Source organism: Astatotilapia calliptera, chromosome 23 (assembly GCF_964374335.1).
Source record: "Astatotilapia calliptera chromosome 23, fAstCal68.1, whole genome shotgun sequence".
NCBI classification, from domain to species: domain Eukaryota; kingdom Metazoa; phylum Chordata; class Actinopteri; order Cichliformes; family Cichlidae; genus Astatotilapia; species Astatotilapia calliptera.
The window spans coordinates 33,913,085-34,201,442 of record NC_137443.1 but is presented as its reverse complement, the minus strand read 5'-3'; the positions used below and the strand labels follow the sequence as shown (position 1 = coordinate 34,201,442).

At 40.8% G+C, this 288,358-nt stretch overlaps 9 protein-coding genes across 21 annotated transcripts; 6 read left to right on the top strand and 3 right to left on the bottom strand.

The window, feature by feature from the left end:
- Positions 1-1,598: 1,598 nt before the first annotated feature.
- On the top strand, positions 1,599-14,258 carry rnd3a (Rho family GTPase 3a). Its single transcript, XM_026159145.2, has 5 exons — positions 1,599-1,885; positions 2,193-2,280; positions 11,759-11,868; positions 13,012-13,146; positions 13,321-14,258. The coding sequence occupies exons 1-5, from the start codon at positions 1,736-1,738 to the stop codon at positions 13,567-13,569; spliced, it is 732 nt and encodes a 243-aa protein (XP_026014930.1). The 5' UTR covers positions 1,599-1,735; the 3' UTR covers positions 13,570-14,258.
- Positions 14,259-93,578: 79,320 nt separating this feature from the next.
- Positions 93,579-99,197, top strand: mmadhca (metabolism of cobalamin associated Da). 2 transcript variants are annotated; one of them, XM_026159631.2, is made up of 8 exons: positions 93,579-93,682; positions 94,171-94,213; positions 95,301-95,442; positions 95,557-95,774; positions 96,069-96,174; positions 97,708-97,829; positions 97,907-97,993; positions 98,374-99,197. In XM_026159631.2, the coding sequence occupies exons 2-8, from the start codon at positions 94,205-94,207 to the stop codon at positions 98,590-98,592; spliced, it is 903 nt and encodes a 300-aa protein (XP_026015416.1). In that variant the 5' UTR covers positions 93,579-93,682; positions 94,171-94,204; the 3' UTR covers positions 98,593-99,197. The 2 variants fall into 2 exon arrangements, with proteins under 2 accessions (XP_026015416.1, XP_026015415.1); XM_026159630.2 differs by lacking the exon at positions 93,579-93,682 and adding an exon at positions 93,774-93,948.
- Positions 99,198-99,455: 258 nt separating this feature from the next.
- lypd6 (LY6/PLAUR domain containing 6) lies at positions 99,456-111,748 on the bottom strand. 2 transcript variants are annotated; one of them, XM_026159632.2, is made up of 5 exons: positions 111,646-111,748; positions 105,580-105,729; positions 100,866-100,964; positions 99,965-100,095; positions 99,456-99,894 (listed from the first exon to the last, which is right to left on the bottom strand). In XM_026159632.2, the coding sequence occupies exons 2-5, from the start codon at positions 105,695-105,697 to the stop codon at positions 99,715-99,717; spliced, it is 528 nt and encodes a 175-aa protein (XP_026015417.1). In that variant the 5' UTR covers positions 105,698-105,729; positions 111,646-111,748; the 3' UTR covers positions 99,456-99,714. The 2 variants fall into 2 exon arrangements, with proteins under 2 accessions (XP_026015417.1, XP_026015418.1); XM_026159633.2 differs by having other exon boundaries at positions 99,456-99,914; positions 111,646-111,735.
- A 15,476-nt stretch (positions 111,749-127,224) lies between these two features.
- On the top strand, positions 127,225-151,111 carry pspc1 (paraspeckle component 1). 6 transcript variants are annotated; one of them, XM_026158380.2, is made up of 10 exons: positions 127,225-127,913; positions 128,153-128,302; positions 128,401-128,552; positions 129,816-129,911; positions 130,055-130,251; positions 130,589-130,673; positions 130,955-131,060; positions 137,335-137,392; positions 141,786-141,922; positions 150,144-150,642. In XM_026158380.2, exons 1-10 carry the CDS (start codon positions 127,533-127,535, stop codon positions 150,153-150,155), a joined length of 1,374 nt encoding a protein of 457 aa, XP_026014165.1. In that variant the 5' UTR covers positions 127,225-127,532; the 3' UTR covers positions 150,156-150,642. The 6 variants fall into 6 exon arrangements, 4 of the variants coding, with proteins under 4 accessions (XP_026014165.1, XP_026014164.1, XP_026014168.1 ...); XM_026158379.2 differs by lacking the exon at positions 150,144-150,642 and adding an exon at positions 142,352-142,666; XR_013905194.1 differs by lacking the exon at positions 137,335-137,392.
- A 9,382-nt stretch (positions 151,112-160,493) lies between these two features.
- On the top strand, positions 160,494-191,117 carry LOC113015974 (rho GTPase-activating protein 20-like). 2 transcript variants are annotated; one of them, XM_026158377.2, is made up of 16 exons: positions 160,494-160,981; positions 164,829-164,914; positions 173,363-173,536; positions 173,908-174,057; positions 175,944-175,985; positions 176,075-176,159; positions 176,312-176,389; positions 176,812-176,878; positions 177,161-177,334; positions 177,425-177,594; positions 179,091-179,255; positions 182,855-182,967; positions 183,056-183,248; positions 183,997-184,111; positions 185,484-186,388; positions 188,966-191,117. In XM_026158377.2, the coding sequence occupies exons 1-16, from the start codon at positions 160,910-160,912 to the stop codon at positions 189,743-189,745; spliced, it is 3,369 nt and encodes a 1,122-aa protein (XP_026014162.2). In that variant the 5' UTR covers positions 160,494-160,909; the 3' UTR covers positions 189,746-191,117. The 2 variants fall into 2 exon arrangements, with proteins under 2 accessions (XP_026014162.2, XP_026014163.2); XM_026158378.2 differs by having other exon boundaries at positions 160,498-160,981; positions 185,484-186,373.
- A 119-nt stretch (positions 191,118-191,236) lies between these two features.
- LOC113015978 (adrenodoxin) lies at positions 191,237-196,664 on the bottom strand. Its single transcript, XM_026158395.2, has 4 exons — positions 196,160-196,664; positions 193,073-193,197; positions 192,832-192,961; positions 191,237-192,325 (listed from the first exon to the last, which is right to left on the bottom strand). The coding sequence occupies exons 1-4, from the start codon at positions 196,282-196,284 to the stop codon at positions 192,217-192,219; spliced, it is 489 nt and encodes a 162-aa protein (XP_026014180.1). The 5' UTR covers positions 196,285-196,664; the 3' UTR covers positions 191,237-192,216.
- Positions 196,665-196,821: 157 nt separating this feature from the next.
- On the top strand, positions 196,822-203,225 carry LOC113015976 (uncharacterized). Of its 3 annotated transcripts, none has more exons than XM_026158384.2 (7): positions 196,822-197,038; positions 197,928-197,965; positions 199,037-199,126; positions 199,617-200,281; positions 200,370-200,507; positions 200,981-201,092; positions 203,037-203,225. In XM_026158384.2, exons 2-7 carry the CDS (start codon positions 197,929-197,931, stop codon positions 203,108-203,110), a joined length of 1,116 nt encoding a protein of 371 aa, XP_026014169.2. In that variant the 5' UTR covers positions 196,822-197,038; position 197,928; the 3' UTR covers positions 203,111-203,225. The 3 variants fall into 3 exon arrangements, with proteins under 3 accessions (XP_026014169.2, XP_080153426.1, XP_080153424.1); XM_080297300.1 differs by lacking the exon at positions 196,822-197,038 and adding an exon at positions 197,147-197,354; XM_080297298.1 differs by lacking the exon at positions 196,822-197,038 and adding an exon at positions 197,607-197,810.
- A 59-nt stretch (positions 203,226-203,284) lies between these two features.
- On the bottom strand, positions 203,285-267,087 carry nbeal1 (neurobeachin-like 1). 3 transcript variants are annotated; one of them, XM_026158373.2, is made up of 55 exons: positions 267,017-267,087; positions 266,109-266,500; positions 246,339-246,430; positions 244,978-245,139; positions 244,749-244,830; positions 241,093-241,220; positions 238,758-238,843; positions 237,636-237,721; positions 236,855-237,218; positions 236,523-236,629; positions 234,966-235,052; positions 231,706-231,789; positions 231,208-231,306; positions 230,454-231,025; positions 229,899-230,031; positions 229,508-229,627; positions 229,042-229,351; positions 228,839-228,924; positions 228,599-228,688; positions 227,374-227,551; positions 227,142-227,275; positions 225,736-225,895; positions 223,181-223,283; positions 222,945-223,104; positions 221,582-221,740; positions 220,923-221,082; positions 220,486-220,574; positions 218,246-218,848; positions 216,184-216,359; positions 215,804-216,092; positions 215,418-215,726; positions 215,182-215,331; positions 214,935-215,092; positions 214,350-214,474; positions 213,284-213,410; positions 213,030-213,178; positions 212,802-212,935; positions 212,611-212,712; positions 212,322-212,417; positions 212,088-212,212; positions 211,851-211,991; positions 211,583-211,713; positions 211,321-211,430; positions 210,777-210,894; positions 210,575-210,672; positions 210,377-210,493; positions 210,187-210,276; positions 209,962-210,071; positions 209,242-209,414; positions 208,862-208,956; positions 208,372-208,488; positions 207,944-208,105; positions 207,354-207,502; positions 206,959-207,094; positions 203,285-205,958 (listed from the first exon to the last, which is right to left on the bottom strand). In XM_026158373.2, the coding sequence occupies exons 2-55, from the start codon at positions 266,157-266,159 to the stop codon at positions 205,854-205,856; spliced, it is 8,277 nt and encodes a 2,758-aa protein (XP_026014158.1). In that variant the 5' UTR covers positions 266,160-266,500; positions 267,017-267,087; the 3' UTR covers positions 203,285-205,853. The 3 variants fall into 3 exon arrangements, with proteins under 3 accessions (XP_026014158.1, XP_026014161.1, XP_026014157.1); XM_026158376.2 differs by lacking the exon at positions 234,966-235,052; XM_026158372.2 differs by lacking the exon at positions 203,285-205,958 and having other exon boundaries at positions 206,699-207,094.
- A 9,736-nt stretch (positions 267,088-276,823) lies between these two features.
- On the top strand, positions 276,824-285,891 carry LOC145424208 (uncharacterized). The gene is made up of 20 exons (XM_080297297.1): positions 276,824-277,016; positions 277,144-277,227; positions 277,845-277,916; positions 278,006-278,104; positions 278,466-279,649; positions 279,744-279,966; positions 280,152-280,317; positions 280,438-280,520; positions 280,619-280,795; positions 280,942-281,049; positions 281,805-281,876; positions 281,970-282,603; positions 282,698-282,784; positions 283,215-283,729; positions 283,840-283,908; positions 284,002-284,096; positions 284,511-284,637; positions 284,796-284,913; positions 284,997-285,073; positions 285,198-285,891. Exons 5-12 carry the CDS (start codon positions 278,751-278,753, stop codon positions 282,441-282,443), a joined length of 2,202 nt encoding a protein of 733 aa, XP_080153423.1. The 5' UTR covers positions 276,824-277,016; positions 277,144-277,227; positions 277,845-277,916; positions 278,006-278,104; positions 278,466-278,750; the 3' UTR covers positions 282,444-282,603; positions 282,698-282,784; positions 283,215-283,729; positions 283,840-283,908; positions 284,002-284,096; positions 284,511-284,637; positions 284,796-284,913; positions 284,997-285,073; positions 285,198-285,891.
- The last annotated feature ends 2,467 nt before the right edge of the window (positions 285,892-288,358 follow it).

The window sequence follows — 288,358 nt, the reverse complement described above, 5'->3', positions numbered from 1 at the left end:
AACGTTTCTACTGATAAAAACCTCTGGGATCATTCATGAAGACAGAAATGACTTAATATCAGACTTTTTCTATTTACTACAGAAATGTTTACTTTATCGTGCAGAAAAACTGAGACATGCTGTTGAATTAGCACTTATTTTTTCTTTTATTAAGATAACTGAGGGATTCAGCGCATGGTTAAACTTCTTTACACTGAAAGGCGAGTGTCACTGGTATGCCCCACTTAAGGCCAAAGTGGCCCACGTTGTACAATGAGCTTCACATCCCTGCTCTGCACCTTTAAACCTTTTTTATGTGGTTTCCTCCACACTGATCTTGTAGCAAACACTATAACAACAGGGTGTTTTAAGAAAACTCAACTAAAACAGCAATGCTGGGCTCAAATTGCACATTATATTTTGTCTGTTAGAATAGTCACTGTGTCATATTAGACAATTATAGAATCATAAATGTTTATTACCCTTTGCCTTTTAGTCACTCATGCTAAAGAAAGTAAACAGACAGTGTGTGTATGAAGCGCCTTGAGGCGACTTATGTTGTGATTTGGCGCTATATAAATAAAATTGAATTGAATTGAATTGAATTGTATATCATAGAATGACTGTGACGTGTTCCTTAACTCCAGGGTCAAAGGTTGTGTTTTATTACACAGATGTTATTGATATTAATCTGTCTTCTTCTTCTACTCTTGTTCTTTTCTTCTTTGTTGAAGCTTAAATGGAAGCCCAGCTGTTCATGACAGTAACTCCATTATCATTTGTGCTAGCGACAAAAAGCCTGTATGAGACTTGGATGATAAAGGGTTAATTCCACCTAGTTACAGCAGCAGCAAGGTTATTTTGATTTTTGCTTGCCCGTGTTTAGTTACAAGGATAACTGAGTGGTAACTCTAAGCACACCTATCTTCATGACTGCCCTACAAGCACTGATCATTTCTTGATTTGGGCTACATTTACTTGCTTGACTCCATAGTCACAGCTGAAGGACTTAACGGCTGAACTGTGGCTATAAAAATAATAAATATCTATATTTTATAGATGCATTGATGTGCTGGGTAAGTATCAGCACAGGCCTTGTTGACTTATATTTGGTATATTGGCAAATAAATAGCAAATAAAATGTTTGCATGTATCTGCTGTATTCCATCAATTTTAAAACTTTAATACAGTTTTATGCTGTTATGTTGCAGATTTCCTATTTCATAGTTTCAAGACAGGCCAGTCACTATTTTATAAAATCATGTTATAATATATAAAGGAAAGGCAACATAAATAGTTTGAATTGCCTTATACTGGCGCTGTTCTTCTTGTAAGTCTAAATTTTGCGCACAATTCACTCTAAAAAACTGGCAAATGGAAACTATAATCTGATTTACTTTACTGATTAAAAAAATATCTTAGTTTGTGTTTTATTGTTTTGATGTTGAAGCTGAGGTTTGTGTGTAGTCCAAACGGGGGCGCCATCACGGTGCCTGGCCCGGCGTGCGTCTGTGTGGAGGCTCGCTGGACGAAGGGAGGGACGTGCCTCATCCCGACGGACGGAGAGCTGCTGCCATTGGCTCCTGCGACGTTATAAATGTAGGCAAATGGAATTTACCGGCTCAGAGCAGGCGGAGACACCGGGGGAGGAGAGCAGGCGCGCAGGCTTGGACGCACCGAGACCAGCTGCTTCTCGACGGTTCACACACACCCACCCACCCAGGATTGGACTCATTTTTAAAAACGATTCAAATCAATGAAGGAGAGACGCTCGTGTCAGAAGTTATCTCTGAAATCCAGCATGGATCCCAGTCAGAGTGTGAAGTGTAAGATAGTGGTGGTGGGGGACAGCCAGTGCGGGAAGACTGCGCTGCTTCACGTGTTCGCCAAAGACTGCTTCCCTGAGGTGAGACCCTGCAGCCTGCTGGACATGATGCATGTTAATAACACACACTGATACCACGACCAGCGCATCTCATTGTTCTTCTGAACCTGGCTGTGTCACGTGGATTGTTCCAGTAGTGATGAAGGACATTCATGTTGTAGTGCTTGATACGTGTTGGGATCTGAAACCTAAACGTAGTAGTACCAACACCTTTGTAGTACACGATCGTGGTAATAGGGTAATAAATCTAACGTTGCTCAGTTTCTTCAAAGTTTAAAACCTGGCAGGCTTCCTCCCTGACCTCCCCTCTTCTAAATGTTTCCTGCAGAGCTACGTCCCCACTGTGTTTGAAAACTACACAGCCAGCTTTGAAATCGACACGCAGAGGATCGAGCTCAGTTTGTGGGACACCTCAGGTAATCCTCACTTCCAACAACCTCTCTGTCTGACTCATGCTCCAAGTGTCACCTTGTGTCAGTTGTGGCGGTGGTGTGGACATGTTCTAACATGCATCTCTGTGATCAGTCACTCAGTTGCTGATTTGAATGATATGGAGCTAGTTTATTATTAACTTTGTGGGGTAGAATTCACCCATGTTTGACTGCGTCATAAATAAATAACAGGTTTTAGCCCAGAATGTCCAAATCAGGAGACAGGAGAGTCCCAGGGCAGCTTTGTTTTTTCTCAAATAATGAAATTAATCTCTGACCCATTTCAATCAATGTAGCACAGTTAATCCTTTCCCATAGTCTGGAGTCGCTGTTCCTCGAAACCGCACGTTTCCCCTCAGATTAGATCGGGGCTTACCTTTTACCTACATGGAAACGTTCAGCCTCGTAGCTCAGTTCGAGCGCAGGAACGCCTCAGTGGAATGGATCTGATTTATGAATTCCTCCCAGCTGAGCAAAGCTTAAGTGGAAACAGGAAAGGAAACATAATGATAGGCTGAACAAAGCTCATATTCATACATCTGGTGAACACACTTTGAAATTCATCCTGCTTCCTGTGCTTTTCGGGAAGGTTGAGCAACATTGGCTCAGCAGCTTTTTTTCTTTTTAATCTCCTGCGGGTTAGACTTTGTGTTTGGGCTCTGAAAACCAGCATCGTGTGTGTGCGTGTGCGTAAACAAACCCATTTTCCCATCGATCATTGCCTGAGCACTGAATAGCACAGCAGCGAGGTGTATGTTTCATGTGTGTGAGCATGTGGTGTTTGTGTGGGAATGAGAGGAAAATCCCTGGCCTGGAATTCCTGAGTGACGTTTGGGTAACTTGAAGACCGAGGTCAGCTTGAGATCTTTCTTTCTTTCTGAAACGTCAGACCGGAAAATCCAACAGCAGCTTCTTAAAATCCAGATTTCTGAGCTGTTTTATACTTCAGAGCAAATGAAAGTAAAAGCATCTGCAGAGTGGCGCTCCTTTGCCGCCTCAGTAACTCTACAAGAAAGTGAAACAAGGACATCAAATTGAAAATTCCTTCATCCCTCCAGTTTTGTGTGTAAATGTGGAAAGGCGAAGAAATGAAAACTGGCCCGAGTGAGAATTTTCTTTTATTGAATTGTGTTGGCTGCCTGCCTGGAGCCATTTTTCTTTTTCTCTCTGTTTCATAAAAGGAGGGTTGGGGGTGGTTTCCTATTAGATCATTGGATTTTAGAAGGTGCCAGATACCCCTATACCAACCCACCCCTACCTTCACTCCAAACCCACACCCAGCACACGAACACACACACACAGTGACCAATTGATGCAGCTTTCAGCTTGACTGGTCCCTTTTTTTTTTCTCCTTTTTTTTTTTTGAAACCCCCATCTGCCACAGCCAATCCAATTGATCCCTTATTTCCTGAGGTGTGTGTGTGTGTGTGAGACCCAGGCCTGCACTCTGACAAAGACCAACACGGAGGGAGGAAGACAAACATTGTGGACTGCCACCCGCTCTTCCCCTCCCTCTCAAACACACACCTCCACACACACACCGAGGTGGTCTTTGTTCTGCAGTGATGAGTGGCCTAATGAGCAGCCTGCTGTTTATGTGTTTGTGTTTAAAGGGGATGGTGAAGGGAGTAATTCGGCCCATTAAGGTAAATTCCTGCCAGTTATACAGCCTTCCATTTGCCCCCCTCTCCCCAACCTACTTGTCTGCTCTAGCATTGCCACCCCAGTCTCAGGGTGAGGTCCGCCGGGGCCAAGGCGCGAGCCTTTGATGCTTCTTTCACCAACAGGGGAAGTGGTTTACGTTGTCTGCCTGTCTGCCTCCGTGTCTGAATGAGCAGGAAAAGTGCTTGTTTGAGAGTCAAACAGGAGGATAGGAAAACCGTGTGGGTAAACAGAGCAACCCCCGTGGCTCAGCACCTGCATGCCTTAGGTCTTTTCTCGTTTTACAGAGTGGAAATGAGCATGGATTATTTTTTTCAAATCAGAAAATCCACCAACCCCACAAAACATAAAAAAAAAAACCCCAATTCAAGCATCAAATTCTTAGATTTGGAAAGCAACCACCAAGTAGGAGTTACCCTTTTTACAAATGATGGCTCCGACTTTTTTCCCTTATTCAGTGGGTTTCATTTTTAACTCCTTGGTGTTGGAACAACAAGCAAAAAAACGAAACATTCACAGAGCTTTGGTTTAGGTGACCCATTTCTACATACATTATATTCGCTCTCTGTTTTGGTCTCCATCAGCTCCTGCTGTGACCACCAGCTGCTAGCCAATCTGCTCTGCTGTGGCATTTGTTGTTTTTAAAAATGTATCCTTTCTCTGAAAACAGCTGCTCGTTGCACCTGGAAACAGTCATTAAGAAAGACCAAGACTGTAAAGCTATGAGCAGTTAGACCAAAACAACAAGCTGAAAGATGCTAAAAGGCCAAGTAGTAGAGCTAAAGGAGACCGGAGACTTTCTTTGGTCATATGACCTCTTTGTTTATATTAAAATGTCGATGAAAGCAACTTCAAAACTGCTGTCGTTTCTAATCGTTTCTGTACTAATCCGAGGCTCACAGAAGATTGCTTTAAACTGATTTTGCACTTTTCACAGTTGAAATATTCATAATATACTTACGCTGGAACTGAACTGCAGGAAACGGCTTAGTATTTTCATACTTCCGAAATTGGTCTTGCACAGTTGTTCCAACTGTTAGGCAATTTCCCAAAGCTACAACAAATACGTTTTCGAGCTTAACAGGAAAAATAAAAGAACTAGAGGAGTTCAGACTTTTCCAGTTCTAGAAATCCCAATGGGAAACATCAGACCCAGTGGATCTCATTTGACAATATTTATCACAGGGAATATATATATATGGGGAAAATTAGTTTTTTTTTTTTTTTTGTTTACTGCGCACATTCAAAGTTGACCCACTTTGCAAAATGGGAAGAAAGACAGATAAAGGAGTTGTAATGGAAGATGCATAATAGCAGAGCTTGGTCAGAGCAGACAGATCATCTTGCCCTTCTATAGTTACTAGAGCATATCACATGTCCTGTTTCCCATGTAGTGCAGGACAGCTTAACTATGGGACTTTTGCATGCACTCAGTAAGCTCCTCTGCTACTCTCTCTCTGACACACACACACACACACACACACACACACTCCCCCCCCCCCCCCCCCCCCCCCACGATTCTTCAGTCTGTAACCATTGTTGGATTGGATCACATTTCTGGGTTCAGCGAATTGGAGCCGCATGTCTGGCATTCCTCAGACTAAAGGTTTCTACTTCCTCCACTACAAAGACCCCCTTTGTACCCAGCAGGCCCAGATCCTCAGCCAGTGAAAGAGAAGTGGTGTGGATCACTAAAGCCTTACCTCTTTTCCAGAGGGGAGAAATCGAATCACGGTAGAATTTGCTGACCGACAATGGGATGGTGATGGTGAAGCAGTGTATGAACTGAAGGGCAGTGGGATCCTGGTAGAGATTAATGGACTTCCTGTCTGCTAATGTCATGGAAGGACTTTTTTTTTTTTTTTTAAACACCTGACATTAAAATCCATGTCCGGCCTTCACACTGAGCACTTTGCATTCTTGGCTCCCCGTGCATGTGTCCTGCCAGCCCATCACTGAGAAACATCTGACTGTCCTAAATGCTTCACCAGCATCCTGTTTGGCCCAACTCTTGACTCTTACCCAATTTGTACTTTGTTATTGTGGCCAAAGTAACCTCTCGAAAGCTTGTATAAGTAAAGTTTATCATATCTCAATGTCTTTTCAGGAAGTTTCTTTCAGCTGGATTACACAATTTGAGAAGGGAAATAGATTTCCTGTTTTCAGCCCTTCTGGTGGACTTTCTTCAGTTACTGATTTCGAGACTTTATCATGGCTCATGGAGTGCCATAAGATAGTATTGTATCTTAAACAAATTTAGCTACACTGCAATCGATCCTAGTGTAACGTAATGTGCCGTGATGTACTGAAACGGTACAGTATAGTGTAAAGTACCAAGCAGTAATCTTGAGCCACCTCTAGCTTCTTTATATTTATTGAAACATGAAGAAATATAAATCCAATATACGGAAGAAAACAATCAGTTTTTACAATTTCATTGGAAATTGGCAACATTTGCTGAAGTATTTGGGAAGTTTTTTTTGTCTTTCAATTAAGTAGTCTTCAGGAATAGTTCTCCAGGCTTCTTGAAGTATTATGTATGTATTATGACACATGACACACATTTATAATGCTAAATCTTAATGGTTGCTCACCTATTATATGTTGCATAACTTTCAATAATATACTTTTTAAGGTATTAGAGCATGTTGTAGTGCATCATAGTGAACTTTAACATAACACACATGCACAACAGGGGCGACAGTGGCTCAGGTTGCCCCCTACACATCCAGTGTGAGTGTGATAAAAGTGCTAGGCTATGGGACTCGTAGTAGAAAGTGCTTTGAGTGCTCAAACTGAGTATAAATGTGCTCCATAAGTACCAGTACATCCAGTTACCACTTACATGTGTTAACACAACATGTTACAATGGTATTGCTATATTAGATTTGGCTATTTAACACAGTACACACTGAATTATTAAATTGCGTCCAAAGATATCTTTTGTTAACCTGCTATATTTGAGCATATTTTGTGATACCAAAGGTTACTTTATTAATCCTTCATGTCCAGATTTTAGATTTACACAAACAAATATCATGGTAACCACAGCAACTACAGCAGATAGTCATAAGTGTATAAGTGCAAATTGTAGTGCGTGTGCTTGGCAGGCGAGCCGTATAAACTTGATAGTGCTGTATTTCTAGACGTGCCTGTCAACATCTGTTGTTTCCACAGGTGTCCCCCAAAGGCCTAATGCCTCTTTTTATGTATTTATGCACACACAAGCTCACCGCCCAGCAGCTCCGTTCTGCTCAGCTATGTTAGCTATGCAGTAAACCAGCAGGCCTGCAGATCTGTTGCTATACATCCAGACTGTAGACTGTCAGCCACAGCTGGCTTACCTCAGGTCTGCATGTGCTTGTGTGAGATAAAGCAAAAGCTGTTATTGTGTGAAGTTGTATGTCTTTAACATTATGGAATATTTTGAGATTGCATGAATAGACCAGAATGTGTTTTCCACATTATTTCATGTAGATTCATTGCATTAATTGCATTGCATTTATTTATTTCTTGATCACAACAACAGTGAGCATTTAGTGGCATTCTACAGTTTCCGCTTATGTCATTGTGCCCAACAGCAAGACACAAGACAGGCTATGGTTAATAGGAGGCGAGAGAGGATGGAGGACATATCGAAAGGACAGAATAAGGGAGGACAGGGTGTGTGTCTTTCTTCCAGATTTAGAGATCCTGTGGGAGAACAATGACAGGAGCTAATTAGATGACAGTTACCAGGTCTTTGTGTGTGTGTTAGCTGTGGGATTTCCTCTTATCTTTCCATTTGGCAGGAAGATGACCTTAAAGCAGAGGCTGGTCTCAGATGCAGAGCTAACGCAGTAACGACTCTAAACAGCTAACAAAGAAGGAAACATCTGCTATTAAAAGTTATTAGCAAAACGCTTCCATAGAGGGTCGAATTTTAAATGCACCATGTTGAAATTGCAGTGGATTTACGTTGGATTTATTGCTATAAATGCACTAACGTGCAGGTAAATTCACAGAAATATGTGCAGACATAATAACACAGCAACTTCACACTGCAGCTCAGATACGCATTTCCTCTCATTAGGTTAATAAAAACAGTCTATTCATTGTGAAATGTCAACCGATTCTACAGCATGCCCTTTTAGTCGCAAGGTTTTATTTTTCCACTGATTTGTTCCAGGCTACGAGCTCTGGAATAAAAACAATCGAACAGCCCATTGTGGTCATGATCGATTGCGAGACGGTCATGAAAGAAATAAATTCTTGTGGTCTTGTGGGGGATACCACCTTCCTCCTCGCCTTGTATTTGCTGTGCTCCCTTGATAACAGTTCAGCATCTGGCCTTTTGTTTAGGCGGTATCACCTATCAGGCTGCTTTCCAAAACACTCAGAGTTCCCATCCAAACTACACTGTTTAGATCAAGACATCAAAATAATTTATTCAGTTCATTCCAACACTAGATTTTAGGAGCAGGTACAGATTAATAGGGAGCAAAAAAATTCAGGTTATATGCATCAATGCAGACACGTCTTTGATAGGCCAAGATCATAATCATAATCCTTTTTGAGCCAATATATCAGACTGTATAAGTTAGCTCGTGAAGTTGAACTTTTGTAATGGTGATACTGTGGATTTTACTGTTAAGACTGGAAATACTTCGTTTGTCCCATGTTTGGGAAAGGCGACCGCCTTCTTGGGAAGTCCACCACAACTGTTAAGGAGTTGAACGGATACACACAATATACCGATGAGGGTGATAAATCTACTGCAAAAAAAACCTATCCTGAAAACACATGTGGCTACCTCGACATGACACTGGATGCGACAAGAAAGGTGGCTCTGACTGAGAAACCACATGCTTATTGGCTAACGACTTGTGATTGACAACTACCAGTTGACCCAAAACAAGCCATGATCTCACCGGGAGTGTCCACAAAGGTCAAGACAGGTCCCAGACTTGTTAACCCTCTACTGCATAGCGTTGCCCTGAGGCAACAAACCACATTTTCATGCCTTACACTGGCCCTTCAAAAAAGAAAAACGTTTTTTTTTTTCGGAAATAATGCTACCAGGCACATCTCTTTCCAATAAAACGATGAGTTGAAGGTGGTGTGACTTTCATTTGGGGGGGGCAGGACCCCTTTCTGCAAGCTGCAGTACATGAGAGACCTCTCCATTAGGAGGCAAGATAAAGATCACTATTTTACATGTTTATAGTGAAATAAATGTATATTAAAAATACTTGTATGTGCATGAATATGTTAAGAAGCATATTTGTTTGTTCTACTTTTTTCAATTTATTTATACAGTAAAACTTAATTTTCATTCGTTGCCTCAAGGCAACACTGCGCAGTAAGCCTGATATTTTTTCTTTTTTGTTTCAGGCAATATAATGCATTTGCATATGTGTGTAGAGATGTGTTTGTGTGCATTTATATATGATAATAGTCAATGTTTTTTTTTACTTTACAATCTACTCATAGTTAGAGGATATGGATGTAAATACCTTTTATGGAAGGAAACCAAGGGAATGTGCACTTTCTGTCCTCAGAAATGAGGAGTGGATCCCTGAATGAGGTTTGAGGGACACTTAGGAGCTCAGGGGTCAGTTGATAAAGTAACTGTGTCTGTGTGTGTGTTAGTGCCCACACATCAAGCAGGTCTGGCCAGGATCTGGTATCAAGTCGGCACTGCTGGCTGACTTCTGACATGATAAGACGTATGTCATCCAGGCCTGGCATAGATGGCACTGTCTATGTGATGGCATGCCATTTCTGGCTTGATTGTGGCTTGGTTTATGTGGCCCAGGCCTACAGAAAACAGGTCTGGCCCAGATCTAGAATCAAGCTGGCACTTCGGACTGACTGGTGTTTTGGCAGAGTGTATATCAACCAGATGTGTGCCAGGTCTGGCAATGACGCCACTGTTTATGCAATGGCATGCCATATCTCAGGTGGTAGAGCAGGTTACAAACTGATCGGAAGGTTAGTGGTTCGATCCCTGGCTCCTCCAGTCTGCATGTCAAGAGTGAGAATGTGTATGAATGATTTGAAGCGTTCAGTTAAGCGAAAGTGGGTGAATGTGGCATGTTGTATAGAGCACTTTGAGTAAACTGGGAGAGTAGAAAAGCGCTATATAAAAATCAGTCCATTCACTGTCTGAACAGAGTTTCGGCATGTTACTTTTGCACTGTTTTGCATGTTCTGGCACATGTTGTCATTGCATGGCTTGATTAAGGTACACATTAGGCTGACATCTGGGGCCAGAGCTGAAACTGTTCTGGGCCAGCAGTGTGTCTACAACTGGCCTGTGGCTGCACATCACCTACAGATGGCCCACATACTGCAATGAATGACGGCCCTTTGGTGGCCCAGATAACTTGCTTATGAATATTTCAACTGTGAAAACTTGCTATTCATAAAGCAAATTAGCAAGAACTGCTAGCAATTCTTGCTAACAATTGAAAGGAATTAAAACATTTAGCAGTTGTTAATGACTGACAGCTAATGACAGAAAATGCAAAATAATGAAGTGCAATGTCTCAGCAGCTTTTCTCCTCAGTCTGTAAAATTATTGCGTTAGTTTACACTTTAATGTAATTTTTAGTGTAATAAAATGTGTATATGTTGGCTAAGATCATTTTTTTGTAAACATTGCTAAATGAAAAGCAGTTCTGCCATTAGCAAAGCTTAATGTGCAATTTTTCATGCCAAGTGTTGAATTACATGCAATATTAATTCTTGTGTAGTTCTATATAATAACTGGGATCTCCTGCATATACATGGAGTGGAACATTATGGACATGGATATTTGAGATGTCTGTACACACACTTTAGTCGTGCTTTGTTGTGTGGGGCCCAGGCCTGGAAGCATTGTTTAAAACGATGTCATCTCCCATCCAGACTGTTTAGATTAGGAACACCAGCACTTGTGTGTGTGTGTGTGTGTGTGTGTGTGTGTGTGTGTGTGTGTGTGTGTGTGTGTGTGTGTGAACCAGTGCATTCCAGAATTTTCTCTGCAGCCGTGTTTATAAAAGACTTCCCAAGGGAACCTAAAGTTACCAAAAACAAAATTCCCCAGATTCTTGGCAGCTGCTTGTGTGTGTGGTCACTTCTTGCTTGCCATGTGATCTTGACTCACCTTGACATGACGGCAAGCTCCCCTCCCCCCAACCTCCAATGCGCTTCAGTCAGGCAGTGAGATGGGCGTCGCCCTTGCACATGGTTTCAATTTGAGGAGGGAGTCATTTCCTCGCTCTGAAGTTCTATTCCTTCAGAGAGATTTTCTGTTTCGGTAAACGATCTTGTTGTAGTCAGCACATTTTTTCTACTGATGCGGCACTATTTGTTTTTCTCGCCTAGTTGCCATGGATTATGGCTGAGCTGCAATCATGACGTATGAGAATAACTATCTGTAGTGCTCAAGTGATAATTTGGTCTTCCTTGTGCTTTCTTGAAACAGACTTTGATCCTGCCCCTCACTCGAATACTGTTATTTCATTTGTTTAAGCAAAAGCCTTCAATGCTAGACATATTTCAGGTCTTCCAATAAAAAATGAAATCTATAAAGTTTTAAATAAGAACACCTCAAGTTTCTTCTGATGTCCCTTGAGCTGGATCCCTGCGAAGATTATCCAATAATAGCAAAACTGCAAATTAAATCAGGAACATTTCTTAGCCTGAGCTGGCCACGTGTTTCTTTGCTGTCTGTTGGAACAAAAGAGGGTGCTCGCACAGTTATGCATACAGCAGTTTTGTCCTTGCGCAACAGTGTGTGAATACAGTTCAAGTTTCTTGTTTTCCTTTGTTTTAGGATCTCCATACTATGACAACGTGAGGCCCCTGTCCTATCCCGACTCCGATGCTGTGCTCATCTGTTTCGACATCAGCCGCCCAGAAACGCTCGACAGCGTAATGAAAAAGGTTTGTTGCTCCTCTCGGGCAAATCCATGCAGGAAACACGTCTTTAAGCTCTATTTTTAAACATTCCACTCAAGTACTTTGATTTTTGTCTGAACTGGTGACAGAGGCCTGGATCAAAGGTCTGCAGTCATTTCTTTTTTCTGTGATCTCAGTCATGTGAAGTCGTATAGCTGTAATGTGACTTCAGTGTCAGGTCAAAACCCTGCAGTGGCTGGACGTGTCACTGGCTGATTCTCACATGTCCAAACGTGTGCTGTACATCAAGCAACACAGGTGGTGTCAGTCATCTGACTGGTGGAGAAACTACAAAATGTAAAAGTCATTATCTTCCCACATTAAAACACACCTGGCATGTGCTCCTATTTTTGCAAGGCATTTCCTGTTTTTGCGCTGCTTTCTGCCGACCTGGAATGTTTTTTCAAAGCAACTCACATTTACCAGAATTAGCGGTCGAGACAGAAACAGTTTTGTCTTGCTCATTAGGAACAGAGATGACCTCAGATGCACTGAGATTTTTTGTCCCTTTCAGTCTGCCGCTTTGATGGGTAACATTAGTTATCTAACCATTTGTTGTCTTGTGTTGCACACTGTAATTGAACCTGTCGTGAGTAATTGGGAACACGTCATATACAGCTAATTGCTAAGCTTGAACTGAAGTTTAAAGTGCTTAAAGCTGTGCTAGTCGAAGAATGCATTTCAGACGATGAACGTCTACATGAGACTTAACCTCGGTTTAGGCTTTTAGGTTGTTCAGACACATTTTACAAACAAACTTCCTCCTCAGATGTCAATGAACTTGATCCCCTGACCAGCCAGACAGCCAGCCCTGAGGCACATTAGCCTCAGATTAAAGCCCCAAGAGAAATGCCATTGATCACAGAGCGTTTATTGTTGTCAGGGAGGAAACATGGAGATTACTTCTAGTTCCTTTCTAGGGTTCAAAGAAATGAGGGGCTTCAGGAAGTGGCAGCTTTAACCTTTGTACTTAAAGGGCAGGTGAGGGGGGGATTTCATCAAATTCTTTATTACAGCAACAAACATTTGAACACACTCACAAGAAAAACATTGTTTTAAAACACAAAATTTACTTTTTTTTATGTCAGAACTCCTGAATGATTGAGGCTATTTTGTCTTTCTTCACAGTGGAAAGGTGAGATCCAGGAGTTTTGTCCCAACACCAAGATGCTGTTAGTCGGCTGCAAGTCGGACCTGCGCACCGATCTGAGCACACTTGTGGAGCTTTCCAACCATCGACAAGCGCCAGTTTCTTACGACCAGGTTTGTAGATTAAAAGAACATTTTGAAATGGTAGATGGTTCCAATTTCCTGACTCTAATCAGGTCATTGCCATGTTTAATTGACCCCTGTGAAAGTGTGCAAATCCTTTCGTTATTGACGCAAGCTCTTTACAAAAAACAGAATCTCAGTAAGCCTGAACGTTTTCCTTCTTAGGGTTCCAGCATGGCCAAGCAGATCTCGGCGCCCTACATCGAGTGCTCGGCCCAGCAGTCAGAAAACAGCGTCAGAGACATTTTCCATGTGGCCACGCTGGCCTGCATCAACAAAAACAACAAAAACGTCAAACGCAGCAAGACCGCCCGTGCTAGCAAGAGGATTTCACACATGCCTGGTAGACCTGACCTGGCGGCCGTGGCCTCGGACCTCCGGAAGGACAAAGCCAAAAGTTGCTCGGTCATGTGATTGCACCGACCAAATCAGATCAGACTGAGGAGAATGAGGACAGAGCACAGTGCAAGCAGGAAGTTATGGGGCAATGCTCCCTCCTGCATGCTAAAGACCCCTTATTTGTCTGGAAAGGGGTTCTATAAGCTTAATTCATGTACATGTTACTGGAATACTCTGCACCAATGAAAACTCAATGCATAGTAAGCATCCCACTCAACGCGGCCCCCACCCCTGCCCCACCAAAAGAGGAAGCTATCTATCACCTGCCTGGGGATGTGACCTGCTTCCTCTGGGAGGACAAAGCGGATGCAGTCAAGGCTTTCCATGCTAACAGGAAATGAGCAGGGGGAATGATGTCATTAGGAAATGCTCATTTATAAAAAGATGCGTAGGAACATGTGGTCTCCTGAATAAGAGCGAGAGCCGGCAATGGGGTGGTAGGTAGGGGGGTGCTGCCTCAGGGGGAGGAAATAAAGAGGAACTGCTGTTGTTTGTGCTGGATCAAAGACTTCTTCCTCGGAGGGCTTATACAAGAACTCGTCACTGTGGTTTGAAACTGATTCACTCCCACCTCTACTCCTGTAACTGTTAGTCTGTGTGCAGAACAGATTAGAAGAATTTCTTAATTTCTTTCAATGGAAACATGAAGCTGAGTGTCCCCTGTCTCTGATATGTTGTCGGTGTAATGTGAAGTCATTGGTGTATAACTGTGTCATTGCTTTATTTTCATCCTGATGAGATTGAACCAATACTACATTCTCTTACATCAGCAACTATGGATAGACTCATGAAAACAAATGCACACTGCAACAGTGCAGGTTAGCCTTTTATTTTCTCCAAAAACAGAAATGGTGTACTTTAACCCTTTTGTTGGGCCCTAAATGGGTCCAGTGAGCTTTAGCTTAACAAAAATTAGCAACCAAAAATAGAACACTGTATATGAAATATGGACATAGCCACTGTGACTTATCCACAACCCTAATGCTAGCCACAACCATGTTGGGTTTTTTTGAACGAAAAGTTACATTTTGGACAAGAAGATGAAGTTGTGACTTAATGCTAACGAGCTTTGTTAGCTAGCTCCATTTGAATATAATACACAAATGTCAATTGACTGATAAAATACTAGAATTTTGCTCCCAGATCTGAGCTGGATGAAGATATATTCGCATCCAGATACGTAACTTGGATTAACAGAAGCAAACCACAGATAAAAGATAGATGTAGCAAGTGTGATTTCACCTACTGATTAGTAAGCTAGTCGGCTGCCATCTTGGTGATTTGAAATTAGATTTGAAGCGCAAGAGGCAGATATGACTGAGATACCAATGGAGACCATGGAGACTGTATATTTACAGGTTGTTAGCTAGTGAACTAGCTAACAGTTGTAGTTAGCTATATCCTTCATTCTATAATGAGGATCATTACAATTCTTTCTCATTATGAACCAATTCTAGCAATTGAGCATATAAAATCAGAAGGTCGTCACAGAACAAAGGAGCTGAGAGCCGTTTCACCTTAGACCTACAACCAGTGTGTTTTTGCAGCCAGAGAAGTTTTTCCTTTGCTGGCTACTAAGAAGAATGCAGGTGGACGAGTTATAAAAACTGTTAAGAGGTGTCATCAAGGTTCAAACTGTTTCCTGTACCAGCCTGCAGATATTATTATTTTTTTGTTTAATAAATGCTGTAAATATAGGCATTTTAATATAGGAGTCTCTGGGGATGGACTTGCTTTTGGAGCTAGCCCCAAGTGACATTAGAAAAACTGGAGTTTTTGGTATTTGGTTTACTTTCTCATCTTCTGGAGGATCCCCTCGATTTTAACAGGCTGGAATCTTTGCGTCACGAATCACAGCACATTAAAAGAGGATTCAAACAGAAGAAGATCAACAATAACTTACCCTAAATGTCCAAATTGGAGGAAGCTGTGGTCGATTAGCTAGACTACAAAAACCTCTGCAGGAATGAACCATCCCATGACAGGAACAGTTTTTGTCTCATACGGTAAATATCTGCAAACTGGATTACTGTATTGGTCACTGAATAAACGAGCGAGACAACCAAAGGATGAAGAACTTTGCTGATATGTGGTAAACTTGCTAAAGCTCAATTTAGACTTACATGCTGAGTCTACCATGTAGCCTATGCTAGTGACAGATGGTATTGCCACCATTTTTACCTGTGTGGGCTATGTTGACTCAATGTGTAGGTTACATTTTTAGTACATTTCTGCACTTCAGTTTATCACGTAGGGCTTTAGAAGAGTTACATCATACTTATGGCGCAGATTTAATGCAGAAACATACATTCACTGTAATTAGAAGGACTTTGCCCTCTTCAGTATTAAAAGAAGAGATTATCAGATATTTGGAATACCATAAATGCCACAATACAGATTACATGTTTGTTTGTTTTTTTTTTTTTTTTTTTAACTAGTCCACTTAGCAGTTAGCTTGCTAGCCCTCACTGCACTGCACGTTTCGCAAACCTCTGGAGATGAATTTTGCTGTTCGACTTTAAGCTGTGACCAGACTAGGGCTGCCACGATTTGTCGACTAGTCACGATTACGTCGACTATCAAAATCGTCGACGACTGATTTAATAGTCGACGCGTCGTTTGAAGCTTTGTAAGATCCCAAAAGACGCAGGAATAAGTAGCAGGATTTTAATATTACTCTTATTATTCTTTCTGGGTCACAAAATAAACGTTTAACATATTTTCAGCCGAGAATGTAGCTGTGTAAACCTCAAATATCGGCTCAGTTTATCAGGACACCGCATATTTTCAAAAGCGCTCCGACGTTTTCGGAGACGTCTGTTACCCACTAGCTCGATAGCTAGCCGGGGGCTAGGTCACTAGCGCGGTCCGGCAAATTGTTTTCAAACCCACCGCCGTCTTTCGCTACTCAGGTTAAATATATATGAGTCACTTAGATAAATTAAAAATGTTGTTGTTTGGCTTTTTTTTTTTTTTTAGTATTTTATTTGTTCCTGAGTAAATCGGTTTGTCTGAGATTAAAGTTAGTTTTTACACAGCTGAATAAACGTCAAGCAGACAGCTGATTATCAGAAGTGTGAGATGCTGGAGAATATACTCCGTTGTCCTGTTATATTTTAGATAGCAAGGAGTTTATTAAACTTCACCGAAACAATCTGCAAATTTCATTAAAATTGAATAAACTATCATCTTGTCTTTATTTTTAGTTAGCACCTTAAAAGCTTAAAGCTGTAAGCTAATGATAGTTATATAAGAGCAGATGCTGCTGGTGCAATAAGCTGTAGTTTTACGTCCAGTGGATGATGATCTGATTAGTCGACTAATCGCATAAATAATCGGTGACTAGTCGACTATCAAAATAATCGTTTGTGGCAGCCCTAGACCAGACCTTAACTCGGAAAGGATGATTGTATTTTTTTTTCTTCCTTGGGTCATTTCAGTGTTTGAGTATCATGACCTCCGCAGTAATGTCACATAATGTAAGAGATTTGTGTCAATTTCAAAATTAGTCTTGAGAAACAAGTGTTTTTGAACTAGTGTTTTTTCCTTCCTCTCAAACAACAGTGCAATGACGCAGCTGTTTAAATATCAACGGTATTGATGCACTTTTAATGTGACCATCAGTTTCTCAATTAGCTTGTTCAAATGCCAGTGCTGTCACATTTGTCAGCTCAGCGCCCGTGTCCCTATTTTCTTTTCCCAATCCTTTCTTTCCGGTGTATACACACGTTTTCTTGAATGTTGATGTCACCTTCAAAATGTCTTTGTCAATGTTGTTGCCATAATATTTATTGAATTCTATATTTTTCCCTTTAGAATAAATGCCAATAAAACTGAAGAGAAGTGTGTTTGTGTTCATTAAGGGAAGAAAGAGATCTCAGTTCATAAGTTCAGTATGTAGTTTGATTATCCTTCATGGATGGTCACGTACTGTTAAATGCCATGCAGACATTATAAGATTTATTGTGCTTTGAGTTCACAAAGGGAAGCTCTGATTTAGATCCTCTTTTGCTTTAGATTTCCAGCAGACTAGATGCCTCATGGCTACACTGACAATTCCAATAGAAACAACATCTACAAACTCCAATGCATCTATGGGACAACCTCATTTATGCTTCTGTAAGAGAGCAATGTGCTTCGAGGCATGAAGTGTGCTAGAAATCCATTCAAAGAACCTAAAAAGGTGGCTTCAGCTATTGTGCTTGTTAAGAGAGATTCTGTACAGTCATTTATTTACTCTCCCATCAAAAATCCAAATCTCATACATTAAAGATAACCAGCTTATTGTTCTGCAACCAGACTGTTACGATCCCCCCATACTCCAACCCTTCCCAAAATGCATGTGAAAGTATGACCAATGTGGCAGAAACTTGACCCCATTTCAAGGGATTAGTCAGCAGGGGACAAATTCTAATCAGAATCAGGTTTTCTGTAAATAGTTTTAGAGTTTTCTGGTACACAGTTGCTTGATTGCTGTTTCTTAAACATTTATTCCTAGATACAGCAGCTTCACTGTGATGCCCATGCAATCATTCTCATTTTCACATACTCAGACACACTGTTTTGACAGTAAACCAAAGATGTTATGCAAGCAGAGGGGAATCTGGCATAGTAAAAACACACTTTATACCAAAATCAGATGCGGACACCTATGGAGGCCCCCCTCCATAGGTGTCCCTTCATTCCAGCTCCATCTGAGTGTTTATATGTAAACAGATACCACAGCTATCTGAAGGAGCATGAAATGACTGTACCTGTTCACAAATCATATGTTTATCTCTTCTATTGATATATTCAATCATTTTGTACTTTAAAAAGTCAATAAATCTCAAAATTTGGAATTGAATCTATAATAATTTTAATTATTAAGCTATTAGACATTGTAATGTATGCGACTTTACAAAGTTTACATTTGTGGTTGGTAGCATTTGTTTTTGGGTTTGTTTTCCTTTTTCTATGTGATGACCCACGTTTAAATTTACTCACCTGGGGCATTTTCATCCTGAAAATGGTGCACACTTTTTCCTGCTGTCTGGGTTGATTGGCAATCTTCCTTGAGAACAAAACAGCAACAGGCTTTTTACTTTTGTCTCTTTCGGTAGGTGCGTCGGGAGTGGCGTGTAAATATTTGACAAGGCACTGCACACAGACGACAAGCTTCCATATCTTGTGTATTATAAGAGTGGTCTTTAATGTACCGCCATTTCCGTACAAATAAATGTTTTGCTACATTATTTCAGGCCTGGACAAAAGGCACACCTGTGATCGGTTGTCTTGTTTGTACAGGTGCAGCTTGTGTAAGGCCTGCTCATTTCCTCCACTCGGAGCGTTGCAGCTGAAATGTGAAGGTGGCTTTAAGCTTTTGTTTGCTGTCTCTCATATGTGAAATGTACAGAAAGACTGGGATTCAAATCTCTTGGAAAGTATAAATATACATCCTTTCTTCTGGGGATTTATGAGTGCTTACTGTTAAACTTTACTCTGCCCTCTATTCAGGTTGTTTAGGGAGAAGAGTAATCTTTAATCAAAAGGAAATTAAATGACAGAGAGGTCTGAGGTAACTTTGGGTGGAGAACCTGCACCACCTCAATCCTTTTCTTTCTACAGAGAAAACTGATGCAGCTCAATTTGAATATTTAGACAGAGCTGTTGAAATTATCAAAAAGTCCACGAACCTGGCCGTAGTCTCAGCATGTAATGGATTATTTATATCTTATATACAAATAAAGTAAGGAAATCCCTGTAGACCTCCAACCCTGCCCCCTAAAAAAAATAAAAAAATCATTTGGTCAGATAAACGGGGGATGTGTAGATTTTCATTCAAATAAGTCACTTGTCCTATAGTCTAGCCCTCATTCACATGGATGCATTGGGTGCAGCACAGGACTCAGTATCTTGTCCAAGGACACTTCGAGATGGGATAGAGCCACCGACCACTTGAGCCGCCATCTTTGCTTTACAGCAAGCTCACGAGGAAACACTTGATACATTTTGTGCTGCTGCTGCAATATTGCGCTCTGGCTTTTGTACTTATCTTTGTTACATAGACAAACAGCAAAACGTTAGCGCCACCTTTAAGTTCATAGATACAACAAATTGCCATTTTGGAAACCTTTTCTTCTGACACCTCTTTGTCAAACATCTATGAGGTATTATGCTCACCAGGCAAGAAAAGCACATTGGCTCTTTTTCTCTCTGATTAAGCAGGTCACGAGACATGATGCCCTGTGCATGTAGCTAACAGCTTCTCTACACTACATTGTAGCGTGTTATATTTACTGATGACATTCCAAACAGGACTAAAAAAAGAATAATGGATCATTTCTATACAGCCTGTGTTGATTGAGTAATTCACTCTTCTGAAAATTTGTTGTGTTTTGTAATCTCATCTAATTTTTGGAATTTCTGTTAAAATTCCTTAGGTGCACAATGATGTAGCATTACAATGCTTTCTTTTTATCCATGATAGACTGTTATATGATTGCCAACTATAATTTAATCTCAGTATCCACTGGTATTCGAGACAACTTGATGCAATATGAGATAATCGGGGGCGTTAAAGGGGGCGATCATGGCTCAAGAGTTGGCAGTTCGTCTGGTAATTGGAAGGTTGCCAGTTTGAGCCCCGGCTCCGACAGTCTCGGTCGTTGTGTCCTTGGGCAAGACACTTCATCCGTTGCCTACTGGTGGTGGTCAGAGGGCCCGGTGGAGCCAGTGTCCGGCAGCCTCGCCTCTGTCAGTGCGCCCTGGCCCTGGGGCGGCTGTCACCATTCACACACTGCCATCACCAGTGTGTGAATGGGTGGATGACTGAATGTAGCGTAAAGCGCTTTGGGGTCCTTAGGAACTAAGTAAAGCGCTATACAAATACAGGCCTTTTACCATTTAATCAAATACCCTAGCTACTAATCTACACTCAGAAAGGCCCCTCCTTTGTGACAAAGCTCTCAACATGAGGCTTTATAATATGACATTCCTAACCAGTGGATGATGTTGTGGTTATGTCCATCTTTTTACTGTCTGTGTTGTTTAATTCAACTCTATTACATTTTATTTGTATACCACCCAGGTAAGATAAAGAACCTGCAAGACCCTACTCTACTCCTAGAGAGAAGGCTTAGGGGTTAACCTGCTCTGGCTCTCATTCTACCTTTGAAAACTCTTGGAACCACAAGTAAGCTTGCAGACTAAGAGCAAAGTGGTCCAGTCTATAAGTTATAAATGAATAAAAAACTCGTTTTTCAGCATGACTCTTATACAGGATATTTCCAATTTTAGAAATAGTGTTTTATGTATCATCTGACTTCATGGATAAATAAAGCTGCGTGTCATCTGCATAGAAATTAAAATGCATGCAGTGTTTTCTAATAATATTACTCAATTTACCAGTCGATCTACGTCCCTACCCTCACCTATGGTCACGAGCTGTGGGTAGTGTAAGCCATACAGCTAGTTATACAATAAGGGAATACTAAGAACACTAAGAATATCATCTGCAGCCAATTCAAGAGAAAGTGTACATGATAAAGCATGTGCTTGTTACAGCATAAAATAAGTCGTATGTAAACGGTTGGAACTGAACTACACAGTTTAAGCTACAACACCAAGTTAGCTTGGTGGTGGCAGTTAGCACTGTTGCCTCACAGGAAGAAAGTCCTGAGTTTATCCCCACCATCTGGCCGGGGCATTTCTGTGTGGAGTTTGCATGTTGTCCCTGTGTTTGTGTGGGTTCACACATAAACAAGTCAGTTCTCCATCAGCATATAAAATAAGTAAAAAGACAAAAACAATTTAGAATAGTTCAGTATTTACTCATAAGTGTTAACATAAATCTCTTTCAACTTGACAACAGTCTTGGTTCAGAAAAATAACTTTGACTTGAGTCCTTGACTGTCTTGACACTCCTGTGAAAGCGGGTTTTTGTAACAGTAAGAAACAAAAACGTCTCTGTGAGTCAGACTGCACTGACTCGTCTGCTTGAAAAGCTAATGTATTACTGGAAGCAGGCAGCCATGTAGGGCCCGTGGTAAATTCCCAGAGACCGTCAAGCATGCAAACTGCTTTTCCTCACATAGCAAGCCTATATATCATGCAGTGACTTCATCATATGCATGAGGACTAAGATGTATTAGTTTGTCAGTGACAGGAAAACGGGCTTGTCAGGTGAGAAATAAATGCCAGAGATGAAAGACACACAACTGTGCTCCTGATGGCTGCTTTGATGAAAGATCTTTCCAAGTAAGATGCATTGATGTGAGATTTAAACCTTCTTGGCAACGTTTTAAGAGGGGACCGACGTACTGCTAAGGTTATAAAAAATGTTGATTTGACCTCTGTGTTAACATTCATTCTGTTTGATGATACATTACAGGGAATTAATTTATCTGATGTTTTTTGCTGACAAATAAAATCTAAATGAAGTCTGTACAGTGAATAAAAAGCAGGAAGATGAGCTTAGCTCTGTTCCCAAATCTCATTGTTAAATGGTCTTAACTGGTGAGCTTGACAGATGTAGGTGGGCAGATTTTAAAAACAGCAAAGCTTTTTATTCCTGTGTAGTCATTATGCCAAATTTATAATGCTAACTGATAGTTTATTTATCCTGTTTGTTCTATTTATCTCTAATGGAAATGAGAACAGGAGTCTTTCCAAAAATTATTCATCTTTAGTGATGATTATTACTATTAGCATTATTTCACTGAGCTATGGTGTTTCTGATTATCCATCAAAAATGTAATATGCTACCCACTGGTGTGGAATACTCTACTGAAGCCTCGGTTTGAGGAGGTGGAGAGAGTTTGTATACACAGAGAAAACAAACAAACAAACAAATACAATTATTAAAAAAACACAATTATTTCTGATGTTATGTATTATATTAATAACATAGTAAAATAATTAATAAGAACATGATATTATCCTTTCCTAGTGCTGTAACATTGCAGTGCCCCTCTGCATCTGCAAATCTCTCTGTGCTTTCAATGGGCCGTCCACTGCGCTCTGTAATCATCATTATTTCTGCTGTAATGAACTTTAGAAACTACAAACTGGTTACGTGATGCCAACATTTCTTCTGCTTATAATTTGATAAACTGCAACATTATAAATTGGTGACATGACAGCCTTGCCCCAGGGTTAAAATAACAAGATAACCATGCAGAGACTTTTCTTCAGCCCTGCAGTAATGTTAAATAACTGCATAGATACAATGTATTTTACTAAAGTAACCATAAAGTTATATCAAAGTCAGTGTAATGGTATTATATTACACTATCTGGCGTAATGTTTTTAGAATTTAAATGTCATTTGTTTTTATATGTTGCTATCCGGTCTTTAAGTCCGACGTCAGTAGCTGTGTCTGGACCCAAACTCCGCTTCAGGTCCCAAAATCAAACGATGGCTGCGGCATCATTGAGAGTTGAAAAACTGTCCATATTATTTTATCTTTAGTAAAACAATCAGTGTGGCTGCTCTACCAGGTGCAACAATTAAGTTTAACATCCAGGCATCCATGAAAACAGAATGAAATGAAATTCATTGACCTCATAAGGGAGTAGTCTATAGAGTCCAGTCTAAATAAATGAGAATGCAGTGCATGTAGAGCAAGGGCGTAGGTTTGGTTGCAACTTGGCAGAGACACATAGAAACCTTTACATGGTCTCCATGCATGTTTTATGTGATTGAAATAAATGTAATAATAATAAAGATCTTACTGTAAATGTTGTAAATACTTTGACCTCACAGGTTTTCCCCCCTTTTTAACATTGCATGAGACACAAGAGAAGTGCTCTACTTGGGACCTAACAAATGCCAGGAATGCACTGTGGGTAGAGGGAGGCAGGGTGGGAGAAAAAGCAAACCGCAAACTGAATTTCAACACTTTATCACCAAAGTAACTCCTGCAACATATTGCATTAAGAATGGGTGTGTTTCCCTCTAAATGCAAAGTACAGAGACAGCTACAGGCAGAGCATTCCTCACGCTAACATGTCCGACGTGCAGCTGTTTAAACCACGAAACACTATAATAGAAACACAGACTGACACAGACCCTTACAACGAATACATTTAACCTTAATTCTGCAGCTGGGTCCTGATGATAATTCTGTTTAGCCTCACCCAGACTGTGTAATAAGAAAGGAATCCCACTAAAGCAGAGCGCCTGGGCGGAGCTCTGGTTAGACAACACTATGTGGAATTAGCTGGCAGAAAATCAGGCTCTGCAGTCCACCCTGTCCTGCACTGTATGCTTTCCTCAACGCTTCATTTTACACAGGCATGTCCCAGACATATGGAAGGTAAAGTGAACTAATCCACTCATTGCACACGTTATGCAAGTGATTTCCACTCTTATCCCAAGGTTGTGCTCTTATGATTTGCAGCTGGTTTTGTATGTTTTTTTTGTGCCCATCACTTTGGTCCAGAATTTTAAAAATAAACATTAAATTCCAAGTTTTTATATGAGCTGTGATGAAATTTCATACCTATATTTTTGGTCCTCATTGAGTAATTGGTTCTGATGATAGACTGATTGTACTCGTGGTTTCCAGAGGATAGCTCCTTACAACTTTGTCATCGCCTGAATTTTAATCTTTGTATCAGCTTTCATTGTTGATGATCATGGTTCCCATGTGATGAGTTGCACTAACGAGTTACCGTTTAGTCGTCCTTGGACTTTTCCTTTCCTCCCACCCTACTGTAGCATTAAAATGTTTAGCTAGTCTGTCGTCATGTCTTAATCCAGATCAGAACATTTCCTGCAGAGATGCATGCTTTCGGATGATGAACCATATCATTATTTTGGTTATCCATAAACTTCTCCTCTGGTGCCACCCTGGGGTTAACATTTTTAACTTTTAATGAAATGTCCCAACAACCTTGAGACTGCACAGTCAGGTCAAAGTTCACTTGGTTAATTAATATATGAATGCATCTTATTATAGGGTCTGTAGCTTATAATATAAAGCTCCTTGAGGCAACTGTTGTAATATAAATAAAATAAAATTGAATTCAAATGTCTTGTCATTTAATCTGTTCACACCCATTTATTTTTCAGCCACCGTTTCTCTTTAGAGCTGATGATTCTTCCTGGCCTTGTGAATCAGCTGACTTTCTCTCTGGCACAGACACAACTCACATATACATTCAGCAGCTGTATGAGAAATGTGACAACGCTTCTCCTGTTTGGCACGTGAAAAAGAGGAGCTGCATTGTAGCCTTTAGCAAGCCAGCCCCGAAAGGCAGAAGAAAAGAGATTAGTGAATCTTGTCTGAATTTTCCTTTGTTTACACCTGCCTCCCCCTCCATTACGCTGACAGCTGACAAACTGGGTGCTTGGAAACATCGCTGGAAGGGGTTAGACTTTTCACACAAAGCCACTCTTCGGACATTTTTCTTACTTTCACAGCACAAAAGCTCGAGTTTTAGTCATTTTTATTGCTTATTTGATTTTGAACTGAAGAGCCTTTTAAACCATCACTCTGGGTTTCCCGTATATATGGTTTTGATATATTGTTTTAATATTAAGCCAAAGAACCTTTTCCCACTCTCCAGTGCAAAACAGAATAAATTACGTAATCCGTCAGCAGTAACAGGCTTAGCAAGAGAAGGACACTATTTATCACCATCTTTGTAGGGCTCAAGAAGCTCCTTTTTTCATCTTGATTAGGAGATGAAATTGCCTAGACGAACTGTTCTGGTGAAGCAACAGCTTTATTGAGCACGAGTAATAATCGATCAGCCACATATTGGTTTTTCGCCACTGTCTTGTCTAGTATGGAACCCATATGGAAGCTCAGCCGAAAGTAAGCTGTTATGTTTCATATGTTTGAATTTTCTCACACTCTCTGAGTTCACTGAATTTAAATCTGCTGGCTTCCTCAAGTTTTTCATGTAGGCCATATGTGAGGACCCCTACCAACCCCCACTCAACACAGTTTCCCTATTTTCCTGCAGTACCAGCTGGGACGGACACAGACTGGAAGCGTGTAGATCAATAGATCTAAACTGGTGGTGCATTGTTTCCCCCCAGTCCTCCTGCCTGAGACAATCAGTCATGCACAGCTGTAATGTTGAGAAAGGCTGAAAGCAAAACAATAAGGGGATTTTTTTTTTCAGAAAAATGCTGGACCCAGGCTGAAGGTCTTGAGAAAAGAGGATGAAGAGAAGAACGTGTTCCCTGTGGCTCTGAGGCGTGCAGACGGCTTGGGCTTAATGACAAGCCTTTAGTTCATTATGAATGAACTGGTGGCAAACATGGGGCTTAATCTAAAATGCTGACACAACTAGGCAAAGTAGCAGCGCTGAAGCAACGCGTGAGTGGTTATACTCAGATATTGCTTCAGCTAAATTTTATGAAGAAATAATCACAGTAAGGCCTGAAATGTGCTCAGTGTTAAAAATGTGTGCAAGCTCAAATGAGAGCTGTAGATCAAAAAACACCTTATGTAGCACTCCTTTTCTGGGACAATTTAAATTTAAGAGTTCTTGAGAAACAGCTTCATTCCAGAAGCTGTGAGACTTCTCAATGCATAAATGGACAAGAAGTGATATTGTAGCACCTTAATCACTACTGACACTCACTGACACCGTCACTTTATCAATGCTGGTCGTCGTGCCCTTTTGCTGCTAAAGTATTTATACCTGCATTCTATATCCATACTTCATACTGGTACTCAGGTTGTTGCACTCAATTTACTGTATTATTCCATTGCTTGTTATTCTGTTTTGTTTTAAAAAAATAAAACCCAAAATTATTTATTTATTACTTTTTAAAAATTCCGTTTCTTCGTCCTTCTGTTTCTTTTCGCTCCGGGACCGTGTGTACATGTAAATATGTGGTGCGAATGACAATAAAGCTCCTTGAATCCTTTAAATTCAATGATGCAATGATTTAGGTGCATCCAGGAGGAGGATTGGTAGTCTATCTCAGTTAATGATCTAATGACACTGTTTTTATCTCCAGTTTTTTAGATAATAATTAAGCAAAATTTGGATGTCAATGGACAGATGCACTATTCCCCATAAACTGTAAATAAATGATGGACACAGCCATGTGACCTTTTGGTTTGTGAACTCATTTGAAGCATTAGCGTTAGCATTTTGGCTCGAAAATTTGATCCCTACAATAAACAGACTCGAGTACATGCTAACTGCCGTTAAGTAACTGATGAACGAAATCCTAGTTTCACTTACCAAAGTTGAAATACACCCCTCTAGTACGGCCTGTACGTCTCAGCAGGTACACATTATTTTTTTAATAATTCCAAAATCAACTTTAAATCCTCACAAGAGAAGCTAAAATTAAACACACCAGACTGTAAACATCTTAATTTAATGTGGCCTTTCCCCAAGTGGCCAGTGGGGGTACTACGCCCCCCTTTTTTTGTTTTGTTTTATTTTTTTACACATTGGCTTCATTGTTCAGGCCTAGATGGTACCATTTGTTATTACTGTTTCATTTGAGGAGGTTCTCACATCTGTCGTTTTCGTTTTTTTGTTTGGTTGGTTTTTTGAGTTACAGTACATGTAATCACTGTAGATGTAGTCAGTGAAAATATATGATTTAAGTTCCTCAGTGAGTACCATTAAGTTTGAGTCATCTGTCAATCCTTGTTCTTATAGTTACTATTTTTTGAGTGGACTGGTGCATTCTTACAAATACACGTCTTCCTGTTTGTGTTGATTTTCATTATTGTAGAGAACCGAAAGCCATATCCGTCATGACAAATGAAGCCCTGAACATTAAACAGGGGACTTTTCTGCTAATTTACTCTGTCTTTCCACTCCAGCATTCATGAAATCAGCTCATATTTCAATGAAACTGGAAACTTGCTGGCTCACCGCTGCTCTCCGTGGGGGAGGAGGACTGTGGGAATAACAGAAAAGATCTTTGCACGCTCCTCGTGGGGATTTTTCTGTGGGGAAAGTTCCTCACTCCTGTTTTACTGGGGTGCAGAGTTTGCCAGCACTGGCGCTACAGCCAGGTTTTTCAATGGATTTTGACAAGAAGTGAGGTTAGACAAGAAAGCTTAAAGTTGTTTGGACTTAAACATTTTAAATGTTTGATTTTTGATGCAACAGATTTTCTTTATGTTCCAGCAACCTGGATTCCCATCCTTTCCTCTCCTTCCCAGTCTGCTTTGCCATATGCGCGATCCTCACTGTGGGCTATATCCAAACCACTGACCTCCTGCCTCTCTGCTCTCCTTGCCATCTGCTCCCCCGCCTTGGCCTTTTTGGTCGGGGGCCAAACATCGACTGACTCAACACATGTCTGAGCATGTTGTCAGAAGAGTCTCTGTTGCCTGTTTAAGCTCTAAAAGTATCTGTGTCATAGCAATTATATCATCTAATGGTCTACTGGGGTCACATGGATGATTCAGTTATTGCAGCGGATGCTTTGCTTCTAATTCTAGTTTAGGATGTAAACTTGTTGACCTCATGAAAGGGAAGCAGAATATAACACAAAAGTACCCCATTTATTTTAGTCATGCTAGAATGAGTTGGCAATCTCTCAAACTATTCAATGGACTGCCATTGCATTTCATATAAACACTCCTTGTCCCGAGCAGTTGTACCTTAACTTTGATTAATGTTTTAATTAAAGTAAGATAACCACCATGAGGTGATGATGTTGCATTTTAAAGTGAAATGTTTCAGAAAATGCAGGAAGGATTGCTGTGAAGCTGCAAAGCCCCTCGGCCTCATTGTTTACTGATGTTTTGGATCTCACCCCAGAACTTTTCCTACTAGATTTCCCACTACTGCTACTCCAGCAGTTGTTCTCTTCTCATCTGTTCTAGTGTCATCTCAGCAAAACCCAGAAGTTCACCTTCCAGACAAGCAGCCCTAAGGCTCTGGTCTGTGAGAGGGCTTGCTATTGAGTTTCCTACAGAACATATTGCTTCCTCTGCCACAAGACAGAGCTTCACAGGCCCCTTATGCTCACCTAGCACTAGTCTTATTGCCGGAGCCCATGTCTGGCCATTGAACAATCCCAAAATCCCCCCTGGAAAAAGGAGCAGCCTGTCCAGATCCACCTCCATCCTCCGTTCTGTCTTGGGTATCTGAAGTTTTGATGTTGGATTGTTGGATTGTAGTATAAAACCTCCTATGTTTTTTCAGACAACTGTGGTACTCCATGCGTCCACACGATTTTATGATAGGCTTAATAATGTGATGAAGGACATTACTGACGTCTGCCGTGTTGAAATGTCTGTAAAATGAACAAAAAAAAAGTCACTTTCAACACTTCAACCCAGGTTGTTTCAGCTTTTACTTTCCTTAAAAATTCCATTACTACGAGCACTGAAAACCATATCTGTCACGTCACTTGTCACTGTCAAGGTCCTCTTCACAAAAATGCCTTCAGCGCACAGCGTATTTTCCTGCTGTGCTCACGGTCCGCTTTGTTTAAAATCATTAGCCTTTCAGTGCGACTGCAAGACTAAAAAATCAGCTCGGTAAATAGTGGAAGACAAAACTTTGAAGAAGATGGTTTTGGAAACCTAGCAACTGTAAATTACTGTCTGGCTCGCTTCCACAGGTGCTTCTTTTGTCCTTTCTCTCTCCTCTCACCTCCCCCCAAACCACTCCCGGCAGATGGCTGCCCCTGTTGGAGGTTTCTTCCTGATAAAAGGGAGTTTTTCGTTCCCACTGTTACCAAGTACTTGCTTTCTGGAGGTTGACTCTTGGAGAAGCCCTTCTAAGATATAAAATCTCTTGAAGCAATTGTTGTTTTGTGAAGTATTGACCACTGCCCCCACCCCCCAAACAAACAAATAACATTTTTTAGTAAACAGTCTGAATGCAGGCTGGAACTGTGGGATGTCAGCATTTACAGAATTTGACCAGCTTATGTTGCAGCTGTCACACAGATAGTTCCAGGTTACACTTGGATATTTCAGAAAAATGACAACAATTTCCTTTTTTGCCTTCATACTAAGTCTGAACCATGGGCTGGGTTCCCTTATCTAAGGCATGTCCACTCTAACTGCTTCCTGCCTCCTCCTCCACATCTTCTTGCCAACTTCTACACCTGATCTTCAACCCGTCCATTCACTTCCTGTTGCCATGTGCGCCCATCAATCTGACCTCATCATTATTAAATAATTAAGGCTGTTATGTTCTCATTTCATAAATAGTGGACGTGCTATTCTGTGACAGAATTTTCTTTGAAATAAAAGTGGTGCAAAATCTAAAAATACACTCTCCCTGCTCTCTGAAACACTAATAAAACATTAATGAGCCATTTTTAATGCTTTTTAGACATTTTAGATAGATAAATGGTTCAAAAGTTAGAACAGACACTCATTACAAGGAGGTCTTTGGGTCATAGTGTAAAGTCAGGAAAAAGACAAGCATGTATGAGTTACTAGCAATAGCACCTTTATAACCTCAGCTATGACTTCCTCCAGTCTGGCAGTAACAGACAGGGAATTTGGCACACTACACACACACACACACACACACACACACACACACACACACACACACACACACACACACACACACACACACACACACTCACACACACACACACACACAAACCCACTAACAGTGGGTTTGTTTATGTGTTAGTTAATTTGCAGTGTCCCCATGAGTCGAGGACCCCCGAAAGATTAGAGAAACAAGAGTATCATTTTGTGTGTGTGTGTGTGTGTGTGTGTGTGTGTGTGTGTGTGAGAGAGAGAGAGTTTCTCTCCCTTCTGCTGAGTGTGTTTACTTCACTGGTGAAGAAAAGAAGCATGCAGGACTCCCACCTGCCCTGATTAGCATTAATCATGCCCACCACCCATCAACACCCATACACACGCACTCATACCTCCCCACCAAAAACCCCTGCTGCGCCACTGATGCTACATCAAGCCAAAGACGCTTATCAGTTGTCAGCCACTCCTGGTGTGCTGCTGAAACCCTGCGGTGTGTTTGTTTGCTGAGCTGTAACTCAATCTGCTTAAAAATCTCATCCTTTGTTGAGGACGGACGTGGTTTTCCCCTGTGGATCTGTGAATGTCTAAGATTGGCAAAGGAAGCAACTGCAAGTTTTTGCTGTGTGTGGATGAGTTTTTCACCAACGCTGATAAACTCTCTGTGCAACTTTGTGCAACCAGAAATAAACATGCTAAATAAGGAAATCCTGCTTTCCTGAGTATTTGCATGCACTGTATAAATAACCCACAGATGAATCTTGTGCTAAGACCGAATGCCATCTCAACATACTGTTTGTGCACATTTCAAAGATGGTTCACACTTAATGATCACCCTCTTAATCAGACTTCCATTTGGTGTGTCTCCTGTCTCAGGCTATTAAATCACAATTACAGCCCTGCTGCGGCTGTTTGTTAATGGACTGTAATGTATTCAGCTGCATTAGCTCAGCAGAGAGCCTCTGAAATAGTTTCTGTGTAAAGTGGGGACAAAAAGACTGACGATGGGGAGATGGAAGATAGCAACAAAAGGGAATATCATCACGTGGAGTTTGAATTCAGGCAGAAATTACTGGTGAAAAATTAAGATGTACAAGTATAGCAGCTTCACCTGGGGACAATTCCTGGTTCAGATTGTCTGGGTTCCCTACTGATGGAGCAGAAGATGGAATTGCAGTATCATTAACATAACTGTTTACAGAGCTAATCAACTTAATATGGACTAATCAGGTGGCTCAATAATTATATTTAAGCTCCATTGTAACTCTTTTTTTTCCTTTCTTATTAGCTTCACACTTGGCCAGTGTGGCTGAAACTCGCAAAAAGAAGGCACTGGGTAGACTTACAGACTGTAAATAAAAGACAGAAATAGCCAGCTGCCAGCAATAACAGTTGCTTTGAGCTGGAATCAAATCTGTTTGGGGAGCAAGCTTGGCTAACAAACTGCAGCAGTAAGCTAGAGCTACCTCTATCAACATCTACCTGTCAATCACAGTGGCCACACCCATAACATTAAACCATGAAGTTTAAAAGGAAGAATTATGAAAAATATTTATCTTTTTAAATATTTGTCTTTTTTTTTTTAAATATTTGGTTTTTTAAATATCTATCTTTTCTTAAATAACACAAAAATATTTAAGAAATAATGAATATGTCAAGCTTTGTTATTTGACATAGAATAATTTTTTTGTTAAAAAGGTCACTTTTTTTGATCACTGTGGGGTTAAAAAAATAGAAAGCTGAATTTTTAAAGTCTTTTTGTGATGCAACAAAGACTTCAGTTTTTGGCACGTCCACACTTTCTTCATTTTTTTTAGCATAGGACATTGTTCACAACATGACAGCTTCCACAAAATACAGCCACTATTCCATATTAATAGTGTAAGTGGAGTCCATTTACCCCTTTTGTTTGGTTTCTGTTTGTTTAGGTATCAGTAGCCAACAATAATTGTTTACTATGTCATCATTCCTGACAGCTTTCTCTTTCCTTTTGTGTTTCTCCAGTGAGATGATGCTGCATGCAGTTGGAGTTAAACTGCTACCAAACAAACGCATTTTACATTTAGTTCGAGGCACCTGGGGTTAAACGCTGCCTCACAAAGATATTGTGAAAGTGCAACCACAGTAGGAAGCAGTGCCCTAAAAGCACCATTAGCATTCAGTGTCTGCTGCAATTGTAATCATGTTAACCTCACACTGAAACCCCAGAAAACACAACTGAAGTCCACTTTTTTAACTTCTATTTTGCACGAGGCACAACAGTTGTTGTTCTTGTTTTTCAGCTGTTGCTATTCTTTCAATCATCACGTTAACAGCGACTTAAAAGTCAGCAACAGTGAGTGAAATGTAGTTCTTCCGTAAGCTAACTATTGGTTAACCGCTTCTATGTATGACCATATTCAGTGAGCACTGAAGTAAACCTCTGTCTTTATCAGATGGAAGAATTTGCATTTTTATTTTTAACAGCAGGCTGGAGTCATCAGCAGTAATCTGTAATGTTAGCAAACAGCTATGAAGGTTACCTGTGTACCTTTGCTACCAGATGGGTGAGCCTTATTCTGTGTTCATCCAGCTGCTGAACACAGCTGCTCAGCTGGAGTACATGTCCGCAAATTCTGTTACACAAGCTTCATCAGGCCATGCATACATACATTCTCAAATTAAGGGAACATTACCAGCATTAACAGCTGCATAAAGCTAGCTAAACCGAACAGGTACTCTGAAATTTAAATAACTTTATTTCTCAGTCAGCATCAACACTAGGGATGGGTACCGGTGTCCGGTGCCATGATGGCACCGGTTCTGACATAAACGGTAGTAACCAGACCGAAAAGCAGCGCACATTTCGGTGCTTTATTTCGGTGCTTTTTTTTCCCTGAGCTGTGATACACTTCTAGCCAATCATTTTACGTTTCCGAGGATAGTAGGCGGGGCCAGGTACGTACGTTCTTTTAGAGCAGCGCTACAGATTAAAAATGTCCAAGGCGAAGCGGTCAAAAGTCTGGCTGTACTTCACAGCAAAATATGCAAACTCAGCAGCCTGCAACAAGTGCTTTAAGCTGATACTGTGATACTGTCAAAGGAGGTAACACCTCGAATCCGATGAAACAGCTGGCGACGCATAGCGTTTTTTTTAAAAGCCGAGAAATGCGCCGTATTTGATAGCTTGCTGCGAGACCTCACACCGTGCACGTCGGGTGGGTTGCCAGTTATCGGACCCGGAGCAAAATCCCCCAAAAACCCGAAGAATAGAGTCCTGGCCCCTAGCCCTGCCAGTGTAGCAGAAATGATGACTGATGATGATGGCAGCAGCAGCCGTTCTTCTCTGCGTGAGTAGCTTCATGTTGTTCGTGTGTAATTTACGTTGAGTAGGCTAACCACGTTATTACATTAATGCATGTAAGGTGAACTAGCAAACATCATCATATCTACATGCGGCTGTCTTCTTGTTTGATGGCAGATACTCCCTTCACCCTGGCCAAAAAGGCTAAAATGACCAAAGAAAAAGTGGGAAACAGTTAAACATGAGAGGGTTTAAGTTTGTGTTTTTTCCATTGTTTAAGCACTGCTTCCAGCCAAGAGTGATGCCATATATGCCACATAGCTGCAGAAAAGGCACACATTGTTATCTTTTTACAAAAAAAAACAGCTGAACATGAGAGGTTTTTGGACAAAGTTTGTTCTCCATTCTTTAAGCACCGGTTCGAGCACTGTTTAAGCACCGGCACCGTTTCAAAAGTACCGATTTGGCACCGGTATCGGATAAAACCTAAACGATACCCATCCCTAATCAACACAGCTCTAATTTTAAAATTCAAGCAGCTCCCAGCAGTCAGTAAATACACCTGCAACCCAATCTGCTGATTGAACTCTGGGGACAATGGACAATATTTAAGGCTTCTGGTGCAGACATGGTGTCCACATAGCAACAAACAACTATAAGACATCCTGTTCGGCACCATTGCTACAACTTGACTGGTCAATACCATCAGACTACAAGCAGATGACACATTGAACCCAGAAAGTTTACAGTAACAAAAATATTGTTCACACTGAGGAATCTGTTTATTGCGAAGACTATAACACCCTCATGAAACAGCCACATGCTCTGCTTAGTGGAGAACTCTACTGTCTAACCACAAAGACCTTCAAAGCTTTGTGTGACATCAAAGTGGCTGCTGTCATCTTTTATATACAGTCTGTATTTCTGACAACATTAATCAACATTAAATACCCTAAACTATTTGTAGCACAGTATCTAACTAATAATGAGCCTTATGACCTGTTGTAGGATTCAGTAGGATCACTGCATGCTTGAACATGTTATAGTTTCAAGGGTCAACACAGTAACTCTGTCTTTGCTCTTCCAATGCACTAGAAAGATAGTATCTCTGTAGAGTGGCAAAAAATGTCAAGGTTAGGTGGCCTAGGACACACACAGACAAATACACACAGAAACCTCTGGAATCAAACTGACTGTGGAAATTAGAGGAGAGTCCATGGGGTTGTGCAGACTTGGCTTATCAGCTATGTGCAGCCTACTGACTCTTAACCTATCAGTCATCTGTGAGCAAAGCCGCAGATTGACTATGGATTGCAGATGGAAGAAGCCACAGCCACTCTATTATTAGAAACCTTCTTAGCAACATTCACATACATGCTACTGCACCAGAGAGGCCGGCAGCTTACTGAGCGGAGAGTGCATCGTTGACTTTGGTTCAGTCAGACATGTTAAAGTCTGTTGGCAATGAGCATGCTCATTCTACCCAAGGTGAAATAAGAAATCTGCAGTGCTCCTTTCTGTACATGAGGAGATACCTCAGGCGTGAGAACAAAAACCACTGGAGGAATATCAAGGCTGTCTTTCAACACTAGAACACAAAGAAGTGAAGCTTCTCGTTTTTCTTTTCAAGCAGCATTCAAATAGAAGAAAAGGTGAATTTGTGGGCAGGGAAGCAATCGTGCTAACAAGCTAACAAGCCATTTAAACAGTTTTCTGCTATGTAATCATTATAAATTATGGGAGCTGCAAATGTAGCATAATTGCCTCGTTAAGTTGAACTCGCAAACAATATAGCACAAAGGCAGAGGCAAGGTTTGAGTACACTCTCAAAAATGATGAAAATTAACACATTTGACACTCTATTAGCACTGCCACAAATTAGAATTGGTGTATCCGTGGCACACTTTGTTTAGAAATCCACTTAGTGTGTGCATGATGAGTGAAATGAAGCCTTTTAGCACAGTGAAAGTGTGTCTGAGTACCTCCTAACGCAGGAATTCTGTCCAGCTGCCAGTTTTCCCCCCGAGGTGCTCCACAGCCAGAAGCAATTAAAACTCAGTGAGGTTATGGATGACTCAAAGTCCCTGTGAGGTGTGGGCCCCAAAAAGTGAAACTCGATTAAACAAGGGGGGAAGGCTGTACCTCCACTGTCATTCTGCATATTTCCCAAGCCATCTGGAAAATTAAGAAGTAACCTGACGAATGTTCCCAGAGGTGTTTTACAACATGCCGTATCATTTAATCACAGGTTCTTCAAAACACCAGAAACAGCACGTGTAGGTCATTCAGAACCCCCCCCCCCCACCCCCCACCCCCCCACCCCAAAAAAAACAAAAAAACAACAGATGGAAAGTAAGTGATGGATACGGACGCTGATGGGAGGATTTCCCATATAGCAAAAATCAAACCTGTTGTAAAATTTTCACTCTGTACAAAAACCAGACAGCTGCAGCTGCGAAATAATTCACCTCCTCTGCTCCCTCGGGCCACAGAGAGGAAATTTGGGCATTTAATATGATATTTTAATATTGCATGAATGCTGGGTGATGAAGATTTTGATGCAAATGTGGTGTTTTACGGCAGGCAAGTCCCAATCTGTTGTCTCAGCGATCTACGAAGATACAATCATTTCCAGTTTGATCAAAGACTGCAGGAAGTGACAGCTCTCCATTCTGAAATCGTCTGACCTTTTGTCTGGATTGTTCCCGTGGTGTCCTTTGCTATTGTACTGCTTAAGCACACCAAGTGCAATTTACTGAAGTCACTTTGTTGTATTTCTGGTGACTAAACTCATTACATTTCAAGCACTTATCTCTCAGCTCCATTTGCGGCTGCCAGCATGTGAAATTGCCTTGTGTTGCTTTAATGTTAGACATTCAAAGAGGTCCCTTAAGAGATCTGTTAATAGTCCCATTAAATGAAAAATGTTTTTCTGTGTTGTTACCTTGCGTCTCTGGGTGAAGGGTTGTAGTATCAATGACTGCATTCTAATAGCATCCTGAGAAAAACACAGATCCTGTTTTTTGGTGTTGTTTTATAAAATTCCACCTTAACTCTGTGAAAGATTCAGGTTCACCACCAGTGCTAGGATTTTTACCTGGTTGGAAGATTTGTAATCTAAAACTACTATAGGATTAGATAGCTGCCAGAAAAACTAAATTCTTTCAGTTTTTTGTCCTGAGAAATGCCAATTTGGCGCATTGTACATACGGGAATTCAAAACACACATTAATCAAATACAGCTTAGTTACATCAGTACAAATGTTACCTCTTCTGCAGAATTGCTTTTAGCCATCTGCCATGACGGGTTTGGGGTGAGGGCAAAGAGGAAAAAGCAGAAAGAGACAAAGACAAAGGCAAACTGTAGGGGAAAGAGTCTGGGTTTATGATTAAATACCGCAGTGGTGTATAAACATGCAGAAAATCAAAAGCTGCCTCCCGTTCTACTTTTAAACTCTAGGAACCGGAGTCTGGGAGTGAAGCGCTCTATTGGGGTACTATAGTACTATGGTACTACAATGTCTTTAAAATAAGATGGGGCCTGATTAGTCAATATTTTGAGGAGAAGGATTTCAAACTCAATGCTGAATTTAGCCGGGCGCCAATGAGGAAAACACAGTATTTGAGAAATATGCTCTTTATTTCTAGTCCCAGTTAACACTCTCTCTGCAGCAGTCTGGGGCTACGTCCACACATACCCGGGTATTTTTGAAAACGCAGATTTTTCTATGCGTTTGCACCTTTCGTCCACACGTAAACGGCGTTTTCGGTCACTGAAAACTGAGATTTTTAAAAACTCCTGCCAGGGTGGATATTTTCAAAAACTCGGTTTTTGCGTTTACGTGTGGACAAGGTAAACGGAGAAAACGCAGTGTCAAAGGTGTGCGCATTTTTTGACGTCACACTGTGTGCCACGTTATTGTTTCGGTGAAATAAATTTCTACAATGGCGGACGTAGACAAAATACTGTTACTGTTAATTGTACTCTCTGCAGCGTTTAAATGCTTACATACACACACACAGTTACTGTCCCTCCACACATAGAACTCAGTTCTGCTTCTATGCGCCATCTTTGTTTACTCTTTCCCACCCAGGCTTATTGACTTCTGATTGGCCAACATTTCTACTAGGAATATATCGCCACCTGCTGCTTTGGCATGTTCTTAGCAGCGTTTTCCTTCGTTTTTAGTTTTTATGTGTGGACGGGATTTTTTTTATAAACAAAAACGGAAAATCTTCATTTTCAAAAATACCCGTGTACGTGTGGAGGTAGCCTGGATCAACTGAAGGCTTTTCAAGACGTTTTAGGCCAGGTTGATGATAATGATTTACAAAAGTCTGGCCTAGAAGTAATAAATGCATGAACTAAACACTCTGATAGAGCAACCTAACCAAACCTTATTAAGCTTGAAGAGTACGTCTACCACTGTTGTAAACTGTGAAGTGTTGTGTTCTCCTCTTGTACCTGGTCACAAATGCCTGACTCAAGTGTCTTCAGGTAGACAGATAATCCTAGAATGTCGATTCCCGGGGTTGTTTTACGGGCTTCAGTGACAGCGATGAACTGGTCAAGGTTTCATTTTTCTTACCAGTGATGTTTTTCATCATCTGTCTGTGGGAAAAACATAAAATCTTTTTCTTGTTGTTGACGTTGTAGATTTGGTTATTAGCAACTTCTCCAAGATTTCACTTGATAGACATATCAAGGTTTTTATTTTAAAGGACTAGCAGGGTTGACATTATGTAGTTCATAGTGGTTTTAAAGAGAAGAGAGTGCAAACACTGCAGTAGTGATGACAGAAAAATTACAAAAAATTCAATTCCATAGAAGCATGATAATGATATTGATCTTTCTAATACCTGTAACATTATTCACCCCCATAACACAAGCCAAAATCATCACTCTTAAAACTTTTTCTAGGCTATTTGCCAAGGACAGTTTCTCTCATAGCTACTGCCAGTAATATGTGCTGTGTGCACAAAAAAATCCTCAGAGGAACCTGTTTCCATCTCCTGCACACACACAACATGCCAGAAATCAGTACTTCGACATCATTAATAATGGATCAAAGACGGGCCATGAAACCAGGCAATCATCCATGTTGTTTTTCCATTGATCCATATAAAATACCTCCTACATGAGGAGCATCGATACATGACCTTGGGCTCAGCCTCAGTCTGTCCACTTTTATGTGATACATGACATATGACATGTTCTCAGATACATTAGTTAAGAAAAAAAGCTAGAGTTGGTTACCACAGTTGGTTTTCATACTTAGTTGCTGCTAAAAATAATGTTTCCCACAGACTGATATGTAAAACCGGATTCATGATGGAATATTTATAGACCACTTAGACTTTCAGATTCATTCACGGAAAACTGCTGTTTGGTACTGGTGTTGAGCCAGACCCCAGGCTTTATTATCAGCGATGACACTTGACAATCAGAGTTGGATTAGGTTAACTAAGCAGTTATTCTTGCTTCCTTTGGAAAGTTTAATGTCTAAATTGCAGATGGAAACATGCAAGTGGACTTCCGTAGAGCTGTTCTAAAGTTCCAGCTGTAGTGAAAGAGGTCTAGAGGTTGTATAGAGGTAATATAATAATTTTACCCCCTCAAGGCTTAGTGTATCATAATTGATACATACAGGCTCCAGTGTGTCAATTTGTCTTTCAAGTCTGTTTTTGCTAGCCAAAAATTGCTACCCATCAAATGCCACAGTAACTAACTAACTAAGCACTAGCCCATGCTAGGCTTAAAAATAAATGTTAAAGCAAAAATTCCATTGTTGAGGTTTCACAGGGAGACATCACGGCTGCTATAGCTGCTCCATTAATGATAGTTTCAACATCTGAAAGAGGAAACGCTAAGGTTATACCTGAAAACAAGTTTGTCTGGCTAATTAGCCCCCAACTTTATAATCAATCAGAATAACAATAAGAATGGGAAACTGAGAACCGGTACCAATCATTTTTAGTGCACAAAAGAACAAGAGAGCAAAGGCAAACTGGAAACAGCTTCATTATACTGGTAACACAACTTCAGCTCTTTCTAAACAAATGCATAGGCATCATGCTAAGCTAACCAAGTACCTAGAGTGATAAAGCTGAGTGAATGCTGACCCCAGCTCAGCAGCCACACTTTGACGTCTCTGTGGTTTGGTTTACATCTTTGCTTTGTGCTATCGGAGAAAGATCATATGTGTGTCCTCATTAGGACAGGGATTTGTGTTAGTGTGTGGGACTGTAGCCTGCAGGTTTTTATTCCTTAAGACGGTGTGTTTCAGGTCATTTTACAAATAGAATGTAAATGTAAGTGTGCAATATGTGCATTACTTTTTTTTAAGTAATGAGCCCAACACTGATCACAACAAAGAAATACCTCCAACATGCACAAACATTTGACCACACAGCATGCAGTTAATTAGCATGAATGTAATGTATTTGCTATGCTGCTTAGAGTTAGTCCAGCTCTCAAAGCGGAGTCAATGAGAACCGATAAGAAATCAAATCGATATGTGACATTGATAATGGAATTGGAATCGTTAAATTCTTATCAGTTTCCATCCGTAATGATTGGTCTGCCAAAATACTGGATTTTGTAAAAAGAAAGATATTTCATCATGAATGGTTTATATGTAAACTTTCTTGGAAAAAAGAACACACTGTGTTTGTGTGTACATAAATTTCCCAACCTTTAAATGACTGTCAGACTGTAACAAATTATGAAGCTGCTTTTCTATGTTTTTTTAAATACGCTGGTTCTTGGATCTGCATGAAAGGTTAAACCAAGCTTTTATCTTAATGGATTTTTGTATTATATTAAGTATTTTATCACTCATCGATTCTGTGTAAAGTTGTTCGGTGTTTTCTTCTGGGAAGCTCCCAAAGAGAGTTAAGGAATACCATTTGGAGAAACAGATACACACTCACAGGAATCAATAATGCTACTTCCTCCATTCAAATCCTCCTGAATCTCCTGTATTAGATGACAGTAGTTCACCACACCCTGCTCGGATTCATTTCATCTTCTGGAAAAGAAGATGAAAAAACAGGAAGGAAGAAAAAAACTGGAAAACTTTTGTTCTAATTTGATCATCTGTAATAAAATATTGATTCATTTTTACTTTTTGCATAATTGTTTTTAAATGTCCTTTGAACTTACTTGGTAATCCTCATAAAAAAGACTGTAAAAGGAAAACTCCAGGTAACATCAAGAGAACGGGGTCCAACACATCTAGCCGTTGTGGTGGCCCTTTGATAACAATTGATCTTTGCAGCAGTGTGTGTGTGCACGTGTGTGTTTATGAACTGAGCTCATCTTCCAGATCCGAAACTCCTGGAGGTTTCACAGGAAGTGCATCCCCCTCCACCACCTCCCATCCACTGCCCCTCCTCCGCTCTACTCTTTCCTCTTCTTTCTCTTCGTCTTTCCTTCCTCTCAGCTGGGACCGATGCTGACTCAGTTCAAAGAGGAAACAGAAAAAGATTGAGAATCAGGCAAAGAGAGATGCAGGGAGGAGAAGGAAGGCTAAGCTCTCTAAACATCCTAGTAGCTAACTTCCCTTCAGAATACAATTGATGACATCTCCGGTGTATGTTTCCCAGTGTGAATCCACCCAGCAATGTCCTGAAACACAACTCTCTGCATTGCTGCGGCTTTGTTTCATGAATACAATAGTTTATCTCAAATATTGTTATTGTTACTTCAATACTGTCTGTACCTCTGTTATAATTTGCATAATTAATATAATTAATATAATTAATACTGGAAGAGCATATGGGAGAAGGACGCAACCCATAACGGCAATGCTCAGTGGATAGTGGATCTGAGGGCAGACCACAGCGACCTCCCTGAACAGGGTCCAGTAACCATCACAGTGGCAGATATCCAAGAAGGGGTCTCCAGTATGAAGAGTTGGACAGCACCAGGGCCCGACATGGTTCACGCCTACTGGCTAAAGAAGCTGACTGCACTCCACGAGCGTCTGGCAGCACAAATGAACCAGCTGCTAGTTAACGAGAGACACCCGGAATGGCTAACCGAAGGTCGGACGGTCCTGATCCCCAAGGACCCCAAGAAGGGACCGGTCCCCTCCAACTACCGACCAATAACCTGCCTCAGTACTACATGGAAGCTCCTGTCAGGCATCATATCGGCTAAGATGAACAGGCACATGGGTCAATACATGAGCGGGACACAGAAAGGAATTGGCAAGAATACCAGAGGCGCAAAACACCAGCTACTGGTAGACCGAGACTGCAAGACCAGACTGACCAACCTGTGCACTGCCTGGATTGATTACAAGAAGGCCTATGACTCAATGCCCCACAGCTGGATACTGGAATGCCTAGAATTGTACAAGATCAATGGGACCCTAAGAGCCTTCATCAGGAACTCAATGGGGATGTGGCGTACAACACTAGAGGCCAACTCCAAGCCCATAGCACAAGTCACCATCAAGTGCGGGATCTACCAAGGAGATGCTCTGTCCCCACTGCTGTTCTGCATAGGCCTGAACCCCCTCAGTGAGATCATTAACAAGACTGGCTACGGATACCGACTACGGAACGGAGCAGTTGTCAGACACCTCCTGTACATGGATGACATCAAGCTGTATGCCAAGAGTGAACGAGACATCGATTCACTGATCCACACTACCAGGCTATACAGCAATGACATTGGAATGTCGTTCGGACTGGAGAAGTGTAGTCGGATGGTAACAAAGAGAGGGAAGGTAGTCAGAACTGAGGGGATTGAACTACCAGAAGGCAACATTGCAGACATAGAGGACAGTTACAAGTACCTGGGGATCCCGCAGGCGAATGGGAACCATGAAGAGGCCGCTAGAAAAGCTGCAACCACCAAGTACCTGCAGAGGGTCAGGCAAGTCCTGAGGAGTCAGCTGAATGGTAAGAACAAGATCCGGGCCATCAACACGTACGCCCTGCCCGTGATCAGGTACCCTGCTGGGGTAATAGGCTGGCCAAAGGAGGAGATAGAAGCCACTGACATAAAGACAAGAAAGCTCCTTACCATGCATGGAGGGTTTCACCCCAAGTCCAGCACCCGGAGGCTGTACGCTAAGCGGAAGGAAGGGGGCCGGGGACTGGTGAGTGTCAGCACCACAGTCCAGGATGAGACAACGAACATCCAAGAATACATTGGGAAGATGGCCCCAACTGACCGAGTGCTCAGTGAATACCTCAGGCAGCAGAAACCCAAGAAAGAGGAGGGAGACGAGGAACCATCATGGAAGGACAGGCCCCTGCACGGTATGTACCACCGGCAGATAGAGGAGGTGGCTGATATCCAGAAATCCTACCAGTGGCTGGACAAAGCTGGACTGAAAGACAGCACAGAGGCACTAATCATGGCAGCACAAGAACAAGCTCTGAGCACAAGATCCATAGAGGCTGGGGTCTATCACACCAGGCAAGACCCCAGGTGCAGGCTGTGTAAAGATGCCCCAGAGACAATCCAGCACATAACAGCAGGGTGCAAGATGCTAGCAGGCAAGGCATACATGGAACGCCATAACCAAGTGGCCGGCATAGTGTACAGGAACATCTGTGCCGAGTATAACCTGGAAGTCCCGAGGTCAAAATGGGAGATGCCCCCAAGGGTGGTGGAGAATGACCGAGCTAAGATCCTGTGGGACTTCCAGATACAGACGGACAAAATGGTGGTGGCTAACCAACCGGACATAGTGGTGGTAGACAAACAGAAGAAGACGGCCGTAGTGATCGATGTAGCGGTTCCGAATGACAGCAATATCAGGAAGAAGGAACACCAGAAGCTGGAGAAATACCAAGGGCTCAGAGAAGAGCTCAAGAGGATGTGGAGGGTGAAGGTAACGGTGGTCCCCGTGGTAATCGGAGCACTAGGTGCGGTGACTCCCAAGCTAGGCGAGTGGCTCCAGCAGATCCCGGGAATAACATCGGAGATCTCTGTCCAGAAGAGCGCAGTCCTGGGAACAGCTAAGATACTGCGCAGGACCCTCAAGCTCCCAGGCCTCTGGTAGAGGACCCGAGCTTGAAGGATAAACCGCCCACAGGGGCGTGCTGGGTGTTTATATATATATATATATATATATATATATATATATATATACAGGGAGTGCAGAATTATTAGGCAAGTTGTATTTTTGAGGAATAATTTTATTATTGAACAACAACCATGTTCTCAATGAACCCAAAAAACTCATTAATATCAAAGCTAAATGTTTTTGGAAGTAGTTTTTAGTTTGTTTTTAGTTTTAGCTATTTTAGGGGGATATCTGTGTGTGCAGGTGACTATTACTGTGCATAATTATTAGGCAACTTAACAAAAAACAAATATATACCCATTTCAATTATTTATTTTTACCAGTGAAACCAATATAACATCTCCACATTCACAAATATACATTTCTGACATTCAAAAACAAAACAAAAACAAATCAGCGACCAATATAGTCACCTTTCTTTGCAAGGACACCCAAAAGCCTGCCATCCATGGATTCTGTCAGTGTTTTGATCTGTTCACCATCAACATTGCGTGCAGCAGCAACCACAGCCTCCCAGACACTGTTCAGAGAGGTGTACTGTTTTCCTTCCTGTAAATCTCACATTTGATGATGGACCACAGGTTCTCAATGGGGTTCAGATCAGGTGAACAAGGTGGCCATGTCATTAGTTTTTCTTCTTTTATACCCTTTCTTGCCAGCCACGCTGTGGAGTACTTGGACGCGTGTGATGGAGCATTGTCCTGCATGAAAATCATGTTTTTCTTGAAGGATGCAGACTTCTTCCTGTACCACTGCTTAAAGAAGGTGTCTTCCAGAAACTGGCAGTGGGACTGGGAGTTGAGCTTGACTCCATCCTCAACCCGAAAAGGCCCCACAAGCTCATCTTTGATGATACCAGCCCAAACCAGTACTCCACCTCCACCTTGCTGGTGTCTGAGTCGGACTGGAGCTCTCTGCCCTTTACCAATCCAGCCACGGGCCCATCCATCTGGTCCATCAAGACTCACTCTCATTTCATCAGTCCATAAAACCTTAGAAAAATCAGTCTTGAGATATTTCTTGGCCCAGTCTTGACGTTTCAGCTTGTGTGTCTTGTTCAGTGGTGGTCGTCTTTCAGCCTTTCTTACTTCGGACCCTCATCGCCTGAGCGGCCGCCGTTGCCTTCTGCACGGCCGGCCCCTGGACCGCCATCGCCTGAGCGGCCGCCGTTGCCTTCCGCACGGTCGGCCCCCTGAACTTTTTGCGCGCCGTCACGGCCTTCTTCGTGGCCGGCCGCCTGAACTGTGCTTCGGACTCGGCTCCCCTATGAGTTTTGTGAACGTTTGTTTGGGACTCTGGGGCCTTCGTTTTGGTCATGGCCCGGTCCCTCCGTCCTGGGCCCCCTGCCACCCGCCCGGGTCTGGTGGTGTGTTTCTGTGGCTGTCTGGGGCCAGCCCTTGAGGGGGGGGTACTGTCATGGTCCTGCGGCCATGACTCAGTGACTTTGTGTTTATGTTCTTTATTGTTATTATTCTCTTTATTATTCATGGGCTGTTTTGGGATGGTTTGTGTTTTGGGATTTTAGGTACTGGGTTCTGAGTTTGTGCTCCCTCTATTGGTCCCTGGTGTTAGTGTTCCCCTGGCTCGTCAGGTTAATCAGGTCCAGCTGTGTCTCCCACCTGTGTGTGATTTCCCAGTGTCTCTCTGTGTACTTATAGTGTGTGATTTCCTCTGCTCCTCGTCGCGTCGTCTGTGTTCATACCTGGTGTAATCCCCTGCGTGCTCTCCCTGCTGTTCTCCCTTCATGCTCAGGTTTGCTATTTCTTTGTGTAGTTTCTCCCAGTTAGTTCATCCTTAGTTCTGTTTTACCATCCCCACTTTATATTGGATATTATCAATAAATCACCCTCACACCTGAATAAGTGCTGTGTTTTGAGTCCTCCTTCCGCTCTCCACACGGCCGCTGCCCCGGACCGTGACAGATATAGGGTGTTGATGTCATTAGACCACACCCCTTCTCATTACAGCGATGCACATCACCTAATATGCTTAATTGGTAGTAGGCTTTCGAGCCTATACAGCTTGGAGTAAGACAACATGCATGAAGAGGATGAAGTGGACAAAATACTCATTTGCCTAATAATTCTGCACTCCCTGTATATATATATATATATATAAAAACACCCAGCACGCCCCTGCGGGCGGTTTATCCTTCAAGCTCGGGTCCTCTACCAGAGGCCTGGGAGCTTGAGGGTCCTGTGCAGTATCTTAGCTGTTCCCAGGACTGCGCTCTTCTGGACAGAGATCCCGGGATCTGCTGGAGCCACTTGCCTAGCTTGGGAGTCACCGCACCTAGTGCTCCGATTACCACGGGGACCACCGTTACCTTCACCCTCCACATCCTCTTGAGCTCTTCTCTGAGCCCTTGGTATTTCTCCAGCTTCTGGTGTTCCTTCTTCCTGATATTGCTGTCATTCGGAACCGCTACATCGATCACTACGGCCGTCTTCTTCTGTTTGTCTACCACCACTATGTCCGGTTGGTTAGCCACCACCATTTTGTCCGTCTGTATCTGGAAGTCCCACAGGATCTTAGCTCGGTCATTCTCCACCACCCTTGGGGGCATCTCCCATTTTGACCTCGGGACTTCCAGGTTATACTCGGCACAGATGTTCCTGTACACTATGCCGGCCACTTGGTTATGGCGTTCCATGTATGCCTTGCCTGCTAGCATCTTGCACCCTGCTGTTATGTGCTGGATTGTCTCTGGGGCATCTTTACACAGCCTGCACCTGGGGTCTTGCCTGGTGTGATAGACCCCAGCCTCTATGGATCTTGTGCTCAGAGCTTGTTCTTGTGCTGCCATGATTAGTGCCTCTGTGCTGTCTTTCAGTCCAGCTTTGTCCAGCCACTGGTAGGATTTCTGGATATCAGCCACCTCCTCTATCTGCCGGTGGTACATACCGTGCAGGGGCCTGTCCTTCCATGATGGTTCCTCGTCTCCCTCCTCTTTCTTGGGTTTCTGCTGCCTGAGGTATTCACTGAGCACTCGGTCAGTTGGGGCCATCTTCCCAATGTATTCTTGGATGTTCGTTGTCTCATCCTGGACTGTGGTGCTGACACTCACCAGTCCCCGGCCCCCTTCCTTCCGCTTAGCGTACAGCCTCAGGGTGCTGGACTTGGGGTGAAACCCTCCATGCATGGTAAGGAGCTTTCTTGTCTTTATGTCAGTGGCTTCTATCTCCTCCTTTGGCCAGCCTATTACCCCAGCAGGGTACCTGATCACAGGCAGGGCGTACGTGCTGATGGCCCAGATCTTATATATATATATATATATATATACTTGGTGGCCTCAGAATCTCACCTCTGATTTTTGCGGATGATGTGGTTCTGTTGGCTTCATCGGGTGAGGGCCTCCAGCTCGCACTGGAATGGTTTGCAGCCGAGTGTGAAGCAGCGGGAATGAGGATCAGCACCTCCAAATCCGAGGCCATGGTTCTCAGCCGGAAAAGAGTGGAGTGCCCACTCCGGGTTGGGGATGAGTTCCTGCCCCAAGTGGAGGAGTTCAAGTATCTCGGGGTCTTGTTCGCGAGTGATGGGAGAAGGGAGCCGGAGATCGACAGACGGATTGGGGCTGCAGTTGCAGTAATGCAGACGCTGCAGCGGTCCGTCGTGGTGAAGAGGGAGCTGAGTGTAAAAGCGAAGGTCTCAATTTACCGGTCGATCTACGTAGAACTACAGAGAGCACGTAAACCGACATTTTTAAAACCTATAGGAAGAATATAAAATGTGGTGGAAACACTGTGCAAATTAAATATGCACATAACAGATGGCTGGAAAGCTTTCTTATGCTGATTGCCTTGAGAGCTCTTATTTGAAATCTGTCTGTTATTGTTGCCATAAATGTCATTTAGCCATTTTTATTCTAATGAAGGCAGATTCATCTCCTAGGGAGTATTGTTTGCAGTGTCTGCAACATTAATACCTTTCTGAAATACGAATTTCAAGGTCAGTTTAGACAAATGAGAAAACTGAAGACTCTGTTTTGTCCCCTGGTATTTATGACTATTTAACTGACAAGTGAATTTTAAACTTAACATCAACCAATATTTTACATATAATTGAACTTAATAAAGAAATACATTTCGGTTATTAAAGACAAAGAAATGGCCCAAAAACATGAAAATGTGTCTTGCTCTTTTTCTGACTAAAACAAAGAGACTGCATGCATGTAACATAACCATAAATCAAAGAATATTGATTAGCTGACGTGAACATCGCAGGATCAAAGGAAAATGCTCCACCAGGGAAAACCTGATGGATGGTTCCTTTGCCTTGTGTGGCTTTGTTATTTTTCTTTTTGATATTGACCTTCAAGGGTCAAGCACTGTGCTGAAATTGCGTGCATATTATGACCGGTATTATCAAGTAGCTTAAAAACAGAGAACGAAAGAAACTGAACACTGCAATAAACAGGCCTATATTTGTGATTCATTTAATACTGTAAATAAAGGATGGATATAGGTCCCATAGAAGCCTTGAGCTGAGCTCTGTGACCTTGACTGGACTAAGAAAATGTGATTATTCACAAGATAGCCATGCCCTTTAAGACAATAAGAACATTTTCAATAAAGCCATGAAGTAAATAAAGGGAACTGAAAAATCATTCTTCCATGGCAGGATGCTGTAAAAGGACCAAACTTCAGCCAGGAGAACAACTGAGATAATCCATCCACAATACGAGGTTAGTCATTAATATACTGCTGCATGGGCTGGGCTGCAGTTACATCCTAAGGTTCCTAAGCGGTAATAAAAGCCGAGGGAGGTCAACAGTGATCACTGACTGTTTTAGGAGCTTTTTGAGATCAAATAGAAGAAAATACAAAACATTAAATATGTTAACAACACAAAAGCCATATTAAACGCAGACTACTTTAGGCCCGGAAGTAGGATTCATCACGTCATCACTTAAAGACCGGATACTTCGTGGCCCACCATATCCCAGAATTCATAGCGCGGCCCAGCCAATTCCAGTTTCCAACAATGGCGGCAGCTACTTAGTTTTAACATTACTCTTATTACTCCTTGTGGTTCACAAAATAAACTTTAAAGATATTTTCAGGCGAGAATGCAGCTCTGTAAACTTCAAATATCTGCTCGATTTATCAAGACATCACATATTTGCAAAAGTGCTCCGACGTTTTTGGAGACGTCTGTTACCAATAGCTCGATAGCTAGCCGGGGTTCAAGGCTCACTAGGGCCGGCGAGAACAGCGAACTCCCGCCACATCGTTTTCATACCCCCGCGGTCTTTCGCTACTCAGGTTTAACGTGATATATAAGTCACTTAGATAACTTAAAAATGTTAATGTTTGCCTTTTTTCGGTGTTTTAGTTGTTCATGAGTAAATCGGTTTGGCTGAGATTAAAGTTAGTTTTCACACAGCTGAATAAACGTCAAACAGAAAACTGATCAAACAGAAGTTTGAGATGGTCGAGAATTTACGGCAGTGTCCTGTTATATTTTAGATAGCAAGGAGCAGACGGCTGAGTTTATTAAACTCCACAGAGACAGCGGTGATGCAAATCTGAAGGCTAGACTGTCCGATTTCACAGCTGCTCACTTCCAGCCTACCCGGCCTTTGGAGGACCCGATGTTGCTCAAATGCTCACCTGTCGCCCATCTACTATAATCACTCACTGTGGGTTATTGCTCCTCACACTCAGTGGAGCTTCTTTGCTGGATCGTTGTGCTAACTAGTGTCAGTGTAGCACCAGCTCGCCTAGTAATTCCTTGTAGTTTCATAGTCCTTGAACGACCTTCTCCTCTCCTTGTACAGACTTCCCTGGACCCCAGCCTGTTTCTGTGGATGTGAATGAGCGCGAGTCGACTTTCGTGGATTAGATTAGGAGTGCAAGTGAGTCACGGACTGTGTGAAGAGGAGTGTTAACGTTTCCCTGCCCTGGACCTTTCTCCCTTGGATTCCCTGGAGCCCATCTTCCCCTTTTTCACTGTGCATATGTATATATTTCACCTGGTGTGCAACTGTAACTAAACCCCTTCACTTTTCACAAGTTTTGGAGTCCTGCACCTAACGAATCGTGGCATGAGCATGTTTCCATATTAGTATTTTTAATGCTGCCTCAGACACGTGACCAATTAAAATGTGCTGCAGCTGCTTCCTATCCTCACACCTTGCACGCAATGATAACAATAACTCATCAGCTGCGGAGAACAAACTGAAAAGCATTTAATTGCTTTTAGAAATTGCTCAGCGCCACCATAAAAGATCAATTAACAACGAACTCTCTTCACGCCGCTCCAAGTGCCATTTGGATATAATATAACATAATAGAGTTGGCAGACATTTATGGGAATCAGCCTTTGTTTCTACATGGGGCTGAATTACCTCTGTGCAGGGATTTTAAGGTTGTCAGGTTCAATGTGAGGTAAATAGAAACGTTTCACTGAGCACCTCTGGGTGTGTTTGGAGCCTTATATGACAGCCACCACCATTGCGTAACATAACGTTCACCACCTACTTGCTTACTGCTGCTGTGATGTTAAGAAGGTTTCATGTCAGCCTGGCTGCTTTGATCTCGCTCCAGGTTTGGCACGTTAGTTATTATCTCCTCTGTGTTTTCCTCTGGCTTCCTACACACTGTGAAAGCCAGGGAAAGGCAGTGGGAGTCTATCCAGAGGCTTATATCAAGCAAAGTCATAGCCAGATGCTCCTTTTAAGTGGTTCTTGGTAGAGTGGTGAAGGGGAAACTTGCTGACATGTTGGAAAAGTGTTTTTTTTAAGCAAACGACACGTTAAACACACGATCTCTGTTTCTGGGTGTGGCTTGATTGTTATTGCACAACATATACATCAATACATTGTAAGTTTTAGACCTTTTTATTGGTAATTGTAAAGACAGGAGGATAAAAGATGTCTGTAAATGAAACAGTCATTTTCAGACCATCCCTTAGGGCGGTGCTTGGAAATATTATTATGAGGTGATACTAAATACATGATTCGACACCACTGATGTTCTTGATCAAGACTGTTCTAGTAGCTGTTTTTCCTCCAGCATCTACATCGCAAAGGTCATTCAGTCATCATATACACGTGTATATATATATATATATATATATATATATATATATATATATATATACTCTTTCTGAGTGTGTGTGTATTTTAGCTGGGTTTTTACTATGCAAAAGCCACACTTTATTTCTTTAACTGACCAACAAAACTACAGAACTGCATTTCCTAAAAACATTCCTAAAATAAAAAAGTAAATTGCTCCACATGTTGGATGCCTAATCAGAGAGAGAGACACCCTCCACACACTGTGACTGACTCAAAAGTGTGTGATGTCTAACTGAGGTTAAAATTGTCTAAAACCCCTGAATAACCCAAATATGTCACCACATGTTTGATCTTTGCATTCTCGTGAGGACTTTCTCAGAATATGCACGCACATGCTGGTGCAGCGATTCCAGTGGCACCAGTGCAGAGTGCATTTACGTAACAACGCACGCTTGTTTGTGATTGTACATGTGGGTGACTGTTTTAAAATTGGAGAATTTTTAAATGACGGTAAAAAGAGAAAGTCTTTGACATGTGAAGCAGATAGACTCAGGCACTGTATGTTGCTTAAAGTGAGACTGAACGCCTAGAAATAGTCCTAATGTGTGTTTGTGAAACCATCCAGCACAGCAGGAGCAGCTTGACTAATTTAAACCTGAAATCCTTGAACAGAAGTGACTCAACGACGCCGGCACGGAGCAGAAATACGACAGCGAGTTGTTGTGACTTCATTTGTACGAGCTTGAGACAATTTTTCCACGCTGGTGGAGACCCAGATATGTCATATCTGTGATGCGTTTTATAGAAGACTTATCTTTTTGAATTCTGAGGCTTCAGACCTCTACTCCAGTGGCTGGGTGTTTTTTTGTTGTTTTTTTTCCTCGGCCATAGATTTGCTTGTCAGATTGTGTAAACTTGACGCCCTCCTCTCTGCACGAGAGACACACAGCTGCATGCACACTAACAAGAATGCATGCACTGTAAATATGTGGACACGTATACAGACTTTGCCCTCTGCTTGTTGTTAACAATGTCGCTGTGTATGTGTAAGACCACATGACCTATAATAACAAAAACTCTGTTTAGAACCTCACCTCCAATCAAACTAGTGATGACCTGATCATTTTTAAATGCCATTCTTTTACTTTGTGTCTATTTTTTATGCTGATATTGATAATTTACATAAATAAAGCAACACAAAACAGTTGGACATTGCAGGCTGAACTACAGCTAAAGGAAAACAAGTTAAACTGGTACAAAATCTCTCACAGCTCTGGCTCTAGGGAAATATAAATTAATTGGTTCAAGACAGGCCAGAACACCACACGTGGGTTAATCCACAGCTGGAAATATTCCACAATAAATGTATAGCCTCCTGTTTAAGTCATGTTATGTTAGAAAAACAAGGTGCTAGAAACATTCCTCACACGTTTTGGTCCATGTTGATACGACAGCGTCGCACAGTTGCTGCAGATTTTCTGGCTGAACATCCATGATGTTAATTCCACTCTATTAGATTGAGATCTGGTGACTGTGGAGCCAATTTGAGCACAATGAAGTCACTGTCCTGTTCAACAAGCCAATCTGTGCTTCATCCTGCCCGAAAGCAGCTATCTCATAAATGGTCAGCAACAATACTCAGGCAGGCTGCGATGTTTAAACAATGTTCAGTTGGTACAAAGGGGCTCAAAGGGTGCCAAGAAAATATCCCCCACATCATTACACCAGCAGCAGTAGCAGCTTGGATCAGTGATGCTATACAAGGCAGGATGGATCCATGCTTTCTTGTTCCCTTCTAAATTCTTCTTTTCTCTAAAGTCTGTGCTGTTCTCTGGCACCTGATGTGGTCTCCTGTTGCTGTAGGAGGCTCATGGTGTTGTGCGTTCAGAAATGCTCTTCTGCATACCTTGGTTATAATGAGTGGATATTTGAGTTACTGCTGCCTTCCTATCAGCTCAAAGCAGTCTGTCTGTGATCCTTCGACCTCTGGCCTGAACAAGGCATTTTCCCCACTGAACTGCTGCTCACTGGACGTTTTCTATTTTGCGGACCCTTCTTAGTAAACCCTAGAGATGGTTGTGCTGGAAAATTCCTGCAGCTCAGCAGTTTCTGACATACTCAGATCAATCCGTCTGATATCAACAACCATGCCACATTCAAAACCACATTTCTTCCCCATTGAGCTTCAGCACATCGTCTGACCATGTTTACACACCTAAATGCATGAGGTTCTTGCCATGTGATTGGCCGATTAAACATTTGTATTTATGAACCATTAAACAAAGCGGTTGTGACTATGATTTGATGTAATTCAAATCATAAAGCTGAAGTTGTCTAAATATATTTCAGTCTTTGTGTTACTTCACAGCAAGAATGTTCTGTTGGCTGTAGCTGTGGATCCAAGACACGTAACGGGTGTAAAAGCAACGGATAGGGTGCTGTATAAAAACTTGAATGTTGCCTATAGTGTTGCAGTCGAGAAGATGTGAAAAGTACATTTCAGTTGTTTTGATTGTGTCTGTCTCTGCAGCAGATTGTTTTCTGCCTTTTTTCGACCTTTTCAGATGGGCTGAAAGTGTGGCGGCATGTTCACCGCGAGCTACGAGCTTTCTGCATGTTTACTGTGAATAAAGCCTTCAGACGACATCTCTCTGCAGTGATTCTGGCACTGTGGCCAAGCTGTTTAACAACAACTCCAAACACTGAAAAAAAATACTTGTTTTGTTATCCATTACTTAACTGTTCATCACAGCTGTGCTATAGTAAACAAAACAAAGCATCTATCTAGGTGTGAGGGGAGAGCACAGAATAAGATGATGTTATCAGATACAGCACAATCTGAGTTTGTATCATGACCTCCAAAATAAAGGTTTAGCAGCCAACAGGCTCTTTTAGCTTAGAGACATGTTTCCATTCATGGGTTTATGAAGATTTATTAAAACTTAAAGGTAAAGAGGTAGTTTATTTGTTATTTAGTCCTGCCAGAAATTGTAAAAACTGAACCTACTTTGTTATTTTCTCACCTAACTATAACTGTAAGCCATAAACTGTAACTAAAAGATGGAGATACTGAAGCCACTGTGATGTCATCTTTGGATTTCACATTTCGTAGCCTTAGCATTAGCACCATTGCCATGTCAGTGTTTTGGAGCCAGAAATGACAATATTTGGACAAGAATATTAAATAATGAGTTATCAGCACAGGCTAGCAAGCTTTGCTAACAGGCAGTCTTTATAAAATGTATACAAACACACACATATATATATATATATATGCTAATTATCGCTAAGCAAAAGATTTATGAAATAATGAAAGTCACAAAAACTGAAGCACAGACTTCTTGCACAGCTTTACCAAACAGTGAGTAATATTATTCGTGAGATAATTAAATGAAAAATGCTTCAAAAGGCGTTAGAAGGACCACCATGATGAAAAAGTCCAGTTCAGTGTGTTTAGTCCCTTTTCCATTCCATTTCCATTACAACCCAGTATGTGCTTGTCATCATAGCAATGCTTGTCCCGCGATGTAATTAATATGCGACACGAACGCTACAACAAAGGTGGACGTCGAGGCAAGAATATACCTGCTGCTCGTTCTGTGGCTTTTTGTCAGACTAAAAAAGTACCCGGTACCAGGTACTATGACCTAATGGTAAACCCTGAAATCAGTGGCAAACAGTAATATACTAATGGACAAGGAGGCTGTAGTGTCAGGATATGAAACAAATCATGCACCACACAGTTGTTATAAAGGTGTAAACTATCCGCAGAGGCTAAAAACCTGTGTATCAGACTGTGAACATGATGTAAACTGATGAAAACTACGGGAACTGACTTGTTTTTGGAGCCAGCCTTAAATATACTGGTTCCTGAAAGTTATACAGCTATTGTGAAATATTCACAAAATATACTTAAATCTTTTTATTTGTGTACGTTAGCATGACTTTTCCCTTTTTTCCACTTTATGTAAACATTTAATTGATTTAAAGATCAAATATATTACAGGAGGGGTGGTGGAGAATTAAGACATTTTGCCAAATGAAATTGTTTTTTCAGTAATTCTGGAAACTAAAGATGACACAAAGTCATCTGGGAAATGAAGTCATTGAACAAGAGAGTCAAACTTAAATGGACGTGTCCTTAAGCTTTAACAGGACTGGACGGTGATATGAACCTTAAGCTATGAGCTTATTTTTTCTAATGTACCCACTTGACACTACATAATGGTTCGCGCCACTTGGTGATGGTTTTCAGCCTTTCCTGGCACAAGTAAAATTGATCTTCTGACTTATCGTAGCAACAAGCAAGGGCATAACACATGACCTGAAACAGATTCTGAATTCAATTCAATTCAATTCAATTCAATTTTATTTATATAGCGCCAAATCACAACAAAAGTCGCCTCAAGGCGCTTCATAGATACAGAGAAAAACCCAACAATCATATGACCCCCTATGAGCAAGCACTTTGGCGACAGTGGGAAGGAAAAACTCCCTTTTAACAGGAAGAAACCTCCGGCAGAACCAGGCTCAGGGAGGGGCGGGGCCATCTGCTGCGACCGGGGTGAGAGAAGGAAGACAGGATAAAGACATGCTGTGGAAGAGAGACAGAGGTTAATAACAGATATGATTCAATGCAGAGAGGTCTATTAATACATAGTGAGTGAGAAAGGTGACTGGAAAGGAAAAACTCAATGCATCATGGGAATCCCCCGGCAGCCTACATCTATTGCAGCATAACAAAGGGAGGATTCAGGGTCACCTGGTCCAGCCCTAACTATATGCTTTAGAAAAAAGGAAAGTTTTAAGCCTAATCTTAAAAGTAGAGATAGTGTCTGTCTCCCGAATCCAAACTGGAAGCTGGTTCCACAGAAGAGGGGCCTGAAAACTGAAGGCTCTCCCTCCCATTCTACTTTTAAATACTCTAGGAACAACAAGTAGGCCTGCAGAGCGAGAGCGGAGCGCTCTAATAGGGTGATATGGTACTACAAGGTCATTAAGATAAGATGGGGCCTGATTATTTAAGACCTTGTATGTGAGGAGCAGGATTTTGAATTCAATTCTGGATTTAACAGGAAGCCAATGAAGGGAAGCCAAAACAGGAGAAATATGCTCTCTCTTTCTAGTCCCTGTCAGGACTCTTGCTGCAGCATTTTGGATTAGCTGAAGGCTTTTCAGTGAGTTTTTTGGACATCCTGATAATAATGAATTACAGTAGTCCAGCCTGGAAGTAATAAATGCATGAACTAGTTTTTCAGCGTCACTCTGAGACAGGATATTTCTAATTTTAGAGATGTTGCGCAAATGGAAGAACGCAGTCTTACATATTTGTTTAATATGTGCGTTGAAGGACATGTCCTGGTCAAAAATGACTCCAAGGTTCCTCACCGCGTTACTGGAGGCCAAGGTAATGCCATCCAGAGTAAGAATCTGATTAGATGCCATATTTCTAAGATTTTCAGGGCTGAGTACAATAACCTCAGTTTTATCTGAATTAAGAAGCAGAAAGTTAGCGGCCATCCAGGTCTTTATGTCTTTAAGACATTCCTGCAGTTTAACTAATTGGTGTGTGTTATCTGGCTTCATGGACAGATAGAGCTGGGTGTCATCTGCATAGCAGTGAAAATGTATGCTATGTCTTCTAATGATACTGCCTAAGGGAAGCATGTATAATGTAAACAGAATTGGTCCTAGCACTGAACCCTGTGGAACTCCATAATTAACCTCAGTGTGTGAAGAGGACTCTCCATTTACATGCACGAATTGGAGTCTATTAGATAGATATGATACAAACCACTGCAGCGCAGTACTTGTAATACCTACAGCATGTTCTAATCGCTCTAATAGGATATTATGATCAACAGTATCGAACGCTGCACTGAGGTCTAGCAGGACAAGCACAGAGATGAGTCCACTGTCAGAGGCCATAAGAAGATCATTTGTAACCTTCACTAAAGCTGTTTCTGTGCTGTGCTGAGCTCTGAAACCTGACTGAAACTCTTCAAATAAACCATTCCTCTGCAGATGATCTCTTAGCTGTTTGACAACTACTCTTTCAAGGATTTTTGATATGAAAGGAAGGTTGGAGATTGGCCTATAATTAGCTAAGACTGCTGGGTCTAGAGATGGCTTTTTGAGTAAAGGTTTAACTACAGCCAGCTTGAAGGCCTGTGGTACATAGCCGATTATTAGAGATAGGTTGATCATATTTAAGATCGAAGAATTAATTAATGGCAGGACTTCTTTGAGCAGTTTTGTAGGAATGGGGTCTAAAAGACACGTTGATGGTTTAGAGGAAGTAATTATTGAAGTTAACTCAGAAAGATCAATTGGAGAAAAAGAGTCTAACTTAATATCAATGGTACTAAGAGTAGCTGTAGATAATATTACATCTGTGGGATGATTATTGGTAATTTTTTCTCTAATGATAAAAATTTTATTTGTGAAGAAGTTCATGAAGTCATTACTAGTGACTTGATTACTTCAAGTTTTGTAGACAAAGACAATGATCGTTCTTGTACTCCACCGAAAACTGAAGACAAATTAGAAACAAATAAGTTGTTCTTTGGCAGTGTTGCCATCCATAATAATAAGTGTATCTGCAGTCTGTTTGCTGGAGTCCAGCAGCAGCCTTTTCATGATAAAAGCAGCCAGTCTGACGCTTTAGGCTCTTTGTGCTTTGTGCAGTTTGTATGTTTTGCTTTGTACTTTCAGGCAGTAAAGAATAAATCTGTTTTTTTTTCTCTTACAGCCAGAGGACAGCGCTCTAACAAAAGCAAGCTGCATATCGCTCATATGCAGAAGACAGATGAATCAGGATTAAGTCAAAGAGAAGGTTTGCCACACTGTGTTGAACAGAATGAGGCAAACAGTGTGTGAGAGAGACAGAGAGGCATACACACCTTTACATCTCCTTACATAGATGATGTTTGTCGGAGGAACTGAGCTAGCCGATTGGCTGAGCCACAAAATAAACGCACAGGTGTTGTGTGGGCGTTAAGCATCTTACAGATTTAGATGTTTTGGTGGTGTTCACTCCCAGTGTTTGGACATCTGGAGTTCTTTATGATGTCTATATGCTGCATGTGTGGGAAAAAAACAAAAACACATGGATATAACATGCATGCAAATGCAAAAAGGAAAGAGGAAGACACAGCAGTAGTCAGCTAATCATACAAGACATTTAAGCCGCTTGCTCCTGAAATGTGATGACATTCTAGCTTTGTGGAACAGATTATTCCACAGAGGCAGCAGGTCACTGTCGCTGGGCTCATGAATGTCCTGCTGTGCAGCAAGTCTGCACATAAAAAGGCAAGTGCTTTTCTCTCTCTCTCTTTTTTTAATAACAAACTGATTACTGACCAAGCCAGTGACACAGGAAGGAAAAGAAAAACTGATGTGGAGATCCACACAGGAAAGTCAGTGCCATTCCAGGTCTCTGCTTTCACTCCTCTTCTCATTTCAGATCAACAGCGAGCAGCTAGTTGATGCAGATTACAAACTGCTGGAAGCCTGTAGGGAGCTGTAGTGTTAATATGTCTCAGCAAAATATTTTAGTAATGACCTGAAGTAGTTTGTATGATTTTTACATTTTCCTTCATATTTCACATTCACACTATTTGAAATATAAAAGTCATATGCTGATATAACAAGCAGATCTGCACTTTGTAATAATACAACTGAGATTTTTTTTACAGAAAAGGACAAGACTGTGAACAAATCCATCCACCTATCTATGCATGTCCCTCAGCTTATCTGGGTCAGCAGCAGAAATGCACAAACCAAACCAGGCTTCTTCCCAGGCACCACATCCAGGGGGACACAAAGCGGTTCCCAAGACAGCTGAAACATAATTTCAGCTGGGTCTGCCCCGTGATCTCCTCCCAATAGGCCATGCATGAAACACCTCACCTAAGAGGAGGCATATTTCAATAAGGGAAGCATCTCCACCCTTTATTGATTGCAAAGGGCTTTATAATAAGAGGTTTTCATCCCTCCAATTTTTAAGAAATGAGTGGGCCTGTAAAAGAGGTTAGCAAGAATGAAATGAGAGTCCAGTGCGATGCGTTCCAAGTGGTTGCTGCAGTTTTAAGGGGACTGAAGAGGTCATAACAAGGAGAACAACCGATATCACAGAAGCACCCTCAGAGATGCGCTCATGTGCCCTTCAAGTCCACACAGCACATGCTTGGGCCAAATTCCCTCCAACAAATAGCTTGATCACTTATATAAACCTCCATCACTAAAGATGTTTTGCATCAAAATGCAATGCCTCATCATTTTAGGCCTCTGTTCTAATGTCATATAATCAAATGAGTTGTCATGGTCCATCAACTTCACGTGCAAAAACTGACAATTAAAGGAACTTTAATTGTACTGTGAATTTTAGCACAGACTTTTAAAATATCCACCTGCTGGTATCATAAGTCCAAATATTCAAATATACTTACAGTACCTAAAAGTAAAGGAATTCATTATCCAGAGATGTCATTTTCATATTTAAAGACCATTAAAGGTATATTATTTATTATTTCTTACATGCTGCTTCTGCTTTATTTCCTGTGGATTTATGCTTAAAGCTTTGGGAAAAACCCAAGTATGTATAGCTTTAAAATAAATGAAATATAGTGCATGGGGTATTTCTATTATCTCTTAGCTTTACTTTTTATGTGTTTTCCTAACTGGCTCCGTTGTAAACTATTTAATCTATCAAAGCATTCCACATTTAAAGTAATTTGTGGAACTCTAAGAGAAAATCGAATCTCCTAGTTTTCTATTTTTGGCATATGATTTGGCACCATATAATCTTTTCTTATTGTCAGCGAGATAAGAATGATGGAGGGCGTTAGATTAGGAAATGAGATTTCATGAATTTCTTTTTTTAAATTAGTAAAGTGTGAAATTGCAAAATCTGAAATCCCGACTTCCTCGGGAAGAAGCACAAAAGAATATAGTGTTAATTGAAATTTGTGTTGAACTACAACTGCCTTCTATATCTCAGCAATGAAGTAAAGAAAATCCAGGTAATCGTGTTTTCTTTATTATTATTGCTGTTTCGCTCTTTCTAAGCTGCTCTCTTGTGTCCCTGGAGCTCTTACTTGGTGTTTCTACTCCCATTTTGTAAATGGAAAAGTTTGGAATTTAATATACTGCAGGACATGTTTGCCTGGGAGTTCTGTGATTCAGGGGAAACATTGTTACTCACCTTTATTAGATCGCTTTGGTTGATTTCCAAATAATATTACCCAAGCAATGAAACTCTCACAGAACCTTTGACGTTGTTCTGCCAACTGCAGCTTTTTCTTTGTACGTGCATTGGAAACTTTTACATATAAGAGCGTCGGTCCAAGTCGTACTTGCAGCAACCCAAAGGTGCTCTTGAAACGTAATCTCTGTGTGCTTAGATTAAAACTGATTTTCCCTGCCTGCGGTAAACACTGGAAGCATTTTATATGTAATAGTAACTCCTAAGACAGGGTGGGCGATATTATTTCCACACGATATTGAATCAAAATTCCACATGTGCCCCTACACAGTCAGTTTATTTGACTGGGCTCATGCACAAAACTGCAGTTAAAAGAAACCAGCTACCATTAAATCCACATAAGGGCACAGCTGAAAAGTGCAATACAAAAAAAACACAGACCATTCTCTTTGACAGTTTTTCCTGTTATTTCTTAGAGATTTAAACATTTAAACAGTAACAGAAAATCAAATCAGCTTTCAAAACGTCCCAGTTTATTACACAAATAAGTCGCTTCATTTTATGCTTTTTATCTCACAGCATCTGATTCTCAGCGTGTGTCAGACAGCACAGCACACTGATCTCTTCACAGTTAGATCAGTATTCCAGTTGATTTAATCTTGTGATGAATATGTGTCCCCAGCTGTGACAATGATAAAGATAACTGCTGTAATTTAATCACCATCGTGCGCTGCAGTCTTCACACAGAAACAAGGGGCTGGTGTGCTGTTGGCTCTGATGATCGATAATGTAAAAATATTAATAGCTGTTTTATAATCAGATGTTTTAGTATATGTTGTAGACATAAAAGCTGCATTGATTTCTTTGTTCTTCTTTTTGACCGCTTGGATTTGCATAGACTGTATATAAAAGACGGCCACAGCAGCAGACACTTAAATGTAAATAGATGTCAGGTGGATAGTGTCATGTCTCAGTTTTTTAAATTCATTATGCCTTTTGATTTTGAGAATGGTTCATGTTTGAGTTTTGTTTGTTTTGAAACTAAATCAGTATTTAGTATATAGAGCTATTTTTTCATTAAGTTTTGTATAGATTTTATTATGGTTTTGTCATGGTTCTGGGTCATTTTGACCCAGCGTTCTTGTGTTTTTGTATTTTGTTCTCTATTTATGCTTTGGTTCCTAGCTTGTTCAGTTTCGTTTATTAGAACTCCCCTCATGTCTTTACCCTGTGTCCTCCCCCATGCCTCGTGCCCCTCATGTTTTCTTCCATGTTTTCCCCAGCCCATTATGTCTGAGCTCTCCCCGTGTTCTCTCCTCCCTTCCTGTCTGCACCTCTGTGTACTTCCTGTTTTACTTTGACAGTCTCCCGTCAGTGTGCGTCAGTGTTGTGTTTTATCCTGCCATGTCTCGTTATAATTATCAGTGTCACCTGTGTTCCCCGTGTGCCCCCACTTCCCTCGTTTACCCCCTGTGTACTTATGTCCGAGTCTCCCTCAGCTCGGTGTCGCGTTCTCCCTCTTAGCTGTGTGACTTTCCCAGTGAGTTTAGTTTTCCCAGTTTAGCTTTGTACTGATTTCTGTATCGCCTCGTCCGTTCTGTTAATAAAGCTATGTTTTGAGTTAAGTCCCCGTTTTGGTGAATTGCGTTTGGGTCTAATTCCTGCCTGCACACAGCTGGATCATGACAGGTTTATTTTCTATTCCTCTTATTTGAGCCTTCTGTTAAGTTACTAATGATTCCTTTATCTTTCAACGCTCCCATGTTTAGTTATATCTCACTTCCCATTTTAATTTGGTGACTGTTATCTGTATCTTGTGTTGAGTTTCACGTTCGGTTTTGACCATGACCATGAAGCAGGACACATTTTGATTTACACTCTAAAAAATAAAACTGACATTTACTTAAGATTTTTGAGGCAACACTTTTACACTGAAAAATATTGAGTAGATTGGAAACCAGTCAAATCTGTTAAATATAATTGATCAATTGTATAACTAAAATAACTTAAACATATTAAGTTGATATGAATAATTGTAGTTGTTACACAAACATGAAAAAATTGAGTAAATAACACTGACATGCTTGGTCTGTCACGGTCTGCGGAGGCAGACCGTGCGGAAATGTGTGTGGTGGACCCAGGAGCGAACACAAGCGAGGATGCAGGAGTGGAGTAAAACAAAAGCGAGCCTTTTATTCTGGCTGATGAAAGGAACAAAACAGAGTGAGGGCAGCATAAGAGTAATAGTTCAAACAGAAACCTAAACTGGACATAAACTAAGGAAAAGCTATGGCGCCAGCTCCAGCAGTAAGTGTCGCGCCACCTGCTCCCTCACCTGTTCACGTTGACAGATTCCTCCCCACTCCCAGGGCTTTCACGGGAGAGACTGATAAATGTGCTGGTTTCCTCACTCAGTGTGCCCTTCAGTTTCGCCAGCAACCGCAAGCCTTTTCTACTGATGGTGCGAAAATCGCTTATATCGTCCAGTTACTCCAGGACCGTGCTCTAACCTGGGCTCAAGCTGCGCTTCAGGCGGAGCCGGACATCACCTTTTCTGACTTTCTTACTAAGTTTAAAGGTGTGTTTGACAGGAAAGCCACAACTGCCACCGCCGGCCAGCGCTTGCTTGCGCTTAAACAAGGTAAACGCAGCATGGCTGATTTTTCTATTGACTTTTCTACCTTGGCTGAACAGGCGAAATGGGGGGAAGAGGCCCTTAAAAGTGCATTGCTCACTAATATTAATGAGGAAATAAAGAATGAACTAATGCTCCGTGAACTGCCTTCCTCCCTGGATGCGCTTCTGGTTTTGTGTATGCGGGTGGACGATCAGGTGCGCGCACATTGGAGCGCACGCGCGCGTTCGGGGCATGCCCCGCTGGACTTTTGTGGGACCCCTACTGCAGCCCATGGGTCGTGTGACGCCAACACCGGGGATGGGGAAGAGCCCATGCAGCTTGGGCGCTCACGGCTGTCGCCCGCGGAGCGCCAGCGCCGTCTTGCCTCCGGTGAGTGCGTTTATTGCAGCCGTAAAGGCCACTCTGTCTCCTCCTGCCCAACGCTGGCAAAAGGGCGCGCTCACCAGTGATCGTGAGGGTGCTGGTGGGCGATCTGTCGAGTGAAAGCCCTCTCCCCAGACTTCTTTTGCCGGCTACTCTGCGTGTTCGGACTGTTTCTCATTCTCTCTCCGTTCTCATTGACTCTGGGGCTGAGCAGAACTTTATTGACACCTCACTCGCCGCCAAACTGAACATCGCCTTGGAGCCTCTGTCACGCCCCCTCCGCGTTCACGCACTGTCGGGCCAGCGCCTGCCTGACATCACTCATGTTTCTGAATTCCTTTCATTATCTCTCTCGGGCAATCACGCAGAAAGGATTTGTTTTTTTTTCGTTTAAGGCTCCTCTCACTCCGCTGGTTCTGGGTCACCCCTGGCTTGTCCTCCACAACCCGCATATCGACTGGGAGAAGGGTGCCGTACTAGGTTGGAGTGTGGCCTGCCATATGAACTGCCTCCGGGCTGCGGCTTCCCCCGTTTCGCTCCCACCCACGGCCTCGCCGTCGGACGCCCCGGACCTCTCGATGGTTCCGCGGGTTTATCATGATCTGCGGGATGTTTTTTGTAAGGATCGGGCGCGGTCCCTTCCCCCGCACCGCCCGTACGATTGTGCCGTCGATCTTCTTCCTGGAGCTCCGCTGCCGTCTAGCCGCCTGTACAGCCTCTCCCGGCCTGAGAGGGATGCTATGGAGCGTTACATCTCGGAGTCGCTGGCGGCAGGGTTGATTCGCCCCTCCTCTTCCCCTGTCGCGGCTGGGGTTTTTTTCGTGGATAAGAAGGATGGTTCGCTGCGGCCGTGTATTGACTTTCGGGGCCTTAATCAGATCACTGTTAAGAACAAATACCCTTTGCCGTTGCTTTCCTCCGCCTTTGAACTGCTTCAAGGCATGACCGTCTTTACCAAGCTGGATCTGCGCAACGCTTACCACCTGGTGCGCATCAGAGAGGGGGATGAGTGGAAGACCGCGTTCAATACGCATCGGGGCCACTTTGAGTATCTCGTGATGCCGTTTGGGCTGACTAACGCCCCCGCAGTGTTTCAGGCGATGGTTAATGATGTCCTTCGTGATTTTGTTAACCGTTGTGTATTTGTGTACTTGGATGACATCTTGATCTTTTCTAAGACACTCGAGGAGCACAAGGTCCATGTCCGGCAGGTCCTGCTACGCCTTCTGGAGAACCGGCTCTTTGTGAAGGGGGAGAAGTGCGATTTCCACGTGGCGTCAGTGAGTTTTCTGGGCCACATTATCGAGAAGGGGGACTTGCAGACTGATCCGGAGAAAGTGCGGGCTGTGGTGGAATGGCCTACTCCTCCTGATCGCCGCCAAGTGCAACGTTTTTTGGGATTCGCCAACTTTTACAGACGGTTCATTCGCGATTTCAGCAGAATCGCTCTCCCTCTCACTAAACTCACCTCTCCCAAAGTTCCCTTCCAGTGGGATTCTGCCGCTCAGCGAGCCTTCGCCCTGCTCAAGGACAGGTTCACCACTGCTCCCATACTCCGGCAACCGGACCATACACTGCAGTTCGTTGTGGAGGTGGACGCGTCGGACTCCGGGGTTGGGGCAGTTCTGTCTCAACAGCTGGACGGTAAGCTGCACCCGTGTGCCTTTTATTCTCGCCGTCTCTCCCCAGCAGAGTGTAACTATGACATCGGGGACCGGGAGCTTCTGGCCGTCAAGCTGGCCCTGGAGGAGTGGAGACATTGGTTGGAGGGAGCGGCACAACCATTCATCGTCTGGACGGATCACAAGAATCTGGAGTACCTGCGCTCGGCTAGACGTCTCAATTCCCGGCAAGCCAGGTGGGCGCTGTTTTTTGCTCGTTTTGACTTCACTATCACCTACAGGCCAGGAACACGGAACGTAAAGCCAGACGCCCTGTCCAGGCAATTCTCCATCACTGGGGAGGACCCTGAGCCTGTCCTCCCGGCCGCCTGCGTAATTGGAGCCATCTCCTGGGAGATCGAGGGGCTCATCCAAGAGGCGCAGGAGACCGAACCGGATCCTGGCACTGGTCCACCTGGTCGCCTCTTCGTTCCTTCAGCCGTCCGCTCTCAGGTTCTCCAGTGGGCTCACACCGCCCGCTTTTCATGCCATCCTGGGGTCCTCCGCACCTGCTCGTTCCTCCGACGTTACTTCTGGTGGCCTGCTATGGCTAGGGATGCCAAGGAGTACGTAGCGGCCTGTTCGACCTGCGCCCGGAATAAGCTTTCGAACCGCCCTCCACCGGGTCTTCTGCAGCCTCTCCCTACACCAGCCCGACCGTGGTCCCATGTTTCTTTGGACTTTGTCACGGGGCTGCCGCCCTCCGCTGGTAACACCGCCATACTTACCATTATCGATCGTTTCTCCAAAGCTGCACACTTCGTCGCCCTCCCGAAGCTCCCCTCTGCCTTGGAGACGGCCCGGCTCCTCACCTCCCATGTGTTCCGTCTTCACGGGATCCCCGAGGACATCGTCTCGGATAGAGGGCCGCAATTCACGTCCCGTGTTTGGAGGGAGTTCTGCTCCGCACTGGGGGCCAAGGTCAGTCTGTCTTCCGGTTTCCATCCACAGAGTAACGGGCAATCGGAGCGGGCCAACCAGGAGCTGGAAGCTGCCCTCCGCTGTGTCGCTTCGCACAACCAATCGACCTGGAGTGAACAGCTTCCATGGATTGAATACGCCCACAACAGCCACACGTCCTCCGCCACGGGCAAGTCTCCCTTCGAAGCGTCCCTGGGCTATCAACCGCCTTTGCTCCCGGCCATCGAAGGTGAGCACTCCGTTCCTTCTGTACAGGCTCACCTCCGCGGGTGCCGTCGTGCCTGGCGGGCGACTACTACTACCTACTCCGTACTAAGGAGCGGAACAAGACCCTCGCTGACCGTCGCCGGACACCGGCCCCCGTGTACACCATCGGTCAACAGGTATGGCTGGCTACCCGTTTTGTGCCGCTACGGACTGAGACAAAGAAGCTGTCTCCTCAGTTTATTGGCCCTTTTCCCGTGGAAGCCGTTGTGAACCCTGTGTCTGTCCGCCTCAAGCTGCCGCGCAACATGCGCATTCACAATGTCTTCCATGTGTCTCAGGTCAAGCTGGTGCTCTCCAGCCCGTTGTGCCCTCCCTCCAGGGCCCCGCCGCCCCCCCGGCTCGTGGATGGTCAGCTGGTCTACAATATCACCCGCATCATGGACTCCCGGCGCCGGGGTCAGGGTTTTCAGTACCTGGTTGACTGGGAGGGCTACGGGATAGAGGACCGCTCCTGGGTGCCTCGAGCTGCTGTCCTGGATGGGGCCATGCTCCGGGACTTCCACCGCAGGCATCCAGGTAAGCCTGGTGGGTCACCGGGAGGCTCCCGTTGAGGGGGGGGTACTGTCATGGTCTCCGTGCCTGCCCGGTCGGCCCCACAAGGCTACAATTGCTGTTTCTGTTCTCTCCCTCTCTGCCTGGGCGGAGCTCACTGTGGGCTCCTGCCCTTGGCCCACACACACACCTGACAACACTCACCCATCATCACCGGGAGCACTATTTGAGGCTGGAACACAGATCCTCTCGTCGCTGGATGATTGTACCCCTAACGTTAGTGTTCTCACATCTCTTGTGCTTCATATTCGTGATTTGTGATTAGTTGGTGACCTGCCTTCTCGTCTGCCTCAGATCCCCCCCCCCCCCCCGGGACCTGCGACCTCCCTGCTGCGGGAACGTGTGTGAGTGTGAGCGAAGAAGACGTGAGCGAGTTACCCTGTGATTCCCCCGGAGTTTTGGATCCCTTCACTGTACATATATTGCACTGGCACTGTAAATAAACTACACCTTGGAGATACCTTACCGCTCTGCGTTTGAATCCCTGTACCAGATCGTGACACTATGGACCCCAAAGTGCTTTACACTACATCCAGTCATCCACCCATTCACACACTGCTGATGGCAAGCTACATTGTAGCCACAGCCACCCTGGGGCGCACTGACAGAGGCGAGGCTGCCGGACACTGGCGCCACCGGGCCCTCTGACCACCACCAGTAGGCAACCGAGACTGTCAGCGCCCGGGGCAACCTTCTGATTACAAGACGAACTGCCAACTGTTGAGCCATGATCACCCCCTAACATTCAAATATGAATGTTATTGTATTTCACTGGAAGTCTAAGTCTAAAAAACCAAACAAACTAATATCTAGTTGTGTGTTTCATAATACATGTATGAAAAATGACCACATGTTAAACATTTTTCCAAATGAAAATTTAATTTTCATAAACATGGCAATAACTCAAAATAAACAAGCACTAAAAAGACAAGAGCCTTTCCCCTTTTAGCTCAAAGCCTTACATACTTGAAGGATAAATGGCAAACCAGGAGAGCAAACACAAAAGCTCAGAATATAAAAAACAAAATGAACTAAACAATGAAAAAGGCTCATGGTACTCAATTACTCTACGATATCATGTTTTACTTACACTTTTCAGTTGTAGTTGCTGACAATAAATAATATTGATTTGAATAATTAATGATTTTAGTACAGGATACTGATGAGTATAGATACCCGTTTCTCAAATATTTTGATTCAATTTTAAACAAAAATATTAAGTACATGCAAAGAAGGTATTCTGTGAACCACATACTGAATTTTTTTGTCTGAGATAAATGTAAATGAATACCTTAATTTAACACAAACACATACGTTAATATTTTAGACATTTATTTCAACTTCTCAAACTCAAATAATTACTAAAAGGATATTCATAGATTTTATCAGGCTCATCTAACTTATATTTATAGTGATATTTACTAAGTCTCTGAATTACTTTTTAGAGTGAAGCAACCCCAAATTAGTGTCAGAAGAGTGTCAGATTTCATGCAGCAAATCAGTGTTTCTCTGTCTGCACTATGTGTTCACTTTGCAGCACAGAGATCTATTTTATCAGACATCTGCTTGTATTTGAAAATTAAGAAATGAAATGAACAGTTATAGTGAATAAATTAAGGGCACAGACTGCAAAATCAAAACAATTAGCGGAGACGAAATTGAGAAGTCTGTTGTAATGCGCTGCTTTCTCTGACCCAGTCTTTTCTTTGCCGTTTTAGGGGATAGAGGTGAGATGTGGTTTAGTTTGCAATTGCAGTGACTTGTTTTTACAGGTAAGGATGTAAATTTTAAAGCTACACTACTCTTGTTAGTTACTAACTACTCTTGTTAGTTACTAATAACTATGTTAATCCTGAGTAAAATGCTATAAACTCTATAAATGAGTCACTAAGTGTAAATGTACATGAGGTTCTACATATGAATGATACTGGGTAGTGGTGGTGCAGAGGTTAGCGCTGTCATGTCATGTCAAAGACATAATTGTTATTAATTGGTGATTCTAAAGTCATGGATGTGTTCAAAGTGTACAGAACAGTGTTATATGAACGTTAAAATGTGACTTATAAAGTGTTTTGAGTGGTCAATAAGACCCTAAAAGTGCTTGTACATTACATACTGTAAAAAGTAGTGTAACAGTATATACAGTAATGCTACTTTTCTGTGTAGAACTCAGATTAGACACTAAATATGAAGCTAGAGCCAGTAGGTGTTAGCTTAGCTTATGTTAGCATAGATACTCATAGCAGAAGAAAACAAATCTAGACTTTCTGCCTTTATATTGTCGGAGGTGAGAACATTAAAAATGTTGGAGTTTGGAGTTTTACCCTGAGGGCCCAATTAAGAGTTCAAAAACTTAAACTTTCCCTTTAAATTTTTTTTTATACCTAATTAGTGAGTTTTCGGAAGTTTTGTTGGCAGATTGTATAAACTTTAGTTAGGGCCACTGCGTCTCTCTCTTTAATAACAATACATCTTCTATCAGGCTTTAAAAAAACAGAACAAAACTGTCGACAGATTTTTCAACTAGATACATACAGGACATATAAATCAATGCCTGAAACCTGTAATTAAAAAGTGAAGTCTTTCCATATTTTTATTGGCTCTTAAAAGTTTTTCCTAATCCTTTGATACTGTGAGCTAATACAGAATCAAATATCATTCATAAACATGCTTCTTTCTCTTTGTAGAAAGAGAAGCACTTGCTAGCCTTTTGGGGTTTTGTACCCAATGACGAGAAGAAAAAAAAGGAGCTATCAACATTGTGACCCATAAAAACAGAGATTTGGTGGCAGCAGAAGTGGCCAGACGTAGACAGGTGAAGCCATTGCTGCTTCAACCCCCACCCACACACTCGCTCACCCTCGAGCAGGTGGTTAAAGGCAGAGTAGTGACAGGCTGCAGTGGGGGGCGGTGCCATTGATGCGAGTGGACAGAGTGTCACTGCGGAGCACTGAGGGCTCCACAGCCAGCTGTCACATCCTGTGTCACTCAGCAGAGATGTCTTTGAAATATTGTGAAAACTACACATAAGCCAATTGGTTTACAAGAAAGAAATTTCATTTGATTGAGGTTTATTATCGCTTAGATGTGAACAAAATGATCAAATCTTAACCACAAGGGATCTTATAGCGTTTTATGTAATTCCACTCAGTTCCAGGTGAAAAATGATCTATTCTTTACACTGAATGTTGACATAATGGTAGCAAATAATCGCGACCCTAATTGGATTCATAAACATATGTGCGAACAGCCGAACCTGTCACTCAAACTGAATATTAAGCCGTCAGTTTGCAAGATGCCTCTTCTTCTATTTCTGTGTATGTTGATAAGAAAATGGCAAAAATGGCATGCATTGATTGATTTCTGGTTTCCTGTTGATTTAATGAAACACGAGTTGTGTTTTCCTTTCTCTCTGCCTCCTTTGTTTTCTGCCTCTTTGAGAGAAGAGTCACAGGGAGCTACAGATTAAATGAACAGTGGCATATTCCCCTAGGAAGCTGAAAATGATATCACACCGAGCCAACGTTCTGCAGGCTCTGTAAAATGTTGATAACACCACTTTCTGCCTTTAAATTAATTTGTTTCATCGCTTTAGAGTTCGGTGCATGCTTTATCACACCACACATGTATCTGTTATGTCAAATGTTTTGAGGCATGGTTGCATTTTTTTCAAACTGCACTATTTTTGCATTTCATTAAAGTAAGACGTGCATGTTTTCAACCAGAAATTGTGCTCTATGAACGACTTCAGCATTATCATGTAGTGGAAGAGTGACACAGAGGCCTCAGGGTGTCAGTGTAGTACTGCCGACCAGAAAGCTACTGTATCAAGACTGATTTCAGCGTCACAACACTTCAGTCTCCGATTGACCCACATGCATGCTGACATATTAAATATGGAGCTGTACTTCATTAGACAGTGCACAGCAATGATGGCTGCTGATCATATCACTGCCCGTCGACAGTTAGGTGAGTGTGTGTTTTAATCAGAGGCTGTGCTCCAATCACTGTCACTGCTCATCAAGGCATTATAGTTTAATGCGGGTGCTGCCTGAAGCCATTTGCTGTGCAGTAATGTGAGGAGGGGGAGTTAGAAATGAAGAGCATCAAACAGCGTTAATGTGGTCTGACTGAGAAAACTCATTTAGTAAGTGATTATAAACAAAACTATAATCATCTAATTCAGAGTTTTCTGAACATCACTTTCCAGAAAAAAAACCAAAACAAAACAAAAAACCTTTTAGTTGTTTTTCCACTAAATGTGCATAAGAACAAAAAGAAACTGAGAAAACATCAATGCCTCATACACCGTGTTGCAAAAAGTATTCAGTCACCCATCCAAATCATTGAATTCAGGTCCGCAGGTGTATAAAATCAGTCACCTAGAATGGGTCGCTCTCAGGAATAATTTCCTTGCTACTAAATATTCCACGATCAGCTGTTAGTGGTACTACCACAAAGGCTGGCCCCCTTCTTGTTCCAACATGACTGCACACCAGTGCACAAAGCAGGGTCCATAAAGACATGGATGAGTGTGTTTGGTGTGGAAGAACTTGACTGGCCTGCACAGAGTCGTGACCTCAACCCAATAGAACACTTTTGGGATGCATTAGTGAATTACAGACAGCATCATATTAAAGCCTGTTAATTAAGAATGGGATGTGACTCAGAAAACTAATGATTGTCATTGTACTGCTCCAAAATCTCCCTCAGGTATTCAGTTTAGTTGTGATCTGATGACTGTGAAGGCCATAGCGCAGTGGTTCCCAAACTTTTTTTGCTAGGCTCCGCTTTGTTTTGCAAGAAAATCTTCGCCGCGCCCCCACAATCACATCCTCCAACCACACACATCCATATTTTGCTTTAAAACTCCATTGACGTTTATTTCACACCTCAAATCTTTTGCAGACAATTAAACAAATAAAAGTAAACTGCAATAAATTACAGGTTGCAGTTAAATAAACCACTAAACAAACCATCTTTATGGTGTAATTATTTTACATATAGATGTTTTTTTCCTGTGTAATAATATTCAACATTGCTATCAATACATTTTTCAAAATATGCCTCTCTGTGCAAAGTGGGTTTAAAAACATAAACAGCTGTGGGATACTGTCTGTCTGTGATTTGAACAAACTGGGGCAGGATCAGCCTGATATTATTTGTATCCCACTGTAACTTTACTGTATAAAGCGCTAACATCGCCAAAATTTCATTGTAAGAAGTGTTTGTGAACTAAAAATCCAGAATGTGGGATACTGTTTGTCTGTGATTTGTGCTCCCGACGCAGGGGAAACTAATTCTGTCGGGGAAACCTACCTTGGCACCGCTGTTGTGCAGGTGAAGCCAAAGCCAAAAGATGCTTCATCATATTTTCTAGTCTTTGGCTTGGAAGGAAGTTGGTTTGGAAACATATTTAGCGATGCTTCATCATCTGCTTTGCGTTGTGTGTGAGCCCCATCAAAAACCTCTCCATTATGTTAGCAGTGTCCAAACATTCTTTATTTTTAATTCATGGCTCTGCGCCCCCCCACTTTGGGAACCACTGCCATAGCGTGTGATTCACATAATTTTCATTCAGTGACTGCTCATGGTGATTATGGAGGCATTATCATCCTCCCAATGAGTACTCTCACTGGGATAGAAAGTTTCACCCTGAGATTAAGGTTATTACTCAGAGCAACTTTGCATTGATTCCAACATTCTGCCGTAGCTCCAGATTGTATTCATTTATACCCTCTCTGAGTCTAGAACGTGACTTGTTTGAAAAACCCTCATGGCATACTAGAAAGTCTTGAATTTTTAATTTAGGCAGATACAGAGTTCTTCCTGTCAGTTGTTCCCAAACGTTCATGTTTTTCCAGGTACCAACACCAGAAAACCACAGATATCAAACCTATGCCATTTCATTCATATTGCATTCCTCCCTTTGACCAGAGAATCTCAGGTTATGCATGGAGGGAATCAATCTCAGGGACCATCACTGTGAACAGGTCTAACCAATATAGTCCCTGATCAGTTTAGTTACTTTAAATTTAAATAAGAGCGTTCTAGTAGATTACACTGGGTGCGCTGAATAACAGTTGAATGCTGTTGCATCTACTGTAGCTGCTATTTCACATTCATTTAAAAGAGAAATGTGTTACTGTGTAGTCTGCTTGGTGTGACACAGTTTTCTTTCTATTACCATATACACCCAGAAGCAACATACATAATGCATGCATGGAGCTAATATGCAACCACACTGCCATGTATCTGATGTTCTGTTGACTTTGTACAATTAGTTTTAGCTTGACAGATAAAATGGGGGAAATGTAGTTCCTTGCATGAATTTAGCATGGTTAAATGATCTCGCCTTTATCTTTTATTATCTGTGTTAGTGGCTTTAAGCCTGTGTTAAACACTGCTTTATTCTCTGCAAAAGAGATCGTAAACGACGCAGCATATTGGTTGTTTTTGCATTATGAAAAGAGCTTTTTTCTTTAGAATCAGGGAGGTTTCATGTTTTTTTGGTTCTCCAATCATGAAACAAAAGACGTTGATATAGAGATGGCAGACTGGGTCGCTGTCACCCTCATGTCTAACATGAGGTCATGCACTTAGGGCATCAATCTGCTCATGCTGTGATGGAGGATTTGCCGTCCCCTGTAAAAACAAGAGAGGAAAAAAAGGAAAAAGACGAGCTCAGCAGGCTGGCGAGGTCATTCCTATCTTGTGCAAGGTCACAAAACTGCCACTGGGTAATTGAGTGACGCTCGCCTGGTAGCTGCAGATCGGAAAAAGGCGCCTCTCTTCCATCTGTTGGGAGTAAAAGTGAATCGGAACTATTTCATATCTGCTGGTTTTGTGTGGCGAGGAACAAAATTTCTCCTCCGCTCGTCTATTTTGGATGCTCAGCAGAAACATTCAAGGCAGCAGAGGCAGGCAAAAATGGAAGTTTATCTGCTGGGAGGAGTGGTGCAACCAGATGCGACCGCTTCCCCTTGCTAACCCTCATTGCCCTTCAAGGCGACAAAAGAAAGCACTCTCGCAGGACTCACAGTGCCACACAGTGCCACACAGTCGCAGTAAGTGCATCAGCCAGGAAGTGAATTCATGTTATTTGCCCATTACCTGAAGGCACAGAACTGCTGATGGCAGGGCTTTCTATATTCGTGGAGCCTCTCTATCCCATCAGTGTCTTGTCACAACCAATCCAGCTGCTCCTTCTGATAGCTTTCTTTCAGACCTGTCTCTCTGCATCCCTGGTGCTGCGTTTGTTTTTGAAAGGCCATCAGCTCTCAACAATGTCTCTCAGAGGTCCCACATGTCCTTGACCATATTTGCTGTGTGTGTGAGTGTTATGTGTAGGAATAAGCAATTGAGGGTGACACTGTGTGTGTACAGAGGTAAAGGGAAGAGGTTCTTTTTATCCTTTGCAGAGTGCCTGAAAAAAACAGCTGAATCCTGGTTGGTCAAGAACCACTCCATAGAAAATGAAGAAGTAGCGCATCACTGCAATTTACGCCAACAATCATTCAAGGTTCCTCAGAGCAAGAAGATAATTACACAGATTCCACACATGCCTGCACATCCAGACGGCTGGCTTAATTTACTTTGAGCGGGGTTGGTGCAACCTTGATGAAATAACTGTCTTCACAAAGCAGAGGCCTAATTTGACTTGAATGTATTGTGTTTTCACAGCAGAGATAAGATGAGATTTTTTTTAAAAAGAAAAATTATTATCTTGTTGTTGAGAGTTTAGGAAAAATATTGCTACCACAGTTGTGTCTGTATGATAAATATGAAGCTAGGGGCAACAGACGGTTAACCTGAATGTAGCCATTCCTGTTTTCCAAGGGTGCTGTGTCTCCCAACTGGCACATAATAGGAACAAGTCAAAGCCTACTGTGTTCCCAGGGTCCTGTATTCACATAACATCGGGTCCTTTGGGGGCTATAGTAATATAATTATAACATAGATATTGGCCTACACTTTAGAAAACTATCAAATTGTATCTGGGAATCACCAAAGGTAAAGCTTAATGTTTTCTTGGGGCTAGTGTTAGAAAAGCCACGTCCATAGACATGTGGTTAACTGGTGACTCAACAGTCTTATCAGTAGTTTGTTTCCTCCATCCGAAAAGACTTGTAAAGACTGGCAGATGTTAACTTTTTAGACCCAACTTTTCAATGGGTTGCCAATAACCTGGTGGATGTAACAAGGTTAAAAAAGAAGAACAGACATCTGATCTGATAATTATTCATGTCTAAAAGACGTTTTTTGACTTTAAAATGTAGCTTCACAGCAACGCGACGAAGGCTGTCCCAATTTGTAGACTCCTCCGAACCTGGCTGACAAATGCGTCCTCCTTTTCCCCAGATTTGAAGGATGGGTCAGGTGTATCCTTCGTGGCCCACCGTATCCCAGAATTCATAGCACGACCCAGCCAATTCCAGTTTCCAACAATGGAAACTTAGTTTTAATATTACTCTTATTAATCTTTCTGGGTCACAAAGTAAACTTTTAACATATTTTCAGGCGAGAAAGTAGCCGTGTAAACTTCAAATATCTGCTCGGTTTATCAAGACATTGCGTATTTGTAAAAAGTGCTCTGTTCTCCACTTGCTCAATAGCTAGCCGGGGGGTTCAATGGTCACTCGAGCCGGCGAGAACAGCGAACTCTCGGCTTCATCGTTTTCAGACCCCCGCAGTCTTTCACTACACAGGTTAAACATGATATATAAGTCACTCAGATAACTTAAAAATGTTATTGTTTGGCTTTTTTCAGTGTTTTATTCTGGAGTAAATTGGTTTGGCTGAGATCAAAGTTATTAGATTAGATTAGATTAGATTAAATAAAACTTTATTAATCCCTCGGATGGGTTTCTCCGTGGTTTTCACACAGCTGAATAAACGTCAAACAGAAAACTGATTAAACAGAAGTGTGAGATGGTCAAGAATTTACGGCAGTGTCGTGTTATATTTTAGATAGCAAGGAGCAGACGGCTGAGTTTATTAAACTCCACTGAGACAGCGGTGACACAAATCTGAAGGCTAGACTGTCCCATTTCACAGCCTCACACTTTCGGCCTTCTCAGTCTTCGAAGGACCCGGCCCACGTAGACCGCGAAGGCCGGGTCCTCCGAAGGATGCGGCCTAGGTTTTGGGACACAGCTATAGTGTCTCTTTATTAACTTAACATTGTTTAGGGTGAAAAGTTAAACTAACAAGATGCATAGTCAGATTGTTTTTGAAAACTTTTAACATTAGTATTGTGAGGTCACCCATTCCCAACAGCATTAAGTCTTTATGCTAATCTTATCTTTATGCTAATCTTATGTTTATGCTAAGCTAATCTTTATGCTAAGCTAAACTAAATGAATATCAACTTTTTTTCTAACATTTAAGAAACTGCTGAGACAAAAACTGTGTTCAGTAATAACATGGATGTTGTGTAGCTGTCTGTTCACAACCATTTCGTGACATGATTACTTTGCAGTCATGTATTTTTCGTTGCCTTGTACGTAGGTGTTTCAGCTGTGGTCGTTAGCAACAAGGCAGGTTAGCAACACGTTGCTTGCTTCACTAAAAACATTGAAGTAGGATCAATCTGCACATTTAATTCTAAAGAAGAATTTGATGGACTTATATTTCCCAAAATGTGATAAGAGATGTTGTCAATGATAATATGGGGAGCCTGAACAGGCTCGAACGTAGTTGTGCGTCTCTCTCTGTGTTGCACGTCCTTCACCTTCCTTTAAAACACACAATGCCCAGCTCAGCCGAGAGGCTTTGTAATGTGCTGTCAAAGCCCATTTATCTCCGTTATTTGGCCCCACTGCTACACTGTGAGTGCACAGTAGGGGTAGTGGGTTTGGTACTTTGGATCTGTCACTGTCTGTTACTGTGGAGTATTCCACAAGTTCATCCTTTATTCCTTTTCTCTCTTTATGTTTTCACTTGGATTTGTTCTCTTTCTCCCTCACTGCTCATAAACAGATATTTCTCTGGTGTTCTTCTTTCCAAAAAAGCACTTATCGAGTCAGACTGATTTTCTGTGTCTGGTTTAGCCTGTTTTTTAATGCCTTTTTCTTCCAACATTTTCAGTAAAACCAGTGAAATTTTTTATGGTTAATTGTGAGTCCATCAGGCATAGAACCCAGCAATATATCACTAAAGCTGCTTTAGACAGCATTTTTTATCCACCTTATATTAGAGAAGCCGGTCAGTTAAACCCACAGAGAATAAACATGAATCTGTTTAACTGGATTAATTCAGGCTACCTGTTCAGATATTTGATATTATTCATCTATTACATTTGTACAAATACATGAATGTAATATCTTTCACTCAGTGAAATTTGTTTCCAGCTTCAGTATGTTTTCTGCCTGCATCTTTACCATTTTTATTCAGTTAAAACCTAAAAGCTTCTGACTTTCAACTTAGCAGGTAAACAGATATTTTTGTGATATGAGCACACAGAAAATATAGCTAACACAGGCAACATTAAAATTCAGATTTATTTTAACATGATTCGACATAAGCTAGAGTCTAAAATACAATACATTTGTAATATCAACTTTAATATCACTTACACGTCATTCTAGTTGCCACCAGGTGTCTGAAAAGTCCCATATCTAGCTTTTACACAGATGTGTTTTTCAAGGACATTTTTTTGACCCAAATCTACTTTAGCAGTTTGGAGATGTATATTATTTTATTGATTTTTTTGTCCATCTTTCTTTGATTCACTACATTTTGAATGACTCTTTTTGCTCACTGGTGTTGTCAGATTCAGAAGAAAAGAGATATTTCTTGTATGCTAAGAAACAAGACTATTAATCAATTTGAATGTTACTCTATGTCTGTAGAATACATACACATAGGCGTCACTTGATAGAGGTGATAATATGGGTTGTAATAGGTTATGCTTAAAGCAATTTAACAACCAGAAGCTAGTTTAGCTGTGACATAATAGCCACTGATGGTTTGCTACCTTATGAGAAAACTTTACTATTGGTTCTCAGTTGTACTCAGTGTGACCTTGTAATCCCATATCAGCTTATCTAACCTTGCGGATGCTACTGCTCAATAAATTTGCTATTGTCTTTATTCACTTAGTGCGTATCTTGTCTAGTCGTCAGACTAGATTTAGTTTAGCCTTTTTAGATATAAATATTAAAATGAAATAACATTGTATTGCAGAAAATGAGAAACTGCAATTAGAATCACAAGAACAAATGAACACCTCTCTCTCTTTATTGATTTTAAACTCAGGAAATTGAGACCGATTTAGGCTCTGTTATGAGTTTTTTGCCACTGGAGACGATGCAGGGCCACACTGAGGATGCCCATATGGAAAAGAAATAGTAAAAACTTGTATGATTTACTCATGAAAGTGGCCACTTTCTCATTACTTTCATATATTGTTTTAGTAAATATCCAAAAGGGCGACCGTGGCTCAGGGGGTTGGGAATCGCATCTGTAACCGGAAGGTCGCCGGTTCGATCCCTGGGCTCTCTGTCCTAGTCGTTGTGTCCTTGGGCAAGACACTTTACCCTACCGCCTCCTGGTGTTGGCCAAAGGGGCCGATGGCGCGATATGGCAGCCTCGCTTCTGTCAGTCTGCCCCAGGGCAGCTGTGGCTACAAGTGTAGCTTGCCTCCACCAGTGTATGAATGGGAGAGTGAATGAATAGTGGTATTGTAAAGTGTTTTGGGTGCCTTGAAAAGCGCTATATAAATCCAATCCATTATTATTATTATTATTATAAAACATACAAGTTTCATTATATAATTTTTCAAGGGATCTTATATCTGTTTTCACCCTTGTATGCTTTTCATACAAGTTTCACACAAGACAGATACAAACTTTATAAGATTTATATATATCTTTTCCATATGGGTGGACAGTGTATGTTGGGATGGCTTTGTGGAAAGATTAAAGCAGGTAGGCTTATTGATTGGCAGATAGGTAGCAGTGAGGTGGCTATTGATTGGGCAAACAGCCAATTTTTGACCTCGAGTACTCTGGGTGAATCAATTGGTTTAATCCAGTGGGAGAGGAAACAAATGAGATGGTTAGTTCTCTATTTTTGGTGTCATTTGTCCTCTTTTGTGGTTAATGAATCTCGTATATTCCTTAAATAATAAATAAGGATAATTAATGTCATCTTGGCTTTACTCTACACATTTATTTTTCTACCCCAAACTATAAAGAAAGGTAATGAAATAATCTACATATACCCCTTCTTTTTTTTAATGTCAGAGTGTTCAGGCTACTCCAGCTGACCTTTTGAAACAGCTGCTCATTCAGTACCACAGAAAATACAGTGTATAACTTTTCCTATTCATGAATACCCCAGAGAGCAAAGACTAGACTTATTGAATGCTTTGGCATATAAAGATGTTTCCTAATAGTTCTGCTTAGATTGTTGAACCCAAATCAACACCTGATGTCACATAATAGACAACATACACAACAATTTTTGGGATCTGAAACCAGTTGCTGAAAACACATTGAAAGACAAGCATACTAGTTTATTACGAACAGCAAGCTAAAGTCAGACCATGTTTTTGCATAGGGTTAGTGCATTTTTACATTAGTTTAGGAAACCAAACAACAAATGCTGAGATTGAGACACAGCCTAAATGTGATAGCAACTATGGGATAGCAACAGAAGTACATGGCAGACCTGTATCACCTAACACACCACCATCTCCCCACCTGCCAAGTTAACAGCTGCAGGGATCTGAAACAGTGGCGTGGTTGCTGACAGTAACATGACTGGATCAGAGATACCCCACCAAATTAGGTCAGCAGTGGTTGGATCATTGCTTCTGTCGGACTGAGAGAGGTCAGCGTTCTCACCTTGTCTGGCATGCCTTGCTCATCCTGTGCAGGATGCAGGCACAGAGCTGGGAGACAAAGTCTGCTAACAGCACAGCAGCATGACACCGCTTCAGTGCTCCCCACTATGGCCCTGCCTGCAGACTGGAAAACACAAAAGCAGGTGAAGCGTGGCAGCGGGTGGATTTATATAGCATAAGTTGTTTAGGGAAAATGGCATGCACACTTTAATATGTCACAATGCTTTTAATTAACGATTCTGTAGAGCAAAGGTTAACGACACCGCGAGAATGGAACAGCGAATTGCCCAGAGGATTAATATAACTGCACATTCAAGATGGATTTGCATGAAAGCTGCTATAATCAATAATTGTGTATTAACAACAGTTCAGCAGCATGGTTTGAGAAGGAGCCAGCCATAGAACTCACCCGAAGGGACGCCAGCTTCTGTGAGACAATAGAACGAGATTAAGACCCCACAAGAGAGGTGTGTCATTATTCTAAGAGCAAAGCAAAAGTGGAAAACTGTGATTTGTTCATAATGAGAGGCTGTTGTTTGTTGAAAGAAATGTGCCATAATGAAAACTACACAAAGAGGCAGTTAAATAAAGTAAGATGTACGTTAACTAGAAACGAGAGGCGGGGAAAAGGAAAAGACTTACAGTGATTTAAATGTGAAAGTAGACATAAAAAAATCTCCAAAAAATGCTAAATAGTGTTTCTACCATTTCCTGTTTAATTTTGTAATCCTTGTTTGTCTTAAATTGTAGTTTCCACTAACTCAGCGTCTGCCTCACCGTTTCCCTCTAATTTTCTGAACCACCTGTGTTCAGTCACTCCCACTACATCCAACAGCTGTCATCCACCTTTCAGTTGTCTTTGTTCAAAGCAGTTAAGCTTTATGGCTAGAACTACTGTATGTTTCTTGCATTTCCTTCCTTATTACATTTCAGCATTTTCTCTTTTTTTTGCCTCCTGTCTGATTTGTCTACCGAACATCTTTGTATGACCTCGTCTTGCCCAGTGATAAAGATTTTGATTTGTTATCTGTCTTGCATTGTCAGTATCTTGTAAATCCATGTTTGAGGATGGCAGTACACTGTTGAACAGTAGCAGGTGATTGATTAGTAGTAGATTTTGATTGATTATCTGAGGACAGACATTAAGCAGAAAGTCTGGGAGTTCTCTCTTCTCCTATTGTCTGGATCAATTTTTATTGTAAATTTATTTATTTGTGTGAAGTAAAACACAAATTTCAGGAAGCAGATAACAATTCAGCATGTACACAGTCTCTTTGGTATTTTTTTTATTGCTTTAGAATAAATATTCATGAAATATTCATGACTTCTCTCACATAATATTATCCCTGTTGTGCCAGCACACATAATTTAGTCTTCTGTCTGTTTTTGTGCTTACCTGAGTCACAATGTAATAAGTGAAAAAACAAAAGGTTTGTTGAGTATCAAGCTACTGTTGTGTCTTTAGGGAAAGCATCCTGCTGAGATTTAAAGGATAAATTAAATATTAATCGATTTCCCTCTGGATTTTAAACCTTGGATGTGTTTCAAAAAGATTTCTGCTCATGTTCTGAAATGATTTATAAGGATTCATGTGCATTTTACTGAGGCTGCCTGAAAACAAGGACGTGCTTACCTAACTAGTAAGACTTCTAAACTTGAAATGCTTGACAACTAGTTTTAAGATCAGAAAACCTCCTCCTCTATCTCCAGCTATCTCCAGTTTTTGTACATTTTTTATGATATAGTTTTAAGATATAGTTGTCCCTCGCTATAATGTAGTTCACATTTCGCGGCCTCGCTGTTTCGCGGATTATTTTTGTGCAATTTTGTTCTTTTGTTTCTTTACATCTTCTGCATCCTGATTGGCTGTAGACCATTGTCAATCAATCTCCTCTGTGCTGTCTCTCCTGTACAGTACAGAATATGTTCAGCTTGTCAAATTTACATAAATCTTCAATCGCTAGCAGTGTGACTGTGAAGTGCTGCACGATTGTATGATTGTAATTTTTCTCCACAACAAGCACAACAATGTCGACAAAACATTTGCAACGTCAACGGCACCTGCGGTAGCACCCAAAAGGCAGAAGAAGATGCAAATTTTTCTACGAAGGTTTGAACTTTGAGGGTATTTAAGCAAGAGAGAAAAGTGTGAAAATGTTAATACCTGAGAAAAGTGTATAAAGTGTGTATTGAGGGGTTTTATAGCCTTAAAACATCTGTAATGATTGTAAAAAATGAAGTTAGGTGAAATCCGCGAAGTAACTATCGAGGGTTATTTTTAGAACGTAACTCCGGTGATAAACGCCGGACCACTGTACACATGCTGTTTGATATTAGCTTCATTTATAAAATACTTTTCAAGATTTTTTTTTTGAGAGATGGTCTGTTGACCCTCTTTCAAACCCTTTTTTCACACATTGAAACTTGTGGCAATGTTTGAACATGAATATCCTAAAAGCTATTAAAGATAGAACCCTGAAATTTTAACTGGTCCTTCTTACCATCGAATTGAATCAGGACCTGCAATGTGGGACAGCTACATCAAAAAATGTATTGACTAGTTAAAATATGAAAAAATGTCCAGCATTCCTGCAAAGTCTCATATTGAGCACAATCTGATTTTAAAAAATGCATTGCAGAAGACAATTAGTGATTTCTGAATCATATATAGTTGAATTTAACAATACTGAAAAATAAAGCACATAGAAAATGCCATTTTCCTTTGACTTTCATGCTGTGTTGAGCAAATTAAATATAACTGAAAATATAATTTTGTTAAATATATCCTTAAAAGTTTATATTGGAGTGACCTAGGTCTTGAATGACAAAATGCACATATTTCTGAGTTATAATTAGAGCACCATCTACAAACTTTTGTTCTATTGGGACAGGACAATTTACTGATAGTTGTGTTTTTGTGGTAAAACTTGGCATATTTGCTCAATCCAGCATGAAAACTGAATGAAAATGGTCATGAAGATTGAATTGGCTCTGTCAGTCAAAGTGACCACAATAGATTACAATAGATCCTATTATAAAAACACACTTTTTAATCCACTACACTAAACAATGTAATCACATATACATGAGTGCCTGCTAACAATGCAGCAGTCCACATATTATAAGTATAAACATTAGTCGACTTAAAAAATCTTTGGTCTTTGTTGCTTTTGACCTTTAATATTTTGAGGTTATTCGGTCAGCGTGAGGCTACGTGTTTCTCAAAGGTGCTTTGCCTCTAGACATCATATCATGCTGATGTGTGTAATCCAAGCATGAAGAGTTAAATAAGCCCCGGGGTTCATGGTGTGTGACGATCTCACTGGAACACCTCCAGCTGTCTGCTAACATTATCTGCCCTCCTGTTTAACAGCAGTGGTCATTTTTCTGGAGGCTAATTGATGCTTTTAATTGTTTCAGTGTTACCCGGTTAGGGCGAGTTCACACGTGTGTCACAGATATGTAGCATACAGTAAGCTTAAAGACTTCATAGGCCTTGCTACTCTAAGAATTATTAACTAAAATAAGATATTAGGCTTTGCAATATGGTGTCATGTAGCTCTTTGATCGAGTGCTCATAAGCCAAATGAATGTTTCAATGTACTACAAAGCCACCAACTTGCCTTTCTGTTGATATTGTTGTCTTGCATGAAAAGTCCCTGTGGCATGACTTTATCAGACATCAGTGTTTCTCTAATACGAATGGAGGCATTCAACAGTGAGATTAGCTAATGCGCCACCTTTGGGCACTGAGTGTAAAAACTCATCTCCTTTATCAAACTGTGTTAGAGTCACAGTGTTGTCGCCTTTCTCCCAAAAATGCTACCCCCCTAGGTCTGACAAGGACAATGATCTTCTGTTGTTTTGAATGGAAACTGAAAGCACAAGTTAGCAGGGCACTATAAGCTGCAGTATTGCCAAGCCCTCTTACACACCCTTTGTGACCTACACAGTCACTGCAATGCCGTCTTGTGTCAGTCAGCCAGGAGGTGTGGAGGTTTTTCTCACAGGGCCTGGTGGATAAAGTGAAAGCAGATCATGTGAGGACGTCACATTAAAACAATGATACGTTATTGTTCCTCTATATAATGAGTAAAACTGGGAATTTGTTTATTTCTACTCATGTTTCTTTTACATGCTATTCTTCTCATGTGTAGATAGCAGATATTTCTTTGAGATGATCAGATTTGTCATTATATGGCATTATAATCAGAACGTAAGCAAGCAGAGACCCAGCCAGTTCATTAGAGCAGAGTTGTCACAACAATGTGATCTGACTATGTTACAAGTGTGGCTCTTAAGGCCTGTCCACCTGTAAAGCAATTCAGTCGTCACCCACTGCTTTGTAGTTCATCTTTGATCGGTTGAACCTTTGGTTGAACCTTTCACACCTTGTTATATCCTTTACTGATTGGTTAAAAGTTCAGTCTTTGATTCAAAATGATATGATTGTATCTGCCACTTCTTGTTGTTAAACATCCCACTGTCATGGGACCGCTGTGTGGCAGGCAGGAAGACAACCTGATGTGGGACAGAAATAAACTCAACATCACAGCTTTATTGCTGGCAACGGATGGCGTAAACAAAACAATAATGGAGCCGGGCAGGCAAAAATTGACTGGAAATGAGAAGCAGGCAGGCCAACAGAACACACAACATGAGGGTATGAGGACATGGTAAAGAACAGATGCGAGCTGGGGGTTTAAATGCACAAGAGGCAATAAGCAGACAGTGGAAACGCCTTGGGGAACACAGCTGAATAGAATCTAACGAATGAGACAGAGGAAGCAAAACTGAACATAATGCATACGCGATGAGTAACCATCAAAATAAAACAGGAATTACCTAACACAGTGAGCAGGACTAAGAACTAAAAGGGGACCATTGAGACAGGACACAGAGAAACCAGACAGATACAGGACACAACTGGGACATGATTGTAAACAAACACAGAGACATGACTAATTTCCACAGGGTATCACTGTGTGGTATCACATGAAGAGGACAAGGCACAGAGATGAGACTACGTTACAAGAACAAATCTCCCGTTTGCGGCTCACCCTATCCCAAGATTCATTGCGGGCCAAAGTATACAACCAACCTGTTTTGAAATCCAGGGAAAGGGAGGACGTGTTTGTGGGATGGGTTTGTAGGAGTAGTGCAGTAGCCTTTACCTGCACCGTCCTAGTTTCTCATGTGGTCCCTTGGAAAAATGAATTGCCCACTCTTGCTTTATACAATGTGATATACGAGTAACAACCATAAGAACAACTCCGGTGACCTGGAATTCTGTCCTTTCCTCATGGTGTAGCATAACAAACAGTTTGCAGTGTGTGGTTTCACACACTGCAGATAGCATCTGTGAAAAAGCTCTGCATAAAAAGGTAAAGGATGATAGTGAAGTCTACTTCTGTGGCTGAAAACAGCAGTTCTCTCTGTCATAGCGGTCAAATTGTGGATAATCACTTCATTAGTATTCAGGCTGTTTTCCTGCATTTAGACAGCACAAAAAGCACACACAGTTTAACATAAGCTGTTACTCACCAGGCCCTTTTAATACTCACTGAAGTGAAGTGGTCTAGTTTCATTTCCTGTAAATCAGACATGTCAGAACTCTGATATTTTTTCACACTTTCAGAGTGCTTTCCCTGTCGACACAGCACATTCTGCTGCTGTAATCTAAGCAGACAGTGCTGTGAGACAGTGGCAACATTTTATGTGCCTACAGAAATGTCACCCTGCTTCGCCTCTGGTGCCTCAAAAATGATGAGCGTCGACTCACACAAATGTTTCCAAACTGACAATGTTTTAGTTACGCAAACACATTTTTGCAGGTTTAGCAGGAGTCACTGGATGTCAGCTAAATGTTAGCAGCTAGGGGTTTCTAATCATTTTTGCCTGATTAAAAAGGTGAAAGAAAAAAGAGGGATACTGTCATTGCCTGGCTGACCTTCAAAGTGAGCAGCACATAGCTCTTGTGACCAAACCCTCCACAATGACTTACATAATACAATTCAATACTATACCTATATACTGGATGGAAAATCAAGTCATTATGTTTTTATGAATACACTGATACACAGTTACAATTACCAGTTGTCAAGTTCTGCTGAGTTGCATGTAAATGGTATTACTGGAATTAGGTTGCTTTTGTTGTAATCATGTTGAACTGTATGTTAATTCTTGGAGGTTCTGCCCTCAATGAAGAGGTTACCTCCAGGGCTGAAAAATGAACTCAAAGCAGTGCTGGTTACTGCAGGTCCTCTATTGGCCACTTGAGGCTGGCTAAAACCAAGTCATTCCCCTCAGGCTGTGAAAAAAGGCCAACGAAACAGCATTAAAAAGCATGTTTAGGGGTTGTAGAAAAACAGTTATTGGTGTCTGTGATTAATTTCTTCTTCATGACAACTGTGCCATGTGTGCCATGCATTTTGTCTGATTTACTTGTCTCATATTTAAGTATTTTAGTCAAGATTTTAAATACACAGACTGAAAAATGTGCATTATAAAGCAGGTGGATGAAAAGATTTTCACAATTTAAGAGGTAAATGACAAAACTGAACCACAACTCTTACTTGCATTCCTTTTTTTTTTCTTTTTGCTCCACAACATTTTTTATGTGGTTAATACTGAGACTCCAAGTCTCTCTGTGCTGCCAGATTCCCTCTGAAGTATGCAGACCGTTCAAAAGGAACCTGGTGGAAAAGCTATTGAAGCGGAGGGGAAGCATTGCTTCACAATGAAAGCATGCAGGGTGGTCAGAAATAGATGTGTAATCATATTTTTTATTTATAGCTGCTACTTCAGGAGAAACTGTGTTGGGAGTATCATTCAAAACTGAATGCTAGAAGAGGCCCGTTTGAGTCTTTTACAGCACACAGTGTTGGATTTATAAGATGTAAAGATATGTAAAAAGCCATAAATGATCAGAGCGCCACACGCCTGAGTGTTCTCATATGCAAGCTATGTAGTTATCTTCCATATAATTACTACTCACCTGAATTTTAATGAACCCCTTGCTGTATAAAAAAGCTGTTTCAGCTGTGACGCTGGTGTTACTGAACAAAGCGAAACAGCCATAAGAGATGTCAAGCTGCAGAAGATTTACCTGCACATTTAGAATCCGCCTTAAATTGCCACCAGTCGCTAGTAGAACATCAGTTGGTGCTGCAGCTGCATACCCGGGGCCGTCGCTACATATACATAATCTTATGTGCGCAGTGTAACAGCACACACATACACACGCTGCTGCCTCATTAGTGACTGCAGCCCCGAGGCTCACAACTGGGAAAGGGCGTAATTGCAGAGTTCAGCAGCGCTGACAGTGCTCAGAGCGTTTTGGAACAGACTTCGACAAATGAGCATCAGGTGCAAGCACCTACAGTGATATTCTATTATTTCTGACCCTTCCTGTCACTGCTGCTACTGCCAACTTAAGCTTATAGTGAGTTACTTTAACTTTGTCGAGCACCAAGGGACCAGACAAATCGCTGGAGTTCACAGAGAGCGGATAAGTTAGACTCACTGTGTGTTAAAAACTTTGTGGAGCAGGGTTTTAAATCTTTTTTTGATAGGTTTGTGTTGGTGTGTTGCTCTGGACTGTAAGCTTCACCGTAGTCGTAGATGCTTTGTGCTATTCTAACAGCATGGATGGCAATGGCAGTCTGTGTTTCAATCCAGCATTGTATAAATGTAATGCATGTTACAGTGCATGCCACAGCAGGTATATCATTTATTATAAATCTCAGTTCTTTGATTTCCGTATTCATCATCTCCCTGAAATGTGATTATCTGTTCTGTTCTCACATATGCAGCTAGACCCTGCATTTTGTGCTCTGACATAATGACATCTCTTTAATTGTTCTTATTCTTTGCTGAGTGGTCAGAAGTCACACTTGTAGTAGGCATATCAAAAATGAAACTACTGATTGTGGAGCTGACTGCTGTTTTTGGAATCTGGTTTTCGAAGCCTTGAGTTTTTAAACACTGCCATGCTTTCTGGAACTAAAAGTGCCCATATTTGGACCACACAACAACCCAAATGATAGATAACCAGCAGAATCCTCTCGTGGGATGTTTCTGGACCATAAATCATGTCCTTTGCACTTCCCTGAGACTTTAGAGTACATATTTAAAAATTTACCGTTCCTCGGTACCTGCACCTGCTGCTTGTTTATTACAATGGATTCAGCCTACCAATTAATGAGGAAATATATACACACATATGCTAAGATCACTGTAAAATGCCCAAAAAGGCAACAACAGCACAAACATGTCAGGGCAGTGTGTTATAAAAAAGCAAAAACTTTACTTTGAAAATGTGAAAGAAAATCAACTAAACACACAACAACTTAAATTACAGTTTATTTTACAAACCTGTTTTCTAAGGTTGCTCCTCTCCATAATGCTAACATTACTAATGATAATTTTTGCTGATATGGCTGACCCCCATCCCTCAACTAGCTATTTTGTTTAATCAACATTGGTGTAAGACTCGTAGGTAACAATGTTTTTCAACCTATTAACATTTGCCTGGTTTCTGATTCAGATTCAAAAAACTATTTATCCCACAATTCAGTTTGACAGTCCACAATAGGTAAATAAAAGTACATTCAGAAACAAATCAGCACTTTATAAAAGTCATTTAGAAGCATTCAACATACATGATTCGGCAGTTTGGGGTAGGTTTAAGGTTCATATCTATCTGGAATGCTATGCTATGCTAAATTATGCTAAACAAGCATAGTATTGCTGTGTAGGTTCTCACTCATCCACGGCATAGTAGTCTAAGGAGTGTGGAAAGAAAGCGACTGGACTTCTTTAAGTTAAAGAACTTAAAGAAGTCCAGTCACTTTCTTTACACATTTTCTTTTTAAACTTTCTTTTTAAACGCGCATAGTAAATTATGCTAATGATGCTATGCTTGTTTAGCATGCAGCTAAATACAACCCTAACCCTGTGTTTGCCTCATTGTTGTCAAGAGGTTTAAACTCAGTAAACCCAGAAATGAATAAAGAACATTGGACATTGAACTGTTAAATATGAAGTGAACCACATACCATGCTGCTGAGAAACTGTTAGCATAGGAATTGTCTCATCTGGGTCTTTTAAATTAAGATTTTAAAAATCTGTAAATGATATTATCATTTAATTTCTCTGTAGAATTCCATTTGTTTGTGTGCTGTTATAAAAATTACCATAAATCATATCCTTTGCACTTGCTCGAGACTTTGCAGTACTTATTTTAAAATTTACCGCTCCTCCGTGCCTGCACCTGCTGCTTGTTTATTAAAATCGATTCCAAAATGCTGCGAGCAGTGTCAGTAGTGCTGAAATGCTCCATTATTTCCCCAAGTGTAAGCCTGGGGTTTACAGTCATTAATGAGGTAGCATCGCGTATGTGCGCTTATTCTGTATTCATATAATCATATGTTTCTGGAGGGGTTCATGCATTTTGCATCAGTGCCCACTGTGACCATGCTCACAAAGTTGGCGCAATCAGGGAAGACATAAAAAAAGAAAAATGAAAGTTGGTTTAGCATATTTAAATGATTAACCTCATCAAAGAAACCTGTTAATTGGACCAAAGCCCTGTAAATTTCAGACATTTCCGAGCTCTCTCCCTGGAAAGCAGCAGATAATGCCAAGAGAGACACTTAAAGTAAAGCAGTTTAAATGCCCTGAACAAAAATGCATGCACAAAATTCAGCCAGTGCTTCAGATTTGGATATTATTAAGTGAGACCTAAAGTTCGGGGCGCAACAATTGTGCATACATGTTTTTCACAGAAAGTGTAAAAGATGTCTTCCACGACAGGATTTATTGGCCTGGAAGCCAGAAGTTATACAGATAAAAGGGTACCAAGTACCAAGTTACCAGCTAATGCTAGCAATCTTGGTTAACAAGGTGCATGTATATATTGGCTAGTTAGTGCTAATTAACAGGCTAATGAAGTGCTAAAACTTCACTCACCAAAACTGAAATACAAACTTTTTGGATTAGTTAGATCAGTCTCTGCTATAAAGTCCTTTTAATGCTATAAACGTGGTCATTTTAGTAAGGGAGTCTATAGGGATAAACTGACATTTGATGCCAACCTCAAGTGGCTTAAAATCATTGTGTGAAACAGTGTACAATTCTGGGATCCATCTTTCCCCATTTGATGAGTTTGTCTACAGTGCAGATAAACAAAAAAAGCAGGAGAATGGCACTTAGCACCCTATCTGGTGCTACGTGGAAAAAATAATTCCTGAAGTCCCTCAAGTGAATTTCCATGTAAACGTTAATGCTAATGGATTTCATTATAAATCAGAGCATATTATGCCTCAGACACCTGCAATGAGCAGCTTATAATGAAGACTATTCTCTGTTTAAAGTCTTTAAGAACATTCAACTTTAACCGAATGGTTTCAGAATGAAATTTTGCTTGTTTAGAATGTGGTTAAAAAGCAACCCTAACCCTAAATAATTCATTGATGAGCTTGGTAATATGAAATATATCATAGATATGAGTGCCAAAGCCTACGTCTCCAGTTTGGTCAAAGAAAGCAGTCACTAACCTGAAGGACTGTACTGTAGCCTGGAGACAAATTGACTTTACACACTTTACACATAAGCACCAGCTTTTATATCTAGTATGAGCATGCATGGGCTGTGAGGGGTGACCAAAACCTGTAACTCTCCCATCTTTATTGGTTTGTCCTTTCCACATACCCAGGAGATGGGGAAACACACCCTTAATGGCCTTCACTTTATCATTAGTTAAGGAGTGAGTGCGGTTAACGGTGTGCTGACACAGGCAGGTAGCTCACAGTGTGCGAGATGGGAATATGGTTTTTGACAGAGGATGAAAAGGCAATAGAAAATTGCTGATTCCAGACAACATCCAGTGCAGCTTGAGAGCACAGCAACAAAAAGACCTCGACTGACTCATGACTTTGTCTGGAGCTCTTAAGGCTGTGCTGCACTTTGGAATTCCTCTCACATAGCCAGACAGTGCTGTCCAGAGAAAAGTGTTTCGCTAGATTGACAGTGGGCTATTACTTTACACTGTATGTTAGTGAGTCCAGCACCCGGTGGAGGTTTAATACTGACCACAGCCACAGACAAACGGACTGAAAAATGCACCTTGAATTGGACTTAACTGCCTCATGTAATTGTTTCCTTGAACATTTGAGGTGATTGTGTTGAGTTGCACAAAAAGCCTGATAGAGATTGACATGAATGGTGATGGTGCTGGTGACAAAGTGGATGTTAAGAGGTTAGGTAAGTGCTTTATACAACACAGCTCATTCACACCTAAGAACAACGCCTTTCTTTCTACAACTTAGTGCTTTCTATCCAATCTTTACAACATAACCCTTATACTAAGTGTGTTTTATGAATAATAATGACATGGCTTGCATGTACCCTATGGCGTATCTAATCTATGAAGTCAGTAAACATTTTCCTGGTGAGTTTCTGGTCTTATTGGAGTCTTTCTGAATGTAACATGCTGTTCGTTTTGTAAATTATGGTCTCCTTCAGAGTCAAAAAGGACTGTGAACCAGCAGTTCCACCTTGTGATTGACAATGCGCTACTGCATAAGCGTGGAGTGTCCCTTACTCCATCCATTCATCCATTACTGCCAGTTTCAGAACGCCACGTGACACCCAGAGTGTTGAGCTTGAGGCTGCACTAACCAATGGGTGACATTCAGTCTTGGGGGTTCAATTCAATTCAATTTTATTTAAACAAAGCCAAATCACAACAAAAGTTGCCTCAAGGAGCTTTATACTGTAAGGTAGACCATACAATAATACATACAGAGAAAAACCCAACAATCATATGTCCCCCTATGAGCAAGCACTTTGGTGACAGTGGGAAGGAAAAACTCCCTTTTAACAGGAAGAAACCTCTGGCAGAACCAGGCTCAGGGAGGGGCGGGGCCATCTGCTGCGACCGGTTGGGGTGAGAGAAGGAAGACAGGATAAAGACATGCTGTGGAAGAGAGACAGAGATTAATAACAAGTATGATTCGTGGCAGAGAGGTCTATGAACACATAGTGAGTGAAAAAGGACGTTGAAGAAGAATTACTCAATGCATCATGGGAATCCCCCAGCAGCCTAAAAATGATTGCTTCCAAGGCAGGGACCATGTTTGAGATCATTCATAGTGAGTTGCTGTTTTCATCTTTGGTGCATCAAGTCAAAGATAAAATTAAGTAAAAACAAGTAAACAAATAAGATGGAGTCGATCTGCTATCATTCTGTGTTTGAACAGGGTCAAATTGGCAATTACATGCAATCTGTTTGTGATCATCCAGTGATTAACTGTAATTAATCAGTGAAAATCTGTTGCCTTCAGCAAGAACTTCATAGATTTAAAACCGAAATTCCTCCATCAATATTAATGTTTAAGTCCAAAATGACACAGGTGCTCAGCAACCTTGCTTTATAGGAATACAGGAATATCACAGGAATGCAAATAGCTGGCAACCAGTTGAGTTGGGCTCTTTATTTTTGCAGATGTGCTCTTTGGTGCAAACTGTTGCAAACCAATACAAAGTCTTGCCAATCTTTCTACATTTAAAAAGCCAATGGCAGTTATTTGCAGATCTTTTCCAGTCTGTCTGAGAATGATTGCAGTCATTCTGAGTCAGACTACAAGCAGTGGGAGACAGGTTGCTTCCCACCAAGCATTGCCGCAAGCTCTGCAGTCACCTTGCCATCGAAATTGGACACCGCAACTACTTGCACTTGGTTACCGAATATGAAAAAATTCAATGCAATCGCCAGGCAACCACCAGGATTTTGTGACTGGGTCATTAAACATGGTGCTAACTGAGAGTGCTTCTGTATTACCTCTATATTAGTACAGGGATTTATGCAGATATGTGGACATAAGGTGACCTGGTTACCACTGTTATGCCTGTGTGGGTTTTGTCCAGATCATCCAGCTTCCTCCCACAGTCCAAAGACATGCAGTTAGTGGGGTTAGGTTAATTGGTGATCTTAAATTGACCATACGTCTGAATGGGAGGGGCCAAGGGGTGTCTGGCTCTGTTAGCCCTGTGACAAACTGGTGATCTGTCTTGAGTGTGCCCCCCTCTCGCCCTACGGCAAACAACACGGGTTGTTGGGGGCTAGAAGAAAATGGATGTTAAGTTGCTAACCGCTAGTTAGCTTTGAACATCGCCTGTGTAACATCACCCATGTGACCTCTAGTATCATAGGTGATGTGGCAGGCTAACATAAAAGTCATGTGACAACAGTGTAACTAAAGTACTTCCTAGAGTAGTAAACAAGTAAATTAATGCATTTTCTATTCTAAATGCAATGTGTAATTTAGTTGCTGCTGGCCAAATAAAAATCTCATACTTTAATATGCACAGGAGCCCCGTCGAGCCTAGACGCTGTAACAAATGATCCTGTGGGAGACGTACTGACAGCCACGTTCGGCATGGCTCACACACAAGTGCGTGCTGGTCCCAGGGTAAACTCCCACTGCATATCCCGTCAGCTCAGAGAAAGTGTCAATCAGCTCATCCAAGTCAGCTAAAGGGATGTGTCTACGCCAGCAAATACTGCCTGTCCTTGTCCTTCGCTACTTCTGACAGTAAATAATGCCCCTCTGGCCAAGATAGCTCTTTCATTCTGATTATTACACTTTATCATGCAAGGGAGGGGATTTTGCTGAACAAGTGAATACTGTTTCTTCACATCATCCCACCTGGGAAAGGTCCAGTACAAACATTTTTTTTCAAGGTAATTCTCAGAAATTCAGCAAGCCAAACCTTAAAAGGACTAAAGTCAAAGTGAAAATGAGTTTAAGGTGCTTCCATTGGACACCAGAGCTCTGTCTTCAGAAATAAAACCTACTGACACTCTGTCATTTGTCATCCTAATGAATGCAAATCACCACCAAAGCACAATTATCATCACACCGAGACCCATTAAAATCAACAAAAGTGAATGGTTTTATCATTTAGAAAAATGCATTTGTGAGTACAGTGGTTCCCTGCTTCATGTTTATCTCTCACGAACAGCATGTGCTGAACATAAAAGCAGCTGCAATGTGGCAGCTATCATGAATATCATGAAAACTTTTCAAGGTAACAGACAGACACATTAGTGTCACATTACAGGGCGAAGCAGATCAGTACTGCTGTTATAAATACTGCCTTGGTTCTGTTAACTGTTGATTTGCTGCCATCTTGTGCTGAGATTTAAAAAAGATCATTTGAATTTCACCATGTCGAAATGTTGTATGCTTTGCAAAATCTCCGCTCCACATCCAGGCTGATCTTGTGATTGGATCGGAGACTATGCAATTATGTGGGCTGCAAAGAAATGCCTGGATGAGATGTGGAGTGAGAGGAAATGTCTGTTAAAAAGTTTGTGTTAAGTGATGCTGATTTAAGAGTCTTTGATACAGTGCATCTAAGAATATAGAGCGGGTGAAGAAAGACGTAATAAAAAAGTGTTGTGTATTCATTGATTTTGATTTGGAATTATTCATTCTCATTCAGCACAGATACAGGTATGATTTACTCCTCTGTCTTCTTTAGTGTTTGCCCAGTTATAGACCTAAACATCAGCGTAACAAGTTAAGAAAATGCACCCAGCAAGGCCGAGCTTCTGACAAAGAAAGAAGAATAGAAACTCTGTAGAATTAAACAACAAGCATAAAGCAAATGTTCTTGTATTGACAAGAAGTAATCGTAGAAAATTTTCACTCACTAACGGAGACAACTGCAAACCGCCCACTAGATGGCGCTCAATGCACACAGAGCATACATACGTGTAGAAGAAGAGGAGGGCGTTACGGAAGTCGTGCGGGATTCATTTGTCCCTCCTGACTTTCCGTCCTTGTTTTGTAAAAGCATACAGTACGTGCAAGTCGCCAGGTACGGAACAGTGTGTACTTTTCCTGCTGTACTCCCAACAACACAATAACATTTGTTTTCTTTATTATGAACACGAAGGCGCTCGTGCTTTGCACTGTGCAGTGGTCTTTTTAAGGTCACGTGAAAACAGGAAGTGCTTTAGATGAACTCTTATTTAAAAAAAGAGAAAGTGATAAGAGTAGATATCAGCTGACCGAACGACTCTCCTTGTGATAGCTGGTGCCAAAGCTAGCTGTGTTGTTAGCTAGCTGATAGTTGAACCTAAGGTATTTTAGAGGATTATAGTCTGTGTAGATTAATGTGTGAAATAAGTGTATTGGTCACATGTGTTTCTTCATGGAGGGACACATGCAGTCATTGCATCATACAAGCTATTTTAGCTCGGCTGGTTAGCAAAGCTAACATTTGGGAGTTTTAAAGTTTTCTTTTCCGTTTTCTGTTGGGAATAACAGTTTCTATCTTCTTCTTGTTACTCTTTCATCAAACAGGTTCAAGGATAAAAGGCGAGGGAAACTAAGCACAATGTCTAATGTAAGTGACCATTTTCCTCATGCTAATGTTATGGCTCATGCTAATGTTATGGCTACTGCTATTCACTTAGGCCAGAGTAGATTTTAAAAAGAATGTCTGATTGTCCAAGAAATAACTTTAAATCATTTTAAAACGCTGCACAATGATTTTGAAATCATTGAAACCCTATATTGATATTAAATATAGGGTTTCAGTTACAGGCAGTACTAGCTGTTGGCCCATTCAGGCCAGTAACATTTTTATTCACCACTCAAGTGTAGCATTAAAGCACACTGTCTGAAACCACTCCTCGCTAATGAGTATTTTGGGGTTTTGTTTGTTTTTTTTAATTTTTTTATTGGCAGTATTTTCATATTAAAAGGTCAAAACTTCATCAAACCACATGTTCAGATTGTTTAAATGCTAAAGAGAACAATATGTTTTTATCTGTTTCCAGTCAGAATAAAAACAACATAAAAATCAAAGCTCTTTTTATGCAGACAAACGTCTTAGTTAGCTTGAAATAACATTAAAATTGTCAGATTTCAAATAAACGATGTCTCAACATAAAAGAGAAAAGATTAAGGGAACGCTAACTCATAAAAATGAGTTTGTAATAGTCGTCTAAAGAAATGACACAATCAGCTGACCTGTTTGGTGGAGGGAGGCTGTTTCACAGTTTGGCTGCCCGCCACTACCTCAAAAGCACTGGTTTTAATCTTTGGTTTTAAAATCTGAGCGAGAGACAGTTACGAGACCTCTGTTAGAAGATTGGAGAGGTCAGCTGCAGTGATAAGGTCTTAGAAGCTATGTTATATAGGAAGTCCATGTGTTGAACTGTGTCATCCTCTCCTCTTTATGAGATCAATTCCAAAAAAAATTGAAAAGTTTTAGTCTGATCACAGGAAAGCATTAAATTCCTCAATACTCCAACGTATTAGATGCATCTGTCTCTTTATTTCCAGAGAACCAGAACTAAATGGCAGCATCCAGTTTGTCCTAAACAAAACATACAGTAAAAGTATGAAGCTGCAGACAGTCCACCGTGGGCAGGGCTGTTCCTGTTTCATGTATCTGTCTGTTAACACATGTCGTCGTCTGTCTGCAGGTGCTGTGTGGTCAAAGCAGGGCGGTCCTGTCTCGTGCTGCTGGCTGTCGAGCTTTAGCTTCTCTCAGGGCTGGAACAACCAGAACCTTCTCTGCTGCGAGCTCAGATGAGCCTTACATAGCGGTATCACATACAGACTCAGGTGAGTCGAACAGGAAAGGACGTCAGGCAGTGTTGCAATGCAGTTTTCAGTAGTAAACTGTTTAGCACCTGTGGCAGCAAACGCTGACAAATCATCTTTGTCACATCACTCCAGGCCCAAGGACTGTGTGGCCTGATGAGAACATGGGACCATTTGGACCTCAGGACCAGCGCTTCCAGTTGCCTGGTAACGCTGGGTTTGACTGCCACCTGGAGGGCATGGAGGACCAAAAGAAGGCTCCGGTTCACAAGACAGTGCCTGATGTGCTGACGGTTCCAAGCAGCACAGAGAGACACCAGTTCATACTGGCCCAGTTTGTCAACGAGTTCCATGTAAGATTTTTGAATAGTTACATTATGAGCTGTAACACAGTCAGAGCTTTTAGGACTACAGTTCAGAGCAGCAGAGAGAACAAATTAAAGTCAATGTCTTTGATTTATTTTAAATGTAAGTGAGCTGCTGTGGCTCATTGGTTTCAGGAGAAACACAGATGTCAGTAACACTTCATTGTAAGATTCCAAGTATGACAATTAACAATAAATAAATAAAAATTGAAAAAATAAGCCAGAGCTACATTTTTACCACTTTTGTCTGAGAGGGTGTGTGATTGTTTGTTTGTTTTTCAGGGAAAGCTGGGGCCTATTTCCACGAGAGTAAGCAAAGCTGAGCAGTACTTTAATCAGACAGAAACAGACTGTGCCATAAACTCCTGCCCAGAGCTGCTGAGGAAAGGTAAGAGAGATTCACCCAGCATTACCTTCGCTGACTGTGAGTGTGGGCAACACAAGCCAAAATGATATCTGGATATTTAAGAATTTATGATAACAATATTTCTGATGATATAGAAGAAAAAATACTGAATATTGTGGTCATAAATATTTTGTACTTGTAAATCAGACTGTGTAGTTGTGAACTGAGTTTTGTAACCTTGCAAACCAAAATATCTAAAAGATTGATGTTTGTGCATCTATAGATGAGAATTTGCGTCTGTGTATTTAAAAAAAAAAAAAAAAAAAAAAAGATTATACACATACAAGGGAAAAAACTACTAACTTACATTTTTCAGATTTTTTTCGTTTCCAAGGTTACAAAACTCAGTTCACAACTACAACAAACAGAATGTTTTGAGGTAGAGCTGGGCGATATGAGATTTTTTCATATCACGATATGTTTTTTTCATTTCAGGCGATAACGATATCTATCACGATATAAGCCAAATAACTATATTTGTAAGATTTAAATGTGCCGTTGCTCACAAGTAAAATGTGAAATAATCAGCAGCTTGTTTTGATTTAAATATTTATTTCCCATAATAAGTTCAACAGGGTAGATGTACTTAAGGAACATGAGACTTTTTCAGATAAATAAAGGCAAATATTGCAAACTACACAAAAGGCAGCCGCTAAAGCGTTTAAGTTTCAAAATAGAACAAACGAAACAGACGACGTCAATTCCACTTAGAAACAAAATATTAATTCTAAAAATAAATCTTAGTTTGTTTTACAGAAGAACAGACAAAACTGACTAACTTTTGTCAATATCAAATAAACTGAGAACTAAAAGGAAATTCTCAATCTCTCCTTGTTGTATAGCTGAGCTTTTCAAACACTTTTAACAGTTACTTTAGTCTGACAAAAGCCGAATGACGAATTAGCGCTTCCAGTCAGAGATTGAGCATGCACCAGTTTATTGTATTTCCAGACTTGCTTTTGGCACAATTTACAGTGCACGCTACTCTGTTTTTTGTCAGACTTGAAATAGCCGAAATACCTTCACACTACGGAACTTCTATGGCTCTTCCGTTCGACAATCTCTCCGGCATTGGAACCATCATCTGTTTTCTCTTCGGTAAATTTTTTTTCTCTTCGATTTTTCTCTAGTCAGCACACTCATTTCCTCCATTACCCGGGCGGCACGGTGGCTGGCTGCTTCCCAAACAAATACACATGTGCGGCTTGGCACTTGTGCTGTACGTAACAAGTCACGTGACGTGACGCTGCGGCTGTGATTGGTTCGGCTCTGCGCTACTTAATTCGGATTGGCTGTTCTTTTTTTTCTTTTTTTTTTAAGAGGACAAGAGCGATGAGGTCTATCACAATAGTTAAATTTTTCTATCGAGAAAAAGTATATGTATATATATATATATGTATTTCGCAATACATATCGTTATCGTTCTATCGCCCAGCTCTAGTTTGAGGCATGTCATACAGAGATGAAAAGAGTTATAATTTGCTTTATTAACATACGTGCGCCTCTGTGTCTCAGATCTGGAGCAGTTGTTTCCTTCGGCGCCCACAGTTTCCATCACAGTGGTGACGGTCACGCAGACGAGCGGTCGGTCAGAGGACAAGGAGACAGAGCTGGATAGAGACCAGCTGCTAAGTAAAGTAAGTCCTCGTGTGTTTCCCATTACAGACTTCAGAGGTTGTAGCAGTTGGTGACTGTGACTTTGTCCTAACTGCAGTTTGTGAGCGGGGCAAAGGAGATGTGTTTCGCTCTGTGGACTGCAGGATACTGGGCGGACTTCATTGACCCAACAACGGGAGCAGCAGTGAGTAATTCTGTGTTCACTGTGCCTGTTCTTTACTGTCTCAATCTGCAATCTAAACTCACAAAGCATATACTTATTCTATGAATGAAGCTTACGTTAGTTTAATTTTCTTTGATAGAAAAAATGTTATATTGAAGTAGTTGTCTGTTGGGTGGGAAAAGCCCAAACACATTATGATGTGAAACCACACATGCTTAAACCTTTTGGTTACATTGTTTGGAAAATCTGGAAAAATGTATTTTCCCTTGTAACATTTCTAGAGATTTTTCCCGTTAAACTTCCTGTCAACTCAAATTCTGGTAGTTCAGCTGTGAAAACTGAGGACAACAAACAGAACAATATTGTTTTAATAATGGAATTTTCCCCCCTTTCCTCAACAGTTCTTTGCGTCTCCATTGGGCGAAACCACACTGCGAACAGACAGTGAGCTGGGACATCGGGGCTTTCACATCGAGGTGTCGAGCTCCTGCACAGTCATCCGCCATATCCTCAGGGGGACTCCTTTGTTTGTGGGGACTATTTTCACCAATGCACCTGTTCAAAGTGCTGCTGTTGCTAGACTTCAAGGATTTTCAGACGCACTCAATGATGAGGAATAAACTTTTTTTTTTTTTTTTTTTAAATAGAATAGAATCAAATTCAAACAGAAGGGTTCTGTTTATGGTTTGGAGAAGCCGCTAACGTTTCCTGTTATGGAGCTGGTTTGTATCAATGGGAAGTTGTGTAATGTTGTAACACAAAGCATCTGTGCAGACCTCTGTGTTGCTAAGGATCTAACTGACACTCTAATGCGAACGTCAGTGCTGTGTCTGACTGACAGAAGCGTTACCCTGCTCTGCATGCAGGGAGACACTCAGAGAAGAAACAATTTCACCATGTGCTTCATCTGTAGACAATGTTCATATTTTACAGTTTGAGTATTTATGAAATACTGCGACAGATGTTCTACAGCTGTTGGTGCTAACTACCAGGAAAATCTCTCCGTTTCAAACACCTTAACATGTTAGCGGCTCATATTCTTTTTACAGCAGCAAGTACAGTGTTGGTTTTCTCTGATCTGTTGCACACAGTGTAAAGAAACGATGGAGAAATATTATAAATAGTTTCAGAAGATTTCAATTTATTATGGGAACAGCTCCCAGAATGCACACTGACCTGGATGAACATGGACACACTGCTTATTAAATTATATTTATGTACTTCAGCTTTTTTGTGACTGGCTGTGTCTTGCAAACAGGTTTGAACAGCAAGTGGGCGGAGCTTCAGTGCTGTCAACCAGTGCTCTGATGACCATATTAGGGAGTCCTGAGAGCTTGAAAAAGGGAGGCAACTGGACTTCTTTAGGTTTTAAAAATCCAGATGTCTTCTCTTATTATTGTTTAAGTCTATAATGATCTACCATATTAGGGATAGTCAGCATCGGCACGCAGAGCCAGGAGTAGAAGACATATCTGAGACAGTGTTTAGATCATTGTGAAGCCTGAGCTTTTGACTCAGAGATGTTTATTATGAGCTATATACAAAGTAACATTATAAATATAACAGAAAACACAGAAATGCAGATCGACTATTAAAAAAGTGGAAAAGAAGAAAGGAAACCAAAGTTGAATCAGTTGTCTTGCATATAAAAATGTCTTTAAACCTTCAGTTACTGAAACACGCAGCCAACACAGGTCCCAGTTCTGCCACTACACATACCAGCTGTTCTCTTTCTACGTGTCTCAAACACGTCCAGCTGTGAAGATGACAACAATGATGGCGATGATGATGAAGCACAGCGCTCTAGAATGAAGACTCCCGCTCAAACTAACCAAAGGAGAAATGGAGGAGAAAATGGCACTGCTGTCATTTCTGGGCACCAACACGTTGCAGATGTTCCCCTCACAGCAGGAAGAGCACACCTGAGGGATGAGAGGAAAGCCTATCACGTTAAGGTTGAGGAGACATCTGAAGGCAGAGCTCTCCACGTACCTGGTAGCCAGTATCGGCAACGTCAGCACAGCCAGTGAACAGACACTCCTCCAAGGTGGCACAGCGCTTGGTCACAGACACACTTTCCCCACTTCTATCCATCATGTGGAGGGTGGAGCAGTATTTAGTATCTGAAGGACAGTAAAATTCCCTTCATGTGACCAATTATGTCTTAATAACTTGACAGATTCACAGGCAGCCCCAATATGAGGAGTACAAAGTTTAAAACTGCCAACAAATATTTAAATTTAGAAAGATAAGAACTACCAAACGGTACTCTTCAGTGCATGACACTTTCAGCTTTTGGTGATCACAGTTTGTTTAGAGAGTTGGATGGCAGGTAGATGATTTTCAGATTCCACAGTGGGCTCTGGCCCTACTGAGTTTGGGAAAACGTGTTTCCATCAACTCTAACTGCACATTAAGAATGTGTTCCAGTTGCCAAGCAGATGTAGATCCCCGTGAAGTCGACCGAACGTGCGAAGTAAAATTCCAAGAAGAAGGAAGCAAAGTTCCTCTGATGAAAGATAACTGTGGGAACACCTGTTCATCACTACGTTCTACACTGATGAGCAAGATTAGCCATCAGTCGTCACACCTTGCTGAAGTGTTGGCAAAAAGGGCATGCAAATGAGATTTTGGAGAAGGGGGGGCTAGCATCTCCCTCCACTCACCTCCAAAACCACCTGTAAGCCACTTCCGCTTAAAAGTTCTTCCTTCCTACCAAGTCCTAGCAAATTATTATAAATATTGTTTATATCAATCTATTTTATTTATTTTAATCATTTTTGTTGATGTTCGTTTGTAGCGCATTCCCAAAGAAACACGTTTCTCAAGAGAAGTCACTTGAACTGACATCTCCTTGAGCAGGCAGCCACAGATGAATCAAAAGCTGACGTACCCTTTGGACAGTATACGTCCGGGGCCCAGCGGTTGCAGTCGTAGTTGTCTACAGCATCTTGGCATGTGAAGCACTTGAATCCGCCAGGGTAAGGAGTAGCTGTGGAGACACAACTGTATTCAGTTTTAAGTTCAATAAGTGAAGAAGGCGTGTTTTCATTCGTCCTGTGTGTAATATCATTCCTGCAGAAAGGGACCTTCATTCATCAACCTTCTGGGGTGTTTTTTTTAATTAGCTCATTCAATCACTGTACACATTCTCTGTGTTTCTGGGTGATTTCAGAATCATAAGAGAGACGAATGTCCTAAAATTCGACCACCCCTGCCTTTTCCCTGGCTTCTGACATGGTTATGAAGTTGCCCTCAAAGCACAGATAGGACCAGAAGATGTGAAGGGCTTGTTAATCAAAGCTGGAGGGGCCCCAAAACCAGGTGCACTTTGGTACGAATCTTCCTGAAACGAGTTTCCATCTTATCCTGAGGCTTGTTTTTCCGAGGTGCCCCGACTTCCTTGCAAAGACGTGTGTTAGGTTTTTGGGGATTGGATACTGGGCTCAGGTTTGGATGTAAGATAGACAAAGCTCTTAAAGTATATAAACTATGACTCTCATACAGTGGGGCAAAAAAGTATTTAGTCAGCCACCGATTGTGCAAGTTCCCCCACTTAAAATGATGACAGAGGTCAGTAATTTGCACCAGAGGTACACTTCAACTGTGAGAGACAGAATGTGAAAAAAAAATCCATGAATTCACATGGTAGGATTTGTAAAGAATTTATTCGTAAATTAGGGTGGAAAATAAGTATTTGGTCACCTCAAACAAGGAAAATCTCTGGCTCTCACAGACCTGTAACGTCTTCTGTAAGAAGCTTTTCTGTCCCCCACGCGTTACCTGTATGAATGGCACCTGTTTGAACTCATCATCTGTATAAAAGACACCTGTCCACAGCCTCAAACAGTCAGACTCCAAACTCCGCCATGGCCAAGACCAAAGAGCTTTCGAAGGACACCAGGAAAAGTATTGTAGACCTGCACCAGACTGGGAAGAGTGAATCTACAATAGGCAAGCAGCTTGGTGTGAAAAAATCAACTGTGGGAGCAATCATCAGAAAATGGAAGACATACAAGACCACTGATAATCTCCCTCGATCTGGGGCTCCACGCAAGATCTCATCCCGTGGGGTCAAAATGATCATGAGAACGGTGAGCAAAGATCCCAGAACCACACGGGGGGACCTGGTGAATGACCTGCAGAGAGCTGGGACCAAAGTAACAAAGGTCACCATCAGTAACACACTACAACGGCAGGGAATCAAATCCCGCAGTGCCAGACGTGTTCCACTGCTGAAGCCAGTGCATGTCCAGGCCCGTCTGAAGTTTGCCAGAGAGCACATGGATGATACAGCAGAGGATTGGGAGAATGTCATGTGGTCAGATGAAACCAAAGTAGAACTTTTTGGTATAAACTCAACTCGTCGTGTTTGGAGGAAGAAGAATACTGAGTTGCATCCCAAGAACACCATACCTACTGTGACGCATGGGGGTGGAAACATCATGCTATGGGGCTGTTTTTCTGCCAAGGGGACAGGACGACTGATCCGTGTTAAGGACAGAATGAATGGGGCCATGTATCGTGAGATTTTGAGCCAAAACCTCCTTCCATCAGTGAGAACTTTGAAGATGAAACGAGGCTGGGTCTTCCAACATGACAATGATCCAAAACACACCGCCCGGGCAACAAAGGAGTGGCTCCGTAAGAAGCATTTGAAAGTCCTGGAGTGGCCTAGCCAGTCTCCAGACCTCAACCCCATAGAAAATCTGTGGCGGGAGTTGAAAGTCCGTGTTGCTCGGCGACAGCCCCAAAACATCACTGCTCTCGAGAAGATCTGCATGGAGGAATGGGCCAAAATACCAGCTACTGTGTGTGCAAACCTGGTAAAGACCTATAGTAAACGTTTGACCTCTGTTATTGCCAACAAAGGTTATGTTACAAAGTATTGAGTTGTATTTTTGTTATTGACCAAATACTTATTTTCCACCCTGATTTACGAATAAATTCTTTACAAATCCTACCATGTGGATTCATGGATTTTTTTTACACATTCTGTCTCTCACAGTTGAAGTGCACCTCTGGTGCAAATTACTGACCTCTGTCATCATTTTAAGTGGGGGAACTTGCACAATCGGTGGCTGACTAAATACTTTTTTGCCCCACTGTAAGTATTCTCACAGATGAGAATCAAATCAAAACTGCTGCTGTTTGTACATAGTAAAACTGTTTTCATATTTCTTGTACCATTTCTATTTTGATGTATTTGTTTAATTCACATGTCACAATGTTCACACTGTTCAGGTTTGATGCTTTTCTTATTAAAATAAAGTGCTGTATGACTGTGGCCTGTAGTATAGTGCACTTTAAAGGTTACGTAAATAAATGTATATACCAGTCTTTTTTTGGTTCAAATTAACTGCAAGTTCATCCCAGACCAATTTCATTTTAAATTAACATTATTTGTTGCAGAAAAGGTTTTGAAAAAAGTGTGTCGCTATGAGTCTTAAGACTGTGTTTGTGTTGTTCACAATTCCACGAGGCCGAGCAATTTGTGCACCTACAATGGCATAGATGACATCATGTTATTTTTGTTTCACAATACTAACATTTAATTTTTATCCCCAAAACATCAGTTTTCTGTGGCATATTACGACACTATCACTTTACCTAGAAACCACCTAGAAGCAGGCTAAAATTAGCTGCTTTTTTTTCTTTGCACACTTAAAAACACCCTGTTGTTTTATCAGTAACCTCTGATTTGCCCCAAAAAAGAAAAGTTATTGAGTAAGTAAGTCATGATTGATGTAGACAAATAACTTCCATAAGTTCTCGATGGGCAATTGAAATGTGTGAATACCAAGTGACAAAACTGCTTTTTTTGGTCATTAGTAACACAAAACCCACTGGTCTACAATGCTTTGTATACCACAGTGGGGAACATGTAAATTATGCATATATTACTAACTGTGTTAATAACTGTGACTGTCATCTGACTGTTACTTTAGAAAGGGCAGTGGCATTAGCATAGGTGCACTTTCTTGGTAAATACATTGGACACTTAATCATTTAAAATAAAACAAGCTGTTGTCCAGTTTTTTGTTTATTCTAGGCAGAAATTTCTGTCTATTGAGAAAAATCCACTAAAACTACTAAATTAAAACAAATCATGTTACTGTCTAACATGTTTCTCATTAAAGTAAGACACTTTAGCGGTTTTAGTGGATATTTATGTTTTAGCACATTTCATATATTCATTTAAATATTTGTATTTTGACTTTTAACTATTAGTTCTTTAATTCATTCAGTGTGTGAATAAACATGTATAGTATATCACAGTTGTTTTGTTCCTTTCACATCCTTATACAGTCCCTACTTTTATGCAAATCAGAGATGGATAAGCGGAAAATGTAAAAACTTCCTGATTTGAGATGAAATTACCCAAGTGTATACATTTATATGGATCCGCATTTTGAAATAATAATAAGAGTTGTAAAGTGCAGAATCCGAATATACAGGTAACCTAACGAGTGAAAGGTGTTTTAAGCTAGGGAAAAATCATTGGTAATGGAAATTCAGCTCAGGTGAACCTCTCAGTTTTTTGTCTCTATTCATGTGAGTCCTGCAGCTCGTTTTTACATGAAGGCTCTGGCAGGTACACAAAAACTATACAAACACGCTTCTGGTTGTGAAACTTTGGGTTAATTAAAAATATGTCATTTGGTCAATCACCTTCTGATTTTCTGCTTATTTAACAATTATACTGATTACTAAAAAAGAAGCAATAAATCTGTAGCCTGTGTCATAGATGCTCTCCAAAGATTTATGGATACTCATCAGTCTACTCCACGTCTCTGACTCAGGGATCAAACAAGGACCAGCCACTTTTCAGTCAAAGAACAATCCTGTTATTCTCAACAAAGACACAAACCAATCACTTTGATGATCATGAACCACATCCTTGTGTAATAAGTTTCCAAGATTTTTTTCAGGAATTTTGAAAAGGGATTCATCAGTGTTATTTCCAAGAATTAATTCCAAATAAAGATGAAATACATTTGATCTTTTAAAGGTGCAAGTTAAATAGCAGAACTGTAACTTATAACTGGAATAAGTTTACTTAATATGTGTTAGTGTTTTAAGAACACACATTTCAATCAGTGTAATCTATGTTATAACAGCCCTAATCTGTTGCTTTTGTTTGTCTGTCATACGTCAATGGTTGAGATAATGAAAGCTGCAGAACCAGCTTACAATCAGAGAAGGATGCCAACTATACTTTTATATATTTATATTTTAACATATTGTAATAAACTGTTGTTTTGGCAGCTACAACTGATTTAAATACAAAACGAAACTTTCCATTAAGTTTTATTTGTGCATGTGTAGCGTTTAAATGCATCTGTACTCACTCGTTATTCATTCAGTTAACATGACTTTTGTACCTTTGTAACATTTATTTATTTAAATAAAACAACAGTTTTGTTTTCTACACCGTGCTTGCTTTCTGCTTTTCTTGCAGCTTGTTTCCGATAGATATTATTAAAATGTTCCATTCAAGTTCAGTGCACGCTATTTAAAAACAATGCCGCTAATGTTATTCAGTCATATTCAGTATCAAACCTTTAAACAAATTGAGATGTAAAATAGTACTCCTATACTCCTACTTGAGGGGTGCAGCAGGATGATATCCTTCATGGTGAAGTCCCGTGACTGCGCAGTTTTCACCCAGTCAGTGATGGTGGTCAGCAGCAGGACCCAGGCCACTGTTGGCCAGGCCTCCATTATTGCACCAGAGTGTCTTCATGCACTTAGGCCTGTTGAACATGAGTGGATTAAAATGACAATATTAGAGAATCTTAAACGGATAAAGAATGTAAACACTCAGCCTCCCTGAGCTTTTTTTAAAGATACTACAGAGTCTTTTTAATGTATTGTTATTTTTGGTGTACAAGAAAGCATGATTAAACCACAGTTGAACTCAACGAAACATCAACAAAAGGCTTCAAGTGGCTAATAATAGAACCAATAAGTCTATAAATGTGACCACCTGTGTTCCTTCTCATGCTGTGAGCCTGCTTCATTAATCAAATGTCAAAGGAACTCTACGAGCCAGCTTTAAGCCTCAGCATCCCTTTCTGGATTTAACAGATAATGAAAGTGCTGATATTTCCATATTTTACTCAAGAAACTGAACACTGGTCATGTAAACCTATATTAATGCTCTCATTATTTTAATGCCAATCAATAAAACTCTCTAGAAACTATTCTTGAACTAATCTGAAGGTAATATGAAGTTTATAGGTCTGTAGCAATTGACCCTGCAGAAAGTTGGTATCCTCTGTGGACTATGCGCCCCAGCATCCACTGACCAGCATCACCACCTGCAGGAGCCACCATAGAGGTCAAGTGTAGTGCATATCAGCTGGAATGGGAGAGGACCTGATGAGCCGATCCCTGACTGTTGAAATTAGCTCTATTGACACAAAATGTCACCTGTCTCGTGGAGAAGGAGACTGAGCTAGTGGTTGAGGTTATTGGAATCAGTCTCCTGTAAAGGGGCTGGGCTCCCTCCAGTCTGGGGTTGCCCTTGGTGAGAGATTGCGGGCAAGGGTAGGTAGGTATACTTGTATCCCCCATTGGAGTACTTTCTATATGTTGGGGTTCTCCCCGTGGAAGAGAGTTGTCCCTGACTATTACTTCAGCTTATGCACCAAATTATACTTCAGAGGTACACACAACCTTCCTGTAATCACTGAAAAAAAAGAGTATGGTTTGGGTAACCTGTGGGACTCCAGAGGAAGCTGACAGGTACCAGCTGGCAGATTGCAGCTTATGTAGTAGCTGAAACAAAAAGTCTGGTGTGGGAGAAGTTTGGTGAGCTCGTGGAACAAGACTTTTGGTCAGCGTTGAAACGATTCTGGCAAACCACCAGATGACACAAGAGAAAAGTGGTGCTCTATCTATCTATAGGGGTGCTGCTGACTTCAGCTGAGGGTACAGTCGGAATTCTTCAAGGATCCCCTCAATCCCAGTGACAATGCTTAGAGAAAGCAGAGTCTGGGGACGATGGGGACAACTTGCCCATTATTAGAAGTGAGGTCATTGAAGCAGGTAAACAACTACTTGGTGGCAGGATCAGTGGGGAGGGTTCCTTAAACCTCTGGACGTTATGGGGCTTTCTTGGTTGACATCCCCCTGCTACATCACATACAGATCTGGGGCAGTGCCTCTGAACTGGCAGACTGGGGTGGATGTTCCCATCTTTAAAAAGGTTGACCAGAGGGTGTACTCAAATTGCAGGAGGATCACACTACTCAGACTCCAAAGGAAGATGTACGTCAACGTACAAGAGAGGAGACTATGTCCTGAACCTTGGATTCAGGCGGAACAAAGCAGTTTTCTTCCTGGTCATGGACCTCTGGACTCTTTGGGTTGTGTTGGAATTTCCCAGTCAGTCTACATGTGCTTTGTGGACTTGGAGACTGTATTCAGTCACATGTGTAAATGCTGTTAAATAATGTTCTGTGTAGAGTTCATGATGTGGATGATTGATTTATAATGGATTACAAAATTTCATGAATATATATAGTTAGTGTTAAAAATATCTTTATTTGAAATGTACATGTGTAAAGTGTAAGAGCTGGTGTCTCATGAGAATACCCTTAACGAGAGTAAGCGAGACCTTTCGTGTACTGCGAGGGAGCAGATGTCTCTCATGAAGCGTGTTAAGCTAAAGGTTTATTAAAAGAAAAGCAGCACAAGGACTTAAGGACCTCTTTTCAGGACAAACAGTCAGTGAGGTAGTTGTCATTTGAGAAATGTTTTTATTTGTGTTTGGACTTAATATGTGTACTGTGAAGTTGCTAAATGGTTTGTACTGGTCACTCGTGACCAGTTCTCATGGCGTATTGGCGTACTGGTGTACTGGTGATGGTGAAGCTGAGGAGGAGAGAAAGCCCAAGTAATAAACGCCTGTTTCAAAGAACCGACCAGTGTCTGTGTCGTGAAGAGAGCTACAACATGCAGCTTCAGGAGCATGGAGTATCTGGCTTGTTGCTACTAGCCATTCAGCCCCCGCTCAACCGCAGTGATAGTTTGGTCCACATTGCCAACAATAAGTCAGAGTCATTGTAGTAAAGCTATTTATTTTGCTATAATTAAAGCCTCATAGAGGATTTTGAGATTGTATTGATATTATATCTCAATCCTGAGCTTTCAGTTAGAGTCCAGTCAGAACACTCCCTCTTTTTAGATTCACTGAGACGTCAATCAGTGAATTACACACCAGATGACCTGGTTTTATCCCTGACTTTTATGTTTTATCCCCAGGCACTGTGCCAGACTGTGGGGCTGTAAATGCTTGTTTTCTTTGCATTATGCATGCCCCAGTAAAATGGATCCACATCTTTACTTTGGTCCAAACACCCATAATGCTACAAGAACACACTTGTTTTACTTCCAACACAAAGACATGATTATAAGTCATAAGACCTGAAACTAAAATAATTTCATTAAAAGGAAGCTTAGTAACTGATTGACCACATACATTTTCAGGCTAAAATGTTAATTTTCAATGAGTCCAGGTTCTCAAATGTGAAAATGAATGCCACAGTGTCTAAGTGGTAGTTAATATTCAGGATTAAAATAATTAAAACCTCCTCTCTAGATTTGCATGTCTTTTCAGCATGTGAGAAACTAATAAACACACGAAAACACAAAAAGGTCTGTAAATCAGGCTTAATAACAGGATTAATCTAAAGCCTTCACAGCGGTCTCCTAGTCGTCAGAGAGGTCTCCTCCTATTGCATTCATCAAGCTCCTCGAAGCACAGTGCTACTGTATAGCTCTTAATCATACGCTGTATGCTGAAAGAAAAACTTGAGATTAGGTCCCAAACTTTGAGCTGTCTGAAGGATCCCTGGCTTTGCCTGCAGTAAAATCTGTTTTTAGGTCTGAGAGGAGAAGGCAGGAGTGCAGGGATTATATACAAAGGCTCCCTGTTATAACTGGGGGGATGGAGAGGTTTCAATCAGCACCAACCAACTCCTTCGGGTCCCGGTTAAAAGGCTGTAGAAGGCTAAAAGAATCTGAAGGAGAGTCCGTCAAGACAACAGGGGATGAAGTTCAGAGATAGTGTAAACTGTAGATTGTTACCTGCTTAGTTACACATCTGGATGCATCCACACATTACAAAAAAACTAATGTGATGCAGATATATGGGCTAAATTGAAAGAAATGGCTCGGAGTTTAAGATGAATCTTATGAATATATATTACTTGACATGCACTAATGAAAAAAGCGACAGACCTAAACTGTCTTATGGACATCATGAAGTTCATAATTAGAATTATTTGCACTTCATTTTTGGCATAAAAGAAAGTAATGTGCAGAAACATGTGCAACTTGTTACATCTTAGAAGAGAAGATGTGGAGGCAAATATAATGAAAGACTAATTAGTGACAGAACACAACTGGAAACTACAATATGTCACATAAAAAAGTTCAAAACAAAAAAGAGCAAAACATTAATTGATCTAATAATAATGGCGGCTCCAGTGGTTCCAAACCATTTCAGTTAACTATACCTCCACAGCCACAGCTATGTCAAATAAACTCAAATATCACCTCACTGATGATGAGATCATTTCAGTGTAATTTAACCTGATTTTTTTTTTAAATTGAACAATGTTTAATTTTGCTGTGATATTTACAATACAATTGAACTTGAATGCAGGGTTAGTTAAATTATGTACTTTTGTAGTACAACCATTTCAACATCATCATCATTTATCTGTGTGGTCACTGTATTAGCTTTTTACATATATCATTTGGCCATTATTTTGAACAATTTTATTTAGCCACCTGCCCCCTAACGCTATGTAGCTAGCTTAAATGTTAAATGTTAATCCAGTAATGTTAGCTTGATACTAGATATTCATTATACACAGATTTTTTTATTAGTATTTTCCACTACTATTTCAACTACTACGTTTAGACATGAACTAATAGTATATAATAGTGTAACCCATATATAAATATAAATTGTTTATTTTAACCATTATCTGTGCTGATGGCTAATTATTAGCCATTATGGCAACCATTATCCAGTGCCAAACTATCATAATGAAATGTATATTAAGTTTTTATTGCAATTTTTAGCAAATAACTACAACCTTCTTTACCAAAATCATAATGTTCTAGTGTTGCACTTGACGCAGAATGTCTTCATTTCCTTTAGTTTACACCCAGGCAAACTCAGTTGTTGAGCTAATAGATCTAATTTAGTAAAATCCACTAACTCACTCTGCAGTCTGACCTGACAAAAATAGCTGGCTTATTGCTCCAAATTGGTCATGTGTTTCAAAAGAATACTTGATCAACATTTAGACCACCAGGGTTGACTTTGAAGATCAGCAGCTCAGCTCTATTGACCAGACACATATGGCAGGGGCTTAACTTCTTTCATTCCACTGATTTTCTCCCTATCTATCACGTCAGAGATAATTGACTGCATTCACAAAATTCTTGTTTCTCTTGTATAATTAGGTGGTTGAAATGTCATAAATATAAAGTCCCCTTCCCAAGCATTGCCATCTGGATTTACTGACACACTACATCACTGCGTGATTTTTGTGAGGTTTTTGCTTAGCTCATAAAGCATCTGACATTTTAACATTGTTTAACATGACCAAAAAGGTCACAGTTGGCCAGACACTCTAAATGAATGTAGTCTCCTTACTGCCTATTTGTATTAGCTGATTCATTATGATACATAAATCAAGATAATATGACAAGCAGACATTCCTTAGAAGTACATGTGACCTGTGCTATATAACATTTATAATTGGATTATTATCTCTTGTTATCTCTAAAGCTGCTCCAACTTTAAACTGTAACCTATTGTGACCAAACTACAAAACTTGGCTTTAAAACCACAAAGCAGTCGTGCTGAGAGGTCAAGTCTAAAGAACTGGACTTTGTGTGTATTTAAAATTTTTATCAACATTTGGGTAGCATAGCTTCCACACTATAAGGAGGGATTTAATTGAGTCCAATACAATATTTTTGCAATGTAGCTGCTCATATTTATATGTAAAATAGGGGTGTGAGACATGTAGGTCAGGACCAGAACTGACCCAAAAACTCCAGGTTTTGTTCATTGGCACATCTACTTTGAAGGACATGCAATGAAACATGTAGTATAAACTGTACTTTTTGAAAAGAAAGGCAGATTAAATATAGCTTTACTGGTTTGGCAACACTTCAGAATAAACTGGGTTATATGCGGCCCATGAACTAAAATGTAATGTTCTTATAGCTGTCAAAATTATTCAATCATTAAGCAGAATATAATGTATGTAGATAATACTTTACGGACTGTAGCACTTCACACAAAGTCTACCACATTAAAAGCACCATGGAAACTTGTGTAATCACAGTAAATTTACAACTTTTAACAAGGTACAAAGATTTACTGGGTTCCCACATAGTTCAGTTTAAGATCATATGCTGTCTCCACAACTATATTTGCTCTTCACTGAAATGGTGAATATGAACTAAATCTCACGATCAAAAACATGACAGCATTTCATGAAATATCATATCTGCAATTCATCTAAACGTAACGCTTCTCAATTGCACTGGTGCGCACGGAATTGATTTAAAATTACATGTGTTAGTACAGCTTGACTCTACGACTTTATCGCAACACTATTTTAATAAGAACTTACCAGCTTTAAATGCTCGATAGGACGCTCTCCATTCGGCGCGGATGAAGCTCAGAAACTAGTGAAGTGCAGCTCGGCGCGGCTGAGGAGGGGAGGGGGAGGCTGCAACGTCACAGACATCGGCACTCCCACAAATAGAAATGGATCATAAAAAAAAACAATGTTTTTTAATTCACCTTTTTTTCATGGCGGGGATTTATATATTATATATAGCAATGCACTGATATACAAAAATTTCCCTTTATGATTTTTTTAAAATATGCATTTTGTTAGTTATCAAAATGTATTACTTTCATAAACGAATTAATAAGTATATGTACGCTATTTTTCTTTTTTTTTCCCTTTTTTTTCTTAATTTGATAAAATACTTTTTACAGTGTTGCTGAAGTTTAAGTGAATGTGTTATTTTTGCCAGTTTTAGCCGCTACATCAGGTGTTTGTGAGTGGGAGGGGCAGCGTCCAGCCTCCTCAGTGGAATTGCCCTCCTGGCCAAGAGGGAACAGAATGCCAGTAGAGGTGCCTCATTCCCACTGATGCCAAAGAGAGAAAGCAGGGGTCCAGGTGGCAGCATCACACTGAGAATCCTGGACAAGGTATGGAAAACCTTTGTCCAGAACTGGTCAAGTTGGGACAAGACCAGTATATATGGATCAGTGAGGCTTCAGCAGTTTTGCATCTATCACAATATGGAGTGATTTCAGAATAGATCTGAGATAATCTGGATTTTGAGAAGTGGGCTCTATGCACCACTTTAAACTGGATTAAACAGTGGCAGGCACATAATGATGTTGTGTTGACATCTTAGCAGGGACATAATTTCCAGGGGGGTTTGGGGGGCTATGACCCCCCCCCCCCCCCCCCCAATAAAACTACGAATTACCTTGCATAAATAGGCTGTTGATTTTCTTTACTCATTTCAGTTATTACCAGCAAAATAGTTTCATGTTTAATCATCTGGGAATTTACCCAATTTATTTATTTAGACAGAGATCTTGACCCCCCCCCCCATTTTCAGCACAAAGTTACACCGATGCATGTTAGCTTATGGAGGCCCATGTTTTGTCATGTCTAAGTCTTCTGCCCATAATGTTCTGAGTTTGGATGAAGGGGTTTGTGTCAAGTTTAATATTTTATCGTAAAGCAGGGAGATCGGCCCTCTATTGGTCGGATTGAGTTGTAGGATAGTTTCTAATAGTGTAGCTCTGGTAGAGGGCTTGAGCCTGAAATCTGGGAATGAATAAAGTGCCTGACTTGCAAGTAACTGAAAAAGTGTGTTGGTGGTAGATTGTATTTATTAGCAAGTTGTTCAAATGATGCTAGTTTGTTGGCTATGAACAGGTCTTTAAAGCAAGTTATTCCACTTCTGTGCCACTCCACAAACCCACTGTCCTGTGTAGAAGGTTTAAAGAAATGGTTAGATGCAGTGGGGCTGAGAGGGGAGAAGTCACAGAGATGAAAGTATTTCTTATACTGGCCCCATATTTTCAGTAAGTGTTCAGAAGGTTCAGTTTATACCCAAAAGCTGACCAAATTGACCAAGCAGATTTAATGTAGATGGTAATGAAGTTGAAGGCTTAGAAATAAAAAGCAGGAGATCATCTGCATAAAGCGAGACCTTGTGTTCGATGGTATTTCTCCAAATGCCGTGTACTTCTTTGCAACTGTGAAACGCAATGACAAGGGGTTCTACGGCCAGATTAAAATCCAGGGGGCTGGGAGGACATCCCTGGCGTGTGCCCCTGTGAAGTTTGAATGGTTTTGACAATTGGACGTTAGTCTGTTTTGTAGCAGATAGCTGAGAGTAGAGCAGTTTATTCCATCCATAATTTTGCTCCAAAACCAAATCTGTGAACGACTGCAAAGAGATTGTCGAAGTCAACTCGATCAAAGGCTTCTTCAGTGTCCAGAGAGACAACATATTCATCAGCATCTGTAGAGCTGAAATAAACTATGCTAAATAGCCTTCTTACATTAAAACGGTGACCTTTAATGAAGCCTGTTTGGGCTTTTGAAATAATTGTTGGGAGAACCAATTGTAGTCTACGGGCAAGAATCTTGGCTAATATTGTAGCATCTGTGTTCAAGAGAAATTTGTCTAAAAGAGTCACATTCCATCGGATCTTTTCCTTTCTTTGCAATAAGTGTGGTACAGGCTTCATAAAATGACTGAGGAAGAGATCCTTGTTTAATGCAGTCGGTGAGGGTTATACTAAGCTGCGCAGACAGTAATGTAGTGCTCTGATTAAAAATTCTGATGGGAAACCATCCGGACCTGGACACTTGCCAGATTGCATTGAGGCTGTAGCTAAGGAAACTTCTGACTGAGAGGTAGAGTCATCCAGCCTTGTTTTAAGTTCTGGTGGAATTTCAGGAATGTTAAGTTTAGGTAGAAAGTCATTAATTGCATTGCAGCCAGTTTGTGACTCTGAGGTGTTAAAGTTCTGAGTAAAAATCCCTGAATACTTCAGTAATGTTTCATGATCTGTAACCATGTTGCCATCTTGTGGTCGAGCTTCAAGAATACTTTGCCTTGCCCTAGAACTGTTGAGAAGGCTTGCCAGTAATTGGTGGGGTCTGTCACCATGCATGTAGAATTTTGATTTGTCAAGCAAGAGCAAACGTTCAGTTGATTAAGTTGTGAGTGGGTCAAGTCTTGTTTTGAGTTCAACATGCTTTTTAAACATTTCGTGACTCTGTTTGAGAGCATACTGGTCATCAGCCGCCTTAATTTGTTGCATTGACTTATTTCGCTCATAAATGGACTGTTTTTCAATTTTTGCTGAATAAGCAATAATCTGGCCTCTGATATAGGCCTTAAAGACATGTGATACAACAAGGCTGCAAGTATTAAGGGAGGAGCTAGTGGCAAAATAAAAGCATATCTCATCTTGGCGAAACTTTACAAAACTGTCATCTGACGGAAGGGTTGAATTGAAATCCTATTGTGCAGTTTTTATAGGAAGATGTGGAAGAGGCAGAGACAGAGTAAGTGGGGCATGATCTGAAATAACTATGCTATGGTAGGCACAGGAGTGGACCTGCTGCAGACAGTTAGTGTCAGTGATAAAGTAATTATTTCTTGAATATGGTGCACATGTGGGAAGTAGTAGTCTCTCTTGTGAAGATTTAAGAAATGCCAGACATGACACATTCTATATTCAGTTGATTTATAGAACAAAGACAAAGTGCACATTCACCTTAAATGATAAGAACAGAATAACTATACAGTAGGTGGAAATTAGTCCAGAACAGGTTAAAAAAAGAGCGAATACATGAGGTTCATAGCAGTGACCCTCACCCTCGACAAACCCTCCCCCAGACAGAAAATAGCTGCCTCATCCGTAGAGCTCCGACATAATGTCCTTGTACTGCGCCTGCTGATTAAGGACCTCGGGATTGCAGTCCTCCACAATACCTCTTAAATGTGGACAAGCATCGTTAGTCAAAGTATAATTGTTCTGAAAGATCAATTGTGATAATATAGTCCTGAGTATAGGGGTAAATACATACAGTGTGAGGGGCGACAGAAGGATCTGGGCCTGTGGAGGTTTTTGGGCTGACATGTTAAACATCGCAATTTACAAAACACCAAACAAAGCAATAATTTTGGAGGAATGGTGTTCTGGTAAGTGCTGGTCCAATGCCTTGCATTTCCTTTATTGTTTCATGAGTCTGTACTACCAAAGCATGCATGAATGTGTTTCTTTCAGATTACGTTTCAGAGTCAAAGATGGAAATTTCAGGGCTTGCATTTTTCTTGAGGAAATTACTGAGATACAAGCCGCACTAACTGCTTGTTCATTCGCATTCCTTGACTCAAACACATGGTATGCTGCGACAGATAGATAAGCTCATCACTGACAGGCAGCAGCCCTCTGACCTGACTGGTTATGTGATCCGTTGTAGAAAGAGCACAGAGTGAGATAGCAGCCCTTCAGATCCTTGGCACATAGAGGAATTTATGTAGTAGGCACACAGATATGCTATAATATGCTATAAAGTCTGGACAGATGGCTACTGCTGAAAGAGCACCTCACAAATATGCACACTATTCAAATGACAAAAAGTAAGAGCAGGAGAGACACGCAGAAAATTCCTAAAACTGTGGTTCCTATTGCACCAACTGTGATGAATCTGAATCAGTGAGTATAAAGCATATGTTGGATACGGCTCATATTTCATGAGCCGTATGAGCATTTTAAAAGCAACTGTGCAGACCGGAGGTCAAAACAACATAAGCTTGTCACACCGTAAGGTAGAGATCCTACAATACGACAGCAATGATACGATGATCCACTAGAAGTGAGCACATGGCAACATTGGGGAGGATGAACTCCCTTTTAATAGGAAGAGACCACTTGACTAAACTAGGCTCAGGGTGGGGAAGACACCTGCTGCAAATCGGGGGACATAAAGACTTTAACTTTTTTTTTTTTTTTAAGTCAGTAGGAGTCAGTGTGCTCTAAAATATGGACTGGTACTGACTGATCAATGGAAAATGCATCTGTAGAGATACAGACTTTGAACTGTAGACTCATTCAATGCATTGTGCACATTTACAAGCTACACAGAAGGATCTTACTTAAACCCTACATGGAATAGAATATGAAATGCAACATCCATCCATTTTCTTCCGCTTATCCTCGCGGGGGCAGCAGCCCAAGCAGAGAATCCCAGACCTCCCTCCACCCAGCCACCTGCCCCGGGGCCTCCTCCCGGTGGGACATGCCCAGAAAACCTCGCCCAGGAGGCGCCCAGGGGGCATCCTTGTCAGATGCCCGAACCACCTCAACAGGCTCCTTTTGATGTGGAGGAGCAGCGGCTCTACTCTGAGCCCCTCCCGAATGGCCAAACTTCTCACCCTATCTCTAAGGGAGAGGCCAGCCACCCTTCGGAGGAAGCCCATTTCCGCCGCTTGTATTCGCGATCTCGTTCTTTCGGTCACTACCCACAGCTCGTGACCATAGGTGAGGGTAGGGACGTAGATCCACCGGTAAATTGAGAGCTTCGCTTTTACACTCAGCTCCCTCTTCACCACAACAGACCGGTACAGCGTCCACATCGCTGCAGCCGCTGCACCAATCCATCTGTCGATCTCCTGCTCCCTTCTCCCATCACTCGTGAACAAGACCCCGAGATACTTGAACTCCTCCACTTGGGGCAGGGTCTCGTCCCTGACCCGGAGTGGGCACTCCACACTTTTTTCCGCAAATCGCTACCTTATCGTGGTGGAGGGGTTTGTGTGTCCCAGGGATCCCAGGAGCTATATTGTCTGGGGGTTTTTGCCCCCTGGTAGGGTCTCCCATGGCAAATTGGTCCTGGGTGTGGGACCAGACAAAGAGGGATTCAGAAGACCCCTATGAAAAGACCATCGAGGGAACAGTTCACCCTGCCAGGGCCTGCCATGGACTAAGGCCCGGCCAGGCACAGCCCGAAAAAGGGACATGAGCCCATCTTTCTGCTAGCCCGCCACCCGCAGGAGGCACCATAGGGGTCAGGTGGCATGTGAGTCGGGCAGCGGCCAGGAGCGGAGGTCCTGGCAGACCGATTCCCAGCTACCAAGACTGGCAATTGAAATGCAACATTTACTTTAGAAATGAGTGGAACTTCACTTCTGTAGCAAAGACCAAACCTTCTTAAATTCAGTATTATTAACAAAATTGGACTAGATGTTTAACAGGAAAAATATTTTCCTGAAACAAACCATTGATTTATCTGATACAAGACAGCAGAGTCCTGGACAGGAAGTGATCAACATTTCCTTTGGAAACCAACTGGGACTAAAGCAGAAAATTCTTCTTGGGATTAAGCGTTTAATCATGACCACTTTTGTACATATTTCAGAACAGCTGCATTAAGAATAGATGAGTCTGAAAAATAACGCATAAAATAATTGTACAAATTTTATACATTTAGTGTGTAAAAACTTTTAATAAAAATGTTTTTATAAAATTGCGCTTTACTATTATTTTTGTTTGTTGTATGAAATTCATGGTCAACAACAATAATTAGATTTTAGCATTAAAAATATCATATTAATTAAAAAGCTCATGGTTAATCCACTTGTTAATTAACCAAAAACATACAAAAAAGATTTTGTTACCAACACTGTGCCAATATGAAGCAGCTGCAGCATAAACCTCACACTGGGTGCTGATTTATATTAAGCCCTGTACAGATTTTCACACTTGTTCTAAATATATCCAATTAGCGCTCATCAGTGATGTACAGTTGCATTTTTTTCCGCGTTAAATGTCGGTGCAGTAGACCCCTTTACTGCCTACGTCATCACTGTTTACAACCTGTCAAATGGTCTATATTCTCTGTGATGGCTGCAGTTACAGTTGCATATATTGGGTAATAGTTATCAAACATCACAGTGCTACAATAGACTTATACATAACACTACAATTACATTTTTCTTTCTTTAAATATGGGGTAATAAAGAATTGGTTTAGGCTTAGAATTCATTTACATATACAATCACATAAAACGGTCTTCTAAAATAAGTGCTCATATTTTAGTTTTCACTGTTATGTGTATGATTTAATCTCAGCAGCAGCTGCTCCCAGTTCTTTGGTTGAGGAATAAAGAAGTGGAAAAGGGGCGGAGAAAGTCCATATGGAGACCTGCAAATTGATCATGGGGGGGCAAATGGAATCTGTTATGTTAGTTTCAGTTAGGTTTTTTTTTGTATGATACCGCTTTTGTGTCTTTGTGGGCTGATCAGCCACTATGTAAGGGTAGGGCAGTTTGTTTGAGTTAGTAGTTTTTTTTGTTGCCAGCTTTTGAGTGGAGTTCTGTTACTTTGACCTCTTTTATGGGCCCAAGATTTAGATTATTTGCATAATTAAACCAAGTTTGTTTTTTGGGTTTCCTTTCCTTTACTGCTCAGTCCATCAGTCTCGCTTCTTAAGCGTCCCTCTTGATCGGTTAGTCTCAGCTGGGTCTGCTGCCTTTTTAGCAGCTCCGATAAAGCCTCCGTTTTTTGCAGCCTCTCCTCATTTTCCAGGATTCTGGCTTCCGCCTCATCCTGCCTTGTGTTGGTTTTCGCTGTTTCTCCTTTAATATCGTCGACTTATGCTTTGACATCTTGCCTGAAGTTGCGTATTTCTGTGAGAATCATGGATAAATCCACCAGATCCTCCCCTCTGCTGGTGCTGCCTAAAACCAAGTTTGCTGTGTGGCGGCTATCATTAGGTTCTTCAGGGGGTTGTATTTCGTTGAGTTTATCGACAGGTAGAACAGATTTCTTACTCTCAGAGGTGGTTGTCATCTTCACCCCTTTCTAAAAGTTAAGGCACTGTGGTTTTTACCTCTGTTTTTATTGGCTTCGGAATGGTTTTTGTTGACTTTCGTCTGGAGGTTGTTTACTATGCTGCCATCTCTCACCTGTCCAATTCTGTTCTTTTAATGATTTCTTTGAACTGTTCTTTTTCCAGGGTACCATACATGTGTAATAACTTAAATCAACAACAACAACAAAAACAAAAACAAGAACAGGATGCACAAATGTTAATTTATTTTTGGATTTTCTCTAATCCACAATGGATCAAAGGTAGGTAGGTAGGTAGGTAGGTAGGTAGGTAGGTAGGTAGGTAGGTAGATAGATAGATTCAAATATATTTTGTAACAGCAGTTCTATGGTGTCTTTTATAACTTGACAAGGCTAAGGCTTGTTAATGTTTCATTACTACTTATTTTTGATTACAGCTGGTAGTTTCTCTGTGCATTAAAAGGGTTCATTTGACTGGACTCATTGGATTGACCAATACTCAGAACAATGTGGAAAATCCAAAGAACAAAGTGGAAAAAGAAGGATTGTACAACTGTAGATTTAAAGTTAAAACAATTCAAAGTACAAGTTAGTTAGATGAGAGGAAAATGGTTAGGATGTTCAGGAACTATAAATGTTCAAGCCTGTCATGAACTAGAAACTACTGAAACGTCAGCATCACTGTCCACAGTGAAGCTTATTTTACCTCACCATGGACTAAGACGGTGCTGACCAAGAAAGACGCCCCTGTTCCAAAATCGACACCTTCAAACTTGACTGAAATTTGCAGCTGCCCATATTTACAAGCCAAATACCTTCTGAAGAAAGGTTTTGATGAGATGAGAGAAAGATTGAGCTGTTTCGCCACTGTGATAAAAGGTATGTTTGGAGGGGTAAAGGTGAGGCTTTCAAACATGAGAACATGCTGTCAAGCATGGTGGTGGTAGCATCATGCTCTTGGGCTGTGTTCCTGCCAGTGGTATTGGCACATTGCACAAAGTGGATAGAATGATTATGGAGGAATGAATTCTAAAAAATGTTATGATGTGGTTCTGTTGGCTTCATCGGGTGGGGGCCTCCAGCTCGCACTGGAACGGTTCGCAGCCGAGTGTGAAGCAGCGGGAATGAGGATCAGCACCTCCAAATCTGAGGCCATGGTTCTCAGCCGGAAAAGGGTGGAGTGCCCACTCCGGGTCGGGGATGAGTTCCTGCCCCAAGTGGAGGAGTTCAAGTATCTCGGGGTCTTGTTCGCGAATGATGGGAGAAGGGAGCCGGAGATCGACAGACGGATTGGGGCTGCAGCTGCAGTAATGCGGACGCTGCACCGGTCCGTCGTGGTGAAGAGGGAGCTGAGTGTAAAAGCGAAGCTCTCAATTTACCGGTCGATCTACGTCCCTACCCTCACCTATGGCCACGAGCTGTGGGTAGTGACCGAAAGAACGAGATCGCGGATACAAGCGGCAGAAATTAGCTTCCTCCAAAGGGTGGCTGGCCTCTCCCTTAGAGATAGGGTGAGAAGTTCGGCCATCCGGGAGGGGCTCAGAGTAGAGCAGCTGCTGCTCCACATCGAAAGGAGCCAGCTGAGGTGGTTCGGGCATCTGACAAGGATGCCCCCTGGGCGCCTCTTGGGTGAGTTGTTCCAGGCATGTCCCACCGGGAGGAGGCCCCGGGGCAGACCCAGGACACGCTGGAGAGATTATATCTCTCGGCTGGCCTGGGAACGCCTTGGTATTCCCCCGGATAAGCTGGAGGAGGTGGCTGGGGAGAGGGAGGTCTGGGCCTCTTTGCTTAGGCTGCTGCCCCCGCGACCCGGCCCCGGACAAAGCGGATGAAGATGGATGGATGGATGGATGAATTCTAAAAAACTGATATAAACCCGTATTGTTTGCCTTCAGTGCATTTATTTAGTATGGAAGTACTGAGAAGCAATGGACTGTTTCTTGTGTAGTACTTTCTACTCCACCTAAGGACTCAAAGGGTGACAATACTTATTTCACCTATTCCTATACTCCGTTCTATATAATGTTAACACTCACAAGAAACTTGGGGTTAGTTTCTTGCCCAAGTATATTTGGATATTTCTCAAGCAACCAGGGATCGAACCACCAACCTTCCAATTAGTAAATGATCTGCTATACCATCTAAGCTACAGCCACCCCGAAGTATTTCTATATGGGACAGATTTAACAGAGTGGCTGAAACATTCCTCAGAGATTTTGGTCCATGGCAGATTTATCAGCTACACATCCCAAAGATGCTCTATTGGATTAAGGTCTGGTGACTGTAGAGGCCAGAGTACAGTGAACATGTTCAAGAAACCATATTGAGATGATTTAAGCTTTTTTACACTTTGTTTTATTCTGCAGTCATCAGAAGACGTATACACTGTGGTCATAAAAGGATGGAAATGGTCGGCAACAATATTCCACCATTAGCACCCTGAAGCATTGATCTAATGCGATCCTATAAGGATGGATTCATGTTTTCATGTTCTTTACACCAAATTCTGACCCTTTGATCTCAATGTTGCAGCTCAAAGCAAGACTCATCAGACCTGGTAACAATTGCCCAACCGTCTGTTGTCCAGATTTTGTGAGCCGGTGTGAATTGTAGACTCAGTTTCCTGTTCTTAGCTGACAAGAGTGATATCTGATGTAGTCTTCTCCTCTATTAAGATGCTTTTCTAGGTGCGTTGGTTGTAACAAGTTATTTTTCCCTTCATGTCGGCTCAAAGCAGTCTGACCATTCTTCTCTGACTTTTGACATTAACAAGGAATTTTCACCCAGAGAACTGCTGCTTTTAGATCATCTTATGTAAACCACAGAGATGGTTGTGTGGGGAAATCCCAACAGATCAGCAGTTTCTGAAATACTCAGACAAGCCCGTCTGACACCAACAAAAAGGAGGCATTCAAAGTCACTTAAATCGCCTTTCCTCCCAATTTTGCTTGACACGTGATTTCTGTTGAAATGATCTGTGGCTCCAAAGTTATGCGCTATCGAGTATATCACTGTCGGTATAATTGGAAAGCCTGTGAAATCAAATATGTTGTGTGACATTTATGTTTATTGGCCAGAAAGTATGCATGCGTCAATATGGATGTATATATGTCTAATACAGGGGTGGGCAATTCCAGGCCCCGAGGGCCGGTGTCCTGCAGGTTTTAGATCTCACCTTGGGTCAACACACCTGAATCACATGATTAGTTCGTTACCAGGCCTCTGGAGAACTTCAGGACATGTTGGGGACCTAATTTAGTCATTTAAATCAGCTGTGTTGGTTCAAGGACACATCTAAAACCTGCAGGGACACCAGCCCTCGAGGCCTGGAGTTGCCCACCCCTGGTCTAATATGTCTTTAACTTACCCCAGCCCAGCAGGTAATACTAAAGGAAATGTTGTTTTTCTGCAAAGAACTACCAGAGTGTGCAGGTAGATGCCCTCACAAAGCATCCAGAAGTAGTTAACTTAACTTCACTAAGGTTGTGAGCACAATAACGGGCACAGTCAAGGTAAGGATGAAGTAGAGAAAGACATTTATGTGGAGAGTTATCCCTTGGCAGCTCAGACTCCTGATGGTTATTAGAAGAGAAGACACATTAGATTTTTACTTTTGAATCACAGACTTGTCCTTAAAGTCCCACGAACTGAAACACCAATCCTATCTCCCCAGTCAAAACAGGTCAAGGCACAAAAATTTATATTTAATATATATGCTGATGACATCACATGCTAGCCTGCTGTTCCGACGAGACACTCCAGGAGAGCAACGATGAACATTACAACACAGCTGGACAATAATCATATAGATGAATGATTTAAGGATGTGAGTGTTATGACTGATTGCATAAAGAGTTTTAAAGTCTTAAAAAATGACTGCAAATGTATAACACTCATCAGCAACTGTGTGATGAATGGAAGCAGGAAGAAAAAAGTGACACAATATATAATAAATCACTGTGCATTTGGTTTTTTTTATTTTTTATTTATTTAACTAATCAGGCTGCAGAAACTGAACCAACGAGCATGAAGAGTTCAAGTTTTTAACAAAGGTGACCTCTGCTGGATATAAATAATAACTAGATAAAGTTGGCACTTCATGGGTCCTGGATTTAAGTCTATGGGATGGAAATTTATTTTTAAACATAACTAATATGTAGGACTGCTTTCTTCCATTTGCGCAACATCTCTAAAATTAGAAATATCCTGTCTCAGAGTGATGCTGAAAAACTAGTGCATGCATTTATTACTTCCAGGCTTGACTACTGTAATTCATTATTATCAGGGTGTCCTAAAAACTCCCTGAAAAGCCTTCAATTAATCCAAAATGCTGCAGCAAGAGTACTGACAGGGACCAGAAAGAGAGAGCTGATTTCTCCTGTATTGGCTTCCCTTCATTGGCTTCCTGTTAAATCCAGAATTGAATTCAAAATCCTTAAATAATCAGGCCCCATCTTGTGTTAATGACCTTGTAGTACCATATCACCCTATTAGAGCACTTCACTCTCACACTGCAGGCCTACTTGTTGTTCCTAGAGTATTTAAAAGTAGAATGGGAGGCCGAGCCTTCAGTTTTCAGGCCCCTCTTCTGTGGAACCAGCTTCCAGTTTGGATTCGGGAGACAGACACTATCTCTACTTTTAAGATTAGGCTTAAAACTTTCCTTATTGCTAAAGCATATAGTTAGGGCTGGACCAGGTGACCCTGAATCCTCCCTTAGTTATGCTGCAATAGGTAAAGGCTGCTGGAGGATCCCCATGATGCACTGAGCTTTTCTTCTTCAGTCACCTTTCTCACTCACTATGTATTAATAGACCTCTCTGCACCGAATCATACTTGTTATTAATCTCTGTCTCTCTTCCACAGCATTTCTTTTATCCTGTCTTCCTTCTCTCACCCCAACCGGTCGCAGCAGATGGCCCCATCCCTCCCTGAGCCTGGTTCTGCCGGAGGTTTCTTCCTGTTAAAAGGGAGTTTTTCCTTCCCACTGTCGCCAAGGTGCTTGCTCATAGGGGGTCATATTGTGTCGAGCTGAGGAACCTTAACAACAAAGCACCTACACAGACATTAAGCTTGCTGTTCTACCCCAAAAGGATAGGGAGAGCTCTTTATTGTACACTTCCCTCTACTACACTGTGTTTCAGAGGGTCAATAACTACAAGCCTGAACTCACTCATGGCACTACATTCTTTACATTAACAATAACTGTCTGGGAATTTATACTGCAGCATCAACAAGAACAGTTAAGAGTCACGTAACCATAAACAATAGTTTAATAGTTTAATTATTTATATAGCACATTTAATTACAACAGGAGCGTTGACCAAAGTGCTGTACAAGAATACAACATACATAATAAAACAACTTAGAGTATTAAAAGCAAACACCAAATATGAATTAACAAATAACAAATAACTCTCATGCTGTATTAAAAGCCAGTAAATAAAAATGCGTTTTAAGATAAGATTTAAAAAGATTGACAGTAGGAGCCTGTCTGATGTGTAGGGGTAAATTATTCCACAGCTTAGGCGCTACGACTGCAAATGCTCGATCACCTCTATGAACCAGCCTCGACCTTGGTACAGCTAAAAGCAAAAGATCACTTGATCTAAGAGATCTAAGGGGGGTATAAGTCTGCAAGAGGTCAGACAAATACCCGGGAGCCTGTCCATTCAGGGCTTTGTAAGTCAACAATAAAATTTTAAAATTAATTCTGAAGCGGACAGGGAGCCAATGAAGGGAGGCAAGTACTGGGGAAATGTGTTCACATCTTTTAGTACGTGTCAGAAGACGAGCTGCAGCATTCTGGACCAACTGCAGCCTTGCCAGGCAGGTCTGGCTGACTCCAGCATATAAGGAGTTACAATAGTCCAGCTGGGATATAATAAAAGCATGAATCGCTCGTTCAAAGTTTTTAAAAGATAAAAATGATCTCACCTTAGATAAAAGCCTCAGTTTGAAGAAAGACCGCTGTACAACTGAGCTAATTTGTTTTTCAAAGGTGAAATTGCTGTCAAGTATAACCCCCAAATTTTTGGCATGTGATTTGACAAAAGGCTCAAAACTGTGCAGGTTAAAATTAGAAGTGTTGGGATTACCGCTTGGTCCAAAAATTATCACTTCGGTTTTGTTCTCATTAAAGTTAAGGAAATTAGAGGCCATCCAGGATTTAACTTCACCGAGACACTGAAGTAAGGGTTCTAGTGAGGCAGGACTGTTTCCCTTCAATTGAAGATAGATCTGAGTATCATCGGCATATGAATGAAAACAAATGTTGTATTTTCTAAAAATTTGACCTAAAGGCAGCATATAAATGGAGAACAATATTGGCCCCAGTATAGATCCCTGGGGAACACCACAAGTAAGGGGAGCTGAGGAAGAGATAAAATCGCCAAAGCTCACAGAGAAGGTCCTGTCAGACAGGTATGACCTGAACCACTCTAATGGGGTGCCCTTTACACCACAATGCTCCAACCGTGAGATTAAAATACTGTGGTCAACAGTATCGAAGGCAGCGGTCAGATCTAAAAGCAGAAGCACAGCTGAGTCACCTGAGTCAGTGGCTAATAAAAGATCATTAAGAACTTTTAAAAGTGCAGTTTCTGTGCTATGAAGAGTTTTAAAACCAGACTGAAACCTCTCAAGAACATTGTGTCCATTTAGAAAAGATTGCAGCTGAACAAACACAATCTTTTCCAAAATTTTCGACAGGAAGGGGAGCTTTGAAATAGGCCTGAAGTTAGTGAGGACGGAGGAGTCAAGATTAGGTTTTTTAAGTACAGGCTGTACAACAGCATGTTTAAAACAGGCTGGCACAACACCTGAGCTAAGGCTGCTATTAAAAATAGCTAAAATGTCAGAACTGACAACCTTAAAAATCTTTTTTAGAAGATGTGTTGGAATAATGTCATTTGGACACGATGATGTCTTTGTGCCACTACATACTTCCTCCACCTGATCAAGACACACAGGCTCAAACTGATCAAAAACAGCAGAGCAGGTGAATATTTTAGACACGTCATGTGAGGGTAGGGCGATCATAGATCGAAGCTGTTTTATCTTATTGATAAAAAACTTCAAAAACCTTTCACAGGTGTCTGAGGAACTATTAATACAAGAAGCTGGGGAAATATTCAGGGCAGAGTCAATAATTGAAAAAAGAACCCGAATAAACATCTTAAACAGCAACACATATTCCCAAGGCATGATGGGAGATAACTAGCCGCTTCCAACACACCACAATATGATTGTTGTATGTATCTGTATGTATTATTTTAGGCTCTACCTTACAATATAAAGCACCTTGAGGTAATTGTTGTTGTGATTTGGCGCTGTATAAATAATATCAAACTGAATTGAATTGAATATGAATTCTAACTGTTGTCAAATAGGGCTGTCAGCTGTGTACCAACCTGATTGCTGCACAACACAACTGATGGTCCCAACCCCATTAAGACAGCAAGAAATTCCACAAATGAACACTGTACAAGGTACACCTGTGAAGTGAAAGCCATTTCAGGTGACTACATCATGAAGCTCACTGAGAGAAGGCCAAGGGTTTGCAGTGCTATCAACAAAGCAAAAGGTGGCTACTTTCAGGAATCTAAAATATAAGACAAATTCAGAGTTTTTTATATATATATTTTTTCTTTGCTGCATAATTCCATATATTTGCTTCATATATTTGATGTCTTCAGTATGTATCTTCAAAGTAGAAAGTAGTAAAAATAAAGAAAACACATTAAATGAGAAGGTGTGTCCAAAGTTTTGATGGGTAGAGTATATATTTTAAATATATAACTTTCTACAGACTGAGTATCTGAGGATGATGTGAGTAACATCAGCAGCAGCAGCAGCAACAATACAATACAACATGTGTAATAGTGATAGCCAAATGTAGCTTTCTGAAGCATTAAAGCTTGTATTGAGAAAAGGTTCATTACTCGAAGCTCTTCAACACAGTCATCTTTGGTGACATCTGGTGGGCAAAAATAAGAAGAGCAGCATGAATCTACAACTTAAAATGAACTGCTTTATTATGATGCCCACTCTACAGAGCTGAATTAACAGCTTCTGTTTGATATTGGGCTGATATGGTGCTTTGAACATGTATTTTTTGGGGTGAAAAAATGACGTTATGTCTATGTTTATAATAAATCATTTTGATTAATTAACCTTCCTTGTTAAAACGTGTTCCATGGTGAATGAAGGTTCTGTTGAATCGTGTCCAATGAAGTTTCGGACGTCATTGGTCACGTGACTCTGTTCAGACGAACCAAGCCTCGTTTCGTAAGTGTGTTGAATGCGCCGGAGCTTCAGCTTCAAACGCGCTGTTACTAGTAACAGGGTCAGTTGCAAAAGTCTCTTCTCACAGTTCTCACTGTTTTCTACAGTAATTGGTAAATACTTCTTTACACTAAAACGAACCATCAAATCTTGTAGTGACTATGGTAACGCTTACCCGATGCGTCTGCCACAAATCTCACGAGAACTGGAAGAAAGTTGCGCACGCAGCCGTCGCCATCTTTAAAATTAGAAGGAGGCGTTTGCAGGCATTGCTGGTGTGCAGCCAGTTAATTAAACTTGGGCAAATTTCTACAAAAGTATTCCAAGCATGGCTAATCGAAATATGCAACAAGTTAACATGCAAAGCAACAATTCTCCTCAACCGGCGAGACGCGGAACCGACTCACCGGCGGCGGAGCAGACATCGGCGAACAAAGACAGCCCGGCCCCGCCGCCGAGGCAGTCCCCCGTTACTGAACAAATGGAAGGAGCTGTGGAAGGAAGCGGCGAAGGCCCGACAGAAATGACCCTAGACATTACTAGTTTCCGAAAGCCCGGTGAAAAGACGTTCACTCAGCGCTCCCGTCTTTTTGTCGGCAGTCTCCCGCCGGATATTCCAGAGGAGGAGTTCAAAAACCTGTTTTCTAAATATGGGAACGTCAACGAGGTGTTCATCAACAGAGAGCGGGGCTTCGGCTTCATTCGTTTGGTATGGAAAATAGTTCTACTTGTTGGTTTTAACGTGAAGCCTCAAATATAATAAACACACACACATATAGCAAGCTTTTATGTAGCATTACTAATTAATATATATTGGAAGGTAGCGTCTTATATTTGAGAGTAAATTATTTATTTTTTTGCAATTCTACATCCTATACGTTATGTCAGGCACACTTTAACAATGTTGCGTGAAAGCAATGTTGAGGGAATGCGTCTTTATCCCTTCAGGAAACCCGAACTGTAGCAGAGATCGCTAAAGTCGAGCTGGATGGGACTATTTTGAATAATCGACCAATCAGAGTCCGCTTTGCCACACACGGTTCTGCGCTCACAGTGCGCAATCTGCTGCCTGTGGTGACAAATGAACTGCTGGAACAGGTAGAGTAGACAAGAGAAGAAAACTACTTAGTAAAATCTGCATGTATTGCTACAATGATTTATGCATTTATGGTTACTTAACTTCGCTGTATCCTCAGGCGTTTTCCCAGTTTGGACCAGTGGAACGGGCTATTGCTGTGACAGATGATCGAGGTCGTCCCACTGGGAGAGGCATTGTGGAGTTTGCAAGCAAAGTAGCAGCGCGTAAAGCTCTGGAGCGCTGCACCGAGGGAGCACTGTTGCTGACCACGTAAGGAGCAGAGGGATGAGGCTATTTAATGAGCTGAAAACATTTGAATATGTTCATTCTGGTGTTGAGTTTGTAATTACATTCGGTTCTTTAAAGTAACTTGTTTTTATTTTAAAAATGCAGCAACACCACATTAGGTCCTTGCCATTATAGAAGTGAAAAAGATGGTTTTAGGATTAATTTTGTCACCCTTCATCGGTATCCCCAGTACTTCCCGTGGCGATGTTTCATAGGATTAATACAGTAAGTCTGAGTGTACAGATACATGAGTCTGCACAAATTGGACATGCTTTCAGAACTTATTTCCATAATCACTTTGTCACAAATATGTGAGCAATATAATCAAATCATTCTCCGGTGAGAGTTGTCACACAAATGAAATCCTAACTAAATCTCCTGGGACTTCAGCTGGTGACAGTAGTAGTAGCTTAGCATCACATGAAGCAGTTTTCCTCCTACTGAACATTCTAACAGACCCTACAGCATGGAGGAGATGTCAAGAAGCTGCAGTCCAAGATAATGGAGCTGGAGTCCATCTGGAGAAGCAGCTGAAGGGTACTGAGAAATGCTCGAATAGCAGCATGGACAGTGAGCCAGCAGTTGTGCAAAAAATGCAGGCCAGGAAGGGCTGGGGATAGCTGGTGAGAAGTGACTGAATTTTTAAAATAAGAGGAGATTGTCCAGTGGAAAATTAACTGTCCTCATGGCATTTGGCAAAACAGGTTGCCAAATGCATATATGCGGATCTCCCAAATTTTATTAACCAATAGAATAGAATAGAATAGAATAGAATTCAACTTTATTGTCCATGCACAGGTACAGGGCAACGAAATGCAGTTTGCATCCATCCAGAAGTGCTTTAGTGATATAGATATATTACAATATATATTAGCAATAATATAGATATGTAAGTATATTACAGAAATGGGTCTATTATGGTATGTTACAATGTACACGGTATGAAGTATGTTGTGAATATTCTATAACTATAAGTATGTACAGGCTGTAGTGAGTACAAGCTATGTACAGGCTATGAACAGGATATAAATATGAAATAAAAAAAACTATACAGAAATATGAGATATACAGTTATACAGAAATGTGAACTATGCAAGTTATAAACGGTTGTAGGATTAAAAAATTTTCGTATGTACAGAATGATTATTTACACAGAACTATACAGTAGTTCTGTGTAAATAATCATTCTGTACATACGATAATATCTGCTAATGTTAGAATTAACAGTTTCTTCACTTTTTTCAGAACACCCTGTCCTGCCATTGTGGAACCTGCAGAACACTTTGATGATGAGGATGGTCTTTCTGAAAAACTGCTCCAAAAGACTCCGAAGTACTATAAGTAAGCAATGAGTCATTTTGCAGTCACATCGTAATTCAGTGGATTTGTTTCCTTCCTTTGATACTGTTGTAGACAACTGAAGGTCCGTATCAGAGGAATGCTATAATTCGGATTTATTGACAGTACTTGCATTTTCTCCTCAGGGAACGAGAACAGAAGCCACGTTTTGCTCAGCCCGGGACGTTTGAGTTTGAGTTCTCATCTCGTTGGAAAGCTCTTGATGAGATGGAGAAACAGCAGAGGGACCAGGTGGACAGGAACATTAAAGAGGCTAAAGAGAAACTGGAGGCCGAGCTGGAGTCAGCCAAGCATGAACATCAGCTCATGTTAATGAGACAAGGTGTGATCTGTGACCTTTATTGCTCATTTTTACATATGGAGTTTAATACCAGCCTGCTAATGTGGATAATATCTAGTAATGTTTTGGAGATGCTAATCAGCTTTTCGCATATATTTAGATGGAAGAAAAGTATATGGACCTTTCCGAAATGAACTGGTTAATAATACTGTTAGTGTTTTCTCTGATTTAAAAAATTAAAGAAAGAAAAATTGTTATTTCACAGAACTTGGTGAAAATAAATATCATGCAATATAATGTAGCCTTACAATCAGTTGCCTTTCCAGTGAGTCTCTCATTTCTTGGATGAACTTTTTTACGTTTACTGTCATTGATCTAGACCTAATGAGACGTCAGGAGGAGCTGAGGAGACTTGAGGAGCTTCGCAACCAAGAGCTACAGAGACGAAAGCAGATAGAGATGAGGTGTGCTTCTTTATTTAAGCGGTTAATGTGATTAGTATTTACTGTAAAGGGCCAAATGATATTGTTTTGCTTCTCTCGAGGCACAGATCTGTTAGGTTAAAAGTCGTGGTTCATTTTTACCCCACTTGTCCCATTTATTTTGGTTGTTTACATATTAAAAATAAATGAAAATTACTGGACTAGAATCAATCTGACGATAAGATGCTTTCTTTTAAAGCTCATTGAGGTTTGTGTTAATCGATCTGCAATTGTTCACACATTGTTCACTCTTTGCTTTGTAGGCACGAGGAGGAGAGGAGGAGGAGGGAGGAGGAGCTGATGAGGCACAGAGAGCAGGAGGACCTGAGACGCCAACCAGATGGCTTCAAACCAAACTACATGGAAAACGTGAGTACAGATGGAGCACATACATCCACCTGCCTGGTTACTTTCTATACTGATGTGAGGGTACACAGCCACCTAAAATTAATAGCATCTGCCAGTAATGTAACCTAAAGGCTGGTGTTTTTTTTAATACTTTCTTACTTAATACTTACATACACAACCTGTATATTTATGCATGTCACATCGCACCATAGATTTTGTTTTGTTTTATAGTTCATTTTCAAAGGTCTAAATGTAGGAATATAAAGAGATTGACTTATTGACTTTGATGAAACTACCTAAGTAGTGTGATACACCCTGTATAGCCATCAATACAGAGCTGTACCTTTACATCTTACTTCATAACCTTCAGTTGTTGGACTTTGTTACTAGTAGTGTGTCTTATCTGTTGCAATCACTTTTATTCCTTTCTTGAGGAAGTAGTTTTAATATGACGATGTATCCTGTACTTCATACATCAGTTCCAAAATAACCCATAATTTTAACACGCTGGGTTGGTTGAAGTTATCATTTTTGGCTTCTAAGAGCAGAAGTAGTGTGAGTATGTCAGACCACATGCACAAATGTTGGGTTTAGTTTGTGCTTCAGGTCGCTATCCTTATAGAAACATCCCCAGAACTGACATTTCTTTTATAGTCAGACTTGTGTAGAAATCTAGTTTGACAGCAAATTTGATTAGTAGGAAAAGTGCTGCATGCTCTTTTGTCAAACTAGTGAAAGAAATATTATTTTTTGGAAACTGCGAGCTTGTCATGTGGCTGTTACCGAAGTGGTTATTTGGAACAAGAAGTTACACCACTTAAAGGTCAGGTATCACAGGCTAGCTTGCTAACTTTAATAAGTGATATTATTAGGAATGATAACTGTTTCCCTTTCTCTGGTCACAGCACTTGGTCATACCAACACTATTGTGTGCATTGTAGATATATAAATAGCATTCAAATTCTTCTATTTGCCAAAACTGTAAGTTGGAATCTTTCGTTCTGTAACTGTAAAATAAGCCAACTTATGCAAAAATAAGCAGAAAACACAAATTTTCTAACAAATGACGACACTGATGAAATTTCATGATTCAAAACATTTCTGTGACTGGAGTTCACTGGTATATTAACTTTGTACCCAGTTTATACGACTAACAAGTTAATACAAATAGCTAACATGTAGCAGCCCTCAGTGATAGTGAGGGAACGTCAAGATTAGCTTCACTTCCCTGACCCGGTGGCTGTGTTTATATTTTATATACAGCCTGTGGTCTTTGCTGAGCAGAACATGTTTTTCCTGTTTGGATTCATTTTGCGTCACTTCAACTGACAAGAATCTGACTCACTATATATTTTTTTGTAGTTTTTCTACAAGCTTTATTTGACTTCAAGCTAGAGCTGGGCGATATAAGATTTTTTCATATCACGAAATGTTTTTTTCATTTCAGGCAATAACGATATATATCACGATATAAGCCAAATGACTATATTTGTAAGATTTAAATGTGCAGTTGCTCACAAATAAAATGTGAAATAATCAGCAGCTTGTTTTGATTTAAATATTTATTTCCCATAAGTCAACAGGGTAGATGTACTTAAGGAACATGAGGCTTTTTCAGATAAATAAAGGCAAATATTGCAAACTACACAAAAGGCAGCCGCTAAAGCGTTTAAGTTTCAAAATAGAACAAACGAAACAGACTAAATTGTCAATTCCACTTAGAAACAAAATATTAATTCTAAAAATAAATCTTAGTTTGTTTTACAGAAGAACAGACAAAACTGACTAACTTTTGTCAATATCAAATAAACTGAGAACTAAAAGGAAATTCTCAATCTCTCCTTGTTGTATAGCTGAGCTTTTCAAACAGTTTTAACAGTTACTTTAGTCTGACAAAAGCCGAATGACGAATTAGCGCTTCCAGTCAGAGACTGAGGCTACGTCCACACGTACACGGGTATTTTTGAAAACTGAGATTTTCCGTTTTCGTTTTAAAAAATAATCCCGTCCACACATAAAGGCAGAAATGAAGGGAAACGCTGCTATGAACATGCCAAAGCAGCAGGTGGCGCTAGATTCCTAACCGTGCAGAAATGTTGGCCAATTAGAAGTCTAGAAGCCTCGGTGGGAAAAAGTAAACAAAGCTGGGGCGTAGAAGCAGAACAGAGTCGTATGTGTGGAGGGACAGTAACTGTGTGTATGTGTAAGCATTTAAACACTGCAGAGAGTAGAATTAACAGTAACAGTATTGTAGAAATTCATTTCACCGAAACAATAACGTGGCGCACAGTGTGACGTCAAAAAATGCGCACACCTTTTACGCTGCGTTTTCTCCGTTTTTCTAGTCCACACGTAAATGCAAAAACGGAGTTTTGAAAAATATCCACCCTGGCCGGAGTTTTTAAAAATCTTCGTTTTCAGTGACCAAAAACGCCGTTTACGTGTGGACGAAAGGCGCAAACGGATAGAAAAATCTGCGTTTTCAAAAATACCCGGGTACGTGTGGACGTAGCGCATGCACCGGTTTATTGTATTTCCAGACTTGCTTTCGGCACAATTTACAGTGCACGCTACTCTGTTTTTTGTCAGACTTGAAATAGCCGAAATACCTTCACACTACGGAACTTCTATGGCTCTTCCGTTCGACAATCTCTCCGGCATTGGAACCATCATCTGTTTTCTCTTCGGTCACGCTCGGTTGATTTTTCTAGTCAGCACACTCATTTCCTCCATTACCCGGGCGGTACGGTGGCTGGCTGCTTCCCAAACAAATACACATGTGCGGCTTGGCACTTGTGCTGTACGTAACAAGTCACGTGACGTGACGCTGCGGCTGTGATTGGTTCGGCTCTGCGCTACTTAATTTGGATTGGCTGCTCTTTTTTTCTTTTTTTTTTTAGAGGACAAGAGCGGCGAGGTCTATCGCAATAGTTTAATTTTTCTATCGAGAAAAAGTTATATCGCGATACATATCGTTATCGTTCTATCGCCCAGCTCTACTTCAAGCTTTATTTGACTTCATCTCCTGTTTATGAAAGCTTGTAATGCTTTATTAGTTGCAGTCAGAGCCATTGAATACTCAGAGTTGTCAGTGGGGGTTCAAAATGCATGATTATTGTGATTGATGTAGAATTCACATAGTTCCTGAAATGCTTATTAGGCATTTCAACGATGTAAATATGTATAGAGAAAACTGTTTGTTCGTAGTTAGTACTCAATAAATGGTGACCTACAATATTTTTTTTAATACCATATTAATGTATATGTAGTTTATGTATATTTATTCCTAAGTTAAATAATAAAGGATTTACAGTAAGCCTTATTTGTTGTCGTAACATAGTCAGTGATACATGTTCAGCATGTTGGTGTTAATTTGTTTCTTTCTTTCTTTTTTTCTTTTTCCTCATAAAGCAAAAATTAATTGGCTGTGCCACATTTATGTGTCTGCTAACAGTATGGAATAACATAGCCTAATCTGTCCAATGCATCATTAAATCTCTAATCACACATTACGCTGTAAACCACCAGCATGGTTTAAGAAACTGGGTTTAGATGTGTTGTTATTTAAACGTGTTATCTTTAACAAACACATCCCAAATGTATATGCAGCTATAACTGCTCCACTATTGTGAGGATTGTTAATCGACTCTTGGCGTTTTTTGATTGTTCTTATTTAGTTATTTATTTAAATAAATAAAATTGTAATGAAGGAAGAAAATATGACTGCAAGACTGGTCGTAGTTAGGACCCTCATAGAAACTACATCCGTCTCAGACTTTGTGTAGTTCAGATGCTGAGCTCAGAAGATCATGACAATGTTTTCAAAACTTTAAGCTGATTTATTTTTATCTTTTAAAAGGGGTCTATTTAATTTTTTCTTTTCTTAAAGAACTACAAAAAGCTTTTATACAAAATAAAAATTAAGTATTAGCAGTATTTTTGCAGAAGTGTTGTTTTAGGTAATTAAGCTATTAATGTCTTAGTGCTCAACAGTCTTATGTGGCAATCCACATTTTTGTAAGGATGTGCCTTAGTTTCGTTTCAGTTAGCAGGATGCACATGCACTAAACAAAATCTGAAGTCAAATAGTGTAGCTCTGTTGCACTGCCAGTTTCTAAAAAGTTCTCATGATCTCAATACAGGTTGTGTGAATAGAGTTTTTGCTACATAGACATTTTTGCTACGATTTAAAAAGAAAATATTAGTTATGTAATAAAACATGTGACATCCACCCCAACCTGTTCTATCTTATTAAAGTGTAACATGTAGGGCTTAACTTTGAAAATATCTTTACAGAGTCTATAAATATCTCGTTTTTAAACATGCTGAGGGCTCTGTATATGATCAGCTGGTAAAAAGCAACATTTAGTGTTAACAGCAGTGACTATTTGTAATGATCTGACTATGCTGTCATGTAGGTGTGTAGCTGTTCGTATGATACTGCATTTTATTGATTTCTGTTATAACTTTTCTCTTCGTGTCCTTTGCTGTGTTTAAAGGTCCTGTTGGCGTCTCTTTACTTTCACATAGCAAATGGATGCTGAACAAATGTACTTAGACCTACCAATGTCTGCCATCTGTCTCTTATGACTTTTAGTCAGAGTAGTAATCAAAAAATACAGTACAAAAAATGGAAGTGTCAATGAACATGAATATTTTTGTAGTAGAATACCTGAGAAAGAGCAATTAGAAACCACTTTGTATTAACCAGACAACTAAGAGGGTTTCATGTTTTGTTTGTCAGGACATTTGCCACTTAATGTGGATATAGTATATATCCACATAATAGTAATATCTTGCAATGATGAGTAAAATATTTTTTTAAACTTGCTCATGTCCTTGTAATTTGTAGTACTTAGGTGTAGGTTGTAGTACAATGTTGTAGGTTTTATTGTCTCCCAAGAATCTAAATCTTGCATTTGTTGCTCTCTAGAGTTTAAAGTAGCAGTAAAATAATCACTGTTTGATAGATACTTTAGTGCAATTTTAGTCAGTTTTCTAGTGTCAGTCAGTTTTTCATAGTGACCATTTAAAAGGTAAGTACAGTAAATGGTACAGAAGTTTAGAATCACAGTATTTCCAGTAACTTGTTTCCTCTCCCACCTTCTCCAATGATATCTTTGATGTAGGCCACATTCATGATTGTTGTTGAACTGTATTATGAAAGTCTGTTGTATAGATTGTGATTTAATTGTGGAAATGTGCATATCGACCTACTCATACAAGTTTTACTTTATATTAAAATAGAACATTATTTTTTTTTTATGTTTTCTCATACTAGATTTGGTCTGTTTTGAATCTTAATTACTTTTTGTGTCTGCAGGATTGTGTGTGTGTGTGTGTGTGTGTGTGTGTGTGTGTGTGTGTGTGTAAATGAAATGTCTTAGTAGGGGTGTTGTGTGTGTGTGTGTGTGTAAATGAAATGTCTTAGTAGGGGTGTTGTGTGCGTGTGGAAAAGCGAGCGTGACCATGGGGTCGGACACACCAAAATGACCTTTTAAGCGGGTATCACCAAATCCTCGCCTGTCTGCTACCATTAATGTACATGTACATAGATTTTTGACTTTGGGTAAATATGGTGACTGTGTGCGTTTTGTGCTTAGCTTCCAATGCAAACCAAAAATTACAACACTAGTTGTTATATGATATGTTTATGTAAAAAAAACAAAAAAAAAAAACAAGGAAAGAACTTCAGAACAACATTTTTGGATTTACAAAAATTACAAACCAGTTATATTGTATTTATATATAATATTTTTAATTATTTAAAGGAGAAATGCACTTGTACATGCTGTACTCAGATATGTCCAAGTGCTTTCATTTTTATACTGACGCGGGTCTGTATTGCAAAAACTGTTGTTATTGGTCGAGAGAGAGGCAAAATGGACTCTATTTACTTTGTTCTCCATCCTTGACATTCTGTAACTTGATAAATTACTACAAATGAAGGCTCCCTTACAGTATTGTTGCAGTCACCATGCCGTCCTTGGATTCACATATGAAGAACGTGCTTTATGAAATTTGCCAACTTGGTGTGTCAGATATTAACAGTTTTATTTGATACATATTTTTACAAAAGTAATTTGTCCTTGTTTGAATAGAGTCAAAGAAGCACTAAAGCTAACACTAAATTCTAGCTTTACTACAACTGCTATTCATCCAAGTGTGAGATTGCTTGTCTGCCATTGTGTGGAAATGTAATGATTTGTGAGTGTGAGTGTTCTGCAGTTGGCTCTCCGCTGAGCGTTTGTATTTTAGCAGTGTTATTCTGAAGGCTTCTCTTCACTTCTTCCAGAGAGAACAGGAAATGAGAGTGGGTGAGCTGGGCCCTCGTGGAGCCATTAATATGGGAGGTATGGGCATCATTGTGTAAGGACTGGTTAATACAAAAACCAGATCAAGTGATTTGTTTTCATGTTTCAGGTTTATTCTTCTTGCATTCCTAGTGGCTTATTTCCAACACTGCAATTAACATATATTGGAGTGTTTTTAATGCTTTTTCAGTTGGAAATGGAGTCAGTTGGGATGCAGTACACAGCAGTAAAAATAAACTATGTTCCTCACAATAACATGGACTTGATACTAACAAGAATTTACAGTGTGCTGAATGGGTACTGTCTCCTAGGGTGGTGGGGTTGATAGTTTGAGAACTACTGGGTCTCTGAGCCTTCATCCTCAGCTCTGTGTGGGTCTGACATAATAGATAATAAATGCTAAAAACATATTCATTTATGTGATATTTTAAGTTGTACAAGTCTTGGCCTTTAGCCTTGCAGTACATGCAGACTTAATTCTTTTTCTTTCATGTTGGGAATACAAATCATGTCTTCAACAATTTGTGATCTTCTGAGTGCAGGATGAGGGGCTGGGGACTGTGGATTCTCATTATATAGACTCGACACATTAATCTTAATGTTAGCTGTTTAGCATAAAGACTATAACCTAGGATTGCACATCACCTTATAAACCATTCTGCAGTAACTCATTTAAATGTCTCATAGCAACTCAATAACTCATAGCAAAATGTCTAGCTAACTTCATTTAAAGAGAGTACTGTATCTGGTTCGTAATGTGTGCTTTTCAGTGTAACTATCTACAGTGCTTTAAAAAAATGATTTGCAGGTGTCATACATTTGACATTTTTTTTTTCTCTATTATTTTTAAAAAGCCAAAGTATTCCTCAGTTTTTTTTTTTAAAGAAGCTTAATATTACAAAGCTTTTGGTACACTGTAGATTTAGGGCAAGCGTCTGGTGGTACTCTAACTCTGCCAATATAGAAGCATCTGAATACATGAATAATTCTGCAATCTGTGAACAGACTATAATGGAGCTTAACAGAAGCTTAATGGAGCTTGCAATTTTTCTGCAAAAATAAAAGCCGTTTTGTCTGTGCTTGCTCCATAACGGCCTTCTTTAGTGCCTCGAAAAAGCAAGAGTAATTAGTGTTGTAATGTATTAGATAAAACGGGCGACCCAAGCAGGGGCTTCAGTTTATAGTTGGCCTTGTATTGGGTAATGTTGGTGAGTGATTTCTGTTACAGGATGAATTTCACTTCTGGAGCTCATCAGCTGCTAAATTCATGTTCTTTGTAAAAGTAATGTCAGGTCATCAGGCATTGTTGGCACCATCAAATTCATGTAGTTTAGCTAAGTTATAGCACCATCAATTCTTGCTAACGTTATTGCTGTGTGAGTGGAAATGCTAGTTGAGTAGCTTTACAAATTACTTTATCAGCTAATGTGATCAATGATATTAACTTTAATAATAAACAGTATTGATTTTAATTAAAAATCAATTATGTAACTGTACATAGCAATGGTTAATATATTTTTTTTACTTTAATAACTAAAAATTATCCAAGACACAAGTGACGATTCGTTAGCTAGCTAGTTGTAACTTGCCTGCCCTACCTTAATCTGTCTTTGGTAACTTTGTGGATTGCTGTAAGAGATCCATGACATCCAGTGCAGTGTTATAATGTATGACTAGGGATGGGTATCGTTTAGGTTTTATCCGATACCGGTGCCAAACCGGTACTTTTGAAACGGTGCCGGTGCTCAAACCGGTGCTTAAAGAATGGAGAACACAAAATTGGTCCAAAAACCTCTCATGTTCAGCTGGTTTTTTGTAAAAAGATAACAATGTTAGCCTTTTCTGCAGCTATGGGGCATATATGGCATCACTCTTGGCTGGAAGCAGTGCTTAAACAATGGAAAAAAACACAAACTTTATCCAAAAACCTCTCATGTTTAACTGTTTTCCACTTTTTCTTTGGTCATTTTAGCCTTTTTGGCCAGGGTGAAGCGAGTATCTGCCATCAAACAAGAAGACAGCCGCATGTAGCTATGATGATGTTTGCTAGTTCACCTTACATGCATTAATGTAATAATGTGGTTAGCCTACTCAACGTAAATTACACACGAACAACATTAAGCTACTCACGCAGAGAAGAACGGCTGCTGCTGCCATCATCCTTATCATTTCTGCTACACTGACAGGGCTAGGGGCCAGGACTCTCCTCTTCGTGTTTTTGGGGGATGTTGCATAACAGGCAACCCACCCGCAGTAGATGCGCTCGGTGTGAGGTCTCGCAGCAAGCTATCAAATACGGCGCATTTCTGGGCTTTTAAAAAGAAACGCTATGCGTCGCCAGGTGTTTAATCGGATTCTTGGTGTTACCTCCTTTGACAGTATCACAGTATCAGCTTAAAGCACTTGTTGCAGGCTGCTGAGTTTGCATATTTTGCTGTGAAGTACAGCCAGGCTTTTGACCGCTTCGCCTTGGGCATTTTTAATCTGTAGCTCTGCTCTAAAAAAACATACGTACCTGGACCCGCCTACTATCCTCGGAAACGTAAAATGATTGGCTAGAAGTGTATCACAGCTCAGGGAAAAAAAGCACCGAAATAAAGCACCGAAATGTGCACTGCTTTTCGGTCTGGTTACTACCGTTTATGTCAGATGGCACCGGACACCGGTACCCATCCCTATGTATGACAGTCTTTTATGTTCCATCAAGGTTTAGCTAATGCTAAAACAGTGTGCAAGCTGTCACAGAAAACATTTTAATGCAACAAGATGGAAAAATTGGGGAACTGTTAAGGTAGATGTGTAGCATCTCCAAAATCTCACAATTAAAGTTACTACTATGTAAGTAAGAGGAAATTGAATAGTATCCTTAATCGTGTTTTCATTAGTGTAGAAACCCATGTAATTTCGTATATTTTTGTTAGCTTAGAAGAAACGCTTCTTTTGTACATGGAAACAACAGATCCACTTTCACTAGGCCTGTCATAGTGTCATTTTTCTGCAGTGTCCAATAATACCCAAACACTGAGCTCTATGTTTCTAATATATATGTACAGAGTGAAGTACAAATACTGTAGTTGGTTCCAGTCTGCTACCTGATCTCTACCAAGTCCTGCACACTGCTTCTTTAACACATGTCATTTGTTTTAATATATAAATGGTGTTAGATACACTTTGAACAACTTTCTTTAATTTGTTTTCTTTGATATCACTTTCGCCTGTCCCAGTGACAACTCCATAAAGTTCTTTTCTGAGTATGCTACTTTAACCAGTAAATGAAATAATATATGAATACACTGAATGTATGGCATTGTTTGTAAATAAGAGTCTGGCAGAATTATGATGTTGCTCTGAAACTATTGATGGGGGATATGTAGATGTTTGTGTTAGTTAAACTGCCTTCGCTGATCTAGTCATGTTGATTATACCTGAATGCAAAGTAAAATATGTAGTATGCGTTTTATTTGTTTATTTATTTGTATTCTGATAATAGTCCGTTTTCAAATGGTGATTAATCCTCATTCAAAATGCTTGAAAACTTGTGTACAATGCTCTTTCTATCTCCTATAATTTAGAAGTATGATTGATTTTCTTAAAGAATGATTTTCTTTATTTTTTGCTCACATCTTTTATCATGTAAAAGAAATATTGGCCTAATTCAGTAAATAGGATTGTTGATCATTGATTCTGAATTGAGAGTAATTTTCAAGTCAAGTTGATTATTAGCTCCAGAAATGTACAGTCTTTTGAGGTGGGGGTTAAATAATGAATCACATGTTTGTAGAAGTCTTTTTTTGGGGGGGGGGGGGGGTAGTTGACTATTACTATCTAGCTTCTCCAGCTCTGTATTTATTGTGATTATGGTGATGTGCAATCCAAGGGTTATTAGAAATCTATGGACTTTAGGAGTTGGTGTTATTTTTATTTATTTATTTTCTGTCTTTTACTTACCATGAGGCAGCCTTTATAATTCTGTCGGAACATAGTCCTTGTCCACTATTTTAACTTAACGTTGGTTTTTGGTTGTAAAATATATTTATTTATTTTATCTCAAGTATTATGGTCTTGTCGGTCATTTAGTTGGTTCATTGTTGAATTGCCATGAAATTCTGCAAAAACATTTGGGTGATGTATCCTCATTATTCTGGTGACTTTGGCTTTATCTTGTTTATGTCACTCTGAGGTTGACATCCTGGTTTTAACTGTGATGCTGATGAAGATTTGGATGGATTCCTATGAAATTTCTCAAAATAGTAATTCCCTTTTTGTTGCTCGAGTACATCTCGTAGACTCCAGGATCTTTTACCTTTTGACCAAAAACCAATGTTAACTTTTAAAATATTAACAATAGCTCTGTCTTTAAGCTACCGTTGATTTACATTAATTACACTAAACTACCAAAAGACCAACCAATGCTCCGTTGTTTTGCGTGTAGATGGCTATAACCAGGCCTCTGCGGGGCCCAGTGGTAACCAAGGTCAAATGATGGGCATGAGTGGAAGGGGAGGACCCACTGGCCCAGAGGGAACAGCAAAAATGGGGACACCATTGATGTCAGAGAATGGAGCCATGGTAATGTATATAGAGAAATAAAGAAATGTTTTTCCAGAAGAAAAGTTTCATTTGGCTTCCAAGAAATTTCTAAAAATGATTTTAAAAAGTAATTGAACATCAGCCAAGCCTTAAAAACATTATACTGGGAAAAATTAAGATTTTACGAGCTTTGTTAAAACTGGAAACCTAACTAACAGTTTCATTCCTCTCTCTCCCTTTGTCTACGTGGTTTATTTCTCTCCCGTTTACTGTTGGATGATGACACTTGGATCAAACTAAACACTGACTGAACCCATTCTTGAAAATCCTGCTCCTTGCATCATTGCTCTTCTGGCCTCTGTTCATGTCTTTGTGGGGGGAAAATTCTCTCATACTTGCAACACAACTTTTATATCAATCCTTCAATGTTCCCACCATTTCTACAACACCAACGTCATGATAACACAGCGAAATGATAGATACCCACAAGGCGGACCCATGGTGGGGCGACCCGATGCTGGCTCTCCAAAGCAGCAGCAGCCGCAGCAGCCAGCACCACTGGGCCCCCAGGCTGGACCAGCTCCAGGATTTGGGAGGGGCAGTCCTGTGGGGGGAGTCTTTGATGGACCAAATAACAAGCGTCGTAGATACTAACCTCTCTTGGTATTCATGGATCTGTGTTAATGAGCCCTAATTATTGTTTTTACAGTTTACAAGCCCGCTACCTTTCCTGGGCATTTATTTTGTAATTGATAAAATTACAGAACATGCTTTTTATTTAAACTTGTCCTCAGTGTTTACTTTTTTGTAGAATATGATTCTTCCCTCTGTGGTCCGAATGAAGCGGGGGGTTTTCATTGTGGATCCATAGTTCCATAGCATTTTAAGGGATGCTTTTAAGGGTAGGCAGGTTTGCAGTCGTAATGACTTCTATTGTGTGAGATAAACTTTTAAGTTGGTTTAAGGGAATTTTAAAATAAGGTTACAAAAACACAAAGTCAAAGTTCTCAAAAAAATAGTGGTGTTATTCCTGCAATTTGACAGTCAGTACCAACAAATGTTACATCTCCAAAAAGTTGATTCTGTTCATCTGGACGTAGCGTTTTGTGGGAGAAACACTACGAGAAACAGCACATCTGCATCCACTGAAGGAACAGTGGTCTGTTCCTGACCTCCCAACCCATTGTTCCTTCAGTGGGCTGGTTTCAGTCATTATGCAGATGTACTGTTTATAAGATTGGGGAAACCTGCAGTCAGCTGAGACTGAGTCACTTGGATGAGTGATGAAACGTTTCTCCCACAAAACGCTACGTCCAGATAAACAGAATCAACGTTTTGGAGATTTACTTCCCTGGATGATTGAGAATGCATCAAGACGTTTTAAAACAAATGTTACAGTTTTAAATAACAAATATTAAGTGAACTCAAGAATGTATGATAACATGTTGCCGTCCTCAGTGTGTGCTGACCTGTATGCAGGCACAATGAGTAAACGATGATAACTATGGGTAGGAACTGTACAGTATGTACTATAGTATGCTATGGTGATGTTTCACCTACAAAAACAGTTGAATGATGCAGTGATTCAGCAGTGATTATTATTTTTGGTTTGTTTTTATTCATTACAAGACAGTTATGATGCATCACATTTCTGTTTCTTCACTACACATTTACCTTACAGCACCAAATCAAGACATTGGTATGGGAAGCGATATATTATTATATTGATATATTGTTGGGTCCCCCACCGCACCCTTCCAGTTATGTCAGACACCCGGTAAAAATGTTTGTCTCGAGATGTTAGGAACTGCTTTCAGCTCCTGTTACGTGTTCTGCTATGTTCATTGTAACAAGCTGACGAGCTTTACCAGCATGGGATTTTGAATATCTCTCCAAGACTGGGTTATCAAGATTAACAAGTGGTAACCTTTTGAAATATTTATAATTTGGCATAGCAAACTGAAACTTAGACTTGTTACTTTAGATTTGAGTCAAATATTGAAGTACAGTATTTAGACAAAAGTACTGGGTAGATTACATCTACAGGAGCTGCTCAGCCATGGGACTACATGCCATGAAACTCCTGGCTTACAGTTTTTGTGCTGATGTTAATGGTAGAGGAGGTCTGGAACTTGGTTGTCAGCAAATATTCCACACTTTGTATCCATGCAGCCAGTGACCCCGCTCCAAAAAGAAACTGTTGCTAAGTTGCAGTTTTTGCTAAATCAGTGGTCCCCAAACCCCGGGCCACAGACCGGGTGTGAAATTTATGGTCTTCAGGGTTTTTATTGGTTTTTAGTGCTATTTTCTTTTTTATCGTTAACTCTGTTTCCCTGGATCTTTTCCCGTGTGTTATGAACAAATCTTTTTTTGGTACCGGTACTGGTTTTATTTTGTTGTATTTTTCCATGACACCTTAAAGGCCGGTCCGTGAAAATATTGTCGGACATAAACCGGTCCGTGGCCCAATAAAGGTTGGGGACCTGCTAAACGCTTCCTCTTTGCAATAATACCACGTATCATTGTGGTGATATATCAGAGGCAAGATCTTTCACAGGCTGCCTTGTTGCCAGCGTTTAACCCTGTACTTCTGTCCATGCAGTGTATCTCCATGTGACTGTCGGTTGTACTTGCTTTTTCTGACATTTTCCAACCTACAAACCATTAAAGAACACGTGCTAGCATGTTCTCTGAATTTTCACATTGACCTATAGTCAGTATTGGTTTTTGTGGCTACCTGTCAGTGCTATAATGATAAATATCCAGCAAAGGTAAATTGCTAGGAAGGTAAATTTTTATGTCCTTATAATACTTTTTTTTTCCTTTGTGTTTTGATCGTGGTGTTTCCTTTGTACATTCTTACAATTTTTTAGGAGCTGTTCAGACTAATGGAGAGTGAATGTTTCAGCAGCTTAAATCATCCTGTATTTGATGGTGAAGAGAAATAAAACATTTGTAGGAACTTGTTTCCTTTTAATCAAAAAGTTTCTTTTTTTTAAGCACTCCTTTCACTTACTGTGTAGTTAAGACTCTATCATGAGTAATGTGTACTGCTTTTAATAAAATTACAGTGGATCTACTTATCCATGAGCACAAATTATGTTGAACAGTGCTGTTGCTTCTTTTCCAGATAGTTTTTGCATAGTGAAGGTCATCTTCCTGTTGAAGGGAAGTGTGCCTCATCAAGCAGTATCCACACGGTGTGGCAATAAAACACCCAAATCTCTCTTTCCATTAGCAGAGCCCCCTCCAAACCTCTTCCACTATACCTGAAAGGGTGTCAAGCCTCTTGTCCAGCATCTTTTTGTTTCGTCATTAATTGTCATCCAATTCCCCCCCCCCCCCCCCCCCCCCGTTTTTGCCCAGTGTCTTTGTTTCTTTACTTTTCTTGTTCTTTTAACATTTTGGCTCAGAAGTTGTTGTTTTTTTTTTCTTTCCAATATATGTTACCACCCATCATTGTGGAGTTGCCTGTTCACTCTTTATTTCGAAAGTATTGTATTGTGGGAACCGTTTAATGAAGCCACCACTTGAAGACATGTTAAGTGCAGATCGAGCTATAGACTTCAATTCATCCTGCTGTGTCTTTGTATTCTTGTAAAGCCCAATTTAATGCAGGTCAAGTTTATAATGCAGCACTTTGCTCTATAAATACAATAGTGAAAAAATGATTTTTCTAAAGTAAAGTGTGTACTGGCTCCAATATCGGTTTCCTCATAATGCTAATTTGGCAGTATATCATTTGCAGTCATTTCCTTTATAACAGCTTTTTTTTTTTTTTTTTTATGTTTTTAATTTGTTTCAAGTTCCAAAATGATCTCAGCTCCATCAACATTGTTTGAAATACACAAAGAAGCAGAAGAGAGCGTAGTAACGCTCTGCTATTTAGCTGACTGCAGTTCATTTTCACTTGGACAAAAAAAAAAAAAGAGAGAGAGATTCAGGAATCTGGAGTACTTTGTGAACTGGTATAGCTCAGAAAAACGTAGATTCATAAATTGGCTTTTATTGTAGATTATGGACAAAAATTGAAATTTTCTTTAAAGAAAGATTGCAGTTGGTGATTCGTGTCATTGGACCAAAGGAATTAAGCCTACTAGAAAAGGACTTTTGTAAATATTAAAGACTGGGTAATCATTTATTGTTGAAATATTTCTAATTCTACATTTGCAAGAGAAAAGAGTTTTCTTTCAAAAACAAGGATATTCTAAGTGACTCAGTGTTTGAGCTGTGTTTTATACATTTATACAAATCACAACAACAGCCGCCTCAAGGCGCTTTATATTGTAAGGTAGACCCTACAATAATACATACAGAGAAAAACCCAACAATCATATGACCCCCTATGAGCAGCACTCTGGCGACAGTGGGAAGGAAAAACTCTCTTTTAACAGGAAGAAACCTCCAGCAGAAATAAGCTCAGGGAGGGGCGGGGCCATCTGCCGCGGCTGGTTGGGGCGAGAGAAGGAAGACCGGATAAAAGATGCTGTGGAAGAGAAACAGAGATTAATTCAAACATGGAATTAAATACATGACTGAATGTCAAAGTTCAGCTTTAGTGAAAATTGTTTCAAGTTACTATAAACAATATCAATTAAATTGTAATAATTTAAATTAAAATTTGAAAATTAGTTAAACAGATTCTTTAACTTTTTTAAATTAGAGATTAAATATTAATATGCAGTGAACAATGACGTTCAAATTTTTGTAAATGATGCACAAACAATAATTGGTATGCTGCATTAACATTTTAAGCCCCACCCTGTGTGTGTGTGTGTGTGTGTGTACTGTTGTCACCTGTTTGCTGTTTTGGTGTGGGTGAGACCCTTCTCTTTGCTTTTTTGCGTCTTTGTGTGCCCTGTCAATTTTAAAGGGGTATGTGTTGCAATTCTGTACATAATCACGTGCTTCACTTTGTTTAAAAAAACAAAAGATGTTCCTGGTTCTGTGTCAGTGGATCTGGGAAATGTGACCGGTGCTAAAGAATAGATTACAGCAGGTAAATAACTTTTTCCTCTCTTCATGTTTGTATTCTAAATCATACATAAATGACTTGTGTGCTTTTCATAGTTTACTCTCTGTATGTATAAGTTTGCCTTTCCTTGCTCACTGGTGCAGGCTATGTGAATATATTTAACAGTGTGCATATTATTATGAAGTCACTTTGGGGTGTAAAACTGTGGACTTGATCCATTTATGTGTGTGCCGTTACCATTCTCGGTTTGCAATCATAATTGAAAGCATGATTGTCAAGTCTTTTTTTCTTTTCTTTTTTATGGGAAGCAACAGAATCAATTTGATGTTGGAGATTTGACAACCTTTTAATGTAATAAAGCTAAACCTGAGATTAGTTAATCGTAAACCTTTAGCATTACCATATGCTATGACTTCATGTCCACAATGCATTTCTACTGTGCTGACAGATATCCACTGAAGTTAGGATGGTGTTACATGAGCGTTTACACTCATGTAACACCACTTGTGAGCACAAGATGGTGCAAGTCATTAACACTTGATTCTTAAAGGGGAAAAGGAAAGACTCACAAATGGGGTAAGACTACAACATAATTAAGCACTTGGATTTTCTAATGGGCAATTTAAAAAGGACCTTTACGAAAAATACGTTTAACAAGATCACCACTGAACAGTCTTAATTTTTCTCCACTTTTAATCTGTCTTTTCATAAGAGGCTGTTGTAGATCAACGATGCATCTCAGCTCACCTCCTTTACCTAACCATCTTGGGTGTGATATAAGCCACGAATGAGGTTTCTGTCAGCAAGAAGGATTTAAGTCTCTCAGTGATTCTGTCTCACCACACTTCAGGAGCTTTGTCATTTGCATCACATGTTAACATGAGGTGGAACAAACTTATGTACGCACGGTCACGGAGCGAAAAGAAACAAAATAATGAACAAAAAACTAATTTTTTTTAAAGTAATAAATAAATAGTTGGGTTTTTTTGGTTTGGTTTGTTTTGTTTTTTTACAAACAGAATAAGTAATAAAGCAATAAAATAAATAATACGATAAGTAGAGTGCAACCACCAACAGATTACGACGTGATTGAAGCTTTATCACTTTCAGTGGCTTCCAAAAGTATTCGCCCCCTTGAACTTTTCCACATTTTGTCACATTACAGCCACAAACATGAATCAATGTTATTGGAATTCCACGTGAAAGACCAATACAAAGTGGTGTACACATGAGAAGTGGAACGAAAATCATACATGATTCCAAACATTTTTCACAAATAAATAACTGCAAAGTGGAGTGTGCGTAATTATTCAGCCCCCTGAGTCAATACTTTGTAGAACCACCTTTGCTGCAATGACAGCTGCCAGTCTTTCAGGGTATGTCTCTACCAGCTTTGCACATCTAGAGACTGAAATCTTTGCCCATTCTTCTTTGCAAAACAGCTCCAGCTCAGTCAGATTAGATGGACAGCGTTTGTGAACAGCAGTTTTCAGATCTTGCCACAGATTCTCGATTGGATTTAGATCTGGACTTTGACTGGGCCATTCTAACACATGGATATGTTTTGTTTTAAACCATTCCATTGTTGGCCTGGCTTTATGTTTAGGGTCGTTGTCCTGCTGGAAGGTGAACCTCCGCCCCAGTCTCAAGTCTTTTGCAGACTTGAGGTTTTCTTCCAAGATTGCCCTGTATTTGGCTCCATCCATCTTCCCATCAACTCTGACCAGCTTCCCTGTCCCTGCTGAAGAGAAGCAGAGCATGATGCTGTCACCACTATATTACGCACATCCCACTTTTCAGTTATTTATTTGTAAAAAATGTTTGGAATCATGTATGATTTTCGTTCCACTTCTCACATGTACACCAATTTGTGTTGGTCTTTCACGTGGAATTCCAATAAAACTGATTCATGTTTTTGGCTGTAATGTGACAAAATGTGGGAAAGTTCAAGGGGGCCGAATACTTTTGCAAACCACTGTATATAATGAATATAATGCTATTGGATACAGTTTGCAAAGTGTGGTGGAGGTATGGTCTTTGGCTCTGCTGCAGGGAGGGGTGGTGCCGGGGAGGCTGATGGGGCAGCTGCTGCTTCCAATCTGCTCTCAGTACCCACGCGGTAACGGGCACGCTCCTGGACAGCATGGACTCCCATATCGCCACAACATGTCAGCTTCCGGCTGATGTACAGGATCAGGTGGTCGACCCCCTGTCCTGTACATAACCACCGCTCGCTCCCCTGTAGCAGAGCCAAAGACCACACCTCCGCCACACAAGGCTGCTCTGTTAGTTGGTTTTGGACCCTATAATGGACCAGTTAAGGGCAGCCCAGTGGGCCCTGTGTTGTGGACACCTGCTCAAATGCAGGTCACATGACTGATCCATCAGCATGTGTGTTGTTGTTTTTTTTGTTTTTTTTCTTTGTTGGTTTTTTTTTTGTATAACTTGTATAGTTGATTGCCCTTACCTAAATTGTATGATTTGAGATGTGTAGGATTTGGTCCAACTGATGTCTCAGAGCATCAAGAGTGAGTCTTTGCTCAGTATATCTTATCATAGTAAGATGATGATTTCACAACTTATTTGACATTTTTGTTCTATTTGCTACCAGATAAGAGATCTTCCCATAGTCTAGTAATGGTTTATTTTGTATTTTTCTTTTAAAAGACAATGTTCAAGTTGAGAAGACAAATTTTCAGTGCCAGTCGACGTGACAACCAAATTTGCTACCGAGCACTGGCTTTTTGACCCGTTTGGTTCTCTGTATTTCAAACGGAGCTTGTGTGTGAATGAGAACCAATTGTCCTGTAGTAACTGGGCGGCAGCACCAACTCTTACTTCTTACTTGCTAAAGACAGTTTGCTTTTCTAAGTAAACCTTTGAGCTGAAATTGACCACACCTCGATTCTTAACAAAGATGAGTTGGACCTTCTTAACAACCAACCCATTCATCCTCTTCATAACTGCTAGTTTAGCACGTGTCCACGTATATTGATGCACACATTCCTGTTTGATTCCAGTGCAAGTTTTGTTGAAAACAAAAATCAGTCGACTTCTCAGTTGGTCCAAAACCATCAGTTTTGAGGTAGCTTTGGCTCATTTACTTTCTGGCTTCACATCTACATTACTCCAGACTGAGTGAAAATACATTGTTTCTGCCCACTATCGTTTGCATTACACTTCGCACTTATGTTTTACAACTTTAAAGTTTCAGAGTTGTCCTTAGTCATGCTTTCAGTCTTGGAAAACATTTGCTTTATTTCCTGTATTTGTCATGTCTTACAGATCCTGCACTGATTCCAGTGATCCAGCCAAGCAACAGGTAAACTGTCTGTGTATGCTTAGTTTAAAGATTTCTATTTGATAAATAAATAAAACTTTTGAGTTACATCCACAAAGATCTTGGATGTCGACTTCATGATTTATTGGTCAAAAATGACCAAAAACATTATAGCTTAGAAACTGTGATTATTGTCAACATATAGAACTGGAGGAAAAATATTTAAAATATCATGTCACATTCGACCTCTGACCTCTCTTTGAATGTCAATAGATTGATCTGAAGGACAAAGTGATACTAATGTTACATACAGCCTTTTAAAATGATAGTAGGTTTCCAGACTGGCAAAAACATGTTGGCCTGGGAGACTTTGAGTATCATTGATAATTACATTATGCCTTTAAGTATATTACAGTTACAGGTTATAACTGTTTTAATACATAAGAATTTGAAAACATGTAAAATGTTCCAGATTTTTGTTTTAAATAAACATGTTATCACAAATGTTTTTCCACTGATATTTATTACTAAATGAATTTTGCTTAAAACAAAAAATAAATATGCAAAAAATGATGGGAAGTATATATAAATGGGTTTCAACAGAGAAAATAGCAAAAGGCTGCACTTTGTTGTGCAGTCTTCTTAAAGTATGTTTAAAAAGAACAAGGAAAACACAGCAATTACAATTATATTCCCTTAAAAGTAAACGCTGCCTTAGCTGAGGTTTGTGCTTTGAGTACTTCTTGTTTCCGAACCCCTTATTTTTAGTCTTGTTAGTCTTAGTCATATGTCATTAATAATTTTTCCATTGAATTATGATTTAGGTGAAGCCAGCATTGTGTAGTTATAAAAGATTTTAGATATGAAAGGTGGTTCATATCAGTTGGTCGACTTGTTACAGTAAAACAAATGCATTTAAATTTCTACTCCCACTAAATGATTTACTGTAAATAAAAAGACTTGTAAAACCACAGTGCTGTTGATGACTCTGATTTCTCACTTTCTGGTTTTACTAGGGGGGGGGGAATCGATACTGTGTAGTATCGTGATATTTTGTTTGCTAATAATGTATTGATACAGGGACAGCAGAAATCGATACTTTGTTACAAAAAAAGTTTTTGTGGACTGGAACTCTGACTTCAGAGCATGTTGATCCTTTTTCTGAGCAAGAATCCTGACATTCCTTCACTGTCCAAATGTGTTTAACTTGTTTTTTGGCAGCAATAAACATGACAGTTTACTTATTTTAATTTAAGACATGTTTTATTTTAATTAAGTTTAAAACTTTTTTATTTAATGTAAAATTATATTTTGTTTTAATTTAATGGTAAATAATTTACTTTCAAATTCTTCAGTTGCTGAAGGGGCTGCATAGTTTTCATAAATTTCATAGTTCAGAATAGCTATAATTGTACCAGATGGTTGCATTCAGTTAAGTTGGACTAGACTGTAATACAAACCGTTCAGTTTGTCAACAATAAAACTGACTGAAATGAGAGAAAGACTGAGTGTGAGACTTTGATATTAGATAAAATGAATATTGATAAAGTTTACCTTTATGTACAGAATCTGAATATCGCAAAATATTTTTAAAAATTGCAATAATATCGTATCGTGCGTTAAGTATTGTGATAATATCGTATCATGGGATGTATGGTGATTCCCACCTCTAGGTTCTACACAGTCATCCTTTAGTACTCCTTATTTTTTCTGTGTCACAGTAGCAATATGGCCTCAGCTGTATAAAATCTGAGTTTTTAATAATAGTCTTTTTGTTTTATTCTTGATACAGCATGAAGGATTACCCTGGGGTTTAAAGCCACTTTTTGTCATTAAATGTCTAACTACAAGGGAGTATTTTATCTGAATGTCTGGGCCCTGGGTCTCCTCCATCCTGTGGCTCCATGTACCTACTATTAAATACTTAAACGCTCCCACACACAGGTGTTCACATTGTCTGGATTGGCTGCTGCCTCTAAACATGTTATGTATCATCAGTACTTTATGGTGTTCTTTAACATTTAATATTTATCATTTACTGCTACTTATGCATATATTGGTTGTTGCTGTGGTTTCCCTACTGTGTTGTTTTCTTTGCTTTTTTCAACTGGTAGTCAAACAGATTTTCTGTGTGTGTGTGTGTGTGTGTGTGTGTGTGTGTGTGTTTTCTCTTTCTCTTCCTCGTCTTCTGTTAACTTTCTCCCCAACTTCTCCTTTCTTCTTTCCCATCCCCCAGTCCTGTCTGTTATGATTGTAATAACTCAAAATAAAAATGAAAAAATTCTAATAAACTACGACTATCAAGTGGACCATTTGTAGCAAAAGACGTAATGGTCCACTTGTGAAAATAAATCTGTTGGGCTTTTTGTTTGGCCTTCAGACAACAATTCTCACTGCTACACTGCCAGACAGGCAAACAAATAAATAAAAGAATAAGAGGTACGTTGACCCACTGCCCAGCCGGAGTTCAATTCTAAGTACTATCTCTTCAACAGAGGACATTTTGGTTACAGAATTGTAATCGCTATTTTTCATATTTTGTCTATACTTTTAGTCAATTTCTTTTTAAGACAGGAAGGCTTAAAAACTAACGAATTATTTAGAAAAATTTCTTTTGAACAAGAATACATATATATAGTTAAATTAGGTGGCGGCAACATGTGTCTTTGTTGGGCAAGAAAAAGCTGATAAAGTAAATGATACTGAAAAGAAAACTCTTCTGGAACATATGTGCAACTAATTAATTACGATGGGCAGGAGTTTAGCAATCTGCAAAAAAAGAGGGAAAAAAAGCCCCTACAAATTCAATAGTACTGAGAATAATATTTGTCAGTGTAAAATTGTGAAGACGTTGAATATTTCATCATCTACAGTGTCACTGAAAAATTCAGAGAAATCTCGGTGCACAGCAGAAGGCCAAAAGCTAATGTGGAATGTCTATGATCTGCAGGTCCTCGAGCAGCGTTGCGTTTAAAACGAGTATGTTTTCATTGAATATACAGCATGGGCTCAGGAACACTTCTAGAAGAAGAGAGTTTGCTGTATCATCCATAAATGCAGATCAAGCAAAGAAGCCATATTTGAACATGATCCAGAAATTCTGCTGACCTTCTTTGGGCCAAAACTCATTTAAAACAGACTGCGGCAAAGTGAAAAACTGTCCTGTGCTCATAGGAATCAAAATTTGGAATTTTGTTATGGAATACATGGTTGCTGCATCTTCTGGACAGGAGAGATGCAACGTGGCTTGTCATAAACACCAAGTTCATTCATTCATCATTTTTACTGGAAGTCGCATATACCACATCTGGAAAGACGCCATCAGTGCTGAAACGTATATACAGGTTTTAGAGCAACAAATGCTTATGATGGTTTTGTTTTTTAGAGGTTTTGATTATGTTAGTAAGACGATGCCAAACCAGATCCTGCACCTATTGCTACAGAATGGATTTGTCGTAGTAGAAACCTGCAGCCAAACCTTCCCACACATTTGCAGTCTGGATGCTACACAGTGGTAACTAAAACTCTATCCCAACTTTACTGAGATGTGTTGCTGCCACCAAATTCAAAATACATTTTCACCCCTCAACTGTTAAAAGGCTGATGGGAGGTGTTGTCATCACCCCACTGGACAGCATGGACACCTCAATTTGTGAATGCGATAACTCAAGAATGATGCGACGTAGGAGCTTCATTGGTAGCTCAATTGATACCATAGGTGCATCTGCTAAAATCTCGGATGAGTTCGAATGTCAGTCACCTCGGCCTGGAGTTCAGAAGTTATGTTTTCTGAAAACCTCGTGAATGCTATTATTTGAGAACAAAACGGCGTAGGATTTTGAAATTGACACCATATATGTGTGTAAGTAAGTAAAATTTATTTATATAGTGCTTTTCACAGATAAAAATCACAAAGTGCTTTACAACACAGAAAATGGGCATATAAAAACAATATAACAGTAAATAAAACAATGTAAAACAATAAACCTATAAAAACAGCATAAGAAGAAATTAATCAAATGCTTTTCTAAATAAAAATGTCTTCAGCTGTTTCTTAAAAGAATCAATGGCGTCCGTGCAGCGAAGAGACAGTGGGAGAGAATTCCACAACCGTGGTGCCACAGTCTGAAAGGCCCGATCACCACAGGTTTTAAAACGAGAGCACGGTACCACCAGCAGTCTCTGATCTAATGACCTTAAAGCCCGAGAAGATGTATGTGGTTTCAGCAGGTCAGATAAATATCGAGGAGCCTGACCACTAAAGGTTAGAACTAAAATTTTAAAATGAAACCTAAAATTTACAGGCAACCAGTGAGGGGAGGCCAAGACTGGAGTGATATGCGATCTTCTCTTGGTGCCTGTTAAGAGACGTGCTGCAGCATTCTGCACAGTCTGAAGACGATTTAAGGCTGATTTGTTAAAGCAAGTAAAAAGGCCATTACAATAGTCTAAACGAGAAGAAATAAAAGCATGAATAATCATCTCAAGTTCAAGCTTTGATACCATTAGTCTGAGTTTAGAAATATTCCGTAAATGATAAAAACAGTTTCGGACCAGCTGCTTAGAATGCTGCTCGAGCGACATCGAGCTGTCAAATATGACAGCTCGATGTCATCATCCTAGATGTGTACTAGGATGATGAGTGGTTGGACTGGTGGTTTATGGTCTATTGTGGATTTAAAAATAGGTTTATAATATTTGCAAGTCATTGCATTCTGATTTTATTCACATTTTACACAGTGTCCCAACTTTTTCAAAATGATGTTTGTAGTGGATCAACATGAAAGTTCAAACGTGGTAAAAAAAAAAAAAAAAGTTCTTTAAATAAAACAAAAATGAAAGATGTCCAGACGAGGGATCATTGATTATTGGGTATCATATATGTAATGATTTTGAATATGGAGCTGGCAGGTAGGAGGAAAAGAGTTTGGTGTGTCAGAGGATCCCAGGGACAGGAAATATCTTTAGCTGTCACACAAGCACGAGTCCTGGCATGTAATAGTAGCTTGTTTGTTAGTTCAACATGTATTACACAATGCCTATTTAGAACGTATTAGTTATCACATTTGACAAATGGTTCCTAAAATGATACAGTTTATTACTGATCGTCATTTTTCAGTTTACCAAAAGGCTTTTTCCCCAGTCTTGCTCAGGTCTGGCAGACTTGCAGTAAAATGTGAGTACATCTTTGACACAGTCAGAGCTGGTTGATGCTTTGAGGGTGGAAAAAGTGTGTTTGTAGCAGAAAGGTTGGGAACCGCCAAGGAGGGGCATGTTGCTTTTCTTTGTCATGCCCAAGGCTGTTCATTATCAACATGAAGGAAGGTAATCATTGAAGTGATCCAGTTTTAACGGGGCTGATCGTGGCCAATTTGGGGAATGAATACTCCTAGTCTCTGTTCGTCTTCTTCTGTGGCCTAGTTCTTCTTTAGCCCAGTTTGTGGCCCACTTCTGGTTCTAGAAGTACAACCAATTTTTGGGCTAATAGTAATTTTTCCTTTTGACTACGTGCTGCGTTGAATTAACTTAACTCCCTGCTCTGTTTCCAACAAGCACTCTGAGATTAAATCAACTTTAGCCACAATAACCTTTATTATGGTCTTATACACTGCATTATGAATGCAAGAGTACATATTTATGTGAAATTCAATTGAAGGCAAATCATAATCTTTAAGCCCTGAATATACTACATTACAACCTTGTGGCCTAGATTACAGTCGGTACTATTCGTGACTGTTTCACTGTTACACGCAGGAATCTAATAATGTCTTCAGCCGAATGTGAGTGTCACACTCGCACTGTTCTGATAACTCATGTCTGTTGGATTTAAATAACATCTGTTAATGTGGCAAAAGTTCATTTTGTTTGAAACTGGAGTTACTTTCAAATACTTTGTGATACACTGCTTTCCAAAGCCTTAACAATTACTGTGAAACATGCAGCACGAATGTTCTGAAGCGGCCCCCGTTGTTCTTGCATGCAAATTTCTTAACATACTTAAATGACCCTGAAGCAATGGTTCCTGACCTGCAGGAAACGGTCCAAAAACAATACGGAGAGGTCGCCAAAGGATTAAAAGGATAAAGAGGGAAAGAAAAACACCTGTTGAGCAGAATTAAGTGTATTGTTTCGTACTCTTATCCAAGTTTGCTTTTGTTTCTTGTGAAATTCTACTTGTCGTTGTATTTTCCACTCAGTACCAAGCCCAACACGTATCAACAATCTGATGAACACTTCTTTCAGTTTAAGTGGGATTTAAAATAAATGAAAATGAAGTGTTGTATGCTATATTTCCTACTATGAAAGACTCGATAACAGGAACATAAATAGACTAATCTGGGGTTTTAAAATAAATTTCTACCTGCTGGCCTGTCAACGCTCTCACAGGAAAATTGAATTTCATGTTTTTCTACTTAAATTGTAATATGACATTACTTAAATTCTCATTTTCCCCCAGTGTGGACAAAATTAAAAAAAATGTAACCATTGACAAATTGTAAAATGTGAAAACAAAGTAGTAGTACTTGGATAGAACGTTTAAACCCATTTGCAAAAAAAACAAAAAAAACCCTATTTTAAATTTAAAAAAACAATAGCGTTATTGACTCAGTGTTAACCTCTAATTTTCAGTTTTGATTGGAAGTTAGGATAAAGATATATTTTTAAGAATGTTATTTTAGCCAGCTTTCTTATGTTTGTTAAAGGAGACATTATAAAATTGCCTCTTATCCAGTTGAGAGCAGCGCTATTACTGTAAGAAATGGAAGCAAATAAGTTAATCTAAAGTCCTAAACCCTTTTTAGTTTACTTTCCCCCCTTAAATCTTCTATCTATAGATGTACATTGATATTCAAAAACAATGAAAACTGTTAAATTATGATTTACTTGTATTTAGATTCATGTGGAAAAAGACTGTAGTCTTGTGAAAAACTTAGTACACCCTTAATTAATTCATCATCAAGTGTGTGCACCTCGAAACATGCAGAGGTTTTGGCAGTTTGTAGGTCTGCAGCATTCAGATGCCTCTTAACACAAAAGCAAGGATGAAAAACATCAGAAATGATGAACTGTTGCTGCCCATTAATCTGGGAAGGTTTATGAGGCCATATCCAAACTTTCCGCAGTAAGATTATTCATAAGTGGAAAACATTTAACACAGTTGGCAATCTTTCCATGAGTGGATTTCCTGGGTGCTGAGTTTGGTCAGAACAGGCACAAAGTGAAAAAAGAAAAAAAAAAACTTCATGGGCTTCATTTGGCATGTTAAAGTTCAATTTTCACAATACAACCAGGAAAAGACTGAACACTTATGGCTTGTTTGGAAGGGTTCCTAGGAGAAAGCCTCTTCTTTCTAAAAAGAACATGACAGCAAAGTCTGAACAAACTTTAACAATTCTACAACAATGTCTTTTTGACCGACTGCACTAAAGTGGAGATGTTTGGTAATGATGCACAGCACCATGTTTGGTGAAGACCATACACAGCATATCAGCAAAAATGGCTCATACCAATCAAGCAAGGCGGGGTGAGGATTTGGGGTTGTTTTGCAGCCACAGGTCTTGGGCACCTTGTGGTCATTGAGTCAATCATGAACTCTGTAAACCAGAGTATTTTAGAGTCAAATATGAAATTGGGTCATGAAATAGAAGAAATCTATAACACAATGGCTGAAAAATAAAAGAATCGAGGTGTTAAAATGATGCAAAGTTCTGACCTCAACCCTATCCGGTTGTTCAGTGATGATGCAACGAATCCTACTTCCAGGCCTAAAGTAGTCTGTGTTTAATATGGCTTTTGTGTTGTTAACATGTTCAATGTTATGTATTTTCTTATATTTGATCTGAAAAAGCTCCTAAAACAGACAGTGATCACTGTTGACCTCCCTCGGCTTTTATTACCGCTAATCATTTATTTAAGCTCAGTTTTTAAAACCTTAGAATGTAACTACAGCCCAGCCCATGCAGCAGTATATGAATGACTAACCTCGTATTGTGGATGGATTATCTCAGTTGTTCTCCTGGCTGAAGTTTGGTCCTTTTACAGCATCCTGCCATGCGATTACATTTGTTCCTGACCACCAAGAACACTCACGGTAACTTTTATTGAGTGGAAAAAAAGTTAGCTTGTTTATATTATGCTAACATAGCTGACTGTTTTCTTACCCCTGACTGTCTTCACTACTAGAGCAGTGCGATATGGCCAAAAATATTTATCACGATATGTATTTGAAAATTTGCGATAACGATATAACTGACGATATAATTGATGCCAGACAAAATACAACTCCACAACATTACTAGCACAAAAAGACAACCTTCCATTTATTTTCACTTAAACAAGAAGCTGGTTTTTATGTACATTAAAGCTTTATAAAAATGTAACAGTGCAAATGCAAATTCCTTGCTGAAAGTTTAACCAAAAGGCATTTCCAGTAGAAATGGGCTGACATATCCTGAGCATAACCATGTATAATATCCACTGAAGTTAAAAAGAGGTGCTTTGCAACATTAAACTGCAGTGTGCAGTACCTATTTTTCGGACCATAAGGTGCACGGGATTATAAGGCACATTAAGCGAAACAAAGCAGTCAGATAAATCAAACTTTATTAAACTCATTCTTCTTGCTTCCTCCACTTCTGTACCATTGATTCGTTAATGTTGTATTCTATCACAGCTGCTCTATTCCCATGTTGTTGCAGTATATTAATGACTAACCTTGTATTGTGGATGGATTATCTCAGTTGTTCTCCTGACTGAAGTTTGGTCCGTTTACAGCATCCTGCCATGCGATTGCATTTGTCTCTAACTATCAGGAACCTTAACGTTAACTTTTATAAGTGGAAAAGTGTTAGTGTTCGTCCTCCAGCTTCACTGTTTATGTTATGCTAACATAGCTGTGTCGCTAGCGATCACGTAGCACATCATTATATACCAGCTAGCCCAACTTCAGTAACCCTACAAACGTCACTGCTGTTTAGTTTTCTGTCTTCATTTATGCTGGAAGTGATAGCAGAGCTGTATGTTTTAATTTGTTTCCAAAACCCCGCAGTCAGGACATGCTATATTGTATTTAGATAGAAGCTAGCGAGCTAACTCCCTGCTAACTTCTAACTCCGTTAAATGTTATAAATTCCGTTTTCATGGATGCCTGGATGTTAAACTCAATTGTTACACCTGGTAGAGCAGAACGCTGATCATTTTATTAAAGATGAAAGACTTTAGACAGTTTTTCAACTCTCAGTAATGCCATACTTTGTTTGATATATGGACCTGCAGCGGAGTTTAGGTCCAGACACGGTTAGTGACGTCAGACTGAACAATCGGATTGAAATCCTGCAGCAAGACCTTAAGAGAATTATGTATAAACAGATGTCCACAAACCTCAGTGAACTGAAGCAATGTTGTACACAACAGTGGACCAAAATTAGCTAACTAGATATAGTCATGTGACCTTTACGCTCTGGCTTTTAACACATTATGACCCAAGCATTTTGGATTTATCTGAATTAGTTAGTATTGTTTTAATTCTTCTATTTTATTGTTTCTATTGTTATTATTGTATTACACTGTAGTTTTTAATTTTATTGTTATTGTTAAGCACTTTGTGCAGCATCGGCTGTTGGAAATGTGCTATATAAATAAATCTGACCTTGACCTTGACCTTGACCTTTGATGTGACCTGATAATGAAGTGAGAGACTGATAAAGTCATACTGAAAATTATTATTTTAAGTCATTAAAGGGTTCTGTGAAAACTTTCTTTTCCATATGACTGACAAAAAGTGGGATAATTCATACCAACATACCTAGTCAACATAGAAAAGCTCCCAAATGTGCCTGAGTAGCCTCCTGTTTTCATGTTTTTATATCAGTTTAGTTCTCGGGACATTGCAACAAAAGAAACTTATCTCATATTCATAACATGAGGTGATGACTGATAACCAATGTTTTTAACAGCTAGCATTATAAAAATGGCATCTCAAGATTGGGATATGCGTAAAAGTTTAACATTTTGGCCTTACAAAGGTGTCACTGACTGGGTTTTGGATGTTTTTGAAAAGATGCACGTTAGGTCTTCAGACTGTTACACTCTGATTTAACTTCAGATTAGATAATGAGGTAATTGTGTCACTTGATTTAACAAGAGACCAATCTAACACATAAACTCATTTACAGAGATCTCATTCAGCACACAGTAACGAGCTGACAGTAAAAATAACGGGACTTTTTTCTAATGTTGTTTGCTTGAGTAATGAAACTTCATTGGCCCACTTGCTGAATCCCTGTAGAATTCTCGATAAAAGCTGATCCCCTAAGCAAACAGCTTATCATACCTTTAGCATTGTTTGTTTTCGGGTAAATCTGATTGTTCGCTGAGTGAATGAAACAGTTTGGTTAAAAATAGGTGGACCTATTTTTTGCAGCGTTATGGCGCCGCCTCCGTTCTATGCGTAAAGACGCCTTAAGAAGTGGCAAAGCAACTGATAATCTAGACAGGAGACGCATGAGCACGGCTATTCGTTGATGGCAAAGAGATAGACGAAACCTGAGCTAGTTTTCCTCCCGACCTTTTTTCCTTCTTTATTTCTTTTTTTAATATTAAATTTCCTTCGTGTAGTTTTTCCTTCACGCGATCTAATCGCAAACAAGTTTTTAGCTTGTGGTGAAATGGTTCGTATCTCCGGGAGTCGGAGTTTATTAATGGGATTTCTTTCACTCCTGCATCACCCGAGGACAGCTGGACAGTGAGCCGGAGGGCGTCTGGAGGCTGGATGGACAACATGTCTCCACAGCAGCATCAGGACAGCCTCAGTCGAGGCGGCGCGCAGCAGGAACACAAACGGGTACGTTTGCGCGTAAGAGTCTCTGTTTTCACTCACCTTAGCAGACAGTTCTGCTCTTTTGAAAGTAAAGACAGACTTCCTTCTAATTCATTTCTGTCTAATTACATCGCGTGAAAAGGGACAGCCTACTCACTTTATGAATTGTGTCGGTTGGGAGGTTAGATCAGTGTGACAGGTGTTCAAACAGCCGAAGCAGCTTTTGGGAAATTTTGTCAGTGATAGTTTTGCAGTTCTACAGGAGGTCAACTTATAAGATTAAAAAATAAATCAAGGTTGTAAACTAATGAGTGTCTTCAAGCTCCAGTAAAACACTGATCTAAACAAAGTGTGTCATCAGACTGTTTTAATAACCTACTGATTATTAACGTTGGTAGCCTGTGATGTCATTATTACATCATCTCAAGATATTCTGCCCCTTTTCTGATTTTAATTTTCTTTTTAACTCATGGGTCATAAGAAGAGTAAAATAACTTTTTAAGTTATTTTAATCAATTTATTTTACTTATTAAGAAATAAAAACTTCTTAATGCAGACATTAATACATGAACTTATAGAATGAATAGATTTATAGACGTAAATTTTAGTCATGGCCTTGTCGACAAAATAAACACTTAAAATGTCATAAATTCCTGTATTTGTTTAGATAATTGTGGCATTTAAACGGTACGTGTGAGTTAAAGAGGTGTTCAAATGTGGTGTGTCTTGTATACACTTCACATTTACTCTTTCTGCAGGCTAACTACTTCATACATGTGTTCAAATGCTAATCAGATTTAAAGGGTTTTATTGTTATCGATTATCATCCCCAGGCTGTTTAGTCAAAGCATGCGTTTCAGTTTTACTGGTATTAACTATTCTCTGTGTACCGAAACCATTTCTATGATAAATGCAGTGTCTTCTGTATTGGAAACAGTAGCTGTCAGTCCACAGCTAATCTATTCTGATCATCAGGTAGTCATTCAAGTTTATTTTGGAGTAAAAAGCATCAAATGTTTGTTTGTTTCAGTTTGTAAAGATAGAAACTGTGAAGAATTGTAGCTTTATGTGGTGCAGACAGAATTTGACTCTGTTTGTTATGCCAGTGTCGCAAATCAATTGTTTTTGTGTTTGTTTGTATTTCATGATGGTCTAAAACTATCCCGCTGACAATTAGACTCAGAAGTGTCACTACTTTGTGACTCTTTGTGGTGGTAATTATCCGATAAATGAGTGGAGGTTTACTTGCAGAAAATAAGACAAAAGGCAGATGGCGAGAGAATTCATATCACAGATTAACACGTTTTTAAAAGTTAATAATGATGATATTATACACACACCAAATATAGTGTTCTGCTTTTTTCAGAGCTATTTCCTTAGGCACACTGTCCTGTACAGGCTGCCATGGGCGATACATCAAACATCACTTCATTTATTTAAAGCTTTTTTAATCCTTTACTGAAGTGAGGAGGAGACAGAAAAGTGGAAATAATTAAACTGTTACCCATCAAATATCAGACTGTTGTGTTCAATGGACCACGCAGTATTACTGCCACCACTAAAAATAACCTATCAATTAATTAGATCAGTAATAAAAATAGCTTTTAATTATTATAGGTATACATATTGTTCCATTCATTGAAAGTATTTTTTCCCAGTGATTCTTCTCTGCAGTTACTGTAAAAAGTTGTGGTACAAAGTCTTCCTTCACTGCACAGCCAGCGCTCTGTCCTTGGTTTAGTGATAACTGTTACACATCAGCTGTGCTTGATGAATGTGCTGAGTCAAAAATGCAAAAATGCAGAAACACGGTGTCAGTGTAAGGAAAACGGTTTGTGTAAATACTATAAACTCTGGTGGAAAGGGCAGAAAGCTGCATGAGCAATTGTCCTGTTACATTAGTGAGTTCATCATCACTACAGTTATTTTTTAAACTATTTTTAGGTTGTGTTTATGTTAGACAAATTGGGGGTTTTTATAGTCGCTGTTTCCCACAGTAAACCCACTTTTTCACGGAAGCTAACATTGGTGTATTTTTAGGACTGAAAGGTAACATTGTAATATTGTAACTGGAGTACAAGGAATGTTTCAGCAGCCTGTGACCTAGCTAAATCAATGTTATTACATTGTGAAAAATGTGTGGACGTGCATGGTGGATGTAGGATGAAGACGGACTGAGGTTTTCCCACATTTAGAATTCTAAGGTTAGTGTTTGGACAGAGTGACATCACGAATTAACACGAAATGATACAGGCTTTCGTGGTCCCCAGAGGATGAATCCTGTCAAGCTTTGCAAGGGATTGCTACAACCCTGCCAGGAAAGGTCACATGACCAAGCTGGCACTATAGCTAGTAAGCTAATCTGCTTGATTGTCAGGGAAACAAACCATTATAAATTAACTGCTAAACTAATAATTACACTTTCTTCAAACATCCAGAAACACATTAATGCATCACAACAGAAGAACTTGCCACTGCTACTGATAGATGTCTTCTTATTTGAAATAAGCCAATGGCTCAAAAAGCCAATATCATTGATATTAGGCTAATTTAGCGGCGTTATCCCCAAAAGTTATTGCAGTTAACACAGTTGCACCATTCTTTAAAAATTTTCACAGTCACCAAAATGCAACCTGACTGCACTTTTAGCTAAATATGCTGCTCACATTTGTTCCTGAGACACATTTATATGTGAAACTGTTTATATGAAACATGATAAATACCACTAATGACAAGCTAATTATGGTCAGTGGAACCACTGTAACCTCTTTTAGCCTGCTGACATTAGCAGTAGACTTATGAAATCACAGAATGATGGAGCTGCTAGCACGATTAAGAGCTTGTTATCTTTAAAATGTGTTTTCACACTTTTCACATATCTATGACTTACATGTAATAACTACACAAAACAAAAGACTACCTTAACCCACTTAACCTGTCCAAAAACCACTGATCAATGTATTAGCTGATTGTGTTAGTCAGTGTGGTATTCTGACATCCAGTGAAAGAACTGTAGTTATGTAATGTTTGTTTGCAGCCCTGTTTCATGCTGACAAATCCTTCTACAATTAGATTCAATGAAACTTTAATTATCCTTATGTGGGAAACCTGGGTAATCAGATCCTGTAAAGAAAAACAGGATATCAACATGGTCCCAAGCAAGTGAAAGTAGGAAGGTAGCATGAAAAATGTTGTTTTTACACACACTGGATTTTTACTAACATGTGAGAAAGGTCAGAACTGTCATGGCAAAAACAAACAGAGGCTGCTGTGAAATGCTCTGGCATTCCTTTGTGTTTTAAGCTCAGTTCTGCTGTCCCTGTCCTTTTGGAGGCCATAGTCAGCCCTGATGCTGTGATGAATGTGTTGAACATTAGGACACTTGCATAACAAATGAGGAGAGTGTAAACATCACATAAGCATCGAGTCCAACTCTCAGTAAGCACTCACTAAGCAGTGTGGTCAGATATTGTGTGAGTTGCAGTACTAAACCAAAACTTTAAATGACATTATTTAGGTAGATTATCGAGGCTGACAAGCATGTCTCTTTTTTGTGGCAGACAACTTCGCAATTGTTCTTACGATACTTTTTCCACCATTGCTATTTTTTTTTTACCATTCTCATTTCTTGTGAGGTGTTATTCTCTTACCAGCCAATCAGAAACAACAAAGCTCCATATACCATACACAGTCGTAATTTTTAATTGCAAAATAGTTTCTTTGATGGATGCCATGTGGTATGAATGTCACAGTAAAAATGTGAAAAAATATTGCGTATCGAGCTTTGTAGCTTTGCATTAATAATGCAATTTTAATATTAGAAATGTTTCCCTCCCCCTTCATCAGCCATCTTTCTCTTTTGCTTTTTTAGCGCACAAAGTCTCAGAGTTACCGGCGTCAGTCCGCCCCATCTCTGGTCATCACCAAGGCTCTGACCAGGTCCAAGACTCTCTCCAGGTACTGTAAAAGACATGGTCAGGCTGACTCTGGTATCTATGTTTCATTTACTTTTCACTGTAAAGCTAGTTACTGGAGCCACCATATGATCTTAATATGCGGCACCTGTATGTCACAGTGTTTGTGATTTAAAGCAACAACCATCTGCATTGATAGTTAACAGCTTTAATTGTAAATTAAATATAAGTCTAAAATTATACTAATACAATTTAATTGTTAGCCTTGTTTTTTAAACCTTTGTAGACACCTTTTGACAAAGAACAGTAAAGACACTGGTCATCGGAAACACTTGAGGTTGAAAGTCTTTGAGCAGAGATAGATTTAGTGTCTCCAAAGTAGGGTGAATGAGTCACATACAACCCTCTCAGAAACCCTCTTGCAGCCCAGGCCACTGATGAAACCCTGAAGCCACACTCTCACACACGTGCACACACACACGCCCTAAGTGAGGTGTTGGATCTGTTAGGATAGATAATCCTCCTGTTGCCATACTTATCAGAGGATCAGGTAGCTATTAATAGCCTCTGTCTTTGAACATATGCACTGGGAAAGTGAAGAAGAAAACCTTGTTAAAACCTAATAGTAGCTGGTTCACACCTTCTTAGCATGTTTCCAAGCTTCACTGTGATTTTGTCCAACAAATTCACCACTTGTGGATGGTTTACATACACTTATCAAAGGCATAAATGTCATGGTAATTTTGGGCTTTTAATGTTTTCTTTGAACTGTTCTTTGTCCAAAATTATTTAGTTTTTTCTCTAATCCACAAATACACTGCACAAAAAAATAAAAGAACACATCAGAGTTCTGTGGGGGGAAAAATCACGCTGGACATGTGGACTGAGTAATGTGTTAGGAACGAAAGGATGGCAGATCGTTTGATGGCAATTCAAAGAAAACTCTGATAATCAAAATGAAAAAAGAAGTGGCAGGCTGTCACTGCTCATTGCAGCAACTTAAAATGATACTCAGTAGTTTGTGTGTCTCATGTGCTTGTGTGCACGCCTGACATCTGAGTTAATGAGACGACAGATGTTCCTGGGGGATCTCCTCCCAGATCGGGACCAGGACATCACTGAACTCCTGGACAGCCTGAGGTGCAATCTAGCAGCTCCAGGTGGACCAAAACATCATGTCCCAGAGTTGTTCTATTGGATTTAGCCCAAGCACGGCGACCAGTCAATGGTATGAATTCCTTCATCCTGCAGGAACTCCCTGCATACTCTTATTATATGAGGCCAGGCATTGTCATACACTAGGAGGAACCCAGCATCACTGGCCCAAAGATTTCATTCTAATACCTAATGGTAGTGAGGGTGTCGTTACCCAGCCTGCAGAGGTCCATGCATCCTTCCATGGATACACCTCTCCAGACCATCACTGACCACCACCAAACTGGTCATGCTGAACAATGTTACAGGCAGCATATCATTCTCCAAAGCTTCTCCAGGACCTTTCACATCTGTCACATGTGATTTGAGTGAAACTGATTAATGGGTCTAACTGTGCAACCTCTGTAGGGTCCAGGTATTACCTCATGGTAGCAGTAGCGACACTGAATCTAGCTAAATGCAGAACTGGTTAAAAAAAAACAGTCACATAAGATGAGGAGGAGAAAAAAGGTCAGTGGTCTCCAGCCGTAAAACCATTCCTGTTTTTGGGGTTGTGTCATTGCTCCCCCTCTGGTCCCCCTGTGGTTCATTTATTAACACCGAAACACCTGAAACTGATTAACAACCCCTCTGCTATTTAACTGACCAGAAGTTTATCCCAAAGTTTAATTGACTTGATGTTATACTCTGATTAAGAAAATATTCACTTTTTACCATTCTGCCAAGAAAATTGAAATTAATTTTAATTGGTTGGTTTCCTGGCCACCTGGAGACTCTGTTGTCCTGCTGGGAGACTTCAATGCTCACGTGGGTAACGACAGCGAGACCTGGAGGGGCGTGATTGGGAGGAACGGCCTCCCTGATCTGAACCCGAGCGGTGCTTTGTTATTGGACTTCTGTGCTAATCACAGTTTGGCCATAACGAACACCCTGTTCGAACATAAGAGTGTCCATAAGTGCACGTGGCACCAGGACGCTCTAGGCCGTAGGTCGATGATCGATTTTGTAATCGTATCAGCAGACCTGCGACCATATGTTCTGGACACTCGGATAAAGAGAGGGGCTGAGCTGTCAACTGATCACCACCTGGTGGTGAGTTGGATCAGGTGGCGGGGGAGGACGCTGGACAGACCTGGTGCACCTAAACGCGTAGTGAGGGTGTGCTGGGAACGTCTAGCAGAGGCCCCAGTCCGCGAGATCTTCAACGCACACCTCCGGCAGAGCTTCAACAGCATTCCAAGGGAGACTGGGGACATTGAGTCCGAATGGACCATGTTCAGCGTCTCCATTGCCGAAGCTGCTGCATTGAGCTGCGGCCGCAAGGTGGTTGGTGCCTGCCGTGGTGGTAATCCCCGAACCAAATGGTGGACACCAGAGGTGAAGGGAGCCACCAGGCTGAAGAAGGAGTCCTATCAGGCTTGGTTAGCCTGTGGGACTCCAGAGGCAGCCGACAGGTATTGACAGGCCAAGCGGAATGCGGCTCGGGCAGTGGCTGAAGCAAAAACTCGGGTGTGGGAGGAGTTCGGAGAGGCCATGGAAAAAGACTTTCGGACTGCCTCGAAGAGATTCTGGCAAACCGTCAGACGTCTCAGGAGGGGAAAGCGGTGCTCTACCTGCACTGTGTATAGTGCTGGCGGAGCACTGCTGACGTCGACTGAGAAAATTGTCAGGCGGTGGAAGGAATAATTCGAGGACCTCCTTAATCCCACTGACACATCTTCCGAGGAGGAAGCAGAGTCTGGGGATGAGGGGAATGACCCGCCAATTTCCGGGGGCGAGGTCACTGAGGCAGTTAAACAACTCCTTGGTGGCAGAGCCCCTGGTGTTGATGAGGTCCGCCCCGAGTTCCTGAAGGCTCTGGACGTTGTAGGGCTGTCCTGGTTGACACGCCTCTGCAATGTTGCGTGGAGATCAGGGGCAGTACCTGTGGACTGGCAGACCGGGGTGGTGGTCCCCATCTTTAAGAAGGGGGACCGGAGGATGTGTTCCAACTACAGGGGGATTACACTCCTCAGCCTCCCTGGGAAAGTCTATGCCAGGGTGCTGGAAAGGAGAGTTCGTCCGTTAGTCAAACCTCGGATACAGGATGAACAATGCGGTTTTCGTCCTGGTCGCGGAACACTGGACCAGCTCTTTATCCTCTCCAGGATACTTGAGGGTGCATGGGAGTTTGCCCAACCAGTCTACATGTGTTTTGTGGACTTGGAGAAGGCATTCGACCGTGTCCCTCGGGGTGTCCTGTGGGAGGTGTTGCGGGAATATGGGGTGTCTGGCCCATTGCTACGGGCCATTCGATCCCTATATAACCGTTGCAAGAGCTTGGTTCGCATTGCCGGCAATAAGTCGGACTCGTTCCCGGTGGGTGATGGGCTCCGCCAGGGCTGCTCTTTGTCTCCGGTTCTGTTCATAATTTTTATGGACAGGATTTCTAGGCGCAGCCAAGTGGCGGAGGGCTTTCGCTTTGGTGGCCTCAGAATCTCATCTCTGATTTTTGCAGATGATGTGGTTCTGTTGGCTTCATCGGGTGAGGGCCTCCAGCTCGCACTGGAACGGTTCGCAGCCGAGTGTGAAGCAGCGGGAATGAGGATCAGCACCTCCAAATCTGAGGCCATGGTTCTCAGCCGGAAAAGGGTGGAGTGCCCACTCCGGGTCGGGGATGAGTTCCTGCCCCAAGTGGAGGAGTTCAAGTATCTCGGGGTCTTGTTCTCGAGTGATGGGAGAAGGGAGCCGGAGATCGACAGACGGATTGGGGCTGCAGCTGCAGTAATGCGGACGCTTCACCGGTCCGTCGTGGTGAAGAGGGAGCTGAGTGTAAAAGCGAAGCTCTCAATTTACCGGTCGATCTACGTCCCTACCCTCACCTATGGCCACGAGCTGTGGGTAGTGACCGAAAGAACGAGATCACGGATACAAGCGGCAGAAATGAGCTTCCTCCGAAGGGTGGCTGGCCTCTCCCTTAGAGATAGGGTGAGAAGTTTGGCCATCCCCCGGATAAGCTGGAGGAGGTGGCTGGGGAGAGGGAGGTCTGGGCCTCTTTGCTTAGGCTGCTGCCCCCGCGACCCGGCCCCGGATAAAGCGGATGAAGATGGATGGATGGTTTCCTGGCATGGACCCAGCATTTAAGCATACTTATACATCAACAGGGTTGGGATCAGGGATTTGATAAGGCCAATTGAAATGTATGATTGCTTTATCTATTCCAAAACCAGTTTCTTTGTGTATTCAGGATGCCTTATTGTAAAACCCAGTTGTCTCCAAGTTTCAACTGTTTAGCTTCTTGGTTTGAAGTGAAGTTGAAGAAATTTTAGGTGGACTCATCCTTTTACACTATTTGATTTACTTTGTGCAATGTACCAGTACCATTTGCCGAAAAACAGCCCCAGAGCATGATGCCACTACCAACATGCTTGGCAGCTGGCACAACGCTCTTATGTTTGAAAGCATTACGTCTGTTCATCTGACCATAAAACCTTTCATCAGAGACATTTTTCTTGCCCTAATTGGAAGCTGAAATTTTACTCAAGCTTGGAGGTGTCAACTTTGGACCAGGGGCTCCTGTCTTTGTAGGCACCCTTTCAGTCCATGGTGTTATAGAAGTCGCTTCACTGTGGACAAGGACACTGGTGTTCCAGCAGTTTCCAGTTCATGGCAGGCTTAAGCCTTGAAGTTCATGGGTTGTTGCTGAACATCTTAACCAGTGGTCCCCAACTCCAGGCCTCGAGGGCTGGTGTCCTGCAGTTTTTAGATGTGTCCTTGATCCATCACAGCTGATTTAAATGGCTAAATGACCTCTCCAGTTCTCCAGAGGCCTGGTAATGGACTAATCATTTGATTCAGGTGTGTAGACCCAGGGTGAGATCTAAAACCTGCAGGACACCGGCCCTCGAGGCCTGGAGTTGGGGACCCCTGATCTTAACCAATCTTAACCAATTTCCTCCCTTCTTCTCTCTGAGGATGACAGTTTGGGACTTGTCCCAGACTTTTGCAAAGTTTTGACAAATCATTAAATAGGTTTGCTGTGCAATCAGTGCACTCTACCGTTTAAAGAAATGATTAAAAGGCCAAAATTGTCATGACATTCATGCCCTTGGTGAGTGTATGCAAACTATAAAGCAACTGTAGCTCTACATTTTGGCACATACATTTATAGGGACTGGCACTTGTATAGCACATTTCCAGTGACCACTCAAAGCACCTTTAGACAAACCACATTTAAACATTTATTCATACAGTTTTTTATACACTTTATCCATCTCACATCAATATCCAATTTAGATTCATCAGCTACAGAGTAGGTGGGTCAATTCAGATATCAACGTATGAGCTCATATTGTATGTTGTGTGATAATAAATAAAGATAAAAAGAGAAGATGACGGGGTTATTTATTTGATTTTCAACAAAGAATTTTATAAAACTAGTCAGCAAGTTACAATGAAGACACCACCTGACTGCACTCTGTCAGAGTAGCTGTGATACTACTATGCTAAATGTGCTGCAGATAGTGCTGAACGTGTAAATCATGTACACAGTAGGTGTGGAGCTGCTCTGCTGGTGATGACACCATTTCTAAGTTACTCATAGGGTTGCTTGGCATGAAATAAAGACTGGAAAAAGGGTAAAGCGTTTGCCTGGTCCTGTCCAAAGGTAACCAAATAGGCTCAAAGCAGTCCTGAAACCCACTAATTAACACATTATTTTTTGCTTGTTTGGTCCTTACAAAAACTCAAGAATTTAAGGTTTATCAGGACTTAAGGTACAGGACTGATTTTTGGCGGGGTGCCTTTACTACGTAGACTCTTGTTCCCATTGGAACAATAGGATTAATTAGTGGACTTCTGAGATGCTGGCACAGGTTTATGAAGAGAGATAGCAGCACCACTCGGCCTTTTTCCCAAATTGTTTGAATAACAATTTGCGGTAGGAAAGTTAGAGAAAATAAAATCCTTCTTGTCTTCTTGAGCTTTAACGTGCATTTGTGGTGTAACAACAAACCCAGTTACAGTGGGGTTCAGAACTTCAAGTGTAGATTAAATGATTTGCACATAATTGTATTCAGTGTGGGTATATAAAACCTTTCCAAGGTCTGAAAAAATTTATTTAGTTTTAAGAAGCGAATGGAAGTGCATACTAGAAACACTGTACATGTGCAGTGAGCCACACAGTTGTAAAGCAGTTTAATGGGCTCTTTAAATCTGGTATCCACTTCCTTTATACAGCAGCATCTTAAGTACATGACTGTTTATGACTTGTCTCATCATGTAATTCTGTTTTTACTCAAATACATTTTAGGAATATTAAATACTTTTCAAGTGCGTTACAAGTGTGGTTGTTAACAGGAATCCCATTTTCACTAATTAGGGTTCATGTTCCTAACTTATATTACCTACGTACTTTTGTCTCCATCCTATTTCTTTTTTTAGTTAATATTAACTGAGTAATGCTTCATATAAAATGTGAAACAATTAACAGTATAAGTGAGATGCCTGAGAATTAATTAGTAGTTAATACGAATTGGAATTTATATTGTAAAAATAGCAGAAGAAAAAGGGCTAGACCAGTGAGGGAAAAACAAAAATGTCATCAATAAAACTTTTAAAAGTTCTTCTCTGGCTTCCAGAGTACTTCACTCGCACCCTACTCACCAGTGACTCCCGTGAACTTTACATAAGGGAGAGTGCTTTGATGTACTTGCAGGCTATCTTGTGTTGGGTGATTAAGGATGCCAGAAAGAGCCAGAGATCTGAAGTGAATAATCTAATAACAGAGACACTAACCTCTCGGCCTAAGAGGCAGAGGCTGACTCTTTTTTATTACCTACAGGGACGTCCAAAGATGCTTTGAGATAAACTAATGTTGTAAACCTCCAAATATCTTCTTACAAGACAGAAAAGTTTCGACCAATGAGTTAGCTGCTGCTTAGCATTATAAGTGAGTCACGCTGCTTCAAAAACAAGTTACTCTATTAAATAAGAAGTGGTAGCACAGGTCATATCAAAGTAATTATTGTAGTAGAACATTCCTGAGGCATGAAGCATTCAGGTGAAGGCTGTTTGCTCTTTTGTCTCAGGTACAATATTTATATTCAATTCAATTTTATTTATACAGCGCCAAATTACAACAGCAGTCGCCTCAAGGCCAAACCCAACAGTCATATGACCTCCTCTAGCGACTCCAGCAACAGTGGGAAGGAAAAACTCCTTTTTAACAGGAAGAAACCTCCAGCAGAGCCAGGCTCAGGGAGGTGCGGCCATCTGCTGCAACCGGTTGGGGTGAGATAATGAGGACAGGATAAGAGAACCGCTGTGGAAGAGAGCCAGAGGTTAATAACAAGTACAATTCATGGTTCCTACTCCCCTTTCCCATCAGATGACATACAGTTTATCTTAAAAATTAACATTTAATTTCAAAAGGGAAAAAAAGCAAACATTAATTACTTTTGGATTCTGTATGGGGTCGCAGTGATAGACTGTATATAAAAGAAGGATGTAGCGTCCTACAGTGTGACACTATTGTGAGAGTGCCTCGAAAGATTAACAGGTGACTTAGATCATCATGTAAATTAATGCTGTGTTTTTCATCTGATAGTATAACTCACTGATATGCTGAGATCATTTCAACTTTCAAAAATGTTATAAACCAACATATGAACTCTGAATGTTATCGTTTAAAAGTATTACAGTACAGTGCTACATAAGTTTGTTAGCATTTTGTGAAAGTGCTTAAATATGCTCTGTTTGTAAAGATCTTTAGTCATATTAAATTACTAAATGTGAGAAGAAATGAGTGGAGAGAATTTCACTGTTGTAACTGGTGTTCTTTACTTTTCTTTGAAATTCCACCCTTGATAAATGGATTGATACTTATACAATGCTTTTCTACTTCAGCTAAGCACTTCTGTTTTGCCTATAGAACCTTCACGCACCCTCACACTGTGATGCATTCAAGGCAGCTTGAGGTTTAGTGTCTTCCCCAAGTAAAACTTTCAGAGTAAAGTGATTTGGGGAGGGCCTGCCATGTAACTGAGCAGCTTCTCCTTGAAGGACATCACTTGCTTGTCATCTTTGATGTACTGCTGATGGTCTTCGACCTTGGTGCAATTACCCAAACTGCACGCTTTTGAACCACAGCAGACAATTAACACATAATGCTGGAATAGCAGCAGAGCAGGAAGAAGCTGCTGTTCTTCTAGTTTAAACAGAGCCAAAGCTTTTAATGTGAAGGGCTGCTGGAAAAACCACCAAACTCATAGAGAACCCCACTGATTAAGTGAAAGAGATGTATCATAAGTTGTCGCAGTGTATTGAGGTTAATCTGTTCCATTTATTCATGTTCCAGAGAAAGCTTCCTGGTTCCCATGTGTCCAGAGACGTGTCCGCTGATCCAGTCCTTCCTGACTAGTTCTGATAGGTCGTTTCTTCTCCAAGGACATGCTCAGTTAAAGACGGGGATGCAGACTCAGGACAGACACCTCTTCCTCTTTACTGACATTCTGGTGGTTGCCAAAGCTAAGTAAGCACAAGTGTGTGTGCTTGCGTGCGTGTTTGTGTGTGAGCATGTATTCATATCTTTGTGGGGACCAGAAATTAGAAGTTCACTATACTTGTGGATCAACAGCCCAAAATCCTGGTCCCCACAAGTTTGAAGGCATTTTTGAGACTCAAAGTGTTAGGCTTAGGCTAAGGGGCTAGGGAAAGCATTATGTTAATTAGATGTCCCACAAGATATGAATACCCGACGTGTGTGTGTGTGTGTATTCTTTTCTTTCTGTGAAGCAGATTAGGAACATTTTGGCTGTTCTTCCTGTCCTTCACACGGTAATTAGGTTAATGCCTGGGTGTAAGGTTTAAGTGTAAGGTGTGTGTGTGTGTGTGTGTTCCTAGGTCAGCCAACCACTTCAAGCAGAAAGCCCAGGTGCGTGTGTGTGAGATGTGGACGGCAGGCTGCATGGACGAGGTGTGTGAGGGTAGCACAAACCCAGAGAGGAGCTTTGTAATGGGGTGGCCCACCTGCAACTGTGTCGCTACCTTTAGGTATCACACACAAAGATGCACAGCAGTACTACACACATGCTGCACTCATACGGACACAAATATTCACACACACACATACACGGTGGTGAATTGTACTTATTTTAACACATTTTCTTTTATACCAAGGTGTTTAGAAGTCCTTAACATGGGCTCATTGTGATGTGGTTGACCCAGAAACGACATTTGTACAAACTTTGTTCACGCTGACGCTGCCTCACGTCAACAGCTGTGAAGGTGTTTATGTTTCCACAGAAAATATGCTGCTGATGCTGTAAACTTGACCTTAAATGCCAAAGGAACAGAAAACAGACAGGATGAGGCAAAAGAGCTCAGTGACATCCTACCGTGCAACCATTAACACATCAGGCCTTGTTCTTATCCATTATTTTCAAAAGGAAGTTCTGATTCCTGCTTTTATGATGAGGAGTAAAAGTATTTCATCGTGAACTGAGGTTCACGATATATACATATATATATATATATATATATATATATATATATATATATATATATATATATATATATATATATATATATATATATATATATATATATATATATATATATATATATATATAAGTGTCAATTTAAACATTTGAATAGTGGAAGAAGAGACTTTTTTGCCTTTAGCATTCTGTTTGTTTCGAGCTTCCACGTGTCTTGGAAGAGAGAGACATGCTGATCTTTGCCACAGTTGCCAGGTGATGTTATCTATATGTCCAGGGAGCTGATGAAGTTTGAGCAGCAGAGTAAGAATATAGGCCAAGAGGCGCTGATTGAGCTACAAAGCAGGATTTGATGCACCCTGAATCATGTCAGCTTGGTTAGGACAGAAACAAAGGGCAAGTAAATTTTCTGTTAGATATGTGACACTTTTTCTTTGTTCTTCTGTTTGTTAGCAGGGTTAGTCAAAATGTCTTGGACTTATTTGAATCTGTAGAATTTGGGGTGTGGGGTTTAAATGAGTATGTTTTGGAGTGTTGCTTTGCTCCAGGAAATCTTGGAAGAACCCATTAGCAAAGAGAAAAAGGGTAACGCCTTTATGTTTTGCATCAAATCTTCACTAAAGAAAAAGAAAATTGGGAGACATCAACTTGATGTTGTCAAGAGAAGTAACACCACATTGCCTGAAGTCATTGCAGGAATCCTACTCTGAAGGAAGACTAAGGCTGTTTTTTATGCTCACCGCTGACCCCTTGTCACCTGGAGCTGTGCGACAAATTTGACGTCACAACTGCTGGGACATGCCGCAGTTTAGGTCTTATTTCTGCACTCTGCAATGTCTTGGCTTTCAGTTTGGATTTCCTCTTTTCCTATATCGGCGGTTATGTGTTGGTATTGTCTGTGTGGTGACACCTATCGTTCAGGTGAATACTGCAGCAGCTACCTGAGCCTTAACAGCAGGCTTAGAAGTGGTTGCTGAGAACGTTAGCAACAGACTGTGAAGCAGCGGGTGTACTGTGGCTGTAAAAGTTTTATAGTCATGGATTAAGCAGTAACACCGTCTGCAGTAGTTTGCATATTTTGCGTGTGGCATGAGCACCAGCAAGACCCACAGAACAGACACATAGATCAGTGGGTTGCAAAGTGGTTTGCAGATCTGCGGCAACTGTGTGCAGACCAAAGCAACTAAATATCACACCCTACCTGCGTGAAGTGGATGTGCGAAAGGGCTGGGACTGAGATCAGCTGATCTGGTAGGCTGAGATTCTAGCTAAGCTTGACTTTGTGACCTGCAACCTGAAATTCTGCAGAATGCTGCAAGTTGCTGTACTTAAAAAAAGCAAAACAGTTAGTATTATGACCCACTCACTGACGCACATGAACGCACACACACAGTCTGCAGTGATACATGATGCTCTTTTGATGTTTGTGCTTCCCTTCAGCTCAGCAGAACAGAAGGAGAAATGGCTCGCCCTCCTTAAGAGGTACACTTCCTTCATGTGTCAACAAAGTATCGTATTTACTGTGTGTGTTAGAGAAAGAGTTATTCTTACAGGCACTATTTCCTTTCCAGTCGTATAAAAGAAGAAAAAGAGATAGAAGAACCAAAAACCATACCTGTGAGGGTGTACGGGAAAGGAATCAATACATTTGCTCTTGTAAGTTTTAAACTGTAGGGCCTACAGCTGATTTATTTGTGTATACTAGTACAACTGTAGGGTGTTGTTACAACTCGCAGTGCAGTGCGATGCTCTGTTCATCCTCCTCATCAGTATCTCCTGTGTTTCTGTGCTGCTTTTCCTGTAATTAGGCCAAAACGATCCCAGTCAGCAACTCAGATTCAACCAATGAGGTGATCCGCCTGGCCCTGCAGCAGTTTGGCATCATCGTAAGTAATAATCCAAAAACACTTTATTCATAAAGTCAATCCAACGTTTAGCCATGTGCTTGTTTGTAGTTGAGTATGAGCGGTGTTCTTTTACCTTAATACACAGCACCGCACCTCTGATTATTATTAAGTTGTCATGTTTCAATTCAAATGTCCAGTGTTTGGCTCTTTACCTATTTTATAATACTCACTTTGGCCATCTGATGAAAGAAACAGTGCCCGACCTTGCAAAAAGCCAGTGAAGCTCAGTACTGTGTTTTCTTACTTACCCCACGGTTGTGTGAACACAAACAGCATGTGAAAAGTCAAAAAGAATACGAATCTCTGCTCTGCCTGCTGTGGTTTTCTCTCAGGACTCCTTTGTGTATTTTGTTTTCCTGACTCCTTGACTCTTCATCTTTCTTTTTCTTTTCTATTTTTAGGGAAATATCAAAGACTTCCAGCTGTGGGTCCTCTCCAAAAGGGACAACGCCCCTTATCCTCTAATTGGTAGGTGAGCTTGGGGCACACTAGTTGAACAGACTGTCAGTTGTTTTTCTGTATTTAGTTTGTTTCCTGAACCAGCTGTGTGATTCTCTTCCTTTTGATCTTCATGTGCATGACACAGGGGTGAGATGGTTTTTTTTAGGCACACTAGTACCTTTCATCCCTGGAGACGAGTGTGATGTAGCTCCAGAGAGAGTGTGTGCTCACTCATAATGTGATCTTGTTTTATAGCAACAACACTGAGCCTTCAGGGAGCACTATTGTCTCTTCTTCTCTCTCTCTTAGGTCATGAGTTTCCCTTCAGCATCCACATGAGTCATGTGAGATACTCTCAGGGAGGAGGCAGGGATGCTGCTGCTCCACCTGCAGACAGACTGAAGGCAGAGCAGCTGCAGGTGTACAAGCAGTTTCAGTTCATCCTCAAGCCTCGACCTGTTGAGCCGCCACAACAGCACACAGGTAAAATCATCCATTCTGTGTCAAAGAAATTCAAAATAAAAATTAGAGCATTACAATTTCATGCTTTCTGGGCTGCTGTCATCTCTTCAGATTTCTCTGGGAAGCCATTCAAAAGGAGGCGCTCGCTCATCGCCTGGGCCTTCTGGCGAGGCTCTTCCTCGAACCTGAATGAGCTGTCCCTCAGCACTGCACGAGGCTGTTTGTTCGGCCAGCCACTCAGCTCCGTTTGTGCAGGGGACACTCTGCCAAAGCCAGTCATGGTGAGCGTGTGCACTGAGTGACAGAAAGCACACATTTCATTTGGTTCATGGACGTTTTTATTGACATCTTACAGATCAGCATGAATGTAAATATTAACCTGAAATTTTAACCTGTTGATACAATCTTTGTCACTTATTTTTGGGCAGTTTTCCCATTTTTCTTTGCAGAACCTCTCAAGCTCCATCAGGTTGGATGGGTAGTGTCAGTACACAGCTATTTTCAGAGCTCTCCAGAGTTGTTCAGTTGGATTCAAGTCTGAGCTCTGGGCGCTCAAGGACATTCACAGAGTGGTGCCAAAGCCACTCCTTTGTTATGGCTGTGTGCTTAGGTTGTTGTCCTGTTGCAAGATGAAGCTTTTCCCCAGTCTAAGGTCCAGAGTGCTCTGGTTTTCTGAAGCAGGTTATCATCAAGAATGTCTCTGTGCATTGCTGCATTCATCTTTCCCTCGACCCTGCTGCTATAAACATATTCCCACAGCATGTTACTGAAACCACCGTGCTTCACTTTAGGGATGGTATTGACCTGGTGATGGGCAGTGCCTGGTTTCTTCCAGACATGACACTTGGCATTCAGGTTAAAGAGTTCATCAGACCAGAAAACTTTGTTTCTCATAGTTTGAGTGTCTCTCAGGTGCCTTTTGGCAAACTCCAGGCCAGCTATCACGTGCTTCCATCTCGCTAATCTACACTGATGGATGCAAAGGTGGTTGTTCTCCTGGATGGGTCTCCTCTCTCCACAGAGCTGGAGCTTTGTCATAGTTACCATCGAGTTCGTGGTCACCTGTCTGACTAAGGCTTTTCTACCCTTATCTCTCAGAGTGGCCAGATTTAAGAAGAGTCTTCCTGGTTCCAAACTTCTTCCATTTATGGATCATGGAGGCCTCTGTGCTTATTGGGAACTCCCCCAGATCTCGGAGGTCTAAAGACAATTCTTTGGACTTGGTTTGTGCAATAAAAGAGCTTATTTTTAAGCATTGGCTGCATATTTTCACTGGCTTTGAGTTTGGGCCTTTTTCCTCATCTTGGCAAAGTAGGTATACAGCTCAATAACTCAATAACCTCAAATTTAAAAACTTTTTTAAAAAGTGTCCTAAAAAATTATGGTTTTGCTCAGATAAACAGTTTGATTCTCACATCCTGTGAGTTTATTTGCTTTGTGTCAAAGAAATGAGCTTCACTAGCTCATCAACTCGTATTGAACTCCTTTTATGAAATTCTGCACGTTCCTTCAGAGTGAATAGAAATGAACACCAGCATATTGCTAGCTGGGGCAAACAATGGACTTATACCCTACACTCAGTACAGAACCATGGCCTGACTTGTTTGTCCCACAACAACCAGGCTGGCTGGATTATGCACTTGAATTCGGAAGGGAGAAATAACAGCTGACAGCAATCTGCAATTTACTGACATCTAGTGGTGAGATTTTACACACTGTACCTTTAAAAAAATAAACAAGGATGCCCTCTCTAATTTTTATCTCTTCTCTCTCACAGGACATGTTGACATTTCTGTACCACGAGGGTTCGTGGACACGTGGGATTTTCCGTCGGCCAGCAGGCGCCCGAGCTGTCAGGGAGCTGCGGGATGCTCTGGATGCTGGAGAATCTCAGCTTCCTCTGACGCGAGACCACATCTTCATCATAGCTGGAGTCTTTAAGGTGGGAGATTGGTTTACAGCACCATGGTGTGCTCTTTGTGTACGTGAATCTCTGACGCTTACTGACCCACATCTGTTAAGACGGCATTAATCAGCTTCTTCTGCATCTTTGTAGTGTACGCAGCTGCAGGACAGCCTGTTCATAGCAGAGGAGCATAGTACGCTTGTTAATATAATCTAGACTATAATCTTGTTTAATCTGGAGGGATAACAGAGCCTCTGTGCATGAGTGCTTAAACTCGACAACGTCTTCACACAGCGCATTCAGTGTTAATTCGAAATAATTCTGTGTTATTCAGTGTTAATTGTTACTTCCAATTAACACTGAATAATTTCTTGTAATAATTTCTCTACTTTATGTAAGAGGACTTTTTTACTCCGACTTAAACAGACCAACCAGAACCTACTGGATTCAGGAACAAAAGTTCTTCATACATGCACTCCCATCAATTAATCTGAATGTCTTTTTCACTGTTGTGCTGTTGCACAATTTCAGACTTGGGAATATGTATCTGTTGCAACAACAACATAGCACAGGACTGAATACATTGTCACATGAGCCAACGGGCACACTCAAGATTACAATGTGGATTTGTTTCCTAAGGCGCTCAACTCACTAAAGGATGATTAATTTGCAGAATGCCCTAAACCACCTATAGGTTCTTATCTACATCTATACAATCGGTGCTCCTGTAGCCTGCGTCATCTCCACAGCACCTACAAGCTAACAGGCTAGCTTACACAGCTTGACAACAAAGCAGTCGATAGTGATTTCAATTAAAGTACATTTAGCACAAAAGAAAAACTCTCAACTACAGCTACATTTCTATTACCCCATCACATCTTCACATCTCAACTGATAGAGACAAGTTTAATTTGAATGTGCAGTTAGATTCATCAACAGGGACACATGGGCTGTATATTCAGGGTCTGCAGCCTTAAAGTACGCAGCCTCAACGGTCCTCAAGGGCCGCGTACTCAAAGACGGAAGTGTGAGGCTTGTGAAATGGGACGGTCTAGCCTCCGTCGCGCTGCCCAGGTTGCCTAGCAACCATGATAGCTGGAAACGTGTGGTTGACAGAAATGAAGGAGAACATATTTTGTTCATTTGTTTGTTTGTTTCTACAAGAGCTTTGTGTGATTTAATAAGTATCTGAGGCTGAGACCACAGGACTGTAAAACATGATTGTTGGGCTTCATATCTGTACTGAACAATCATATAAGATTAGCTAGTAAATAACAAATAGTTAATGTTGTTCATGAGACTAAAGTCAGTGTAAATATGATATGGCCAATATGATAGTTATTATATTAATCATTATTAGTTATTGCAGCAGTGAGTTTGAACTCTCAAATCAAATCACTTCTATTGTCACATCACATGTGGAGGTACACTGGTACAGCACATGTGAGTGAAATTCATGTGAGTGAACTCTGTGTCAAATACTGAGCTTCAGTAAAGATTCAAGTTGCAGCTATTCATAAGTCCTAACACCTTAAATCTTCACTCAAAGACACTCAAGTATCTTTGACAGTGTATATATAGATGTATTATACATAAGAGACAAATGTTGTTCCTTCAGTATGTATCAGGGGTGCAAAGCCTCACAGATGATGTGCAGCAGTGGGTCCCTCAGTCTGTCCTCACTCTGGACACTTGCAGTTGTCACACATGGAAATCAAATGTGTGATAAGCTGCAGGATTCAAACACAAGTGTGACTTATAAATACATGTTCATACTTTTATTCCACAATCAGAGAGAAAGAAAAAGAGAGAGAGTGCAGGACAGACAGACAGGTGACAGTCTCAGGTGTATACACTGCTACAAACAGGAGGATTTAGTGTTTGTGTTATTACGAGTGCTAAACAAGAAGAGTTCCCAGATGGTACAGTGGACACATGTGTGACTCCTCTGATTAAAGCATCTTTCTTTCAGCTTAACGAGTGAACCGTCAGCTCGTTCAAACACACATTTAAGTCCGTTTGGCTCGACACCACCGAACAGAGGCAGCAATATAACATAGCTAACATTAACAGTGCAGTGAATCGTACTTGTGCCGTGATATTCAGGACTGCAAACCGAGCAGCATCACTGACTTTCAGCTTGTTGTGTTTGTGGATATATCACTGACTTTAATTATCCACAAAATCATCACATTCTCTGTAAGATTAAGGTCAGCTATTGTATTATTATATTTTAAAGGCTTTAAAAGCAAGTAAAAGCTGAACGTACAAACATCGCTAATGGCAAATAAGTTTGCCGACATGTGGCCAACAGTAATGTTTTAATGTTCTTCATTATTAAACATTTGCACATAAATAAGTGACATAATATTCAGTACTTGGGGCGACCGTGGCTCAGGGGGTTGGGAATCGCATCTGTAACCGGAAGGTCGTCGGTTCGATCCCTGGGCTCTCTGTCCAGGTCGTTGTGTCCTTGGGCAAGACACTTTACCCTACTTGCCTACTGGTGTTGGCCAGAGGGGCCGATGGCGCGATATGGCAGCCTCGCTTCTGTCAGTCTGCCCCAGGGCAGCTGTGGCTACAACCATAGCTTGCCTCCACCAGTGTGTGAATGTGAGAGTGAATGAATAGTGGCATTGTAAAGCGCTTTGGGTGCCTTGAAAAGCGCTATATAAATCCAATCCATTATTATTATTATTAGTAGTACTTACTTTTCACAGTTTACTCTTCGGCCGCTCCACAAAATTATCCACACCGACTGCCGCGCTATGAATTGTGGAATATGTTGGGCCACGAAGTCTACACTGCCACAGCCTTAAAATTCAGGGAAATGAAGGACGCATTTGAGGGCCGCATTTCGAGCAGCCTTTGAACTGGGACAGCCTTCGGCGCGCCACTGTGACGTAATCGGCCTTAAAATGAGGCCTTTAAGGCTGCAGACCCTGAATTGGGATACAGCCATGGAAAAGTTGCAGGACACCAACCCTCGAGGGTTTAGGGTGATACAGGTAGATATGTATCCACAAGATCAGAATAAAATGTCATTATGTTTTTTTGCATCAGGGTGTATTGCAATTTTCTTAAATTGCCCTTTTTTTATTGATTTTTTTTTTTTTTAAAGGGTTTTGAAACTGTTTGCTGTGAGTTTGTTGTGTGGTAAGCTCCTTCTAAGTATATTCAGAGTGCATGGTTTTGGCCCTTGGAGATCCAAGTTTGACACTTCAGATCACTCCTCTTTTTGATCTAAAATGACCCAATTATTCGGTTGAGAAACAGGTTGTCGTGGATTGGATGTATGATCTGTATGAACTCTTCAGAACTGTAATCAGAATGTGTGATTATGTAATGTTATAAAGGCTTGAGCTCGTTCGTGCCAAATAACAACAGTCAACTTAAGAGGCTTTATGTTATAAAGACCCCACAATAATAAAGAGAAAACCCCAACAATCACAGGACCCATATGAGCAAGCACTTGGCGACAGTGGGAAGGAAGATCTCCATCTTAACAGGAAGAAACTCCGGCACAACCAGGCTCAGGGAGGAGCAAAAGGGTTTCTTATGTGGAACAAAAAATTGTTCCTTTCACGATTGATATGTTCTTTCTTCTTTTACTGTTGGTGCATGCTTGTCTTTAGGATTTCCTGCGCAGCATCCCGGGCAGCTTGTTGAGCTGTGAGCTCCATGAAGACTGGATGGAGGTGCTGGAAGAAGAGGAGGAGGAGGAGGAGCAGGTGCAAGATGTACAGAGGTAACATACAACACGCTCTGTACTGCTTGAACATTAATCACAGGAGCTAAAACACATTTTACACAATCACTGTTTTGTCTCCCTGAAGGATGATTTGCCGGCTGCCCAAAGAGAACGCACTCCTGCTACGCTACCTGCTGGCTGTTCTTCACGGTATCCAAGGCAATGCCCAGGAGAACCAAATGACTACTTTTAATCTGTCAGTGTGCATTGCTCCCAGCATGCTCTGGCCACCTGGAGTGCCGTGTAGCCCTGAGGTGGAGGGAGAAGGAACCAAGAAGGTGAGTGTGGAAGATCAACAGCATCACATCAGAATTTTTGTTAGCAAAGTTTTGCTAAATGAATGCAATTGTGCCATACTGAGTCTCTCCTCAAGGCCCTGTTCAAAAAAATTTCTCTAAGGTGAAATATCAATTTAACATCTTTGCAAATTGACCCAAACCTCAGACAGAGTTTGTCACTCCTATGATGACTTTGACTCGTAGGATCAGTGCAACATAATTAAATACATCAGTCTGGGCAGCTTCACAGTTCACTCACAAGGAAAACATTATTTTTACCTGCAGACAACAAAAACAGTGACAAAGAGCAGAGAAGTTGCCACTTCAGATCTGCTGGTCTGGGGGAAAATATCTTCCTAATGGAGACTAGGATAAATGAACCCACGTTCAAGTCTTTACTATGTTAGTTACAGAACGTATTAAGTTGATTAAACAGTCAACTGAAAGTTGTTTTTGTGTTAGTCAGAGCAGCATAACACTAAACACCTTCAAGGTTTTCTTACTGGAATGTCTGCTTCATAGAGGCTGAAAGCTCTCATTTCCAACCAGTTTGACTTCTTGTTTTTGGGACGGGAACGGAGCAAAGTCTGAGAAATGTTCCACATAGTATGAAGTTTTGTAACATCAAGTAGCTGCTCAGATAATTGGCTTACTGTAAATGCTTAAAGTGCTTTCACGCAGCCTTGAAGACTGGCATTCCGACCTATGTTACTACACTGGCTTAGTATCCACTTTTCTCTGCCTGTAGGTTTGTGAGTTGGTGAAGTTCATGATTGAACACTGTCAGGAGATTCTCAGAGAGGATCCCTCCTCCCTGTTCGGAGGGCCTCCACAGCGACTCAACAGTGAGGAGATGGGAACAGGTACCCAAACAAATGAGACAAATGTTTGCTCAAGGCTAAACTCTCACAAGTTGGAGAGCCTTTAATGAACTTTCTGTTATCTTTATGTCTAATTCATCACCCTGAATAATTGTGTTGCCACTGAATGCTTGAATGCTTGTTTAAAATGTCTACAGTCTTAATTGGTAAGAGTGCTATTATTTGACGGATAAAGTGTGTCTAATGGCATTTGAATTGATACATTTATGCATTGTATACTCATACAAGTTCCTCATGACATAGACATGGTATAAATATTTAAAGAAGGAGTGCCGAGCCCATTTGAGGGAGTGTAAACCAGGTTATTTTGATGTAGCTACAATTTACAGATGTCCACTAAATGAATCAGCTACAGACAATCATGTTCAAAAGATTATAACCAATTGTGGCCACAAGATGACAGTATTTCAAAGGATAGATGCAAACATCCTGAGAACCGAGCAGAGTTCTGTTTGAGAAGAAAGGAGATAAACTGCTTTCACTTAGTACTTTTTAATTGAGGTCTATCTTTAGATTTCACTGGACAAGCACTAATTGCCTTGCTTGCCCAAAATAAATGCTACTTGATCAGGTAGACCAATATATTTATTCAAAGAAGAGTTACTTCATTACAAATGAGTCTGCTAATATAAACCTGAAATCTGTGTTTAAGAGCATACCTGTCAGCACACAGTGCTCTTGTGTTGGTTTTACTGCATGCCATGTGAGTCTACAGGTATTTATTAAAGTCAAAGAAAAGAAACAGACCCTAAAACCCTAAACAATGTATTGTAGCATTATCTAGCACTTTTAATCCGAATTCCATTAACAGCTGTATTTTAAAAGCTGTTTCGGTGTGTAATGTTATTTATTTTATGATCAAATACTAAAGATTTTTGTACAAAGTACATGGAAGTGCTTTGTGATGTTGCTAACCGTTGTGTGCACAGTGTTGAATAACAACATGAAGATGCTTTTGTGAGAGGCTCACAAAGGTTTTAAGTTAGGCTAGTAACGTTGTATCTTTGTGTCTTATATTCAGCAAATATTACTCTCCTCCCTCTGTAGCTCTCACGAACTTTTGTTCTGTTTCGAGAAGTATATTCCAGTTTCACTGAGGAGTGCAAGTACAGATTTGGTAAATTAAGGTGAATTAAGATAAAGGTGAACAAATGTCTTCACAGACAGTCAAGAACAAAGGACTTTGTGGTTTCTATAAAGGTCTCAGAAAACAAAAACATCACTGCATAGAGTATTTAACAATATTGTTTATGCTTCTTGTTTTCCACCCACCTACATACATCTCTTATAGTGTGTCCTCCTTCTCTTTTCTTCTTCTTATCCAATTATCCATAATTTTCCTGGGGATTATCAGAATCCTGGATTTACCCTCTGACCGATTCATCCTATGACAGTCTCGAGAATGAGTTAGACAACAGCAGTGGTGGCTCACCAGGCCTTTGCAACAGAAGGTGCCTCCAGCCTAAACCCCTACAAGGCAGCTTGGACTCCATCCTCACATTCAGTGATTACGACCAGGATACTGCACCAGAACCAGGTCTCAATCCACTGGGAAGACACAGAAGACAGGAACTAGACCTCTCCAGCCCCAGGCAGGATGCAGCAACTGTGGACACCTCTTCCACCCTGGAGTCGCTGTCCCTAGAGGGTCGGAACATGCAGCGGCGGCGTTCAGAACCAGCTATAGCATATGTGGCCAAGTTTCGGCCATGCGCATCAGCCAGCACAGATGGTGTCACTGGTGAGGATGAAGACGGTGAGGAAGAGCTTTCCAAGGAGCCTAGCAACCACACAGTCACCAGAATGTACTCCAGAGTTCAAAATAGGAGGTATGGAGGTGAGTCTGGGTTGGAAGCCAGCTCCTCCAGCCTCTCATCCACCCCCACCTCCCCTGCACCAACCCGCTCCTCCCCTGATTCTCTAGACTCCCTAAGTGGTGACCAGACCTGGGCAACCAGAAGGGGCCTTTACCCAAAAAAGACGTATCTGCCATCCAACTCCTCCTCTGGATTTCTTTCCACCTCTGTCCCTTCTACACCCCTCACCATCAGCTCTGTACTGGCCTCCACTGAACATGCAGAGCAGGAGATTTGCCCCAAAAATTCCCCACCCAAAGAACCCGTCAGCTGGGGGACATTAATGGGCTGTAGGGGTCTCCACCCAAATTCATGGCTGAAGAAAGACCGGAGACTTTCACTCACCCAACAAGACAACTTGGAGAAGCAAGAAGAGGACAAGACTGCAGTAAGTGAAGCAGTGGTATGTGATGTTTTTATGTAAAACCGCAGTTTGGGTGTAAAATCATTCAAATCCACATTTTCATCCCATATCATATTCAAAACAAAACATTTAAATGCAGTCCCATTTAAATGTTGTGTTCAATCATATGCCTTTGTTTTGAATTGCTTTTGGTCAGTGACATTTGACCTCTTCCAGTGGATTACAGTTCCTTATCCTCTTCCAGTAGTTGACCAGGGAACCTTTGTGTTCAAGTCACACACCCTTCCTTTCCTACCAGAATTTCAAAATGAATTTATGCAATCAAAAAATGTGAAGAATCAACCCGTGTGATTTAATGTCCTAAAAATCTTTCTGGACATTAAACATAGTTTAACATAAGTGAGGTTTTTTTTTTTAAACATAGTTTGTGAATGAAGTTCCGGCTGTACTTTGTACCTTTAAATGTATCCAGGCAAATCATTAAGATCTCGCTCTCTCATTTGAAATGTGGCCTCTAATTAGGAATGTTTCTTGAGGGAAAAAGATCTAAAAACATCTACGCCCACTGTTTAACTGCTACCCCAGAAGGTATTGTGTAATGCACTGCAACAACACACCACCAGAGGGCAGTATCAACCAGATGCTGTTAGTGAGCTGTGAAACATGGCAATAGCAAGTATTTTGACTTTAGTTCTGCTGTGTGGACTGCTTGCCTGTAAAAAGTTGTGATTAAGGAAGGTAACACTTTAAAAAATGGATCCTCATTTCAAGTTTCATGTCTTTATCCTGTTTTCCTTCTCTTACCCCAACCGGTCACAGCGGATGGCCCCGCCCTTCCCTGAGCCTGGTTCTGCCGGAGGTTTCTTCCTGTTAAAAGGGAGTTTTTCCTTCCCACTGTTGCCAAAGTGCTTGCTCATAGGGGGTCATATGATTGTTGGGTTTTCTCTGTTGCATTATTATAGGGTCTACCTTACAATACAAAGCACCTTGAACCAACTGTTGTTGTGATTTGGTGCTGTATAAATAAAATTTAATTGAATGGAATTGAAGTTTCGATCCAGAGAACCAAAGCCAAGTATATGCTTACCATTAGCAGCACTAGCACTAGCAGTTTAGTTATTTGTTCTGACAACCCTACAGTAGGAGTGTCAAACAATTAGGCACTTTTCCATTGTGGAGGACAAAAGGTTTAAACTTGTCCAGGCCTTAAACCTCACGTGTGTTCTCCCTAATAAATGCATAAAAATAAGGCTTTTATGAAAACACTGAATACAAAATTGCTTTCTTGAAAATGTAGAGTTCTGTACTGAATGTTATATAAAATAAACTATATGCAAAGTGTCTTTGAATGGCAGAGATGCAGAAATGTCTGCATGTAGCACAGAGCCATGGCACATCACAAGCAAGCACAAGCAGAAATCTTGGACTTATAATTTATGAACATTCATACTACACAAAGTCATTAAGCAATAAACAATTAAATGACAGAAAAGTTTCTGTTTTTCACCTTCTACTATAGAAACGTCTGGGGTTTTTTTATGACTACAGTTAAAAAAATAACAAGACAAAAAAAACTGGACAGTCTGGGCGATCAGCTAAGAGAACCTTTTCTGTAATTTTACACATTTAATTCTTACAATTTAAGTCCAAATAGTTATGCTGACAGGTCTTCCTTTCTGACAGCAGCTTTCTCTTTATGATGCAGAAAAACAGTTAAATATGTGACTTCTTTACACTGACAGAAAGCAGCGTTTCAGTTGTCCGGCCCACTTAAGATCAAAGCGGGCTGTATGTGGCCCACCATGTAAACGTCTCACACCACTGACCTACAGGCAACCATTCACTTTGTCCAAAACCTTTTTGGGGGAGCTGTTTTGTGTGACAGGTGGCAGCTTAATACAAAAATGAAGTGCTGTGTTACACTGGTGACATGAATGAGACAAACTAGTGTTTCTGGTGCCAGATAGCTGGAACATTTATTTGGATAACATCTCACCTAGCCTAGACTTTATCCTCTGCTGAACTTTATCCGAACACCACTGACACCCCTGATGTGTGGACCACTTTTGAATTGTGGTTAAGGGCTATAAAACTCCACACAGCTTGATGTTCCTGTGACTAAAGTTTAACGTGCACCCTTCAAACCTGAGACTGCTGGAGCGGTTAATTTTCAGTAAACCAATATGAATTATTACTCTGGATGAATGGATACTGCTTGTGTCCTTTTCAAGTTATTGCAGTGACTGTTGTGGGTTTTTCTTTCTATAATGGAAAGTTACCAACAGTTTTGTCCACGTCAAGGTTTGCCATAATTCAGTTCAATTTTATTTATATCCCTGTTGTATTGCATTATTACGAGTATTGATAATATTAGAAACTTTTTTGGACTGTTTGACCTAAAGCTGACCAAGTAACAGATGGAAGCAATATTCCCTCAGAAACTTGCCTGAACCAGCTCCCCTTACTGTATAAAGACTGTAAGATGGAGTTAGAAGAGCCTGAATGATGAATAGATGAACCTTAGAGGTTAGATTCTCTGGACTACATTAGCTCTCAAAGCTCAAGAACTAAAACTTCCAACAGTTGTTTATGTGATCTACCTTTGTCTCCACCCAGGGAGGGCCTTCTGATAAGTCGCTCACACCTGGGAAACCAGAAAAAGGAAAAGCAGGTGAGAAAGGAGCTGCAAACCTGGTCTCAGGCAGCCAAACCAAACCCAGAACATCCTGTAGACCTCCCAAAGCAGGTGGAGCAGGAGGGAGCCATGTGAAGGGAAAAGCAGGGCTCCTCAAGCAGGACTCCTCCAGTCCCCCTTCACACTATCACTCTACAGGAAACCTCCAGTTCCCTAAATCTGCCTGGTTCCATTCCCCAGAGGCCCCAATAACTTTAAGACAGAAAAATCCCAGGAGTGATACCAGCGCCCAGAAGTGTGCTGTGCAAAGTGATGTGACTGAACAGAAGCAGCCATTGCCGTCTGTGTTTTACAAGCACGGGGGGCCATCACTGTCCCTATTCAAGCGACCCAAGTCTCAATCCACAGAGCAGGACCACAACGCCCGGCTATATCAGCGCCGCGGCTCCGAACCGGGACGTCAAGTTGTGGACCGAGCCGCCACCTTCACCCGGGCAAGGTTGCCCAGTGACCCGGGGTTGAAAGTGTCCGGGGTGGATTCACAAGGAGGCACATCAGAGGCCCGTTACTGCCTCTCCCCCTGTGCCACCAAAGCAGTGCGGGACTACTTCTCCTCTCACCCCCAAAGCAATCCCCAGAGCAGCCACCAGGTGGCGCTTGCCCTGGTGGAGAGCCGCAGGGAGTGGGTGAAGAGATGCAGCGATCCCACAGCAGAGCCAGACTTTGACCAGCTCCTGTTTGCTGAAGAATCCTACGTTTGATGAGTTGGTGAAAACAAACTGAAGTACAGCATCGCTCCAACAAGTGGAACAAACAGAGCATTTCAGTTTCAGCACAGTGGTCGTATCATAACCTTAAAATGAACTCCGTCATCACACACTAAGGCTTTGGTGTCACTGGGAGCATTTTGCTATCTGGAACACCACATGAAATGTAATCTGTTGGCTAAGGTGGACATGGAGCAAAAAGTAAAAGTGTGTTTGAGTTTTTGCTTAGTGCTTAATGCCAATAAAGTAAAGTGAATCTCCCCCTAACCCTTTGCTTAAATGTCCTAAAGGCTGGGTTTACACATGCAAAAAGTGTTCTAATGTATAACCAATAAGCTCAAATAACATTCATTCTGATCAAAGCAGAAAAATTTGTCTTGATTTTTTTTAATTTTTTCCAATGTACATCAGGCCAAAGTTAAAACCTGCCAATCTAAAACACACCTGGCATTGCCTTCTTCATAATGAACAAAGACTCACTCAGAGAAATGCCTTCTGGTTAACTGCAGCTCAGAAAAACTGTGTTGTTTTGGTTCAAGTCCCACCCAAGCAGCCTAAACAGATTATGGGCAACATGCAGTATTTGGTATCACATGTTACTTCAACCACAGTTTTGCAGAAAGCAGGTGGTACAATCATGTTTATTGAAATTAATAGTCATATTATAAATAGTGTAAATGCAGCCTGGGTACACACTGTGACTTTGCCTCTACGTTTTAATAGTCTGGTTCTGAACTACAGCTCAGTCTGTGTGTTGATCGGTAGTTTGGCTTCAGCTCAGTTGTTTACAATACTCAGAAGTATCGTAAATGTGTAGGTAGACTAGTTTGTGACATGTTGGAAAGGTATAAAAGCATGACATCATTCAGTATATTTAAACAAACCGTACGTGTATATCCTGTATATGTGAAGAATGCTCCCCAGAAATCAAGCATTGCTCGGGATCATGTCGACTGTTAGCAGCTTAACTATTTTCCAGCGTTAATGCTTTTTAGTGAACAGATGTAGTGTTTGGATAAATATTAACATGGAGACGTTTCTGATTACAGTCAGCTGAGCAGTTCATTTCTAATGCTTCTTGGCATTAACACTCACATCAGCCTGCTGTGATACTGACGACTGCAGCAGCAACATTTAGAGCTTCTTGTTTTGTTTTTGTTGCCAACAATGCTGTTCACATAAGCCTGTACTGATTGAAATTAATCATGTTTTATGAGCTTTACATCTTATGCAGCTTAAAACACCGAAACAGGCCACAGGACTGTTGCTTCCTAATATTGTCTACTGCCTCCTTGTTATATATGTACATGTATTTATACGCTGTCACTATACTTTTGCATATGCAAATAAAATGAGCTGAAATTAATTGTGTGCTTACTGCTTTAATTTGGGGAGATTTCATGGGAATGGATCCCTTTGTCCTTTTTTCTTTGTACAAACAGCACATTTAACGTGACATTAAAGAACCAACAGTTCAGCACGCTGTTAGAAAGAGGAAGTTTTATTATTTTTCTTTCATTGTTTAACGCAGATGGTTGTGTGTACACAAACAAGATGAAATTGTTAAGGTTACATGAAGAATCTGATCAAAAATAACAAACTTTTTCAGGGGACAGCAGAAGAAATCTGTAAGGTGTTGAACTTCTTGTTGTTCAATACATGAACATTTCAGTGAGGTGTACCACCTTTTCCTTCAGCCTTGTTGAGTCGACATTTATGGAAGTCCAAAAATACCAAAATCAAAAAGTTCCGAAAAAAAAAAAAAAGAATTCCAGTAAATGCAACAAAACTATTAAAGTGTTTAGAAAAACTGACAAAATTGGCATAATTTTATTTTTTTTAAATACCTGACACTTTGAACTGAAATCAGTCAAAGTGTGATATGGGAGGTTTATGATTCTACATGATTTTACATACCAAGTCACATTTCTTTTGGCAGTTTGGGTCCTCCGCCAACATGACTAACTGTTCATGTGAGGAAGTGTGTACATTTCCAGAAGGTCCAGCTCTGTGCTGAGATATAAACGTGAGCTCACATTGTAAATTTAGTCACAATTAGGAAGTTGGGCAGGAAGAAAAGGTACAACAAGTAAGTAACGTTTTTATTATTTTTTTTCCCCAGGCAGTGATTCAAATAAACAGAACAGACAGCAGTTTATATCTCATAAATATTTTGATTCCACATTAAGGGCTGCAGGTTTCTCCTGTAAGCCGAGCATTACAGCCTTGTTAGTCTAAAAAATCTTGCGTACTGCAGGTTTACATTCTATAAAAAAATTAATTTGAAAGTCAAAGTTGCATACTTGAGCTTCCTGGTTTTTGAGAGCTCACTTTAGTAGGCTATGACTTTATTATTAAAAGAAAGTGGGAAAGAGTTCTATGGCAGATTCCACCTACCATCGTCTCTGTGCGCATGTGTTGTACCCTCACTTTCTACACTCATGTTCTCAGCCACATGTTTCCTGTTAAGATGATCCATCTTTGGTCTGTCGGATGTCGGCTACACTCTCTGGAACCCTGGCTACCATTCCCTCCAGAGACTTCGTCAAGCAGATCTGGCAACCCAGACGAGATCTGCAAAGGGGAGGGGAGATGAGAAGCATGTTAAATTCAAGTCTGATGAAGGATGCTTCTCATTTTTAGACAGCCATGAATGTGCCATTTGCTTTGAAACTGAAAGCTGCTTTAACAACAGTGTCCAACATTGTTTGCAAATAAAGCTGATATCCCAAGTGAAAGAAAGCTCTCATGTTTAGTCCTTTGTCTCTCAATGATTAACTGATCAGCCCTGACAAATCCACCAGAACTGATTCTTCTGCATCAGCCAGGCTGTAGGACTACTGTGATAAAAGCTTCAGCCTCTAATCATTTATCCAATCACTTGCCTTCAATTAACACAAAAAGAAAGAATGAATCACACAAAAGCTGACATAGCCAAGATCCACGTTCTCCAAACACTATTTAAAACATGGCCTTGCAGTTATATAAGCAGAGTGTCGATAAACTATCACATCAATTAAAATCAGTGTAATGACAGTTTAGCACAGTGGCCTTGTGAGTGTTCACGTGTGCTTCCTTACGTGTCAGTCAGGCCGTAGGCCAAGTCTAGCATGTCCATTTCCTCGTCTGTGATGGGCCCCAGCTTCTTATACATCTCCTCATCAAAGATCAGATGGCATGTGGAGCACGCCAGTGTTCCCTCGCACGCTCCTACAACACACACACACCTTTAGAACTCCACACAATGGATGAGAAGTAGCTCACGCACATACATGCAGCTCTCTGATAAGTCCAGGCCTGTGAAACTCGCTCTGTGCGTACCAAAACCATCAAAGTCGAGGTCTTCATTGATGACAACGTCTAGCAGAGAATCTCCAGGCAATCCCTTCACTGTGATCTTCTCCCCGTCTCGGTTGATGAAGTTGACCGTCACCTTGTTGTCCGATCTGAGACAAAAAAACCCATGACCTTAGTTTGATTGACAGGAACACTGGAACCCAACTGTTGGACTGATAAACTTACAGGTTTTACGTATTTTACGTACGTTATCCAGTTTCCCCTACATAGCACTGCACAGTCCAACTGCCAGAGGTCACTGCCCTCTGGTGGCCACTACTGATAGTTACATTCAAGTCAAAAGATGCCTCAGTGCCCTAAAGAGAACATCTACTGTTCCTTATTTTCTGTCATATACTGTTACTGTGGTGGAGACTCATGACCAACAGCTACAGATAATGAGATCCCTAAAATTTCATCTCATGTACACTGCATCATACAAGCTCCGCCCACCTGCATCCTAAAGAATAAGAGTAAAGAAACACACACAAAGAGATCATGAACTTGTTTAACCATCCATCCTTCTCTGGTTATCATTTTCAGGGTTGCGGGGTCTATCCCATGATATCCAATATTTAACTACATTTACAGCATAAGGCCACAATGAAGGAACAGCAGGGACCTAAAAATAACACGTACAAATGAATTTTCCTGTCTATCACTCTAAGAGAAAACTACAGCACAAACTTTGCCAAGTCCCAAGTTTTAGTCTAAAAACTGATACCGGATGCCAACACTGAGGTCAACCTATTATGCTAATTTCTAAACTTATAATTTCATTATTCGATAATGAGTAAATACTCATCATTTACATTATACTGGTCCATAGTGAAGCTCATTAAGTCATCCTGAAATAAGCTTGTCTAGCTCTCTTTAACCACCTTTCTTCTGCATGGTGGGGGGTATATGTGTGCTGTGCACTGAAGACTTGTGTGCATGAAATCAGCACTTTTATTCTCTGCTATTTACAATCAATTCCATTTTATTTATATATCACCAAAACACAGTAACAGTTTCCTCAAGGTTATATAGTAAAGACCCTAAAATAATACAGAAAACCCCAACAATCAGACGACCCCCTATGAGCAAGCAGTTGGTGACAGTAGGAAGTAGGAGGCTGAGGGAGGGCGGCCATCTGCTGCAACCAATCTAATTACAGTTCTGTGTAAAAGTCTTAAGCTACCCTCCATGTTTATTTTATTTTGCTTCCAAGGAGCCAGACTTGTCATTTTCACAGCAGTTCTTCAGATTTTCTGAAGGTCTTTCAAAGTTTGCTTTGGCTGCTCTCTCACTCATTTTCAGTCCAGACCTTGTAACTGACACAGGACCTGATAGATGGACCTTCATCCATCTACTGTCCAATGAAGCCTCATCACAAAAGCTCTTAGTGTAAATGTGGCTGTCACAAAGAAGCCGTTCTTAAGGAAGAGACAGGGAGAAAAGACTGGGGTACTTCAAGTTACACAAGAACCTGAGTGAAAAATCAATAAATCAGTACACCCATTTCTCATATTCCTACAATTTTTTTAAATGACAGATAGCTTAATGCTTTTATTTTGTTGCAATTAAATTCCCAACATCATACCAATTTCTCCCTTCATGCTTCTCTTCGGGAGGTGAAGTGTGGGTTAATTTAGGTTAAGATCTGGTTAAAGTCCTCTCTTAATAAAGGACTTCTCCAGATTAGCTCTCTGTAAACTGGCAAACAATAACTTTTTGTAGACTTCTGCTCGTTCTGCAAATTCCATTCAGGCTTTCAGATTTTTACAGCTGATGAGTGCAAATTGCAGTATGACCTCTCGCTGTTCTCCAAGCCTTATTGTTGCCATCCTTGGACAAGCCAATCCATGTAATACATGTAGCTCAGTGCAAGAGGTTTCATTCCTTTTCAGGATGTTCTGTACTGACATAGTGGCTGTGCCCAGTGTGTCTGAAAATCCTGTGATGGACTTTCCTGCTTTTAAATGGCCCTGCTATTTTGACACTTTTGAGGATGGATGGATGGATGGATATGGCACAAATATATAAAATGCAATCGATCGCTTTACTTTCTAAAATTTCCCATTTATAAGTCCTTTATGGTCTGAGATTTCAAGGAAAGTGCATGTCAGGTTACAATGTAGTTTCAGAGGGGTTTGGGGTAATGACGTACCTACGACATAGATTTAACGCACAAGCCCCCTATAATCCGCTTTAAAAACAAAACCTTGTTCATGCTCTTTCCTGAAAGGGCCCTGCACTGCACAACCTCTCAGGACAAACACACTCGCACTTGGCATCAATCACGTTAAACTGGTTAGTTAAGGGAGGGCGACGTGAGGACACAAGGACAGTGTCAGGCAGTTTAAGGCAAGCCTGGAGAAAAAAAAAAAAACCTTCAACCTAAGCACAAGGTCAACAGTCATGGTGCGCTCCAACAGGGTGGCTGGCACTGGGAAGCCCAGCTGTGGTAAGAGCCTTGTACCTGAGTGGGAAGATGGCTCACTTTCACCTTGGGGACACGTGAGGCTTCAGCCTGCTCCTAAGAACATCAGCTGCACACGTGTGGTGTTCTTAATCACTTTGACTTCAAGCACCACTTTTTCTAGGAACTAATATTAAGACTCATCTTGCCTCATCAACCCAATTACACACTCACATATATTTTACTACACATTTCGCCCCTCAGTATTTCAACACATATTGGAATATTGGCACATTTAAGTTGCAAATTAGTTCTCCTGAGACCTAAAAGCACGTAGACTTTCCTCTCCTTTGCTTTCTCCCCGCTTGTCCATTTAAACTGACTTAAAGTAAATGGCCCACCGCTAGGCTGGAATTTAAGTGTTTCTGCTTTGTCGTTTTGAAAAACAACATGAGCCTAGTTTCAAATGTTTTGAAACAGCACGACACAAAACACCCTGCTCTGTGAAAGGGACATTCTTTTCTACATGATTTTGCATGCCAGGAATGCGCTGGAAAGAAGAGCCCCAATAAATTGCACATTTTTTGACTGGAGTTTGGCGTGCGGCTCAATCCATCACCAGGTTAGGGAGTCCTGTTAATAGTAGGTGTTTTAGTAAAATAACCTACCTGAGAGGCTGAGTGCCGATGGAAAAACTCCTTTGTTTCGTAGGCCAGGTTACTGCCGACGCCTTCCTCGAATATTCACGTAGACTATTCTGAACCAGCCGTCTTAACGTTGTTACCAAAGCCATTTGAAGCACAAAAATGAAGCTGGAAAACTAGCGGAGAGGATTTACGAGCTGCGAATGGCAGACACCTGTCGAGCGCGTAACTTCTCAGCAGAGACCTAAAGAAGTTTGACTGAACCGATCGAGCAGGCTAGTGGGGCTAGCTTGTTTTAGCTTCAAAAAGTCACTCTGTCACTGTCATTGCATAACGTGAAACATATGGCAACTGCTTGTTGTCTAAGACCCCAAATCAATCACCTGACAACGCAGTGGAGCACCAATGATACTCCACAACAAAACACAAAGTTGACAGATAACTATCAACACCGCCCAGGGTTATGCAGTCAAATCGCAAACATGACTCTCTGTGTGTAGTTCCTGACAAACAAAGATCAATCAGGCGCAGTACAACTTCCTGCCATGTCGTCAAAATAAAAGTTTTAGCTACTAACATATTGTGTCCATCTATGGATAATAATTTGATACCCACAGTTTAAAATAAAATAAAACCGTTATCCTAGTGGGAGTTAATAAAAAACAAACGTCTTGGCTTCCCTTCATGATTAGAAATGTATTATTTTGCTTTTAGTTTGAAAGTCATTGGCGCTAACTTGATTCCGGTAAGAACAAACGTGCCCGTGCCCGCTTACGTGAGTGTGTAAACTAGCCAATCAAACTGTACTAACGCTCGTTTTAAATTACCGCGTCAGCCGGTAGTGCGGAGTTAGCACGTCTCCGAGTGGAGGGCTGCTTACGGAGTCACCGCCCCGCCGTGTGTGTGAGTATAGACATCTAGAAAGTTCAGTGTGTTTCCTAATAAAGGTCAAATCCTTCACGCGTTACTCTGACCAGCGAAGAAGCGCAGTGATGTCAAAAATGACCTTGAACTTTTGAACTGTTTTTTAAATCATCTTTGAAGCACCACGAGTTCACGAGAGATATTAAATCTGAGGCATTTCAGAAGAATCAAGTTAGAAGTTACTCGCTTTTTAATCATTGCTAATAAAAAGTGAATATTAACCACCATCTACACCCCATGTCCTGATGGCTACAGGGTTACAAAGTTGAACAAGCGCTCTACACCAACATCAAAGGTCTGTGAAATACCTCAGTCACCCCCAAAACAACCTTTAGTGGCCTCGAGCGTCACGTTTACCATCTGTTGTAACGTCTCTCTCTGTCCACATTCACAAATATTGATTGAGCTCCCTTGATTAAACCAAGTGCTATTCACCCTTCACATGCTTGCATGCCCTAGAAAACAGAATGCATACAGTATCATAGGATGTCAAGGAAAACTAGGTGTTTGATAACTTTGGGTCAGAGGCCAGTGGCTGACAGTGACAGCCAACATTTAGTGCTGAGTTCAAATCTTTATCAGTTTAGAGTGAAGGCAAAGGTCATCAAATATCAGTCAATAAAGAGCTACAGGAGATTTAGATTAGATTAATCAGTAATCTCTTTAAAAAGGTTTATGACCAAGAAAGACACATATTAATAGGTGGCCTTTTCTTTCTGAACTGCTGCAGCATTCCTCATTACAGCCTCAGGTAAGCAGGATACAAACGAGGTTAAAAACAACTCCGTTAAGGAGAGCCTGGATACATTTGTAGGTTGTATAGGCTTATGAAGAAGAAGTAAAACATTTTCTTCCAATTTCCTTACAGGATGTTCAAGTTAGTGCTACTGCTCCTGGCACTGTCAGGTAAGATCTCACTGCCTTCACCTTTCACTGGTGCAGTAAAACTTGCCTATTTATTTGTAGCTAGATATTTGTTTCATATCATTACTGCTCACCTAATTTTCAGATGATGTGTTTCTGAGGCAAATGTTGTTGCCAAGTCGCAACAACAGTTGCCTCAGGTGCTTTATATTGTAATGTTAAGACCCTGCAATAATAGAGAGAAACCCCAACAATTAAACAACCCCCTTTGAGTAAGCACTTCGTTATGGTGGGAAGGAAAAGCTCCCTTTTAACAGGGAGAAACCCCCTGCAGAACGAGGCTCATGTAGCGGCAGCAATTTTACGCAACCGCTTGGGGGTAATGGGAGAAAGACAGGACAAAAGATGCACTGTGGAAGAGAGGCCGAGATTAATAATGACTAATGTTTAAATGCAGAACGCTTTCTTAAGCCTAATCTTCAACATAAAGAAGGTTACAGTCTCCCGAATCCTTGGGGAAGAGGGGCCTATTTCTCTACATATCAGTTTATGATGAGTTCATGAAATAAGTGCAAAATACAGAACAGATTTTATCTTAGAATCATGCAATTCCGACACAGCAGATCTAGATATAAAAACATTTTGATATCCAAACTTCCATCCCTATATTTCAATTATCTTTAAAAACTAATACAATTATGTGAAACATCAGTAGGGTTCAGTCAATATATTAACTTTCCTGGCTGGTCAGTGTCAAATGTTTTATTTATTTTGAGGTGTCCTTGACATAATTAATGTTGGCTCTGTTGTTTCTTGCCTTGGCAGCAAAACAACTGACAGTAAACATTCTGTAGTTCCCTAATGGAAGTACAGAACGTAGACTTTGACCGTTATCATTGATTTATCACACTGTTAAAGAAAGGTCGTGGCCTATATATCAGCATTGCACAATAGTTAATAATTGACCTAAAAGGCCACACATTTATGTATCCATCAACTGGCAAGCTTAGTGCTATAATGTTAATCAAGTCGAACACCAGTGTCGAAGGCAGGGTGTGCAAATGCAGCTTCATGTATATTATAGTTATATAGTGTAACTGTAATCCTTTGCAGGCCTCCAAGCTGTCCCAATCAAAACCCCTAGAGGTTTGAAGAAGTCATCAAGTGATGTCCATCAATTCCTTCCTGATGGCTTTAGACAAGGTACAGAGCTTACTTTTACCTCCTACCTACATGATCCTACTGACACAGGCCAATTTGGCCAAGACTGAAATATCTCAACAACTTTTGGTTGGATTCAAATTACATTTTTCACATTTATTCACGTTCCCCAGTGAATGAATCCAAATGGTTAATGGTTAATGGTCATCCTCTATTAGGGCAGCCAGTAGCTGACATCTCAAGAACTAACATATTATCCTCTCAAATTTGGTAGAGCTATTGAGCCCCCTCAGGATGATTTTTTTTATTGTAATGACTCTTTGCCTTTCTATTCAGTCCCAGGACATTATTGAGGTTTAACTAAAAATAAATTGTTAGGTATTTTTTCATCATGAACAAAGAAATGAACATGATAACCTGTTTAACATGATTTTGATCACATTTAGCTTAGCGAATGTACCCTCTAAGTCACCTCTAGAGTATCGTTATGATTTTAGAAGCTTGTTTACTTCCAATGTCTTTTGTCTTTCAGCCGATGCTGATGTTCCGGTCCAAAGGAGTGGTGGTAGTTGGGTCCGTGTGGAAAATCCTTCTCATCTCCCAGATGGTTTCAGGCAGGGAACCGAACCCTCTATGAAAGTCAGAGATGGCTTCAGGCAGGGAACCGAACCCTTTTTGAAACTCAGAGATGGCTTCAGGCAGGGAACCGAACCCTTTATGAAACTCAGAGATGGCTTCAGGCAGGGAACCGAACCCTTTATGAAACTCAGAGATGGCTTCAGGCAGGGAACCGAACCCTTTATGAAACTCCAAGATGGCTTCAGGCAGGGAACCGAACCCTTTATGAAACTCCAAGATGGCTTCAGGCAGGGAACCGAACCCTTTATGAAACTCAGAGATGGTTTCAGACAGGGAACCGAACCATTTCTGCCTCTCCAAAGAGGCTTCAGACAGGGAACCGAACCCTTTATGAAACTCAGAGATGGCTTCAGGCAGGGAACCGAACCCTTTATGAAACTCAGAGATGGTTTCAGACAGGGAACCGAACCATTTCTGCCTCTCCAAAGAGGCTTCAGACAGGGAACCGAGCCCTTTTACAGCTTCATCCAAAGAGCAAAAGTGGCATGTCAGGGGGAGATTATCAACAACAAGTGCTATGAGTTCAACCCTACACCGCTGTCCTTCAAGGATGCTCAGGTTAGACTATGTACCATTCCAAAAACATATAAAAAGCTAATCCCCTGTTCATTTAAAGGATGTAAATTAAATGTTTCTCAATCTACAGGCCAAATGCAGAACTCTTGCCCCACATGCCGAGCTTGCTTCTGTAACCAGTGGTGATCTGCATTCCCATCTGATTTCCCTGGTGACCATGGGTGGTAAGAAGAGCCCTGTGCTAACCTGGCTGGGAGCCACAGTCACGGCAAGTTTATCATGTTAATTGGCGACCTATATAGGTATATAAGGTTTTCTCAAAACATGTGGTGCTAAAACAACAGTGTGTTTTTCAGGGTGTTCTCTACTTACTTATACCACAATTTTACTCCAGTTCTTAGTGGCTGTAATGCCAGCAGTCTGGTCATGAGCTGTGTCAATGAATGGAGGCCAAGGAGAGTGTCATCAGATATCTTATCAGCAGGACTGATAGTGTTATTCTTACCTTGATGAGACATTGACCTTCAAACTTTTATCTTAAAGTATTGCAATTGTTGTGTCCTGTGACTAAGTGATGTTTTAAAACAAGTGAAGTGGTAATATGGTCATATTAGCCATACTTTTCTTCATAGAAAGGGTCTCATATGCTAACATTTTATTTTTATTGACAGTTTACAAACAATTGGGTTATTTAAGACTACATTTTGTTTTAACCTTTCATATGTATTCTGCACTCCACAGAACCAAGAGGCGTCATGGGTGGACGGGTCAGAGTGGGGTTTTAGCGACTGGATGCCAGGCCACCCCAACATTCACACTGACAAACCTGTCTGTGTGGAGATGTTTGAGCTAGGTAAGAACCACGCTACTCTCACACTAATTACTAATTTATTCCAGCATTTTCCAGAGAGTAACTTTGAAACACCTCTGCTTTAAATTCAATTCAGTTTTATTTTTATAGTGCCAGCTTGCAGCAACAGTTGCCTTGAAGGCTCTTTATGTTGTAAGATAAAGACCCCACCATAATACAGCACTTTTGTGTTGTAGCTACAGCCTCACTTAATTTGGTGTGAGTTGTTAGGTAATGGCATTGAACTTTAGACCTCGATATTGCCGTTTTATGCTTTAATAGCCTGCTTGCAAAAGTACAGTACTGTTTTATACACTGCTCAAAAAAATTAAAGCAACACTTTGGTAACACATCAGATAAGATTAGATCTATACTGATATGGACTGGTTAATGTGTTAGGAATGAAGGGATGCACGTCGTTTCATGGAATTCAAAATTACCAACCTACAGGGGGCTAAATTCAAAGCCACACCAAAATATCAAAGTAATTAATTGCAGTACCTCAGAACGGCAATCTGTAGTTTGTATTGGCTTGTAAGCATACCTGACAATGCTAGGGAAATGCTCTTAATGAGATGACATTTGGGGGCTGGGTATGACTGAGCTCCTGGACAGCCTTAGGTACAACCTGGCAGCATCTAATGGATGAAAACATAAAGTCCCCACGGTGTGTCGGATTTAGGTCAGGCAAGTGAGAGTATGCAGAACTGCCTGCATACTCTCATCACAGGCCAGGAGGAATCCAGGACCCAATGCACCAGTATAGATCTGACAGTGGACCCAAGTATTTCATCCTAATCTGTAATGGCAGTCAGGGTGCCTTTGCCAAGTCTGTAGAGGTCTGTGTGCCTCTCTCGACCCACCACCAAACTTGTCATTCAGAATGATGTTACAGCAACGTTCTCCAGGCGCTTTCACATATGTCACATGTGCTCAGGGTTTCATCTGTGAAAAACACAGGGCACCAGTGGCGGATCTGCCAATTCTGGCATTTTGTGGCAAATATCAATCAGGCTCCATGGTGCTGAGGAGTGACCGGGGTCCACTAAAGGACGTCAGGCCATTAGACCACCCTCATGAAGTCCGTTTGTGATTGTTTGGACAGAGACATTTACACCAGTGACCTGCTGGAGGTCATTTTGTAGCTCTAACAGTGCTCATGCCATTCCTCCTTCACAAAAGAGCAGATATCAGTCTTTCTTAAGGGGTAATGGCCTTCCCCTGCCCTGTCCAGCCCTCCTAGAGTAACTGTCTGTCTCCTGAAATCTCGTCCATGCTTCAGACTGTGCTGGGAGACACACCAAGCCTTCCGGCAATGGCGTGATTGATGGGCCATCCTGGAGGAATTGGACTGCCTGTTCAACCTCCGTAGGGTCCAAGTCTCACCTAATTCTAGCTGTAGTGACACTGAGCCTAGCTAAATGCAAAACTAGTGAAAAATAGTAAAAAAAACATCAGTGGTCTCCAGCTGTGAAAACATTCCTTTTTTTAGCAGTTGTTTCATTGTTGCCCCTGTTGTTAAACACCAAGCAGTTGAAGCTGATTAACAAGCCCCTCTGCTACCGAACTGACCAGACCAAAAGTTTAGCTGACTTGATTAAGGAGTGTTCATTTCATTTTTTTGAGCAGCGTTTGAATTATGGATTCTACCACTGAAAGGCAGTGGTTCTATATTATAACTTTTCCCGCCTCAAATTGTAAGAGACTTAAAAATAATAATAGTTTGCCAACTAAAATGCCTGATCTTCTTATTCATCTCAGTCATGAGTGCTATATTAGACAAGGGTTCCTTTTGTGAGGCATGTGTCATAAAAGCACCTTTTAAACAAAGCTTTATAGAGTACTGTCTGTGTCACATAAAATTGATAAGACACCTAATAAAAAACTGGGATTATCTTTATCCTGCTGGACTAATCTACTATGATCCTTTTCCTATCCACACTGCAGACAACAGCCGGTGGACTACTGCCAACTGTGATCTGAAGAGAGCGTCCATCTGTACGTACATGATTCCTACGTAAGAGAAATCGCAAAGAAGCAACGTGAGACGGGCTCGCGGGTATCATTTCCTACGATACCTTTGTGTTCCCTGCCACAAGCTGATTGTGCATTCTTGAATAAAAACACAGCATATTACTCATCTGTGCGTTTCTTCTTCCTATAAGTTTATTCCCTAAGAAATGAGTAAAAAGTCCTTTGAATTTAGACAAGACTTTAATGATTATTTTCCACTTGTTTATACAAAGCAGTTTTTACAGATTAGGGAGCAAAGTTAAAACAATCTGTTACAATTTAGTACCTGGAAAGTGCAAAAGTACATTTTAACGACGCCAAAATAAAAATCATGCTGTACATTATATACTGTATTCATAAATAATCACAGATATACACACATCCATTTTGGTGACAGTTACAGAGAATGTAGCTAAGACACAAAATAGTACTTTGATTTTTCTTGGAAGTCCCATATTCTTGGTTCCCGGTGCAACTGCGACGGACTAATGTGTGGAATGCTGCTTTCACTTGATTCACAACAAAGTTTGGGACGAAGGAGAAGGAGAAATCTACCTCTATGTGGACACCACGCTGGGATAAAAGGCACTCTGTTGCAGTCGTGGAATAACTCAAACAGTGGTCTTTGAATGAAAAATGTGAATAAACAAAAGAAAAATAAACTGCATTAATAGAACATTTTGTGCACCTTTCACAGAAATCTCTTAAAGGAGGACACAGATTGGTCTTTGCAATCCACCAAACTGACATTTAAATAAAACAAAATACAAAAATCAGAAAAAAACAAACAAAAAAAAAAAAACGAGAGAAAACCGTTAGAGCGACTCTGTGCCCAGTGCCAAACCCACAGGGCTGCAAAAGTTCACAGAATCAGACAGGAATAAAAAAAACATTTGGCAACGGAAAATAAACTCTCACTCGCACACTCACTCGCTCACGTATGGTGCAAAATTATGAATCACACAGCAGTTTCATACTGCGGTATATTACAGAGTAATGCAATCACATTCACATGCATGTTTGTCCCAGTTGACCCAAACATTCTTGAGGCCCCACACAAGGAAAACTCTGAAATCAGTCACTTTAAAATAAACAGGAAAACGAGCGAGAAGCACAAATAATAAAAGAGAGATGGGGTTTGAGGCAATGATGAGAGCTAAAGGCATTCAGAAGGGGAAGAGAGGGAGTCCATTTACAGTCCCAGTTTAGCCATAGGAAGACTGGAAAATAGAGGATCTGACTGAGCGAGGCATGCTGGACAGAAATAGAGGAAAGGAAGCACCAACAGGCATGCGATGAAGGAGCTGTATTGCTGATAACACTGACATCTCGTAAAGCCCTTAAGGATTTCTACTTTCTCCTTCATTTCTAAACAGTTAGAATAGTTTTTAAATATGTCACTCATGAGACAATGTGTGAAAAAAACTGCTACTTTCACTTATGGATAGAAACAGATTCAAGTAACTTAAAAACATTCAATGAAGTACAGAGAAACGTGACGTTATAGTCGTTTTTCGTTGCACTGCTGTGATAAGTCTTCATGTCAAAGCTTGTTGTGATTGAGAATGTAGTGTTTTTTATTTTTATTTACAAAACTAGATCTTAAATGATATGCTAATGACAAAACATTAAAAGTACTTTTTGTAAAATCCCGTCAACAAAAATTAACTGAAGCATCCAACAGAATGTGAATGGATTTGTTTACACGAGATATCAACCAATTTTCCCACGAGGTGATGAAGCGAGTCATTATTTTATTGTTTAACCAGGCAATGCCTCTTGAGGAAACGGTGCATCATGTTAATATCAATGTTAAAATTATAATGTTTGGTAAAAACACTGCCACCTAGTGGTGAAACTGTTAGTTACACTTTGGAAAGGGGAGGGGGCACTACAAAAAGTACCTTTAAACACCTTTTCTGATGTTTCTCAACAAAAAACGTCAGCTACACCCCAAATGTAAAAACGAAAAAACAAACAAACAAAAAACTGACTTCTGCATCACTATTTCTTGTCTAATCTCAAAACCAAAATGCCATGCATATGAACAGATGCCAAGCTGCTGGGCATGCGCACGCACACAGACATACACACACATAAACCAAACTCCCAATAAAACATCACTAAAAGATCACACACACACACGGGTATATAAAAACGATAGAAAAATGCAGACAGTTTGGTCTTGTGAGTGGTGGAGCCGTCTTACTGCATAAGGCTGCGTGGTGGCAGCTTTGAGGCAACCATGAATCGTCCTGGCCTGCAGATCACAGGCCGAGTGTCTGCACCTAAGGCTAACTGAGGGGGTGGGGGAGCAAAAAGGCCACTTGAAACAATATTTTTAAATAGCACACAGCAAAACTGTGTGCAAACACACATCCATCCATCCCTGCATACATACAAGAGAACAGTTAGTTAACCGTTAAATGAGGCTGACTGTAGTAAAGATTCTGATGACGAGGGCAGCTGTGGCGTGTGCGAGAAGTGGGCAGTGGTGTGGTTTTGCTGAGGCTGGCGCTACTTCTGCATTGGAACCACGGCGCCAGCGCCATGCGATCACAATCTAAAGCAAGAGCACTCAAATGCACATGTGGGCATGCAGGCTTTGTGGTGCTCCTGCACCCCAAAACCTACCCCCTGATAAAACCGTGGGAGGTGATGGGAGAAAGAATCTGCTCGGATATGAAATGACAATGTGCGACGTGCTTGAAGGGGATGGTTTAAAGGCTCGGGGGACAGGCGGGGAACGGGTCAGTTGTGGTCTTGCTGGGTGTTGTACACCGTCTCCCCCGAGGAGATCTGAGTCAGTCTCTTGCTGGAACCCCACAGCTTCCGTGTGATCTGGCCCGAACGCATCTGGGAAGAGTGGAGGAGGAGGTGGAAGAAGTGAGGCGGAGGAAGGGGGGGGAGAGTGGGGAAAGAAAAGCGTGAAGTCAAAGGAAACAGGGGGAGGGGGGTGAGGGGGTAACATGATTCATGAGTGATCGATTAGTTCATTGGAGCTTAAATGACTAGTGAGGCAAACAAAGAAAAACAAATCAAAGCTCGAGTCACTTTGGTGCGAGTCAATTTGAATGGAAAAGATAAAAAACTGGAAGGCGCAGTGATTCCAAGGGGGACTGTCTGGATCAACCTCCTACATGTGTGCTAACACACTATTTACATGATCATATTAAGCCAGTGTGGCACAGGATTAGTGATTATTCGATTGTAGCTACACTGTAAATATGGCTTGAGTTTGCAGAATCGTTAATTAGTCTGTTTCACAGCATTTTTTGTTATAGTCCGTAGAGCACACTCAAAACACAGAATGTAATGACACTTCAGGTAGACAGCATCGGATGGAGTTTTGCACAGATGTCGAGTATTCGAAAATACAAAACAGAAACAAAAACACAGAATGAGGTGCACACAAGAAGTCGCTTCGATTTCACAGTTGTGGTTCTAGTGGCTGAAGGAATGTGGCTCAGATGTGTTTGTGTGCCTGTGTAGTTGTTTTGTGAGGAAGCCATATGACTGTGTGAGACAGCCATCCCTGAGAAGAACAGGTGACTGTGGGTTAAAAGGTCAACGTGGGGTATATGTGCAGCAGGTCTTGTGTGTGTGTGTGTGTGTGTGTGTGTGTGTGTGTGTGTGTGTGTGTTAAATCTATAGCAATAAAAGTGTTATAGGGGATGAACAGCACTAGAGCTTGCTAAGGTTTGTGGGAGGTGGAGGTGGGGCTGAACACCAGTTGGTCACGTTGGTGGAGCAGGCGTGTTGGTGAACGAGCGCGGAGCGGGGCCAGTAGGGGGGACGCCATGAGCGGCGATCCCTCAAGGCTCTGAGCGATGTAGTTCCGCAGCGAGTTCTTTACCTCCGCCGGCTTGCCCACGGCCACGATGATCAGCTTGCCGTCCTCCAGTCCCACCAGCACATGGCTCTGCTCCTTGGTGGCTGAGACGCAGCACACTGGCACCCTCATGGCCATGGGCTCTCCGCACAGAGACAGGCTGCGGAGGAGAAACAAGCTCGAGGTTAATATCTGTAACCTTTCCATGCATGTAGGACGCGCAGCTGCCAGCGAGCAATTTTTATTTGGGACGGTGTCGCTCGTTATGCTCCGAAACAGTTAAAACGTTAAAGCACAAAGGCCTCTACTCTTCAAAGCTTTCGATGAAAGGCTTTATAAAACAGAACAACTGGTGGAAGAGCCAAATACCAACAGCTAATGTTGATTCAAAATCACCAATATTGTTTCTATAAGTTTACCTGTAGAGGTCACGGATGGACAGGTATCCCTGCTCGCTGCCGATGACTACATACTCCCCAGAAACACACATGTCTGTCACCTGCTCCATCAGAGGCTCGCTGCAGAGGTGCTTCCCATTTACAGAGTACAGGTGGAGGGCGTTTTTATCCTGGCAAGAGGGGGGAACAGAAGAACATTTAAAACTTTAACTGCAGATCAAAGGAGTTTATATATCTGAATTCAGATTTAATCTAAAAGAAGTCTGACTATAAACCAACATATAAGCACATATGCCCTTGAAACGCTGCATTTCTCACGCTCCCTTCTGCTCACCTGTGCGCATACTTACTAGTCTAAGCCCAGTTATCAATGTGATCTTTAAGTGTCTGCTGGTCAGATTAGGTCTGTTCCATGGTGGCTTGTTCTGTGTTTCACGTGCACTGTGTTGTAATTATTAGTTTATATTTATTTAAATGTAGAGGTCTGAGTCAGCTTATAGCTTTTTGGCCTGCTCTGACTGTCAAAAAAAACAGACACGTAGAGATGTGCAGAGAGTCCTACCCACCTTTTAGATTGTGTGTTAGCCTGAAAACTTAAAATGTGCACACACCTTGAGTGTTGCTTTGCCCTCCAGACAGGTATGAACCAGCATGTGACCCTCCCAGGACACAGCCAGGTGGAGGATAGAGAGCGGCAGCGAGCTGTCGCACGGTGGATGCAAGCAGCGCATGTACTGACCCCGGCGAACAGTGTGGATGATCACCGTCCCGTCCTGTTGAACGGAGAACAAAGCTCAAAGTAATGCATGTGTTTAGTTTGGGGGGGGGGGGGGGGGGGGGGGCTTCAAACCTTTCAGGTCTGCCCGTCTTCAAAGACTCACAATTCCAGCACTAAACCCTTTTCCAGCTCATTGACTCAGCATGTGATTAGAATAGCTTTTCACACATTCTCACGGTGGTATTAGAATTTAAATGAGCAGACAGGATGAGATGAAAAGCAGCTGCAGGCCCTCAGCAGCAGTCAGGCGTGTAGACTTACCCGTGCTCCAGATACAGCCATGTCCAGCTCTGTGCTGATGCTGACGCTCACCACCTCGTCCGTGTGTCCATACAGCACCTGAATAGGTTTGGGATGGAGACCAACAGGAGCTCCACCCTGGCATAAAGACAAGTCCACAATCAAACCAAAAGATTTTTAATCAGCATTTTCTGTTAAAAAGTGAAATCATGGAATTGTTTTCATTCTTAGGTTCAAACTGGAATTACTAAATCCAACTTAGACAAGAAGTCACAAACAGTTTCTAGTTAATAGCTCCTTATTAGGATTTATTTTTGCACTTTTATTTTCTTATTTCTGCACATACTGTGTACATTTTATTCTGTACATATGGTAATTATTCACTGTGCTTGACTTGCTTTTTCCACCCATGTGGGAAAGTACTCGATTTCTGTTGTAGGATTATAAAACGTATGACTGTGCAATGACAATTCAGAGTAATAACGTGTTGTAAGTGTGTTTCTGTGCGAACCTGCTGCAGAACCTGCCACACCATGCAGGTTGTGTCTCTGGAGCCAGAGATCAGATGGATGCCACAGTGGTCTGTTGACAAGCAGGTCACGATGTCTGAAGGAGAGATGAAAAAAAAAAGCACAGGTTAAAACAAAAAAATAAATAAATAAAAAATCACATACAGCAATACACCTGACCAGTGGTTGTTTCTTTTTGGGTTGATAATCACTTTTTCAGGTTTTTTACCATCTTGCTATCTAGAACAACTTAGAAGCTCTCAATTTAGAAGCTATCCAATCACATGCCTGCTCCTCGACCTTACAAACCTAACCTAGTGAGGGCAGGACTGTCATATCATAGTTTTCAATGCGGTGCGAGTGAAGACTTTTCCTCCTTTACCCATGTGCCGGATGTGCTGTCCTACAGTCTTTCCCTTAACCAGTGAAGTGACCCGCAGGCTGTTGTCCCAGTGCCCACCACTGAAGAGCAACTTTCCATCATGGGAGACCACAAACAATCCAGCGGTTACCTCCACACCGGGGGCGAAGGGTCCTGAAAGGAAGCGCTGGGTTCTGTGAGGAGATAATGACAAGAAGACAGAGATCACGCTACAGGCAGAATATCCATCCATCTAGATATAAAGGGCGTTACTTGATTTGCTCACTGCTTGCTGTTGCATGGTGTTTCACCAATTACAGGTAAAGAAAAATGCAGATGTTACATTCTATTAAAATATGTATTTCATGTTATATTACCAACATTTAGTTGTTTGTTATTATACTTAAGAGTCCTGTACAAGCTGATGAAACTGGGCTAAAAGTATTAGATTATAAAATATATACAATAATTTATATTACATAAAATAAAAGTATACACAAATAAACTCCATTATTATTATCATCGTCATCATCATCATCATCATTATTAGTGTTATACACCCTGCTGATCCATGGATAACTGCACAGTGCCCACCATGCCCACTGCCTTGCAGGACATGCAAATCTATTCTAAATGAATTGAGCACCAGAGTCAAACCCAGTAAAAGTGCTTTATAGTATAAACAGACATGCTGACTTTTGATGATATGATATGCATATGATGATGGTGCAGTGTCCTTACTTGGTGTTAGAAACTGTGGGGTCCTTAATGAAGGTGAAGTAGTTGGAGATGTTCTTGTTATAAGGCAGCCACCCATGGGTCCCCACCAAGCAGTTCTGACTCACCGTTACCTGCAGACAGCATGAACACCACAAAGGCATCACTGCCACTGATCAGTCATTCCTCTTCACCTTTCCTTGATTCTTTTCTAAAACCAGAAAAGCCAAGTACAAAATCATGGCTCACCATGGTGTCTGGGCTCCCCTGGGTGATGAAGGAATGTGACTGATTCTTTGGGACCACAACCTTAACCAGCGGCACATTGTCACTGATGCCCTTCATAAAAACACGGTAATACGTTTGGTCAAATTTTAGCTCACAGCATCTGACATGTTAGGAAAGAAACTGCAGTATTTTATTTTGTTTGAGCTAATACCTCAACAAAGAAGGACTTGAGGTCACTGAGGTGCTCAAACATGCTGGTAGGACACGAGTCCAACTGAGCTTTCCTTTTCTCCACTTCCTCCTGAGACAGGCGCACTGGATGGGGCTCCTAAACACACACGCACACAAACTCAAATATCAGACTGAGAGCAGCAGATATTCACTAACAGATGCCAGAGTGAGTCTGCACCTTGAGTAACTGGCAGGGTGTCTGACCAAAGTTGCTGATCATGCCTTCCAGAGCCTTACGCTCCTTTTCATCAGTGATGGCGTCCAAGTCCACCGCCCCTGCAAACCCAGACCATTCTCTTAATACTAATAAATTACTGCACTTATAAACGCAACAGTCACGGTGAGATGTGACAGCCTGACGGCTGCTGTGGATTCGTTACCCTCATATGTGCAGTAGTAGAAGACGTTGAGGGCTTCCACCGCTGCAGGGCCCCTCTGTTTGTAACCAAAGATCAGATCAATCCACTCGTGGAGGTGGGCTGACACATACTCTGATTCCTGTAACAGAAAAAATGCGATTACAACCCAAACACTCCAAAGCAGATAGTGTCCATCTGCAGTTACAGGTTTTAGTCACAGGTAATCGAGTACTGCATCATTTCTTTCTTATACAAGAAACATATGTTTGATTTTTACCTGGAACTATTTGACTATTACTGCCTTCCTTCTGCATGCTTTCAAATGACTGATAGTTGTGTTAGATTTAAAATGTTGTGCTTCTAGGTGCATTATCACCATCTGTTTAATCTATATGATCTATTTAAAGCAGCTTTAAGAAGCATCCCGATATGTCAGCTAACTCAACTATTGTCTGGAAACAGTCAGTCTGCGATGCATCCAGACTTGCACTGTGAGAGTCTCTGCTGTGGGAATGATCCCTACGGAGTGACATCACACAGCAGTGGCAGTAAAACTGCATCTCACCAGAGCTTTGCGGTGCTTGTAGATGAAGTCTTCAGGGGACTTGGCCCATTTGGGCAGAACAACATCATTTACTCTTTCCTTGGAGATCTGCAGGCGACCCAGATCAAATCCTGCAACGAGACAACGAGAACAAAGCATGAGGATCTAATCGTATTTGTCTATGACAGCCACACAGAGCACAAAAAGGACTACATTTAAACTGGTGGTAGCTGTAATATCTGAAAAGATTTCTGCATACATACACCAAAAAGTGAAATCTCACCATTTTGGTTTTCTAAGAACTCTGGGAAGTAGAAGAACTCAGGGATGAGCTCCTTCACGTCGTTGGGGTTGTCCATGAGGGTCTGCCATGTGGCTGGGATGGAGTGGAACTGACGGTCTGCACAGTCGAACCTGGTACAGTCAGGGTGGTACAGATTAAGCTCTGCAGGCTTTCATGCTATGATTAGAGTCTACAGCCATACAGATAGATGCACATAAACAAGAGGAAAGAGGATGGGAAAATAAATCATGTATAATGAGACATTTACCGTCCACTCTGTAGCTGGATGTGCAGCGACGTGAAGGGCTCCACCCTGATCATGTAGTGCATCACGCCGGCAGCGTTAGAGTAGTGGGTGCCATAATGGAACCTGTCTATGGTTCCTGTTGGGTCTTCAAAACTTTCATACCTGACGGACACATTTAATGTGTTAGTTAATGCTCTCAATGATCAAGATGCTCGTCAGAACATTTGGATGTTAATTCAGTACGAGAGTGAAACGTACTTTTCTCTAACCGCCTTTGCGTTGCGTTCATTAAGCACAGCGACTGGTTTTGACAGGTCCCTGAATACCCGAGGATCAGAAAGGTCCAGCTCCTCTGAGGTGTAGTCCGCTAGAATCCAGGGAAACTGAACAAACGGCCACAAATGATTCAGTCAGAATGGAAATGAAATGAACCAAGAAAGCAGGCTTATGGGTTTCACAGCTGTACAGTATTGTACTGAGTGATGAACGTACCACCGGGTACTGAGCCAGGTTATTGTACGTTCTGCCGGCAATCGTGTTGAGCTGCATCAAGTAGTCAAAGTTGGAAATCTCTCGGTTCACCCATTTCTGTGACCAAACCAAGACACAAATCCTGTGAGCTCATTCTACTCAATGTTGCCCAAGAACCCTTTGTTCTCTGCAGACAGAGCTTAATATTTCAATGATTTTTTCCTCAGTGGTAAAAGACACTGTTGGTCTTTGGTCTTTTAGAAGCTGCAGAGTTTGTGTTAGAAGGCTGATACTGTTACTGAGTCCTGACCTGTGTGAGTCCGGAGGCTTTGAGGAGCTCCTGAGGAGAGCGGGTTTCATATAGGTTGAGGGATCGCAGCAGTAACATGCGGCTGTAGACTTTGTTTCTGGCCTGTAATAAAAACACAGTGTTAGTATCCTACTTTTTTCTTTCACTAATTTACTTGCTGCTCATAGAAAATAACACTTGTGTGCCAGCACCTCTTTTTTAAAGTTGAGGAAATAGTTGGTTTGGTCAATTAGGAAGATTTCCAGAGCTGAGCGCCGCAGGTTATAACGTCTAAGGTGGACCTCTCGGATTTGCGACAGAGGCCATTTGAAGTCATGACCCACTCCTTTGGGGGGGAAAAATGACACATCGAGCATTAAGTCTGTTCTGTCTTTCTCTCTTTTTGGCCTCCACCTCTCTCTCTCTCTGTGCTTCCTCACCTTCCTCCTTCTCCTGGCTGCTATCATAGAAGTAGATGTGCTGTGTGGTGAGTTCCAGGCGGCCGGGAACCACGTCCACTATCGTCACCAGCTCACAATCCTCCCACAACACCAGCTTCTCCTTCTGGCCCGCCTCATCTGCTTCAACCCTGCAGGAACCAGAGTGGGATGTTGCTTAGAAAGCCTTTCAATAACTCAGCACATCTACACGTGAATATGTTCTGTTGATTGACAGTCATTATTTGGTGACTGACTGGTTGTTGGCAGCAACAGGGTCGTCCTCTGGCAGCTCCAGGATGTCATCTTCCAGGTCGCTAACTTTGACTTGCTTCACTGCCTCCAGCAGCAGAGACTCTGGGTTTAAACGCTGCTGATGGACACCTGAGTAAAGCAAGTGAGACGGGTGGAAATTAAAAATTGAGGCGGCAAATTAATATTACGCAGCACTGCTAAAAATCAGCTTCTGTGCTCTCCTGTCAAGGGCCATCAAATGACAAAACCATACTGGGTTAGCTCAGCTCTACAGGTTTATGTACGCAATTTGTTTTTGGGGTTCCCATATAACCGTTCATATACTTTGTCTGGGCAAAATGCAAATTGGAAGGATTTATTATAAGATTAAGCCCTAGAATAACAACATCAGTGTTTTTTTACTCTTAGTTCCACAAATCTGTCAAAACACGTGGTGCTTAAACTAATCCATCATCTCTGAAGAGGAACTACTCAAAGGCAGACAAAGACCAAGATGATATCTGACATTATTCAGAGACACTGTTTAAGAAGACAACATGGGCCCAGAGGAGGCTGAATAGGAATCTGCTGCCCTGCTCGTGTCCCCAAAAACAGCTGAGAAGCAAACCTCTGATGCTGCAGTGATGTATGTGCACAGCAAAGCTGCAGCTGTGTTGCTCTGGTGGGACTGAGCTGTTAATCCTATGCAAGCATGTATTCATGCACTACACTGGGACAAAGCTAAGGTTCAAAATATCTTTAAAACACATGGATTTAAAAGATGGCTGCATAAGAGACCTGCTTCTAGAAGGACTCTGACTTGTTTCTCATATCTGTTTCTGTTAATCTGTTTATCGCAAGTAGGTTGGATGAGTGTGTTCATGATATACTGTACACACACACACACACACTTCCCCTATCGTTACATCCACCCACTGATGCCTCTGTTAAAGCAGCGCCTGCTGCCAAACAGAGACTCTAAAGTCAAAAATATTCAAGCCTACATTTCTCTACAGAGACGACTCAAGTGGCAGGAGCTCGTCTAAACAGAGAGAGATATTTCAGAGAGAAAAAGAAATGTTATCTCACCCAGGTTGTCTCTCAGAGCACTGGCCTCTCTGTGAGCATCAAAGTTGTAGTTACGGACCAGCTTCAGTCTCATGCGGGAGTAGTTTTCAGCACTCGATACCCTCCAGTGCATCTCATCCTGGCGCCTGTTAAAAATGTTACATAGGAGACTTTAAATACCTCCAAATCACACTTAAACTTAATCCCATCTAATTCTATTCTATTTATGCACTTATATTTTTCCCTCCTCATACCAGTGTCATTCTTTCCATTTCGTCTTTCTGAGCCTGAAGCTCATATTGAGAGCATTTGTTTTTAGAAAGTGTACTTTATTTTTTTAGAAAGTGTACTTTATTGGTCCCCGTGGGGAAAATCCCTCTCTGCATTTAACCCATTCACTCAGTGAAGCAGTGGGCAGCCACTGGGTGCCCGGGGAGCAGTGTGTAGGGACGGTACCTTGCTCAGGGGTACCTCAGGGTAGCTGTTCAGGGGAATCGAACCCCCGACCTTCCGATCATGGGGCCACCACTCTACCTACTGAGCTATCCCTGCCCTTTTACAGCAACAGGAACCATACTATGGAAGAACAAGAGTTGAAATCAGTACCTGTCAGCCCAGGGCCCTCTCTCACACACCAGACCCCGCCGCGCTGCCTTCCACTGCCTCAGGGTGGCGTTATTCTGGCTGTGCTGCTGCTTCAACATGCTGTTGTAGCGGAGGTTCTCCTGGCGGCCACGGCGTGAGAAAGGCTCCACAAATTGCTCCTGAGAGACAGCAGAATTTTGATTTATTTTTATTTTTACAAAGAGGAGCTCTCTGAAGTCATCACCAATTCACGAACATGCCAGCTAACCTGGAAGCGGATCTTGCTCTCTCCTCTCTCCCGCTCTCTCTTATGCAGGCTGACCATGAAGGCCTCGTAGCACTCTTTCCAGTACAGAGCCATGGTCTCGTGGCCCTGACTGAACATCTCGATTTCATACTGCTTCATGTACGGAATAATCTGAAGACAGACAAAAGACGGGCAAAATGAGTAACTCTTTCATTTTTGTCCTGAAGCAACAGCAGCACTATATTCTAATCTCCTACATATTTATCGAGGTAGACACGCCATTCGGGTGAGTTGCAGTAAAGCTTGAAGTCGTCGAAGAAGGAGGGGCTCCCGTTGGTGTCGGGCAGCTGAGGCAGGTGCAGCTCCATGTAAAGGAGGCGGTGGACTTTGGAGAGCAGCGTTCGCAGCAGTGGAACCAGGAAAGAGTACATCTCCTCGGTCTGCTCCTGGATGGAGCGCCGCAGAATTCCCTCCACCTTCCCTAGCAGGTAGCATGCCTCGTCCTGGCTGGAAATCTCCTTGGTCTGCAGGATGCCGTTAAGCTTGGCGGTGGCCATGGCACACACCTGGGACAAAGGTTATTTATTACTGTGTGTGCATGCGATGCAGTATGACGATGGAGCACTGAACAAAAAAGGTTCACCTCTGGGTCTTCCTGAGCCATGAAGCCCAGGAGCAGTCTCAGTCCAACCTGGGAGAGCTGGAACCACTGGGAGCCAGAGGAGTACCACACCATGAGGCTGTCCATCAATGTCACCGCCTCTTCCAGCACCTTCTCTGTCCACAGTGCTGGGTTGATGAGACCCTCTGCCTGCAGGAAGTCTTGCACCATGTGAAGCAGGCGAACTGCATTCTCGGTGTGCTGCGGTAGCGTAGCAGCTGAAGCCTCTCGGTTGTCGCTCACCGCCCACTCCAACATACGCTCCATCAGACTAGAGGAGAAAGAGAGCACACGGAGATCATTCAACACTTTTTAAGCTTCGACTTTGCCCAGCACTGTTAAAACTCAAATAGAAGGCTGACCTGAGCTTGATTTGGTCAACAGGAAGGAGCAGCTCATTGGCAGTTCCCAGTTTGGTGAGAGCAGAGAAGACCTGACCACGCTCCAACCACGCTGAATCATCGGAGCCCTCGACGCCTCGCCACATCACACACAGGATGATCTCCAGCAACATGCTGCACAGCTCCTCTTCTGCACGCTAGGGGGCGACATTAGACCAAAGAAAGAGAGAGCTGTCATTAGATCAGTAGGGTCAAACACAGGTTTACTAAAGGCCACAGCGGAAATGACAATCACAACATGAGCCAGAGATATATGTGTAGTTTACTGACACGCTAATTGTCTTTAAAGATGAATATCCCCACATAAGCTTCCAGAATTCACCTTCAGCAAAATGTATTAAGAACACAAAATTACAGTAGATTAGATTAAATAAAGTGCCTTTTATTCATCTAATGGAGAGTGTAACAGAACGTAATGTGAACAGGAATTAAGCAGCCTTAACGTTGTGCTTCGTACGTAAAAGAGTACTTTTTATTTTACCATTTAATGTTTTCAAGCTTTACTCCAACCTTCCTACAGCTTCACTATGACCCTCCTTTGATGGCAGATTAATTAGATAGTTTCCAAATTTTATGCTGTTCAGAATAGACTGGACTTCACATAGATATATAAAGTATTTCAGCCATTAATTATATGTAAAGACTACTGGGCACTGAATTCTGGGTAAACTGAGTAGCGGTTTGTGAAACAGGCTTAAGATTAAGCAGCGACTCCTTTTCCATAAACCACTTTGAAAATGTCAAATTAGAGGTTCTAACTGACAGCATCCTGCCGTGGGAAGAGACAGGTTGTCTCTCTCTGCTCTTCCCTGCAGTGAGACACTGAAGTGATGGAAAAAAGCTTATTAGATAAAAGTCAGCGGTGGGCACCCTGAGGTGACAGTGACATTTCCCTCAGTGAGTCGGAAGCTCATGCTGTTTACTAGCATTAACATCAGAATACTGACTACCATATACCATCGGACTGCAGGTTGAGATCAGTTGTTTTGAAAACTTGCAAGTGATAATTGGATTCAATCGAATAATCAGATCCATGACTGATGGAAGGTTTTCATTTACAGTTTGCACTCAGATTCCACCGACTGACATCACTACTGCATGTTTACCTTAGAGACCATCTGTTGGCATTTACGTCATTACTATTCCTCTGCAGGAACAGACGCTTCCTGCACCGTGACTCCAGTTCTTTAATTCTGTTTTAGAGAGTTTTAGGAGGAGATGCAAGCAGCCACAGTTTGTGCTGTCACTCTGTACAAAGATGTAGATGTAAAAAGGGATACAGGGGACATGTCCCCCCAAAAATGTGCGCATTTGTGATTTTTGTGTTTTCTTCACCAGAATGAAGAAAATGCAACAAACAAAATGTACTGGACCAGACTGTGTGGCAAGACCCCCGGTTTAACATCTTCTCTTCCCGTACCTCAATATTTGAATGAATCCTAAAGCCAAGCCAACACTTTTAAAAAAAAGACAGAATAGACATAACAACAAATTAAATCTGGGCATTAAAACTGTTACTCAGGCTGACCATTAGCTCCTTACAATGAATACACACGCACACACACACACACACACACACACACACACACACACACACACACACACAGTGCTGGTTAACAGTCACTAAAGCCGCTGAACATTAGCCCCTAAAAAGGGAACCATTTTCTCCTGATTGAGTAATGTTTGCTTAAGATTTTGGAGCCTTAAAATTAAAACACAACATCTCTGAGCCAGTTTAAAAGTCTCTTATGTAATAGAGGCCAATAGGCTTGATGCTGAATGCAGAGACTGTAGGAATATCAATAAATAGTGAAAGATGGACTAATTGAGGACTTGTTGAAAATAACTATTTTTTTTATTCCTGGGCTCTGATATAGCAGCTTAACAGGATCCCCAGTTTAATATTCCTTATTGATTTTTTTTCTGGGGCTTGTTTTTTTTATTTTATTTGAAAAATAAGCAAAAGCATAACATGTTCAATTTAAATCAAGTGCAAAGCTGTGTAGAAGATTCGAAGGATCACCTCAACATTGTTGAAAGACTCCCCCAGCGAGATGTTGTCACTAAACAGGAAGCTGTCTTCAGTGAGGGAGGAAGTTGCGTCTCGATCCCCGGAGTTCCCTGGGAAAGGCTTCGAGGTTTCCAGTGGTGAGGGTGTGCTGGGCATGCTCCCAGGTGTCTGGCTGCCGCTCTCTCCACCCTCATATGCCTGCAGATGGGACAAATCCAGCATCAAGCCCCCTGATCTTCCCACCACCCAGGGCTTGACGTGGGGCTGCGGCTCGGTGGAGGCAGAGGAAGACGGCGTATCCAACAGCGAGATGACGTCGCCATTCTCCAGGCTGTCCACAGAGCGGGTATCACTTATGCTGATCCGGTCATCCTCCACCCGGTCCAAGCGCCCGGCACTGCCCGCCCGTGCCCTCCTCTCCAACGGCAGCTCCAGACGGTTGCTACCGCCGCTGGTCCGGCTCAGCTCCAGGCTGCAGGTGCTGACAGTATCTGAGCTACGCAGCGCCAAGGACCCTTCGCCCCTTAGGTACAGCCGCATGAGGGTGTCCTGCCAACACTGCTGCTTTGAGATCTGAGCAGCAGCATCCTGTTGGGACTGAAGCAGCTGGTACACCTAAAGAGGAGGTAGTAGATTCAACTTTGAAGATGACAAAAAACAAAACAAAAATCTTCAAAGGCAAGCTGTAAGTTACAGATGGAAAGAACTTGAATTAAGGCTTTTAAACATCACCTCACTGGTATTACCTCACTAAACACTTACCTGACTGCAACTTTATGATTACTATCAGTAGAGTCCAGAGCTATTGAGGAATTATGTTCCTTTGTGAATTATGACCCAATCACTGTTAAAAAAGGAGGATAAGGCAGCGAGCGAGCAAGCGCTTGGGGACAGGGGGAAGGAAAAAACTCCCTTTGAATAGGAAGAAACTTGAGCAGAACCAGTCTCGGGGTCAAGCCAGAATTAACTCCCCTAAGTGACAAGGGTGTCTGCATTTTGGCCCATCTAGACGGTTACGCTCCTGCTTGGTGCTCCAGAGAACCCAGGTTCTCTAGGGAACATTCAAAAAGCTTTCCTCTGACTGGAAACACACTCACTTTCCAGTTTGAACGCAGTTTGAACAACTGTAAAGTTTTTGGCCATGCCATGGTATCTATGATTAATGCAGTGCCACTCTGACTGTTAAGGCTAAGAGCATTATGTCTATAACTTCCTTCTGTTCCCTGAAAGAGAGGAATGAGAGACATCACCAGGTTCCCCTGCAGCACATGTGGGCTCGGTGAATGGTTAGGGGTAACCATGATGACAGGCTGTGCAGGCAGGCCCATGCATATGTCAGCACAGGTCACACAGACCGTGATATTGCATACAATATATATTGTATGTCGTTCCTTTCCTTCAGGGAACAGAACATATAGACATAACAGTGTTTTTATTAATGTATTGTCAGTTAAGAAGGTGAGTTGTCTCAAAGCGCTTAAATTTTCAGGTAAAGACCCAACAGTATAACAGAGCGCCCCAACAATCAGATGATTCCCAGAATACAAGCACTTGGTGGCAGTGGGGAGGAAGAGAGCACGAACTGGAAACAAACGAGACAAAACACAAAACTACAAGAGAGAGTAGACAAACGTTAATAGTGGCATATAGATGCACACTGAAGGCTTTTCAGGGAACTTAAGACAACCTGATAATAAAATGTTTCAATAGTCCAGGCTGGAAGTCACAAATGCATGCACTTAGATTTTGCAGATGAAAGAAGGCAACGCTCGAGATTTGTTTAATGTGTGTAGTTGCTATACAGAGATCATATACCATGTTTTATCACTGCCTGTAACAGCAGGGCAACTAAAGTTATAACTGTTTCCTCTCAGCTGTTCATATGTTATTGATCTACTAATGTTCAATAATTATTTTAGACTAAATCATTCATCACTGTATTCTCTCTGCTGCTGATGTTTTCACATGGATGTGAGTATAATGCACTGATCTAAATGTGTGGAGGCGGCGAAAATAGTGGCAGTGAGTGCTGGAATTTTCCAGGCTTAAGCTGAGGACGCATTATTATTATCACTTCAATAAATAAAAAGGAAATAACGTATGAAGAGAAACAGAAAAAGGAAACAGAAAATATTGTGCAAAGGATTAGATACTGTGCACTGATTGCAGGAGTCATTTCCTGTGTGCTAATTTGCTAATAAATATGATGAATGGTGTGAGTGCAGCAGGTTTAAGTGCAGGTGTTCCCTCACCCTCTTGCAGACGATGAGTCGCACGCTGGGTCCGGCCCGGTGAGTGAGCTGGACCAAAGCCATCAGGTCCTTGTAGTTTACCACTTGATCTGCAGATTGTAGACACATATGCTTTTACATTGATCCAAGTATATTCAGTATTGGTTGGTTCATTGAAGTGCTAATGCATTATTTCCCCTCAGTGACCGAAATGTACAGCCTGTACCCCACCAATCTGTCCAAAGTATCTTTACCTGTCTCCATATAAATGCTTTTTGCCTTTAGCACCAGTGTGTTATCAGCGTGAAAGTATAATCCACAGTGCTTTTGTTTTTAAAGAATAACCAAGTTATGCATTATGCCAATCCTTTATGTTCCTATATGTGTACTTGTTTTCCTACTAAAGAAAGAAAAAAAAAAAGCACAAATTTTTAAAATGCACTGAAGCAAGCTCTGACCTGTATGGAGGACTTGGTTAAGGAGACAGCGGATCAGGGTGGGAGTGATGTGAAGTTCAGAGAAGAGCAGCGATAGACCGGAGTAACCCGCCTCCCTCAGCCGCAGTCGCTGCTTATTTTTCTCATAGAGCCGGTCGCAGCGCAACATTCGCTCAAACAACTGCACGAAGCGGAAGAGAATCACACAAATCAATGATTCTGAACATTTTTTAAAGTAACTGTGCTGAAACGGATGTAGGATATTCCTCTTCGGTAGTACTGGTGAATTCTCAGAATGTCATATTAACAAGCAGGCGGCTACATGCACAAACAGCATGTACACGCAAAAATGTGCATGAGTGTTTTCCAAGACAAAACAGAGCACAGGATCAGATCAGGAAGGCCAAGGCTAAAGTAAACCTCACAAACTCACTGATGTCAGTGCTAGCATGCATCAGCTGATGTCTGACACTGATATTAGTTTATCTTTATATATAAGATCCATTTCTCACCTTATTATTTAATATAAAACAGCAAATTTCAAAGTTTGCCTTTCTTATCACCATGGTGCATTATTTCTATTTAGAAACACCTAACTATATTAAGTTACAATCAACACTGATGACTGTGGATCTATGCTAAGACACTGAGATGGCTTTAATGACGCTTCTGTCACCTACCTTAAAGACAAGTTCTCGGAGTCGATCTGAGTGTTTGTTATTGAGGAGGAGAGCATAGCAGGAGTCAGCCGCCGCGGGTTCAAAGAGAAGCAGGAAGAGCTGGTCTTTGGCTGGGCTGCTCTGCAGAAGGCTCAGCAACAGCTCCAGCAGAGCACACAGCTGCAAAACAAACGACCACAGTTCACCCATCACATCTTCCAGTAAAGACTGTACTATACTTTCAATTTTCATATCATCTGCTGGTTTAGACACGTTTCATTTCTGCTTTAAGTGAACCTTTGCTGTTTCACATTGGTAGCAAAGCTATCTGCTATAAACTATACTACAAACCGTACATACCCAACAACACTTTTTAAGCCTGCTTTTAGCTGAGTTTTGATTTCACTGAGGACTATCTTTAGATATACTCTTTAAAAAAATCTAAATGTTCACAGAAAAAATTAATTAAGTGCGACATAAATAAGAAAGTGAGGGAGCAGATGCCTGGATCATCTGATTATGTTGACCATATGCTCACAGGAGGTGATGTAACCTTCCACATACAACTTTTTAAGTTTTCTTAAATGAAGTGGGACTCAAAAATTGGGGGAGAGGAGGAGGTTTGACGAGAACGGTAAATGGAAATCACCAAACTGTTGACAGTAAACAAGTCCAGTGAAAGGGTTATCTGCCGAGAGTCATAAAGGAAAACGGTTAATGTCAGTGTCAGCTAACAGCTGCTGATGGGTAATGCTGACTGAGAGGAAAATGTTTAAAAATAATGCAGAGAGAAAGAGAGAGGCCAGCAGAACAGCTGCCAGGTGGGAAACGAGCGTAAAGCTTCCTGTGCAGGCATCCCTGCACTTTGGTCTCATTGGGAAACACCATATCCTGCAGTGGAAGCTCCTCTCATTTCACACTGAAATCCTCTAAATGGCACATTGTTGGGATTATCCAGTTTCACAATTTATAGGTCACCTGGCAAGCAGGTGCTAATAATAACATGACCTACTCCAAATTTATTAAGATGCTGACCTGACATATTTCAGTCTTTATGATCCAACAAAACTACTGACTGGCTCACTGTAAGGCTGAGAAAGGATTAACCTTCTGTTCTTGGTGGATGCAGTACTCCCACAGTGAGGTTTCCATATTTTTGGGGGTGGGGTGGGGTATTGGTTTTCCCTGAGGACAATCCTATTAAGCTGAACGATTTAGCAAAACAACCAGGCAGAGGAAAAGAAGCAATTTCCTTAAAAAAAAAAAATAATAATAATAATAATAATATTTTGAGATTTCAGGGAAGCAGTTCCTCTCTGCTTCCTCTGATGTTTCTCAGGTTTATGCTAAAACTGGACCTCAACTATAAAATCCTAAATCTAACCTGATCTTCGTCTCCAATGGCAGCGATGTATCCCAGAATGCTCTGCATCTCCTCCTGCGACATGCCCTTACTAATATAGTACTTGATGAGGCTGCACAGAGATGCGCGGATGGTCCGAACGTCATCCTCGCTCAAGTCACTGTCTTTGTTAGTGTTCTTCCTAAAATATGGAAGAAATGACAATCAGTTCAAAGCCTGGCAAACAGATCCCCACCCACCCCCCACTGGAGTCTTACCCATAATAGAGGCGTATGGTGTCCACCAGAAACTGAACTCCATATTTCTTCCGGAACTGCTTCCTGTTGTCTTTGATGACAGTGGACATGTACTGGATATGACCTGCATTACAAATAAAGGGCACAAGATCTGTCTCATTAAGGAGCATAAACTCTGAAGACCCGCTGTTTTACATCTTTAATGCATTTTCATCGGTATTTAACTTTCACATAAGATCTTATTTCACTGGACACTGCTGATATCATCTGTTGCTATGAGTATCAAATCTCAAACATTTTATGAGACTCAAAATATGAGTTCTGCAGAAGACAAAAAACAACCAAACAAAAATAAACAAACATACACTTTACAATTTCAACTCTAATCTGAAAGGAATATGACTGACAATTCTGTCAGAGCTTCTTTAGTCAAAACAGCCAGACCAATGAAGGCTAAACTACTGAAGATAAAGTGTGAAGCTTGTGTTCCCGATGCAAATATGGAAAGCCAAAAGGCAGACAGCAGCAGTAAGGCTACCTGACAATAATGAAGCAATATTTACAGTGGGGCAAAAAAGTATTTAGTCAGCCACCGATTGTGCAAGTTCCCCCACTTAAAATGATGACAGAGGTCAGTAATTTGCACCAGAGGTACACTTCAACTGTGAGAGACAGAATGTGAAAAAAAAAATCCATGAATCCACATGGTAGGATTTGTAAAGAATTTATTCGTAAATCAGGGTGGAAAATAAGTATTTGGTCAATAACAAAAATACAACTCAATACTTTGTAACATAACCTTTGTTGGCAATAACAGAGGTCAAACGTTTACTATAGGTCTTTACCAGGTTTGCACACACAGTAGCTGGTATTTTGGCCCATTCCTCCATGCAGATCTTCTCGAGAGCAGTGATGTTTTGGGGCTGTCGCCGAGCAACACGGACTTTCAACTCCCGCCACAGATTTTCTATGGGGTTGAGGTCTGGAGACTGGCTAGGCCACTCCAGGACTTTCAAATGCTTCTTACGGAGCCACTCTTTTGTTGCCCGGGCGGTGTGTTTTGGATCATTGTCATGTTGGAAGACCCAGCCTCGTTTCATCTTCAAAGTTCTCACTGATGGAAGGAGGTTTTGGCTCAAAATCTCACGATACATGGCCCCATTCATTCTGTACTTAACATGGATCAGTCGTCCTGTCCCCTTGGCAGAAAAACAGCCCCATAGCATGATGTTTCCACCCCCATGCTTCACAGTAGGTATGGTGTTCTTGGGATGCAACTCAGTATTCTTCTTCCTCCAAACACGACGAGTTGAGTTTATACCAAAAAGTTCTACTTTGGTTTCATCTGACCACATGACATTCTCCCAATCCTCTGCTGTATCATCCATGTGCTCTCTGGCAAACTTCAGACGGGCCTGGACATGCACTGGCTTCAGCAGCGGAACACGTCTGGCACTGCGGGATTTGATTCCCTGCCGTTGTAGTGTGTTACTGATGGTGACCTTTGTTACTTTGGTCCCAGCTCTCTGCAGGTCATTCACCAGGTCCCCCCGTGTGGTTCTGGGATCTTTGCTCACCGTTCTCATGATCATTTTGACCCCACGGGATGAGATCTTGCGTGGAGCCCCAGATCGAGGGAGATTATCAGTGGTCTTGTATGTCTTCCATTTTCTGATGATTGCTCCCACAGTTGATTTTTTCACACCAAGCTGCTTGCCTATTGTAGATTCACTCTTCCCAGTCTGGTGCAGGTCTACAATACTTTTCCTGGTGTCCTTCGAAAGCTCTTTGGTCTTGGCCATGGCGGAGTTTGGAGTCTGACTGTTTGAGGCTGTGGACAGGTGTCTTTTATACAGATGATGAGTTCACACAGGTGCCATTCATACAGGTAACGAGTGGGGGACAGAAAAGCTTCTTACAGAAGACGTTACAGGTCTGTGAGAGCCAGAGATTTTCCTTGTTTGAGGTGACCAAATACTTATTTTCCACCCTGATTTCCAGATAAATTCTTTACAAATCCTACCATGTGGATTCATGGATTTTTTTTTCACATTCTGTCTCTCACAGTTGAAGTGTACCTCTGGTGCAAATTACTGACCTCTGTCATCGTTTTAAGTGGGGGAACTTGCACAATCGGTGGCTGACTAAATACTTTTTTGCCCCACTGTATATTTGTGTCTGCCAATACAAGTAAAGTCTGTGCATGGAAAAATGTATTGATTAAGCCAGAAATGGTATGAAATGGAAAGTCTAGGGTTGAGGTGTGTTGCAAAGTAGCTTGCAGAGGCAGCAGAAACTGCATGCAAGTTAAAGTTCCTTAAATAGGAAGAATATGACAAGCAATAGCTGAATGTGCACCTAGATCAGCTCATGTGCCTGGATTGTTAGCTGAGCTTGGCTCTGCTTCCTTGGTCTGGCTCAGAGTTACAGGACATCAACAGAGCATGAATCAAATGTAGAGTAGCTGCGTTTGTGACCCTGGTATTAAATACCTTGTTGTGTAGATGAGAAACTGTAAAATCATGTGTATTGAAACAATTATCAAAGGCACACAAATACAAATGTATAGATCTAACCTATGCGTAGCGGGAAGTCCCCTTTGTTCCAGATGTTGAAATTGAACAGCAGATGAGTGTGAAGCTGCTGCAGCAGAGCTTGATTCTTCTCATATGTCACTTGTTCTATCAGGAGCTGCACAGCAACCAGCACGCTGACGCCAACATGCCCAGCTGGCAGCTAAACACACACAAACATAACTATTAACTCAAACACTAACATGTTCAGACACCCATGAAAAATGATGACACGCAGAGGAAACACAGTACAGTTGACTACACGTATGATATGAAAATGCACCTTTTAAGAAACAAAGAAAAGCTTGTTATCAGGTCACCATAAAGCCATGTGACACCCATAACTCAGTACCCATAAACAGATAAGGGAAGAAGTAAGCATATTAGTGGATTATTTGGATACCATTTAAAGGGTGTGGTTACATCGCCTAGAGCAACTGTTACCACATCTAAGACACTTTCATTTAATCTCGGTCTCTGTGGAGGCTTTTATTTTCCATTGGTGTAAATGCTGACTCAGTCTCCTCGCTAAGTAAATAAATAGAGAGGGACTTGCACATGACAAAAGACTGAGGAGGAAAAGGAGGGTTTGGATTGGAGAGCTGAAGATTAAAGAACCAGCACACGAAGGGTCAAACAAAAGGACAAAAACACAGACAAGGAACAAACACAGACAGACAGGGACAAAAAGGATCGGAGGTGAAATAATTATAAAGAATACGTGGTCCTTTGTATCAGAAATCAAATGATGTCAGCCAGACAGTCTGAATTCCTCAGCTGTAAGCTCTTAGAGTCAAACTAATCCATACTGAATAGGATGAAAAACAAAAGAGGCTCATGGTCACTGGGCACAGCCTGGTTTAATTAATGTACTGCCTGAAATAAAATCTAATGGATGCTTTGCACCAAAAATACTATTAAAACATCCCTCTATACTAAAGGAAATGCTGACAGGATATGCTCAAACCTAACATAAGATGAAATGCATTTACTTTCACCAAAATCAGAAAATTTGACATTCTTTAAAGCGAGGCTATTCTGCTCATTTCAAGCTCCATATGTTTGTTTGTTTTTTTTATCTTTGGATGTTTTCTTGGACAAGAGATTCTAAATATTTCTTATTTATCTGGACCTTGGTCCAGCCCACCTGATTGGCTGCCCCTCATGAACAGGACGCTTAAACTGCAGGTGGGTGGAGCTTCTGTGCTCACTGACAGACATGCGTGCTTGAGATGACCATATTAGGCATGTCCTCTCTCTGACATCACACAGAGCCAAGTGTAGAAAAAACAAAACAAAACTGTAAATATAGAAAGTAACAATTTGCAGAATGAACTTGGTTTTATATTTAATTGTAAATATGTATCCACCCAAATTAGCCATATGCAAAATCATGCTTAAACCAAGACCTTCTGTAGCAGGGCTCCCAGTGTCCCGACGCCATGTAAGTACAGCAGATTCTCCTGGTTGATTGGGTGTCTCTGCAGAAAATGCTTCAGCACCAACAGGAATGTGGCTACCAGATTCTTCTCCAGGCGGGCCTCTGAGGTAGAAAATGTATCTCAGTTTATTTCCTTATTCTGCCCATTAACACAATTGTTTGTTTCATGACAAGGATTTGACAGTTGTATCAGAACAGACCTGAAGACCTGTTAGATGGGAGAATGACCCAATCGCCATCGGCTGGTGTGGTCACATCTGGGGTGATGAAATCAGATCCAGCTGTGGGATCATTCATCTGCTGATCAGGAGTCACGAAAGCCAACTGCTCCAGGATTGGGAAGAGAATTGGCAGGCCACCCACACAGTTGATCATGTCCTGCCAAAGATCAATATCATAGAGCTTAGTAGGGGGACGTGTGGTGCTCAGAATTGAAAAAGAAAGCTGAAAATTCAGCACCACTAAAGATGGTGGTCGTCCAACCCCTGCCTTCCCCCTAGTGGTCAAAATAAAAACTACAGATTTAAGGCACTTTACTTTTCATACCCAAAAGCTTTTTTTGTTCTCTAGATCAGCGGTCCCCAACCCCCGGGCCTCGAACCGGTACCGGTCCGTGAGTCGTTTGGTACCGGGCCACGAGAGTTGAGGCTCAGGTGTGAAATGTATGGTTTTCAGGGTTTTTATTGGTTTTCAGCGTTATTTTGTTACTGTTTTTATCGTTAATTCGGTTTTCCTGGGTCTTTTCATGTGTGTTATGAATAAATCTTATTTTTTTCGGTACCGGTACTAGTTTTATTTTGTTGTATTTATCCGCGACACCTTAAAGGCCGGTCCGTGAAAATATTGTCAGGCATAAACCGGTCCGTGGCGCAAAAAGGTTGGGGACCGCTGCTCTAGAACACAGATTTGGATGATTAATTTATTCAAGTGCTCTGTTGGGATATGTCAGAAACTGATGTCAGCATTGTGGACTGAGCCAAAGTCATAATATCCTCAGGAACGTCTGTGGACTAAAGCTTTTAAAACATTATTTTGGGACAAACTTACCAAACATTCTATATGATTTGACCAGTTTTCACACAAACTCCAGAACGTGTAAGGAGAATCATTTCAGGCACTGTCCAAAGTTACCCTCCCACAGGCAGCACATCAAACACAGCCAACCAACCAATCACAGCACTTTAAAGACCAAGCCACATTTTACATTGATTCAATTCTTCTTCCTTTTTTTAAAAAAATAAACTTTAAGCATCAATGGCCTTGATTTCATTCTAAAAATAGCTGCTGAGAGGGAAGATGTGCTTCTAGAAGGACCTTCAGTTCATTTTAAAATAGTGTGTATATTACATCCATGCAGTACAAGCACAAATACTCCACTGGCCATAAAACTTTTCCATGACAGCACGAGTTTCAGTTTCCGCCCACCTTGATATCCCAGTTAACGACTTTGTTCCCTGTCAGGCGTCCGTGGAGCATGTTTGGAGACAGGTCCAGGCAGATGGGGTTTCTGCAGGCCTGTTAACAAAAGGACTTTGTTTAGTTAGCAGGTAAAGTTTCAGCTAAACACAAACAAAAGGAAGTGATGTAACCCCAGAGAATCCCATCTGCTGCTACACACAGCTGATTCTAAGAAGGCGTGGCTGAGACAGTAATCACAGTAAGCACCTTGGGTGAGTAGTGCAGCAACAATTTGGCTGAAAGGTCCCCAAGCTCTGATTCTTGGGCTTTAAATGGAGAGATGCAGTTTGGACCTGTGCAGAAAAAAACCTTAAGTTATAAAACTGATTCAAACCACATTCTTGTTCAATTTTTTCTTCTTTACATTTATTTTTAATTTTGCACCTCTTCCATAATTTCGCATCACTTACCAGCACTACAGATGGCTTTTATGTGGTTCTGCTGCAGTGGTTCATGAAACACCATGACACTTCCTAGCTGGCCCTGCAGGGACGTGGGGCTTCCCCACTCGCTATCCTGAGTGCCCGCTGAGATTAGCTTAGTCACAGACTCAGGCTTCCCTCCCAGGAGGCCTCCCCAGGTGTGAGGGGACAGGATGCCGCCCAGTGACGAGCGAGTGGTAGGGGTGGTGGCCGAGGAGAAGGGAGGGTCTGGGATCTGGGAGGGTGGAGGAGTGGTGGTGCGCTGGCCTGCTGAGCCGATGCAACAGGAGGTGAACGGCTGCAGGAAGAGTAAAGCAGAAGAATGTGGGAAACAAAGAAAGAATATAAGACAGCAAAAATATTTTAGAAACTGTAAAATTTAGGTGTTGTGACAGATAAGCTGATTGGTCCATAATAATAATAATAATGATAATAACGGAGGTTCAGGTCTCACCTCTGTCATGGTCGGGTACTTGAGGGGGGCAGAAAGTTTCTGCTGTCCGTCCACATAAATGTAGACTAGACTCTGTCCAAATGGCCTCTTTCCAGGCACATGCACCACACCGATGCTGTGCTGTGGACAGAAATTCAAACACCTCCATTAGACGTCAACTTCCTAAACTACAACTCCACAAGAGGTCCAAATGAAGTATTCATCTAAATAAATACTCTACACATATAATCTTTGTGTAGCTGGATTTATTAACTCAAGGAACAGTCAAGGGTGTTACACATCTTTCTGATTCATCTCTGATAAATACTGATGTATTCATGTGCTCTGGAGACGCATTTTTCAGTGGTACTACCCTTTCAGCAAAGAAATGACATCATTAAATCTGACTCACCCAGAGAGAGTCACAGAAGCAGTAATCAGGCAGCATGACTGTGACATACTCCTTCTTTGTGCATACGGCAACAACCAGCACACCTGCTGAGCTGATAAAGGCCTCAAAACCTGTTCCTCCTGGAGTAAAAAAGCTGTAGAGAATCAAAGAAAACCATTTGAAATATTTTGAGTGTTTAACATGCATAGCTTTTTACTGAAATTGTTGCTATAAGGTTACACTGGTTACACTGAGGTTACTACTTCAGGTACGAAGGGACTGGATTCCCTTTTTTCCTGGTAAAAACAGCGTTTCCCTTCTCAATGCAGCTTTGTTTATTTTAACTATTTAATGCAGAATAATCCAATATGCTTCGAAAGATTGAGTGCTAATTATAGAATTACAGATTACAGATGGGTTTTTACCAGATTACTGCCTACCATTGTCAAAAGCCTTTGATTTACAAAGGTTAACATTATATGTAAAATTTAAGATGATAAACATCCTTCAACACTGATTTAAATATGAAATGTGTTCCTAGTTATTCCTGCCTATATTTATGTCTTTTCTTCTGACCTGTACAGCTGTTTTCTCTTGTCTTTGCTGGATGGGCCCAGCTGGTCCTGGTCCAGTGACAACCAGGCGAGGAAGCTAAAGGCAGACCCTGGCCAGCGGTGCACTGTTGGAACTACGATGCCAGCCATGCTGGGCGACAAGTCAAAGTACTGCATGGCACTTTCCAAGCCTTGCTTGCGCACCATGGCGAGGAGGGCTTTCAGAGCAGGACCTACGTATGGATGTGCTTGGCTGGACTCTGGAAGCCGAAGGAGACGCAAGAACTCCAACAGTTCCCTGGCACTCAAAGACTGGCACCCAAGTGAGCCTACTAGCCCCAAAAGGCTTTCAGCACAAGCTCTGTGTAGTCGCTCGTGGCGCTCCAAGGCAGCTAGTGCGCGCATGACCATGGCGGCGTTGACACAGGTAGCACGGGTCTGGCGGTTGAGGCAACTAAGGCGGCGGAGCCAATCGGCTGTGAAGAGCTGCAGTTCTGAGGAGTCCAGCTCTGGGAGCCACTGGACCAGCAGCAGCAAAGGCTCCACATTACTGATGCCCAGGAGGCCCACTGAGGTGTGCTCACCCTCCACTGCCTGGATACACACACACACACACACACACACACACACACACACACACACACACACACAGAGAGAGAACTCTAGTCACCATCCATTAACGATTTAGGAAATACAGCCATTAAACACTTTGGATTATTCAGACAATTATAGAAATTTGAAAGTCAGACAATAAAAGTCTTCAGTCTTTGTCTCACCATATTCATCAGCTCTTTGAGGAGGTGTCGAGATGGCTGCCCGAGGGAGATAAGTACTTCGTACAAGTGATTGTACCCGATCCTCTCCTTAAAAACCTCCTGTACAAATCAAGAGAGCCACAAGGAATTTTGTAACAATTTGACTCCAACTAAACGTCTTTGTAATGTTTCAGAAATGTTTCAGGACGTTACAAGTTTTATTCACTTAGCATTAAATGAAAGTCTCTTTAATGAAACAATATCAATTGTTCTATCATCTGTGTGGCATAGAACAGCACACCGACAAAGATATAAGAGTCTCCAGTCACTCAGTCTTCCCAGGATATATTAGGAGGCCACCAAGTCAAACCCTGCTGACTCCGCTGATAGCCAAATGGTTGTTTAGCAGGCTCTCATATACAAGGTGTGCTATTTAAGCTCTTTTAGCCCACAGTCGCTAGCAATCTCTAAAAATCTAAAATTGCAAAATTGAAAGTAACAGACTACCAATAGTTTTACCTTTGCAGCTGGCGATTTGTGCATCACTGTTGTTAGGGCTTTGATGGTTGCTACGGCAAGGGAGTCCAACCGCCCTTGAAACACCTGAAAGAAAAAAAACTAGTCTGTCCCCGTTGCTAAAAAGTTGTTCTTTTAGTAGGAAAAGTTGGTACTGACAGATTATTGCAACACTGAAGACCAACTTCTTTCAGGGCCTAAAAACAACATGCATCACTATAAAAAAAAGATAAGAAGTAAACTTTAGTTGATGCCTTGGAGTCTGATTCATTTTGTTTGTGTAAAAAGTGAGTAAAAATCACTGATGATGGTTAGAACCCTGCAGTAGGAGCTGGCATCAAGGCTTGTACTGCAGATGTTATAGTGAAGGTAAGACTTCTGCTCCAGGTAAAAAGCAATCCTTTTAATAGCATCGGGACATCAAGGTTTAGTTTAAAACAAAAAGAAACACCCACTTCCACACAGACAGTCAACCACAAAGAAGTACCTCACTGTTTTTCTTTCCACAGTGGCACACACATTTAAAACAAAGCATGCAACCCAGAAAACACAAGCCAAACCATGACACATTTAACACAGATCCATCTCCATCCAGCTTTGTCCTGCTCATGCCCGACACATTCTGGGTCACTAAACCCATTATTTGATTGACATGAGAATGCTCTGCAGAGTCTCGGAGCAGCTGGAGAGGGACTGTGGCAAAAACAAAACACTTAGATCATCGTCACAGAGTCCAGATTACCTCAAACCACTGAACTCTGTGAGAACACACACCAGGCCATTGTGATAGCATTCCAGTGGAGCCCTTAGTATACCAAAGAAAACCAGGACAATGCATGAGAAGGTGGGTATAGGAGTGAAGAGGTGCTCAGGGGAGGGAGGAAATTGCTTTAACACACGAGGCATCGAAGTCACTCCACAGCAAGGCCACAAAAATCACATTGTTGAGTGGTTGTTTATCACCTTAGCTCAGTTGAAGTTTTAAAACATCAGTTTTTGTCTCCCCACTTCATCGCATTTATATTTGTGCTCTAAATTGAGCGAACGTCTGCTTTTTTCCCCTTTCCATTCTGTGTGAAGAGCGCTGACTGACAGCTGAAGTAAAAGAAGGAGCAGGAAATATTAAAACTTAGTGAACTTAGTAAAGTTTTACTTTTCACTGTTCAGCTGGTATTTGTTGACTCACTAAAGTAGACCAAATCTTTCATCTCTGTAGGTGAGATAGGTTAACTTACCTGCTGCTACATGTTACTTTCTGTTCATGCTGGAAGCTGTTTTTCTTTATTGTTTGGCGAGACATCTTTTTGGTGCATTATCGGCACAAATTACGGATCCTGATCGAGCCTAACATTTATGAACCTTTCAAATTAATTATGGGAATGATTAATGGGAATGTACCTTTATATCTGTGTAAAAAGATTCTGTAGGCAAGAGAAAAGATTTTAGGTACCAGAAGCATTTTGGTTTGGGTTTGTAGTCTGCTTGTGGTTTTAGTTCTATTGACCAATCCCATCTGAGCAGGATCTGGTTTGCTGGTGAACAGTCCCTGTGCAGAGCAAAGGTAGGAAAACATTTTCTGAATCTATGAGCTATCGCCTGATGATGCATTAGCTGCATTTGCAGTCACAAAGAATGATCAGCACCCTGACAGCAAGAGGATTCTCTGTTAATCATCTTTTGGTTGCTCCCTTTAGGGTTCGCCACAGTGAATCATCTGCCTCCATCTCACACTGTCCCCAGCATCCTCTCATCATACTCTGGCACCAAATAATATCTTTTCTCTAGATCCACAAATACACAGTGGACCTCTTTTTTGACTTCCTGTATCAACCCTCTAAAACATTGTATATGTAGTGCTCTCTCGGCATGAAGCCACACTGCTGCTTGCTGATCGTCACTTCTGCTCTTAACCTAATTTCAACAACTGTTTCCCATTGTTTGACTTATCAGCTTTATCCCTCTGTGGTTACTACATCACCCGTCATCACCCTTGTTCTTAAAAACTGCTGCCGGTACACGTTTTCTCCATTCCTCAAATCTTGTCTGACTGAAAGTGTTAAAAAAAATCTCCTGGACATCTCTATACCAGCGGTCCCCAACCCCCGGGCCTCGGACCGGTACCGGTCCGTGAGTCGTTTGGTACCGGGCCATGAGAGTTGAGGCTGTGTGAAGTGTATAGTTTTCAGGGTTTTTTTGGTTTTCAGCGTTATTTTGTTATTGTTTTTATCGTTAACTCTGTTTTCCTTGGTCTTTTCACTTGTGTTATGAATAAATTTTCTTTTTTTCGGTACCAGTACTAGTTTTATTTTGTTGTATTTATCCGCGACACCTTAAAGGCCGGTCCATGAAAATATTGTCGGGCATAAACCGGTCCGTGGCGCAAAAAAGGTTGGGGACCACTGCTCTATACCTCCACAGGTATGTCATCTGGACCAGCTTCATCCTTGTCACAGCTGTCCTCACTTCCTCTTTACCAATCCTCTGTACCTTTTGATTCACTAACTTACCTCCATCAGTCCTCCTCATTCTCATTTTCTTTATTCATCTGCCTGTTAAAGTACTCCTTCCATCTTCTCAACATACTCTCCATCTCTATCTTAAATCACCCTAACCTGCTGCACATCCTTTCTAGTTCAATCTCTCTGCCCAGCCAATTGATACAAGTCTTTTTCTCCTTCCTAAGTGTCCCGCCTCAGTACTACTTACTTCATCTCCCTTACTTTCCCACTTTTTCTGTGCTAACATCTACCTTTCTTAAACTTTGCACCACAAAGTCTCCTTGTCCTCTTTCCTCTGTCATGTTGGCTTCAGCCAACAATAGCAAAGTTTCCAATGGCACTTTATTGGCAACCAGACCATGACCAGTCTGGTATGGAAATTTCATTCCTGATGATCTGCATGTTTGATTTGGCAAAGACTTTATGGCAGATGTCATTCCTGACACAACCCTCCCCTTTTATTCAGGCTTGGGACCAGCAGTAGGAAAACATCGACGTGTTCTCTATTGTGCTATTAATTCACAATCTAAGTAAAATCGTAATAATAATAATAATAATAATAATAATAATAATAATAATAATAATAATAATAATAATAATAATAAAGAAAGGTAAGGCAGTATGAGGGTCTTGCTGTGGAGCGGCCTCATGATTCTGGTGAGATGAAAGTGGAGGGATTTGGCAGCAGTAGCAGATGAGAATAAGGGCAGGGCAGATGAATGATGTGGAGGGGGTGAGATAATGTGGGGCTTTTCTCGGCGGTACCTGAGTGTCCCTCTCGCCTGTCAGTAACCTGTTGTTGGTTATATCTTTCTGGTCCTTGTCTGCCGCCGTGCACCTAGCATTAACCAGCTGATAGACACAACAGGCAACATGTCAACATAGCATGTGGGGAGGCTGATAGAAAGAGACAAGGGAGAGACAGAGGACAGTGCAGGGGAGGAGGAAAGATGTTATAAGTGGAGGAGAGGGTGCTAGGTTAATAGCAATGCCACCGTGTGGACGCGTTGTTTGGTGATCCAGCTGCGCTGTGCAGAGGTAAACATGCAAGGAGGGCAAAATGCTCGTTCTCACACTGAAAGTGAAATATTAAACATGACAAACAGGATTGACGAGACCTGGACAAAACTTTATTCAACTTCAAATGTGTCACCTGCAGCAGACTGACCGGAGATGTAATAATAAAACCGATTTCTAAGATGTGAACTTCAACTCCATATTAAAAAAAAAAAACACAATTTTTTCCATCAACTCATATGCTACTCAAGTGAATCAATAATCTGAAAAATAATTACACATTAATGTGATTCCATATGATACCATCTAGTGCAACTGTGGGCCCAGGTATGGGTGTAGTATTCAGAAGAAAAAGTCACATATTTACAAGTAAAATCCTGAATAATATCTGAGATGCAGGACAGTTTGCTGATGCTCGTCATGCACTTGAATTGTAGAACCTAATCAAGTAACTTTGGAACAAATTTAGCAATAAGGAAACACCCAACTCCAGCCTGGAAACCCCAAATTATCAGAAACCTCCAGACTTTAAAGAGACACGGCTGTGTGATGAGCCCATTTAGAGGGCAACAACATTCTTATTTGGTGGGGATGATAGCTGCTCTGCATCACGTACTACAGCAAGTGCAAGCATATTGCTGTTTACATCATATATACTGTGTTTAAATATTCATCCATCTTCTTCTGCTTATCGAATTCAGGTTCGGGGGTTAACATTATTAATCTAATCCCATGCACATCTATGGACTGTGGGAGGAAGGCGGAGGACCTGGAGAGAACATGCAAACTCCGCATAAAAAGGCTCCATCCGAGGCCTCATGCATATTCATGCAAGGTGTGCATGATTATGCATGAGCTTGCACGTCCCTGTTTAGCAACAGTATCTGGGGTATGATGAGGTAGATTCAGTCTTAGAAGCTGAAGATTTAATTCCTTAACATAAAAAAAAAAAGTCTTAGTATTTTTTTGACTTTCAAATTTGCAAATGATCGTTTTTCTCTGAATATCACCCCACTTCTCACAGCTCCATGTGTTTGGCTTCCTGCTCTCTCTCTCTCTCTCTCTCTCTTTTTTTAATAACAAATACAATGAAAAACGACAAGATACAATACAAGCATTGCATCACAGTGCGGCCTCCTTATCAGTGTGTAAACACAAACAGCCTTAGGAGGCTGGGGTATCAGATACAAGATACTAACAAGAACAACAAAGATCCTGCACAGTTCTCGATGCCAGCTGAATCTACGGGTTATAAATAGACAAAAAAAAAAAAAGAAACAGAAAAAAAAGGAGCTGTGCTTTTACCTTGCTGTTCTGGAGCAGTCGTGTGAGATGCTCAAAACAGTTACTGTTGAGGAAGATGGCTTGTAGTACTGGCCTGTCTGAACACAGGAACATGTCCCTGATAGTGTCTGAAAGGCAGGAGAAATCAACACAGAGGGGCAAAGACGAAGAGAAGCACAGTGAGACAAATAAAAAAGGAGTAGAGAGATGAATGACAACAGAATGTAAACACTGTTAGATTAGCTCGGCTTCCATCTTTGAAAATTATCTTTAAACAAAATGTAGCAGCTGGTAACTAATTTAAAATGTCTTCAAAATGATGAAAGACACACTTTTGTGGATTAAGATCATACCTAGCATGTTTACTTGCAGGGCCACAAATCTGCTCTCCCAGTGTCGACCCAGTGTTGGCACTCGGCCCTTGGCTTGCTGCTGCTGCTGCTGGGCAGCCACGACAGCTGCTGGGTCCGAGTTGAGCAGCTTAAAGTAGTTTTCCAGCACTGAGGCAATTTCCACCTGCCGCTGGTCTGAGCTGGAGGCCAGGAGCCGCTGGACCACCTCCCGCAGGCAGCCCAACGTCAGCAGTGCTTTACGGTCCGGGGCCTCACTATCCCAGTCCTCGCCTTCCTCTGAGGAGCAGCTACCCATGGAGCAGTCAGCCAGGACCCGCATCAACACTTCCATGGTGGCTGGAGAAATTGCAAGGAGAGCGTTCCTCTGCAGTGGTGGAGGGAGGGAAACAATGTGAGTTAGTCAAAGCAAGTCACTTGAGATCAGAGAGAACTGAAAGCGCCGTCCTAGAGTGTGGGAAAGCGGCAAGATAAACAACAATACCACTGAAAAATAAAGAATACAATAGCAACTCATGCACTGCATTCAAGATGAAGAGTGCTCATTTAAACATCAATGCTGTATTCCTTTGCTGGTGATCAACCAATCAGATAAAGCAGAGAAATAAAAGAAACCATAAACCAAAAGTCACTCCTTCATATCCACAACATAGTCTGAGACAGTTAACAAGAAGCAGTTCTACTTAGTACTACTACTACTAATAATAATGATGAATGGCATCTCAAAGCACTCTATCACCACATCTATGGCCAGCAAGCCCAGCTCATTTAAGCTGAAGCTTACCTGATCTCCAGCAACTACTGCTCCAAACAGGTGTAGCAGGCAACATTTCAGACTCTCCTTTAGATGCTCGCTCTCCTGGAAGCACTCTGTAAGGAGGGCAAACATGTAAATACACAAGTGTGGCTTTCCTCAACTTCCACCTCTCAAGTAAACACTGCATGAATTCAGATGCAGAAACAGCAAATTCTCATATTTTTTATGAAAGGAGGGTCGACGAAATCGGCAAAGCAAATAAGATAGGACCTTAACTATCACACACACACACACACACACACACACACACACACACACACACACACACACACACACACACACACACACACACGTTGTAGTAATTTTAGTTTTACAGCGGTCCCAGTCACCCATTAACTCATCTGTCAACACATCCAGCTGGGGAAAAGAAATCCGACATTTTGGCTCCGTGATGTCTACTTCCTTCATCCCATACATTTCAAAACAATTCAATTTAGTTCCCTGAATAACACTAATTACAATCCTACAAATTTAGACATAATATACAAACATGCTTAATGAAAGGAACAGTACTCTCACAGACTTGCTGCTTGCCCACAACCCAAAGCACACAAGCGGGAAAAGAAGTCTGGTTGAGCCTTGGGTGTTATCTTTTGTGATAAACCACAGCAGCCACACATTTGACACAGGACAGAAAGGAGTATTTGTTTAAAATGGCCCCCAGCAGCGCTGAAGTGGCTTGACAGATACTATTCACTATCTGCTCATCTCCACGAATGGTAAACAGAAAAAAATGCACAAAGAACGGATTCACCAGGACCCAGAGAGGAAAGAGGGGGAGGCGGTGGGAGAGAGTGATGGCGTGGGAGCTCTTAGACGAGATGATAGGGGAGGACAGAGGAGAGCAGAGCTTATGGTCTGTAATCAGAACAGTAGTGGGATGTACTGAGAACTGCTTCTACATCCTTACTTGAAGAGGACTCTGAAGAAGGACCATATACACATTTAAAAATAAGTGCACATAGTGGCACACTGTAAAGTTCAGAGCAGCTGAAAGTTCTGCACATTTGATTCATATACCTCTAAAAAACACTCTGGTACATTGAAGGGAGTGGGAGTGAGGGCTCGAGTGAAAAGCAAGACACTTACGGTAAAAGAAAGGAACAAATTCAACAGTGAGGGGAGCTGCTTTGTACTTCTGCCTGCTCCTCTCTACCGTACCCATCTGCTGCTCCCTGGAAGGAACAAACACAGCACACTGAGGAACAGCTCCTGTTCATTTTCAGTACAACTCAATTTTATTTATATAGTGCCAAAAAACACAACAGCAGTCTCATCAGGGTGCTTTACATTGTAGGGTAAAGACTAGGGGTGGGTTTTAATTATCGATTAAAATCGATTCTGAACATGATATCGATTCATTAAAATCCTGAATCGATTTTTAAATATAAATTTATTTTGCCCGAAACACCAGAATTTCTACAACCACAAAACAGTAAATGAGAGCAGGTACAAGGCTTCTGCACAAAAACGTGGACCCAACACATCCGAATCAGTGAGATGTCGCCTTTCTCACCCGACGGCACGTACGTGGACACGGACACGCTGTCGGGGCTGAAAGCCGACAGATCACTGATTCTGAAGTGTCGGCCAGCGCTTTGTGTTTACGTGTTTACTTATGTGTTTACTTTTTGTGCTAGATTCTGAAGCTGCAGGTTTTATCTCTCTCCAAACAATATTGACTGAACCAGCAGCCAAAGACGATCCAAACTACGCTTCACATAAACATCATCACGAATTTCCTCCGACTTTTGCTGTTTTGCTTCCACCACGATAAAAATCACACTTCATGTAGAGCTCTCTCTCTCTCTCTCTCTCTCTCTCTCTCTCTCTCTCGATAATCAAAACCCACCCCTACTTATTACCCACCAGTCTACGGTGTCGGCCGCTGGTTTTTTTTTTTTTTGGGGGGGGGGGGGGGTTTGTTACTTCCGACAAGAAAGCCTCATTTTTGCTGTTCAATACTGAACAAATTTAAACTTTTTAAAATTGTGCAAAATTGCAAAATGCTTAGCTGTGTTTCTAATCAAACCTCTGTAACTTTGCTCTGCTTCACTTCGTTTTTGATCTACTGCACAACATTTTTAAGGTCATCTGCTATAAAAACCCAGACCAGGAAAACCGCCTTCATGTTTTTCTGTGTTTTATCCTTATTTACTTTGACACAAAGGTATCTGCTGTGATGTTTACACCTTTGATAAAGTCTCACAAATGTCAGCTTTCTTTTTATAGATATAAAAATATAGATATGGACTGATAAATGATCAGAATTATAATATTTCTGACTATCTGAGGCAAAATTCCCCGATTTAAATCGAATCGAATCGATTCTAGAAATCAGTGACGATATCCAGCCCTAGTAAAGACCCGACTATAACACAGAGAAAACCCCAACAATCAAACCACCTGCTTTGAGCAAGCATTCGGCAAAAGTGGGAAGAAAAAACTCCCTTTTGACAGAAGAAACCTCCAGCAGAACCAGACTCAGCGGCAGGGCAGCCATCTGTCTTGCCTGGTTGGGGGATGATGGACCCGAACTGAGCAGATTACCTAATCAAGGCAAAGTTAACCTTCCTTGCTGCGTTACCATGCCAACTACAGAGCCACAGTTTTATATAAATTATTATCTGAATGACACACCTAGGAGGAAACAGACCAATGAGGAGTAAGCTTCTTCATAAGCTATCAAGAGAGCACCTTCAGTAGGTTTGTATGTATTATCAGATATTAAAAGGTAAATTTTAAAATAAAATCCCATCATTGCATATTTTGTAAATAACGCCTTCAGGAAATGACTTCTTTGCCATTTCTGCTGTTGGTGTTGCAGGACAAACTAACCCTCATCCCCTTTGCAGTTCTAGGAGTGAAAACTAAATCAAACTGCAGTCTGACTTTTGAAAATAAGAAAAATAATCTAAAGCAGTTTTATGTAAAGCAAAATAGTTTGTTTCAACATAAAGTTTAGTCTTTAGCTTTAAAAAGTTTCCAGTCCTAGCTTTGCAAACCCAGAAAATAAATTATATTTATGGTTCTAGCAATGTTCACTTGTGCAAGGAACACAAATCTGATGAAAAAAAATTAAATAAAAGACAAACAATGTGTGTTAGGATGTTTTACCAACAGTCTGATGACTGATAATGGAAAAAAATGACTACCAGTAATAAGATATGAGGTGTTATCAGCCACAAGAATGGGGAAACAGACTGTGAGACTAGGCACACCTACATGTGCAGTGAGCATTTGCCACCAAGTCAAAAATCCAAAGTGCAGCAGCTTGCTAGCACATAGCTGCTAAACACGGGGTGTTAAATTTCACTGTCAAGAATTATTTTAACTCCTTTTAACCAAATAAAAACAGTCTGTTACTCTGAAGCGGACCGCGTTCCCCTCAGGTGTGATTGTCAGTAAAGCTAGATGTTGTTACCCGCACGTTCGATGCCTCCAGTTGTGGTATGGATCGTAGAGGCTCTCGCAGAATGCCAGTGCATGACGGACAAACTCCTCCGCCTGACTCTGGTCCGCCATCTCCTTCTCTTTGGTCTTACTCTTCAGCTGTAATAGAAACAGCCACATTACATACTGCACATACTATTCAGTCTCAGTGAGACTTTCTCTGTTTAATCAATACAGTCAGCTGTGTGTAATAGTTAACCCAAATTTCTGTTACTGGGAGTAGGTAGCCAAGTAAAAGCTATTAGTTATTTCTACTCAGTTATTTCTGTTTTAAGAATTTTTTTTCATCTTTTACAAATTCAAACAGGGAAAAAGAAGGAAAAAAATGCTTTTTTAAAGTAACAAGGAGAGAATCTCATTGCATGGTTGGAGGATTGTGACCCACTCTTGCAGAATGTTTGTGCGTTTTTTTGTTTGGGTTTTTTGGTAAAGGTCTTTGAGGATGTTCAGTTTGCATAAATGGGAAGACCAAAAGGTCAGGCTTCTTTTTGAACAGTGAATCATACACAGCTGCTCTTTTTAGTCGAAGAATGAAAGTACAGAGGTGGATATTACAGCAGTTGGTCACCTTTAACTGAATCCATTCTTTCATCCAATACTGAAATCTTTTACACCTACCCCAGTTACAACATAAACCAAAACCATAATCCATCCTCCTCTGTGCTCAAGCATTTGAGAGTTGTTCTTTTCATTGAAATAAAGGTCTCCTCCCCTACCCCCAACATACCAAAGCAGTTTTTTTCCATCAGTCTAAAAGATTTGCTGGTGAGATGCATCAGGCTATGTTGACGGTGATTTTTTGGGGGGGTAAGAATTAGAGATGGATCGATCCGATATTACGTATCCGTGGTTCAGGGGGTTGGGAAGCTCATCTTGTAAACGGAAAGTTGCCAGTTCGATCCCCAGCTCTGTCTGTCTTGGTCGTTGTGTCCTTCGGCAAGACACTTCACCTGCCACCTACTGGTGATGGCCAGAGGTGCGATATGGCAGCCTCGCTTCTGTCAGTCTGCCCCAGGGCAGCTGTGGCTACAACTGTAGCTTGCCTCCACCAGTGTGTGAATGTGAGGGTCTCGAAAAGCTCGAGCAATCCATTATTATTATTATTACTGACCTAAATTACTGGATCGGATATCGGAGAGAAATAAAAAATGTAATCCGATCCATTAAATAGCACAAAAGCACCTCAGTAAACTTGCGACATGGCGTAACTCAGCTCATAACCTTAGTACATCGGAGCAGTATACGTCACGTGATAGAGCGGCTGTGGCGTGCGAGACCTGTTGGCGGTCTGGTTGAGCATTTGTAGCCTCGCTACCAACCCGGCATTTCATCTCCGAGAAAGTTATCCCAGACAGGAGTAAAGCAAGTGTGTAAGTTCATCTCCGAATGTTTGTCCCAAATTAAGCTTAACAACCGATATATGGAGCGACTGCCTCTTCTCTATCCCTCCCTCTCCTGTCACTACTTCAATCATGAAACTGATTCATGATCAGCTGATCGGCTTTTCTGTCGCGACTCCCGTCTCTCTTGTTCATTTATCGCCCACTTTGCACCAGAAAGAGGAAACCAGCGGCTAAACAACAGCAGCACGTTTAAGCTTGATAAGCTGTTGTTAGAATTTATTTAATATTATTATTCTACACCAGGATCCTTTTCTACGCACGGCTGGTAACTGTGCAGCAAAGTTTTACCAGGTGGGCCGATAGGGCATTAACAGGGAAAAGGGGGGTACAAAGACATACTTTTCTTTCTTATTCTCATTTAAAATGTTTAGCTTTTAATAAATAATTATCTGAATCTTAAATCCAAAGTTTTAATCTGATGTAAAATGTATAGAAGTCCATTATTGTATATAGTAACTATTGAGTCTAATATACCCTAGTAAGCTATAGTACTTTTGGGAAGATACAATCAGTGCAGTCTGCAATTCTGTTGAAGAAAGATGTTGAATCTATTTAATTATTGTAGAAAAATAATTGATTTCTGTGCATTTTTTTTTTTTTTTTAAACACGTGCATTAACCTCCTAGGACCTGGCGTCCACATATGTGGACATCACATTTTGGGTTATTTAGACCAAAATACTCAATTTTGCTCTGCAAGAGCCTGATATCCACTTACGAGGACATTATACTGCTACTGTTCTATCAAAATTTTAAATGAATATCCTCATATGTGGCTCTTATTTTTCTTAGAAACAAAAATTAGGTAAAAAAAAAAATAAATAAAATTTTTTCTAATTCTTTGTTTTTACATTCATCAGGTCCCAATCAGATCAAATATCAAAGAGAAATTAAAAATGCATGCCGTGGAAGAGTTCGGGTCTTAGGGGGTTAAATTAAAGTTGATTACGTCGATTAAGCATCACGAGGCGGAGGGTGGGGGGTGGTTCCCTTGTTTTTTTGTTTTTTTTTGCTGGGAGTTGGCAACCCTATTAGTTAGGTTGTTTAATATTTCTGCTAAGTACTCTTTAAAATACCAGAATAGGGAGGATGGTGCAGGTGTAAGGTTATTAGCTTGATGAGTGTTGCTGAACTATGAAACATCTTGGGTGCAGTGTACTTTTTGAATATAGGTATAACAGAATAGCTTTAGTGGTTTTTTTTGTTTTTTTTAAACTTGGCTATGAACTTATACACAATGCAGCAAGATATTTAAAAAAAAACAGTTTTATTAATTAAAAAATACACTATATCGGATTCATATCGGTAGATATCCAAATTTATGATATCGTATCGGACATGAAAAAGTGGTATCGTGCCATCTCTAGTGAGAATGCAGGGAAACGTTTCCATAAAGGTCATATTTGCAAACTTGTCACTGCACAGTAGAGCAGAGCACCGATCCCCTAATTTGCTAAATCATCTTTAAAGGTTTTCCATTAATTCTACAAGTAGTTCTCCAAGTTAGAAAGTAATTTTCTTGATGTTTTAAATCTCACTTAATTGAAACTACAAAGTGATGAAAATGACTGCAGCCTTGCTGTGATAAAATGTTCAACTTCAGAGATCAAGCAGACATGCTGTCTTAACAATCATTATCTATATAATAAATAATAAGACAAGGAGAAGATTGTGCAGTGTATCTTTCTCTAGAACTACTAGAACAATGACTGCAAAGACAAAAAAATAAAGCAAATTAAATTAAAAAAATGTCCACCATTTGAAAAAAATAGAATTGGTGCAATTTTTATGGAATTGTCTGTCAAACAGCATCAGTGGGTGACATTACAATGGCTACATTCAAGTTTTCCATATGCTGTATGTTTATAACTGACATTCTCTGGACTTTTAAAACCATCACATCAGCTCACCAATGTCTCAAACGTTGGTCAAACAAAACAGAGCTCACATTTTTTGCATTGTCCTTCCTTTCCTTTCCTTTTTCAGTATAAAACAGTTTAAAGGTAAATAAATGAAATAATCTTAAATTGTGTTAAGGAAGGTTTCATCTTTAAGTCTATGACATTTTGGAGATGGGTTCATCTTCTGCTAAATTAATATCAAAAAGCATGCATATTAGATTTGAACTTCTAAACATTGAGCTTCTTTTTCCACTCTAAATTAATACATTCTTCAAGACCACAGGACACAGAAATATGTGCAAAAGAAAAAGGGAGGAGTCAGACCTGCTGAATATAAAGTGTTGTCATGGTGATGATGTGATTGATGTAGGAGCAAGTACCAATCTCCTCCACATTGGATAGGTTCCTTTCGTAAACATCGAATCATGGACACACAAACACACAAGACAAGTCAACTGTTAACTTCTCCATCACTTACTTTTGAACACCTACTTCATTAGAGTGAAATTTCATCTCAGCAACTTTACAGCATGTGTATGTTTAACATCCTGACCTGCAGATGATGATGAGGAATTTCAGCAGCAGCAGTGCTAGGTTTTGCTGCTCGGGCTCCAGGCCGTCAGAGGCTTTTTGGACACACTGCAGTAACTGGTGGCGCAAAACCTGCAGGATGTTGTCTGGGAGGAGCGTCAACACCGGGGGAACCTCTTCTGGTCTGTAGACACAGAAGCATCGCAAGCACATAGCTGGATGAAAAGGAATGTCGACTCCATGTTTGTGTACCAGGATCAGCAGATTATCAAAGCACCATCTGCTCTCACCGCGTCGTACACATGCCTGGTGCATTCAGGCATTCATTACTAGAGAAAAAAATTGCATGACTGCTGCACTCTGTTCATATATGTGAGAGAGAATCCCATGGTAGGGAAGCAGATGTGACAGCTGCAGAGGAAGGGAATGAGATGAAGAGGATGGGGGAGAAGACAAATGGAGGGAAGAGAGGAAAAAGATGCAAGGAGGAAGAAGAACATGACATCATTCAAAGGACGAAAAAAGCAAATAACAGGCTGGCAGATAAAAACCTTAGCCAATTAGACTGAAACACCCATATTCTGCCATCCTACTCCACCCAATCCTGTGGCTCTGCCTTGCTCATAAAATGTGACTGACTTCATAAGGCTTCATCTGAGGTTCATGCGATCACAAGTGGCAGAACAGTGTTAACCAAGCTGCTCTAAAATCCTAGATACACGCTCTCCAATGATGAGTGGGTGTCTCTCACTTAACTGATTTGTGTTGGCATGGTGCTTTTGATGCAGAGCATCACCTGCAACAAAATTAAACCACTCTGCACAAAAGCATCTGTTGTGGCCATGCTATTTCAGGCTGCACTGTGGAAAGCTCCACGGTGTGTGGTCATGATGTGGATGACATACAAGAGGAGGTAGCTCTGAACCCGCTCCTTACAACTGATTAGATGGCACTGGTGTATTATTAAGTATATTAGCATATTAACATCTCGTTTGAATACAATTTAAATAAAACCCAAACCAAAACATAGCAGCAACCAAAATACCAAACTTGAGGCTTCGTTAGTAGTGCACGTACCAAAAGGGAACAACACAAATTGTGTTGGCAATCTACTTTGAAATAATTTGCTGATAAATGAAAACATTGTTAGCTAATAATGGTGCACATGCTAGAAATAAGAGCGTAAATTACCATCCTATTAAAATATTCCTCATCAAGAAGACAAGTCATTGTCAGTGTTTTCTCCTGCCAAACCAGTGTGGTTTGGTTAAAGAATAAGAATGGGTTATTCAGTGTAAATGCTAATTCCGGTTTATGACCATTATATATGTTATACTGAAAGAAAGCTTCAGGCACTCAGCATTGCAATTTGCCACAGTTTACCTTGAAGGTGTCTTTTCAAAGTCTACATCGAGACATCGCTCGTAGGAGCTGATGAAAATCTCCAGCCATAGCTTCAAGTAGTCTGGATCCCTCTGAGAAAAGAACAGAAGGGTGCAGAGAGGAAACAGTATTTTTAGTTACCTTTGTAGACAAATGTGTCATACTTAGAATAAATAAATGGCTGACAGCGGACAGACTGTAATTTGATTGAATTTATTGTTGTGTGGTGTATGTGTGAGACATTAATGACTTTTCTGTGTGGAACTTCAGGAAGCAGTTGCTGGTAAATGTGAGGTCGACATCAGATTTCTGACTTTTGGAATACCATTGAATCCTGGCACCTCATGCATCCCTTCGTAGTTCTTTCAATGTTCCCCAACACTGCCCCATGACCTCCTAACTGTACCTCAAAATTGTTTCGCAGTTCCACTCTTCCTCACTGTCCAGTGAATGGTCCTCACAGGGATAGGAAACAGCAAACATGTGTATGCTTATATTGGGGGGGTCACCATTCTAGTCTGACATTTCATTCTATACTCAGCTGATGTACAAATCTATACAATTGTGGAATTCCTATTAAATATTTGTATATGAAATTTAGATATTTAATTTTACTTCTGCAAAGTTACATCAAGATTGGTTTTCTCATGTAGGAGGAACTACGGAAGACAGATACATAAAATCTTTACAATGATAATGGATTGGATTTATATAGCGCTTTTCAAGGCACCCAAAGCGCTTTACAATGCCATTATTCATTCACTCTCACATTCACACACTGGTGGAGGCAAGCTACGGTTGTAGCCACAGCTGCCCTGGGGCGCACTGACAGAGGCGACGCTGCCGGACACTGGCGCCACCGGGCCCTCTGACCACCACCAGTAGGCAAACATGGGGTTAGTATCTTGCCCAAGGATATTTGGCATGCAGGCAGGGGGCAGCCTGGGATCGAACCACCGACCTTCTGATTAGGGGTTGATCTGCTCTGCCACCTGAGCTACAGCCACCCCGTGTCTTGCCCAAGGACACAACGACCAGGACAGAGAGCCTGGGGATCGAACTGGTGACCTTCCGGTTACATATACGCTTCCCAACCCCTTGAGCACGGTCACCCCATTATAAGATGACAATTGCCCTTAGAAAAATAGTCCAAAGACATAATGTAGCATGATGATATTTCAATTGAAACATGGATAAAAAAAGGATATTAATCTCACACAGATTTGGTTGTTGAACTAGAGCACTGATGCTGGAGAGGACTAGCTGTTAGCCTCTGTGTTTACCTATGCTGTTAGACAAGCAGAAGGAGAATGATCTCAAGAATAAAACTAAGCTGATTTCAGTTTAAGCACACTACCTCTATGCTTATGTGCACATCAGATTTAGCTAATCACCCCACATCATTTAGGATTGAGTAAATATTTCCCAGTGCCTTTTCTACATTTGGCTCTGGTTATATTAGAAGCAAGAAAAACACATACATACACTTCTGGTCAAAATGTTTTAGAACACCCGAGTTTTTCCATATTTTACGTGAAAACATCTAGTTTAAAATCTCATTGCACTCTGAAATGAAAGCATAGTACAAATAAGCAATTGGAGTTAAAAAATAAATCAAGGAATCAATTTATAGACCAAAATGTATTTTAAACTTTTGACTAATCAAAGTAGCGACCTTTGGCAGATATAATAGCTGAACACACCAGTGGCATTCACTCTACAACAGAGATCAAATATTCTTCAGAAAGTTCTTCCCATATCTGTTGCAGAGGTTCCCAGTCAAAGAAAAATTTTAAATTATGAAACTGACAATTATGAAACTTTTTGCTTGTTTATTTATTTGTTTTTTCTTTTGCATACTGTGTCAAGCTTTCCTGTATATAATCATGTCCTAGATTTTGGAGAAAACAAGAAATTGATTAAAATTTTATTTAAAAAAAAAAAATCAATAGATTCATATTTATACAAGCAGTGTGTGTGTGTGTGTGTGTGTGTGTGTGTGTGTGTGTGTGTGTGTGTGTGTGTGTGTGTGTGTGTGTGTAAATTATGTGGTTCACACAACAAGCTGCAATGTTTGACCAGACTTTTGTGAACCTCTTTTCACAGCATTGCTTCATATTCAGAAGCAACAGAATTTGAATTTAAGGTTTAGTGTATACAAGCAAAATAAGAATGAGAGGCCGTGGTTCCTGTAACTGATGGTGACACACATGCGTTTTTCTTAGGGTGTGAAAGCTAAAACTTGCACCTGACTGAATGGAAAACAGGCCCGGCAGTGTTCCTAACAGTCACATTTCTAGCAGCCGGCTGACCGGCATTTCCTAAATTCCATGGAACAATGCCCAGAGAAAGATGGGATACCAGCATCAGCTGGAGATGAGGACTGGCCAGACAGGAACAAACAAGACAACACACACAAGTGACAGTGCTACAATAAATTACTCCGGAAATTTTTTTATTACTGTGACATGCAGTATTACATGTAATATGTTGCATTAGTAAATGTAACATATTTAGAACAATGAATTGTTTTGTCACTGCTACATCCTTTGCACTATAACATTACATTTTCCTTACCTAATGCCTGACTTTGTTTGTTTTGCTTTATATAAAGAAAGACCTATGTATCATAATCAGAATGTAATAATCCGGAATTCAGGAAATAAAGTCTGATGTTCAAAATTTCTGGCGGAGGACATCCAAAGCCTTCACTGTGTCCCTCCCCATTGCTCACACAAAATCGATGCCAACTGGTCTGACCTGAGGACACTCAAAATGAATGGCTGCAAGCAACGCGTACAGAAACATATTTTTCACATTGTTCATATAATCTCCGAACATTGAGCATAATTGATGGGTGTGTGTGGCAGTAACAGCATTTGCAAGTAGTATTGTTACAGCAGACACTGCAACAGGACTTCAACTAAGGATGATTTACTGTCTCTAATTAATCTACTGCTCATGTTTGGTTAAGTGCTTTGTTTAGAAAATGTCAAGTTAGTGTTTTGTTTGCTTAAAAACCAGAGCTGTAACAACTAAATACTTGCCAATGTCTCTTAAGAAAATTACTAAAATGAAAAAAACAAACAAAAAACCCCAAACAACAACATAAAACCCCCACACAAATCTGATCGTTTCAGCTCTGTATCACAGACGTAACTCTGAAAGCATCATTGATTCATCATACACAAGTTATCTCTTGTTCAAGCACTCTTAACAGATGCTGTCATAAGGACTTTGGGCCATTTGGAGGGTGTGAGTGAGCAATCTAGGTCAAGGAAAACTGAAGAGTTAAACATGGCAGATTATAGCAACACTCGGTTTATTGAGCATTTGGTAGAGTAGTCTGACCCCTACTCGTTCAGAGGTCTTTAAATATTTAGATCGTGATTTGGTGGTAACCCCTCTGACCCCCTTTATAGAGTTAACTAAAAAGCCCGGAGCTTTTTAAAGGCCTTAGCATTCACTCTCTAGGGAACTGCCTACTGATATTATGACAATCAATCCAGTGAAAACTGTGTGAGAGGTAAAAGTTTGAGTCCGTTCAAGCCATGAGGAAGTACAAGAATTTTGAAGCGATGTAATGCTACTCCTCTTCTCGTTCTGTTGCTTCTGCCTAACGAAATTTGTACAAAGGGAGCTATAACAAGAACTCACATCATACAATGCCCGTATGCAATATATGTAAAATTAGGGCTGCTCAATTAATCGAATTTTAATCACGATTACGATCTGGGCTTTCAACAATCATTAAAAATGACTGAGCCGATTATTATCCCCTCCCTCATTTATCCGCGACACCTTAAAGGCCGGTACGTGAAAATATTGTCGGGCATAAACCGGTCCGTGGCGCAAAAAAGGTTGGAGACCGCTGATTAAGAGGACCCGAGGGAAGCTCGGAAAGCTAAGCAGAAGTGATTTGGAGAGGAGAGTGACTGCCGTTGGTTGAAAAGAGAGGTAAAAAAAAAAAAACTTCAGTGGTGGTGCACACTATTTTATATTATTTTTTAAAGTCATTATTCAATACATTGTTATTGTTAACCCTTTAAAGCCGGTCAGAGCAGCACGCTCTGTTTTGTGTAACTATTTTTAAATCCCTGTAGAACCTGAACCGTGTAAGCTAGCGCAATAAACCGGAGGAGTTGTACTTACATCTGATGCCATCAGCTTGTCCTCGGTCACGGTTTCCTTCCACATATAGCTTTGCAAAAATGGCATAAAAAGCGCTTGCAGGAACAAAAACATAATATTCCAGAAACACGCTTTGCCGATCCGATCAGCTGCTCGTAACACTTCGCACATTGAAACAAACGTCACCGCTAACTATCACATGTCCGCCATTTCCTGCCCGAAACCGGAAGTGATGTCATTTTCGCGGAAAATGTAGTTTCTTTTACTTGTAGGCCTTAAAAGCCTATACTGGTCATGTTTGACTTTTCTGAATAGTTGCTGGGATGCTTAGAACTCGAATTGCACTGCTGGAAATAGTTTATTTTGATGCACCTGCTGTTTTCTTTGCAAATTTGCATCATAGGATTGTTTTTGTTTTTCCTGCAGTATATAAAAATTGCTGTATCTCCAAAATAAAACTATGAAGACACTCAAAATAAATTTCCTGTTGTTATAAACTATTTTTTGCAACTTTTTTGTATTTAACACTAGGAAGGCCCAGAGCCCAGCCATTTGGCTTTTCTACCTTTAAAACCCGGAGAGCAGCCAAATGGCTGGTAGGCTTTTAGCTAAGCTTTAGCTTCAGGCAAGTGGAAGCTAAATTGGCTAGTCATTCATATGTAAATTGGGTTGTTACCTGGGAATTCTGGAGGGAGGGGAGTGGGGGTGTGTGGATGAGGGGGTGGGGGAGCTGCTAAAAGCGGTGAGCTTCCTTTTGTTTCATCTTGATGCATTCTTAATCATCCAGGGAAACAAATCTCCAAAAGTCACCAACTTGGAGTGTTTCAGTTTGCCATCTTAGGGAGAAATCAACACACATGGGTGTATGTCCTTTGTTGCTGAGATTTATTGATAAAAACAGTACAAAAAATCAACCATTTGTACACATTTTTACAAATAATTATAAAAAGTGAGTGAGTACATTTCAACATTTTCAGCAATCACTCACAATCCTGGCACTGCCATGGTATCTGTAGTCTGCATTTACCACATGTGTATCTGTTGCAGTGAACACATCGCACAGTGGCATGATTGTTCTTGCAATTGTGTTTGACCTGACACATGGCTCTTTTTCCAGGGCTCGGTGTGGAGGGTTGTGTCAAAGGCAACTGTTCTTTTCTTGCCTTCTTCGCAGCTACATGAGAGTGAGCTAACTCCCTTGCAAGCTCCACCAGGAAGTCCACCCGTCTTTCCTTCGTCCCGGAGCATGCTTGATACAGCACATGTGCATTCAGTGCTGCCATGTCAATCATGTTATAAAACACGGCAACTGGCCAGCGCCGTGTTCCTCTGCGGACAGTGTACTCCCGAACCATCTGGTCCATCACATCCACGCCACACTTTGTTTTGTTGTAAAGGGTGACAGTGTTTGGCTTCCTTTTGGTAGTGTTATCAGTCTGAACCACGCCGTGCATGCTGCTAAGAATATAGACTGTCTTCTTCCGTTTGGCCGCATACGCCGTCAGCGTGGCAGCAGAGGTTGAAGGAATGGAGAGTTTAAATGTTAGTTGTAAACAGCTATATCATATAATAACTGCAGCTGTAGCTGTGATCAGACATCCCCCTGCAGGCCCTGAAGCTGAGCTCTGAGGTCCTCACAAACCTGCTGGAGCCAGCTTCCATCCTGGGGAGCACGTTTTTGTGTTTCAGCGCGGGGCGAGGCACAAAACCCAGATGGTCCAGATGGACCAGATGGTTCGGGAGTACACTGTCCGCAGAGGAACACGGCGCTGGCCAGTTGCCGTGTTTTATAACATGATTGACATGGCAGCACTGAATGCACATGTGCTGTATCAAGCATGCTCCGGGACGAAGGAAAGACGGGTGGACTTCCTGGTGGAGCTTGCAAGGGAGTTAGCTCACTCTCATGTAGCTGCGAAGAAGGCAAGAAAAGAACAGTTGCCTTTGACACAACCCTCCACACCGAGCCCTGGAAAAAGAGCCATGTGTCAGGTCAAACACAATTGCAAGAACAATCATGCCACTGTGCGATGTGTTCACTGCAACAGATACACATGTGGTAAATGCAGACTACAGATACCATGGCAGTGCCAGGATTGTGAGTGATTGCTGAAAATGTTGAAATGTACTCACTCACTTTTTATAATTATTTGTAAAAATGTGTACAAATGGTTGATTTTTTGTACTGTTTTTATCAATAAATCTCAGCAACAAAGGACATACACCCATGTGTGTTGATTTCTCCCTAAGATGGCAAACTGAAACACTCCAAGTTGGTGACTTTTGGAGATTTGTTTCCCTGGATGATTAAGAATGCATCAAGATGAAACAAAAGGAAGCTCACCGCTTTTAGCAGCTCCCCCACCCCCTCATCCACACACCCCCACTCCCCTCCCTCCAGAATTCCCAGGTAACAACCCAATTTACATATGAATGACTAGCCAATTTAGCTTCCACTTGCCTGAAGCTAAAGCTTAGCTAAAAGCCTACCAGCCATTTGGCTGGTGGCGGGTTTTAAAGGTAGAAAGGTAGAAGCCTGGGACTGCCAGTGTTAAAGTTTTGAGGGATAAACCTCTTAAATTTCTCCAAGTAGAAATATATGTTAAAAAACAAAAACAAAAACAATTTTCAATTTTTTTGTAGTTTATTGCACTTTTTGCAATTAATGTAGTTACTATGGACTTAATGTATACATATTATTAAAATATGGGCTATAACAATTGTATAGCAACTTGAAATGCTCCCACAAATGGCACTACAACATGTAAAAAAATAATATAAGCTCTGGCGGACTTAGATAAGATAAGATAAGATAAGATAAGATAACCTTTATTAGTCCCACACGTGGGAAATTTGTTTTGTCACAGCAGGAAGTGGACAGTGCAAAAGTTATGAGGCAAAAATTAGAATACAATAAGAATAAATACAGTACACAACTGTACAGAATAGAATAAAATAAAATAAAATACTATATACAGTAGAATAAAATAAAATAAATATACAATAAGATAAAAATAGAATACAAATACAAATACTATATACAACTGAGTAAAAATACAACGATGACAGAAAGGATTATTGCACTTAGTATTATTGCATATGTATGGATGTGTGTGCTTGATCAGTTAAAGTCTTTATTATGGAGTCTGACAGCAGTGGGGAGGAAAGACCTGCGAAATCTCTCCGTCCCACACCGTGGGTGCCGCAGTCTCCCACTGAAGGAGCTGCTCAGTGCTGTCACAGTCTGCTGCATGGGGTGGGAGATGTTGTCCATCAGGGATGACAGCTTAGCCGCCGTTCTCCTGTCACTCACCACCTCCACTGGGTCCAGAGGGCATCCTAGAACAGAGCTGGCCCTTCGGATCACCCTGTTCAGTCTCTTCCTGTCCCCAGCAGAGATGCTGCCGCCCCAGCAGACCACGCCATAAAAGATAGCAGAAGCCACAACAGAGTCATAGAATTTCTTCAGGAGTGGGCCCTCCACTCCAAACGACCTGAGTCTCCGCAGCAGGTACAGCCTGCTCTGCCCTTTCCTGTAGAGGGCGTCTGAGTTATGAGTCCAGTCCAGTCTATTGTTCAGATGAACACCAAGGTACCTGTAGCTGTCCACAGCCTCAATGTCCATACCTTGGATGTTCAGTGGTTGCAGTGGAGAATGCTTGTGCCTGCGGAAGTCTACCACCAGTTCCTTGGTTTTACTGGCGTTGATCTGGAGGTAGTTCAGCTGGCACCAGTCCACAAAGTCTTGGGTCAGACCTCTGTACTCACTTGGTTCTATGGTAGGTCTTAAAGGGTTAAATAAATATCGTCAAATAATCGAGATCTCAATTTCAGTGAAAATAATCGTGATTATCATTTTTGCCATAATCGAGCAGCCCTATGTAAAATAAAACTGATTTTGATTGGATGTTAAGTAACTCTGTATTTGGCACTTTCTCATTGCTGTGACTTCACTTATATGGGAGCTCAGAAAACATCCCATCATTCCAAAGGCCGACAAACAGGAAGACCGACTTGACAAATAAATAATGGAATAATTCACTCCAGTGACTTTTATCCAGAGTGTATATTAAAGACTGATGCCGTTACCATGACGCCACCCATTGGTTTTGGACTCTACATTCTGAAGCCTCAAATTAGCATTTCGGCTGCCACCCTTTTAGCTTTTTGGAGCCAGAAGTTGTCATTGCCAGCTGTAGTCCAAGCTACCACAAGACCTAGAGAAGCAGTTGAATATTATGATTTGTAACCTAGCCAAACCAGCTGCAGCTGGAAAGTAAAACTTGACACATAAATCGTGAGGCTGGTTATGAGTGACAGAAAGATGGGACATTAAAATTATATTATACTGAGGATGGGGTTAAAATAAGTCACAAAATATACTCATACAGGCAGCCAGCCCATATAAAACCTATGTTCGTGAAACGGTGAAGGAGAAGGCAATTCATAAACCAATTTACAAAACTCCTTATCAAATCCCTGCATAAACAAAAAGAGTTTGCAGACTACTAATTCAGAACTAAGGAAAAAATATTAGCTGGAAAAAATAGAATCAGTGTTTCTTAGCCAGCACAGCCCCTGGCTACAGAGGGGGAGACTGCTTCTGTCTGCGTGTCAGAGTGGGAATCAGCCAGCGCTGTGCTATTCCAAGTGAAGTCATCAGAATAATCCTGTGACGCTGACCTCCGTCTGCGCGCGCGTGTGTGTGCGTGCGTGTGTGTGTGCGCGCGTGTGTGTGTGCGCGTGTGTGTGTGTGTGTGTGTGTGGAAGAGACAAAAAAAGAAGAAAAGAGAGAGAGATGTCGGACTGGAACTCAGCAGGAACCACGTGTGTAATATGTTCTGCTAGGAGGCCACGGTCTGTCTTCTGTGTGTGCTTCTTTCCCCGTGTTACCCCGTCACTTACAATGACAGAGAAAAACATTTATTATTGGATGGTAGAGCAGGGCGATATGGTCAAAAATATTTATCACGATATATATTTGAAAATTTGCGATAACGATATAACTGACGATATAATTGATGCGAGACAAAATACAACTCCACAACATTACTAGCGCAAAAACACAACCTTCCATTTATTTTCACTTAAACAAGAAGCTGGTTTTTATGTACATTAAAGCTTTATAAAAATGTAACAGTGCAAATGCAAATTCCTTGCTGAAAGTTTAACCAAAAGGCATTTCCAGTAGAAATGTGCTGACATATCCTGAGCATAACCATGTATAATATCCACTGAAGTTAAAAAGAGGTGCTTTGCTACATTAAACTGCAGTGTGTAGTACGTATTTTTCGGACCATAAGGTGCACGGGATTATAAGGCACATTAAGCGAAACAAAGCAGTCAGATAAATCAAACTTTATTAAACTCATTCTTCTTGCTTCCTCCACTTCTGTACCATTGATTCATTAATGTTGAATTCTCTGGCCGCTGCTCTATTCCCATGTTGTTGCAGTATATTAATGACTAACCTCGTATTGTGGATGGATTATCTCAGTTGTTCTCCTGACTGAAGTTTGGTCCGTTTACAGCATCCTGCCATGCGATTGCATTTGTCTCTAACCATCAGGAACCTTAACGTTAACTTTTATAAGTGGAAAAGTGTTAGTGTTCGTCCTCCAGCTTCACTGTTTATGTTATGCTAACATAGCTGTGTCGCTAGCGATCACGTAGCACATCATTATATACCAGCTAGCCCAACTTCAGTAACCCTACAAACGTCACTGCTGTTTAGTTTCCTGTCTTCATTTATGTTGGAAGTGATAGCAGAGCTGTACGTTCGAGTTTTTTCAGAAATCTCTCAGTCAGAACATGCAATATCATGCTTAGGTAACTAGCGAAACTAGCGAGCTAACTTCCGCTAGTTTCCTGCTAACTTCTAACTCCGTTAAATGTAATAAATTTTGTTTTCATGGATGCCTGGAAGTTAAACTTCATAGTTACACTTGGTAAAGCAGCAATGCTGATCGTTTTATTAAAGATGAAAGAATTTAGACAGTTTTTAACTCTCAGTGATGCTGCAGTGTTCTTTTGACCTGAAGCATACGGAGTTTAGGACCCAGATTACTTCCAGATTTACGAGCATCTTAGGCTACGTTCACACTGCAGGCGAAAGCGCATCAAATCCGATTTTTTTGACCCTATGCGACCCATATCCGATCATGCTATGACAGTGTGAACGGCGCAAATCCGATATTTTCAAATCCGATCTGGGTCACTTTCGTATGTGGTACTGAATCCGATACATATCCGATGTTTTAGAAAGCGACTGCTGTTTGAACGGTCAAGTCGCATTAAATCCGCCTTTTACGTCACCGACACAAGACTGAAGCTAATTATCAGCGCCCGAGAAGACATCGCGAACGCTTCCTGGCCATCCAGTGTAGATGTCAGTGAAACTGTTGGGAAGACAACGTAAACATTTTATTTGTACTGTATAATCTACAGATTCTGACAGAAATCTGCAGCTATCCTTTGAAGCACCGCTCCTCTCTTAAACAGCAATAAGGATCATTATTAGGTTATTTACATTATTATGTAAATAACAAAATAACTTAAAGCAAAAATTGGGAAACGTGAACTCCGAAGTCTTTTTATTAAGGGCCATCAGTCAAACAATACTGTTGCTCTGGGTCTAAACAGAGCGCTTTGTGTGTGACATCTTCTTTTGCGCATGCGGGCCGCTTTGAGCGTTCACACTAGAGCGTGTTTGCTGTCGCATTTTATTTGTAGTGTGAACGAGCAGACAAAAAAAATCGGATTTGATCAAAAAATCGGAATTGAGCATTAAGACCTGCAGTGTGAACGTAGCCTAAGTCCGACAAATACGACAATAACGACAGCCGCTTGCATGTTCTGCAAAAAAATGTGCTTTGTCGTGTGTCTGACGGACAAACACCAAACCAGTTCCACATCACTGAAGTTGCACCATTTTTACAAACCAATTCTGGTTCATCTGTTTCACTCAACAATTGGCCATGTGCGTATGAAAACAAAGGCACTGCGCATGCGCGTTTTACTCATATTCTATCGCGATATTTCATTTTCCTATTGTTGCCTAACATTATACCGGTATTACCGTGAACGGTATAATATGGCCCAGCCCTATTGGATGGTGCCCACACTGCTCTTTAACCAGAGCAATAAACAGTCTATTGTCTTAATGTACATATGAATGCTGCTGCCAGGAAATTAGAAGATGATGATTTAAGCAAGTAGTTTCCCTCTCAAGTGAGTTTGTGGCTGAATGACTGTGTGTATGTCTCTTAAAGAATGTCCTCTTTTAGGCAGCAGCTTGGGAGCACAGATGCCCATTGAGGGTTTGTACTGTGGCAGGCAGGGGACACACCCTGCTCTACATTGCCCTGTTTATCCTCAGCCTTCATCACAGCCCCCCCCCCCCCCCCCCACACACACACACACAATCACACACCTTGTCCAGCCAGACTCCCACAATATTCTTGTGTCCCAATGTGTATACAGACAGTTCCCATGAGAGAATCACATGCCTCTATGATTTAGTTCATTATCATATTAAATTCTATGCCCAGCTACATCACAATCCCAAATATCTGTTTAAACTGACCTCTGTAAACCTTCCAAGGTCAACAGCAACACAGACCAATGCACGTCCTTCTTAACAGAGAAATCCCCACTGACCCAGACTGGATTTATCAATAGCTCTCAGTCATTTCGAATGTCAGAGACATGCATGAACGAAAAGAAAAAGCTGAAGGGCTAAAGAGAGACCAATGCTGGATTTTCTAATTGTTACTCATTTTTTAAAAACAAAACAAAACAAAACAAAAAAAACAACAACAACAACAACAAAACAATTCCTTCTGGAGTCTATTCTCATTCTTGACCATCCATTTATTTTCTACCACTTATCTGGGTCCAGGTACAGTCTAAGCAGCCATGCTCAGACGCCACTCAACCAATCACCACCTCCAGCTCCACTGTGGGGAATCCAAGGCGTTCCCAGGGAAGCTGTTTCATTCCTAGGGCATTAAATACTGCTTTTCTGTCAATGCTCTATAACTCTAAAACTGTATGTCGTCATTTTGCCAGGATCTTTAGTTGCATCGTTTTGACTTGATCTGTTATGAGATGCTAGACAGGCGTGGTCAGCCAGCTGGTCGGGTGGCAGTTCAGGGGAACCTGGTTAGGTGGAAGTGGCATAGAGTCGCTGAAACCACAATGTTTAAAGGCCTCCTCCCTTTAGATTTAATAGACGGCTGTGGTTTTTCTGTTTCTGCTGCCATACAGGCTTACAGCACTACCCGTCACTCTGTGACAACTCCTCTGGCCATGACATAAGTGCCAGAGGTGGGTGGGTGTGTGCGTGTGTGTGTGCGTGCGTGTGCATAGGGGTCCACACTGCACGAGGCACGTCTGATACACCCTGTTAGTGACATCAGTGTTATGCCAGAGATATTCATAGCATGGAGGGAAAATGAGAAGCAAGAACTGCACCAGGGAAGAAAGTTAGCCTGAGGGAGCAAACTTCACGGAGCAGTTCATTCAGTAAACCGAAGCCTGAGTGCATGAGCTTGTCAGACTGCATGAGGTATGGCGTATGCACATGATTATTTGTGTGTGTGTGTGTGTGTGTGTGTCAGCAGAAATTAGACTGGGTAGTCTACTTGACCAAATATGTGAAAATCTGAAACCTTGCACCATTTCCAGCTTGACTCTTTTGCTTCCGATTTCCACCAATGCTTTCACTGCATGCTGATTCCCATAAGAGCAAGGGTTTATGCAAATTACTGGCATTTGCTCCAATCCAGTGAAAAAGCAGGGTGGTGTGGGGTGACATCACACAGGATGATGGTTCTGTGAATCCCCTGTGTTGTGGACAGTTGAAAAAGAGAGTGAGGACTGTTCCTCTTAAGTTACCAGAGTCAACTTTAAAGCCACAGGAGGGTAAAATGTTCCCTGTGCTTGGTTAAATCAAAAAGGCTTTTCTGCAGCACATAATGGCCTTAAGAGCGGAACTGGCACGATTCAGGAATCTGCTAAACCCTCCACTGTCTGACAAGCCCTTCTGGATAAAACACTGGCGAGAGAGCAGAGCTACTGCGCCACTGTATGCCGGCAGCCACCAGCCGCTGCTGGGGGACAACACTATGGCACGAACCAATGACAGTCAGCGAAGAGGATCGCTCGTTACATAAGCATCTTGGCTGTTGTCTGTGACCTCTCTGCTTCACTATAACTCAGAGAAGCAAACTGGAGTTAGTCTGCAGTAGAGCTGGGCGATATATCGAGTTTTTAAAACATATCGATATATTTTTATACGAGATATAAGATGTGACAATATCCTTTATATCGATATAGTCTATGTTACGTTATAATTATAGTTGTGGAGCCGCAAGTTTGCCTCTCTTTCGTCCACTTTTGTCTCTACGCAACGTTACTCCGCCTCGCCTTCACTGAAGACAACTCCCCCTTCTCCCCCATCGCTTCACGTGCAGGCAGCGACAAGATGGACACGGCAAATCTCCGTTAACGAGTTACTGTGCATCGCCCCATGCGTGGGGCTGGACAGCGTCAACGTGTTAACGAGCTAACCATGCTAACGAGCTAACCGCGCTAACGAGCTAACCGCGCTAACCCTAAAATCCTTTCATTCTCTCAAAAGTTGACAGTGCGCCTTATGTATGAATTCTGGTTGTGCTTGATGGCCGCGAACCGATTTTATGTGGTACACGGCGCTCAGCAATCTGTCAAAAATGTTTGAGTACGACTTTGGTCAGCTACGGAGCTGCACCGCTTGATAGATTGTCGGCGCATTACGGCTACCGAGGAGCTTCGCGGAGTGATACGTACTGTGCTTCAACGTAATATTACCGTATTGTGTGTGTGTATAAGGACCATAAATGGCACCTGTAAGAGACGTGGTTATGAAGCGGATTTCAAACTCCAGGCTATCAGTCACACAGTAAAACTTGGGAACCGAGCAGCTGTGAAATCTGTCTGTCTTTGTTATTACGCTCAGCGTCTTTTAGTTTACATTTTGACGGCACAATTGTGAGCTCTTTGTTTAGCACAAAAACAACATTGTTTTCTTTTATTTATGGAGCATTATTATTTAATGAATGCTCATAATTTAATTTTGAGTAATTTTTCATGTACATCTGTGCTGTATGTTAATAAAAGTGCCTGTGTGACATCTGGGACACAGCTTTGACTAAGAACTCTCTTTTTGTTCTTACTTTATGGCTTAAAAAAATATCGAGATATATCTTATATCGCCATCCAGCTAAAAAATATCGAGATATGAATTTTGGGTCATATCGCCCAGCCCTAGTCTGCAGATTCTCATTGAAATGCATACAACATAATAACTGACATCTACCAATACATTAATTTAGAAGCTTTAGAAGCTTTAAATAATGAATACCAACAGTACTTTTCAAACAATGTAAATGTAATCATACAGACTAAGCTTTTACTATGTTTCCCAACTATTCCCTACTAGCAATATATAATGAAAGGTCAAAGATACAGTAAGCATTCCTTTGACCTTCTGACTTTAATCATTGTAGGGCTGCCACATACGATTATTTTGATAGTCGACTAGTCACAGATTATTTTTGCGATTAGTCGACTAATCAGATCATCATCCATTGGACGTACAGTTTATTGCACCAGCAGCATCTGGTCTTATATAACTATCATTAGCTTACAGCTTGAAGTGTTTGTGCTAACTAAAAATAAAGACAAGATGGTAGTTTATTAATTTTTAATGAAATTTGCAGATTGTTTCGGTGAAGTTTAATAAACTCCTTGCTTTCTAAAATATAACAGGACACCGGAGTATATTCTCCAGCGTCTCACACTTCTGATAATCAGCTGTCTGCTTGACAGTTTTAGCTGTGCAAAAACTATAACTTTAATCTCAGCCAAACCGATTTACTCAGGAACAAATAAAATACTAAAGAAAGCCAAACAATAACATTTTAAGTTATCTAAGTGACTTATATATATGTTTAACCTGACTAGCGAAAGAGGCAGTGGGTTTGAAAACGATTTGCCGGGAGTCCGGTGTTCTCACGGCTCTAGTTAGCCTTGCCCCCGCCTAGCTAACGAGCTAGTGGGTAACAGACGTCTCCGAAAACGTCGGAGCGCTTTTGAAAATATGTGGTGTCTTGATAAACTGAGCAGATATTTGAGGTTTACACAGCTACATTCTCGCCTGAAAATATGTTAAACGTTTATTTTGTGACCAAGAAAGAATAATAAGAGTAAAGTTAAAACTAACTAGCTGCCGCCATTGTTGACAACTGCGCTGGGCTGCGCTATGAATTCTGGGACACAGCTTCTTCTTCTTCGGGGTTTAACGGCAGCTGGCATCCTTGTACGTGCAGTGCTGCCATCTTCTGTTTCAGTCCGTTATTACACTCTTAAATCCTACTACTTATTCCTGCGTCCTTTGTGATCTTACAAAGCTTCAAACGATGCGTCGACTATTAAATTAGTCGTCGACGATTTTAATAGTCGACATAATCGTGACTAGTCGACTAATCGTGGCAGCCCTACTTTAATGTAAATATTATTTTACATAATAGTGTTCAAAACTTTAGAGTGCACAGCCTGAAACTACACTGGAGGACAAAATACTACATTCTGCCCACCTATACTTCCCTAAATACTGAAAACAGCACCAAATGTGCATCAATCTGTGGTAGCAAATAGTCCTAACAATTGTTATAAACTACAGTCGACAACCGTTTCAGGAAATGAATGAAACAAAACAAAAACACTATAAACACACATTTGTCATTCAACAAGGGAAAACAAAGGCCAGTATACCAGCAACATATGGTGCTGAGTGTAATCTGAAGGCACCTAATTTATTATTTGTTTTTTCATAAATTACCCTACCCAAAGAATAAACACGATGTATAAAGCTGTGATGTTGTGCCTGTGTTCAGATATGGCTAATATGACCTGGTACATACACAAACACCAACTCCTGCACACTTCTCCACACTGGAACTGATGCTACAGCTGTTCAACCAACAATTTCTGACTTCATCAGTATGCCAAAAGGCCAGCTGCCACTTCTGGCTTAAAGTGTATTCAAAAGCAGTTTTCTAATGCCATAAGTCAAACTTCTAGGAGAGACACACGTCTGTCTAAACACAAAATTGCCTCTTCCTCTTTCAGTACCAGGAACCAAGTGGTCAGGTGAATGATAATGATTCAGAGAGAGATAATCAGAAAGCAGACATCTGACTGACAGAACAGGACGAGCTGGTTCTCCCAATGGAGCCGAGGGCTGGTTGTGTTGTAAAAGTTTCTACTGTCAACACCACTCACCTGAATGACTCTTTCTTAGACAACAGTGCCAGTATTAACCTCTGACACTAAAGGCTGCCATGACTCTACTGTTGTCAGTGATTAACCAGGCAAGGCACATGAAAGAGGTGTGTATCAGGATGAGTACACAAATATGACAGATGCCTCCAAAGTCATCTAACTGAGTCACATAGTCAAGTTTCAGGAGTAAATACAGCATTCAGGATAATCATTAAGTCTTAAAAGTGTTATAATATTGCAAATTACTAACTCTATGATAAATTGCATTATCATTGAAAGTTGAATTAGAGGTTATTATAAAGTTTAAACTATAGCTTAAATGCAGTACTGTGTGTTTTACTAGCATTTCATTGCAAATTAGGTAGTTGTTTCATGTATTAATTGTTTTTTACTGCTAATGTTTAAAAGGACTCCAACCAAATTCGAACAGTAGATTTTCCCTGACGCTCTTTGTTGCCTCTAACAGCATGTGGTCTGATTTCAATGTCAAGGACTTGAGTCAAATTTTCCATGAAAATCCAAAGAATGTGACGTTTATGCTTATTCCCATTGCCTTACTCTGGCTCCCAGCACAACGATTCAACACAAGCTCCACATACAGACAACAAAACAAACACAAAGGCTGTGGCATCAGATAGAACTTAGCTAGTGACACCGTTAGTGAGAAAGCAAACTAGGTTTAGCCAACTAGCTGCTAGTTAGGCATTATGTAATTTGTGTGAATTTGCAGATAAGTTAGGTGAAATTGGCTATAAAATAGCTATATCTATGTAATAAAGCCCATCCTGGAATTTGGCCATCAGGGGAAAGCTGGTTAGCGTCAGCAGAGTGTTCGAGTCAAACTGTTTGGTTTTCAGGACCAAAACCTGATGCCCGAGTCATCTTTCTGGCTAACGGACAGTTGTAGCTTAAGGGTCAGAAAAAGGAAGTTAATGTGGAAGAGATTTAAAAACAAAACAAAACTAAAACTGAAATAAATAAATGAAAAATTTATCCTGAAGACCACCAAATGACATAAGCTGTTGTTGGACAAAACTATTTAGAGTTAGAGACCTATAGTTCTCTGTAGTGACCTCACTCCTGAGTTTATAATCATTTTGTAAATCTTGCTTAAATTGTTTTTCAGAATGGATCTGGAATGGATGTTCTTTGGGTAATCACTTGTCAATTATAAGATGTTAGCCAAAAGAGGAGCACTTTCACAGTCAGAGCTGCACTTCTTCATCCTGTTTTTTTTTGTTTGTTTGTTTGTTTTTGTGTAAATAAAGATGAGGAAAGAGGAAACACTCATATCAAGGCTTCATAACTGGACATTGGGTGACATCACAGTAGCTACGTTTTTGAATCTTTTATACCTCAGCTGGTCATCTTCAACAAGCTGTTGCCATGCTATCACTGTGACTAGCAAAGTCATATATGAGTTGAAATGGCAGTTGGGGATGTAAATGATGTAAAGTCATAAAGCTAAATAGTATCGACTTTTCACATTGAAAGCCAACATGGGGGCAGTCAGTCAGCCAGCTAGATGTAACTTAGCTACATAGCAAGTGCCTACCTGGTTGCTTCATCCAAGTCAACCTTGTTCTTTTACTGATACTTAATATACACACAGCTGGTCTCCTAGCTTTTGGAAAAATACATGAATAATAATCAAAGGCAGACTTGAGTGTGTCCACCGTTTTGGCCAATAAAGGTTTGAACGAACTGCCCGCAAAGACCACTTCACTTAGCAGCCATGGGTGTTATTAATAAATTAATAAGAGCTCCTTTAAGATCAGGCTTCCTACACCATTTCATAAAGGAGCGCAAAGCTTTTGCAGAGCTCACTGAATAAAAACAAGGGCAGAGCACCGTCTGCCCTTCAAACCGTTTAAGATTTTCTAATGACCTGCAGAAGCCCTGAAAACAAGGAAACTGTTTCGCTACTTTGCAATGAGAAAGAGTTGGGAAGAGAAAATTGTGATAAGAGGCCGGTCGTAGTTGACCACTTGGTGGGACACAGTGTGGCTGGTCTCAGAGCTCAGACAAGAGTCAAGCCTCAGAAAGAGACATTCCTTGACCAATTTAGACCATGTGACTAAAGGCTAGACAACCCACACACCCACACACAGACCATATCATTAAAATGGTCTGCCCCATACTGTGTAGATCTCCCTAGTGTTGATTTAACAGGCTCTGGGCTTCAGAGGTGTCCTTGTCAAATAGCATTAGTATGAATGCAAAGCTCCAGTGTATCCCAGCATTGTAACAAGATCAACAATGATTCAATTCACCTGTACGTGCACATGTATATCATATATATTAGAATGCATCTATCGCCACATCTCTTTTGCTTCATGCAGACATAAAGATTAGCTCAGTGGACTCTGGCTGAAAGCCAGGCTCGAATGAAATGATCCTTCCCTGCAATATAATGCTCAGTCAATGCAAAGAAAAAGTCCTGCTAGAGCAAATGTAATGTATATGCTCACTTTTTCACAGGTGACTGCAACAATCTCAGAGACCCCAGGCACCCAGCTCGCTGGTATTAAACACTCTGTGTGTGTCAGCATTCAAATGCTTTACTTCTCAGGATGAGGATTATTGGATGTCGTAATCTAAAAATAAGTGTAACAGCTTCACAGCCCTCCACACTTCTCAGAGGGCTATGCACGGTGCGTTATTGTGAGGGATTACTGTGGGAGGTAGGTAGTGTGACTGCAGCCAGGCTCACGTGAGGAGCGGCTCAGGCAGCCCGTTTTGATTGGATGGCAGGATGCGCGCATGCTTTATCACAGGGTGAATTAAATCTTGCCAAGAGCTGACTCAAAGGGTGCTGTCTCTACTCTGGCATGCCTTCATTCATCTCTACTGGTAAAGTAAGGGAGCATTAACAACATATCACGACCATGATACATTTAAGAATGTATCCTCGCTGGGGTTGAATTTAACATTCATTAGAAACCACATCCACCTGACGTTATGACAAAATTTGTCCTCAGTGAATTAATTATTCATTTATAAACATAATGCGTCTCGCTGCAATAATTACTTCAGGATCTACAAGCAATTTCATTAGTCTGCCTTTTACCGCAATGCACTAATTGTCTTTGCCTTCAACCTGTCTGTCAGCACAGGCTGTACTTTCTCATAACCACAGCCTGTCAGAGCAAATGGGCTTAATCTGTTGCTAGACTTCAAAAAACATAAATAGCATGAGTGAATAACCCCCCCCTGGCAATTGCCAGGGAGGAAATGCCCTCACTCGGTCCATTACTTCACACGAATGACATTTCCACAGGGGAAGTGTGTGTGGAAAAGGAGAAACCTTACCTTGGTGCAGTAGAGCATCCAGACTTCATACAGTCTCTCGTTGGATGCCATGGTGCCAGTGAGGGGCACCCTCGGGCTGCGGTGTCCACAGAGGTCACTTCCCTGGTTGCTTCATGGTTCCCCGTCATGAGCTAAACGGCTTCATTGCTCATGACTTACCAACTCTGACAAAGGTGTGATAGTCCTTTTAAAAAGAGTGGGGAAAGCTGTGCAACGTGTTGAGGCAACAGCCTGATAGAGGGAGACTTTTAAAAAATATATTCCATGGCAAAGGAGAAATGTGAAGCCCCCGGAGTGCAATAGCTGGAATTTCTGGAGCAGCTGGGCCTCGACTCCCACTTTTTTTCCCCTCCCGGTTCTTCTTCTTGGAGGTATTCCCAGCAGCGTTTGCGCTATGAAGGATAACAACACAGACAATTGCATATGATGGAGGCGGATGTTTGGTCACTGTAAGCCAAATGGCAAGGCTATCGACCGCAAGCAACAAAATACTTTCAGTAACGTTACTCCCTGTGTACTTTGAGCAGCCCAGCTGGCTCCGAGCTCAGATGTACTGTGGCGGTCAACTACGCGACAAAACACATACATATACACATGCCTATTTTCTACTGTGTGCTCTTCTGATAAGCTGAATAACTAGCGTATTCCGTACAGTCTCTTCGGCCACCCTGGGCAAACACTGCTGTGTAGTTAACCTTACCTGACCAAGCTCGCTATAAGCTAGCTGTCTGTCAAAAAAAAGAAGCCTTTTTCTATTTTTTAAGCCACCATTTCTCCTCCTCCTCATGTGACACAAACGCTTCATCCGCCAATGCCTGCCCGGCTACAGAGGGTTCACATGAAAGTAATAAACCGATAAAAACACCAGAAATAAAAATAGACCTATCGATAACTTGCAGACCGCTCACCTGTGCAAAGAAAAGACCAACTGTCACTGACACCGTTTCCAGGGTAGTTGGTTTTACGTCCAGCGTCCGACAACAAGGACGCACAGCGACTTCCTGTGGACTAACGCTTTGACTTATTTCAAAAATAAGAGTCGACTGATTTCTATAAAATAAACATATTTTATTTAGCTCCAAAATTTGGAAAACACCGGTGTTACAGCTGCCAAAACTGTAAACACCTTCATAATCAAAATGTCATAAATAAAGTAGAATACTTTAATGAAACTAAAATAATTACACATAAAAAGCTAAATATAACACTATAAGGAGCTTATTAAGTTTATATGATGTTTATTTCAAGGGAGCCACAATTTTACTCTCCCTAAATGGAGGGTTGTGGTCTATCTTGCTGTCATAGTAGGCATATAGTACCATTTAGGAAAGTGTAATGGTTCGAAATAACAACATGTTCCTATAGTTATAAGAACTAAAGACATGCCTAATATGTAGTCCAAAGCAAAAGCAAGTGTAAAAAGGAATATTGTAATATTGTACTTTTATTAAACTAGACTTTACTTCTCAGTACTTCATATACTGTGTACAGTATAACAAGCGTAAAAGGGGATTTTAATTTGGTGGGGGAACCGGATAAACAAGAGACTGCAGCGTCTAGCACGAAAATACAAAAACGAGCCACTCGAAGGCGTTCATGAAGGCAAGGGTGTGTTTTTTTTACTTATCGTTTAAAAATGAAGCTATTAAACAGTGACGAAATATGCTTCTGATGTATATGACACTATTCAGAGTATTTGCGACAGTTTTCACTCACTTACGTTGTCGATGTGGACCTACGTGGTTGCTAGGGGTTGGGTTACGGTCTGTTTGTTTTGATATTCTATTGCCGCCCAGTGGAGCAGAGAAAAACTACAATTTTCAGACCTCTAGAAATGGTCATATGCAGAAAGAATTAATATTGCCGCTACTACTACTACTACTACTACTAATAATAATAATAATAGTAATAGTAGTAATAGCAATAATAATTGATGTTCCTTCTGTCACTTAAATGCGTCGTGGGGGGTTAATGAGTGAAATAAGTATTGGCTACCCAAGCAAAAATGAGTTATTATTGGAGGAGAAATCCTTGTTAGCAAGCACAACTCTAAGACGTTTCTTGTAGTTGGTCGCCATGTTTGGACACATCTCATGAGGGATTTTGGCCCACTCCTCTTTCCAGAAACTCTCTAAATCCTTTAGGTTTCCTGGCTGTCATAAACTTAAAGCTTTGGCTCTCTCCACAGAAAATTCTGCATGACTGAGGTCAGGCCTGAGGCCACTCCATGACCCTAATGTGCTTCTTTAGCCACTCCTTTGTGGCCTTGGAGGTATGTTTTAGGTCATTGTCATGCTGGCTGAGGGAAGGAGGTATTCATCCAAGATTAAAGAGTACATGGCTCCGTCCATTTTTCCCTCAATGGATTGAAGCTGTACTGTACCCTTAGAAGAAAAACAGCCACAAAGCATAATATTTCCATTTCCGTGCTTGACTGTGGGAATGGTGTTTCTTGAATCATAGTCACCATTTTGCTTCCTCCAAGCATTTTGGTTTTGTCTGACCACTGATCATCTTCCCACCAAGCTTCTTGCTGATGGTCTTGTAGCCCATTCCAGCCTTGTGGAGAACTACAATCTCGGCCTTGACATCCTTTGACAGCCCTTTGTGCTTGCCCGTGGTGGTGGAGAGGTTGGAATGGAAAAATGGATCCTGTGGACAGATTTGCTTAATACAGTGGTTCCCAAACTTTTTTTGCTAGGCCCCCCTTTGTTTTACAATAAAAATGTTCGCCCCCCCCGTGCGCACGCACACGCACAAACACATCCTCCAACCACACACACCCATATTTTGCTCCATTGCGGTTTATTTCACAACTTAAACATTTAGCAAACAATTAAGCAAATACAAGTAATCTGACTGCGGTCAAGTGAGCCCTCACTTACGAAGTCGCAGTCAAGCTAGCCGCCCCGCCAGCCGCACCGAAAATGTGGTTGCACTACTCTTACGTATATTACGGTATGGGTGAAAACCGGCTTAGAAACGCAGTGTTTTGTGTCCTGACACTATTTTACTTCACAATCCACTCCCATTTTTAGTGTATCTCCACTTTCCCCCCTGTGATCCACAGCCCAAATTACTGTATGATTCAGAGAAAATTAACAATAAAATTTACCCAATTTACTCAACTATACTTTTAATGTCCTCATCTTTGACCTCAGATTACAGGAAAACTGTAAGAGGTGACGCAGATATTTCACTGGATTATGACTCTAGGCTGTCGCCACTCTTCACCCTGTGATCCACAGCCAAAATTACTGTATGGATTTTGAGAAAATTCATAGCAAAATCTTCCCATTATGCTTTACTGTACTCCACATATTGACATCTTTGAGCTCTGATTACAGGAAAACTGTAAGAGGTGACACAGATATTTCACTGGATTCTGACTCTGGGTGACCCCCACTCTGCACCGTGTGATCCACAGCCAAAATTACTGTACGGATTTTGAGAAAATTGATAGTAAACTTTGCACAATTTACTCTACTGTACTCTATATATTCTCATCTTTGAGCTCAGATTACAGGAAAACTGTAAGAGGTGACGCAGATATTTCACTGGATTCTGACTCTAGGCTGTCGCCACTCTGCACCCTGTGATCCACAGCCAAAATTACTGTACGGATTTTGAGAAAATTGATAGTAAACTTTGCACAATTTACTCTACTGTACTTTTAATATCCTCGTCTTTAACCTCAGATTACAGGAAAACTGTAAGAGGTGACGCAGATATTTCACTGGATTCTGACTCTGGGTGACCCCCACTCTGCACCCTGTGATCCACAGCAAAAATTACTGTACGGATTTTGAGAAAATTGATAGTAAACTTTGCACAATTTACTGTACTATACTCTATATATTCTCATTTTTGAGCTCAGATTACAGGAAAACCATAAGAGGTGACGCAGATATTTCACTGGATTCTGACTCTAGGCTGTCGCCACTCTTCACCCTGTGATCCACAGCAAAAATTACTGTACGGATTTTTAGAAAATTGATATTAAACTTTGCACAATTTACAGTACTATACTCAATATATCCTCATCTTTGAGCTCAGATTACAGGAAAACTGTAAGAGGTGACACAGATATTTCACTGAATTATGACTCTGGGGGACCCCCACTCTGCACCGTGTGATCCACAGCAAAAATTACTGTACGGTTTTTGAGAAAATTGATAGTAAACTTTGCACAATTTACTCTACTGTACTCTATATATTCTCATCTTTGAGCTCAGATTACAGGAAAACTGTAAGAGGTGACGCAGATATTTCACTGGATTCTGACTCTAGGCTGTCGCCACTCTGCACCCTGTGATCCACAGCCAAAATTACTGTACGGATTTTGAGAAAATTGATAGTAAACTTTGCACAATTTACTCTACTGTACTTTTAATATCCTCGTCTTTAACCTCAGATTACAGGAAAACTGTAAGAGGTGACACAGATATTTCACTGGATTCTGACTCTAGGCTGTCGCCACTCTTCACCCTGTGGTCCACAGCAAAAATTACTGTACGGTTTTTGAAAAAATTGATAGTAAACTTTGCACAATTTACTCTACTGTACTTTTAATATCCTCGTCTTTAACCTCAGATTACAGGAAAACTGTAAGAGGTGACACAGATATTTCACTGGATTCTGACTTTAGGCTGTCGCCACTCTTCACCCTGTGGTCCACAGCAAAAATTACTGTACGGTTTTTGAAAAAATTGATAGTAAACTTTGCACAATTTACTGTACTGTACTTTTAATATCCTCGTCTTTAACCTCAGATTACAGGAAAACTGTAAGAGGTGACGCAGATATTTCACTGGATTCTGACTCTGGGTGACCCCCACTCTGCACCCTGTGATCCACAGCAAAAATTACTGTATGGATTTTGAGAAAATTCATAGCAAAATCTTCCCATTTTGCTTTACTGTACTTTATACATTGACATCTTTGAGCTCCGATTACAGGAAAACTGTAAGAGGTGACGCAGATATTTCACTGGATTATGAATCTAGGCCATCTCCACTCTGCACCCTGTGATCCACAGCAAAAATTACTGTACAGTTTTTGAGAAAATTGATAGTAAACTTTGCACAATTTACTCTACTGTACTCTATATATTCTCATCTTTGAGCTAAGATTACAGGAAAACTGTAAGAGGTGACGCAGATATTTCACTGGATTCTGAATCTAGGCCATCTCCACTCTGCACCCTGTGATCCACAGCAAAAATTACTGTACGGATTTTGAGAAAATTGATAGTAAACTTTGCACAATTTACTCTACTGTACTTTTAATATCCTCGTCTTTAACCTCAGATTACAGGAAAACTGTAAGAGGTGACGCAGATATTTCACTGGATTATCACTCTGGGTGACCCCCACTCTGCACCCTGTGATCCACAGCAAAAATTACTGTACGGATTTTGAGAAAATTGATAGTAAACTTTGCACAATTTACTGTACTATACTCTATATATTCTCATTTTTGAGCTCAGATTACAGGAAAACTGTAAGAGGTGACACAGATATTTCACTGGATTCTGACTCTAGGCTGTCGCCACTCTTCACCCTGTGATCCACAGCCAAAATTACTGTACGGATTTTTAGAAAGTTGATATTAAACTTTGCACAATTTACTGTACTATACTCAATATATCCTCATCTTTGAGCTCAGATTACAGGAAAACTGTAAGAGGTGACACAGATATTTCACTGAATTATGACTCTGGGTGACCCCCACTCTGCACCGTGTGATCCACAGCAAAAATTACTGTACGGTTTTTGAGAAAATTGATAGTAAACTTTGCACAATTTACTCTACTGTACTCTATATATTCTCATCTTTGAGCTAAGATTACAGGAAAACTATAAGAGGTGACGCAGATATTTCACTGGATTATCACTCTGGGTGACCCCCACTCTGCACCCTGTGATCCACAGCCAAAATTACTGTACGGATTTTGAGAAAATTGATAGTAAACTTTGCACAATTTACTGTACTATACTCTATATATTCTCATTTTTGAGCTCAGATTACAGGAAAACTGTAAGAGGTGACGCAGATATTTCACTGGATTATGAATCTAGGCCATCTCCACTCTTCACCCTGTGATCCACAGCCAAATATACTGTACGGTTTATGAGATTGCTGTGTTGACAGAGTATGACAAAGGCTAAGAAAATATACTGCCTAAAATAATATCAAATTTATACAACAAATTACAAAATTGCCACATCTGCTGTTATTGCCATGTGTTAGATAGAGCATTATTTAGTCATAGAAAATACATATCATTGAAATATCATCAGTAAAAGAAATACTCCCACTATGTAAGACATGTTTTTAAATTCAGTTAATAAATATTGTATCAAGTCTATACAGATGTTTAGAGACATAATGCAAAGCATGTTTGTTTCTTATCTCTTACAAATGTGTTTGCCTTTAACATAATTTACATTTCATTTATACAGTTTCACAGACGAAACAATAAAATAGGTTTCCCGAACTGTTCTTCATGGCCCAAATTTTGAATCCTTTTGAGGGTGATGCATTATCCAAGAAGGTGGGAAATTTGTTCATTGATCTCTGACCCTCGCTGACTATGACGCCTCCTAATTCTGCTTCCAGCCTTGCTGATTAATTTGTTCTTCCTTTTGGCATCCCTGTCACTGATGCTGTCACCAGTTGTACACAGCATCTCTGTTTGTCCACCTGTCTAATCTGTAATTCAGGTGAACCCAGAATTACATGTATTTTTGTAATGTTTCAAAAAATATACACTATATGTTGATGGGCATTGTCACACTTTTCTTTCCTTTATAAGTAAGAATCTCTATTGTTTTAATGACAATTCATATACAGATTGTGGAGTACAAATAATTCAACACTCTAAAAAGTTCCTCATCTGCAGACTATAGTACAATTTCAGCCCACCGTTAATAAACCCATCCAATGCAGGGTTATCAGAGAAATTATGCAAATGTTATGTTTTTATGTACTGGTAATCTATTTATCATTTATCATGATTCCTGCTCTGATGATTACTTTCTTCTACTTCTGTAATTTTAATAGATAAAGGATGTTGAACATTAAGCTCCAAACAGGATGAGTGAGGAAGACCACAGAGGAGAATCATGGATGTAGTAAAATAATACATGCAGCTGTTTTTTTTTTTTCATGGTGGAGGAGCAACTTCTGATACTGATCTTAAAGAAAAAACACATCAAATTGAAGAGTAAAAATAATGACAACAATATGTCTACATTTTTTTTATTAATTCCTTAAAGTAAATGCAGTCTTGTCATGTTCAGAGTTGCCCACTCATATTTAACTAATTCAAATACAATTACTGCATATCAATGCTTATGTTCTAATAAAAGGCATTGTTTAATACTTCTTCCATGACAATCCAAATAAATCAATGATAGGGAAACGGGAAGATTAGTCATCAGGCAAGGTTTACTGTTCATTTAGCATGCCCTGATAACAGTAAGCTTAACAAAAGAAAAATGTTGGGGACGAGAACCTGGCGGATGAGCCAGATCAAAGACATTACTAAAACAAAAAGACGCCAACAGCTTCCCTAAAGTGGAAATAAAATAATATGCAAAACAAAAGGCCTGTGTACCTGCTTGACACATAAGGTCAGTCACATGACACAAAAGTGTCATCACCTGCCTAACCTAGTGTTTTTAACACTTAAAGCTCAGTTGAATGTGTTTGGGTTACCCCGATCTTATCTGTCCAGCCTCACACCCAAACACTCTGTTCACACACATAGACACCTACTAACAAAAGTTCAAAGACAGTCTGAAGCCAACCTGCTGGCCTGGGAGCTGGTTTTTTGAAATTATCCCAGGCAAGCAATTGGTCTACTGTTCCCCAGATCAGCCAATAGAGACGTGCCAATTACCTTTGTATTGAGTGTATTGAGTACTGAATGAGGCTTGACACCTGAAAGACAAGAGTAAGAGAAAACAAAGAGCTGGGTACCATGGCATGTAACAGATGTTGTTCCATGCTCAATTTTGATTGTCTCAGTAAATATGTTAACTGCAAAAACATTGAAAATCTAATTCAACTCACTTGTTCAATAGAAAATAATATTTTCCTTCTTGTTCGTTAATTTTCACGTCACTCTAAGTAATAGTAGTCTTAGAAGTATAAAAACAACTTTCAATTCTCATAATTTATATGAAAGTCTTTAATCACATCTTTTACAATATATTTTAAGCAATATGCTTTTGTCTTTTTCTCTGACACGCATTGTCTTTAACATTAATATTCTGAATTACCTATACAATATCTTGCCTTTTGATTACAGGTTTCATAATTTTTTTTTCATACTGTAACTCGTAGAAATATTTCTGCCAATACTATTTTGATTATATTTTATACATGAAATAACAAGGCCGTACATTGCCTTAACATTTTTTAGTTTTTGCTTCATTGTTAGAATTAAATTAGTATTATTTGTTAATTCAATGTAAACTGATGTGTGGGACAAGAGTCACATGACATAGAGCCAACCCACTTTTGATCTTTCGGTATTTATTGAGGTGTTGCGTCGCACGGACAGATAACGTAGCTTTCATTGCGACAGGAAACTTTTATATGTGGTTACGCTGTCATTACATATAATTATTATTAGTACACTGAAATTTTCATCGAGGCCTACGTGGACTAAAGTTTTTGGTTTACCCACCAACAATAAAATGGAAAGGTGAGTAATTAACACTACAAATGGGACTATTAACAAGAAACGAGAACATTATAGCCATAATGCCAGTTATTTTCCTCAGTCTAATTAGATAAAATTGTTTTAGATTGTTTGCGCTTTGTGTATAGTCTTCGTCCAGAAATGTGTCTAAAATCGAAATTTTTAGAATTTGAAAACCTCAATAATATTGATATACTAACCAATAGAGAGCATATATAGAAATATAGCATATACCGAAGATTAGATTTTGTACTCTTAGGCGTACATTTAAAAGTAACACCCTCCAGTTAAGCTTAGTGAAAACTGCTCAGTCCTTTGACTTTTGATGTTGTATCTTTTCCAATATATATATATATTCATTGAGAAAAAGAAGTGATAACACATTCAGATAATTGAAAAATACGTAACATTTTGTAGTACGAAGAAATACGTTAAAACAAAATCAATGTTTGGTTGCATTACTTGTAAAAAAACAAACAAACATAATAAGTAACACTGTTCACCATGATAACTCATCTTACAAAAATGTTTTTGTCACGTAAGGTCAAAAATTCTCTTTTAAGCAACGATTTGCACTGGGTATTACCAGAATTTAATCTTTCATTGGCTTGACACAATGACTCTTTCAAGTCATGGTGATTGTGATAATGATTGTAAAGTCCGTTCAGAGCAACGGTCTTTAAAAGCTTGTTTTTGTGGTTGAGGAGACACTCAAAATGTATATGTAACATAGTATAACATTTTTAATATTACTAAATTAATTAGGGAATGGTGACGATGAGAAAATGCCAGATTTTGAGTAGAAGACCTGGAGAGTGCCCCAAGTGGAGGAGTTCAAGTATCTCGGGGTCTTGTTCGCGAGTGATGGGAGAAGGGAGCCGGAGATCGACAGACGGATTGGGGCTGCAGCTGCAGTAATGCGGACGCTGCACCGGTCCGTCGTGGTGAAGAGGGAGCTGAGTGTAAAAGCGAAGCTCTCAATTTACCGGTCGATCTACGTCCCTACCCTCACCTATGGCTACGAGCTGTGGGTAGTGACCGAAAGAACGAGATCGCGGATACAAGCGGCAGAAATGAGCTTCCTCCGAAGGGTGGCTGGCCTCTCCCTTAGAGATAGGGTGAGAAGTTCGGCCATCCGGGAGGGGCTCAGAGTAGAGCAGCTGCTGCTCCACATCGAAAGGAGCCAGCTGAGGTGGTTCGGGCATCTGACAAGGATGCCCCCTGGGCGCCTCCTGGGTGAGGTGTTCCAGGCATGTCCCACCGGGAGGAGGCCCCGGGGCAGGCCCAGGACACGCTGGAGAGATTATATCTCTCGGCTGGCCTGGGAACGCCTTGGTATTCCCCCGGACAAGCTGGAGGAGGTGGCTGGGGAGAAGGAGGTCTGGGCCTCTTTGCTTAGGCTGCTGCCCCCGCGACCCGGCCTCGGATAAAGCGGATGAAGATGGATGGATGGAATTAGGGAATGTGTATTACACACAGTGGATTATTGCTTGTGTTTTTTAACTATAGTGTTAATTACAGTACCGTAATTTGCACTGTGAATTTTATAATTTAGAACTTAGAGATAGTTTATTAGTAAATAAACATTAACGAGGGCTGTGTTAGTTAGCGCTTTTATGTCCAAAAATCTAAATGCTACCTGTTATGTTGTTGGCATAGAAAAAGTCACCAAAAAGATTTTTTGGCATCAATCACTAGAGTGTGGGTACTTCGAGTGCCCCAAAACGTTTTCTGAAGTCTATTAAAATTTAATGAAGAGTTCACATTTCATATGTTATTGTTGATCAGTATTGCAAGGTTGATCTCAGTATAACAGATATGTTCATATGTTTTTTTTTTCTTTGTACTAATTTTAATTTGTCTCAAAATTTCAGGACCTGCACTTTTTCAGTTTTTGGAAAGGCAAGTAATTTGACAAACAATAATGTGATAATAATATACACTTACAGCACAATAAAGGTATGATGTGTTAATGTCACTGTTCTCTTTTACATTAAAAGGCACGGACAATTTCAAAACCCCTGACAAATATATTAGAGGTCATTCACAAGTATGCTGAACCCGGGACCAGTCTAAAGACCTACAGTGTTCACAAAGTGCATGGCTTTTGGGAAAATGTCTCAAGAGATTTGGGAGTGCCTAATACATGTCTTAATAGGAAAAAAATTGTCAAGGCAGTCCTGCAGTATGAAAAGGTAAGCAATGTTTTTTTAGTATTTATATTTAGTCCATTTAAAAAATACTTTAAAAAAAGAACAGCTCTTTCTTTGTTAGAACTTCCTGTAATAAAAATTATTATGCAAAAATCAAATATTTTTACAGACCACATCAGGGGTAGAGGGTCCCTTGCTACAGACTGATTTTCCTACTGCAGAGACAACACTTGGAGATGATTTTCCTTCCATTGTAAGCAATGTGTCATACACTTACTGTCCGATTTAAAAATTTGAAGCCATCATGACAACCTTATCCAGCCATTGTAGTTATCCTGCTTTTTAGATAAAAATAAAACAAATTCACTCCAAAATGTCATCTTGAAAATAATTTAAATGTTGAAAAAGAGTAATAATGAGTCATATGGAGAGCAAGAAAGTAGATTACAATAGACTTCTCAGCAGGTAAACACATATGAAAGCAAGCCACCAAACCATGAGGTGTAGAGCCTTAAGCACCCACAGGAGAGCCACACAAAGACCTGAGTGTCACATCTGACCACCATTTTAAAGGAGTAACCAACTCATCCTCCTGCTGCTGACTAAATTTTCACTCCATGTCTTCCACTCTTCTAATTTCTCCATTTGAGCTTGTTATTGCCCAATCAAGTTCCAAAATCTGAATCAGAAGATTACTTTTTCATTTACAATAATTAGAGTAATATATTCCTTTAATGAATACTTTTTCCCTTATAAAACCTTCATTACATAGTGATTTTTTTCAAAATATTGTGTAACAATGTGTTTTAACAAAGACATACAGAAATTTCAGTCTAATTGTTATGTTTTAATTAATTTGTGATTCGTTAGAGTGAGGAAGACATTGTTGCGCCAAAGTCTCCACAAGCTGTAGGAAATGTACCTTTAGCTTCAAGATACGAGGTAATTATTTGTATTTTATTCAGTATTACATTGTGATGCTTTGGAAAAACATTAATTTGTAAAGAAACGAAATTGCTTTCTCTTCACAGGATGCACTTCAAAAAACTGCAGAGAGCGGCATCCATACCCCAGACACACAATCCCTCGAGAGTGACTCTAAATCTTCGTCTTCAAATGCAAATGCTAAGGTAATTTCATAACTTTCACTGTTTTTAATACAAAACAGAGAAAGAAAACACAGAGTTTATATGTTTGTTAAACACTATCATGCAATTATTATATTTAAAATTTCAAGTGTTTTGAACAGTAATCCAAAGTTTAAATTTAAAGTTAAAATCTTTTTGTGATGATCTTTTGAGGTAAAATAAATATTTCTTAGTCATATTCACTTACTAAGACAAATTTACTAAGAGATTGTGAAACTTGTCCTATGGGTTCGTTAGTGAAATTGTAACATAATGATGCTGTTGGATTTTCATAGAGACACTGTAGTGACAAACATTGAAAGTTTTTATATATTTTTTAAAAATGTATATCTGATTGTTGCAGAGGAATGAATCAGATGAATCAGCTAAAGTCAACACAGACAGTAGCAGTTCTGAAGACAAATTTTTCACATCTGGTTTGCCACAGCAGAAAACTTTCTTTTTCATAAATGAGAATGAATGGAAGGAGTTACGGCAACATCAGTCAGGAAGACATTTTAAAGGACTGCAGTGGACAAATATAATTGCCAGTGGAATCAGAACACTTAACCCGTACTGCAGTTTTGGATTTCGGAGACACAGTGTGAAAAAACTCTCTTCAAGATCAAAGGCACCAGTTTTCAGGTGTATGGGGTACTGCAGATTTCAGGACTGCCCTGTCACTGTGGCTGTGGTGGTTTATGACGAAGAGACACTGAAAGCAGAAGTCGTTTTCAAAGGAGGTGAGGTCTGCCATAATAATAAAGAGCTGAAAAGGCGGCCTGTGCGTGCACAAGCACGTGAAAGTGCTGGAGAACTCCTCAAAAACAAATTACCAAGGAGCTTGTACTTGGAGTCTTTACAGAAAGTGCCACAAAAGGTGATCCAATCTGGAAACAGAGATGATGCTCCAACAAAAGAAGTGTTGAAAAACATTGCATGGTCTGAAAGAAAAGCCAGTAGAGCAGATCCCAACGAGTTGATTAGCTTACAAAAGATAATTCAACAGTATCAGGACACTGAAAAGGACGTACTGCAGAAGATTCTGATGCATCCAAAGGGCATAATGCTGTGGTCTAAGAAAACCTTGTCAGTTTTTCATCAAAGATGCAAAGAAGACATTGTGTACTTTGATGCCACTGGAAGTATAATAAGAAAAGAAAGTGCTGGAACGCCACCTTACTATGTGTATGAGTTGGTTGTCAGAAACCCATCCAAAGGTGCTTCTCCTCTTCCAGTTGCTACATATGTCACATGTGACCACACTACAGCCTCTGTGACATACTTCTTGCAAGCCTTTCAGACTGATCTGGTAAGAGCATTTGGTAATCGGGCATACAACAGGCCTGTCATGTTCATGTGTGATGGATCCCTGGTACTCCTCCGATCCATTTCCATGACATTCTGCAGAACAAGTCTAGAGGATCTGCTGCAGAAGTACTATGTCTTACTCACTGGCCAGCATTCAGCACAGCAATTCAACATTCCCATTCTTCATCGATGTCTGAGCCATGTCATGAAAAATGCCAAGGACCTTTGTAAAAAACAGTGAGTACATTTATATGAATAATTAAAAAAAAGAATACAAGATTTGTAATGTAAAGGTCCTACTAACAGTGATTTCATTTGTTCATTTTCCCAGCATTCCAGAGAACTACAGGCTTGGAATGCATGTGTTTGGGCTCCTTGCATGCTGTGATAACTTAAAAGATATGGATGATGTTGTCCATAGTGCAGCAATAGTGTTTTGCAGTCCTTGTAGTGGAAGGAACGTAACAAAACACTACAACAACTTGAAAATCCTTATGCAAAAACGGGGAACCCTGGATTTGGATGAAAAGACTGTGATTGCTGAAGATTACAAGGTTAGCTAAGATTTATTTTTTAAGTAACCATATTAATAACTTTTTTACTTGTGTCTGTCCCAAATGAATTAATGAATTCACATTATTTTAAAAAATATATATTTTAAACCAAAATAACATTTTGTATAATTAATTTTTCTTTGGTTTGATAACTTGCTGAATACAGATATATATCTGTTTTACAGACTGACGTTCAGAATGCCCCCTTGAAGACCCATTTCCAGGCAATTGTTGACAATGCAACACTGGACTGTGAGGGCGAAAGAAACATCTTTCATGCACCCAAATTTATTGCCGGTCTGGTAAATCACCTTCTACCACATGCAACTTTGTGGTCATCAATGATGCTCGGTACGTTTTTTTATTTGTTGTATTACTTTCTTAAATTGTCAGTTATTCATAAATGTAAATGTGCTAAATGTTTAATTATCTATTTTGATTATGTTTTTGAATTACTTGTATTCTCCTTAGGGGATCTTGGACGTCATGGTACTGGTCCTGCTTACCAGCAGCTCAGTAAACTCTATGATGACATTCAGCAATCCAAGAACCAGGTATCATAGCGAGAAGAATAAGTGAAAAAGAAACATAAATTGTACATAAATTTACAATCCATAAATACTGACTTAAACAATGTACTATTGCATTTAAGAATTTTACACAAGACAATAGGACCCAAGGAATCATGGAGAAAAGCCAGTGGGATTTGAAAAAAATCCGTATCCAGAGAAGGAGACTGACAAGGCTTGATGACTTTGTGGAAATTTATCAAAAAATGCACGATGCCCTCCTGCTTGAATATGCAGACATGAAAAAATCAAGACAAAAGGTATGAATAACTTCCTAATAATGAAAAATGTGTTTCATACAACTAGAACAAGAAACTAAGAAAAAGTGAAAACATTTGGCTATGACTATAGAATTAAGAGATGATAAAATAAGTAAGCACTAAAAGTATGTATGTGTAATCAACAGTCTTTTCGCGTGGAAATGGAGAAATGGAAAGACAAACGCATTAAACGAAAAGGTGTGTACGTGTCACCGTTAGTGACAGAACTGCCAGTGAAGAAAAAGAAAACTGAGGTAAGTCATCATGTTCCCATTATTTTCAATAATTAAACCTTGTGATGTCCTCCCGATTGCCATACTCCTTTTGTCCTCTGGGGTAAAGCGTCTGCTTTGACTATTTATAAAGCATGAATTATAAATTATCATCCGTCTCCATGTTTCAATGTTTGATCAAACTGTATTACAACTGATTACCTGAAATCTTTATGTGTTTTGACATTGTATTACACCTAGGCATGGGCCTTAGTGAACCCCTGCTTTAATGCCAAAAAATGCATGTCCATAGGTGACATAAGTGCAGGAGGAAGCTCAGGTTTTTTGCTTTTTGCTGGTCACACCATGTACAGCTTCGTTTTCAGCAGTTGTAGGCCAAGGGCATTTGAATTAAACAAGCTTTCAAGGCTGATTATTGTCTTTTGGAGACCTACTGTATTAAGCACAGCTCGCGTGCCCTGACTGCAGGCAAGCCAGTTTGCAATCATACATTAGCATGTTCTCTGTACAGCTGGACCGGGCATCACATACTGCCCGTGTTTTTATCTCATAGTTCCTCTGTCCAACATTACATCCCAAGTAAACAGAGTCCTTTAAGGGGACTAGGCACTCATACACAGTCATATCAGTTCCTGTGTGGTACACCAACAGCAGGACAGATGCTCACTCGTTACATACGTCTCACATCAGAACAAGTTTGTCTCATTCATGACCATATTCTTTTGTATATTATATTCTATTATATAAAGTCATTCAAAAATGTTATCTGTTAACAGTTAAAAGGGAAGAAGACTGTTCAAACCTTTAAACAGGAACAGCACCAACAATATGATGCTCATCAAAACCAGGTATTGTTAGAGATGTTTTTAATGTCTACATTTATCTTTTGTGTGTTATTGTCATAAATGACTCTGAAAATTGACATGTGTCTATCTTTGTAGGATGAGCGCCAGGAACAAATAGCCGTTTGCCAAAAAATAGCAACATACATGGCTAATAAAGCATCGGTCACAGTATGGAAAGGAGATTTATGTGCCTTCAAAGTGGATGCAATTGTTAATGCAGCTAATGAAAGTCTCTCTCACATGGGTGGACTTGCAAAGGCACTGTCTGCTACTGGAGGACGCACTATCCAAGCAGAGAGTGATCTCTTCATTGCCAAAAATGGCAAATTACAGGCTGGACAAGTTGCAGTTACCACAGCAGGCAAACTACCTTGCATGAAGCTGATTCATTTGGTAGGCCCGTGTCTGCAGAATGACCCCACAGTGCACATGATAACCCATGCAAAGAAGCTTTTAAAAAAAAGGTATTTTGAACGTCATGACATGTGCAGAAGAGCACAAATTTTCCTCTGTTGCCATTCCAGCAGTGAGCTCTGGAATATTCAACTTTCCAGTCTCAATTTGTGCTGATGTTGTAGTCACCACAATCAAAAAGTACATTGAACATAAGAACCCCACAAGTCCTCCATTTGAAATACACCTGGTAAACAACGATGATCCAACCGTGAAGGAAATGGAAAGGGCCTTCAAAGAGATCCTTTTGGAGCCACTCTCTGATGTCAGGAGGACAGTGAGTACACCCAAATTTTCCTTAATAAAAAAATTACTTAAAATGATCACAGCAGTAACAAATATTTTCTTTTAAATTCAACCCACAAATCAAGGGGCCAGAGGATTCTCCATCTACACTGGAAAGGACAGAGCACCTTGAGAGAAACACAACCGGTCCGACAAAGGACACTGCATCACAGGTGATGTTTCACAAACAAACTCTAATTCATTAACTATGTCATCTGTTTGAAAAACCAAGTTTGTTTGTACATATTTTTGTAATTATGTATTAGATTTTATTATATGTATGTGTAGATGAATGAAAAATAACAGACCACAGAAAAATTACAAATGTCAGTACAATAATAAATGTAACTTTTACATGTTACTGGCCTTAATATTATAAAAACAACAGTAACTGACTCAATTTTTAATTTCTTAATGTAGTTTAACATCTCAAATAAATTACATTAAAATCTATGTCAAATTTGGAGATGTTTTCATGTTGTTGCATTAGGTACATAAAATACTTTTAAAAATTAGATTTAAAACCGTTGTAATTGATTAAAATGAATGTTCTCATAAGAAGAATTATTTGAATTTAGTTACTGTTGTCTTGTTGAAACACAGGTCGCATATTTGTGGAAACAACAGGAAACGGAAGTTGTTGTTTCTGTGGTCCCATCTCAGATTAGAGGTAACAACTTTGTCATACGTCACAGTGAGTTCCTGACCCTTAGACCACACAGCTGGCTTGTTGGAGAGGTATGTAATCCAGTTATTTAAAAAAAAAAAAGAAAAGTACTGCATAAGGTTAACGTTAAAGCTGGGGCAGAACATTAGTTGTTCCCTACACATTCAGTAAGTACTGCTTTAGATCGACATTCCAGGCATATCCTCATGACTGAATACTGAGTATACGTAAGTATAAAAAATCTTTATTAAAGATTGTATTACAAAAATTTATCATGTTTACAAAGTAATAAAAGGTTATTTATTATACTCCTCAGGTCATTGAAAGTCTCCTGCACCACTGGGCCATTCGGCTAAATCTGGGGAATAATATCTACATTATGAACCACTACACGAGCGGTGTGATCCTCTATGGAGAGAGAGAACTAATCAGGAGACAAAGCTTGTCCAAGGTAAAAACATTTTTTATATATTCTAGAATTAATTTTTTAAACGTTAATTAATGTCTCGAAATGGAAAAGGTATTGTTGCAAATTTGTAATTAATTCCTAATATGTCACAGGTGAACTTTGACAACTACAGAGCCATTTTATCCTTTGTGAACATTGGAAATATACATTGGAAGTTTCTGGTTAGTACGAGCAGCATTTCTGTGAAAACAGTTTGTTTCAATAACACATTATTGATAATTTATGTACTTTTTATATTTATATATCTATCGCAGTACATAAATGCAGATGACAGCTGTCTGTATTTGGTCGATCCTTCAAGAAACTCTTTGGAGCAGGAAGAGTCTGACCGTGCAGCCAAAAGATTCCGGTAAATATACGTTATTACATTTATATAATAACATGAAATATTAGAAAAGTGACAGGAGGACTTAGGAGGTATTTTTCTAAAGGTGAACGTATGGTTGTAGATTAAAGTTTAATAAAATCTGTGGTTATCAGTTCCTTAAAGAATTTTAAAAAATAATTCAAAATTACTCACGTATGTAATTTTAAATAATAAAAAAAACCACTGACAGTGTCTAAGCAGTGATACATTTGAGACAGTTAACATTTGTAGATTTAAAAGAACATGTTAATAATTTTGATACTTCATCTAACATAATCTAGAGCACAGGGCTTTCTGACAGACCATTAAAAACAGTGATATGTACTATATGTGTCTTTTTCTGTGTGACTTATCTTTCATTTGTATATAAATGTGATGTATGTTATGTTCACAAAGTGAATACTTCAAAATGAGGAGGACATGCTACAACAAAACAGACTGGGTGAATGTGAGACTTCGAGGAGGAGTACTGACACATCCATTTCAACGGGATGGTTCTAGCTGTGGAGTAATGGTCATCATGGTATGGTACCATATTAACTCAATCATATTTTTCTGTAAAATTAGATAAGAAGATGGGGTGGGGGAAGTTAAAATAATCTTAAAAGGTTAAATTGTGTAAACAGGAAGTGTAACATTTGCAGATTTTTTCAATTACATTTTTTTTATTTTTTATTTCAGATGGCCAAAGAAGTAATGGAAGCATTTCCAAATAAACCAAAAATGACATTTTTGACGACAAAAAAAGAGATGGCCCAGGCACGAAGGACATTTGCACAGACAATACTTGAGGCCTCCGGTGTGTAATATCTTCTTCAAATGGACATATTTATTTGTGTCAAACTGATGAACACTAACATATATATATATGTTATGTCTTAGTATTTGACAGTGACAACAACTGTGCCATGTGTGCAACAGCGAAACCACCTAATCCAGGACCCTCCATCACTGACTGGGTATAGTATTTTTAAAAATAGTTTTATGTTATCTACAACAAAGTATTTGACTCTGTGTCTTTAAGGATTGTAAATGATTATTTATGGAATGTGTTTATGAAAGTTCATTTGTTTTTGTTTACAGATCCAGTGTGATAACTGCAACCGCTGGTTCCATTCTGAATGCCTGGACATGACAAATGAACAGCTCAGCAGTGCTCAGAAGACAGAGTGGAAGTGTGTGCTTTGTGTAACATAATTCCACATGCAGTGAAAGCTACTTGAATAATCTGCTTATAGTTGTTATTGTTGTTTTGAGGAACACATGTGTAAAACACAATGTGTATAACATTCTTGCTTTGTGCACGTACTTTAAGTATTTCCTTTTTGATTTTTTGGGTTGATTTGTGTGATGACAGATAATGAATAACAATATATCTAAACTGTGTAGTAGTAATATGAGAAATCAGTAATCTGAGAAATGTAATTTCTCACCCTGACCGGTTGAGGCAGATGGCCGCCCCTCCCTGAGCCTGGTTCTGCCGGAGGTTTCTTCCTGTTAAAAGGGAGTTTTTCCTTCCCACTGTTGCTCATAGGGGGTCATATGATTGTTGGGTTTTTCTCTGTATGTATTATTGTAAGGTTTAAAGTATTATGTAAGTGCCGTAAGGTGACTATTGTTGTGATTAAGCACTGAATAAATAATGTCTAAAACTAAAGTTGCTACTTGAGGTGGTGTGTGAATGACATTTTGAAAAATTTTAATTGTGTGTGGAAAGAAATTTCTTGTAGCAAATAATTCAATGAACTCATTTTGTTCGGTAATGGATTAGGATTTAATTTGATCAGAAACCCATACAATAATTTTTGCTGTGGATGACAGGGTGCAGAGTGGCGACAGCCTAGAGTCAGAATCCAGTGAAATATCTGCGTCACCTCTTACAGTTTTCCTGTAATCTGAGCTCAAAGATGAGAATATATAGAGTACAGTAGAGTAAATTGTGCAAAGTTTACTATCAATTTTTTCAAAAACCGTACAGTAATTTTTGCTGTGGACCACAGGGTGAAGAGTGGCGACAGCCTAAAGTCAGAATCCAGTGAGATATCTGCGTCACCTCTTACAGTTTTCCTGTAATCGGAGCTCAAAGATGAGAATATATAGAGTATAGTACAGTAAATTGTGCAAAGTTTACTATCAATTTTCTCAAAATCCGTACAGTAATTTTGGCTGTGGATCACAGGGTGCAGAGTGGAGATGGCCTAGATTCATAATCCAGTGAAATATCTGCGTCACCTCTTATGGTTTTCCTGTAATCGGAACTCAAAGATGTCAATATGTAGAGTACAGTAAAGCAAAATGGGAAGATTTTACTATCAATTTTCTCAAAATCCGTACAGTAATTTTGGCTGTGGATCACAGGGTGAAGAGTGGCGACAGCCTAGAGTCAGAATCCAGTGAAATATCTGCGTCACCTCTTATGGTTTTCCTGTAATCTGAGCTCAAAGATGTCAATGTATAAAGTACAGTAAAGCAAAATGGGAAGATTTTGCTATGAATTTTCTCAAAATCCATACAGTAATTTTGGCTGTGGATCACAGGGTGCAGAGTGGGGGTCACCCAGAGTCATAATCCAGTGAAATATCTGCGTCACCTCTTATAGTTTTCCTGTAATCTGAGGCCAAAGATGTCAATATGTAGAGTACAGTAAAGCAAAATGGGAAGATTTTGCTATGAATTTTCTCAAAATCCGTACAGTAATTTTGGCTGTGGATCACAGGGTGCAGAGTGGGGGTCACCCAGAGTGATAATCCAGTGAAATATCTGCGTCACCTCTTACAGTTTTCCTGTAATCTGAGGTTAAAGACGAGGATATTAAAAGTACAGTAGAGTAAATTGTGCAAAGTTTACTATCAATTTTCTCAAAATCCGTACAGTAATTTTTGCTGTGGATCACAGGGTGCAGAGTGGAGATGGCCTAGATTCAGAATCCAGTGAAATATCTGCGTCACCTCTTACAGTTTTCCTGTAATCTTAGCTCAAAGATGAGAATATATAGAGTACAGTAGAGTAAATTGTGCAAAGTTTACTATCAATTTTCTCAAAAACTGTACAGTAATTTTTGCTGTGGATCACAGGGTGCAGAGTGGAGATGGCCTAGATTCATAATCCAGTGAAATATCTGCGTCACCTCTTACAGTTTTCCTGTAATCGGAGCTCAAAGATGTCAATGTATAAAGTACAGTAAAGCAAAATGGGAAGATTTTGCTATGAATTTTCTCAAAATCCATACAGTAATTTTTGCTGTGGATCACAGGGTGAAGAGTGGCGATGGCCTAGAGTCAGAATCCAGTGAAATATCTGCGTCACCTCTTATAGTTTTCCTGTAATCTGAGGCCAAAGATGTCAATATGTAGAGTACAGTAAAGCAAAATGGGAAGATTTTGCTATGAATTTTCTCAAAATCCATACAGTAATTTTTGCTGTGGATCACAGGGTGCAGAGTGGGGGTCACCCAGAGTCAGAATCCAGTGAAATATCTGCGTCACCTCTTACAGTTTTCCTGTAATCTGAGGTTAAAGACGAGGATATTAAAAGTACAGTAGAGTAAATTGTGCAAAGTTTACTATCAATTTTTTCAAAAACCGTACAGTAATTTTTGCTGTGGACCACAGGGTGAAGAGTGGCGACAGCCTAAAGTCAGAATCCAGTGAAATATCTGTGTCACCTCTTACAGTTTTCCTGTAATCTGAGGTTAAAGACGAGGATATTAAAAGTACAGTAGAGTAAATTGTGCAAAGTTTACTATCAATTTTTTCAAAAACCGTACAGTAATTTTTGCTGTGGACCACAGGGTGAAGAGTGGCGACAGCCTAGAGTCAGAATCCAGTGAAATATCTGTGTCACCTCTTACAGTTTTCCTGTAATCTGAGGTTAAAGACGAGGATATTAAAAGTACAGTAGAGTAAATTGTGCAAAGTTTACTATCAATTTTCTCAAAATCCGTACAGTAATTTTGGCTGTGGATCACAGGGTGCAGAGTGGCGACAGCCTAGAGTCAGAATCCAGTGAAATATCTGCGTCACCTCTTACAGTTTTCCTGTAATCTGAGCTCAAAGATGAGAATATATAGAGTACAGTAGAGTAAATTGTGCAAAGTTTACTATCAATTTTCTCAAAAACCGTACAGTAATTTTTGCTGTGGATCACACGGTGCAGAGTGGGGGTCCCCCAGAGTCATAATTCAGTGAAATATCTGTGTCACCTCTTACAGTTTTCCTGTAATCTGAGCTCAAAGATGAGGATAT

Excerpts from the sequence above, each read along its gene's own strand:
- LOC113015974 (XM_026158377.2), top strand. The coding sequence starts at position 160,910 with ATGGACAACATGTCTCCACAGCAGCATCAGGACAGCCTCAGTCGAGGC. Across the intron at positions 179,256-182,854 it reads TCATAGCTGGAGTCTTTAAG|GATTTCCTGCGCAGCATCCC; the intron begins GTGGGAGATTGG and ends GCTTGTCTTTAG. Across the intron at positions 184,112-185,483 it reads CAGTGAGGAGATGGGAACAG|AATCCTGGATTTACCCTCTG; the intron begins GTACCCAAACAA and ends GGGGATTATCAG.
- rnd3a (XM_026159145.2), top strand. The coding sequence starts at position 1,736 with ATGAAGGAGAGACGCTCGTGTCAGAAGTTATCTCTGAAATCCAGCATG. Across the intron at positions 2,281-11,758 it reads CAGTTTGTGGGACACCTCAG|GATCTCCATACTATGACAAC; the intron begins GTAATCCTCACT and ends CCTTTGTTTTAG. Across the intron at positions 13,147-13,320 it reads CGCCAGTTTCTTACGACCAG|GGTTCCAGCATGGCCAAGCA; the intron begins GTTTGTAGATTA and ends TTTCCTTCTTAG.
- pspc1 (XM_026158379.2), top strand. The coding sequence starts at position 127,533 with ATGGCTAATCGAAATATGCAACAAGTTAACATGCAAAGCAACAATTCT. Across the intron at positions 130,252-130,588 it reads GCTCATGTTAATGAGACAAG|ACCTAATGAGACGTCAGGAG; the intron begins GTGTGATCTGTG and ends TCATTGATCTAG. Across the intron at positions 131,061-137,334 it reads AACCAAACTACATGGAAAAC|AGAGAACAGGAAATGAGAGT; the intron begins GTGAGTACAGAT and ends CACTTCTTCCAG.
- lypd6 (XM_026159632.2), bottom strand. The coding sequence starts at position 105,697 with ATGGAGGCCTGGCCAACAGTGGCCTGGGTCCTGCTGCTGACCACCATC. Across the intron at positions 100,965-105,579 it reads CATCCTGCTGCACCCCTCAA|CTACTCCTTACCCTGGCGGA; the intron begins GTAGGAGTATAG and ends GTGTCTCCACAG. Across the intron at positions 100,096-100,865 it reads GGACGTATACTGTCCAAAGG|ATACTAAATACTGCTCCACC; the intron begins GTACGTCAGCTT and ends ACTGTCCTTCAG.
- LOC145424208 (XM_080297297.1), top strand. The coding sequence starts at position 278,751 with ATGGGGTACTGCAGATTTCAGGACTGCCCTGTCACTGTGGCTGTGGTG. Across the intron at positions 280,318-280,437 it reads GTGGTCATCAATGATGCTCG|GGGATCTTGGACGTCATGGT; the intron begins GTACGTTTTTTT and ends TATTCTCCTTAG. Across the intron at positions 281,050-281,804 it reads TGAAGAAAAAGAAAACTGAG|TTAAAAGGGAAGAAGACTGT; the intron begins GTAAGTCATCAT and ends ATCTGTTAACAG.
- LOC113015978 (XM_026158395.2), bottom strand. The coding sequence starts at position 196,284 with ATGGCTTTGGTAACAACGTTAAGACGGCTGGTTCAGAATAGTCTACGT. Across the intron at positions 192,962-193,072 it reads CCTCGACTTTGATGGTTTTG|GAGCGTGCGAGGGAACACTG; the intron begins GTACGCACAGAG and ends TGTGTGTTGTAG. Across the intron at positions 192,326-192,831 it reads GCCTACGGCCTGACTGACAC|ATCTCGTCTGGGTTGCCAGA; the intron begins GTAAGGAAGCAC and ends TCCCCTTTGCAG.
- mmadhca (XM_026159631.2), top strand. Across the intron at positions 95,775-96,068 it reads AGTTTGTCAACGAGTTCCAT|GGAAAGCTGGGGCCTATTTC; the intron begins GTAAGATTTTTG and ends TTTGTTTTTCAG. Across the intron at positions 96,175-97,707 it reads CCCAGAGCTGCTGAGGAAAG|ATCTGGAGCAGTTGTTTCCT; the intron begins GTAAGAGAGATT and ends TCTGTGTCTCAG.
- LOC113015976 (XM_026158384.2), top strand. The coding sequence starts at position 197,929 with ATGTTCAAGTTAGTGCTACTGCTCCTGGCACTGTCAG. Across the intron at positions 200,282-200,369 it reads TGTCCTTCAAGGATGCTCAG|GCCAAATGCAGAACTCTTGC; the intron begins GTTAGACTATGT and ends CTCAATCTACAG. Across the intron at positions 201,093-203,036 it reads TGTGGAGATGTTTGAGCTAG|ACAACAGCCGGTGGACTACT; the intron begins GTAAGAACCACG and ends TCCACACTGCAG.
- nbeal1 (XM_026158372.2), bottom strand. The coding sequence starts at position 266,159 with ATGGCATCCAACGAGAGACTGTATGAAGTCTGGATGCTCTACTGCACC. Across the intron at positions 227,276-227,373 it reads CCCATCTAACAGGTCTTCAG|AGGCCCGCCTGGAGAAGAAT; the intron begins GTCTGTTCTGAT and ends TTTCTACCTCAG. Across the intron at positions 212,713-212,801 it reads TCCTCAACTTTAAAAAAGAG|GCCAGAAACAAAGTCTACAG; the intron begins GTGCTGGCACAC and ends TTTTTATTACAG.